At 44.8% G+C, this 288,358-nt stretch overlaps 4 protein-coding genes across 8 annotated transcripts; 3 read left to right on the top strand and 1 right to left on the bottom strand.

Annotated features, from left to right (window-relative positions):
• The first annotated feature begins 22,715 nt into the window (after positions 1-22,715).
• Positions 22,716-32,112, top strand: LOC143766392 (uncharacterized). 4 transcript variants are annotated; one of them, XM_077254046.1, is made up of 7 exons: positions 22,716-22,805; positions 22,929-23,078; positions 23,208-23,387; positions 23,469-23,592; positions 23,676-23,773; positions 23,972-24,062; positions 29,335-32,112. In XM_077254046.1, the coding sequence occupies exons 2-7, from the start codon at positions 23,001-23,003 to the stop codon at positions 30,438-30,440; spliced, it is 1,677 nt and encodes a 558-aa protein (XP_077110161.1). In that variant the 5' UTR covers positions 22,716-22,805; positions 22,929-23,000; the 3' UTR covers positions 30,441-32,112. The 4 variants fall into 4 exon arrangements, with proteins under 4 accessions (XP_077110161.1, XP_077110163.1, XP_077110162.1 ...); XM_077254048.1 differs by having other exon boundaries at positions 22,718-22,805; positions 29,338-32,112; XM_077254047.1 differs by having other exon boundaries at positions 22,802-23,078; positions 29,338-32,112.
• Positions 32,113-72,882: 40,770 nt separating this feature from the next.
• On the top strand, positions 72,883-86,883 carry LOC143766390 (uncharacterized). 2 transcript variants are annotated; one of them, XM_077254042.1, is made up of 6 exons: positions 72,883-73,166; positions 73,296-73,475; positions 73,559-73,682; positions 73,766-73,863; positions 74,062-74,152; positions 83,093-86,883. In XM_077254042.1, the coding sequence occupies exons 1-6, from the start codon at positions 73,089-73,091 to the stop codon at positions 84,442-84,444; spliced, it is 1,923 nt and encodes a 640-aa protein (XP_077110157.1). In that variant the 5' UTR covers positions 72,883-73,088; the 3' UTR covers positions 84,445-86,883. The 2 variants fall into 2 exon arrangements, with proteins under 2 accessions (XP_077110157.1, XP_077110156.1); XM_077254041.1 differs by having other exon boundaries at positions 83,090-86,883.
• Positions 86,884-158,548: 71,665 nt separating this feature from the next.
• Positions 158,549-272,931, top strand: LOC143766388 (uncharacterized). The gene is made up of 12 exons (XM_077254037.1): positions 158,549-158,853; positions 158,983-159,162; positions 159,246-159,372; positions 159,456-159,553; positions 159,752-159,842; positions 169,362-169,522; positions 260,476-260,625; positions 260,755-260,934; positions 261,018-261,141; positions 261,225-261,322; positions 261,521-261,611; positions 269,150-272,931. The coding sequence occupies exons 1-12, from the start codon at positions 158,776-158,778 to the stop codon at positions 271,174-271,176; spliced, it is 3,405 nt and encodes a 1,134-aa protein (XP_077110152.1). The 5' UTR covers positions 158,549-158,775; the 3' UTR covers positions 271,177-272,931.
• Positions 232,529-234,922, bottom strand: LOC143767061 (uncharacterized). Its single transcript, XM_077255082.1, has 3 exons — positions 234,597-234,922; positions 234,280-234,442; positions 232,529-233,510 (listed from the first exon to the last, which is right to left on the bottom strand). The coding sequence occupies exons 1-3, from the start codon at positions 234,691-234,693 to the stop codon at positions 232,529-232,531; spliced, it is 1,242 nt and encodes a 413-aa protein (XP_077111197.1). The 5' UTR covers positions 234,694-234,922.
• Positions 272,932-288,358: the final 15,427 nt, after the last annotated feature.

Genomic DNA, 288,358 nt, shown 5'->3' with positions numbered 1-288,358 from the left:
ATGCACAAAGGCCTGTGCCAACATTTGCCTGTGTATCTGGTCATGAATGGTGAAGCCCAAGTCTTGGAATACTTGCATTACTCTGCCATGAAACTTCTTTACAGATTCTGCCTTGTCTTGGCTCATATCATGTAAGCTGAGGGCTTGTCCTGCCAATCTGCCTTTGGCCCACTCTCTGAGCTGTTCAATTAGCTGTGGCCCTGACTCCCAAGCGTGTACATCTAATTCTGCTGGAAGTTTGAATTGTTCATGATTGGTAAGAGTGCATCACCTGCTTTTATTTACATTTATGGCCCAGAGATCATTCCAGGTGGCTGCATATGTTCGCTCGTTCTGCTACATTTTTCGGTAAAATGGCATGGGATGCTTTCCTGGGTCTGGAAGATTGTCACCTGACTTGGGGTGAAGTGCACATAGTGTAATGGTGGTACCTCTATCTGCCCCTGCATTCTTGGTGCCTGTGGGTTTCTTTTCCTAGTACTAGGCAGCATGTATGATGTTCCCTCCTCATCTTCATCAGAGGAATAGTTGTGATAGCTTGTGCTGGGGTCATACACTGGCTGATTTTTGGACTTAGAAGTTGCCTTTTGTGTGAGGATGTCTCCCCCCTTGCTGAAGCATAGGCTTATAGTTCTATGTTGGTGTGAATGTAGGCAGCTCTGACCAGTGCTGAAGTTGTACATTATTAGCAGATGGTGATGTCAGTCCTCCCCCCTCTGCACCCAGGGCTGAGCTGTCTGCTTTCTGATGTGTCTGGGGGCTGCCTGCTGTAGGGTAGGGAGATTTTCACCTTCTCCCCCCCCCCCGATATCACAACTGGCAATGGCTGGACTGTGCCAGGGACATAGAAGGGGTGCCTTGTGTTCTAAGCACTGGGTACAGAGACACCACATTGTTTGAAATGGGCGTCGGCCCAACCGGCAACAAAGAAGAAGAAGGGTGTGTAAAAGGAGGAGATAGCTGTGGCAGAGAAGAAGGAAGAGGTAGAGGTGTAAGGTGCACAGGAGGCGAAGGTGAGGGTGAGAGAAAGAAACTGAAGGAGGAGATAATGGGCGGTGTGGAGGAGAGAGAAAAGTAGGAGATGAGAGGTGTGGAGATGGGTGTGGAGAAGGAAGAGCAGGAGGAGATAGGTGTGGTGGGGGAGTGAAGAAGGAGGAGAGAAAAAGGGTGGGTGAAGGAGGAAAGAGGTGTGGGGGAGGAGGAGTAGAGAGGTGTGGAGGAGAGAGAGAGAGAAGAGAGAAAAGTGTGGAGAAAGAGGAGAGGAAAGGAGAGTGAGAGAGCAAAAGGAGGAGAGAAAGAGTGACAGAGAAAGAGGAGGATAGAGAAGAGAATTCCTCCCCCCTCTGTGCAGTCTGAGAGGGCATTGTTGAAACAATAATGTCCTCTCCCTGTAGGGAGGGTCGGGGCGCACCACATACTGTTCAAAAACTCCCTATACCATGGAATCTGTTGAGAGCAGACTGCACAGGCCTAATGTATGGAGAGGCGCTGATGGCTTAATACCTTTCCCCATTTTATACACATAAAAATCACTTCTTGGTTTGCTCACATATCTTTCTGTACCATCTAAATGATGTAAGCTCTGCTGCTACTTTATACCATGAATTAGTATTCAGCAATGTAACATCAGCTAACTTCCCTTATTTTCCTTTCTACGTCATCCCATTCTGCAGCTTGAATTCTGCCATTCTGATGGATTTCACATACGTTATACCTTCTAAAATTCTTCACATACTTAACACCTTCGTGTTCTACCACTATCTGGGGGGCCGTTTTCTCATCAGGAAGTAAAAGACCCTCCTGTTGCTTGGCCACCTTATTCCCCATGGCAAAAAAAAAAAAAAAAGGAAAAAACAACAACTTCAAAAAGACTGGTATACTGTATAAAAACACAAAAAAACAAGAAGAAAAGAAAACCTTCAAAAAGTTGGTACAAGAAGTTGAAATCAAAAGAAAAGAAAACCATCAAAAACTTGGTACACAACCAAAAAACTTACAATTTTGATACAGAAGGAAAAACTTTAAAAAGTAAAGAGACAGAAGGATAAACTTCAAAGAATAAAAAAGGTAAAAACAGCTTTCCTTATACTTTGTCTGTGCTCAAACGCAGTCAGACACACACACTTCCCCTTTCTTATGCCGCTGTATCCAAAGTCACTAAAATCATGTATCTGAAAACAAGTATGTCACAGCAAAAATGATAGATACCACTTAGTTTCACTTCTTTCAAAAATTGCTACACTGTAGCTAGCACTGCAGAAACAGGAAACTTTGCCAAAACAGATGTGACAGTGTGATTTACAATGGATATATCTTTGCTAGCAACAGAAGGGGAAGGGAAAAAACTTAATACAATTGTATGCACTTAAAAGAAAACAGTACGTGACATGAACAAAACAGATACAGACATCCGGGAGAACCGATGCCCTCTTTATTATTCTGTGACACGTGCAAGTAGTAAGAGCACCCAACTCTCGTCAAAACGCCCACTTCTGGATTTTGACAGGTGCCCGCCCCTTTTTGACACCTAACACCAAGCCCGCCCACTTCCGGTCTTAACCCCTCCCCTCTCCTCTCCATTCGCTGCCCACTCTCCACCCCTGTGTGTCACTATCTGTGACGTCAGTTCCGTGCCCGCCCCAGAAGCCGCCCTGAGTGTGTCAATACCTGTTACGTCAGTTCAGTCCCCACCCGGGAAGCCGCCCTGTTCAGCCTCTGTTACGTCCCCCATGACCTCCCATTTGCCACCCATCTTGTGGGCTTATGTTGCATTCCTTGATAGGTGGAGAGGCCAAGTCCGCCCCACTTCCTGTCTAAACCTCTCCAGTGTGTAAGATTGGGCTTATGTGGTAGTTCTTGATAGGTGGAGAGACCAAGTCCGCCCCACTTCCTGTCTAAACCTCTCCAGTGTGTAAGATTGGGCTTATGTGTCAGTTCTTGATAGGTGGAGAGACCAAGTCCTTCCCACTTCCTGTCTAAACCTTTCCAGTGTATGAAAAAACATGTCTTGACATGTTTTGTGAGAGAAGGATTCCAAGGGTTAATGACAGCTCCAGCCCGTTCATAGCCCTCCAGGGTGTGTAGGAAAACTTGTCAAGACATGCTTTGTGTGAGAAAGAAGTCTCAGGATCCTGCGACAGTTGTAGCTTTCATAATAATGACATAATAAAAACAGTGCTTAAAAATAAAATACATTTATTGTAGCTTCACGTAGAGGTATACACAAATCAAGAAATGAAAAAGGTGTAAATAGATCTAAAAATACAGCGATATACAAACACGCCTGTTGTGAATTCCGTTCTCGAACTCCCTCCTGTGGTCATGAATGGTACTTCGGCGAGTTCTGTCCGTGGACTCCCTCTGGTGGCTGTGAGTGGAACTGCTGGTTCTGAGGTTGCTTCCTCAGCTGCCCTCATTTGCGGCTAGGCTGGCTTCTCTATTTAACTCCACTCAGATCGTTACTTCATGCCAGCTGTCAATGTATCAGTATGGGTTCAGATCTCTCTCGGATCTTTCTGATGACCTGTCTACTCCAGCAGAAGCAAAGTCCCTGCTAGTTCATTTGTTGTTCATTGTGTACTGAATATATTTATTAGTACTTGCTAAGTTCTAGTCCAGCTGCCTAACATATTGTCTTGCTAGCTGGAAGCTCTGGGGTGCAGAGTGGCACCTCCGCACCGTGAGTCGGTGCGGGGGTCTTTTTGCACACTCTGCGTAGCTTTTTGTAGTTTTTTGTGCTGACCGCATACATCCCTTTCCTATCCTCAGTCTATTTAGTAAGTCTGGCCTCCTTTGCTGAAACCTGTTTCATTCCTGTGTTTGTGGCTTTCCTCTTAACTCACAGACAATATTTGTGGGGGGCTGCCTTTTCCTTTGGGGAATTTCTCTGAGGCAAGGTAAGGCTTTATTTTCTATCTTTAGGGGTAGTTAGCTCTTAGGCTGTGAAGAGGCGTCTAGGGAGAGTTAGGTACGCTCCACGGCTATTTCTAGTGTGTGTGATAGGATTAGGGTTTGCGGTCAGCAGAGATCCCACTCCCCAGAGCTTGTCCTGTCGTCTAGTTTAACCATCAGGTCATTCCAGGTGCTCCTAACCACCAGGTCATAACACACGCCTATATGTTACAATACAGTCATTTCAAAGCTAATATTTAAAGAAATGAAAAAGGGGATTCATATTATAGTTCCAGGGTCGTTCAACCAGTTTTAGCTAGCAAGCACATCTAATCAGGTTTTCAGCAAACTATTTATTAGTACTCACCGCCTTATACCTTCGGGTCAGCTTTTATCTAGAAAGCTAATCTAAACAAGTTTTTCTATAGCTTCAGGCGTTTTTAGCTAGAAGACGCAGCTAAACAAGATTTTCAACAAACTATTGACACGAGGGTGTCGTATTAACAAACATACCAAAATAGCCTGAATGACTTATTGAACAAGAAATAATTAGATCTAAGCAATGTATAGTACACATTACAAAAAATGAAATAACGGTATAAAAACACTTTAGTAATATAACAGAAACAGAGCAAGATCATGTTGCGCAGGGCGGTTTGCAAGCCTGATTATAGCCCCATAATGGCGTATGTAAAATCGTGAGAGAGTTAGAAAGATTTTGTACAAAAGAGGCAACTAGATGATCCTTACGTTTTAAATCATTTGTAAACTTTTTCAGTACTCTCTTCAATGTCATTCCCGCAGCGACGTGATACAACACATAAATACAAAACTGAACGCAAAAACTTGACATAGAGTCTTGCAGCTGGCGGTTCTGATAACAATACGACGATATGTTTCTTCTTAAAGACTGTATAATCGTCTTCGGAAATATGGCGGTGTCAGGTTGTAACCCGTAACTGTCAAAAAATAAGGATTTGTTCCTGCATAAAATAATAAGTAGCCAATGCATACCGGGTTCTACCGAAGAATCTGTGTTAATGATATAGGCGCTAGGTCTACGCCAGATAATGTGCGCGGTAAGAGGTCGAAGGGAAATACGCCGGCAAACATACTCCGAGTAACGGAATTTCATCGCAAAAGGCACGTCAGTTGCACGGTAATCATTATACACGAAGGCCGCGGTGGAGACACAAAAGTTTAATTAAAGTCGTATAGGACTTCTCGACGATGGTTAATCTCCAGTACGGCAGTGTTGACCGCATAAACGATCATATTCACCGTGTGGGGTGTGGCATCCGCAAAATGAATTTCGGCCCGCAGGTTGCCCGTTTTAATGAGCGAAAAGTGAGCGCTCGGCTCCTTATCCGGCGACAAATCGGATGCGAAGAAAGTGTAGCCGCTCATAAAATCGTCACGGTCTACGCTTAATCCGAAATCTGCTTTTTGTTTTCCGGAGATGTGAACGAGCGCCATATATTCCCTCACAGCATGTTCAGCGTCAAAGTTAGGGTGAAACGGCTTGGTAGGAATCTGCTGTCCTTCCAAATACAGAGCCGCGTGATTGATCCGACAGTGGTGAAAACAAAGCGGGTTTTTCTGATAACTTCCGCTGAAGGCCTCGTTGTCCATAGCATAGAATCACAGTTTTTGGTATCTGTCCCAGAAAAAGATTTTCGTGATTACTATTTCTTGTTCCTCTGGGGATGCTATAGACTTTCAAACAGGCTCTGTCTAGAGCGTATTTAGCGGGGCTTGATAGAAGAGCTTGGCTGTGACTGATCCTGATGGCAGGAGAGACTTGTACTCTTTTTACATAGAGGGCCGCATTTACGATCTGAACCTTAAACTGTTCCTGCTCGGCGGTCATAAGGCAAAACGCATCCTTATTTCTTGATAACTTGATCTTAAGATCTAGGCCGTTCAAAATGAGTTTCGGTTGATTAAAAATGTCACCGAAGATCGGTCCCACAAGTTCCAGAGGCATTGAGAGATGGGTCGCGTGGGCTCTGCGTGTGAACCCTTGATTTTGATTATCGCCGTCGAGTACGGTGCTCTGATGATGTCTGGTCGTATCTTTTTAGAATAACCCTGCTGTAAATTGCGATCTCAACGCTTGCGGGCTGTAGTTTAAAAGCGTTTCAATGTAGGCACGGTAACTATAAAGGTTATCAGATTGTGAAGTCAAACGGTCCCCCAGAGTAATGTCCACTTGATTGAAAAGTGTGGCTATGGGGTAGTTGATAAGGCCCACACGCGTGCCGGCCGTGAGAGCCACGCCATCCTGTTTCAGGATACGGCACTGGACATTCAAGAGTGTATTATTCAAATTGTAATAATATTCCCCGCTTCCCGATATGAAAAAGTCGGTATGTAATCGGGACGCGAGTAGTGCACCATGACAATATCATTATCATCGCCGCTAACTTCTATGGTTCGTAACAGTTGAACGTAGCTGTCCCCCACAAGCTGATGTTGAATTATATCAGTGTATACAAAAAGCGAATAAAAATCAGCCTTTGAATCGGGGTAAAAGCGGTGATTCCACGGCATTAAAGCAACGGGGGAGTCATCGACGATCTGTAGGCCGAAAATAAATTTTTGCTTAGTACCCAGAGCAAACTGTATAGGGGCTGGGTTGGGTAGGATAACCTCTACTAAATCGCGGCACTGCCATGGGTGCGGCGTGTGCGCCCTCGTACGCTAACCTCTTTCTTGGTTATTGGGAGAGGGAGGTTTTTGGGGAGGGCGCATGCGCCGCCTCCCATGTGCAGTGCTGGTACCGTTACATAGATGACGTGTTGTTGATCTGGCAGGGTCCCGAGCCGGCTCTCCTTGATTTCATCCGTGAGCTGAATCAAAATAGCCGTAACATCCGGCTTACCCATCGAATAGCCATCAACGACATAGATTTTTTTGGATATTAAAATAATGAGGTGTGAAGATGGGGCTATACAGACTGATGTATTCCGCAAGGAAACATCGGTTAATGCCCTTCTGCACTCTAGCTCAGCTCACACCAGGTCAACTATACGAGCTATACCAGTGGGCCAGTTCCTTAGAATGAAGAGGGTTTGCTCTGCGGATGGGATCTTTGAGCGTCAGGCTCGGGACCTTGTCGGTCGGTTCCGGGACCGGGGCTACAGCAGGAGGGTCATTAAAAAGGGTTATTTACGTGCCAGGAGCTCCCCCAGAGACCAGTTGCTCTGCAGACCTCCCAGACCTACTCCCGTTGGGAGAGATCAGCCGTTAAGGTTTATCTCCACCTTTAACAACAGATGGGATGATATTCGGGAGGTTCTGCAGAGACACTGGTCTGTATTGAAAACTGAGCCCACCCTAAATAATATCTTGCCTGACCGCCCCCTTCTTACAGCGAGAAGGGGGAAGAGTCTTATAGATCAGCTGGTGAGGAGTCACTACGTCCCTGCACCCCCAAGAATTTTTGGTTCAGGACCACAGAGGTGGGGATGCTTTCCATGTGGCTCCTGTAAGGCATGTAGGAATATCATTAGAACCACTTCTTTTTCTGCGGCGGGAGGGGGTAGGGACTACCGGATCACAAGTTATATATCATGTAGTACCACTCATGTAGTGTATTACGCCACTTGTGCGTGTAATTTAATCTACGTAGGCCTCACATCTCGTGAGCTTCGCGTCAGGGTCCGAGAACATGTCAGGGATATTGAGGCAGCTAGGGACATAGACAATGTCTTGGAACTTAAAACAATTCCGAGACATTTCAAAATGTATCACGGCTGCAACCCTGATACATTCAAGGTACGGGGTATTGATCGGGTCCACTTAGGTAATAGGGGTGGTGACCTCAAACGTACCCTAGCACAAGTCGAGTGCCGCTGGATAGTGCTATTGGGGACCATGGCCCCAAATGGCCTAAATGAAAAATTATCGTTTGTCCCTTTCCTATAGGCGCGCTTCTGGTATTAATACCATTGTTCCCCTGTTTCAATTGTTTTAATCGGTGTTTTTAATCATTGTTTTTCTTCTTCTCATTTTGGTTTTAGTTTCCATGTTTCTTCTATATTTCTTTGCTGGTGATGCCATTTACAAGTACTTCTATTTGGAAGAGATCGCAGATCTGTTGGGAGCACTTCTTCGATTATACATCAAAGGGGAAGTGGCAGTATTCGTCGTTCTCTTAGTATTAGTAAAATATGATGCATATATTTATGTTGTATATATCTCGCTTTTGTGTCATATATATCATGATCAGTTGTTTTTTTCTAACTGTCCATGACTTACTACGCTTTAATGGTAGCGATGGTTCTTTGTTAAAATCTATATACATTTTATGCCTCTCTATAAATGTGCAGTCATATTTTACCTGTATCCCCGATTTGCCAGCACTTATTCCCTTTTCCAAAATGGCCGCTGGTGGTGCGCATGCGCGGTGGACTCTTAGCTATGCCGCGCCTCCTAACGGCATCCTCTAACAGCGACGCACAGATTTGTTGACGTCACGGGGATATTTCCCCTCTCTGTGCGCCGCTGGGATAGCCGGAAGTAGTGCGGCGGGGCCGAGATTGTCTTCCCGCATGCGCCGCTTGTCACCAGTGCTAATTAGCAACAGCTGTTATAATGATATAAAACACCCTTCAGTTTGCCACACTCACATTGCCTCCCGAGGAAGCGACAATCGCGAAACGTGCGTCGGGGCACTTTTTTGGACACCATATATAGGACATCGCACATATGGGTAAGCTCAGCCTGGGGCTTATGGCTTAGATATAGCACTTTTTCTTCGGGCAAGTTGCAATAGGGGCGGGTGCTGGGTATTGTGGGAATCTCCTGCATTTAGGACATTGGTCACTGACATATAATAGTGTCCTTTCCCCACCCTGTGCCACTTCCCTTATTGTGCACAATACTGCTAGTTTTACTTTCATTATTATGCCACATGGCTCCATGACTGTACCCTTGTGACCTTTGTATATGTGCGTATTTCCTTGTTGGTGTTCTTAGTAGTCATACACCACATCCTCATACATCCATGCTGTTTTTAGTCTTTTGTACCCTATCAATAAAATTTCTAGTTTGCATACTTTATTGTTTATGTTGTGTTATTATAATTGTTCTTGGGGCACCATGCTCTTTCTAGTTTATTAAACATAGGGGCTGGGTTGGGTAGGATAACCTCTCGACGTAGCTCATCATACCGTATTTTGTAGGCAGGTGTGGATAAATTCAGAGCTTCTATTCGGGCATTGACAGCACCAACCAGCTTATGAATGTTCAAGTAAAATCCTGATTTTACGTGATAATGTTCTAACAGTTCGTTGTGTTTAGCTGCGTAGAAGTTCCCTTCAAAAGCTTCAAACGTGTTCCAAGTATGGGGTTACTGTATTTTCGTTAACGCCACTTCATAAGCGCCTGAAAGATGAACGACCTTCACTAACTTGGTGTTGTAGCTGGAAATGGTATTTTCAGGTTAGATTTTGATTGATGAATTGCTGGGTAAGGTGACGAAAAACAAATCGCCTTCCATGCTTTATACGCCCGTTAATTTATTTTCTTCTATCCAGCTGTTGAATTTATCGGGATAGCCTTACCACTTCACAAAATAAAGAGTTGTACCGCGACGCCTGCGTTTTTTCAACACTTTTTCAACTTTGTAAATCCTATTAGCGTCTTGCGGTACCTTTGGTAGTTCGTCTTCATAAACAGATCCTTCTATGCTTTCGCTGCTCAAATCGCTTAATGCGTAGAGAGGTTTTCTGAATCGTGTATTTACAGACGAGACGACAAAAATTTCACGCGTATAGGTATGCTCGTATCCCTTGAAAATATATGCTTATACCGTACAATCCGGACGTGATCCTCCGGTTTTAATAGAGCTTTAAATCTAGCGCCATATGGTCAAGGAGTTAGCTTTCGTGACGGAGGCCGGAATACATTTTATAGTGCGATGATAAGCGTTATTGTAAGAGCGCACTATATCAGGAAATACGTCTATATATCTAAACGTGTTATTAGCCGTTAAATAGCGCAACATACGCTCTTTCAAAGTGCGATTAAACCTTTCCACGACCGCAGGTTTCACCGCGTTATTCGTAAAGAACTGGTGTACATTATACTCTTTACAAAGCGTAGCGACGGATTTATTCATAAATTCTTTCCCGCGATCCGTTTGTAGTTTTTGCGGGATACGGCTCTCGCTTTTAAAAATCATCTCAAAAGCTTTTGCAAGTTCCTTACCGGTCTTGGTCCACAGTCCGACGACCCAGACATATTTGGATAGCACGTCTATGACCGTTAAAATATATTTTAAACCGTCGTTATCACTCGCGTAGTCATTCATGCAGACGAGATCAGCCTGCCAGAGACTGTCCACATCGCTAACTATGATCCGATTTCTAATAAACCCTTTTCTTACGGCTTTGTGTAGAGAATACGCTTCTTGCTCGCTAAGCCACTCTGCGACATCCTTTCTACGCACGCCATATTTTTTAACGGAATTATACAGACGTTGTACACCTCCGTAGGAACCGGGTCTCTTTGCTGTATAATAATGCTTGTGCAGCAGAGTGTCGACGTTAGGCATTTTGAAAACAAAAAGGTATCGGATTTAGATTAATCCCTTAATGAACTAACAACTTTTCATTATAACCGCTTACCGCAGCAGCGTCACAAAATGTCTACTGCAAAATTGCTAACAGTGTGTTTAATTACCTAGATCATAATTTTTATTGTTATTATTATTATTATGATTATGTTTGTATAATGTTTATTTAATACTGAATACATGATTATCTAATGACTAGATGGTGGCCCGATTCTAACGTATCGGGTATTCTAGAATATGCATGTCCACAGAGTATATTGCCCAGTGACGTAGTATATTGCCCAGCCACGTAGTATATTGCCCAGCCATGTAGTATATTGCCCAGTGACGTAGTATATTGCCCAGTGACGTAGTATATTGCCCAGTTACGCAGTATATTGCCCAGCCATGTAGTATATTGCCCAGTGACGTAGTATATTGCCCAGTTACGTAGTATGCAGCACAGAGCCACGTAGTATATTGCCCAGTGACGTAGTATATTGCCCAGTCGCGTAGTATTTTGCCCAGCCACGTAGTATATTGCCCAGTGACGTAGTATATTGCCCAGTTACGTAGTATACAGCACAGAGCCACGTAGTATATTGCCCAGCCCACGTAGTATATTGCCCAGTGACGTAGTATATTGCCCAGCCACATAGTATATTGCCCAGCCATGTAGTATATTGCCCAGTGATGTAGTATATTGCCCAGTTACGTAGTATGCAGCACAGAGCCACGTAGTATATTGCCCAGCAACGTAGTATATTGCCCAGTGACGTAGTATATTGCCCAGTCACATAGTATTTTGCCCAGCCACGTAGTATATTGCCCAGTGACGTAGTATATTGCCCAGCCATGTAGTATATTGCCCAGTGACGTAGTATATTGCCTAGTGAGGTAGTATATTGCCCAGTGACTTAGTATATTGCCCAGTTACATAGTATACAGCACAGAGCCACGTAGTATATTGCCCAGCCCACGTAGTATATTGCCCAGTGACGCAGTATATTGCCAAGTCACGTAGTATATTGCCCAGCCACGTAGTATATTGCCCAGTCACGTAGTATATTGCCCAGCCACGTAGCATATTGCCCAGTCAAGTTGTATATTGCCCAGCCATGTAGTATATTGCCCAGTGACGTAGTATATTGCCCAGTGACGTAGTATATTGCCCAGTTACGTAGTATACAGCACAGAGCCACGTAGTATATTGCCCAGCGATGTAGTATACAGCACAGAGCCACCAAGTATATTGCCCAGTGACGTAGTATATTGCCCAGTGACGTAGTATACAACACAGAGCCACGTAGTATATTGCACAGCGACGTAGTATACAGCACAGAGCCACGTAGTATATTGCCCAGCAATGTAGTATACAGCACAGAGCCACGTAGTATATTGCCCAGCCACGCAGTATATTGCCCAGCTACATAGTATATTGCCCAGCCATGTACACTCACCGGCCACTTTATTAGGTACACCATGCTAGTAACGGGTTGGACCCCCTTTTGCCTTCAGAACTGCCTCAATTCTTCGTGGCATAGATTCAACAAGGTGCTGGAAGCATTCCTCAGAGATTTTGGTCCATATAGACATGATGGCATCACAAAGTTGCCGCAGATTTGTCGGCTGCACATCCCAAAGATGCTCCATACAAGGCAGGATGGATCCATGCTTTCATGTTGTTTACGCCAAATTCTGACCCTACCATCCGAATGTCGCAGCAGAAATCGAGACTCATCAGACCAAGCAACGTTTTTCCAATCTTCTACTGTCCAATTTCGATGAGCTTGTACAAATTGTAGCCTCAGTTTCCTGTTCTTAGCTGAAAGGAGTGGTACCCGGTGTGGTCTTCTGCTGCTGTAGCCCATCTGCCTCAAAGTTCGACGCACTGTGCGTTCAGAGATGCTCTTAGGCCTACCTTGGTTGTAACGGGTGGCGATTTGAGTCACTGTTGCCTTTCTATCAGCTCGAACCAGTCTGCCCATTCTCCTCTGACCTCTGGCATCAACAAGGCATTTCCGCCCACGGAACTGCCGCTCACTGGATTTTTTTTCTTTTTCGGACCATTCTCTGTAAACCCTAGAGATGGTTGTGCGTGAAAATCCCAGTAGATCAGCAGTTTCTGAAATACTCAGACCAGCCCTTCTGGCACCAACAACCATGCCACGTTCAAAGGCACTCAAATCACCTTTCTTCCCCATACAGATGCTCGGTTTGAACTGCAGGAGATTGTCTTGACCATGTCTACATGCCTAAATGCACTGAGTTGCCGTCATGTGATTGGCTGATTAGAAATTAAGTGTTAACAAGAAGTTGGACAGGTGTACCTAATAAAGTGGCCGGTGAGTGTATGTGACAGGTTAAATAATAAAAAATAAACATATACTCACCTTCCGATGGTACCCTTGTAGTTCTGTTGCCTGCTTCTCGCGCAGGCGCGCAGGACCTGTGATGATGTCGCGCTCACATGACCGTGTTGCGGTCACATGACTGTGACATCACGGCAGGCCCTACTCGCGCAGGACCTGGGATGATGTCGCGGTCACATGACCGTGTCGCGGTCACATGTCCGTGATGTCACAGCAGGTCCTTCTCGCGCAGGCGCTCAAGACCTGCGATGACGTTGCGGTCACATGACCGTGACGTCATGGCAGGTCCTTTTCGCAGACCATCCTTGCACCGGAACCTGCCTGGAGCGTCGCGAGGAGCGGGAAAGGTGAGTATATAATGATTTTTTATTTTTTTTTAATTTTTACCATTAAATGTTTTTACAATTGACGCTGCATAGGCAGCATCAATAGTAAAAACTTGGTCACACAGGGTTAATAGCGACGGTAACGGTGTGAGTTACCCGCAACATAACGCGGTCCGTTACCGCCGGCATTAACCCTGTGTAAGCCGTGACTGCGGGGAGTATGGAGCGGGCGCCGGGCAGTGACTGCAGGGGAGTAGGGAGGGGCTAATCGGACTGTGGCCGTTGCTGATTGGTCGCGGCAGCCATGACAGGCAGCTGCCGAGACCAATCAGCGACTTGGATTCCATGACAGACAGAGGCCGCGACCAATGAATATCCATGACAGACAGACAGACAGAAGGACAGACAGACAGACGGAAGTGACCCTTAGACAATTATATAGTAGATGCTTGTTTTAAACCCGTGGACTGCAAAAACAAATAGGAATGTGGTTTTGCGACTGTACGGTATAATCAGTAGGAATATATCCTGAGGGTAGGAACATGATCTAGTCACATCAGTCAATACAAATTATAGTTACACGTGGTAAAACCGGTAATGGCTTAAATTTTTCCTTACCTAGGTTACAATTTTTTGCATGACTCAACAAAAAATTGTTGACGTGACATAGTCATCCGTGCATACATATATACCGGTACGGGCTCTTCAGTCAGATTATCAGAACACTCCGGCTGAAGAGGGGACAAGATATTGAACACCGTCAATGTGAGTATCTGTTAGCGTATCATGGGCTGTAAAATGTTTATTTAATACTGAATGTCTGATTGACACCATTATTGCGGCTTGTTTATTATTTTTAATTATTAGTGTATTTTATAGTTTAAGCGTCTATTTTGTCACTATATACTGTGTGACGTTATGTTGAATGTCTGATTGTCACCATTAGGGTTGAGCGAAACGGGTCGGCAATTTTCAGAAGTCGCCGACTTTTGGCAAAGTCGGGTTTCATGAAACCCGACCCGACCCCTGTGTGGGGTCGGCCATGAAGTCGGCGATCTTCTGAATCTGGAATCGGAATTCCGATACCGATTCCCGATATGTTTAAGATATCGGGAATTGGTATCGGAATTCAGATTTAAGTGTAAAATAAAGAATTAAAATAAAAAATATCGCCATACTTACCATCTGATGCGCCCTGGTACTAAGCGGGAACCTTCCTTCCTTAGAATCAGCCTTCCAGGACCTTGCGGTGACGTCGCGGGGACGTCGCGGCTTGTGATTGGTCGCGCGGCCGCCCATGTGACCACTCGCGCGACCAATCAAAAGCCGCGACGTCACCGTGACGTCACCGAAGGTCCTGGAAGGGCTGATTCTTAGGAAGGAAGGCTGCCGGAAAGAAGCAGGGCGCGTCCGAGGGTGAGTATATACCTAATAGGAATATACTCACCCTCGGCTTCTTTCCGGCAGCCTTCCTTCCTAAGAATCAGCCCTTCCAGGACCTTCGGTGACGTCATGGTGACGTCGCGGCTTGTGATTGGTCGCGCGAGCGGTCACATGGGCGGCCGCGCGACCAATCACAAGCCGTGACGTCCCCGCGACGTCACCGCAAGGTCCTGGAAGGCTGATTCCAAGGAAGGAAGGTTCCCGCTTAGTACCAGGGCGCATCAGATGGTAAGTATGGCGATATTTTTTATTTTAATTATTTATTTTACACTTAAATATGGATCCCAGGGCCTGAAGGAGAGTTTCCGCTCCTTCAGACCCTGGGAACCATTGGAAACCCAATGCACTGCATTGGGTTTCGAGTTTCGGCCGACCCCGACCCCGACTTTTTATAGGATCTGCCGATTTCACTCGACCCGACTTTTGAAAAAGTCGCGTTTCGTGAAACCCGACCCGATCCTATAAATGTAAAGGTCGCTCAACCCTAGTCACTATTGCGGCTTGAATATTATTATGGTGCTTGAACCCTCTAGGTTCAAGCAACATATTGTAATCCGATTTCTTATATTTATGGTGCTTGAACCCCCTAGGTTCAAGCAACATATTGTAATCCGATTTCTTATATTTATGGTGCTTGAACCCCCTAGGTTCAAGCAACATATTGTAATCCGATTTCTTATATTTTATTCTTCTTCTCCGCGTTTTCCGCAATTAATGCGGCCCAAACCGCTCTGTGCAGAGACCCCGTTCAGGTGGCGTTTCGAAGCCCTCGGTGGGGACAGGTGTGCTATGTATTTTTGGAGTCGATCCGATTTGTAGTTTTTTTTAAAATCGCATTTTAAAAATAAAATTTCCCATAGGAATTAATGGCGACCTTTCCATGACCCCCAACTTGAACTTCCAAAGATGGCAACTATGCAAATGTACGGTGTCCATTTTAGGACATGATCATTTATCAAAGTCAAACATCAGAATAAAGTGACTATGACACCCTCCCGTCTCGTGTGTGAAAAGTAAGTGTACTCCCGGCCCCGTGTGGGCAAAAGTAAGCGCGCCCCCGGCCCCCTGTGTGTGCAAAAGTAAGTGCACCCCTGGCCCCCGTGTGTGCAAAAGTAAGTGCACCCCTGGCTCCCGAGTGTGCAAGAGTAAGTGCACCCCAGGCCCCATGTGTGAAAAAATAAGTGCACCCCCGGCCCCCGTGTGTGCAAAAGTGCACCCCCGGCCCCCGTGTGTGCAAAAGTGCACCCCCGGCCCCCGTGTGTGCAAAAGTAAGTGCCCCCTGCCCCGTGTGTAAAAAAGTAAGTGCCCCCCGCCCCGTGTGTGCAAAAGTAAGTGCACCCCTGGCCCCCGAGTGTGCAAAAGTAAGTGCACCCCCGGCCCTATGTGGGCAAAAGTAAGTGCACCCCTGCCCCACCGTGTGTGCAAAAGTGCACCGCTGGCCCCCGAGTTTGCAAAAGTAAGTGCACCCCTGCCCCCCGTGTGTGAGCAAGTAAGTGCACCCCGGCTCCCATGTGTGCAAAAGTAAGTGCGCCCCCGGCACCGGGTGTGCAAAAGTGCGCCCCCGGACCCGGGTGTGCAAAAGTAAGTGCGCCCCCGACCCCGGGTGTGCAAAAGTAAGTGCGCCCCCGACCCCGGGTGTGCCCCGGGTGTGCAAAAGTAAGTGGGCCCCGGGTGTGCAAAAGTAAGTGGGCCCTGGGTGTGCAAAAGTAAGTGGGCCCCGGGTGTGCAAAAGTAAGTGCGCCCCGGGTGTGCAAAACTAAGTGCGCCCCAGGTGTGCAAAAGTAAGTGGGCCCCGGGTGTGCAAAAGTAAGTGCACCCCGGGTGTGCAAAAGTAAGTGCGCCCTGGGTGTGCAAAAGTAAGTGCGCCCCCGGCCCCATGTGTGCAAAAGTAAGTGCCCCCCAGCCCGGGTGTGCAAAAGTAAGTGTGCCCCCGGCCCCGGGTGTGCAAAAGTAAGTGCGCCCCCGACCCCGGGTGCGCAAAAGTAAGTGCGCCCCGGGTGTGCAAAAGTAAGTGTGCCCCGGGTGTGCAAAAGTAAGTGGGCCCCGGGTGTGCAAAAGTAAGTGGGCCCCGGGTGTGCAAAAGTAAGTGCGCCCCGGGTGTGCAAAGCTAAGTGCGCCCCGGGTGTGCAAAAGTAAGTGGCCCCGGGTGTGCAAAAGTAAGTGCGCCTCGGGTGTGCAAAAGTAAGTGCGCCCCGGGTGTGCAAAAGTAAGTGCGCCCCCGGCCCCATGTGTGCAAAAGTAAGTGTGCCCCTGGTCCCGGGTGTGCAAAAGTAAGTGCGCTCCGGGTGTGCAAAAGTAAGTGCGCCCCTGGTGTGCAAAAGTAAGTGCACCCCGGGTGTGCAAAAGTAAGTGTGCCCCCGGCCCCGGATGTGCAAAAGAAAATGCGCCCCCGGCCCCGGGTGTGCAACAGAAAGTGCGCCCACGGCCCCGGGTGTGCAAAAGAAAGTGGGCCCCGGGTGTGCAAAAGTAAGTGCGCCCCGGGTGTGCAAAAGTAAGTGCGCCCCGGGTGTGAAAAGTAAGTGCCCCCCGGTCCTGTGTGTGAAAAGTAAGTGCCCCCCGGTCCTATGTGTGAAAAGTAAGTGCCCCCCGGTCCTGTGTGTGAAAAGTAAGTGCCCCCCCGGTCCTGTGTGTGAAAAGTAAGTGCCCCCCCAGGATATAAGATTGCTTTCTTAGTTCTGTGTATAAGATTGCTTTCTTAGTCCTGTATATAAGATTGCTTTCTTACTTCTGTATATAAGATTGCTTTCTTACTTCTGTATATAAGATTGCTTTCTTAGTTCTGTATATAAGATTGCTTTCTTAGTTCTGTACATAAGATTGCTCTCTTAGTTCTGTATATAAGTTTGCTTTCTTAGTTCTGTATATAAGATTGCTTTCTTAGTTCTGTATATAAGATTGCTTTCTTACTTCTGTATATAAGATTGCTCTCTTAGTTCTGTATATAACATTGTTTTCTTAGTCCTGTATATAAGATTGCTTTTTTAGTCCTGTATAGAAGATTGCTTTCTTAGTCCTCTATATAAGATTGCTTTCTTATTTCTGTATATAAAATTTAATTCGTATTTCCATATATAAGATTGCTTTCTTAGTTCTGTATATAAGATTGCTTTCTTAGTTCTGTATATAAGATTGCTTTCTTAGTTCTGTATATAAGATTGCTTTCTTAGTTCTGTATATAAGATTGCTTTCTTAGTTCTGTATATAAGATTGCTTTCTTAGTTCTGTATATAAGATTGCTTTCTCGGTTCTGTATATAAGATTGCTTTCTTAGTTCGGTATATAAGATTGCTTTCTTAGTTCTGTATATAAGATTGCTTTCTTAGATCTATATATCAGATTGCTTTCTTAGTTCTGTATATAAGATTGCTTTCTTAGTTCGGAATATAAGATTGCTTTCTTAGTTCTGTATATATGATTGCTTTCTGAGTTCGGTATATAAGATTGCTTTCTTAGTTCTGTATATGAGATTGTTTTCTTAGTTCTGTATATAAGATTGCTTTCTTAGTCCTGTATATAAGATTGCTTTCTTAGTTCTGTACACCGTGTGCAGAATTATTAGGCAAGTTGTATTTTAGAGGATTATTTTTATTATTGATCAACAACTATGTTCTCAATCAACCCAAAAGACTCATAAATATCAAAGCTTAATATTTTTGGAAGTTGGAGTTTTTGTTTTTTTAGATTTGGCTATCTTAGGAGGATATCTGTTTGTGCAGGTAACTATTACTGTGCAGAATTATTAGGCAACTTAATAAAAACCAAATATATTCTCATCTCACTTGTTTATTTTCACCAGGTAAACCAACATAACTGCACAAAATATAAAAATAAACATTTCTGATGTGCAAAAGCAAAGCCCCCAAAAATGAGTGTCCAATATACCTTTCTTTATGATGACACTCGGCAGCCTCCATCCATAGATTCTGTCAGTTGTTTGATCTGTTTACGATCAACATTGCGTGCAGCAGCCACCACAACCTCCCAGACACTGTTCCGAAAGGTGTACTGTTTTCTCCCTGTACATCTCACATTTTATGAGAGACCACAGGTTCTCTATGCAGTTCAGATCAGGTGAACAAGGGGGCCATGTCATTATTTTGTCTTCCTTGAGACCTTTACTGGCCAGCCATGCTGTGGAGTAGTTGGAGCCATGTTATGGAGCATTGTCCTGCATGAAAATCATGTTTTTCTTGAATGATACCGACTTCTTCCTGTTCCACTGCTTGAAGAAATTGTCTTCCAGAAACTGGCAGTAGGCCTGGGAGTTAAGCTTCACTCCATACTCAATTCGAAAAGGTCCCACAAGTTCATCTTTGATGATGCCAGCCCATACCCAGGGCCGGCTTTTGGCACAGGCAGACCAGGTAGACGCCTGGGACCCCCACCTACAAGGGGGCCCCTGCATCTGCAACCCCTGTATGAAGTGCCCAGAGAGTGTTCAGCAGTGAATAATGCTGTGCATTGCTTTGTAGTCTCAGAGCGTCTCTCCCAAACCCCCCTTGAGACCCCCTCAGTGCAGTGATTTACTCACTGTGGTCCCAGAGCTCTGTGCTGTTTGCTGTAGGATCAGGTTTCACAGTCACATACAGCAGCCATCAGCATAGGCTCTGACCACAGTCACTGCTTGTAATCTGACAGGACGACCTCCTGTCACTACTGTCTGGATGACACAAGACAGGAATATTGTCTGCTGAATCAGGGTATTTATTATAAAGAAATAAATGAATTCCCACGTGAAATAATAAGGGTAAACCATACACATATATAGTACAGGTGTGCATAGGACTCAGCGTTTTTGGTGCATTTTTTTTTGCAGCCAAAACCTGCTCTCTTGGCAGTAAAAACACCTCTTTCAAAGCCCCCATTTTTTAGGGTATGTGCAGAGGATCCGGAAATGGCAGCCCTTTGGATAAAGTGGACATGTGCTGCATCCAAAGTGCTGCCATGTTTTGAACACAGGTGATTCCGAGTGTGTTCATTGATCTGGGCAGAATCCCTGCATCCTATACATTACAGGGGTGAGATTTCTCTGGTGGAGACTCGCGTCTACGCCAGATAAATTGACATGCTGGGGTCTGGAGAGACGCGCCCCATGTCCGTCTCTGCGGGTGAGGTGCAGGTGATAGTGCACGCATAGTAGAGATGGAATTTCTTGAAATCCCCTCCACTATACTGTAACATCTGGCCGGTGCACAAGTACACAGCAGCCGACCCGCAGCGTTTACTGACTGTGGGCACACACCGTTAGAGCTTTTGCTGTTTGTTTTTTACAGTATGCATTTTTGTCTACAGTACATGTTTAATAAAGTTAGTTTTATTCACCAAAAATGCAGCGAAAAACAACGTTGCAACATTTGCAGCATTTTTTAAACTTTGTGAAATACTGACCAAATACTGATCATATGAATGTGGTCTTAAAGATACTGTAGACAAAGCAAACATCCTCACTCCAAAAAAAGGCTGAAAAAAGTGAAGAACACCACAAAACAAGCTGAAAAACAGGTGTTTTGAATGCAACATTTTTACTGCTAATAGAAAAGGTTTTGGCTACTGAAAGAAAATGCTGCATGTGAACATAGACATAGCGTTCCAGAGTAAGACTATCTGTGGTGTTACATAGGACTGCAGGTGACATCTAATACATTATCTGTACTCAGAGAGTTATCACTGTATTATCTGTGGTTTTAAAACAAAATTAAGAGGGGGTTGGGGGCAACTCTTTGTCTTGGGGCTTGGGCCCCCAATCTTTTCTGACCCTAGCAACGCCCCTGCATACAGCTAATAGTGGCAGACCTGTTGGCCGATATAAGGCCCCTAAATATGGGGGCTACAGTGTGAGCACTGGCTCCAGGCCCCTCAACCAACTGTATCCACATCCTGCTCATGTAATGTAACCTAAATGTTTGTGTGATTTTACAATGTTTTCATTTGGGGCCCCACTTAAAATTTTTGCCTAGGGCCCCACTTTGTCTAAAACCGGCCCTGCCCATACCAGTACCCCACCTCCACCGTGCTGGCGTCTGAGTCAGAGTGGAGCTCTCTGTCCTTTACTGATCCAGCCTCTGGCCCATCCATCTGGCCCATCAAGAGTTACTCTCATTTCATCAGTCCTTAAAACCTTTGAAAAGTCAGTCTTAAGATATTTCTTGGCCCAGTCTTGATGTTTTATCTTATGTTTCTTGTTCAAAGATGGTCGTGTTTCAGCCTTCTTTACCTTGGCCATGTCCCTGAGTATCACACAACTTGTGCTTTTTTTTTACTCCAGCAACATTGCAGCTCTGAAATATGGAAAAAGTGTGGCAAATGGCATCTTGGCAGCTTCACGCTTGATTTTCCTCAATTCACGGGCAGTTATTTTGCGCCTTTTTTGCATGCTTCTTGCGACCCTGTTGGCTATTTGCTATGAAAATAGTTCTGTATATCAGATTGCTTTCTTAGTTCTGTATATGAGATTGCTTTCTTAGTCCTGTGTATAAGATTGCTTTCTTACTTCTGTATATAAGATTGCTCTCTTAGTTCTGTATATAAGATTGCTTTCTTAGTTCTGTATATAAGATTGCTTTCTTAGTTCTGTATATGAGATTGCTTTCTTAGTTCTGTATATAAGATTGCTTTCTTAGTTCTGTATATAAGATTACTTTCTTAGTTCTGTATATAAGATTGCTTTCTTAGTCCTGTATATAAGATTGCTTTCTTAGTTCTGTATATAAGATTGCTCTCTTAGTCCTGTATATAAGATTGCTTTCTAAGTTCTGTATATAAGATTGCTTTCTTAGTTCTGTATATGAGATTGCTTTCTTAGTCCTGTATATAAGATTGCTTTCTTAGTCCTGTATATGAGATTGCTTTCTTAGTTCTGTATATAAGATTGCTTTCTTAGTTCTGTATATGAGATTGCTTTCTTAGTCCTGTATATGAGATTGCTTTCTTAGTCCTGTGTATAAGATTGCTCTCTTAGTCCTGTATATAAGATTGCTTTCTTAGTTCTGTATATAATATTGCTCTCTTAGTCCTGTATATAAGATTGCTTTCTTAGTTCTGTATATGAGATTGCTTTCTTAGTCCTGTATATAAAATTGCTTTCTTAGTCCTGTATATGAGATTGCTTTCTTAGTCCTGTATATAAGATTGCTTTCTTAGTCCTGTATATAAGATTGCTTTCTTAGTCCTGTGTATAAGATTGTTCTCTTAGTCCTGTATATAAGATTGCTTTCTTAGTTCTGTATATAAGATTGCTTTCTTAGTTCTGTATATGAGATTGCTTTCTTAGTCCTGTATATAAGATTGCTTTCTTAGTTCTGTATATAAGATTGCTTTCTTAGTCCTGTATATAATATTGCTCTCTTAGTTCTGTATATTAGATTGCTTTCTTAGTTCTGTATGTAAGATTGCTTTCTTAGTCCTGTATATAAGATTGTTCTCTTAGTTCTATATATAAGATTGCTTTCTTAGTCCTGTATATAAGATTGCTTTCTTAGTCCTGTATATAAGATTGCTTTCTTAGTTCTGTATATAACATTTCTTTCTTAGTTCTGTATATAAGATTGCTTCTTAGTCCTGTATATAAGATTGCTTTCTTAGTCCTGTATATGAGATGGCTTTCTTAGTTCTGTAAACAGCTTTACATTACATGGAGCTTTATAGTAAGTAACAGATGATGTTAGAAGCGCATTGTATACAGAAAGTAGGAGAAAAAAACATCCCGCACTCGCATGACACTCGTCTAATATCCGGGATGAATATCAGAGCGATTTATAATACACTGATGTGAATGCGCCCTTAGCCGGACTCTGAATACAGTCTGTGAGGTCCACCCTCCCTGGAAGGGGTTAAACCTGAGAGTTTGTCATTTTAGCTCCGGGTGTGAAGTCAATAGCACAATCATATATCGCCATATAGTAGACGTCCAGTAACTGGTGATTCCCTCATGTGTGGGGTCTATTTGTCTCCTAGCAGAGACTCACACGTTACATTCCACACATAACACTGTGTAGAAAAGGCGGCGCGGGGTAATTGTGCCAGTAGTGAGGGGGAATAATGGCGGGAATGTCACTGACTGAGGAGAAGTTTCCATGTAGCGTCTTCACTCCGGATATCATTCCCTGAGGCCCCTGATCATGTGACCCCTGACTCCTCCCCTCCTGTGACCTCATCACAGGTCCTGTGCTCACAGAGCAGCCATATATGTGGAGTGCGGCTCTACAGGTGGAGGTAGGTGCTGGAGATTCCCCATTACTGGCGCATTAATACTAGAAATATATTGCACAGGGGAAATCACAGCCAATTCCCACGAGAAGAATCCTGGAAACATCGTCTCATCTTCTTCTCATTCAGGTCTCTACAATATCAGATCCTCTCAGTGAAGATCTTCTATAGAATAGAATTTACCTGATTTACCCATCAAGGATGGATATGGACAGAGACAAGATGGCGGAGAGGATATTACACCTCACCCTAGAGATCCTCTTCCGGCTTACTGGAGAGGTGAGAGATTCTGATGACGTCACATTACATCATTCTTATCTATGGGAATAACAGAAGGACAGAACTGGAGAGGTGAGGACTCTGGAAATGTCTGTAGTGAGATTTATTAATGTGTCTCTCCATAACCAGGATTACACAGTAGTGAAGAAGACCTCTAGTGAGCGCTGTCAGGACCCTGTGTCTGAGGGATGGGGAAGACCCCTGAGCCCAATCACGGGGCCTCCACCTCACCCCCTGATACATGAGGACATCAATGACCAGAAGATCCTAGAACTCATATACAAGATGGTTGAGCTGCTGACTGGAGAGGTGACACTGCTGGGAATGCTGGGACATTATACAGTAACGCTATGAAGGGATCGGGGATGACGGTATCATTGTATGTGTCAGGTTCCTATAAGGTGTCAGGATGTCACTGTCTATTTCTCCATGGAGGAGTGGGAGTATTTAGAAGGACACAAAGATCTGTACAAGGACGTCATGATAGAGGTTCCCCAGCCCCTCACATCACCAGGTAATAGACAGGACTAAATACACATGGCCTATAATTATCTGTATGTATAGAATTAATTCATTCCCTGTATGTGTTTCCTCCAGATCTATCCAGTAAGAGGACAACACCAGAGAGATGTCCCCGTCCTCTTCTTCCCCCGGATTGTAAACAGGAAGATCCCAATGTTCCCCAGGATCATCAGGTAGATGGAGAGAAGATTTCATGAGATCTCCCCTATGATGTGTAGACGGCTGTGAAGGTCTTGTGTTCAGTGTTGCTTTATCCCCCAGTATTATATGATTTATACTTGTGTAATGAGAACGGTGGAGATGGCAGGATTAGAGCTGACCATAGATGTGACTTCTCCATCTGTCTGTGACTTTTACAATATTTGTTTCAGGATGAAGATCTGACCCATATTAATACTACAGAGACATTTGTGAGGGGTGATGAGGGGTGTAAAGAGGAGATTCCTACATATGACTACCCAGGTGAGTAGTAACCACTAAATGTAGAGAAGTCACAGATTTTTCTCAGTCACCGGCTGTGGCTGCTTTATCGGTGGTGTAGTCTGGCCATATTACAATCGTGCGATCACCATTTTGCCTCTAGACCACAACATTCTCCTCCACCCAAAACTGTTCTAATGACTTTGGGCATTGAAGGCCTTTTTTAAAGAACTTACCACCTGGAGGATCCTCCTACCCCCTGAGATTATTTTATTGGATGAATCTACCTTCTCTCCCTTCTGTGCTGCTGAATGTGCTCATATGATCCCTACGAGACCAGGTCCAGTCTTTTTGGCCAAACTTCGCTTTTATGATCGACAACATTAAGTGTGCAGTGAAGGCCAAGTGTGAATTTCTGTACAATGACAACAGAATTTCCCCTATCCTGAGTTTTCAATTTATTTATTTATTTTAAAACTAACTTGAAACAGGATTGTGATAAACTGCATAAGGCTGGGTTCACACTGCGTTACAGGCGTCCGTTATACGGACTACCTTACACCGCGACATAACGTGGTGTAACGCAGTCCGTTAACGCCGCCATTAAGTCCTATGTCGGACGCATCGCTAGCGCACTCCCACAATGGGCGTGCGCTAGCGATGTGCCGTCATTGAGTGACGGACCCTGGGACGCGGGCTGCAGCGTTTCCGGGTCCGTCACTGTTGGCGCAGATAGAGCATCTGCTACCTCTATCTGCGCTAGCGCGACGACATATCGGCACTTGCGTTAACAGCAGCCCGTTAACGCATGTGTTGAACAGGCTGCTGTTAACGCAATGTGAACCTAGCCTAAAACACATTACACCTGTGCCATGATATATCTCCAAACTGTGCGTGATTGATGGCTGTAATATACATTTAAAGGGATTGTCTACTGTGATACGGTGTTGTGACAAGTGACACCGGCACCCAATCAGTGCCACCTTCGGACAAACTGAACATGAAGAGAAAGATAGAGGTGCACCTCATCCCGAACTTCCTCTTCATGTTCAGTATGTCCAAAAGTGGAGACAGTGACGCCAGCGCTGATTTATCACCACATCACAGTCCCGCTGCAACGAGTGCTGGAATGGAGCCAGCATGGCTGATGAGTATAAGCGTTATTATTTTTTGGGGACGAACATTTAGTTTAAGAAATGCTTGTCCTTGTACTGGACAACCTCTTTAAAAAATACTATAGATATGAGCTAAGTACACTAAATGACACTGATATATGAATTACTAAACGTCTTTGTGTATAGCTGGGTAGAGTAGTCAGGGGCACACGTATGTTTAAGGAGATGATCAAATCGATGATGACGCCATACTCTGTCTTGGATTTATACTGTGTTGGATGATGCAGAGTCAGCAATGCTCTGGATGGCTGGGTTGATCCTGACACCTGCTTGAAAAGGAAAAAGCTGCCGCCATATGTCTGTGTGATGTTACTTCACTGTGGGCTCTCTTCTATTGCAAAAAATAGTGATATTATCCAACGTGTTCCTGAGGCTTCGATATCCTTCGTCAGGGATCCCTTCTTTTTTGCAATAGAAGAGAGCCCGCAGTGTACTGAATTCACGCAGACATAGGGTGTCAGCTTTTTCCTTTTCAATAAGGTGGCAGGATCAACATAGCCGTCTGGAATGCTGCTGACTCTGCATCATCCAACATAGTACAAATCCAGGACATGGTACGGCTTCATCATCGATTTGATCAAGTATACATGTACCCCAGACTACTCTACCCAGCCATACATGTAGACGTTCAGTAATTCATATATCAGTGTCATTAGTGTTTGTGGCGCATATCTACTGTATATATTTACTGCATTTCTACACGTTACGAATGAGGGCAAGCAGGTGTGTCAGCATATGCAGCTTCATAACACTGGTACGCAGTGGTAGTGCCAGTGCATTCATCAAATTTACGTCCCTGTAATATACATTCTTTCATGCCAGCAAGAGATGTGTTGGCATGGCTCAAGCCCTGGTTTCATGGATTCACGCCGCATCATAAATTACATTATGTTTTCAATCCTAAGTAATTCAGATTACTGCACAATCTATCCTGAATCGGGAGCACTAATACTTTCTCTACTCTTCTGGTCTGGACTCATAGTAGCTCCAATTGTCCATCATAAATGAATGCAACTCCAGTTTAATGTTGTTGGGGATGTAACATATTATTTATTCTTTGTCGATTGGTTTACAGTTCTTCATTTTGTATGATAGTTTGATTGTGGTGAGACTGGCCTGCCTCACTTATGTCAGTCTGTAACTCTCTGGTAGTCTTTAAAAAAAGGTCTCCATTGCCAAGTCTTCCAAATGCCCGAGATAATAATAATCTTTATTTTTATATAGCGCTAACATATTCCACAGCGCTTTACAGGTTGCACACATTATCAGATCTAAATTTAAGATCCCTCAGCTATGCACTATTATAAAAAGTTCTCTTTTAATGTCATATATTTCTTCTTGAAACTCATCTGGCCCTTACGATAGTTCAGATTGCCAAGATTCACTGAGCCCCATACCTTAATTACCCCGCAGAGGTTTCACCACTAGTTACTCATTTTTTTAATGATGAAGATTGTTGAGTTAGATAATAATATATTTACTGAAATGATCAATCTTCAGGTTTCGACTACAATAGTTAGTGTTCAAAATACTCTGATTTTACTAATTCCCGCAGACAGTTTTGTCTTCCTAATCAGATCCCATTTTTCAAATCTGATGTGTGTCACTTTATGTGGTGATAACTAGGGTTGAGCGAAACGGATCGGACATTTTCAAAAGTCGCCGACTTTCAGCAAAGTCGGGTTTCATGAAACCCGACCCGAGAGAGAGAGAGAGAGAGAGAATTATTGCATTGGGTTTCGTGTTTCGGTCGGCCCCCCGACTTTTCACAATAATCGGCCGATTTCACACGATCCGACTTTCGAGCTAGTCGGGTCTCACGAAACCGGACTCGATCCTGAAAAAGCAGAAGTCGCTCAACCCTAGTGATAACTATGACATTCTTCAAAAAGGATAATAGGAAACAAATTGACATTACAAATTATTTTCCAACTTCTCTTGAATACGACAATACACTATGTACAGTTGTACACTACCGTCTGAGCACATGGCAAGGTTAAGAAGGGAAAGAGCGCCATTAAGCTATATGATGACAAATTTTGCTGGAATAGTTTGAAGATAAAATTTATTGGGGACATTGTTCCTGGTCACCTGACAGCTCAAAAAATGGCTTCCAAAGACATACTGATAGGGAATTTAGATTGTGAGCCCCAATGGGGACAGCGATGATAATGTGTGCAAACTGTAAAGCGCTGCGGAATATGTTAGCACTATATAAAAATAAAGATGATTATTATTATTATTATTATTATTACCATGAAGAGGCTTGGCACTATCTACTCTGTTTTCCAGATCCAAGGGATTACCTTGCTCATGACCCTTTAACCCTTCTTACACTAAGATTCCTAGGCCTGGGCTATGGTGTTTCCTGCAATTTTGTGGTGGGAAATAGCAAGAAGAATAGATAGTCGTGTCAGAACCAGCAAAGCAGTGAAAATTAAAAATTAGATGTAAGAGTAGTCAGTACACAGTACATAACAGGAAGCAAATACACAAGCTGGGAGCTGAGCACCGAGGACAGACCAAGGCTGTATCTGACAGCTTTTGGTAATATGCTTCAAGGTTTAGTAGGGTGTGGTGCTTTCCAATTGGCTGAAGCAGGAAGCAAATAACTTCAACTGTACAGCGCACACACCCATGCTACCAGACAGGTCCCAGGCACCCTAATCTTAGCAGCTGAACAGTGCCTGTGCCGCCCAGAGCTTCAGTTTCTAACGTCTCCTCCATCACCAGTGCTGCCTGTAGAATGAATAAGATGTTGCCTGGTGGCAGAAGTAGACTTCGCGAGAGCAGATCCCAGAGAAAATGGGACACACCATTTGTGGAAGACCTAATATGACAAAATGGCAGAAATCCAGAGGAGTAGAAATCCTCATAAAGTGACTCCATTTTGGAAATTATAACCCTCGGTGAATTAATCTATAGGAGTAGTGACTATTTTGACTCCACATGCACTTTGCGGAAATTAGCTCGCAGTGGATGTTGGAGAGTGAAAATTACAAACATGCCATTTTATTGCCCAGCATATAGTGCCCAGATTGTGCTCCAGGAGACACGCACATTGTAACTAAGTGGGTTCTTCTCATTATAGTGATGCCAAATACATGGATGCTAAATGTGGTTTGGGCACCCTGCAAGGCTCATAAGAGAGGGGGAGATTTGACTTTGAAAGTGCAGATTTTGCTGGATTGGTTTATGGAAGCCATATTGCTTTTCGAGAGTCTTTGAGCCACTAATAATGTGGACACCTGCTTTTCCTCTGACAGATGATGGACCTGAGTGGGGACTTTTTTTTTGTGAAATGAGAAGTTTTTCTTGGTATAATTTACACCTACATAAAATCTTTGCGTGATAAAAGCGATACGGAACGGGAAAATTCAGCTCACCATTTGCAGTCTCTTTCCAAGAATGAGTTCCCTGCATGGAGCCTCTTGGGCTTTCAAGTTCCATAGAATGAAGAAAAAAGATACTCCAGCGTAGATGGAAAAAATTCATAAAGACAGACACAGTTCGGACAACCTATATATCCCAGAGAGCTACCAACCGACGCGTTTCGACACTCCAGTCTTAATCATGGTTGATGATTAAGAGCGGAGTGTCAAATACATTGGTAGGTAGCTATCTGGGATCTATATTTTGTCTGTATTATGCCTGTTTTTATGATTTTTTTCCATTTAAGACAAAGTTTTATATTTTTCTACGCTGGAGTACCTTTTTTCTTCATGCATAAAATCTTTGGTGCTTTTTTATTCCATATTTGGGAGGCAGAATGAACAAACAGTTGAACCAGATTGTAAGCTTGTGAGCAGGGCCCTCACTCCTCTTGGTATCTATTTTGAACTGTGTTTTTGTTACGCTGTAATTTCTATTGTCTGTACAAATCCCCCTCTATAATTTGTAAAGCGCTGCGGAATATGTTGGCGCTATATAAATAAAATTATTATTATTATTTATTTATTAACCACGCTCAACTGGTTCATCCTCCTAGTTTTTCTATTGGACTGTAACTGTCATTGTGTTGGTCAATCATTCAATATTTTTACATAACTTGCCATTTTTACAGTCAGTTTAAGTAGAAATGTTCCAAAATATAAAATTCAAGGATATTTTATTCAAAAATAATTGTTTTTTTTTCTTAGCAGATGACTGTACCAGGAGATCAGAAGGGCAGCTGACATCTTCAATTCTTAAATCAGATGATCTTGAAATCCCACAGGATGCAACTGAAGTGAATGCCATCACTTCAAATATACCATCAACCCATCAAATGAATGATCTGTCATCTGATCCTTTAAAACCGGTCCTTTCTTTTCATTTATTACTGACTACTAAGGAAAATGAAAGTCACAAAATAAGCATTAAAAAGCAATCTGCTCCTAAAGAAAATCAGTCATTTTCACATTCAGAGTATGGAAATAGTTTACTCCTCAAAAATTTGTTACTTAAACAACAAAAAACTCACACAACAGAGAAAAGATTCTCTTGTTCCAAGTGTGGGAAATATTTTAACCATAAATGTAATCTTGTTAGACACCAGAGAACTCACACAGGGGAAAAGCCTTTTTCCTGTTCAGAATGTGGGAAATATTTTTACCAGAAATCAAGTTTTATTAATCACCAGAGAACTCACACAGGGGAGAAACCTTTTTTTTGTTCAGAATGTGGGAAGTCTTTTAACCAGAAATCAAGTTTTATTAATCACCAGAGAACTCACACAGGGGAGAAGCCTTTTTCCTGTTCAGAATGTGGGAAATATTTTAACAATAAATGTAATTTTGTTAGACACCAGAGAACTCACACAAGGGAGAAGCCTTTTTCCTGTTCAGAATGTGGGAAAAGTTTTAACCAGAAATCAAATTTTGTTCAGCACCAGAGAACTCACACAGGGGAGAAATCATTTTGCTGTTCAGAATGTGGGATGTGTTTTAACCAGAAATCAGCTTTGGTTACTCACCAGCGAACCCACACAGGGGAGAAGCCTTTTTCCTGTTCAGAATGTGGAACGTGTTTTAACCAGAAATCAGCTTTGGTTAGACACCAGAGAACTCACACAGGGGAGAAGCCTTTTTCCTGTACAGAATGTGGGAAATGTTTTAACCGGAAAGCGCATCTGGATGGCCACCAGAGAACTCACACAAAGAAGAAGACTTTTTCATGTTCAGAATGTGAGAAATGTTTTGTGAATAAATTAAATCTTCTTAGTCACCAGAGAACTCACACAGGGGAGAAGGAATTTAATATTTAGAATGTGGGAAATGCTTTAACAAGAAATCAGATGTTGTTGGTCACAAAATAATTCACACAGGAGAGAAGCCTTTTTCATGTGATTAATGAGGAAAATGTCTTACACGGAAATTAACTCTTAATAAACATCAGAGTAGTCACACAGGGGAGAAGCCTTTTCTATGTTCAGAATGCTGGGAAAGTTTTAACCAATAATTGTATTTTCTTAAAGTGGTTGTCCACTATTAAGGCAATCCCTTGTCATTCCTCATGTTTGTCTTTGTTAACCACTTTCCCACCTTGAACGTATCCATACATCCCTGTGACCTGGCCCATATTGACCTGGGACCTATGGATACGTCCTGGCAAATTTGCGCTCACACGGGCTGTGGGCGCGATCAACGCCGGGAGTCAGCTGATTCTGACAGCTGACACCCAACACTCAGTGCAAGGACTGGTCCCACACCGCTCCCAGTACTTTAATCCCCTAAGTGATATGATCAAACTCGATCACCGCATTTCTGGAGCAGGCATAGGGAAGTCATACCCTCTGCCCTTGGAGCGAAGACCCCGCAACGTCATTGCAGTGTCCCGATCATTGCCATGGTGACCCAATGTTGTCACGATGACATCCGGGTCACCAGAACTAGCAAAGTTGCTTGAACATGCTCAGAGCACAATCGGCAACTTTGTCTGTCAGAGCAGCGCTGACAGTTTGCATAGCTCCTGCACCCCATGCTATACAAGTGATCAGCATGGAAAAAATGAAATTCCTGTAGTGGGACAAAGTAAAAAAAAGTTATAAAAACAAGTTTAAAAAATATTGTAAAAATATATAGAAAAAGAAAAATATTGTACCCATTAATAAGTATTTGCATTAAAAAATATATATAAGCAAAAAAAGTGCACATATTTGGCATTCTCGCGTCTAGAACGGCCAGACCTATGAAACTGTCTCACTAGTTAAACCCTTTAGTGAACACCATAAAAAAAAAACAAGGCAAAAAACAATGCTTTACCATTTTACTGTCGAACAAAAAATGGAATAAAACGCGATCAAAATGACAAATATAAATAAACATGGTACAGCAGAAAACGTCATCTTGCCCACAAAAAAACAAGCCATCATACAGCTCCATCAGCAGAAAAAATAAAGAGGCTATAGCTCTCAAAATAAAGCAATCCAAAAATAATATTTTTTTCTATACAATAGTTTTTGCGGGAAAGCACCAAAATGTAACAAAGATAAAACTGTGGTATTGCTGTAATCGTACTGACCCGAAGAATAAAACTGCCTTATCAATTTTACCACATGTGGAATGACATAACAAAACAAAAATTCCTGAATTGCTGATTTTTGTTCATTCTGCCTCCCAAAAATCAGAATAGAAAGCAATCAAACAGTGCCATGTGTCTGATAATGGTACTAATTAAAACATCAACTCGTTCTGCAAAAAACAAGCCCTCACGTCACTCTGTGAGCCGAAATATGGAAAAATTTTAGCTTTCAAATTATGGTGAAGCAAAAACTAGTTCTTGCAATAAAAAGCGTTTTTTAGTGTGTGACAGCAGCCAAACAAAAAAAAAAAACTATGTAAATCTGGTATCACTGTAATCGCACTGAACCGAAGAACAAAGTCGTCTAATCACTTATACCGCACGAGGTACTTTGTTAAAAATAAATAAAAACTATTTTTCACCTGCTGTTTTGTTCATTCTGTCCCAAAAAGATCGCAGTGAGGATAGGCTCACCTTTATCCTGCGCTCTGTGCTGAGTGCTTACACCAATGTAAATCTCTGAAATATGTGATTCAGACCGAACCCAGGAATATTCCTTAAAGTGAGGCAGATGGAGGCACTGTGGACCAGCGGTGTCCGTCTTTTTAGGATTGCATAAAAGTGCTGTCGGGCACAGTTTTGTGCACCTTTGAAAATAAGGACAATGCTGAACAGAGGCCAGACGGAGTCCAGAATAACTCTGCTGCCTCATTATACTGAATGGATCCCATGGGGGTTTCATCTGAATCACATCACTCCGAGATTTAGATGGAAACCCCAAAGTAAGCACTCAGCATAGAGGGCTGGATAAATGTGATCCCAAACGTTATGTAAAATGCTCCCAATAAAAGCTTCAAATCAATCCACAAAAAAGCAAATCCCCACTCAGGTCTGTCATCTGTCAATGGAAATATAGGATGCTTCCATGTTGCTGGTAGTACAGAGGCACTGGAAAAGTGAAATAGCTTTTTGCTTCTGGAAAAAAATTCAGCAAATTCTGCGCTCCCAAATCCAAATGCCCTCCTCCCTTCTGAGCCCCACAGTGTACCTAACGCACACATAGCGTCCACATATTTGGCATTTCTGAAGCGACGAGAGCCCACCTTACTTACTTACACAATGCAGCAGATGGACACCCATAAAGGAGTGTTCACATTTAAAGAAATGAGGGCCTTATGTGGCACCCCAGGAGTTTGGGTACCACAGTGGTGCTGCCTTCCTCTCGGGGAGGGTAATGCCATGCCTGGAGACATGAGGGCTTCCTTTGATAGGTAATCTTACATGCAAACTTTCTGACTCCTGGCCAGAAGGGGGAGCTCTATACCTGGTTTAAGGGGAGCTTCCCTGGATATACATCCTGGTCTGGAGGAGTTAGAACAGTTGGTAGCAGACAGTGAAGGAGCAGAGAGGAACTTAAGAGCTAGAGGAGCGCTGTGATTGGGCCCCTCTAAGCAGGGCACAGAAACCGGGCACTGGGATCCCTAGGCTGTGTGGAACTACAAGTCCCACGGCAGAACCGGAGGTCAGGAAGCTGAAAGTGACCTGCTCACATTACACCTCAGGTACAGCAACATCTAGAGCCCGGAGACACCATGTACAGAGATCCCAAGGGAACGGCTCAAGTTGCCTACCATGCAGGGACTGTCCCAGGAAAAAGAGTAAACCAGGACCTTGCCAGAAAGCCACAGTCAGCAGGGACTAGAAACCAGCGCATAGTGGAAGGCTCCTAAACTGACCTGGCAAAGGGATTCCCACTTGTTTTCAGGCTGCCTGGACTCCATCAACACCTGTTGCCGGTACCCTGGACTGAGGCTGACTACAACCAGTAAACCAATTAAATACTGCAACTCTGTGTCCTCCGTTTATTTACCGGCAACACACCATCCTGGCGCACTACATTGAGAGCCCTGGGGACCACACTTCACCTGTGGGAAGCATGACCATCTTTGCTGCAGTAACATCGCCCCAGAGGACCCCTTTAAGCAGCGTCAGTCGCCGCTGACCGAGAACCACAGGTGGCATCGTGAACGCAAACTTTATTCAAACACTTTAAAGACCTTCCCCCTTTTACTTGGCGTCCAGGGCCACAGACCAGGTCACTGCCACCATTACCACCCCTTTAATTGCAACCAGACCCGGTACCGAGTATCCCCAGGCCCTGGCGAGCGATTCAACTTGACGTCACGAACAGGATTTGTGCCCTGGCATCGCCAGGTACTGTGTGCCAGAGGCTGTGACAATTTGCCTGTAAGCCGCCATTGCCGCACCCCATGGAGTGCGAAGGGAAGAAGGAGGTGTACCTTTGTGGGCGGAGTGTGCAAAAGAGCACGAAGAGGAAGTGGGCGCCGTACAGAAGAGCCGCAAGGGAGGACACCGGAAGCCCCAGAAGGAGGACCGGGAGGAGTGCCTTACCGAGTGCGAGAGGAACCGCTGCAGACTTCGGTGGAGAGACGTCAGGCCTCTGCAAGGTTAGCACAGGGGAAGGGACATGTCTGACCAGGGAGGAGATCTGGCGGCGGTCGCAGGCCCCATGATGCCCCAGGCCCAGCGATGGCCGCAACTGCAGGCCCCATGATGCCACCAGGCCCCACGGTGCCCACAGTTCCTGCAAACCAGCAGGACCTTGCCGCAGTAACAGCTCCTATAATGCCGCTATCCATGCCCTATATACTGGGAGTGGCCTGACTGCCACAATATTCAGGGGAGTCCTACACGCTGAGTGACTCTAAAGAAAGGCTCTGCAGCCTATTTGAAGTATATCCCCTGACAGAACATCAAAAGGTCAACATTCTGATGTTATGGAAATTTGGTTTGGATAAATCTATCCCTGTGTGTGCTGCGGCCATTCCCAATAAGACAGAGTATTTTGAGCGCTAATCAAGACTGGACTGTACACCATTGTGACAGAAAAACATTCCATCAATACTGATAATTTATTGTACATACATGGATTTATAATTGCATATAGAAAGGAGGTGGTTAGGGGTGGTTAGTTAATTACCATCTTGTCTAACTCCTCTGTTATTGGTTATCTAAATATATATGGAATATTGTGATTAATGCACATATGGATGCTGATTAAGCAATTTAAATGTAGCTCTCTGCATCTTTCTGCATCTAGGACAAAGTTGAGACATCTGATCATCACTTAATACATCTGGTGCTGTTCCGCGTTCTGCTGGAAATCCCCGAACAGTCTGTCTAGCTTATATCAGTTTATGTCAGCCATTTTAAGCAATTGATTATAGTGTATATATGATTATAAAGGAGTATACATGCAAGTGAGATCTACATGATATATATATTTCCATCACAATCCCCCCTTAGATATCACTTGCCCTAATCCTAGCCTCCTATTTCCAAAGCGCTGCAACTCTTTTGTGCTGCCGGTAAACTGACGCATGCCTAGCGCATAATCCCCACTCCGTACAGACTTTTCGCAAATGGGCGGTCAGGAGATCTGTCCCTAACGGGGGTTCGTTGCAATCAGTCTCTTAGTCAACAGCATGTGTAGTAAGCGGTGGGTATTCTTTATCAGGTAGGTCATCTATTTGGTCAGGCAGGGCATCCACAACATCATTCTGGCTTGGGTGTCATCCTCTGGTAGATATGCAAGTTGTCTTTTCAGAGAGGAAGAGGACTAGAACTCTAGTGCCATCTATTGGAAGTAGCAATCCTAACAGTCAATGTCGACCCTTTAACGAGCCTTGTCACATGACTTAGGATATTAGCGAAACCAGAATCTCAATTTGCAGACACTGTGTTTCGGGGTACTGCCCCTCGTCAGTTCAAAGTGGAGATCTGGTTTGGCTGATTGAGAGGCATCTGACCGGGATCCAAGAAGCATCGTTTCTCCTTGCGGAGAGTGACTGCAAATTGAGATTCTGGTTTGGCTATTATCCTAAGTCATGTGACAAGGCTCGTTAAAGGGTCGACATTGACTGTTAGGATTGCTACTTCCAATAGGTGGCACTAGAGTTCTAGTCCTCTTCCTCTCTGAAGAGACAATTTGCATATTTCCCAGAGGAGCATTGTGGCTTTAAGTCTCCTCACCTCAACATGCTTATTATGTCACTCCAAAACATAAAACAAAAAATCGGCTGGAAAGCCGTAGCCAGCTCACCAACCAGACCAAAGGCACGAAGCACGGGAGTCCGTCCTGACCCAGATGTCGAACAGCAGCAGCAAATCCAAACATACGTTGATACTCCAGCTCCGATAAAAGTGGGTAAAGTCTTTATTATTCCAAAATGGTTAAAACATGATCCTTACAACAATGGACCAGACAGGTGCTTATAAATGATATGGCAACGCGTTTTGACCCATATAGGTCTTACTCATGCCTTAGTCACAGCAGGAATAAGGATTACATATATAGTGCTCATGAGTCCAAGACCCGCCCCTTAGAAGTCACATGATTCACTATACAGGTCCTGCAAATATATATGTCCAAATGACTTAAAATACAAAAATATAAAGAATATATACATAAAATAGAGGCAAGTGATAACAGTAAATAATCAATAATGATACAATATTTCGTTTCTTTTATTCAAGCCTACAGGGAAGCGAGTATTCAAATTATAAATCCAAAACGCCTCTCTTGCGAGTAAACGTCTTTTCATTTCTCCCCCTCGATTAGGAGGATGGACTTTTTCTATGCCATGAACTTTAAAGGCTGTGGTGTCTCCATTATGTACTATGTGGAAATGTTTCGCTGCCATAGAAACATTTCTGTTAGGAATGTTACAGTTATTTACGTCTCTAAGGTGTTCTGCTATACGTGTTTTTAGTTTCCGTGACGTGCATCCTACATAAGATATATGACAAATTGCGCAATCTGTTTTATAAACCACATTTTTAGTGTGGCAATTAATAAAACTATTTATAGCATAACTTCTAGTTTTCTCAGTATTTTGAAAAGTATTCCCTAATTGCGCATGAATGCACGTACTACAGGCAGCGGTACCACATTTATAAAAACCTTTACAATCCAACCATGTGTTGGACCTGGATCCGGATTTTAGCAAAGCAGAGTTAAGGGCAATTATATCACCAATTGTTCGCGCTCTCCTCGCTACTATATTAATTCCATCTTTCAATATATGCGTTAACGTATTGTCCTCACACAAAATAGGTAATCTCTTAATAATAATTTTTTTTAATTTGATTGAATTGAGGAGAAAATTGTAAGCATAGATGTAATTTATTAGCGAGTATCTTATTTGCGGCATTGTTCGATGTACTGGATACCAACAGATCTCTGCGTTTTTTGTCCACTATATTTGTGGCCCTCTCCAATGTCCAATTTGGATAATTTCGAACTTTTAGTTTCTTTTTTAATTTCTGAAATTCATTTAGTTTATCTTCCTCTTTACTACAATTACGCTTCAGCCTGGTGAATTCCCCCACAGGTATGGATTTAATGGTGTGGGCTGGGTGGCTGCTATTTGCGTGCAATATTGTATTCCCACTAACTGGTTTTATGTGACTTCGACTGATGACATATTCTCCAGCAATGCCACATAATTCCAAATCCAAAAAATAAATATTTTTCTGATCATACACAAATGTAAATTTTATACCAAATTTGTTAGAATTAATGTATTCCACAAATCCCGGTATGGCAGACACATCGCCCCCCCAAATAATGAGGGTGTCATCGATGTATCTGCCATACTAGGAGATGTGTTCAACATAAGGATTCTCAGCAGAATATATGAATTTTTGTTCCCAATATGCCATTGTCAGATTGGCTAGAGACGGTGAATATTTAGCCCCCATAGGAACTCCCGACTTTTGTGCATAGATTTCACCATCAAATGAAAAAATATTATGTTTTATGAGAAAAAACGTTACTTTCAATGCAAAGTTAATAAGGTCTTGTGAATATTGACCATAGTCCATTAAATGAAATTCCAACGCTTTCATTGCTATATCATGAGGTATGCTCGTGTACAATGAGACAACGTCACAACTAAGCCAGGTATAATTATGTTCCCATTTCCAATTTCTAAACATTTTCAAAATTTCTCTAGAATCCTTTATATACCCTGGCATTTTCATAACTATGGGTTGTAATAACAAGTCTACCCATTCGCACAGGTGTTCTGACATAGATCCAATTCCTGAAACTATTGGACGCATTGCTGGTAAGCCTATGCACTTGTGTACTTTTGGGAGACCGTACATGATAGGAAATTTAGGGGATTCTACATAAAGATATTCAGCCTGTTTTTTGTTGATAACTGCTAGATATAAACCCTCCTCTATTAACTTCGCAATTTCGTCATTATATTCCCTAGTTGGATTCTTTTTGAGTATCTCGTAGGTGGATCTATCTGACAACAGTTCATACATTTTATCCTTATAGTCACTCTCATTTAGAATGACTATAAGACCACCCTTGTCGCTTCTTTTAATGATAATATTCTCCAGGGACTTTAATTCCTTAGGAGCTTTCCGTTGTTTATATGAAAGATTTTTTCGGATTTTTTTATTTAAACTGTATTCCAGTTCCTTTAGATCTTTTTCAACAAGTTCTTGGAACTTGTCCATACATTCCACTCTGGTTTGTAAAGGATAAGGATAAGGGTCCTTAAGTGTATCGAAAACCTTTAAGACTAAAAACCCGTATTTTTATCCTTTACAAACCAGAGTGGAATGTATGGACAAGTTCCAAGAACTTGTTGAAAAAGATCTAAAGGAACTGGAATACAGTTTAAATAAAAAAATACGAAAAAATGAGATCTCAATGATTACTCTACGGATAGTGTGTATGATTGGGGCCGGTGGGAAAGGAGTTATAAATCACCTAAATCCATTCTAAGAAATAGCCATGCTCGTTATAAGCCAACTAATAGACCTCAGGTGAACTTCTCTTCAACAGAACCTGACTCTTCGGACACTAATGCCAGTGCATCTGATACTTCAGTACTGAGTAATACATTGGAAAATATAAAAAGATATGGAAAAACGTCAAAAAATGGAAGAGACGAGGCGGCAGGAAACATAGGAAATCCGCCCGGAATAACAACTCGTTACAGGAAGAAACACAAACAATAAATAAAGGCAATGTAGTTAATTTGTCCTCTCAGACATTAACACAAGACCAACTAGATGTATTGGCTTTGGGTCTCAATTTTGTGCCGGATGCTGATTTCAATTTATTTATGACTATTTTAGACATTAATAAGTTTGTAAGAAATCTTACTATAAAAAAAACATTTTTTTTCAGATGAAACAACTGGTTCTAATCAAAATTTTGATCCTGAAATAAATGAGTTCGAGGATTTGGACTTTAAGGAACAAGTTGCATTAAATTGCCTATTGAAATTATCTAAAGAAAATCAGAATGGATCGGAAGAAGGGTCCTTAAGTGTATCGAAAACCTTTAAGACTTTTAGTCTTTTTATCCTTTACAAACCAGAGTGGAATGTATGGACAAGTTCCAAGAACTTGTTGAAAAAGATCTAAAGGAACTGGAATACAGTTTAAATAAAAAAATACGAAAAAATCTTTCATATAAACAACGGAAAGCTCTTCAGGAATTAAAGTCCCTGGAGAATATTATCATTAAAAGAAGCGACAAGGGTGGTCTTATAGTCATTCTAAATGAGAGTGACTATAAGGATAAAATGTATGAACTGTTGTCAGATAGATCCACCTACGAGATACTCAAAAAGAATCCAACTAGGGAATATAATGATGAAATTGCGAAGTTAATAGAGGAGGGTTTATATCTAGCAGTTATCAATAAAAAACAGGCTGAATATCTTTATGTAGAATCCCCTAAATTTCCTATCATGTACGGTCTCCCAAAAGTACACAAGTGCATAGGCTTACCAGCAATGCGTCCAATAGTTTCGGGAATTGGATCTATGTCAGAACACCTGTGCGAATGGGTAGACTCGTTATTACAACCCATAGTTATGAAAATGCCAGGGTATATAAAGAATTCTAGAGAAATTTTGAAAATTTTTAGAAATTGGAAATGAGAACATACTTATACCTGGCTTAGTTGTGACGTTGTCTCGCTGTACACGAGCATACCTCATGATATAGCAATGAAAGCGTTGGAATTTCATTTAATGGACTATGGTCAATATTCACAAGACCTTATTAACTTTGCATTGAAAGTAACGTTTTTTCTCATAAAACATAATATTTTTTCATTTGATGGTGAAATCGATGCACAAAAGTCGGGAGTTCCTATGGGGGCTAAATATTCACCGTCTCTAGCCAATCTGACAATGGCATATCGGGAACAAAAATTAATATATTCTGCTGAGAATCCTTATGTTGAATACATCTCCTGGTATGGCAGATACATTGATGACACCCTCATTATTTGGGGGGGGCGATGTGTCTGCCATACCGGGATTTGTGGAATACATTAATTCTAACAAATTTGGTATAAAATTTACATTTGTGTATGATCAGAAAAATATTTCTTTTTTGGATTTGGAATTATGTGGCATTGCTGGAGAATATGTCATCAGTCGAACTCACATAAAACCAGTTAGTGGGAATACAATATTGCACGCAAATAGCAGCCACCCAGCCCACACCATTAAATCCATACCTGTGGGGGAATTCACCAGGCTGAAGCGTAATTGTAGTAAAGAGGAAGATAAACTAAATGAATTTCAGAAATTAAAAAAGAAACTAAAAGTTCGAAATTATCCAAATTGGACATTGGAGAGGGCCACAAATATAGTGGACAAAAAACGCAGAGAAGATCTGTTGGTATCCAGTACATCGAACAATGCAGCAAATAAGATACTCGCTAATAAATTACATCTATGCTTACAATTTTCTCCTCAATTCAATCAAATAAAAAAAAATTATTAATAAGAGATTACCTATTTTGTGTGAAGACAATACGTTAACGCATATGTTGAAAGATGGAATTAATATAGTAGCGAGGAGAGCGCGAACAATTGGTGATATAATTGCCCCTAACTCTGCTTTGCTAAAATCCGGATCCAGGTCCAACACATGGTTGGATTGTAAAGGTTTTTATAAATGTGGTACCGCTGCCTGTAGTACGTGCATTCATGCGCAATTAGGGAATACTTTTCAAAATACTGAGAAAACTAGAAGTTATGCTATAAATAGTTTTATTAATTGCCACACTAAAAATGTGGTTTATAAAACAGATTGCACAATTTGTCATATATCTTATGTAGGATGCACGTCACGGAAACTAAAAACACGTATAACAGAACACCTTAGAGACGTAAATAACTGTAACATTCCTAACAGAAACGTTTCTATGGCAGCGAAACATTTCCACATAGTACATAATGGAGACACCACAACCTTTAAAGTTCATGGTATAGAAAAAGTCCATCCTCCTAATCGAGGGGGAGAAATGAAAAGACGTTTACTCACCAGAGAGGCGTTTTGGATTTATAATTTGAATACTCGCTTCCCTGTAGGCTTGAATAAAAGAAACGAAATATTGTATCATTATTGATTATTTACTGTTATCACTTGCCTCTATTTTATGTATATATTCTTTATATTTTTGTATTTTAAGTCATTTGGACATATATATTTGCAGGACCTGTATAGTGAATCATGTGACTTCTAAGGGGCGGGTCTTGGACTCATGAGCACTATATATGTAATCCTTATTCCTGCTGTGACTAAGGCATGAGTAAGACCTATATGGGTCGAAATGCGTTGCCATATCATTTATAAGCACCTGTCTGGTCCATTGTTGTAAGGATCATGTTTTAACCATTTTGGAATAATAAAGACTTTACCCACTTTTATCGGAGCTGGAGTATCAACGTATGTTTGGATTTGCTGCTGCTTATTATGTCACTCTCCGCAAGGAGAAACGATACTCCTTGGATCCTCTGGTAGGGAAGCTTTCTTGCAATGTGATGCGTGGATCCAAGTGTGTCTTCCCTCCAGTTTCAAAGAGGTTGGTGTCATCAGCAGCACTTGGAAAGGACCATCAAATCTGGGATCGAGTGGTGTTCTCCTTACAAACTTTTTTCACCAACACCCAGTCTCCTGACTTCAAGGAGTGTGTATCGGATGCTGAATCTGGATCTGGCAATGAAGAAAAAACTCGAGAATGGATATTAGCAAGTTTCTTGGTGAGTTCAATTACATAAGCAGACAAAGTATCATATTGCATAGTCAGCTGCTGAGGGAAAGAATACCCCTAACCTGGGACTAGACCCAAACAAAATTTCACATGGTGACAGCTTTTCTGGGCCTCTGGGAGTGTGCCTAACACTAAATAGTGTGATTGGGAGTGTCTCCTGCAATGGTTTGTTTGTCTCTTGGGCAACTTTCAACATCCTGTTCTTAAGTGTCCCATTCAGTCTTTCTACTTTCTCACTACTCTGGGGACTGTAGGAAGTGCGTAGGCCTAAACCTGACCCTACTGCTGACCAGATCTCCCGTGTGAGATTTGCTGTGAATGCGGGTCCCTGGTCACTCTCTATCACTTCTGGGACCTCATATCTGCATATCTCATCACTGAGAGTAGCTTCTTTGCAGTAGTCTTTGCTGACTGGTTCCTCACTGGGAAAGCTTCTGGCCATTCTGAGAACACGTCCACGACCCCAAGGGCATATTCGAATCCTCCACTTGGCGGCATCTGGATGTGGTCTACCTGGATCCTCTGGAAGGGGTACTGTGGTCTGGCAAGATGATGTGTGGGAACTTTCCCCTTTCTTCCAGGTTTGCATTTGCCGCAGGTCAGACAGCTGCTAGTGAATTTGGCTGTTAGGGTGGAGATCCCTGGAGCATTCCTTCTTGTCCTTCTGGGGCTTGCTCTTGCAGCTTTTTGAGCAGATCCCAGGATGCCATCTGGTCAGGTTTCTTGTCTTCAGTTGTCATGTAGTAGCCGTCTGGCTCTACGATCTCTCCCACTTCTCCATATTGTCTTCCTTTGGCTGCTTCTTTGGCTGCCATATCCGCCATGTTATTACCCCGTGCCTCTACTGTGTTCAGTTTTCCATGTGCTTTGACTTTTAGTACTGCCACCATTTTTGGAAGTTGGAGTGTGTCCAGCAGGTCCTTGATGGCTCCATGATGCTTCACGGTTGTTCCGCTTGCTGTGATGAAGTCCCTTGCAGCCCAGATGGGTCCAAAGTCGTGTGCTATGCCATGCGAGTACCTTGAATCGGTATACATGTTCGCATTATTGTCTTCTGCCGTCTGGAAGGCCTTCATCAGCGCTATCAGTTCTGCTTCCTGGGCTGACAGACTAGGCGGCAGACTTCTGTACCACAGGATCTCCTGATTGCTGGTCACTGCACATCCCTTGTGGAATCTTCCTTCATCATCTGCAAATCTGGAGCCATTCACATAGAGGATCAACTCTGCGTTGGTCAGTGGCTCTTCTGCCACCTTGGGTAGTCCTGCTGTTTTCTGTTGCATGATACTGAAGCAATCATGGTCACTCGTCCGGAGCAAATCCAGATCCCGGCGGAAGGTATCATGCAGATTTTGATCAGAATTTGGATCTGTGGGTCCATATCTGTATCCCCCTTGGGAGTGGGAGTAGGGTGGACGGGTTGAGGACTGTGCATCTGGAGATAATGACATTGTCGGGCAGGAGTAGAGAGCACTTGAGGCGAAGATGCCTGGCAGTGGAGAGATGTTTTGGCTGGGTTTGGTTGAGGATTTTTGAGATGTCATGCGGAGCCAGGATTTCCAATGGATATCCAAGAATGATGTCAGCAGTCTTGTCCAGGAGGGCGTGTGCTGCAAATGCTGCTCTCATGCAGGAGGGGGCTTCCCTTGCAACTGGATCCAGGCGAGCTGAAAAGTAGCCCAAAGGTCTCTGCTTTCCCCCATGAAGCTGCGTCAGGACTCCAGTAGCAAGGCCTTCTTTTTCCATCAGGTAGAGACGGAATGGCTTCTCGTAGTCAGGTAGGCCTAGTGCTGGCGCTGAGACTTCAGAGCCTTTTAACTTCTTGAACAAACTGAAGGCTGCATCTGTCAGGAGGAATGGGGTTACATTGACACAATCATACAGAGGCTGCATTAGGACTGAGGCATCAGGGATCCAGGCTCTGCAATACGAAACTAGACCAAGAAAGGCCTGTAGCGCCTTTGGAGTTGTTGGAGGAACCATCTTCTCCACTGTGGTCTTCCGGTCATCTTTCAGGTGTTTCGTCTGGTAAGCAATAGTGTCCCTGGAACTTAACTCACTTCAGACACCACTGGACTTTGTTCTTTGAGACCTTGCAATGCTGCTCCGCCGGTAGAGTAGAAGAGACAAGGAATGGGCTTTACACGTGTCAAAGTCAACTTCACAAAGGAGTAGATCATCCACGTATTGTAGCAGGGTTACTTCTGCATGTTCTGTGACCCAGTTGGTGAGGACTGTGGACATTGCTTTGGTGAACTGTGAAAGGCTGTTCTGGGCCCGCTGTGGCATCACTGTCCATGTGTGCTGTGCCCCCTGGTGAGTCAAGGCAAACAGGTACTGGTCATCCGGGTGAAGGGGAACACTGAAGAACACATTAGCCAGGTCAGTCACTGTGAACACTTTTGCTGTGGAAGGCACAATTGAGAGCAGAGTGTGTGGATTCGGCACAATTGGAGTTTCAAACACCATGGCGTCATTCACAGCTCTCAGGTCATATACCATTCTGAACTTGGCTGGCTCTCCTTTTACAGTCTTTCTTGACCGGGAAAAGCGGGGTATTGCAAGGCGATGTGCAAGGAACAATGATTCCTATTTCCAGGAACACCTTCAATTGGTCTGAGACAGCTTGACTCTGGGTGATGGACAGGGGATACTGGGCCTTACGAGGGTACGGTGTACCTGGCTTGAGTGACACCCGTACTGGGGCAACTTGAGGCTTTCCCAAGTCCTGGGGTCCCTTAGACCATAGACTTTCTGGTACTACGTCCAGTACCTCTTTAGGTAGGTTCTTGTAGGGCCGCCAGCATGATTCATCTTGGGTCAGGGATGAAAAAAGTGTCACGGTCCCATCTTCCTGGGGGTTGCCTTCAGCTTCTGCAGTAGGTCCGCTCCCAGCAGGTTGAGTGGCAGATCCCTGACACCACAAACTGGGACAGGATAGAGTGTCCTGGCTGAGTGCACAAGCTCAGAGGCTTTGTAGGCTGGGGATGTCTGACTTGACCATCAATGCCCCCACAAGACACAGAGGATTCTGAGGCAGGTAGGATCGGGGAGTTCCACATGTCTCATCACACTTCTGGCTGCACCAGTGTGCAGAAATAAAGATCTGATAACGCCATCCACTTTCAGGGTAACTTGAGGTATTGGTCCTGCAGGTGGGGTTTGGGGATGCCAGGATCGTAGTGTCTTGCGGACCTGGCTTGCTTGCCCCTGTACTATGGATGGGGTACTTCGCTGCTTTCTGTACTTCTTCCTTGACCTGTTTCTCTGGACCAACTCCTGGGTTGCATGGGTGCTCTGCACTGGTTCCAGATATGGCCAAACTTGCCACAGATGGAACACTTGACACTTCTATCTTTGCAGGGTGGTTGCGCTTCCAGGCCAGTGGTCACCATGAGAGGGGCCTTCTTCTGCACTCCTGGTTGGGACTCAATCCCTTTGGCTACTGTGAACAACGGCATGATGGGCACTGTAGCAGCAGCGGGTTCTGGCCTGCTGATTGAAGCTGCGGGCCCTGTGGGGCCTGGTGGTAAGATGGGGCCTGCAGGTGCGTCGGCAGCGAGGCCCGGGAGTGCCATGAGACCAGCGGCTGCATCCAACCCAAGGTCTTGGGGCATTACAGGGGCTGCGGCTGCATCTGCCATCACTTCTTCCCCCTGGTTTGACATAGCTTCTCCCCTTTGCTAACCTTATTGAGGTCGGTGTCTCCTCTCCCGAGTCTGCAGCGGTTCTTCCGGTGTGTCGCTCAGCACTTTGCAGCATCTTCATGTCTGACTCCCCTTCCGGCATTCTCAGCAGCGTGGCACCCGTTTCCTTCTTCGTGCTCTTTCCAGCTGGCTCCGCCCATGAAGGTACGCCTCTTCTTCCCTCACGCTTTGTGGTGCTATAATGGCGGCAGTTTTGCTGGGTCAGTCCACTGCTATTGACCTGTTCCCGGGCCTAACCACTATCAGTGGTTTCCTGACTGGCTCTCTTAGGCTACGTTCACATTTGCATTGTGCGCCGCAGCGTCGGCGCCGCAGCGCACAATGCAAACAAAAGCGCAGCAAAACGCACGCTAAAACGCTGCGTTTTGCGCCGCATGCGTCGTTTTTGGCCGAAAGTTGGACGCAAAAAAAATGCAACTTGATGCGTTTCTTGCGTCCAACGCTTGCGGCCATGCGGCGCAAAACGCAGCACAACGCATGTCCATGCGCCCCCATGTTAAATATAGGGGCGCATGACGCATGCGGCGCCGCTGCGGCGCCCGACGCTGCGGCGCTGACCGCAAATGTGAACGTAGCCTTAGGCCATGCACAAAGGCCTGTGCCAACATTTGCCTGTGTATCTGGTCATGAATGGTGAAGCCCAAGTCTTGGAATACTTGCATTACTCTGCCATGAAACTTCTTTACAGATTCTGCCTTGTCTTGGCTCATATCATGTAAGCTGAAGGCTTGCCCTGCCAATCTGCCTTTGGCCCACTCTCTGAGCTGTTCAATTAGCTGTGGCCCTGACTCCCAAGCGTGTACATCTAATTCTGCTGGAAGTTTGAATTGTTCATGATTGGTAAGAGTGCATCACCTGCCCTTATTTACATTTATGGCCCAGAGATCATTCCAGGTGGCTGCATATGTTCGCTCGTTCTGCTACATTTTTCGGTAAAATGGCATGGGATGCTTTCCTGGGTCTGGAAGATTGTCACCTGACTTGGGGTGAAGTGCACATAGTGTAATGGTGGTACCTCTATCTGCCCCTGCATTCTTGGTGCCTGTGGGTTTCTTTTCCTAGTACTAGGCAGCATGTATGATGTTCCCTCCTCATCTTCATCAGAGGAATAGTTGTGATAGCTTGTGCTGGGGTCATACACTGGCTGATTTTTGGACTTAGAAGTTGCCTTTTGTGTGAGGATGTCTCCCCCCTTGCTGAAGCATAGGCTTATAGTTCTATGTTGGTGTGAATGTAGGCAGCTCTGACCAGTGCTGAAGTTGTACATTATTAGCAGATGGTGATGTCAGTCCTCCCCCCTCTGCACCCAGGGCTGAGCTGTCTGCTTTCTGATGTGTCTGGGGGCTGCCTGCTGTAGGGTAGGGAGATTTTCACCTTCTCCCCCCCCCCCCCCGATATCACAACTGGCAATGGCTGGACTGTGCCAGGGACATAGAAGGGGTGCCTTGTGCTCTAAGCACTGGGTACAGAGACACCACATTGTTTGAAATGGGCGTCGGCCCAACCGGCAACAAAGAAGAAGAAGAAGGGTGTGTAAAAGGAGGAGATAGCTGTGGCAGAGAAGAAGGAAGAGGTAGAGGTGTAAGGTGCACAGGAGGCGAAGGTGAGGGTGAGAGAAAGAAACTGAAGGAGGAGATAATGGGCGGTGTGGAGGAGAGAGAAAAGGAGGAGATGAGAGGTGTGGAGATGGGTGTGGAGAAGGAAGAGCAGGAGGAGATAGGTGTGGTGGGGGAGTGAAGAAGGAGGAGAGAAAAAGGGTGGGTTAAGGAGGAAAGAGGTGTGGGGGAGGAGGAGTAGAGAGGTGTGGGGGAGAGAGAGAGAGAAGAGAGAAAAGTGTGGAGAAAGAGGAGAGGAAAGGAGAGTGAGAGAGCAAAAGGAGGAGAGAAAGAGTGACAGAGAAAGAGGAGGATAGAGAAGAGAATTCCTCCCCCCTCTGTGCAGTCTGAGAGGGCATTGTTGAAACAATAATGTCCTCTCCCTGTAGGGAGGGTCGGGGCGCACCACATACTGTTCAAAAACTCCCTATACCATGGAATCTGTTGAGAGCAGACTGCACAGGCCTAATGTATGGAGAGGCACTGATGGCTTAATACCTTTCCCCATTTTATACACATAAAAATCACTTCTTGGTTTGCTCACATATCTTTCTGTACCATCTAAATGATGTAAGCTCTGCTGCTACTTTATACCATGAATTAGTATTCAGCAATGTAACATCAGCTAACTTCCCTTATTTTCCTTTCTACGTCATCCCATTCTGCAGCTTGAATTCTGCCATTCTGATGGATTTCACATACGTTATACCTTCTAAAATTCTTCACATACTTAACACCTTCGTGTTCTACCACTATCTGGGGGGCCGTTTTCTCATCAGGAAGTAAAAGACCCTCCTGTTGCTTGGCCACCTTATTCCCCATGGCAAAAAAAAAAGGAAAAAACAACAACTTCAAAAAGACTGGTATACTGTATAAAAACACAAAAAAACAAGAAGAAAAAAAAACCTTCAAAAAGTTGGTACAAGAAGTTGAAATCAAAAGAAAAGAAAACCATCAAAAACTTGGTACACAACCAAAAAACTTAAAATTTTGATACAGAAGGAAAAACTTTAAAAAGTAAAGAGACAGAAGGATAAACTTCAAAGAATAAAAAAGGTAAAAACAGCTTTCCTTATACTTTGTCTGTGCTCAAACGCAGTCAGACACACACACTTCCCCTTTCTTATGCCGCTGTATCCAAAGTCACTAAAATCATGTATCTGAAAACAAGTATGTCACAGCAAAAATGATAGATACCACTCAGTTTCACTTCTTTCAAAAATTGCTACACTGTAGCTAGCACTGCAGAAACAGGAAACTTTGCCAAAACAGATGTGACAGTGTGATTTACAATGGATATATCTTTGCTAGCAACAGAAGGGGAAGGGAAAAAACTTAATACAATTGTATGCACTTAAAAGAAAACAGTACGTGACATGAACAAAACAGATACAGACATCCGGGAGAACCGATGCCCTCTTTATTATTCTGTGACACGTGCAAGTAGTAAGAGCACCCAACTCTCGTCAAAACGCCCACTTCCGGATTTTGACAGGTGCCCGCCCCTTTTTGACACCTAACACCAAGCCCGCCCACTTCCGGTCTTAACCCCTCCCCTCTCCTCTCCATTCGCTGCCCACTATCCACCCCTGTGTGTCACTATCTGTGACGTCAGTTCCGTGCCCGCCCCAGAAGCCACCCTGAGTGTGTCAATACCTGTTACGTCAGTTCAGTCCCCACCCGGGAAGCCGCCCTGTTCAGCCTCTGTTACGTCCCCCATGACCTCCCATTTGCCACCCATCTTGTGGGCTTATGTTGCATTCCTTGATAGGTGGAGAGGCCAAGTCCGCCCCACTTCCTGTCTAAACCTCTCCAGTGTGTAAGATTGGGCTTATGTGGTAGTTCTTGATAGGTGGAGAGACCAAGTCCACCCCACTTCCTGTCTAAACCTCTCCAGTGTGTAAGATTGGGCTTATGTGTCAGTTCTTGATAGGTGGAGAGACCAAGTCCTTCCCACTTCCTGTCTAAACCTTTCCAGTGTATGAAAAAACATGTCTTGACATGTTTTGTGAGAGAAGGATTCCAAGGGTTAATGACAGCTCCAGCCCGTTCATAGCCCTCCAGGGTGTGTAGGAAAACTTGTCAAGACATGCTTTGTGTGAGAAAGAAGTCTCAGGATCCTGCGACAGTTGTAGCTTTCATAATAATGACATAATAAAAACAGTGCTTAAAAATAAAATACATTTATTGTAGCTTCACGTAGAGGTATACACAAATCAAGAAATGAAAAAGGTGTAAATAGATCTAAAAATACAGCGATATACAAACACGCCTGTTGTGAATTCCGTTCTCGAACTCCCTCCTGTGGTCATGAATGGTACTTCGGCGAGTTCTGTCCGTGGACTCCCTCTGGTGGCTGTGAGTGGAACTGCTGGTTCTGAGGTTGCTTCCTCAGCTGCCCTCATTTGCGGCTAGGCTGGCTTCTCTATTTAACTCCACTCAGATCGTTACTTCATGCCAGCTGTCAATGTATCAGTATGGGTTCAGATCTCTCTCGGATCTTTCTGATGACCTGTCTAGTCCAGCAGAAGCAAAGTCCCTGCTAGTTCATTTGTTGTTCATTGTGTACTGAATATATTTATTAGTACTTGCTAAGTTCTAGTCCAGCTGCCTAACATATTGCCTTGCTAGCTGGAAGCTCTGGGGTGCAGAGTGGCACCTACGCACCGTGAGTCGGTGCGGGGGTCTTTTTGCACACTCTGCGTGGCTTTTTGTAGTTTTTTGTGCTGACCGCATACATCCCTTTCCTATCCTCAGTCTATTTAGTAAGTCTGGCCTCCTTTGCTGAAACCTGTTTCATTCCTGTGTTTGTGGCTTTCCTCTTAACTCACAGACAATATTTGTGGGGGGCTGCCTTTTCCTTTGGGGAATTTCTCTGAGGCAAGGTAAGGCTTTATTTTCTATCTTTAGGGGTAGTTAGCTCTTAGGCTGTGAAGAGGCGTCTAGGGAGAGTTAGGTACGCTCCACGGCTATTTCTAGTGTGTGTGATAGGATTAGGGTTTGCGGTCAGCAGAGATCCCACTCCCCAGAGCTTGTCCTGCCGTCTAGTTTAACCATCAGGTCATTCCAGGTGCTCCTAACCACCAGGTCATAACACACGCCTATATGTTACAATACAGTCATTTCAAAGCTAATATTTAAAGAAATGAAAAAGGGGATTCATATTATAGTTCCAGGGTCGTTCAACCAGTTTTAGCTAGCAAGCACATCTAATCAGGTTTTCAGCAAACTATTTATTAGTACTCACCGCCTTATACCTTCGGGTCAGCTTTTATCTAGAAAGCTAATCTAAACAAGTTTTTCTATAGCTTCAGGCGTTTTTAGCTAGAAGACGCAGCTAAACAAGATTTTCAACAAACTATTGACACGAGGGTGTCGTATTAACAAACATACCAAAATAGCCTGAATGACTTATTGAACAAGAAATAATTAGATCTAAGCAATGTATAGTACACATTACAAAAAATGAAATAACGGTATAAAAACACTTTAGTAATATAACAGAAACAGAGCAAGATCATGTTGCGCAGGGCGGTTTGCAAGCCTGATTATAGCCCCATAATGGCATATGTAAAATCGTGAGAGAGTTAGAAAGATTTTGTACAAAAGAGGCAACTAGATGATCCTTACGTTTTAAATAATTTGTAAACTTTTTCAGTACTCTCTTCAATGTCATTCCCGCAGCGACGTGATACAACACATAAATACAAAACTGAACGCAAAAACTTGACATAGAGTCTTGCAGCTGGCGGTTCTGATAACAATACGACGATATGTTTCTTCTTAAAGACTGTATAATCGTCTTCGGAAATATGGCGGTGTCAGGTTGTAACCCGTAACTGTCAAAAAATAAGGATTTGTTCCTGCATAAAATAATAAGTAGCCAATGCATACCGGGTTCTACCGAAGAATCTGTGTTAATGATATAGGCGCTAGGTCTACGCCAGATAATGTGCGCGGTAAGAGGTCGAAGGGAAATACGCCGGCAAACATACTCCGAGTAACGGAATTTCATCGCAAAAGGCACGTCAGTTGCACGGTAATCATTATACACGAAGGCCGCGGTGGAGACACAAAAGTTTAATTAAAGTCGTATAGGACTTCTCGACGATGGTTAATCTCCAGTATGGCAGTGTTGACCGCATAAACGATCATATTCACCGTCTGGGGTGTGGCATCCGCAAAATGAATTTCGGCCAGCAGGTTGCCCGTTTTAATGAGCGAAAAGTGAGCGCTCGGCTCCTTATCCGGCGACAAATCGGATGCGAAGAAAGTGTAGCCGCTCATAAAATCGTCACGGTCTACGCTTAATCCGAAATCTGCTTTTTGTTTTCCGGAGATGTGAACGAGCGCCATATATTCCCTCACAGCATGTTCAGCGTCAAAGTTAGGGTGAAACGGCTTGGTAGGAATCTGCTGTCCTTCCAAATACAGAGCCGCGTGATTGATCCGACAGTGGTGAAAACAAAGCGGGTTTTTCTGATAACTTCCGCTGAAGGCCTCGTTGTCCATAGCATAGAATCACAGTTTTTGGTATCTGTCCCAGAAAAAGATTTTCGTGATTACTATTTCTTGTTCCTCTGGGGATGCTATAGACTTTCAAACAGGCTCTGTCTAGAGCGTATTTAGCGGGGCTTGATAGAAGAGCTTGGCTGTGACTGATCCTGATGGCAGGAGAGACTTGTACTCCTTTTACATAGAGGGCCGCATTTACGATCTGAACCTTAAACTGTTCCTGCTCGGCGGTCATAAGGCAAAACGCATCCTTATTTCTTGATAACTTGATCTTAAGATCTAGGCCGTTCAAAATGAGTTTCGGTTGATTAAAAATGTCACCGAAGATCGGTCCCACAAGTTCCAGAGGCATTGAGAGATGGGTCGCGTGGGCTCTGCGTGTGAACCCTTGATTTTGATTATCGCCGTCGAGTACGGTGCTCTGATGATGTCCGGTCGTATCTTTTTAGAATAACCCTGCTGTAAATTGCGATCTCAACGCTTGCGGGCTGTAGTTTAAAAGCGTTTCAATGTAGGCACGGTAACTATAAAGGTTATCAGATTGTGAAGTCAAACGGTCCCCCAGAGTAATGTCCACTTGATTGAAAAGTGTGGCTATGGGGTAGTTGATAAGGCCCACACGCGTGCCGGCCGTGAGAGCCGCGCCATCCTGTTTCAGGATACGGCACTGGACATTCAAGAGTGTATTATTCAAATTGTAATAATATTCCCCGCTTCCCGATATGAAAAAGTCGGTATGTAATCGGGACGCGAGTAGTGCACCATGACAATATCATTATCATCACCGCTAACTTCTATGGTTCGTAACAGTTGAACGTAGCTGTCCCCCACAAGCTGATGTTGAATTATATCAGTGTATACAAAAAGCGAATAAAAATCAGCCTTTGAATCGGGGTAAAAGCGGTGATTCCACGGCATTAAAGCAACGGGGGAGTCATCGACGATCTGTAGGCCGAAAATAAATTTTTGCTTAGTACCCAGAGCAAACTGTATAGGGGCTGGGTTGGGTAGGATAACCTCTACTAAATCGCGGCACTGCCATGGGTGCGGCGTGTGCGCCCTCGTACGCTAACCTCTTTCTTGGTTATTGGGAGAGGGAGGTTTTTGGGGAGGGCGCATGCGCCGCCTAACATGTGCAGTGCTGGTACCGTTACATAGATGACGTGTTGTTGATCTGGCAGGGTCCCGAGCCGGCTCTCCTTGATTTCATCCGTGAGCTGAATCAAAATAGCCGTAACATCCGGCTTACCCATCGAATAGCCATCAACGACATCGATTTTTTGGATATTAAAATAATGAGGTGTGAAGATGGGGTTATACAGACTGATGTATTCCGCAAGGAAACATTGGTTAATGCCCTTCTGCACTCTAGCTCAGCTCACACCAGGTCAACTATACGAGCTATACCAGTGGGCCAGTTCCTTAGAATGAAGAGGGTTTGCTCTGCGGATGGGATCTTTGAGCGTCAGGCTCGGGACCTTGTCGGTCGGTTCCGGGACCGGGGCTACAGATGGAGGGTCTGTTGTGAATTTGGTTTTTGGGCTCCCCCGGTGGTCACTGGTGGTACTGGACTTGTGTGCTTCACTTTCTCTGTTCACCTGTTTCCATCAGGATATGGGAGTATCCTATTTAGCCTTGCTGCTCAGTTATTCTAGTGCCGGCCATCAATGTAACCAGAGCCTTTCTGTTGCATGTTCCTGCTTCTAGACTACTATCAGCTAGTTCTGTTTGTTTTGCATTTTTGTTCCAGTTCACAGTTATGTTATTATTCTGTAGCTGGAAGCTCTTGTGGGCCGAAATTGCCACTCCGGTGTCATGAGTTGACACATGAGTCTTAAAGTAATTTCGGGATGGTATTTTAATAGGGTTTTCAGCTGACCGTGAAGTTCCCTATTGTATCTTCTTGCTATCTAGTAAGCGGACCTCGCTTTGCTGAACCTACCTTCATACTGCGTATGTCTTTTCCTCTGAACTCACCGTCAATATATGTGGGGGGCTTCTGTCTCCTTTTTGGGGGAATTTCCCTAGAGGTAAGCCAGGTCTGTCTTTTCCTCTATTAGGGTTAGTTAGTTCCCGGCTGGCGCTAGGCGTCTAGGGATAAAACGTAGGTACGCCACCCGGCCACTGTTAGTTGTGTGGTAGGTTTAGCTCACGGTCAGCTCGAGATTCCATCACCCAAGAGCTGTTCTGTTATTTATGTTCTCTGACGTTCCCTTGCCATTGGGAACCATGACAGTATGGCCGGCCCAGTGTTAAAACCGTTGGCAGAAGAAAGGAGAGAAAAAGAAGTCTGCAGATTTTTTTTTTTTTTTTCCCTCTGAGCTTGCTCTATAGTTGACTTAGTTGCATTTCTGCTCTAATTGCAGCCTTTGTCTCTCTCTCTCCTTCTAATCCTTGAATGGCTCTGATCTCACCTGATTAAAATGGATCCTCAGTTTGGCTACAGGTTTGAATAATCTTGCTACGAAGGTTCAAAATTTACAGGATTTTGTTATTCATGCTCCTATATCTGAACCTAGAATTCCTATACCAGAATTTTTCTCCGGGGATAGATCTCGTTTCCTGAATTTCAAAAATAATTGTAAATTATTTCTTTCCCTGAGATCTCGCTCCGCTGGAGATCCCGCACAGCAGGTTAGGATAGTAATTTCCTTGCTGCGGGGTGACCCTCAAGACTGGGCATTTGCATTGGCACCCGGGGATCCTGCGTTGCTCAATGTGGATGCGTTTTTTCTGGCTTTGGGGTTGCTTTATGAGGAACCTAACTTAGAGATTCAGGCTGAAAAAGCCTTGATGGCCCTATCTCAATGGCAAGATGAAGCTGAAATATACTGCCAAAAATTTCGTAAATGGTCTGTGCTTACTCAGTGGAATGAGTGCGCCCTGGCGGCGAATTTCAGAGAGGGTCTCTCTGATGCCATTAAAGATGTTATGGTGGGGTTCCCTGAACCTACAGGTCTGAATGAGTCCATGACAATGGCTATTCAGATTGATCGGCGTTTGCGGGAGCGCAAACCTGTGCAACATTTGGCGGTGTCTTCTGAGAAGGCTCCAGAAAATATGCAATGTGATAGAATTCTGTCCAGAAGCGAACGGCAGAATTTTAGGCGAAAAAATGGGTTGTGCTTCTATTGTGGTGATTCAACTCATGTTATATCAGCATGCTCTAAACGTACAAAAAAGGTTGATAAGTCTATTTCAATTGGCACTTTACAGTCTAAGTTTATTCTGTCTGTGACCTTGATTTGTTCATTATCGTCAATTACCGCGGATGCCTATGTCGACTCTGGCGCCGCTTTGAGTCTAATGGATTGGTCCTTTGCCAGGCGCTGTGGGTTTGATCTAGAGCCTCTGGAAGTTCCTATACCTCTGAAGGGTATTGACTCTACACCATTGGCTAGTAATAAACCACAATACTGGACACAAGTGACTATGCGTATGAATCCAGACCATCAGGAGATGATTCGCTTCCTTGTGTTGTACAATCTACATGACGTTTTGGTGCTCGGATTACCATGGTTACAATCTCATAACCCAGTCCTTGACTGGAAAGCAATGTCTGTGTTAAGCTGGGGATGTCAGGGGGCTCATGGGGACGTACCTTTGGTTTCCATTTCGTCATCTATTCCCTCTGAGATTCCGGAATTTTTATCTGATTATCGTGATGTTTTTGAGGAGCCTAAGCTTGGTTCACTACCTCCTCACAGAGATTGCGATTGTGCCATAGATCTGATTCCGGGCAGTAAATTTCCAAAGGGTCGTTTATTTAATCTATCTGTACCTGAACATGCTGCTATGCGAGAATATATTAAGGAGTCCCTGGAAAAGGGACATATTCGTCCTTCTTCATCTCCCTTAGGAGCCGGTTTTTTCTTTGTATCTAAAAAAGATGGCTCTTTGAGGCCGTGTATTGATTATCGACTCTTGAATAAAATTACAGTCAAATATCAGTATCCTCTGCCACTGCTTACTGATTTGTTTGCTCGAATAAAAGGGGCTAAGTGGTTCTCTAAGATTGATCTCCGTGGGGCGTATAATTTGGTGCGAATTAAGCAGGGGGATGAGTGGAAAACCGCATTTAATACGCCCGAGGGCCATTTTGAGTATTTAGTAATGCCTTTTGGTCTTTCAAATGCCCCTTCAGTCTTTCAGTCCTTTATGCATGACATTTTCCGTGCCTTTCATAGGGCTCATCCTGATCGCCCTGGTGGTTCTTGTGAGGGTTCGGTGCCCCCTCCTTGAGGGGGGGTACTGTTGTGAATTTGGTTTTTGGGCTCCCCCGGTGGTCACTGGTGGTACTGGACTTGTGTGCTTCACTTTCTCTGTTCACCTGTTTCCATCAGGATATGGGAGTATCCTATTTAGCCTTGCTGCTCAGTTATTCTAGTGCCGGCCATCAATGTAACCAGAGCCTTTCTGTTGCATGTTCCTGCTTCTAGACTACTATCAGCTAAGTTGGACTCTTAGTCCTAAGTTTGTTTTGCATTTTTGTTCCAGTTCACAGTTATGTTATTTTTCTGTAGCTGGAAGCTCTTGTGGGCCGAAATTGCCACTCCGGTGTCATGAGTTGACACATGAGTCTTAAAGTAATTTCGGGATGGTATTTTAATAGGGTTTTCAGCTGACCGTGAAGTTCCCTATTGTATCTTCTTGCTATCTAGTAAGCGGACCTCGCTTTGCTGAACCTACCTTCATACTGCGTATGTCTTTTCCTCTGAACTCACCGTCAATATATGTGGGGGGCTTCTGTCTCCTTTTTGGGGGAATTTCCCTAGAGGTAAGCCAGGTCTGTCTTTTCCTCTATTAGGGTTAGTTAGTTCCCGGCTGGCGCTAGGCGTCTAGGGATAAAACGTAGGTACGCCACCCGGCCACTGTTAGTTGTGTGGTAGGTTTAGCTCACGGTCAGCTCGAGATTCCATCACCCAAGAGCTGTTCTGTTATTTATGTTCTCTGACGTTCCCTTGCCATTGGGAACCATGACAAGGGTCATTAAAAAGGGTTATTTACGTGCCAGGAGCTCCCCCAGAGACCAGTTGCTCTGCAGACCTCCCAGACCTACTCCCGTTGGGAGAGATCAGACGTTAAGGTTTATCTCCACCTTTAACAACAGATGGGATGATATTCGGGAGGTTCTGCAGAGACACTGGTCTGTATTGAAAACTGAGCCCACCCTAAATAATATCTTGCCTGACCGCCCCCTTCTTACAGCGAGAAGGAGGAAGAGTCTTAAAGATCAGCTGGTGAGGAGTCACTACGTCCCTGCACCCCCAAGAATTTTTGGTTCAGGACCACAGAGGTGGGGATGCTTTCCATGTGGCTCCTGTAAGGCATGTAGGAATATCATTAGAACCACTTCTTTTTCTGCGGCGGGAGGGGGTAGGGACTACCGGATCACAAGTTATATATCATGTAGTACCACTCATGTAGTGTATTACGCCACTTGTGCGTGTAATTTAATCTACGTAGGCCTCACATCTCGTGAGCTTCGCGTCAGGGTCCGAGAACATGTCAGGGATATTGAGGCAGCTAGGGACATAGACAATGTCTTGGAACTTAAAACAATTCCGAGACATTTCAAAATGTATCACGGCTGCAACCCTGATACATTCAAGGTACGGGGTATTGATCGGGTCCACTTAGGTAATAGGGGTGGTGACCTCAAACGTACCCTAGCACAAGTCGAGTGCCGCTGGATAGTGCTATTGGGGACCATGGCCCCAAATGGCCTAAATGAAAAATTATCGTTTGTCCCTTTCCTATAGGCGCGCTTCTGGTATTAATACCATTGTTCCCCTGTTTCAACTGTTTTAATCGGTGTTTTTAATCATTGTTTTTCTTCTTCTCATTTTGGTTTTAGTTTCCATGTTTCTTCTATATTTCTTTGCTGGTGATGCCATTTACAAGTACTTCTATTTGGAAGAGATCGCAGATCTGTTGGGAGCACTTCTTCGATTATACATCAAAGGGGAAGTGGCAGTATTCGTCGTTCTCTTAGTATTAGTAAAATATGATGCATATATTTATGTTGTATATATCTCGCTTTTGTGTCATATATATCATGATCAGTTTTTTTTTTCTAACTGTCCATGACTTACTACGCTTTAATGGTAGCGATGGTTCTTTGTTAAAATCTATATACATTTTATGCCTCTCTATAAATGTGCAGTCATATTTTACCTGTATCCCCGATTTGCCAGCACTTATTCCCTTTTCCAAAATGGCCGCTGGTGGTGCGCATGCGCGGTGGACTCTTAGCTATGCCGCGCCTCCTAACGGCATCCTCTAACAGCGACGCACAGATTTGTTGACGTCACGGGGATATTTCCCCTCTCTGTGCGCCGCTGGGATAGCCGGAAGTAGTGCGGCGGGGCCGAGATTGTCTTCCCGCATGCGCCGCTTGTCACCAGTGCTAATTAGCAACAGCTGTTATAATGATATAAAACACCCTTCAGTTTGCCACACTCACATTGCCTCCCGAGGAAGCGACAATCGCGAAACGTGCGTCGGGGCACTTTTTTGGACACCATATATAGGACATCGCACATATGGGTAAGCTCAGCCTGGGGCTTATGGCTTAGATATAGCACTTTTTCTTCGGGCAAGTTGCAATAGGGGCGGGTGCTGGGTATTGTGGGAATCTCCTGCATTTAGGACATTGGTCACTGACATATAATAGTGTCCTTTCCCCACCCTGTGCCACTTCCCTTATTGTGCACAATACTGCTAGTTTTACTTTCATTATTATGCCACATGGCTCCATGACTGTACCCTTGTGACCTTTGTATATGTGCGTATTTCCTTGTTGGTGTTCTTAGTAGTCATACACCACATCCTCATACATCCGTGCTGTTTTTAGTCTTTTGTACCCTATCAATAAAATTTCTAGTTTGCATACTTTATTGTTTATGTTGTGTTATTATAATTGTTCTTGGGGCACCATGCTCTTTCTAGTTTATTAAACATAGGGGCTGGGTTGGGTAGGATAACCTCTCGACGTAGCTCATCATACCGTATTTTGTAGGCAGGTGTGGATAAATTCAGAGCTTCTATTCGGGCATTGACAGCACCAACCAGCTTATGAATGTTCAAGTAAAATCCTGATTTTACGTGATAATGTTCTAACGGTTCGTTGTGTTTAGCTGCGTAGAAGTTCCCTTCAAAAGCTTCAAACGTGTTCCAAGTATGGGGGTACTGTATTTTCGTTAACGCCACTTCATAAGCGCCTGAAAGATGAACGACCTTCACTAACTTGGTGTTGTAGCTGGAAATGGTATTTTCAGGTTAGATTTTGATTGATGAATTGCTGGGTAAGGTGACGAAAAACAAATCGCCTTCCATGCTTTATACGCCCGTTAATTTATTTTCTTCTATCCAGCTGTTGAATTTATCGGGATAGCCTTACCACTTCACAAAATAAAGAGTTGTACCGCGACGCCTGCGTTTTTTCAACACTTTTTCAACTTTGTAAATCCTATTAGCGTCTTGCGGTACCTTTGGTAGTTCGTCTTCATAAACAGATCCTTCTATGCTTTCGCTGCTCAAATCGCTTAATGCGTAGAGAGGTTTTCTGAATCGTGTATTTACAGACGAGACGACAAAAATTTCACGCGTATAGGTATGCTCGTATCCCTTGAAAATATATGCTTATACCGTACAATCCGGACGTGATCCTCCGGTTTTAATAGAGCTTTAAATCTTTTCACGGTGGAGACGTCTTGATAAGCGCGGCGCCATATGGTCAAGGAGTTAGCTTTCGTGACGGAGGCCGGAATACATTTTATAGTGCGATGATAAGCGTTATTGTAAGAGCGCACTATATCAGGTAATACGTCTATATATCTAAACGTGTTATTAGCCGTTAAATAGCGCAACATACGCTCTTTCAACGTGCAATTAAACCTTTCCACGACCGCAGGTTTCACCGCGTTATTCGTAAAGAACTGGTGTACGTTATACTCTTTACAAAGCGTAGCGACGGATTTATTCATAAATTCTTTCCCGCGATCCGTTTGTAGTTTTTGCGGGATACGGCTCTCGCTTTTAAAAATCATCTCAAAAGCTTTTGCAAGTTCCTTACCGGTCTTGGTCCACAGTCCGACGACCCAGACATATTTGGATAGCACGTCTATGACCGTTAAAATATATTTTAAACCGTCGTTATCACTCGCGTAGTCATTCATGCAGACGAGATCAGCCTGCCAGAGACTGTCCACATCGCTAACTATGATCCGATTTCTAATAAACCCTTTTCTTACGGCTTTGTGTAGAGAATACGCTTCTTGCTCGCTAAGCCACTCTGCGACATCCTTTCTACGCACGCCATATTTTTTAACGGAATTATACAGACGTTGTACACCTCCGTAGGAACCGGGTCTCTTTGCTGTATAATAATGCTTGTGCAGCAGAGTGTCGACGTTAGGCATTTTGAAAACAAAAAGGTATCGGATTTAGATTAATCCCTTAATGAACTAACAACTTTTCATTATAACCGCTTACCGCAGCAGCGTCACAAAATGTCTACTGCAAAATTGCTAACAGTGTGTTTAATTACCTAGATCATAATTTTTATTGTTATTATTATTATTATGATTATGTTTGTATAATGTTTATTTAATACTGAATACATGATTATCTAATGGACTAGATGGTGGCCCGATTCTAACGTATCGGGTATTCTAGAATATGCATGTCCACAGAGTATATTGCCCAGTGACGTAGTATATTGCCCAGCCACGTAGTATATTGCCCAGCCATGTAGTATATTGCCCAGTGACGTAGTATATTGCCCAGTGACGTAGTATATTGCCCAGTTACGCAGTATATTGCCCAGCCATGTAGTGTATTGCCCAGTGACGTAGTATATTGCCCAGTTACGTAGTATGCAGCACAGAGCCACGTAGTATATTGCCCAGTGACGTAGTATATTGCCCAGTCGCGTAGTATTTTGCCCAGCCACGTAGTATATTGCCCAGTGACGTAGTATATTGCCCAGTTACGTAGTATACAGCACAGAGTCACGTAGTATATTGCCCAGCCCACGTAGTATATTGCCCAGTGACGTAGTATATTGCCCAGCCACATAGTATATTGCCCAGCCATGTAGTATATTGCCCAGTGATGTAGTATATTGCCCAGTTACGTAGTATTCAGCACAGAGCCACGTAGTATATTGCCCAGCAACGTAGTATATTGCCCAGTGACGTAGTATATTGCCCAGTCACATAGTATTTTGCCCAGCCACGTAGTATATTGCCCAGTGACGTAGTATATTGCCCAGCCATGTAGTATATTGCCCAGTGACGTAGTATATTGCCTAGTGAGGTAGTATATTGCCCAGTGACTTAGTATATTGCCCAGTTACATAGTATACAGCACAGAGCCACGTAGTATATTGCCCAGCCCACGTAGTATATTGCCCAGTGACGCAGTATATTGCCAAGTCACGTAGTATATTGCCCAGCCACGTAGTATATTGCCCAGTCACGTAGTATATTGCCCAGCCACGTAGCATATTGCCCAGTCACGTAGTATATTGCCCAGCCATGTAGTATATTGCCCAGTGACGTAGTATATTGCCCAGTGACGTAGTATATTGCCCAGTTACGTAGTATACAGCACAGAGCCACGTAGTATATTGCACAGCGACGTAGTATACAGCACAGAGCCACGTAGTATATTGCCCAGCAATGTAGTATACAGCACAGAGCCACGTAGTATATTGCCCAGCCACGTAGTATATTGCCCAGCTACATAGTATATTGCCCAGCCATGTATGTGACAGGTTAAATAATAAAAAATAAACATATACTCACCTTCCGATGGTACCCTTGTAGTTCTGTTGCCTGCTTCTCGTGCAGGCGCGCAGGACCTGTGATGATGTCGCGCTCACATGACCGTGTTGCGGTCACATGACTGTGACATCACGGCAGGCCCTACTCGCGCAGGACCTGGGATGATGTCGCGGTCACATGACCGTGTCGCGGTCACATATCCGTGACGTCACGGCAGGTCCTTCTCGCGCAGGCGCTCAAGACCTGCGATGACGTTGCGGTCACATGACCGTGACGTCATGGCAGGTCCTTTTCGCAGACCATCCTTGCACCGGAACCTGCCTGGAGCGTCGCGAGGAGCGGGAAAGGTGAGTATATAATGATTTTTTATTTTTTTTTTATTTTTACCATTAAATGTTTTTACAATTGACGCTGCATAGGCAGCATCAATAGTAAAAACTTGGTCACACAGGGTTAATAGCGACGGTAACGGTGTGAGTTACCCGCAACATAACGCGGTCCGTTACCGCCGGCATTAACCCTGTGTAAGCCGTGACTGCGGGGAGTATGGAGCGGGCGCCGGGCAGTGACTGTAGGGGACTAGGGAGGGGCTAATCGGACTGTGGCCGTTGCTGATTGGTCGCGGCAGCCATGACAGGCAGCTGCCGAGACCAATCAGCGACTTGGATTCCATGACAGACAGAGGCCGCGACCAATGAATATCCATGACAGACAGACAGACAGAAGGACAGACAGACAGACGGAAGTGACCCTTAGACAATTATATAGTAGATGCTTGTTTTAAACCCGTGGACTGCAAAAACAAATAGGAATGTGGTTTTGCGACTGTACGGTATAATCAGTAGGAATATATCCTGAGGGTAGGAACATGATCTAGTCACATCAGTCAATACAAATTATAGTTACACGTGGTAAAACCGGTAATGGCTTAAATTTTTCCTTACCTAGGTTACAATTTTTTGCATGACTCAACAAAAAATTGTTGACGTGACATAGTCATCCGTGCATACATATATACCGGTACGGGCTCTTCAGTCAGATTATCAGAACACTCCGGCTGAAGAGGGGACAAGATATTGAACACCGTCAATGTGAGTATCTGTTAGCGTATCATGGGCTGTAAAATGTTTATTTAATACTGAATGTCTGATTGACACCATTATTGCGGCTTGTATATTATTTTTAATTATTAGTGTATTTTATAGTTTAAGCGTCTATTTTGTCACTATATACTGTGTGACGTTATGTTGAATGTCTGATTGTCACCATTAGGGTTGAGCGAAACGGGTCGGCAATTTTCAGAAGTCGCCGACTTTTGGCAAAGTCGGGTTTCATGAAACCCGACCCGACCCCTGTGTGGGGTCGGCCATGAAGTCGGCGATCTTCTGAATCTGGAATCGGAATTCCGATACCGATTCCCGATATGTTTAAGATATCGGGAATTGGTATCGGAATTCAGATTTAAGTGTAAAATAAAGAATTAAAATAAAAAATATCGCCATACTTACCATCTGATGCGCCCTGGTACTAAGCGGGAACCTTCCTTCCTTAGAATCAGCCTTCCAGGACCTTGCGGTGATGTCGCGGGGACGTCGCGGCTTGTGATTGGTCGCGCGGCCGCCCATGTGACCACTCGCGCGACCAATCAAAAGCCGCGACGTCACCATGACGTCACCGGAGGTCCTGGAAGGGCTGATTCTTAGGAAGGAAGGCTGCCGGAAAGAAGCAGGGCGCGTCCGAGGGTGAGTATATACCTAATAGGAATATACTCACCCTCGGCTTCTTTCCGGCAGCCTTCCTTCCTAAGAATCAGCCCTTCCAGGACCTTCGGTGACGTCATGGTGACGTCGCGGCTTGTGATTGGTCGCGCGAGCGGTCACATGGGCGGCCGCGCGACCAATCACAAGCCGCGACGTCCCCGCGACGTCACCGCAAGGTCCTGGAAGGCTGATTCCAAGGAAGGAAGGTTCCCGCTTAGTACCAGGGCGCATCAGATGGTAAGTATGGCGATATTTTTTATTTTAATTCTTTATTTTACACTTAAATATGGATCCCAGGGCCTGAAGGAGAGTTTCCGCTCCTTCAGACCCTGGGAACCATTGGAAACCCAATGCACTGCATTGGGTTTCGAGTTTCGGCCGACCCCGACCCCGACTTTTTATAGGATCGGCCGATTTCACTCGACCCGACTTTTGAAAAAGTCGCGTTTCGTGAAACCCGACCCGATCCTATAAATGTAAAGGTCGCTCAACCCTAGTCACCATTATTGCGGCTTGAATATTATTATGGTGCTTGAACCCTCTAGGTTCAAGCAACATATTGTAATCCGATTTCTTATATTTATGGTGCTTGAACCCCCTAGGTTCAAGCAACATATTGTAATCCGATTTCTTATATTTATGGTGCTTGAACCCCCTAGGTTCAAGCAACATATTGTAATCCGATTTCTTATATTTTATTCTTCTCCGCGTTTTCCGCAATTAATGCGGCCCAAACCGCTCTGTGCAGAGACCCCGTTCAGGTGGCGTTTCGAAGCCCTCGGTGGGGACAGGTGTGCTATGTATTTTTGGAGTCAATCCGATTTGTAGTTTTTTTAAAAATCGCATTTTAAAAATAAAATTTCCCATAGGAATTAATGGCGACCTTTCCATGACCCCCAACTTGAACTTCCAAAGATGGCAACTATGCAAATGTACGGTGTCCATTTTAGGACATGATCATTTATCAAAGTCAAACATCAGAATAAAGTGACTATGACACCCTCCCGTCTCGTGTGTGAAAAGTAAGTGCACTCCCGGCCCCGTGTGGGCAAAAGTAAGCGCGCCCCCGGCCCCCTGTGTGTGCAAAAGTAAGTGCACCCCTGGCCCCCGTGTGTGCAAAAGTAAGTGCACCCCTGGCTCCCGAGTGTGCAAGAGTAAGTGCACCCCAGGCCCCATGTGTGAAAAAATAAGTGCACCCCCGGCCCCCGTGTGTGCAAAAGTGCACCCCCGGCCCCCGTGTGTGCAAAAGTGCACCCCCGGCCCCCGTGTGTGCAAAAGTAAGTGCCCCTGCCCCGTGTGTAAAAAAGTAAGTGCCCCCCGCCCCGTGTGTGCAAAAGTAAGTGCACCCCTGGCCCCCGAGTGTGCAAAAGTAAGTGCACCCCGGCCCTATGTGGGCAAAAGTAAGTGCACCCCTGCCCCACCGTGTGTGCAGAAGTGCACCGCTGGCCCCCGAGTTTGCAAAAGTAAGTGCACCCCTGCCCCCCGTGTGTGAGCAAGTAAGTGCACCCCGGCTCCCATGTGTGCAAAAGTAAGTGCGCCCCCGGCACCGGGTGTGCAAAAGTAAGTGCGCCCCCGGACCCGGGTGTGCAAAAGTAAGTGCGCCCCCGACCCCGGGTGTGCAAAAGTAAGTGTGCCCCGGGTGTGCAAAAGTAAGTGTGCCCCGGGTGTGCAAAAGTAAGTGGGCCCTGGGTGTGCAAAAGTAAGTGGGCCCTGGGTGTGCAAAAGTAAGTGGGCCCCGGGTGTGCAAAAGTAAGTGCGCCCCGGGTGTGCAAAACTAAGTGCGCTCCAGGTGTGCAAAAGTAAGTGGGCCCCGGGTGTGCAAAAGTAAGTGCACCCCGGGTGTGCAAAAGTAAGTGCGCCCTGGGTGTGCAAAAGTAAGTGCGCCCCCGGCCCAATGTGTGCAAAAGTAAGTGCCCCCCGGCCCTGGGTGTGCAAAAGTAAGTGTGCCCCCGGCCCCGGGTGTGCAAAAGTAAGTGCGCCCCCGGACCCGGGTGTGCAAAAGTAAGTGCGCCCCCGACCCCGGGTGCGCAAAAGTAAGTGCGCCCCGGGTGTGCAAAAGTAAGTGTGCCCCGGGTGTGCAAAAGTAAGTGGGCCCCGGGTGTGCAAAAGTAAGTGGGCCCCGGGTGTGCAAAAGTAAGTGGGCCCCGGGTGTGCAAAAGTAAGTGCGCCCCGGGTGTGCAAAGCTAAGTGCGCCCCGGGTGTGCAAAAGTAAGTGGCCCCAGGTGTGCAAAAGTAAGTGCGCCCCGGGTGTGCAAAAGTAAGTGCGCCCCGGGTGTGCAAAAGTAAGTGCGCCCCCGGCCCCATGTGTGCAAAAGTAAGTGTGCCCCCGGTCCCGGGTGTGCATTAGTAAGTGCGCTCCGGGTGTGCAAAAGTAAGTGCGCCCCTGGTGTGCAAAAGTAAGTGCACCCCGGGTGTGCAAAAGTAAGTGTGCCCCCGGCCCCGGATGTGCAAAAGAAAGTGCGCCCCCGGCCCCGGGTGTGCAACAGAAAGTGCGCCCACGGCCCCGGGTGTGCAAAAGAAAGTGGGCCCCGGGTGTGCAAAAGTAAGTGCGCCCCGGGTGTGCAAAAGTAAGTGCGCCCCGGGTGTGCAAAAGTAAGTGCGCCCCGGGTGTGCAAAAGTAAGTGCGCCCCGGTCCTGTGTGTGAAAAGTAAGTGCCCCCCGGTCCTATGTGTGAAAAGTAAGTGCCCCCCAGTCCTGTGTGTGAAAAGTAAGTGCCCCCCCGGTCCTGTGTGTGAAAAGTAAGTGCCCCCCCAGGATATAAGATTGCTTTCTTAGTTCTGTGTATAAGATTGCTTTCTTAGTCCTGTATATAAGATTGCTTTCTTACTTCTGTATATAAGATTGCTTTCTTACTTCTGTATTTAAGATTGCTTTCTTAGTTCTGTATATAAGATTGCTTTCTTAGTTCTGTACATAAGATTGCTCTCTTAGTTCTGTATATAAGTTTGCTTTCTTAGTTCTGTATATAAGATTGCTTTCTTAGTTCTGTATATAAGATTGCTTTCTTACTTCTGTATATAAGATTGCTCTCTTAGTTCTGTATATAAGATTGCTTTCTTAGTTCTGTATATAAGATTGTTTTCTTAGTCCTGTATATAAGATTGCTTTTTTAGTCCTGTATAGAAGATTGCTTTCTTAGTCCTCTATATAAGATTGCTTTCTTATTTCTGTATATAAAATTTAATTCGTATTTCCATATATAAGATTGCTTTATTAGTTCTGTATATAAGATTGCTTTCTTAGTTCTGTATATAAGATTGCTTTCTTAGTTCTGTATATAAGATTGCTTTCTTAGTTCTGTATATAAGATTGCTTTCTTAGTTCGGTATATAAGATTGCTTTCTAAGTTCTGTATATAAAATTTAATTCGTATTTCCATATATAAGATTGCTTTCTTAGTTTTGTATATAAGATTGCTTTCTTAGTTCTGTATATAAGATTGCTTTCTTAGTTCGGTATATAAGATTGCTTTCTTAGTTCTGTATATAAGATTGCTTTCTTAGTTCTGTATATAAGATTGCTTTCTGAGTTCTGTATATATGATTGCTTTCTTAGTCCTGTATATAAGGCCTCCGGTACGTGTAGTGACAGTTTTCTCACGTACCGGAGACACTGACACACGTAGACCCATAAAAATCAATGCAGATGTCATTGATTTTTTGCGGACCGTGTCTCTGTGTGCCAAACACGGAGACATGTCAGTGTTCGTGGGAGCGCACGTATTACACGGCCCCGTAAAGTCAATGGGTCCGTGTAAAACACGGACCACAAACGGACGGTCTCCGTTTGCAGTCCATGTGGCGTGCAGGAGACAGCGCTACAGAAAGCGCTGTCCCCCCCACTGGTGCTGAAGCCGCCATTCATATCTTCTCTGCAGCAGCGTTTGCTGCAGAGAAAATATGAATAATAGTGTTTAAAATAAAGATCTATGTGTCCGCCGCCCTCCCACCCCCTGTGCGCCCCCTCGCTGTTCAGAAAATACTCACCCGCTCCCACGTTGGCTGTCACTCCTTCCTCTCTGCCCCGCGCCTTCTACTGTATGCGGTCACGTGGGGCCGCTCATTTACAATCATGAATAGTCGGCTCCGCCCCTATGGGAGGTGGAGCCGCCTATTCATGACTGTAAATGATCGGCCCCACGTGACCGCATACAGGAGAAGATGGGGCCAGACCAGGAAGCCGCGACAGCCAACGTGGGAGCGGGTGAGTATTTTCTGAACAGCGGGGGGGTGCACAGGGGGTGGGGGGGCGCACAGGGGGTGGGAGGGCGGAGGACACATAGATCTTTATTTTAAACACTATTATTCATATTTTCTCTGCAGCAAACGCTGCTGCAGGGAACATATGAATCGCGGCTTCAGCACGATGCAGGGTACCACACGCGTGGGTACCATACGCTCCGTGTGGTACCCACTCGCCATACGGGCGGCACACGTGTGCCGCACGTATGGCCTACGTGAGTTCACAGGCACACGGACACGGATAACTCCGGTACCGATTTATTCCGGTACCGGAATTATCTGGATGTGTGAAAGAGGCCTAAGATTGCTTTCTTAGCTCTGGATATAATATTGATTTCTTAGTTCTGTATATAAGATTGCTTTCTTAGTTCTGTATATAAGATTGCTTTCTTAGTTCTGTATATAAGATTGCTTTCTTAGATCTATATATCAGATTGCTTTCTTAGTTCTGTATATAAGATTGCTTTCTGAGTTCTGTACATGAGATTGCTTTCTTAGTCCTGTATATCAGATTGCTTTCTTAGTTCTGTATATCAGATTGCTTTCTTAGTTCTGTATATGAGATTGTTTTCTTAGTTCTGTATATAAGATTGCTTTCTTAGTCCTGTATATAAGATTGCTTTCTTAGTTCTGTACACCGTGTGCAGAATTATTAGGCAAGTTGTATTTTAGAGGATTATTTTTATTATTGATCAACAACTATGTTCTCAATCAACCCAAAAGACTCATAAATATCAAAGCTTAATATTTTTGGAAGTTGGAGTTTTTGTTTTTTTAGATTTGGCTATCTTAGGAGGATATCTGTTTGTGCAGGTAACTATTACTGTGCAGAATTATTAGGCAACTTAATAAAAACCAAATATATTCTCATCTCACTTGTTTATTTTCACCAGGTAAACCAACATAACTGCACAAAATATAAAAATAAACATTTCTGATGTGCAAAAACAAAGCCCCCAAAAATGAGTGTCCAATATACCTTTCTTTATGATGACACTCGGCAGCCTCCATCCATAGATTCTGTCAGTTGTTTGATCTGTTTACGATCAACATTGCGTGCAGCAGCCACCACAACCTCCCAGACACTGTTCCGAGAGGTGTACTGTTTTCTCCCTGTAGATCTCACATTTTATGAGAGACCACAGGTTCTCTATGCAGTTCAGATCAGGTGAACAAGGGGGCCATGTCATTATTTTGTCTTCCTTGAGACCTTTACTGGCCAGCCATGCTGTGGAGTAGTTGGAGCCATGTTATGGAGCATTGTCCTGCATGAAAATCATGTTTTTCTTGAATGATACCGACTTCTTCCTGTTCCACTGCTTGAAGAAATTGTCTTCCAGAAACTGGCAGTAGGCCTGGGAGTTAAGCTTCACTCCATACTCAATTCGAAAAGGTCCCACAAGTTCATCTTTGATGATGCCAGCCCATATCCAGGGCCGGCTTTTGGCACAGGCAGACCAGGTAGACGCCTGGGACCCCCACCTACAAGGGGGCCCCTGCATCTGCAACCCCTGTATGAAGTGCCCAGAGAGTGTTCAGCAGTGAATAATGCTGTGCATTGCTTTGTAGTCTCAGAGCGTCTCTCCCAAACCCCCCTTGAGACCCCCTCAGTGCAGTGATTTACTCACTGTGGTCCCAGAGCTCTGTGCTGTTTGCTGTAGGATCAGGTTTCACAGTCACATACAGCAGCCATCAGCATAGGCTCTGACCACAGTCACTGCTTGTAATCTGACAGGACGACCTCCTGTCACTACTGTCTGGATGACACAAGACAGGAATATTGTCTGCTGAATCAGGGTATTTATTATAAAGAAATAAATGAATTCCCACGTGAAATAATAAGGGTAAACCATACACATATATAGTACAGGTGTGCATAGGACTCAGCGTTTTTGGTGCATTTTTTTTTGCAGCCAAAACCTGCTCTCTTGGCAGTAAAAACACCTCTTTCAAAGCCCCCATTTTTTAGGGTATGTGCAGAGGATCCGGAAATGGCAGCCCTTTGGATAAAGTGGACATGTGCTGCATCCAAAGCGCTGCCATGTTTTGAACACAGGTGATTCCGAGTGTGTTCATTGATCTGGGCAGAATCCCTGCATCCTATACATTACAGGGGTGAGATTTCTCTGGTGGAGACTCGCGTCTACGCCAGATAAATTGACATGCTGGGGTCTGGAGAGACGCGCCCCATGTCCGTCTCTGCGGGTGAGGTGCAGGTGATAGTGCACGCATAGTAGAGATGGAATTTCTTGAAATCCCCTCCACTATACTGTAACATCTGGCCGGTGCACAAGTACACAGCAGCCGACCCGCAGCGTTTACTGACTGTGGGCACACACCGTTAGAGCTTTTGCTGTTTGTTTTTTACAGTATGCATTTTTGTCTACAGTACATGTTTAATAAAGTTAGTTTTATTCACCAAAAATGCAGCGAAAAACAACGTTGCAACATTTGCAGCATTTTTTAAACTTTGTGAAATACTGACCAAATACTGATCATATGAATGTGGTCTTAAAGATACTGTAGACAAAGCAAACATCCTCACTCCAAAAAAAGGCTGAAAAAAGTGAAGAACACCACAAAACAAGCTGAAAAACAGGTGTTTTGAATGCAACATTTTTACTGCTAATAGAAAAGGTTTTGGCTACTGAAAGAAAATGCTGCATGTGAACATAGACATAGCGTTCCAGAGTAAGACTATCTGTGGTGTTACATAGGACTGCAGGTGACATCTAATACATTATCTGTACTCAGAGAGTTATCACTGTATTATCTGTGGTTTTAAAACAAAATTAAGAGGGGGTTGGGGGCAACTCTTTGTCTTGGGGCTTGGGCCCCCAATCTTTTCTGACCCTAGCAACGCCCCTGCATACAGCTAATAGTGGCAGACCTGTTGGCCGATATAAGGCCCCTAAATATGGGGGCTACAGTGTGAGCACTGGCTCCAGGCCCCTCAACCAACTGTATCCACATCCTGCTCATGTAATGTAACCTAAATGTTTGTGTGATTTTACAATGTTTTCATTTGGGGCCCCACTTAAAATTTTTGCCTAGGGCCCCACTTTGTCTAAAACCGGCCCTGCCCATACCAGTACCCCACCTCCACCTTGCTGGCGTCTGAGTCAGAGTGGAGCTCTCTGTCCTTTACTGATCCAGCCTCTGGCCCATCCATCTGGCCCATCAAGAGTTACTCTCATTTCATCAGTCCTTAAAACCTTTGAAAAGTCAGTCTTAAGATATTTCTTGGCCCAGTCTTGATGTTTTATCTTATGTTTCTTGTTCAAAGATGGTCGTGTTTCAGCCTTCTTTACCTTGGCCATGTCCCTGAGTATCACACAACTTGTGCTTTTTTTTTACTCCAGCAACATTGCAGCTCTGAAATATGGAAAAAGTGTGGCAAATGGCATCTTGGCAGCTTCACGCTTGATTTTCCTCAATTCACGGGCAGTTATTTTGCGCCTTTTTTGCATGCTTCTTGCGACCCTGTTGGCTATTTGCTATGAAAATAGTTCTGTATATCAGATTGCTTTCTTAGTTCTGTATATGAGATTGCTTTCTTAGTCCTGTGTATAAGATTGCTTTCTTAGTTCTGTATATAAGATTGCTCTCTTAGTTCTGTATATAAGATTGCTTTCTTAGTTCTGTATATAAGATTGCTTTCTTAGTTCTGTATATGAGATTGCTTTCTTAGTTCTGTATATAAGATTGCTTTCTTAGTTCTGTATATAAGATTACTTTCTTAGTTCTGTATATAAGATTGCTTTCTTAGTCCTGTATATAAGATTGCTTTCTTAGTTCTGTATATAAGATTGCTCTCTTAGTCCTGTATATAAGATTGCTTTCTAAGTTCTGTATATAAGATTGCTTTCTTAGTTCTGTATATGAGATTGCTTTCTTAGTCCTGTATATAAGATTGCTTTCTTAGTCCTGTATATGAGATTGCTTTCTTAGTTCTGTATATAAGATTGCTTTCTTAGTTCTGTATATGAGATTGCTTTCTTAGTCCTGTATATGAGATTGCTTTCTTAGTCCTGTGTATAAGATTGCTCTCTTAGTCCTGTATATAAGATTGCTTTCTTAGTTCTGTATATAATATTGCTCACTTAGTCCTGTATATAAGATTGCTTTCTTAGTTCTGTATATGAGATTGCTTTCTTAGTCCTGTATATAAGATTGCTTTCTTAGTCCTGTGTATAAGATTGTTCTCTTAGTCCTGTATATAAGATTGCTCTCTTAGTCCTGTATATAAGATTGCTTTCTTAGTTCTGTATATAAGATTGCTTTCTTAGTTATGTATATAAGATTGCTTTCTTAGTTCTATATATAAGATTGCTTTCTTAGTCCTGTATATAAGATTGCTTTCTTAGTTCTGTATATAAGATTGCTTTCTTAGTCCTGTATATAATATTGCTCTCTTAGTTCTGTATATTAGATTGCTTTCTTAGTTCTGTATATAAGATTGCTTTCTTAGTTATGTATATAAGATTGCTTTCTTAGTTCTATATATAAGATTGCTTTCTTAGTCCTGTATATAAGATTGCTTTCTTAGTTCTGTATATAAGATTGCTTTCTTAGTCCTGTATATAATATTGCTCTCTTAGTTCTGTATATTAGATTGCTTTCTTAGTTCTGTATATAAGATTGCTTTCTTAGTCCTGTATATAACATTGTTCTCTTAGTTCTATATATAAGATTGCTTTCTTAGTCCTGTATATAAGATTGCTTTCTTAGTCCTGTATATAAGATTGCTTTCTTAGTTCTGTATATAACATTGCTTTCTTAGTTCTGTATATAAGATTGCTTCTTAGTCCTGTATATAAGATTGCTTTCTTAGTCCTGTATATAAGATTGCTTTCTTAGTTCTGTAAACAGCTTTACATTACATGGAGCTTTATAGTAAGTAACAGATGATGTTAGAAGCGCATTGTATACAGAAAGTAGGAGAAAAAAACATCCCGCACTCGCATGACACTCGTCTAATATCCGGGATGAATATCAGAGCGATTTATAATACACTGATGTGAATGCGCCCTTAGCCGGACTCTGAATACAGTCTGTGAGGTCCACCCTCCCTGGAAGGGGTTAAACCTGAGAGTTTGTCATTTTAGCTCCGGGTGTGAAGTCAATAGCACAATCATATATCGCCATATAGTAGACGTCCGGTAACTGGTGATAATTCCCTCATGTGTGGGGTCTATTTGTCTCCAGAGAAATCCCACGTTACATTCCACACATAACACTGTGTAGAAAAGGCGGCGCGGGGTAATTGTGCCAGTAGTGAGGGGGAATAATGGCGGGAATGTCACTGACTGAGGAGAAGTTTCCATGTAGGGTCTGCACTGCAGATATCATTCCCTGAGGGCCCTGATCATGTGACCCCTGACTCCTCCCCTCCTGTGACCTCATCACAGGTCCTGTGCACAGAGCAGCCATATATGTGGAGTGCGGCTCTGCGGGTGGAGGTAGGTGCTGGAGATTCCCCATTACTGGTGCATTAATACTAGAAATATATTGCACAGGGGAAATCACAGCCAATTCCCACAAGAAGAATCCTGGAAACATCGTCTCATCTTCTTCTCATTCAGGTCTCTACAATATCAGATCCTCTCAGTGAAGATCTTCTATAGAATAGAATTTACCTGATTTACCCATCAAAGATGGATATGGACAGAGACAAGATGGCGGAGAGGATTTTACACCTCACCCTAGAGATCCTCTTCCGGCTTACTGGAGAGGTGAGAGATTCTGATGATGTCACATTACATCATTCTTATCTATGGGAATAACAGATGGACAGAACTGGAGAGGTGAGGACTCTGGAAATGTCTGTAGTGAGATTTATTAATGTGTCTCTCCATAACCAGGATTACACAGTAGTGAAGAAGACCTCTAGTGAGCGCTGTCAGGACCCTGTGTCTGAGGGATGGGGAAGACCCCTGAGCCCAATCAAGGGGCCTCCACCTCACCCCCTGATACATGAGGACGTCAATGACCAGAAGATCCTAGAACTCACCTACAAGATGATTGAGTTGCTGACTGGAGAGGTGACACTGCTGGGAATGCTGGGACATTATATAGTAACAATATGGAGGGATCAGGGAGATGACGGTATCATTGTATGTGTCAGGTTCCTATAAGGTGTCAGGATGTCGCTGTCTATTTCTCCATGGAGGAGTGGGAGTATTTAGAAGGACACAATGATGTGTACAAGGACGTCATGATGGAGGTTCCCCAGCCCCTCACATCACCAGGTAATAGACAGGACTAAATACACATGGCCTATAATTATCTGTATGTATAGAATTAATTCAGTCCTTTTATGTGTTTCCTTCAGCTCTATCCATTAAGAGGACAACACCAGAGAGATGTCCCCGTCGTCTTCTTACACCGGAATGTAAACAGGAAGATCCCAATGCTCATCAGGATCATCAGGTAGATGGAGAGAAGGTGTCATGAGATCTCCCCTATGATGTGTAGACGGCTGTGAAGGTCTTGTGCTCAGTCTTGTTTTATCCACCAGTATTCTATGTTTTATACTTATGTAATGAGAACGGTGGAGATGGCAGGATTAGAGCTGATCATAGATGTGACTTCTCCATCTGTCTGTGACTGTTACAATATTTGTTTCAGGGTGAAGATCTGACCCATATTAATACTACAGAGACATATGTGAGGGGTGATGAGTGGTGTAAAGAGGAAACTCCTACATATGACTACCCAGGTGAGTAGTAACCACTAAATGTAGAGAAGTCACAGATTCTTCTCACTCACCGGCTGTGGCTGCTTTATCGGTGGTGTAGTCTGACCATATTACAATCGTGTGATCACCATTTTGCCTCTAGACCACAACATTCTCCTCCACCCAAAACTGTTCTAATGACTTTGGGCATTGAAGGCTTTTTTTTATAGAACTTATCAAATGGAGGATCGACCTACCCCCTGAGATTAGAAGACGCTGACCGTTACCTGCCCAGATCAGTAAAGTACAAAGCCAAATGGCAGCATATGTAGAATGTGCTAACAAGTTAGAAAATCACTTGAACAAAAACATTATGCTGGGCCTGTAAGGCTACTTTCACACTAGCGTCGGGAACAACCCGTCGCTGCGCGTCGGGCCGACGTTCCCGACGCTAGTGTGGTCTCCGCCGCACAACGGGGGCAGCGGATGCATATTTTCCACGCATCCGCTGCCCCATTGTGAGGTGCGGGGATGTGCGGGGAGGTGGGGGCGGAGTTCCGACTGCGCATGCGCAGTCGGAAAAAGCGGACCGTCGGGAGCAAAAAACGTTACATGTAGCGTTTTGTTTTCCCGACGGACCGCTACCATACGCCCAAACGCCGCCAAACGCATTCACCGTTTGGAAATGCGTCGCAAATGCGTCGCAAATGCGTCGCTAATGTTACTCTATGACGAAACAACGTATCCAGCAAAAACTTTTGCTGGATGCGGCGTTTCGCAAAAACGACGCATTTGCGACGTATTGCAGTTAACGCTAGTGTGAAAGTAGCCTAAGAGAAAGCGGGGGGTAATGATGCTGTTGGCTTCCTAGATCCCTGATATCTTATTGGATGAATCTACCTTCTCTCCCTTCTGTGCTGCTGAATGTGCTCATATGGTCCCTACGAGACCAGGTCCAGTCTTTTTGGCCAAACTTCGCTTTTATGATCGACAACATTAAGTGTGCAGTGAAGGCCAAGTGTGAATTTCTGTACAATAACAACAGAATTTCCCCTATCCTGAGTTTTCAATTTATTTATTTTTTTTTAAAACGGACTAACTTGAAACAGGATTGTGATAAACTGCCTAAGGCTGGGTTCACACTACGTTAGAGGCGTCCGTTAGACGGACTACATTACACCGTGGCATAACGCGGTGTAACGCAGTCCGTTAATGCCGCCATTAAGTCCTATGTTGGACGCATCGCTAGCGCATTTCCACAATGGGAGTGCGCTAGCGATGTGCCGTCATTGAGTGACGGACCCTGGGGAGCGTGCTGCATCTGCTAGCTCTATCTGCACTAGCGCAACGACATATTGGCACTTGCGTTAACAGCAGCCCGTTAACGCATGTGTTGAACGGGCTGCTATTAACACAATGTGAACCTAGCCTAAAACACATTACACCTGTGCCATGATATATCTCTAAACTGTGCATGATTGATGGCTGTAATATACATTTAAAGGGATTGTCTACTGTGATACGGTGTTGTGACAAGTGACACCGGCACCCAATCAGCGCTGGCGTCACTGTCTCCACCTTCGGATAAACTGAACATGAAAAGGAAGACAGAGCTGCAGCTCATCACGGACTTCCTCTTCATGTTCAGTTTGTCCAAAAGTGGAGACAGTGACGCCAGCGCTGATTTGTCATTCCACCACATCACAGTCCCGGTGCAGCGAGTGCTGGAACGGAGCCAGCATGGCTGATGAGTATAAGCTTTATTATTTTGTCGGGCAAACATTTAGTTTAAGAAATGCTTGTCCTAGTACTGGACAACCCCTTTTAAAAAATACTATAGATATGAGCTAAGTACACTAAATGACACTGATATATGAATTACTAAACGTCTTTGTGTATGGCTGGGTAGAGTAGTCAAAGGCACACTTATGTTTAAGGAGATGATCAAATCGATGATGGCGACATACTCTGTCCTGGATTTGTACTATGTTGGATGATGCAGAGTCAGCAGCGTTCCAGCAGGCTGTGTTGATCCTGACACCTGCTTGAAAAGGAAAGAGCTGCCGCCCTGTGTCTGCATAAAGTCACTACATTGCGGGCTCTCGACTATTGCAAAAAATAGTGATATTATCCAACGTGTTCCTGAGGCTTCGGTATCCTTCGTCAGGGATCCCTTCTTTTTTGCAATAGAAGAGAGCAGTGTAGTGACATCACGCAGACATAGGCTACTTTCACACTAGCGTCGTACGACGCACGTCGCAATGCGACGTGCCGACATACCGATGCATACTGTGAAAAAAAAACACAACGGGGGCAGCAGATGCAGTTTTACAACGCATCCGCTGCCCCATTGTAATGTCCGGGGAGGAGGGGGTGGAGTTCCTGCCGCGCATGCGCGGTCGGAAATAGCAGACACGACGCACAAAAAAACGTTACATGTAACTTTATTGTGCCGACGGTCCGCCACAACACAACGCATCTGTCGCACGATGGATGCAATGTGTGTCAATCCGTCGCAATTTGTCGCTAATGCAAGTGTATGGAGAAAAAAACGCATCCTGAAGGCAATTTTGCAGGATGCGTTTTTTCTCCAAAACGACGCTTTGCGACGTGCGTCGTACGACTCTAATGTGAAAGCACCCATAGGGTGTCAGCTTCTTCCTTTTCAATAAGGTGGCAGGATCAACGCAGCCGGCTGGAACGCTGCTGACTCTGCATCATCCACCATAGTACAAATCCAAGACATGGTACGGCTTCATCATCGATTTGATCAAGTGAACATGTGCCCCAGACTACTCTACCCAGCCATACATGTAGACGTTCAGTAATTCATATATCAGTGTCATTTCTGTATGTGGCGCATATCTACTGTATATATTTACTCATACCTCCCAACCGTCCCGGATCCCGCGGGACTGTCCTGATTTTGACAGTCAGCCCCGCGATCCCGGGCGGGACATTAGTTGTCCCGCACTACGTGCCTAGGGCGGGGACAATGCAGGGGATGGCACCTGAGCAAGGTTTGTGGCTGTTTTTTTTTTTTTATAAAAGCTGGGTCACCTCACGACCGACCCCGCCCGCCTCCCGCCCACCCTCCGTGAAGACGATACTCACCCTGCTCCAGCGATGGTCTCGGCTTCTGCAGTGCTCCTGAATGAGCGCTCCTGACCGCTCACCCAGGAAGAAGGTGCTGAGCCGGAAGTCAGGACAGAGCGAGAGGGATGGCCGCGCGGTGAGGAACAGGTAAGTATGAGGGACGGGGGACACGGTAGGGGGGGATGAAGGAGGATGGTAAGCCGCGCCATTCATGATGGGAGTGGGGGGGGAGCGGGGGGTGGGGGTTGGGAGATGAGCCATGCATACAGGTGGGGGAAATATGAGCCATGCATACAGGAGGGGGGGGGGGAATATGAGCCATGCATACAGGAGGGGGGGGGGGAATATGAGCCATGCATACAGGGGGGAATATGAGCCATGCATACAGGGGGGGGGAATATGAGCCGTGCATACGGGGGAGGGGATATGAGCCATGCATACAGGGGGAATATGGGCCATGCATACAGGAGGGGGGGAATATGAGCCATGCATACGGGGGGTGGGAAATATGGGCCATACATACAGGAGGGGGGGAATATGAGCCATGCATACAGGAGGGGGGGTCATTATACAGTATTAAGCATCATGTGGGATCATTATACAGTATGGAGAACTGTGTGGCCATTATACAGTATGGAGCATCATGTGCAGCCAGTATACAGTATGGAGCATCATGTGCAGTCATTATACAGTATGGAGCATCATGTGCAGTCATTATACAGTATGGAGCATCATGTGCAGCCAGTATACAGTATGGAGCATCATGTGCAGTCATTATACAGTATGGAGCATCATGTGCGGTCATTATACAGTATGGAGCATCATGTGTGGTCATTATACAGTATGGAGCATCATGTGCAGCCAGTATACAGTATGGAGCATCATGTGCAGTCATTATACAGTATGGAGCATCATGTGCAGTCATTATACAGTATGGAGCATCATGTGCGGTCATTATACAGTATGGAGCATCATGTGCGGTCATTATACAGTATGGAGCTTCATGTGCAGCCAGTATACAGTATGGAGCATCATGTGCAGCCAGTATACAGTATGGAGCATCATGTGCAGTCATTATACAGTATGGAGCATCATGTGTGGTCATTATGCAGTATGGAGCACTGTGTGGCCATTATACAGTATGGAGCACTGTGTGGCCATTATACAGTATGGAGCATCATGTGCGGCCATTATACAGTATGGAGCATCATGTGCGGCCATTATACATTATGGAGCATCATGTGTGTTCATTATACAGTATGGAGCGTCATGTGTGGTTATCATACAGTATGGAGCATCATGTGTGGCCATTATACAGTATGGGGCACTGTGTGGCCATATTTTTTTGTTTATAATTATTGTATATGAAACAGTGTGATGTTCAGCAGTGCTAAATGGGTGTGGTTGGGACGTGGATATGGGTGTGACTAATTATGAATGGGTGTGGTTGGGACGTGGATATGGGTGTGACTAATTATGAATGGGTGTGGTCAGAGGCGTGGCCTAAAATTTGCCGCACCGCGCTTTGCGTGCCGCAATCTTTGTCCCTCTTTCCCATCTTCAAAAGTTGGGAGGTATGTATTTACTGCATTTCTACACATTACGAATGAGGGCAAGCAGGTGCATCAGCATATGCAGCTTCATAACACTGGCACGCAGTGGTAGTGCCAGTGCATTGATCAAATTTATGTCCCTGTAATACATATTCTTTCATGCCTGCAATAGATGTGTTGGCATGGCTCAAGTCCTGGTTTCATGGATTCACTCCACATCATAAATTACATTATGTTTTCAATCCTAAGTAATTCAGATTACTGCACAATCTCTCCTGAATCGGGAGCACTAATACTTTCTCTACTCTTCTGATCTGGACTCATAGTAGCTCCAATTGTCCATCATAAATGAGTGCAAATCCAGTTTAATGTTGTTGGGGATGTAACATATTATTTATTCTTTGTCGATTGGTTTACAGTTCTTCATTTTGTATGATAGTTGGATTGTGGTGAGACTGGCCTGCCTCACTTATGTGAGTCTGTAACTCCCTGGTAGTCTTTAACCTCTTTCTGACCTCGGACGGGATAGTACTTCCGAGGTCAGAAGCCCCGCTTTGATGCAGGGCTCCAGCGGTGAGCCCGCAACAAAGCCGGCACATGTCAGCTGTTTTGAACAGCTGATATGTGCCCGCAATAGCGGTGGGTGATTCACCCACTGCTATTAACTAGTTAAATGCCGCTGTTTAATGCGGCATTTAACTACCGCTTCCGGCCGGAAATGCGCGCATCGCCGACCCCCGTCACATGATCGGGGGTCAGCGATGCTTCTGCATTGTAACCATAGAGGTCCTTGAGACCTCTATGGTTACTGATTCCCACTAGCTGTGAGCGCCACCCCGTGGTCGGCGCTCATAGCACACCTGCATTTCTGCTGCATAGCAGCGATCTGATGATCGCTGCTATGTAGCATAGCCGATCGAGTTGTGCCAGCTTCTAGCCTCCCATGGAGGCTATTGAGACATGGCAAAAGTGAAAAAAAAAAGTAAAAAAAAATGTGGAAAAAATAAAAAAATATAAAAGTTTAAATCACCCCCTTTTCGCCCCATTCAAAATAAAACAATTAAAAAAAAATCAAACCTACACATATTTGGTATTGCCGTGTTCAGAATCGCCCGATCTATCAATAAAAAAAAAAAAGGAAATAACCTGATCGCTAGACGACGCAGCGAGAAAAAAAATTTGAAACGCCAGAATTAAGTTTTTTGGTCGCCGCGACATTGCATTAAAATGCAATAACTGGCGATAAAAAAAACGTATCTGCACAAATGTGGTATCAATAAAAACACCAGCTTGGAGTGCAAAAAATAAGCCCTCAACCAACCCCAGATCATTAAAAATGAAGACACTACGGGTATCGAAAAATGGCGCTATATATATTTTTTTTTTTTTTAGCAAAGTTTGGAATTTTTTTTCACCACTTAGATAAAACGTAACCTAGTCATATTCAGTGTCTACGAACTCGTAATGACCTGGAAAATCATAATATCAGGTCAGTTTTAGCATTTAGTGAACCTAGCAAAAAAGCCAAACAAAAAACAAGTGTGGGATTGCACTTTTTTTGCAATTTCACCGCACTTGGAATTTTTTTCCCGTTTTCTAGTACTTGACATGCTAAACCAATGATGTTGTTCAAAAGTACATCTTATACCACAAAAAATAAGCCCTCACATGGCCATATTGATGGAAAAATAAAAAAGTTATGGCTCTGGGAAGGAGGGGAGCAAAAAACAAACACGGAAAAACTAAAAATCCCAAGGTCATGAAGTGGTTAAAAAAGGGTCTCTATTGCCCAAGTCTTCCAAATGCCCGAGATCTAAATTTAAGATCCCTCAGCTCTGTACTATTATAAAAAGTTCTCTTTAAATGTCTAATATTTCTTCTTAAAACTCATTTTGCCCTTACGATAGTTTAGATTGCCAAGATTCACTGAGCCCCATACCTTAATTACCCCAGAGAGGTTTCACCACTAGTTACTCATTTTTTAATAATGAATATTGTTAAGTTAGACAATAATAAATTTACTGAAATGATCAATCTTCAGGTTTCGACTACAGTAGTTAGTGTCCAAAATACTCTGATTTAACTAATTCCCGCAGACAGTTTTGTCTTCCTAATCAGACCCCATTTTTCAAATCTGATGTGTGTCACTTTATGTGGTGATAACTATGAAATTCTTCAAAAAAGATAATAGGAAACAAATTGACATTACAAATTATTTTCCAACTTCTCTTGAATATGACAATACACTATGTACAGTTGTACACTACCGTCTGGGCACATGGCAGGGTTAAGAAGGGAAAGAGCGCCATTAAGCTATATGATTACAAATTTTGCTGGAATAGTTTGAAGACAAAATTTATTGGGGACATTGTTCCTGGTCACCTGGCAGCTCAAAAAATGGCTACCATGAAGAGGCTTGCCACTATCTACTCTGTTTTCCAGATCCAAGGGATTGTCTTGCTCAGTCATGACCCTTTAACCCTTCTTACTTTAAGACGCCTGGGCCATGGTGTTTCCTGCTGTTTTGTGGTGGGAAATAGCAAGAAGAATAGATAGTTGTGTCAGAACCAGTAAAGGAGTGAAAATAAAAAATTAGATGCAAGAGTAGTCAGTACACGAGCCGGGTACATAACAGGAAGCAAATACACAAGCTGGGAGCTGAGCACCGAGGACAGAACCAGAGGAGGCCAAGGCTGTATCTGACAGCTTTGGTAGTATGCTTCAAAGTTTAGTAGGGTGTGGTGCTTTCCAATTGGCTGAAGCAGGGAGCAAATAACTTCAGCTGGACAGCACACACACCCATGCTACCAGACTGGACAGTACTACTGGTCCCAGGCACCCTAATCTTAGCCGCTGAACAGTGCCTGTGCCGCCCAGAGCTTCTGTTTCTAGCGTCTCCTCCATCACCAGTGCTGACTGCAGAATGAATAAGATGTTGCCTGGTGACAGAAGTAGACTTCACGGGAGCAGATACCAGAGAAAATGGGACACACCATTTGTGGAAGACCTAATATGACAAAATGGCAGAAATCCAGAGGAGTAGAAATCCTCATAAAGTGAGTCCATTTTGGAAATTATAACCCTCAGTAAATTAATCTATAGAAGTAGTAACTATTTTGACTCCACATGCACTTTGCGGAAATTAGCTCGCAGTGGATGTTGGAGAGTGAAAATTACAAACATGCCATTTTATTGCCCAGCATATAGTGCCCAGATTGTGCTCCAGGAGACACGCACATTGTAACTAAGTGGGTTCTTCTCATTATAGTGATGCCAAATACATGGATGCTAAATGTGGTTTGGGCACCCTGCAAGGCTCATAAGAGAGGGGGAGATTTGACTTTGAAAGTGCAGATTTTGCTGGATTGGTTTATGGAAGCCATATTGCATTTCGAGAGCCTTTGAGCCACTAATTATGTGGACACCTGCTATTTCCTCTGACAGATGATGGACCTGAGTGGGGACTTGTTTTTTTTTAAATGAGAAGTTTTTCTTGGTATAATTTAAACCTACATAAAATCTTTATGTGTGATAAAAGCGATACGGAACGGGAAAAGTCAGCTCACCATTTGCAGTTTCTTTCCAAGAATGAGTTCCACGCACGGAGCCGCTTGGGCTTTCAAGTTCCATAGAATGAAGAAAAAAGGTACTCCAGCGTAGAAAAATATAAAACTTCGTCTTTAATGGAAAAAATTCATAAAGACAGATACAATACGGACAACATATAGATCCCAGAGATCTACCAACCGACGCGTTTCGACACTCCGGTCTTAATCATGGTTGATGATTAAGAGCAGAGTGTCAAATACATTGGTAGGTAGCTATCTGGGATCTATATGTTGTCTGTATTGTGCCTTTTTTTTAATTTTTTTCTATTAAAGACAAAGTTTTATATTTTTCTATGCTGGAGTACCTTTTTTCTCCATGCATAAAATCTTTGGTGTTTTTTTATTCCATATTTGGGAGGCAGAATCAACAAACAGTTGAACCAGATTGTAAGCTTGCGAGCTGGTCCCTCACTCCTCTTGGTATCTATTTTGAACTGTGTTTTTGTTACGCTGTAATGTCTATTGTCTGTACAAATCCCCTCTATAAAGTGCTGCGGAATATGTTGGTGCTATATAAAATTATCATTATTATTTATTTATTAACCATGCTCAACTGGTTCATCCTCCTAGTTTTTCTATTAGACTGTGAACTGTCATTGTATTGGTCAATCATTCAATATTTTTACATAACTAGCCATTTGTACAGTCAGTTTAAGTAGAAATGTTCCAAAATATAAAATTCAAGGATATTTTATACAAAAATAATTGTTTTTTTTTATTAGCAGAAAACTGTACCAGGAGATCAGAAGGACAGCTGACATCTTCAATTCTTAAATCAGATGATCTTGAAATCCCACAGAATGCAACTGAAGTGATTGCCATCACTTCAAATATACCATCATCCCATCAAAGGAATGATCTGTCATCTGATCCTTTGAAACAGGTCCTTTCTTCTGATTTATTACTGACTACTAAGGAAAATGAAAGTCACAAAATAAGCATTAAAAAACAATCTGCTCCTAAAGAAAATAAGTCATTTTCACATTCAGAGTATGGAAATAGTTTACTCCTCAAAAATTCATTACTTAAACATCAAAAAACTCACACAACGGAGAAAAGGTTTTCTTGTTCCAAGTGTGGGAAATATTTTAACCATAAATGTAATCTTATTAGACACCAGAGAACTCACACAGGGGAGAAGCCTTTTTCCTGTTCAGAATGTGGGAAATGTTTTTACCAGAAATCAAATTTTATTAATCACCAGAGAACTCACACAGGGGAGAAACCTTTTTTCTGTTCAGAATGTGGGAAGTGTTTTAACCAGAAATCAGATTTGGTTAAGCACCAGAGAACCCACACAGGGGAGAAGCATTTTTCCTGTTCAGAATGTGGGAAATATTTTAACCATAAATGTAATCTTGTTAGACACCAAAGAACTCACACAGGGGAGAAACCTTTTTCCTGTTCAGAATGTGGGAAATGTTTTAACCAGAAATCAAGTTTTATTAATCACCAGAGAACTCACACAGGGGAGAAACCTTTTTCCTGTTCAGAATGTGGGAAGTCTTTTAACCAGAAATCAAGTTTTGTTAATCACCAAAGAACTCACACAGGGGAGAAGCCTTTTTCCTGTTCAGAATGTGGGAAATATTTTAACCATAAATGTAATTTTGTTAGACACCAGAGAACTCACACAGGGGAGAAGCCTTTTTCCTGTTCAGAATGTGGGAAATGTTTTAACCAGAAATCAAATTTTGTTCAGCACCAGAGAACTCACACAGGGGAGAAATCATTTTGCTGTTCAGAATGTGGGATGTGTTTTAACCAGAAATCAAGTTTTGTTAATCACCAGCGAACCCACACAGGGGAGAAGCCTTTTTCCTGTTCAGAATGTGGGAAATGTTTTAACCAGAAATCAGATTTGGTTAAGCACCAGAGAACCCACACAGGGCAGAAGCATTTTTCCTGTTCAGAATGTGGGAAATATTTTAACCATAAATGTAATCTTGTTAGACACCAGAGAACTCACACAGGGGAGAAGCCTTTTTCCTGTACAGAATGTGGGAAATGTTTTAACCGAAAAGCGCATCTGGATGGCCACCAGAGAACTCACACAAAGAAGAAGACTTTTTCATGAATAAATCAAATCTTCTTAGTCACCAGAGAACTCACACAGGGGAGAAGGCATTTCATATTTAGAATGTGGGAAATGCTTTAACCAGAAATCAGATGTTAGTCACAAAATAGTTCACACAGGAGAGAAGCCTTTTTCATGTGATTAATGAGGAAAATGTTTTACACGGAAATTAACTCTTAATAAACATCAGAGTAGTCACACAGGGGAGAAGCCTTTTCCATGTTCAGAATGCTGGGAAAGTTTTAACCAATAATTGTATTTTCTTAAAGTGGTTGTCCACTATTAAGGCAATCCCTTGTCATTCCTCATGTTTGTCTTTGTTAACCACTTTCCCACCTTGAACTTATCCATACATCCCTGTGACCTGGCCCATATTGACCTGGGACCTATGGATACGTCTTGGCAAATTTGCGCTCACACGGGCTGTGGGCGCAATCAACACCGGGAGTCAGCTGATTCTGACAGCTGACACCCAACACTCAGTGCAAGGACTGGTCCCGCACCGCTCCCAGTACTTTAATCCCCTAAGTGATGTGATCAAACTCGATCACAGCATTTCGGGAGCAGGCATAGGGAAGACATACCCTCTGCCCTTGGAGCGAAGACCCCACAACTTAATTGCAGTGTCCCGATCATTGCCATGGTGACCCAATGTTGTCACGATGACATCCGGGTCACCAGAGCTAGCAAAGTTGCTTAATCATGCTCAGAGCATAATCGGCAACTTGGTCTGTCAGTGCAGCGCTGACAGTTTGCATAGCTCCTGCATCCCCATGCTATACAAGCAATCAGCATGAAAAAAATGAAATTCCTGTAGTGCGACAAAGTAAAAAAAAGTTATGAAAACAAGTTTAAAAAATATTGTAAAAATATATAAAAAAAATAGAAAAAGAAAAATATTGTACCCATGAATAAATATTTGCATTAAAAAAAATATATAAGCAATAAAAGTACACATATTTGGCATTGTCGCATCTAGAATGGCCACACCTATGAAACTGTCTCACTAGTTAAACCCTTTAGTGAACACCATAAAATAACAAAAAACAAGGCAAAAAACAATGCTTTACCATTTTACTGTCGAACAAAAAATGGAATAAAACGCGATCAAAAAGACAAATAAAAATAAACATGGTACAGCAGAAAACGTCATCTTGCCCACAAAAAAACAAGCCATCATACAGCTCCATCAGCAGAAAAAATAAAGAGGTTATAGCTCTCAAAATAAAGCAATCCAAAAATAATAATTTTTTCTATAAAATAGTTTTTGCGCGAAAGAGCCAAAACGTAACAAAGATAAAACTGTGGTATTCCTGTAATCGTACTGACCCGAAGAATAAAACTGCCTTATCAATTTTACCACATGTGGAATGACATAACAAAACAAAAAATCCTGAATTGCTGATTTTTGTTCATTCTGCCTCCCAAAAATCAGAATAGAATGCAATCAAACACTGCCATGTGTCTGATAATGGTACTAAATAAAAAATCAACTCGTTCTGCAAAAAAAAGCCCACACATCACTTTGTGGGCCGAAATATGGAAAAATTTTAGCTTTCAAATTATGGTGAAGCAAAAACTAGTTCTTGCAATAATAAGCGTTTTTTAGTGTGTGACAGCAGCCAAACAAAAAAAAACTATGTAAATCTGGTATCACTGTAATCGCACTGAACCGAAGAACAAAGTCGTCTAATCACTTATACCGCACGAGGAACTTTGTTAAAAATAAATAAAAACTATTTTTCACCTGCTGTTTTGTTCATTCTGTCCCAAAAAGATCGCAGTGAGGATAGGCTCACCTTTATCCTGCGCTCTGTGCTGAGTGCTTACACCAATGTAAATCTCTGAAATATGTGATTCAGACCGAACCCAGGCGGAATATTCCTTAAAGTGAGGCAGATGGAGGCACTGTGGACCAGCGGTGTCCGTCTTTTTAGGATTGCATAAAAGTGCTGTCGGGCACAGTTTTGTGCACCTTTGAAAGTAAGGACAATGCTGAACAGAGGCCAGACGGAGTCCAGAATAACTCTGCTGCCTCATTATACTGAATGGATCCCATGGGGGTTTCATCTGAATCACATCGCTCCGAGATTTAGATGGAAACCCCAAAGTAAGCACTCAGCATAGAGGGCTGGATAAATGTGATCCCAAACTTTATGTAAAATGTTCCCAATAAAAGCTTCAAATCAATCCACAAAAAAGCAAATCCCCACTCAGGTCTGTCATCTGTTAATGGAAATATAGGAGGCTTCCATGTTGCTGGTAGTACAGAGGCACTGGAAAAGTGAAATAGCTCCTTGCTTCTGGAAAAAGAAATTCAGCAAATTCTGCGCTCCCAAATCCAAATGCCCTCCTCCCTTCTGAGCCCCACAGTGTACCTAATGCACATATAGCGTCCACATATTTGGCATTTCTGAAGCGACGAGAGCCCACCTTACTTACTGGGGCATGTCTCCAGAAGCATGAGCTGGGCATAATGTACTGGTGATTGCAACGTCACAACAACTAGAGATGAGCGAATATTTCAATGTTCGGTTTGGATTATGTTCTCCAAATTTGCATTATTCGCCAAACATAATCGAACGCCATTCACGTCAATGGAAGGCAAAACAAACACATGCACAACACCTTAGAATGACCCCAAATGCTGCCAAAACACATCAAATGAGGGACAGACACCAGGAAAGTTGCCTCAATTCACCAACAGTACAAATTGCAGCATGGAACTGCAGCAATCAGCCAGGCATGAGGTATCGGGGTCTGGGACAACATTTACAGATCTCAATTGAACGTCACAGTAAGATGAGGTGGGTGAGCGATTGGTGTAGGCCCCCTTTGCTGTAAGCCCTGATACCCTAATATCAGTTTTGTAGACTACCATTGTCAGATAAATTTAAGGATAATAACACGGGTAGTTGAGTCCAAGGAAGTGGAAGCCTGACGGTCTCGGAGGCCTACTACAGGCAACACGCTGAAGGAGACCCAGCCAGGAGTGTTCACTTTTACAAAAATTATTGGCATACACTACCAAAGTGACATTTATTTCACCACAGTAGAAATAGTATAATAGGGACCTACAGTTCTTCCACTACACACAATGCAGTAGATGGACACCCATAAAGGAGTGTTCACATTTAAAGAAATGAGGGCCTTATGTGGCACCCCAGGAGTTTGGGTACCACAGTGGTGCTGCCTTCCTCTCGGGGAGGGTAATGCCATGCCTGGAGACATGAGGGCTTCCTTTGATAGGTAATCTTACATGCAACACTTTCTGACTCCTGGCCAGAAGGGGGAGCTCTAAACCTGGTTTAAGGGTGGCTTCCCTGGATATACATCCTGGTCTGGAGGAGGAGTTAGAACAGTTGATAGCAGACAGTGAAGGAGAGGAACTTAAGAGCTAGAGGAGGGCTGTGATTGGGCCCCTCTAAGCAGGGCACAGAAACCTGGCACTGGGATCCCTAGGCTGTGTGGAACTACAAGTCCCACAGCAGAACCGGAGGTCAGGAAGCTGAAAGTGACCTGCTCACATTACACCTCAGGTACAGCAACATCTAGAGCCCGGAGTCACCATGTACAGAGATCCCAAGGGAACAGCTCAAGTTGCCTACCATGCAGGGACTGTCCCAGGACAATGAGTAAACCAGGACCTTGCCAGAAAGCCACAGTCAGCAGGGACTAGAAACCAGCGCATAGTGGAAGGCTCCAGGGCCGGCGTCAGCACCCGGCGTACCCGGGCAAGTGCCGGGGCCCTGGCGAGACGGGGGGGGGCCCATTTACGGTGCGCAGCTGCAGCCGGAATACTCACCTCCGGGAGTCGGGCCCTCCGTCACCATGGATACGATGCAGCCAGAGTCACTTCCGGGCCGGGCCTGCTGCTGGGACTGAGTTTCACACAGCTGCGCCTGCAATACTCACCAGTCACCACTGGCGCCGCCATCACCGTGAATCCGGGCCGGCGGTCGCTCTCTCCTGTCACTTCCAGATGTGAGAGCTCGTCAGATTCCTAAGAGCTCAGAGAAGAGATCCAGCTGCTGTCATCCACGCGTCCAGGACAGGTCCAGGCATCCAGCGGCAGCGCAGACACAGGGACAGCGGCAAGCAGAAAGACGAGCGGAGCAGGAGCAGTAGTCAGGTGTCATAAGTTAATAGGAGGAATGTGGTGCCATAAAAATTCCTTTTCTGCCCTCTGCATCTTACAGTATAATGGCTTTCCCGTGACCTCTGACCTGTTTACAGGCCACTTACACAAACACAGATCTGAGCTGTGAATCGTAAATAGCAGCCCCGGCCCCAGTACCTGTGTCCTGCAGAGGGGACATTGCAGGCTGTTAGCACAGACCTCTATGGTAATCCCTTTTCCTTGCCTTATTAACTATTGCACAGCTGGAGGCAGATTGCATTGGGCAGAGGTGCAATGTGCTGCATGCAGTCCCCCCTGTTTGGATGGGTACTATCACCTTCCATGCATGGCCACTGGAACAATCACTACTGTTTGCCTTCACTTTAAATCTCTCCTCCCAGGGGGTTTGCAGGAGCTGAATCATCTCCAGGGGAGATCCAAGTTCCAGCATTGCTGTGACCCTGATGTCGTAGGGGGCGCTATTAACATAGCACTGGCCATGCAACTGCAAAGAGAAAAAAACACACTGTAAAGAGGTGGGCGGCCATGACTAGATGCCTCATCTGTGCGGCCTGACCTGCCTGTTTGTAATGATGGATCTGGCAGTCTGTGCTACATACTGCGTGAGCTGTGCTATATACTGCGTCTGCGTGGGCTGTGTGTGTTATATACTGCGTGGGCTCAGGCTGTGTTATATACTGCGTGGGCTGCCTGTATTATATACTACGTACGTGCCTGGGCTGCCTGTGTTATATACTACGTGGCTGTGCTATATACTATGTGGCCGGGCAATATATTAAGTGGCTGTGCAATATATTATGTGCCTGTGCAATATACTATGTGGCTGTGCAATATATTACATGGCTGGGCAATATACTATGCGTCTGTGCTATATACTACGCGGCTGTGCTATATACTACGCGGCTGTGCTATATACTACGCGGCTGTGCTATATACTACGCGGCTGTGCTATATACTACGTGGCTGGGCAATATACTACGTGTCTGTGCTATATACAGTACTACGTGGGCTGTGCAATATACTATGTGGCTGTGTTATATACTACGTGGGCTGTGCTATACGCTACATGGCCTGTGCTATATTTCTCTGCTGTATCTCTGCATCATGAATTGTGGCATGTGTTAAAGAGGGGGGCCCACTGAGACTCTTTCGCCCGGGGCCCTCAAAAACCTGGAGCCGGCCCTGGAAGGCTCCTATACTGACCTGGCAAAGGGATTCCCACTTGTTTTCAGGCTGCCTGGACTCCATCAACACCTGTTGCCGGTACCCTGGACTGAGGCTGACTACAACCAGTAAACCAATTAAAGACTGCAACTCTGTGTCCTCCGTTTATTTACCGGCAACATACCATCCTGGCGCACTACATTGAGAGCCCTGGGAACCCCACTTCACCTGTGGGAAGCATGACCATCTTTGCTGCAGTAACATCACCCCAGAGGACCCCTTTAAGCAGTGTCAGTCACCGCTGACCGAGAACCACAGGTGGCGTCGTGAACGCAAACTTTATTCAAACCCTTTAAAGACCTTCCCCCTTTTACTTGGCGCCCAGGGCCACAGACCAGGTCGCTGCCACCATTACCACCCCTTTAATTGCAACCAGACCCGGTACCGAGTATCCCCAGGCCCTGGCGAGCGACTCAACTTGGCGTCACGAACAGGATTTGTGCCCTGGCATCGCCAGGTACTGTGTGCCAGAGGCTGTGACAATTTGCCTGTAAGCCGCCATTGCCGCACCCCGTGGAGTGCGAAGGGAAGAAGGAGGTGTACCTTTGTGGGCGGAGCATGCAAAAGAGCGCGAAGAGGAAGTGGGCGCCGTACAGAAGAGCCGCAAGGGAGGACACCGGAAGCCCCAGAAGGAGGACCAGGAGGAGTGCCTTACCCAGTGCGAGAGGAACCACTGCAGACTTCGGTGGAGAGACGTCAGGCCTCTGCAAGGTTAGCACAGGGGAAGGGACATGTCTGACCCGGGAGGAGATCTGGCGGCGGTCGCAGGCCCCATGATGCCCCAGGCCCAGCGATGGACGCAACTGCAGGCCCCATGATGCCACCAGGCCCCACGGTGCCCGCAGTTCCTGCAAACCAGCAGGACCTTGCCGCAGTAACAGCTCCTATAATGCTGCTATCCATGCCCTATATACTGGGAGTGGCCTGGCTGCCACAATATTCAGGGGAGTCCTACACGCTGAGTGACTCTAAAGAAAGGCTCTGCAGCCTATTTGAAGTATATCCCCTGACAGAACATCAAAAGGTCAACATTCTGATGTTATGGAAATTTGGTTTGGATAAATCTATCCCTGTGTGTGCTGCGGCCGTTCCCAATAAGACTGAGTATTTTGAGCGCTAATCAAGACTGGACTGTACACCATTGTGACAGAAAAACATTCCATCAATACTGATAATTTATTGTACATACATGGATTTATAATTGCATATAGAAAAGAGGTGGTTAGGGGTGGTTAGTTAATTACCATCTTGTCTAACTCCTCTGTTATTGGTTATCTAAATATACAGTCATGAACAAGTTTGGGCACCCCTATTAATCTTAAGCTTAATGTTTTATAATTGTTTTTTTTTGCAACAGCTATTTCAGTTTAATATATCTAATAACTGTTGGACACATTAATGTTTCTGCCTTGAAATGAGGTTTATTGTACTAACAGAAAATGTGCAATCTGCATTCAAACAAAATTTGACAGGTGCATAAGTATGGGCACCCTTATCATTTTCTTGTTTTAAATACTTCTACCTACTTTTTACTGACTTACTAAAGCACTTTTTTTGGTTTTGTAACCTCATTGAGCTTTGAACTTCATAGCTAGGTGTATGCAATCATGACAAAAGCTACTTAAAGTGGCCACTTGCAAGTTGTTCTCCTGTTTGAATCTCCTCTGAAGAGTGGCATCATGGGCTCCTCAAAACAACTGTCAGCTGATCTGAAAACAAAAATTATTCAACATGGTTGTTCAGGGGAAGGATACAAAAAGCTGTCTCAGAGGTTTAACCTGTCAATTTCCACTGTGAGGAACATAGTAAGGAAATGGAAGAACACAGGTACAGTGCTTGTTAAGGCCAGAAGTGGCAGGCCAAGAAAAACATCAGAAAGGCAGAGAAGAAGAATGGTGAGATCAGTCAAGGACAATCCTCAGGCCACCTCCAGAGATCTGCAGCATCAACTTGCTGCAGATGGTGTCACTGTGCATCAGTCAACTATACAACGCACTTTGCACAAGGAGAAGCTGTATGGGAGAGTGATGCGAAAGAAGCAGTTTCTGCAAGCACGCCACAAACAGTCGGCTGAGGTATGCAAAAGCACATTTGGAGAAGCCAATTTCTTTTTGGAAGAAGGTCCTGTGGACTCATGAAACCAAGATTGAGTTGTTTGGTAATACAAAAAGGCGTTATGCATGGTGGCAAAAAAACACAGTGCGTTGTATAGTTGACCGATGCATAGTGACACCATCTGCAGCAAATTGATGCTGCAGCTCTCTGGAGATGGTCTGAGGATTGTCCTTGACTGATCTCATCATTCTTCTTCTCTGCCTTTCTGATATTTTTCTTGGCCTGCCACTTCTGGCCTTAACAAGAACTGTACCTGTGTTCTTCCATTTCCTTACTATGTTCCTCACAGTGGAAATTGACAGGTTAAATCTCTGAGACAGCTTTTTGTATCCTTCCCCTGAACAACTATGTTGAATAGTCTTTGTTTTCAGATCATTTGACAGTTGTTTTGAGGAGCCCATGATGCCACTCTTCAGAGAAGATTCAAACAGGAGAACAACTTGCAAGTGGCCACTTTAAGTAGCTTTTCTCATGATTGCATACACCTAGCTATGAAGTTCAAAGCTCAATGAGGTTACAAAACCAAAAAAAGTGCTTTAGTAAGTCAGTAAAAAGTAGGTAGGAGTATTTAAAACAAGAAAATGATAAGGGTGCCCATACTTATGCACCTGTCAAATTTTGTTTGAATGCAGATTGCACATTTTCTGTTAGTACAATAAACCTCATTTCAAGGCAGAAACATTACTGTGTCCAACAGTTATTAGATATATGAAACTGAAATAGCTGTTGCAAAAAAAACAATTTTTATAAAACATTAAGCTTAAAATTAATAGGGGAGCCCAAACTTTTTCATATGACTGTATATGGAATATTGTGATTAATGCACATATGGATGCTGATTAAGCAACTTAAATGTAGCTCTCTGCATCTTTCTGCATCTAGGACAAAGTTGAGACATCTGATCATCACTTAATACATCTGGTGCTGTTCCGCTTTCTGCTGGAAATTCCCGAACAGTCTGTCTGGCTTATATCAGTTTATGTCAGCCATTTTAAGCAATTGATTATAGTGTATATATGATTATAAAGGAGTATACATGCAAGTGAGATCTACATGATATATATATTTCCATCACAATCCCCCCTTAGATATCACTTGCCCTAATCCTAGCCTCCTGTTCCAAAGCACTGCAACTCTTTTGTGCTGCCGGTAAACTGACGCATGCCTAGCGCATACGCCCCACTCCGTACAGACTTTTCGCAAATGGGCAGTCAGGAGATCTGTCCCTAATGGGGGTTCGTTGCAATCAGTCTCTTAGTCAACAGCATGTGTAGTGAGCGGTGGGTATTCTTTATCAGGTAGGTCATCTATTCGGTCAGGCAGGGCATCCACAACATCATTCTGGCTTGGGTGTCATCCTCTGGTAGATATGCAAATTGTCTCTTCAGAGAGGAAGAGGACTAGAACTCTAGTGCCATCTATTGGAAGGAGCAATCCTAACAGTCAATGTCGACCCTTTAACGAGCCTTGTCACATGACTTAGGATATTAGCCAAACCAGAATCTCAATTTGCAGACACTGTGTTTCGGGGTACTGCCCCTCGTCAGTGCAAAGTGGAGATCTGGTTTGGCTGATTGAGAGGCATCTGACCGGGATCCAAGAAGTATCGTTTCTCCTTGCGGAGAGTGACTGCAAATTGAGATTCTGGTTTGGCTATTATCCTAAGTCATGTGATTCGGCACAATTGGAGTTTCAAACACCATGGCGTCATTCACAGCTCTCAGGTCATATACCATTCTGAACTTGCCTGGCTCTCCTTTTACAGTCTTTTTCTTGACCGGGAAAAGCGGGGTATTGCAAGGCGATGTGCAAGGAACAATGATTCCTATTTCCAGGAACACCTTCAATTGGTCTGAGACAGCTTGACTCTGGGTGATGGACAGGGGATACTGGGCCTTACGAGGGTACAGTGTACCTGGCTTGAGTGACACCCGTACTGGGGCAACTTGAGGTTTTCCCACGTCCTGGGGTCCCTTAGACCATAGACTTTCTGGTAGTACGTCCAGTACCTCCTTAGGTAGGCCTCCGTCGGTTGTTTGAGGTTCTTGTAGGGCCGCCAGCATGATTCATCTTGGGTCAGGGATGAAAAAAGTGTCACGGTCCCATCTTCCTGGAACACTGTGGTTGCCTTCAGCTTCTGCAGTAGGTCCGCTCCCAGCAGGTTGAGTGGCAGATCCCTGACACCACAAACTGGGACAGGATAGAGTGTCCTGGCTGAGTGCACAAGCTCAGAGGCTTTGTAGGCTGGGGATGTCTGACTTGACCATCAATGCCCACACAAGACACAGAGGATTCTGATAGGCAGGTAGCATCGGGGAGTTCCACATGTCTCATCACACTTCTGGCTGCACCAGTGTGCAGAAATAAAGATCTGATAGCGCCATCCACTTTCAGGGTAACTTGAGGTATTGGTCCTGCAGATGGGGTTTGGGGATGCCAGGATCGTAGTGTCTTGCGGACCTGGCTTGCTTGCCCCTGTACTATGGATGGGGTACTTCACTGCTTTCTGTACTTCTTCCTTGACCTGTTTCTCTGGACCAACTCTTGGGTTGCATGGGTGCTCTGCACTGGTTCCAGATATGGCCAAACTTGCCACAGATGGAACACTTGACACTTCTATCTTTGTAGGGTGGTTGCGCTTCCAGGCCAGTGGTCACCATGAGAGGGGCCTTCTGCACTCCTGGTTGGGACTCAATCCCTTTGGCTACTGTGGACAACGGCATGATGGGCACTGTAGAGGCAGCAGGTTCCGGCCTGCTGATTGAAGCTGTGGGCCCTGTGGGGCCTGGTGGTAAGATGGGGCCTGCAGGTGCGTCGGTAGCGAGGCCCGGGAGTGCCATGAGACCGGCAGCAGCATCCAACCCAAGGTCTTGGGGCATTACAGGGGCTGCGGCTGCATCCGCCATCACTTCTTCCCCCTGGTTTGACATAGCTTCTCCCCTTTGCTAACCTTATTGAGGTCGGTGTCTCCTCTCCCGAGTCTGCAGCGGTTCTTCCGGTGTGTCGCTCAGCACTTTAGAGCATCTTCATGTCTGGCTCCCCTTCCGGCATTCTCAGCAGCGCGGCACCCGTTTCCTTCTTTGCGCTCTTTCCAGCTGGCTCCGCCCATGAAGGTACGCCTCTTTTTCCTTCACGCTTCGTGGTGCTATAATGGCGGCAGTTTTGCTGGGTCAGCCCACTGCTATTGACCTGTTCCCAGGCCTAACCACTATCAGTGGTTTCCTGACTGGCTCTCTTAGGCCATGCACAAAGGCCTGTGCCAACATTTGCCTGTGTATCTGGTCATGAATGGTGAAGCCCAAGTCTTGGAATACTTGCTTTACTCTGCCATGAAACTTCTTTACAGACTCTGTCTTGTCTTGGCTCATATCATGTAAGCTGAGGGCTTGTCCTGCCAATCTGCCTTTGGCCCACTCTCTGAGCTGTTCAATTAGCTGTGGCCCTGACTCCCAAGCGTGTACATCTAATTCAGCTGGAAGTTTGAATTGTTCCTTCATGATTGGCAAGAGTGCATCACCTGCTTTTATTTACATTTATGGCCCAGAGATCATTCCAGGTGGCTGCATATGTTTGCTGGTTCTGCTATATTTTTCGGTAAAATGGCATGGGATTCTTTCCTGGGTCTGGAAGATTGTCACCTGACTTGGGGTGAAGTGCACATAGTGTAATGGTGGTACCTCTATCTGCCCCTGCATTCTTGTTGCCTGTGGGTTTCTTTTCCTATTACTAGGCAGCATGTATGATGTTCCCTCCTCATCTTCATCAGAGGAATAGTTGTGATAGCGTGTGCTGGGGTCATACACTGGCTGATTTTTGGACTTAGAAGTTGCCTTCTTGTGTGAGGATGTCTCCCCCCTTGCTGAAGCAAAAACTTATAGTTCTATGTTGGTGTGAATGTAGGCAGCTCTGACCGGTGCTGAAGTTGTACATTATTAGCAGATGGTGATGTCAGTCCTCCCCCCTCTGCACCCAGGGCTGAGCTGTCTGCTTTCTGATGTGTCTGGGGGCTGCCTGCTGTAGGGTAGGGAGATTTTCACCTTCTCCCCCCAATATCACAACTGGCAATGGCTGGACTGTGCCAGGGACATAGAAGGGGTGCCTTGTGCTCTAAGCACTGGGTACAGAGACACCACATTGTTTGAATTGGGCGTTGGCCCAGCCGGCAACAAAGAAGAAGAAGAAGGGTGTGTAAAAGGAGGAGATAGCTGTGGCAGAGAAGAAGGAAGAGGTAGAGGTGTAAGGTACACAAGAGGCGAAGGTGAGGAGTGAGAGAAAGAAACTGAAGGAGGAGATAATGGGAGGTGTGGAGGAGAGAGAAAAGGAGGAGATGAGAGGTGTGAAGATGGGTGTGGAGAAGGAAGAGCAGGAGGAGATAGGTGTGGTGGGGGAGTGAAGAAGGAGGAGAGAAAAAGGGTGGGTGAAAAAGGAAAGAGGTGTGGGGGAGAAGGAGGAGTAGAGAGGTGTGGAGGAGAGAGAGAGAAGAGAGAAAAGTGTGGAGAAAGAGGAGAGGAAAGGAGAGTGAGAGAGAAAAAGGAGGCGAGAAAGAGTGACAGAGAAAGAGGAGGATAGAGAAGAGAATTCCTCCCCCCTCTGTGCAGTCTGAGAGGGCATGGTTGGAACAATAATGCCCTCTCCCTGTAGGGAGGGTCGGGGCGCACCACATACTGTTCAAAAACTCCCTATACCATGGAATCTGTTGAGAGCAGACTGCACAGGCCTAATGTATGGGGAGGTAAAACTGAAGAAACAAGGGTGCACCAGGCTGTAAACAACATGTTAAATATGAAAATAGGGTGCAATGCCTAGTCCAATAGTAAATAGAATACCAAAGCGAAGAAAAAGGATTGGACTAAAAAAGGCATGCACAACCATAAAGTATGAAAGAATATAGAAAACCTTTATTCAACACCACAACAATTACAATAAAAACATTTAAAATCAGTGCATATACAACACCCCCACATATATATAACTATACAGAAAATTCAATATATACTAGATTATAAAAACATGCTCCACGGAATCAGTGATTAAACTTCGTACCACCTGACAGTCCTATACAAAAAACCTGGCTATATAAGATTGATGTATTGAGCCTAATAGTAAGCTAGAAACACCAAAAAGGTAGTATAATGCTGCCTATATTAGAATCCTCAATTGCCATTAGCATCGAGGGGAAAGAGCCTGCATATAAAAATACCTGCAGTGCTGACTAGGGTTGAGCGAAACGGGTCGATCATTTTCAAAAGTCGCCGACTTTTGGCTAAGTCGGCGTCTCATGAAACCCGATCCGACCCCTGTGCTTGTCGGCCATGCGGTACGCGACTTTCGCGCCAAAGTCGCGTTTCAATGACGCGAAAAGCGCCATTTCTCAGCCAATGAAGGTGAATGCAGAGTGTGGGCAGCGTGATGACATAGATCCTGGTCCCCACCATCTTAGAGAAGGGCATTGCAGTGATTGGCTTGCTGTCTGCGGCGTCACAGGGGCTATAAAGGGGCGTTCCCGCCGACCGCCATCTTACTGCTGCTGATCTGAGCTTAGGGACAGGTTGCTGCCGCTTCGTCAGAAGCAGGGAGAGCGTTAGGCAGGGTCCACTAACCACCAAACCGCTTGTGCTGCAGCGATTTCCACTGTCCAACACCACCTTCGGTGTGCAGGGACTGTGGAAGCTATTTTTTTTTTTTTTTCCCCTCAGCGCTGTAGCTCATTGGGCTGCCCTAGAAGGCTCCGTGATAGCTGTATTGCTGTGTGTACGCCACTGTGGAAACCAACTGCTTTTTTCAAAGCACATATCCTCTTGTTCCTTCCTTTCTGCACAGCTATCTTTTTTGTTTGTCCACACTTTTTATTTAATTTGTGCATCAGTCCACTCCTATTGCTGCCTGCCATACCTGGCTTACATTACTGCAGGGAGATAGTAATTGTAGGACAGTTTTTGTTTTTTTTTTGTTTTTTTTTTGTGGGAGATTAAGATTGGCATTTCTGCTACAGTGCCATCCCTGTGTGTGCCATCTCTCACTGAGTGGGCCATAGAATTATTTATTTTTTCCGTGATTTGTGTTCTAAAATCTACCTCAACACAAAAACACTACATCAATCAGTGGGAGAAAAATATTGGCCTCAGTCAGGGCTTGTGTGCCACTGCTGTGTGTGCTATCTCTCATTCAGTGGGCTATAGCAAGCCTATTTTTTTTTTTTTTTTTAATATTATTTGGTTTCTAAAGTCTCCCTGAAAAAAAAAAAAACCTAAAAAAACAGTGGGAGAGTAATATTGCCCTTTCAGCTTGTGTGCCAGTCTTGACTCCTGGGTGTGCCACCTCTCTCCCTCTCATTCAGTGGGCCATAGAAAGCCTATTTATTTTTTTTATATTATTTGGTTTCTAATTCTCCCTGAAAAAAAAAAAAAAACCTAAAAAAACAGTGGGAGAATAATATTGCCCTTTCAGCTTGTGTGCCAGTCTTGACTCCTGGGTGTGCCACCTCTCTCCCTCTCATTCAGTGGGCCATAGAAAGCCTATTTATTTATTTTTTTAAATATTATTGGGTTTCTAAAGTCTCCCTGAAAAAACAAAAAATACATAAAAAAACAGTGGGAGAGTAATATTGCCCTTTCAGCTTGTGTGCCAGTCTTGACTCCTGGGTGTGCCACCTCTCTCCCTTTCATTCAGTGGGCCATAGAAAGCCTATTTATTTTTTCCGTGATTTGTGTTCTAAAATCTACCTCAACACAAAAACACTACATCAATCAGTGGGAGAAAAATATTGGCCTCAGTCAGGGCTTGTGTGCCACTGCTGTGTGTGCTATCTCTCATTCAGTGGGCTATAGCAAGCCTATTTTTTTTTTTTTTTTAGTATTATTTGGTTTCTAAAGTCTCCCTGAAAAAAAAAAAAACCTAAAAAAACAGTGGGAGAGTAATATTGCCCTTTCAGCTTGTGTGCCAGTCTTGACTCCTGGGTGTGCCACCTCTCTCCCTCTCATTCAGTGGGCCATAGAAAGCCTATTTATTTTTTTTTTTTTAATATTATTTGGTTTCTAATTCTCCCTGAAAAAAAAAAAAAACCTAAAAAAACAGTGGGAGAATAATATTGCCCTTTCAGCTTGTGTGCCAGTCTTGACTCCTGGGTGTGCCACCTCTCTCCCTCTCATTCAGTGGGCCATAGAAAGCCTATTTATTTTTTTTTTTAAATATTATTGGGTTTCTAAAGTCTCCCTGAAAAAACAAAAAATACATAAAAAAACAGTGGGAGAGTAATATTGCCCTTTCAGCTTGTGTGCCAGTCTTGACTCCTGGGTGTGCCACCTCTCTCCCTTTCATTCAGTGGGCCATAGAAAGCCTATTTATTTTTTCCGTGATTTGTGTTCTAAATTCTACCTCAACACAAAAACACTACATCAATCAGTGGGAGAAAAATATTGGCCTCAGTCAGGGCTTGTGTGCCACTGCTGTGTGTGCTATCTCTCATTCAGTGGGCTATAGCAAGCCTATTTTTTTTTTTTTTTTTTTTAATATTATTTGGTTTCTAAAGTCTCCCTGAAAAAAAAAAAAAAACCTAAAAAAACAGTGGGAGAGTAATATTGCCCTTTCAGCTTGTGTGCCAGTCTTGACTCCTGGGTGTGCCACCTCTCTCCCTCTCATTCAGTGGGCCATAGAAAGCCTATTTATTTTTTTTTTTTAATATTATTTGGTTTCTAATTCTCCCTGAAAAAAAAAAAAAAACCTAAAAAAACAGTGGGAGAATAATATTGCCCTTTCAGCTTGTGTGCCAGTCTTGACTCCTGGGTGTGCCACCTCTCTCCCTCTCATTCAGTGGGCCATAGAAAGCCTATTTATTTTTTTTTTTTAAATATTATTGGGTTTCTAAAGTCTCCCTGAAAAAACAAAAAATACATAAAAAAACAGTGGGAGAGTAATATTGCCCTTTCAGCTTGTGTGCCAGTCTTGACTCCTGGGTGTGCCACCTCTCTCCCTTTCATTCAGTGGGCCATAGAAAGCCTATTTTTTTTTCCGTGATTTGTGTTCTAAATTCTACCTCAACACAAAAACACTACATCAATCAGTGGGAGAAAAATATTGGCCTCAGTCAGGGCTTGTGTGCCACTGCTGTGTGTCCTATCTCTCATTCAGTGGGCTATAGCAAGCCTATTTTTTTTTTTTTTTTTTTTAATATTATTTGGTTTCTAAAGTCTCCCTGAAAAAAAAACAAAAACCTAAAAAAACAGTGGGAGAGTAATATTGCCCTTTCAGCTTGTGTGCCAGTCTTGACTCCTGGGTGTGCCACCTCTCTCCCTCTCATTCAGTGGGCCATAGAAAGCCTTTTTTTTTTTTGGTTTTTTTAATATTATTTGGTTTCTAAAGTCTCCCTGAAAAAAACAAAAAAAACATAAAAAACAGTGGGAGAGTAATATTGCCCTTTCAGCTTGTGCGCCAGTCTTGACTCCTGGTTGTGCCACCTCTCTCTCTCTAATTGTGGGCCATAGAAAGCCTTTTTTTTTTTTTTTTTTTAATATTATTTGGTTTCTAAAGTCTCCCTGAGAAAAAAAAAAAAATAAATTAGGTGGGAGATTAATATTGACATTAGTGCTTGAGTGACAGTCCTGCGTGTGTGTCATCTCTGTGATTTTGTGCCACAGAAAACAGAGTGTGTAACATTGTGCCTGATTTTCCTTGTGGTCTCACCAACCTGTTAAGGGATATTGAAATCATACTGAAGTTATAGCTCACCGTGTAAGTTGTTTGACAGCAACAAATAAAGTTACTTTGGTTAAGATTTTAAAACAATGAGGAAGTCTGGTGCAAGAGGTCGTCGTGGGCGTTCATTGTCAGCTGGTAATGATGGTAGTGGTAGTGGAGCATCAGGTGGTCGTGGGGATAAAAATATTCCACCTAAGTCTGGAGCTGTGGAGCCAGTTTCGTCGTCAGGCTACACAAGGCCTCGAACGCTCTCTTTTCTGGGAGTAGGAAAACCGCTTTTAAAGGCGGAGCAGCAACAGCAAGTTTTGGCTTACATTGCAGACTCAGCCTCTAGCTCTTTTGCCTCCTCTTCCGAAACTGGTAAATGTAAAAGCAGCGCGTCGCTTGTGGATGTTCACGGTCAGGGACAAGTCGCTTCCTTGTCCTCCTCAGCAAAAACTACAACAAGAGAGAAGGATGCAGCAGGCGACACAACGGGTCACTCCATGGAGCTCTTTACACATACCGTCCCTGGCTTAGAAAGTGAAACATTTAACAGGCCATGCCCATTACAAGTATATTCTGACATGGAGTGCACTGATGCACAGCCACAGCCAGAGTACTATGCTGCTCCTTTGACTCAGACCACCACATTGCCCTCTCAGGGTACAGATCCACAATCAGACCCTGATGAGACTATGTTGCCCCGCCACGAACGCTATACCACCGACCGACACAGTGACACAGACGAAGTTGCACACGAGCTCGAAGAGGAGGTAATAGATGACCCAGTTATTGACCCCGATTGGCAGCCATTGGGGGAACAGGGTGCAGGCGGCAGTAGTTCAGAAGCGGAGGTGGAGGAGGGGCCGCAGCAGGCATCAACATCGCAACAGGTTCCATCTGCCGGGCCCGTATCTGGACCAAAACGCGTGTCAAAGCCAAAACCTGTTGGAGCACAGCGTTGCCATCCGGTTAAAGCTCAGTCTGCAATCCCTGAAAAGGGATCCGAGTCTAGGAAGAGTGCAGTCTGGCATTTTTTTAAACAACATCCAACTGATCAGCGCAAAGTCATCTGTCAAAAATGTTCAACTAGCTTAAGCAGAGGTCAGAATCTGAAAAGTCTAAATACTAGTTGCATGCATAGACACTTAACCACCATGCATTTTCAAGCCTGGACTAACTACCAAACGTCCCTCAAGGTTGTAGCACCCTCGGCCAATGAAGCTAGTCAGCAACGCAACATCCCTTCCGTCACTGTAAGGCCACCATTTTCCGCACCACCGGCAGTATCTGTGCAGGTTTCTTTGCCAGCCAAAAGCAGTCAGGGTCAGGGAATCACCAGTTTTGTAGGAGGAAATATTGCATCTAGGGCACCGGCGGAAACAATACCGTCTCCAACCGTCTCTCAGTCTGCCATGTACACCGGCACACCCGAAAGTTCCACGATCTCCAGCTCTCCAGTCCAGCTCACCCTACATGAGACTCTGGTTAGAAAAAGGAAGTACTTATCCTCGCATCCGCGTACACAGGGTTTTAACGCCCACATAGCTAGACTAATCTCGTTAGAGATGATGCCCTACCGGTTAGTTGAAAGCGAAGCTTTCAAAGCCCTGATGGAGTACGCTGAACCACGATACGAGCTACCCAGTCGACACTTTTTTTCCAGAAAAGCCATCCCAGCCCTGCACCAGCATGTTAAACAGCGCATCGTCCATGCACTCAGGCAATCTGTGAGTACAAAGGTGCACCTGACTACAGATGCATGGACCAGTAGGCATGGCCAGGGACGTTATGTGTCCATCACGGCACACTGGGTGAATGTGGTGGATGCAGGGTCCACAGGCGACATCAATTTAGGGACAGTTGTGCCTAGCCCACGGTCTAGGAAACAGTTGGCTGTAGGCGTTCGCACCCCCTCCTCCTCCTCCTCCTCGTCCTCCTGCAGAAGCTACAGCTCTTCCACAGAACGCAGTCTGCCAACCACTCCATCGGCAGATGACACTGTTGCACACCAGTTGTCCCATTATGGGCCAGCTACTGCCAAGCGTCAGCAGGCTGTATTGGCTATGAAGTGCTTGGGCGACAATAGACACACCGCGGAAGTTCTGTCCGAGTTCTTGCAACAAGAAACGCAGTCGTGGCTGGGCACAGTAGATCTTGAGGCAGGCAAGGTAGTGAGTGATAACGGAAGGAATTTCATGGCTGCCATCTCCCTTTCCCAACTGAAACACATTCCTTGCCTGGCTCACACCTTAAACCTGGTGGTGCAGTGCTTATTGAAAACTTATCCTGGGTTCTCCGACCTGCTCCTCAAAGTGCGTGCACTTTGCTCACATATCCGACGTTCGCCTGTACACGCCAGCCGTATGCAGACCTATCAGCGGTCTTTGAACCTTCCCCAGCATCGCCTAATCATAGACGTTGCAACAAGGTGGAACTCAACACTGCACATGCTTCAGAGACTGTGCGAACAGAGGCGTGCTGTTATTTATTTGTGGGAGGATACACGGGCAGGCAGTAGGATGGCAGACATGGAGTTGTCAGGTGTGCAGTGGTCTAAGATACAAGACATGTGTCAAGTCCTTCAGTGCTTTGAGGAATGCACACGGCTGGTTAGTGCAGACAACGCCGTAATAAGCATGAGCATCCCCCTAATGCGTCTGCTGATGCAAAGTTTGACGCACATAAAGGAGCAGGCGTCTGCACCAGAGGAAGAGGAAAGCCTTGATGACAGTCAGCCATTGTCTGGTCAGGGCAGTGTACAGGACGAGGTAGCGGGCGAAGAGGAGGTGGAGGACGAGGAGGATGATGGGGATGAGTATATTTTTAATGCCGAACCTTTCCCGGGGGCACAGGAATTTGGTTGCGTGTCACGGCCGGGTTCTGGTTTTTTGAGGGACACAAGTGACGTAGATTTGCCTGCAACTGCCCCTCAACCAATCACAACCGGAGATTTGACAACTGGAACTTTGGCCCACATGGCGGATTATGCCTTACGTATCCTAAAAAGGGACACACGCATTACGAAAATGATGAACGATGACGATTACTGGTTGGCCTGCCTCCTTGATCCACGCTATAAAGGCAAATTGCAAAATATTATGCCACATGAGAACTTGGAACTAATATTAGCAACCAAACAATCAACTCTTGTTGACCGTTTGCTTCAGGCATTCCCAGCACACAGCGCACGTGATCGTTCTCACACGAGCTCCAGGGGGCAGCAGACTAGGAGTGTTAGGGGTGCACACATCAGAAGTAGCGTTGGACAGAGGGGTTTTCTGACCAGGTTGTGGAGTGATTTTGCTATGACCGCAGACAGGACAGGTACTGCTGCATCAATTGAAAGTGACAGGAGACAACATTTGTCCAGTATGGTTACTAACTATTTTTCATCCCTTATCGATGTTCTCCCTCAACCGTCATTCCCATTTGATTACTGGGCCTCCAAATTAGACACCTGGCCAGAATTGGCAGAATATGCATTGCAGGAGCTTGCTTGCCCGGCAGCAAGTGTCCTATCAGAAAGAGTATTCAGTGCTGCAGGTTCAATATTAACCGAAAAAAGGACTCGTCTGGCTACCCAAAATGTTGACGATCTAACATTCATTAAAATGAACCACAACTGGATTTCGAAATCTTTTGCCCCACCTTGCCCGGCCGACACCTAGCTTTCCTATGAAAAGCTCTTGCCTGTGAATTACTTTTCTAATGTCTAATTTGCTGCAGCTGATTGTACAGCATACGACATGTTTACACCTCCCTAAATGGCAAAACTCCCCACACGGGGCCGTGGTATCGCGACTTGGCGCAAGCACCCGTGAGACTGCTGTTTGTCTGAAGAGGTGGGTGTGCTCGCTTTTGGTTGACGGCATTGCTACTGGGTCCCTCATAGTACAATGTAGTGTCTCTGGCGGTGGTGGTGCGCACCCAACGTCAGACACACCGTTGTAACATGAGGGGCCCTGGGGCGGTCCCGCCGGCCTCAAGAGAGTTCCCCCCTACCCCAGCTCAAAATGTGCTCTACCACGTGCAAAATTATGTCGCACAGCTCCACCAATCTTTAGTCTATTCGCTGACATCATTCAATGTCTGGCACTGACAATACAAATTTGTAGACATCTATGATGCAACTTAAAGTAGTCTGTGTCTGTGTCCTATATTGGCACCATTAAATAGTTACTGCCAAATTACTATGTCAGAAACTCAGTAGATGAGCCCACCCCTGTACCTAAGTATGCCACCTTTTTTTTTTGTTTTGGTTGTTTTGCGAGACATTAACATCTATTTATATTTTGGGAGTACTGGGACAGACACTCCTTGTACTACTCCTCCACTCACCACCAAGCTGCCTGTGTATCCATGTAACCGCTGTAAAACTGCCATGAGCCTATTGTTTGTTATTTTAGGCCTTTGATAGCCTGTCTGCGGTCCCTACTTTAAATACTCCTCCACTGACCACCAAGCTGCCTGCCCGTGTATCCATGTAACCGCTGTGAAACTGCCATGAGCCTATTGTTTGTTATGTTAGGCCTTTGATAGCCTGTCTGCGGTCCCTACTTTAAATACTCCTCCACTGACCAGACCACTGCTGCCCGTGTACCCCTGGAACCAATTATAAAGTGCCTACAGCCAGCCCATTTTCTTATGTTAGGACTTTGAAGCCTGTCTGCGGTCCCTACTTTAAATACTCCTCCACTCACCACCACCAAGCTGCCTGCCCGTGTATCCATGTAACCGCTGTGAAACTGCCATGAGCCTATTGTTTGTTATGTTAGGCCTTTGATAGCCTGTCTGCGGTCCCTACTTTAAATACTCCTCCACTGACCAGACCACTGCTGCCCGTGTACCCCTGGAACCAATTATAAAGTGCCTACAGCCAGCCCATTTTCTTATGTTAGGCCTTTGAAGCCTGTCTGCGGTCCCTACTTTAAATACTCCTCCACTCACCACCACCAAGCTGCCTGCCCGTGTATCCATGTAACCGCTGTGAAACTGCCATGAGCCTATTGTTTGTTATGTTAGGCCTTTGATAGCCTGTCTGCGGTCCCTACTTTAAATACTCCTCCACTGACCAGACCACTGCTGCCCGTGTACCCCTGGAACCAATTATAAAGTGCCTACAGCCAGCCCATTTTCTTATGTTAGGCCTTTGAAGCCTGTCTGCGGTCCCTACTTTAAATACTCCTCCACTCACCACCACCAAGCTGCCTGCCCGTGTATCCATGTAACCGCTGTGAAACTGCCATGAGCCTATTGTTTGTTATGTTAGGCCTTTGATAGCCTGTCTGCGGTCCCTACTTTAAATACTCCTCCACTGACCAGACCACTGCTGCCCGTGTACCCCTGGAACCAATTATAAAGTGCCTACAGCCAGCCCATTTTCTTATGTTAGGCCTTTGAAGCCTGTCTGCGGTCCCTACTTTAAATACTCCTCCACTCACCACCACCAAGCTGCCTGCCCGTGTATCCATGTAACCGCTGTGAAACTGCCATGAGCCTATTGTTTGTTATGTTAGGCCTTTGATAGCCTGTCTGCGGTCCCTACTTTAAATACTCCTCCACTGACCAGACCACTGCTGCCCGTGTACCCCTGGAACCAATTATAAAGTGCCTACAGCCAGCCCATTTTCTTATGTTAGGCCTTTGAAGCCTGTCTGCGGTCCCTACTTTAAATACTCCTCCACTCACCACCACCAAGCTGCCTGCCCGTGTATCCATGTAACCGCTGTGAAACTGCCATGAGCCTATTGTTTGTTATGTTAGGCCTTTGATAGCCTGTCTGCGGTCCCTACTTTAAATACTCCTCCACTGACCAGACCACTGCTGCCCGTGTACCCCTGGAACCAATTATAAAGTGCCTACAGCCAGCCCATTTTCTTATGTTAGGCCTTTGAAGCCTGTCTGCGGTCCCTACTTTAAATACTCCACTCACCACCACCAAGCTGCCTGCCCGTGTATCCATGTAACCGCTGTGAAACTGCCATGAGCCTATTGTTTGTTATGTTAGGCCTTTGATAGCCTGTCTGCGGTCCCTACTTTAAATACTCCTCCACTGACCAGACCACTGCTGCCCGTGTACCCCTGGAACCAATTATAAAGTGCCTACAGCCAGCCCATTTTCTTATGTTAGGCCTTTGAAGCCTGTCTGCGGTCCCTACTTTAAATACTCCTCCACTCACCACCACCAAGCTGCCTGCCCGTGTATCCATGTAACCGCTGTGAAACTGCCATGAGCCTATTGTTTGTTATGTTAGGCCTTTGATAGCCTGTCTGCGGTCCCTACTTTAAATACTCCTCCACTGACCAGACCACTGCTGCCCGTGTACCCCTGGAACCAATTATAAAGTGCCTACAGCCAGCCCATTTTCTTATGTTAGGCCTTTGAAGCCTGTCTGCGGTCCCTACTTTAAATACTCCTCCACTCACCACCACCAAGCTGCCTGCCCGTGTATCCATGTAACCGCTGTGAAACTGCCATGAGCCTATTGTTTGTTATGTTAGGCCTTTGATAGCCTGTCTGCGGTCCCTACTTTAAATACTCCTCCACTGACCACCAAGCTGCCTGCCCGTGTATCCATGTAACCGCTGTAAAACTGCCATGAGCCTATTGTTTGTTATTTTAGGCCTTTGATAGCCTGTCTGCGGCCCCTACTTGCAATACTCCTCCACTGACCACAATGCTGCCTGGAGTGCCTGCCTGTGTATCCATGTAACCGATGTAAAACTGCCATGACTGCCTACTGTTTGTTATTTTAGGCCTTTGATAGCCTGTCTGCAGCCCCTACTTGCAATACTCCTCCACTGACCACACCAATGCTGCCCGTGTACCCCTGGAACCTATTTAAAAGTTCATAGAGCCTAGTTATATATTTGATTTACTATTAATAAGGCCATGATGGACTACGCTGTACCACGCTACAAGCTAACCAGTCGACACTTCTTTTGCGAGAAAAGCCATCCCAACCCTCCACCAGCATGTAGAAGACCGCATTGTCCATGCACTCTGGCAATCTGTGAGTACAAAGGTGCACCTGACAACAGACGCATGGACCTGTAGGCATGGCCACGGAAGATTACGTGTCCATTACGGCGCAATGGGTTAATGTGGTGGATGCATGGTCCACAGGGGACAGCCTACTAAGTCTGTCTGCAGTCCCTAATTCAAATTGTCCTCCACTGTCTAAATCGGAACTTCCACCTTCTGGCTTTCGGCCTATAGTATCAGAAATTAAACTGCATTTGGCCTTCAACTTTTGTTAGGGCCTACTAACGGCTTCTGCCCCTCCCTGGTGTTGCCCTCAACTAAATAAAGCTGAGCTTCAACCTTCTGCTCCAAATTACCATTTTGAAAAATGCAATAGGCTTTTCAGGCCTACTAAAGGTGTCTGTCTGTGTGCCCCTGCCTGGTGTTGTCCTCAACTAAATAAAGCTGAGCTTCAACCTTCCGGCTCTCATTATGTGGTTTTAAAAAAAAAAATGGTGGTTAGGGCCTACTAACGGCTTCTGCCCCTCCCTGGTGTTGCCCTCAACTAAATAAAGCTGAGCTTCAACCTTCTGCTCCAAATTACCATTTTGAAAAATGCAATAGGCTTTTCCGGCCTACTAAAGGTGTCTGTCTGTGTGCCCCTCCCTGGTGTTGTCCTCAACTAAATAAAGCTGAGCTTCAACCTTCCGGCTCTCATTATGTGGTTTTAAAAAAAAAAATGGTGGTTAGGGCCTACTAACGGCTTCTGCCCCTCCCTGGTGTTGCCCTCAACTAAATAAAGCTGAGCTTCAACCTTCTGCTCCAAATTACCATTTTGAAAAATGCAATAGGCTTTTCAGGCCTACAAAAGGTGTCTGTCTGTGTGCCCCTCCCTGGTGTTGTCCTCAACTAAATAAAGCTGAGCTTCAACCTTCCGGCTCTCATTATGTGGTTTTAAAAAAAAAAATGGTGGTTAGGGCCTACTAACGGCTTCTGCCCCTCCCTGGTGTTGTCCTCAACTAAATAAAGCTGAGCTTCAACCTTCCGGCTCTCATTATGTGGTTTTAAAAAAAAAAATGGTGGTTAGGGCCTACTAACGGCTTCTGCCCCTCCCTGGTGTTGCCCTCAACTAAATAAAGCTGAGCTTCAACCTTCTGCTCAAAATTACCATTTTGAAAAATGCAATAGGCTTTTCAGGCCTACTAAAGGTGTCTGTCTGTGTGCCCCTGCCTGGTGTTGTCCTCAACTAAATAAAGCTGAGCTTCAACCTTCCGGCTCTCATTATGTGGTTTTAAAAAAAAAAATGGTGGTTAGGGCCTACTAACGGCTTCTGCCCCTCCCTGGTGTTGCCCTCAACTAAATAAAGCTGAGCTTCAACCTTCTGCTCCAAATTACCATTTTGAAAAATGCAATAGGCTTTTCCGGCCTACTAAAGGTGTCTGTCTGTGTGCCCCTCCCTGGTGTTGTCCTCAACTAAATAAAGCTGAGCTTCAACCTTCCGGCTCTCATTATGTGGTTTTAAAAAAAAAAATGGTGGTTAGGGCCTACTAACGGCTTCTGCCCCTCCCTGGTGTTGTCCTCAACTAAATAAAGCTGAGCTTCAACCTTCCGGCTCTCATTATGTGGTTTTAAAAAAAAAAATGGTGGTTAGGGCCTACTAACGGCTTCTGCCCCTCCCTGGTGTTGCCCTCAACTAAATAAAGCTGAGCTTCAACCTTCTGCTCCAAATTACCATTTTGAAAAATGCAATAGGCTTTTCAGGCCTACAAAAGGTGTCTGTCTGTGTGCCCCTCCCTGGTGTTGTCCTCAACTAAATAAAGCTGAGCTTCAACCTTCCGGCTCTCATTATGTGGTTTTAAAAAAAAAAATGGTGGTTAGGGCCTACTAACGGCTTCTGCCCCTCCCTGGTGTTGTCCTCAACTAAATAAAGCTGAGCTTCAACCTTCCGGCTCTCATTATGTGGTTTTAAAAAAAAAAATGGTGGTTAGGGCCTACTAACGGCTTCTGCCCCTCCCTGGTGTTGCCCTCAACTAAATAAAGCTGAGCTTCAACCTTCTGCTCCAAATTACCATTTTGAAAAATGCAATAGGCTTTTCAGGCCTACTAAAGGTGTCTGTCTGTGTGCCCCTGCCTGGTGTTGTCCTCAACTAAATAAAGCTGAGCTTCAACCTTCCGGCTCTCATTAAGTGGTTTTAAAAAAAAAAAAATGGTGGTTAGGGCCTACTAACGGCTTCTGCCCCTCCCTGGTGTTGCCCTCAACTAAATAAAGCTGAGCTTCAACCTTCTGCTCCAAATTACCATTTTGAAAAATGCAATAGGCTTTTCAGGCCTACTAAAGGTGTCTGTCTGTGTGCCCCTCCCTGGTGTTGTCCTCAACTAAATAAAGCTGAGCTTCAACCTTCCGGCTCTCATTATGTGGTTTTAAAAAAAAAAATGGTGGTTAGGGCCTACTAACGGCTTCTGCCCCTCCCTGGTGTTGTCCTCAACTAAATAAAGCTGAGCTTCAACCTTCCGGCTCTCATTATGTGGTTTTAAAAAAAAAAATGGTGGTTAGGGCCTACTAACGGCTTCTGCCCCTCCCTGGTGTTGTCCTCAACTAAATAAAGCTGAGCTTCAACCTTCCGGCTCTCATTATGTGGTTTTAAAAAAAAAAATGGTGGTTAGGGCCTACTAACGGCTTCTGCCCCTCCCTGGTGTTGCCCTCAACTAAATAAAGCTGAGCTTCAACCTTCTGCTCCAAATTACCATTTTGAAAAATGCAATAGGCTTTTCAGGCCTACAAAAGGTGTCTGTCTGTGTGCCCCTCCCTGGTGTTGTCCTCAACTAAATAAAGCTGAGCTTCAACCTTCCGGCTCTCATTATGTGGTTTTAAAAAAAAAAATGGTGGTTAGGGGCTACTAACGGCTTCTGCCCCTCCCTGGTGTTGTCCTCAACTAAATAAAGCTGAGCTTCAACCTTCCGGCTCTCATTAAGTGGTTTTAAAAAAAAAAAAATGGTGGTTAGGGCCTACTAACGGCTTCTGCCCCTCCCTGGTGTTGTCCTCAACTAAATAAAGCTGAGCTTCAACCTTCCGGCTCTCATTAAGTGGTTTTAAAAAAAAAATGGTGGTTAGGGCCTACTAACGGCTTCTGCCCCTCCCTGGTGTTGCCCTCAACTAAATAAAGCTGAGCTTCAACCTTCTGCTCCAAATTACCATTTTGAAAAATGCAATAGGCTTTTCCGGCCTACTAAAGGTGTCTGTCTGTGTGCCCCTGCCTGGTGTTGCCCTCAACTAAATAAAGCTGAGCTTCAACCTTCTGCTCCAAATTACCATTTTAAAAAATGCAATAGGCTTTTCCGGCCTACTAAAGGTGTCTGCCCCTCCCTGGTGTTGTCCTCAACTGAACAAAGCTGAGCTTCCACATTCTGGCTTTCGCCCTATACTATCAGATATTAAACTGCATTTGGCCTACTAGTGTGGTTAGGCCCTTGAAACAGTGTCTGCTGCTCTTGGGTTTGCTACTCCACTGAACAAAGCAATGCCGCCTGTTTAGTCCTGTTACCAATTTTGAACTGCATGTAGCCTACTTTATTCTTTGGCCCTATATCTGTTTCCTCCTCATCCTGCCCATTGCCCAGCCACTGCTAAATGAGTCTGCTGGTACATTGACCTAGACCACTACATTCCCCTTGTACTCTACACAGCCAGAATCTGTCCCTGCTGAAAGTAAGGTTCCCCTTCCCGCATGTTATACCACCTTACACAGGGACAAAGAGGAAGGTGCAGATGAAAGTGCAGGTTCCTTCATCAGGTGGGGGGGCATACTCGTTGGCGACGTCACTGGCACAGGGCCCCTCAGAGTACGCAAAAGTGTCGCTGCTGGTGGGAGGCGCCCCCGCCATGCAAACACACCGCCGTACTTTGAGGGGCCCTGTGCCAGTGGCAATGCGAACGAGTGGGCCCCCCCCCTGCTTGCTCAGGATCACAGCACTTGCAACTTTTAAATACTTACCTTTCCCTGCAACACCGCCGTGACGTAGTCCGCATTTCCTGGGCCCACGAAAAACTTGAGCCAGCCCTACTCCCCCCACAACTTTCCCCCAATTCCCTATGCCCAACTATTATTATACAGTTAATTAAGATTGGCAAGCTTCAGAAACAAGAATGGATGTTTTTGGCATTAAAATGGGCACTGTAGGTGTTTTCCTGGCCTCCACTCACTGCCGACTATGCTTCCCCATTGACTTGCATTGGGTTTCGTGTTTCGGTCGATCCCCGACTTTTAGCGATAATCGGCCGACTGCACTCGACTCGACTCTGGACAAAATCGGGTTTCCCAAAACCCTACTCGATCTTAAAAAAATGAAAGTCGCTCAACCCTAGTGCTGACTTATCTGGTACTGCTATATATATTGCAGGCCAAGGTAGCCATAATTACCTAAATCAGGACTGGAGTACGCCGTGGCCACGAGGTAGTTGGGATAAAAAAAATAAAAAAAATCGGGTGGATGCGCATGTGGATAGAAATCCTAAAAATAGACCGGGGGTGTATATAAGCGCAAAGCCCTTTGAAAGGGCTTTGCGCTTATATACACCCCCGGTCTATTTTTAGGATTTCTATCCACATGCGCATCCACCCGATTTTTTTTTTTTTTTTTTTTATCCCAACTACCTCGTGGCCACGGCGTACTCCAGTCCTGATTTAGGTAATTATGGCTACCTTGGCCTGCAATATATATAGCAGTACCAGATAAGTCAGCACTGCAGGTATTTTTATATGCAGGCTCTTTCCCCTCGATGCTAATGGCAATTGAGGATTCTAATATAGGCAGCATTATACTACCTTTTTGGTGTTTCTAGCTTACTATTAGGCTCAATACATCAATCTTATATAGCCAGGTTTTTTGTATAGGACTGTCAGGTGGTACGAAGTTTAATCACTGATTCAGTGGAGCATGTTTTTATAATCTAGTATATATTGAATTTTCTGTATAGTTATATATATGTGGGGGTGTTGTATATGCACTGATTTTAAATGTTTTTATTGTAATTGTTGTGGTGTTGAATAAAGGTTTTCTATATTCTTTCATACTTTATGGTTGTGCATGCCTTTTTTAGTCCAATCCTTTTTCTTCGCTTTGGTAATGTATGGGGAGGCGCTGATCGCTTAATACCTTTCCCCATTTTATACACATAAAAATCACTTCCTGGTTTGCTCACATATCTTTCTGTACCACCTAAACGATGTAAGCTCTGCTGCTACTTTATACGATGAATTAGTATTCAGCAATGTAACATCAGCTTACTTCCCTTATTTTCCTTTCTACGTCATCCCATTCCGCAGCTTGAATTCTGCCATTCTGATGGATTTCACATACTTTATACCTTCTAAAATTCTTCACATACTTAACACCTTCGTGTTCTACCACTATCTGGGGGGCCGTTTTCTCATCGGGAAGTAAAAGACCCTCCTGTTGCTTGGCCACCTTATTCCCCATGGCAAAAAAAAAAAAAAGGAAAAAACAACAACTTCAAAAAGACTGGTATACTGTATAAAAACACAAAAAAACAAGAAGAAAAGAAAACCTTCAAAAAGTTGGTACAAGAAGTTGAAATCAAAAGAAAAGAAAACCATCAAAAACTTGGTACACAACCAAAAAACTTAAAATTTTGATACAGAAGGAAAAACTTTAAAAAGTAAAGAGACAGAAGGATAAACTTCAAAGAATAAAAAAGGTAAAAACAGCTTTCCTTATACTTTGTCTGTGCTCAAACGCAGTCAGACACACACACTTCCCCTTTCTTATGCCGCTGTATCCAAAGTCACTAAAATCATGTATCTGAAAACAAGTATGTCACAGCAAAAATTATAGATACCACTTAGTTTAACTTCTTTCAAAAATTGCTACACTGTAGCTAGCACTGCAGAAACAGGAAACTTTGCAAAAACAGATGTGACAGTGTGATTTACAATGGATATATCTTTGCTAGCAACAGAAGGGGAAGGGAAAAAACTTAATACAATTGTATGCACTTAAAACAAACAGTACGTGACATGAACAAAACAGATACAGACATCCGGGAGAACCGATGCCTTCTTTATTATTCTGTGACACGTGCAAGTAGTAAGAGCACCCAACTCTCGTCAAAACGCCCACTTCTGGTTTTTGACAGGTGCCCGCCCCTTTTGACACCTAACACCAAGCCCGCCCACTTCCGGTCTTAACCCCTCCCCTCTCCTCCCCATTCGCTGCCCACTCTCGACCCCTCTGTGTGTCACTATCTGTGACGTCAGTCCTGTGCCCGCCCCGGAAGCCGCCCTGAGTGTGTCAATACCTGTTACGTCAGTTCCGTCCCCGCCCCGAAGCTGCCCTGTTCAGCCTCTGTTACGTCCCCCATGACCTCCCATTTGCCACCCATCTTGTGGGCTTATGTTGCATTCCTTGATAGGTGGAGAGGCCAAGTCCGCCCCACTTCCTGTCTAAACCTCTCCAGTGTGTAAGATTGGGCTTATGTGGTAGTTCTTCATAGGTGGAGAGACCAAGTCCTCCCCAGTTCCTGTCTAAACCTCTCCAGTGTATGAAAAAACATGTCTTGACATGTTTTGTGAGAGAAAGCAGTCCCAGGATTCCAAGGGTTAATGACAGCTGGCTGTAGCGTTCATAGCCCTCCAGGGTGTGTAGGAAAACTTGTCAAGACATGCTTTGTGTGAGAAGGAAGTCTCAGGATCCTGCGACAGTTGTAGCTTTCATAATAATGACGTAATAAAAACAGTGCTTAAAAATAAAATACATTTATTGTAGCTTCACATAGAGGTATACACAAATCAAGAAATGAAAAAGGTGTAAATAGATCTAAAAATACAGCGATATACAAACACGCCTATATCTTACAGTACAGTCATTTCAAAGCTAATATTTAAAGAAATGAAAAAGGGGATTCATATTATATTTCCAGGGTCGTTCAACCAGTTTTAGCTAGCAAGCACATCTAAGGCCACGTTCACACTTTGCGGCGTCCCTCTGCGGGTTCTCCCGCAGCGGAATTGATAAATCTGCAGGGCAAAACCGCTGCGGTTATCCCTGCAGATTTATCGCGGTTTGTTCCGCGGTTTCCGCTGCGGGATTACTCCTATACTATTGATGCTGCATATGCAGCAATATGCAGCATCAATAGTAATATTAAAAATAATAGAAATTGGTTATACTCACCCTCCGATGTCCGGATCTCCTCGGTGCTGCACGCGGCTCTCCGGTTCCAAAGATGCTGTGCCGAGAAGGACCTTCGTGACGTCACGGTCATGTGACCCGGGCGTCATCACGGTCATGTGACCGCGACGTCACCGCAGGTCCTGTTCGCACAGCAACTCTGACCGGCCGGCCGCGTGCAGCGCTGAGAGGTGAGTATAACATGATTTTTTATTTTTATTCTTTTTTTTTACCCCAAATATGGTTCCCAGGGCCTGGAGGAGAGTCTCCTCTCCTCCACCCCGGGTACCACCCGCACATTAACCGCTTACTTCCCGCAACGTGGGCATAGCCCCATGCGGGAAGTAAGCGGTTCAATGCATTCCTATGGGTGCAGAATCGCAGCGATTCTGCACAAAGAAGTGACATGCTGCGGGTTTTAAACCGCTGCGTTTCTGCGCGGTTTTTCCCGCAGCATGTGCACAGCGGTGTGCGGTTTCCATAGGGTTTACATGTAAATGGAAACTGCTGCGGACCCGCAGCATCAAGATCGCCGCGGTTCCGCGGTAAAAACCGCAAAGTGTGAACATGGCCTAATCAGGTTTTCAGCAAACTATTTATTAGTACTCACCGCCTTATACCTTCGGGTCAGCTTTTATCTAGAAAGCTAATCTAAACAAGTTTTTCTATAAGATTTTCAACAAACTATTGACACGAGGGTGTCGTATTAACAAACATACCAAAATAGCCTGAATGACTTATTGAACAAGAAATAATTAGATCTAAGCAATGTATAGTGCACATTACAAAAAATGAAATAACGGTATAAAAACACTTTAGTAATATAACAGAAACAGAGCAAGATCATGTTGCGCAGGGCGGTTTGCAAGCCTGATTATAGCCGCATAATGGCGTATGTAAAATCGTGAGAGAGTTAGAAAGATTTTGTACAAAAGAGGCAACTAGATGATCATTACGTTTTAAATCATTTGTAAACTTTTTCAGTACTCTCTTCAATGTCATTCCCGCAGCGACGTGATACAACACATAAATACAAAACTGAACGCAAAAACTTGACATAGAGTCTTGCAGCTGGTGGTTCTGATAACAATACGACGATATGTTTCTTCTTAAAGACTGTATAATCGTCTTCGGAAATATGGCGGTGTCAGGTTGTAACCCGTAACTGTCAAAAAATAAGGATTTGTTCCTGCATAAAATAATAAGTAGCCAATGCGTACCGGGTTCCACCGAAGAATCTGTGTTAATGATATAGGTGCTAGGTCTACGCCAGATAATGTGGCGCAGTAAGAGGTCGCAGGGAAATACGCCAGCAAACATACTCCGAGTAACGGAATTTCATCGCAAAAGGCACGTCAGTTGCACGGTAATCTGTCACGGGGAGACTAGGTGAGCGAGAGCTAATAACCCGGGCCCCTGCAATTTCCCTCAGACTAGGGAAATCCTGGCTGACCCTCTACCTGAAGTTTACACTGATGGTGTACATGTCCTTGCCTCGAACCTCACCCTGCCTCCTGTTTCAACCCTAAGCTGAAACCTCCGCCCACCACCCAGTGAAGAGGTAATTCTCCAATACCCACAGCACAGACAAGGATAAAGGAAAATATACACCACGCCGCAGTCACTCAGGAATACACTATAAATGTGCAGGGCAAAATAAATACAAATATAGGAAGGAGTAAATAAGACAAAAGAAAATACACCACCAGCAACGAATTTCCAACAACCAGCTCTCCACTCTAGACCGAGATAACCGCACAAGACAGAAGCTATAATCGGCGACGCCCAATGTTCAGGAAAACTATTTAAAGGCAGTGGGCATGGCCCAGCTTCCAATCCGAGCATCGGGTAAATTAATCCCGGACCAGCTAGATAAAATATAGCCGACGCCAGTGAGCACATAGTGGTCAAAAGCGGAATTACCGCTGTCTGTCGAACGACCTGGTCTGAACAGCGTCCGACATGACAGTACCCCGCCTTCTACGAGGGACCCCAGGGCCCTCACTGCTTATAGGACCCGGCTTGTCCGGATGGCGACGGTGAAAAAACCTGACCAGCCGGTCCGCATGAATGTCTGAGGCTGGTACCCAGGACCTCTCCTCAGGCCCATAACCACACCAGTGTACCAAGTACTGTAAAGTGCAGAGCACTACACGAGTCAACCACCTTGGAGACTTCAAATTCCAAATTACCATCCACCAAGACTGGAGGTGGCATAGGCGCCGCGTCCACAGAACCCCCCACCTTCTTTAAAAGAGACCTGTGGAATACATTGTGTATCTTATACAGGTCCTTCTCAAAAAATTAGCATATAGTGTTACATTTCATTATTTACCATAATGTAATGATTACAATTAAACTTTCATATATTATAGATTCATTATCCACCAACTGAAATTTGTCAGGTCTTTTATTGTTTTAATACTGATGATTTTGGCATACAACTCCTGAAAACCCCAAAAACCTGTCTCAATAAATTAGCATATCAAGAAAAGGTTCTCTAAACGACCTATTACCCTAATCTTCTGAATCAACTAATTAACTCTAAACACATGCAAAAGATACCTGAGGCTTTTAAAAACTCCCTGCCTGGTTCATTACTCAAAACCCCCATCATGGGTAAGACTAGCGACCTGACAGATGTCAAGAAGGCCATCATTGACACCCTCAAGCAAGAGGGTAAGACCCAGAAAGAAATTTCTCAACAAATAGGCTGTTCCCAGAGTGCTGTATCAAGGCACCTCAATGGTAAGTCTGTTGGAAAGAAACAATGTGGCAGAAAACGCTGTACAACGAGAAGAGGTGACCGGACCCTGAGGAAGATTGTGGACTGAGTCTGGTGTGGAAACATCCAGAGCCACCGTGCACAGGCGTGTGCAGGAAATGGGCTACAGGTGCCGCATTCCCCAGGTAAAGCCACTTTTGAACCATAAACAGCGGCAGAAGCGCCTGACCTGGGCTACAGAGAAGCAGCACTGGACTGTTGCTAAGTGGTCCCAAGTACTTTTTTCTGATGAAAGCAAATTTTGCATGTCATTCGGAAATCAAGGTGCCAGAGTCTGGAGGAAGACTGGGGAGAAGGAAATGCCAAAATGCCTGATGTCCAGTGTCAAGTACCCACAGTCAGTGATGGTGTGGGGTGCCATGTCAGCTGCTGGTGTTGGTCCACTATGTTTCATCAAGGGCAGGGTCAATGCAGCTAGCTATCAGGAGATTTTGGAGCACTTCATGCTTCCATCGGCTGAAATGCTTTATGGAGATGAAGATTTCATTTTCCAGCACGACCTGGCACCTGCTCACAGTGCCAAAACCACTGGTAAATGGTTTACTGACCATGGTATTACTGTGCTCAATTGGCCTGCCAACTCTCCTGACCTGAACCCCATAGAGAATCTGTGGGATATTGTGAAGAGAAAGTTGAGAGACGCAAGACCCAACACTCTGGATGAGCTTAAGGCCGCTATTGAAGCATCCTGGGCCTCCATAACATCTCAGCAGTGTCACAGGCTGATTGCCTCCATGCCACGCCGCATTGAAGCAGTCATTTCTGCCAAAGGATTCCCGACCAAGTATTGAGTGCATAACTGAACATTATTATTTGATGGTTTTTTTGTTTGTTATTAAAAAACACTTTTATTTGATTGGACGGGTGAAATATGCTAATTTATTGAGACAGGTTTTTGGGGTTTTCAGGAGTTGTATGCCAAAATCATCAGTATTAAAACAATAAAAGACCTGACAAATTTCAGTTGGTGGATAATGAATCTATAATATATGAAAGTTTAATTGTAATCATTACATTATGGTAAATAATGAAATTTAACACTATATGCTAATTTTTTGAGAAGGACCTGTACACCGTAGGAAGTTCCAATCGGTACGCTACTGGGTTAATGACGGCGGTGACCCTAAATGGACCAATAAACCGTGGACTCAATTTAAGGGATGGTATTTTGAGTCTTATGTTTTTTGTGGATAACCACACCCAGTCATCCACACTCAGGTCCGGACCTGGCACACGCCTACTGTCAGCCACACATTTGTACCTAGCACCCACACTCAACAGGCGCTGTTTAACTCTCCTCCAGACTGATGATAATTGTGCTCCTAACTGGTCCTCCTCCGGAACGCCGGAAGAGCCCCTCTGATTTAAAGTACAAAATTGAGGATGTAGCCCGTAAACACAAAAAAACGGAGACTCCCCAGACGACTCTTGGCGGTGATTATTGATGGCAAACTCAGCCAAAGAAAGGAACGTAGACCACTCCTCCTGGTTATCAGAGACAAAGCAGCGTAAGTACTGTTCCAAATTTTGGTTCATACACTCAGTCTGACCATTTGACTGACGATGAAACGCTGAAGAATGAGACAACTTGATCCCCAGCCGTGAGCAAATTGCTTTTCAAAATTTTGCCTCAAACTGAGTACCCCTATCAGACACGATGTCAGATGGAACCCCATGAAGTCTGACCACCTCCTGCACAAATACCTGAGCCAGAGTCTTAGCGTTAGGCAACGAAGGCAAAGACACAAAGTGCGACATTTTTGAAAACCGATCAACAATCACCAAGATGACCGTGTTCCCAGCTGAGGAGGGCAAATCAGTGATGAAATCCATGGAGATTTCCGTCCATGGCTTACTAGGTACCTCAAGAGGAAGTAGTGTGCCAACAGGACAGGAGCGGGGCGTCTTAGCCCTAGCGCACGTGGTACAAGCTGACACGTATGAGACCACGTCTTGTCGGATCTTGGGCCACCAAAACCGACGTGACACCAACTCCAAGGTACCTCTAACCCCTGGGTGGCTAGCCAGGACAGCATCATGATGCTCCGCCAAAACCTTTAAGCGGAGATGAAGCGGTACAAAAGATTTGTTGATGGGAAGCTCAGATGGTACCTCCTCCTGAGCCTCGGCAATCTCAGCCTCAACCTCGGTAGTGAGAGCCGAAACCACAACACCCTTTTGGAGGATGGGTACTGGATCCTCCCGAGGTTCTCCCCCCGGAAAACACCTGGACAGAGCATCCGCCTTAGTGTTTTTAGACCCCGGTCTGTAAGTGACAACAAAATTGAACCGCGTGAAAAACAATGCCCAGCGAGCCTGCCTGGGGGACAGACGCTTGGCTGACTCCAAATACATGATACTACGACAAGCGGTACAAAGACCACACACAGAGTTTAATCCTTGTATAAATACTTTTATTAATAGAATAACATGAAATATACAACTAAAGGAAACTGAATGGTAAAAGAACTACTGGATACCACATAACACAGGGAGTACTGTGACCAGCACTATCAATGCCATAGTGAATAGTAAATGCTCATGCCCTCAGTGCAAAACTTATATGACCAATAAATATAAGGTCTGTGCAAAAAAAGAATCAATTTGAAGCAGCAGAATTCATAGAAAGTGCAAAGTGCAACAATGTCCTAATGGACCTATTGAAAACGCATAGACTCAATACATACAACCTATAAATATAGGTCTATGCAGAAAGGGCTAAACCTCAAATAGCAGCATTAACAAAAGTGCATAGTGCAACAATGTCCTAGTGGACCTATTGAAAATGCATAAGAAAACCGAAGTAGGAGGTGAGCATGACTTACAATTGAATGAAACAGGCACAACGCTGGTAACAGGAACTCCCCGCCGCCCCAACGCACGTTTCGTGTCAACTTCTTCAGGAGGCGTGCGTAGGGGTGAGGGTTCCGGCTATTTAAGCAAATTACAGCCAATAGTGTGCCCCAAATGCAGATGTCTAATAAAGTACATCTCTTAGCCATAGGTCCGACGCTGACCACGCCCCCATCTGTCACATGACAGGGGGGATATGACGTCCCATACCGAAGTTAGTATACCGTCCAGGCTCCCATATGTGGGGCGCATGCGCCATTCCCAAGGCCCCAATGAACCCTCACAGGAGCGGCGGCGGGGCACAGACAAGCGAGCGCCGTCATGGAGACAGCGGTCACCTGACACGCACCAAGTACCGCCCCCAGGAGGATCCGGAGACCAGGGAAACCGCGCATGCGCACTAGGAAGTCGGGAGGGAGAAAGCTGGTAAGTATAAGTGCATAGCACTCTATTACAACATAGACAATATACATATCCGCGCGACAAGACCTAAAAAACAGTGTAGCAACAATCCATATAGTTACAATGAAAGCACACATATAATAAAACAAAGTGAACAATGTAACACAATCAAAAATACATAATAGTGATGTTTAAAAGCAATAATGTGAACAAAGTATATATTAATATCCATTTATACATTTATATATAAATATAATTACAACCACTAAAACAGTGGTACCTAAAAACAATAATGACATGTGACACAAAATTAAATCAATAGATGAAGATAGGTGAACAATGTAAAAAGACGAACACGCATAATAAGGCATGTGATAGGAATAACATATAACGGAATTGCTACACATAACAGCACTTGAAATAAAAGTCAAACGACAATATCATAAGGCTTTACAGGAAGATTTCTTGGATCCCAGGAAACCGCTTTCTTCTCACTGGTTCACAAATAACCCTGGATATGGATATACTTCAATACATCAAATTTGGCCAAGGGATGAGATGCATTTCAACCGACATACAGATCACAAAGAATGCTGTAAAAATTATAATTAGAATTAGCAAAGAAAAATAAAAACAGATGAATGTATGATAAAAACCAACCCTAACCCCTTAAAAAACGTGAAATGATGTCTACTATAAGAAGGACCCGAACCCAAAATTTTCATTAAGACCAGCCGGGGTAACCGTATTCAAACGGTAAATCCACCGGCTTTCAATCTTCGCAAGAGCTTTATACAAATCCCCACCACGTGGTCCTAAAGAGACCTGATCAATGGCCTTTATTTTGAGCTTACTGGCATTGCATTCATGGTATAGATAGAAATGCCGGGCAAGCGTTTTGAGAGATTTAGCATCCTTGGCAGTCTTAGCCCTTTCAATGTCACAAATGTGTTCTCTTGTTCTCAATTTTAATTCACGTGTTGTCATTCCGATGTAAACCTTGTTGCAAGGACATTGAGCATGATAAATTACGCCCTTGGAGGCACAGGTCAACTGATGACGAATTTTGTAGATACGACCATCCTGAGGGTTAGAAAACTCCTTGCTTTTCACATGATTTAAGCTTGCTTTACACAAGGCGCATGGAAAAAACCCATTAATGGGTCCATTCATACCCTCCTTTCTACCCTTTGGGGAGTAATAGCTGCGAACAAGTAGATCGCGTAGATTATTAGACCTTTTGGCCGTAATCATAGGTCTCTCGCAATCAGCTCTTGTATCAAACTACACCTAAAAATAAGGATGATGCCCAGGTGAGACTAATTACTCCTTTTAATAGCCAATGGACTGAATTCACCCAAATAATCAACAAACATTGGGGGATATTGCTGTCTGACCCAGTCTTAAAAAAGGTTCTTTCAGATAGACCTATGATTACGGCCAAAAGGTCTAATAATCTACGCGATCTACTTGTTCGCAGCCATTACTCCCCAAAGGGTAGAAAGGAGGGTATGAATGGACCCATTAATGGGTTTTTTCCATGCGCCTTGTGTAAGGCTTGCTTAAATCATGTGAAAAGCAAGGAGTTTTCTAACCCTCAGGATGGTCGTATCTACAAAATTCGTCATCAGTTGACCTGTGCCTCCAAGGGCGTAATTTATCATGCTCAATGTCCTTGCAACAAGGTTTACATCGGAATGACAACACGTGAATTAAAATTGAGAACAAGAGAACACATTTGTGACATTGAAAGGGCTAAGACTGCCAAGGATGCTAAATCTCTCAAAACGCTTGCCCGGCATTTCTATCTATACCATGAATGCAATGCCAGTAAGCTCAAAATAAAGGCCATTGATCAGGTCTCTTTAGGACCACGTGGTGGGGATTTGTATAAAGCTCTTGCGAAGATTGAAAGCCGGTGGATTTACCGTTTGAATACGGTTACCCCGGCTGGTCTTAATGAAAATTTTGGGTTCGGGTCCTTCTTATAGTAGACATCATTTCACGTTTTTTAAGGGGTTAGGGTTGGTTTTTATCATACATTCATCTGTTTTTATTTTTCTTTGCTAATTCTAATTATAATTTTTACAGCATTCTTTGTGATCTGTATGTCGGTTGAAATGCATCTCATCCCTTGGCCAAATTTGATGTATTGAAGTATATCCATATCCAGGGTTGTTTGTGAACCAGTGAGAAGAAAGCGGTTTCCTGGGATCCGAGAAATCTTCCTGTAAAGCCTTATGATATTGTCGTTTGACTTTTATTTCAAGTGCTGTTATGTGTAGCAATTCCGTTATATGTTATTCCTATCACATGCCTTATTATGCGTGTTTGTCTTTTTACATTGTTCACCTATCTTCATCTATTGATTTAATTTTGTGTCACATGTCATTATTGTTTTTAGGTACCACTGTTTTAGTGGTTGTAATTATATTTATATATAAATGTATAAATGGATATTAATATATACTTTGTTCACATTATTGCTTTTAAACGTCACTATTATGTATTTTTGATTGTGTTACATTGTTCACTTTGTTTTATTATATGTGTGCTTTCATTGTAACTGTATGGATTGTTGCTACACTGTTTTTTAGGTCTTGTCGCGCGGATATGTATATTGTCTATGTTGTAATAGAGCACTATGCACTTATACTTACCAGCTTTCTCCCTCCCGACTTCCTAGTGCGCATGCGCGGTTTCCCTGGTCTCCGGATCCTCCTGGGGGCGGTACTTGGTGCGTGTCAGGTGACCGCCGTCTCCATGACGGCGCTCGCTTGTCTGTGCCCCGCCGCCGCTCCTGTGAGGGTTCATTGGGGCATTGGGAATGGCGCATGCGCCCCACATATGGGAGCCTGGACGGTATACTAACTTCGGTATGGGACGTCATATCCCCCCTGTCATGTGACAGATGGGGGCGTGGTCAGCGTCGGACCTATGGCTAAGAGATGTACTTTATTAGACATCTGCATTTGGGGCACACTATTGGCTGTAATTTGCTTAAATAGCCGGAACCCTCACCCCTACGCACGCCTCCTGAAGAAGTTGACACGAAACGTGCGTTGGGGCGGCGGGGAGTTCCTGTTACCAGCGTTGTGCCTGTTTCATTCAATTGTAAGTCATGCTCACCTCCTACTTCGGTTTTCTTATGCATTTTCAATAGGTCCACTAGGACATTGTTGCACTATGCACTTTTGTTAATGCTGCTATTTGAGGTTTAGCCCTTTCTGCATAGACCTATATTTATAGGTTGTATGTATTGAGTCTATGCGTTTTCAATAGGTCCATTAGGACATTGTTGCACTTTGAACTTTCTATGAATTCTGCTGCTTCAAATTGATTCTTTTTTTGCACAGACCTTATATTTATTGGTCATATAAGTTTTGCACTGAGGGCATGAGCATTTACTATTCACTATGGCATTGATAGTGCTGGTCACAGTACTCCCTGTGTTATGTGGTATCCAGTAGTTCTTTTACCATTCACTTTCCTTTAGTTGTATATTTCATGTTATTCTATTAATAAAAGTATTTATGCAAGGATTATACTCTGTGTGTGGTCTTTGTACCGCTTGTCGTAGTATCATGTTTAGTTGAGTTTATGTCCTATATTACCCTCTGGGACATTTGTTTTGTTGTTATCATGACTCCAAATACAGCAGATTCTTATGATCGGTAACAACAGTGACCTGATGTACTGATCCCTCCAAGAAGTGTTGCCATTCCTCAAAGGCCAACTTGATTGCCAACAACTCCCTGTTGCCGATATTGTAGTTACGTTCGGCAGACGACAGTTTTTTGGAGAAATAGGCGCATGGACGCAAATCACTCAAAGATGAGCCTTGTGATAGTACCGCCCCCACACCAACCTCAGACGCATCGACTTCCACAACAAAAGGTTTTGATACGTCTGGCTGCACAAGAATGGGGGCTGAAACAAAACTGTTCTTAAGAAATTCAAATGCGCGCACAGCAGCCTCAGGCCAAACGGAGAAATTGGTACCCTTTTTAGTCATGTCAGTTAGCGGTTTAGCAATGATGGAAAAATCCTTGATAAATGTCCTATAGTAGTTAGAAAACCCAAGGAACCGCTGAAGTGCTTTCAGGTTATCAGGCCGTTCCCAATGCAGCACCGCTTGCACCTTAGCGGCGTCCATTTTAAAACCAGAAGCAGACACAATATAACCCAAGAAAGGCAACTCTTGAACAGAAAATACACATTTCTCAAGTTTAGCATACAGCTTATTCTCTCTGAGAAGCTGTAACACCTGCCTGACATGATCTAAATGAGCATCACGGTCGCAAGAATATATGAGAATGTCATCTAAGTACACGATAACGAATTTCCCCAAAACATGTGAGAACACATCATTGATGAAATGTTGGAACACAGCAGGTGCGTAAGTCAACCCAAATGGCATCACCAAATTTTCAAAATGACCCTCAGGGGTATTAAAAGGCGTCTTCCACTCATCACCTTGACGGACTCTTATGAGGTCAAGCTTGGTAAACCACTTAGCACCTGCCACCTGGTTGAACAAATCTGGTATCAGTGGCATAGGGTATGGATCACGAACCGTAATCTGGTTCAACTCCCTGAAATCCAAACACGGGCGTAATCCGCCATCTTTCTTCTTCACGAAGACGAACCCTGCTGCCACCGGCGAGGATGAAGGCCTGATGTGCCCTTTGCTCAAGCTTTCAGCAATGTAATCTTTTAACGCTTGCCTCTCCGGACCGGAGATGTTAAACATCCTTGCTTTAGGCAATTTGGCCCCTGGTTTAAACCTGATAGAACAGTCATAGGGACGATGTGGCGGCAACTATGAACAACCCTTCTCAGAGAACACATCCACAAAATCCAGAAGTGACTCCGGAACGCTTGAAGTCACCGCAGCCACACATGTGGCCAGGCAATTCTCCTGGCAGAACTCACTCCACCGAATTATGTCCTGAGTTTTCCAGTCAATCACCGGGTTGTGCATAGACAACCAAGGAAAACCCAAAACCACCTGAGCAGGAAGATTCCTGAGCACCTTACATGTAACCCGCTCGGAATGTAGAACTCCAATGTGGAGTTTCACCTCAGCCACAAATTCAGTAATCTCCCCCTGAGAGAGAGGAGCAGCATTGATGGTGACCACGCGGATAGGATGAGATAGTTTTTCAATCCTAAAACCTGCTGTGCGCGCAAACTCCTCATCAATGAGATTTGTGGCTGAACCACTATCCACAAAAACAGTAATTGGCAGCTCACTGCCAGCGATAAAAACCTTAGCAGGGAGCATGCATTGAGAAACCACCATGGAGGATATACATAAGCTCAGACTGCTCTCCTCCACACCCTCTGAGCTTAGAAGTTTTCCGCCGTTGCGTTTTTCTTAGACAGCAGAGGACATATGTTAATAAAATGACCAGTTTTACCACAGTAAAAACAGGCTCCCTGCTTCCTGAGCTCAGGGACTAGACGCTTCACATGTGACACCCCTGCGATTTGCATAGGCTCCGTGGGCTCACCTGCAGCAACCTCATGTGTACCTAAACCCTCTCCCATAGGCGGTGTCTCATGCTCCCCCTGACGCAAACGGCGATCAATGCGGACAACCAGACTCATAGCGGAATCTAGAGAAGTAGGAGTCTCGTACATCAGAAGGGCTTTTTTAACCCTTCCAGAAATCCCATGTATAAACTGACTCCGCAATGCTGGATCATTCCATTGTGTATCGATCGCCCAGCGGCGAAATTCAGAACAGTAATCCTCTGCAACTCGCTCCCCCTGGCGAATAGAGCGTATCTTAGATTCTGCTAGAGCCATTCTGTCAGGTTCATCGTAGATTTTTCCAAGAGAGGAAAAAAAACTCTCCACAGAGTCAAATGCCGCAGAATCAGATGGCAAAGAAAACGCCCATGCTTGGGGATCCCCGCTTAACAATGACAACACCAGGCCCACACGCTGAGCCTCATTACCCAAGGAGATCGGGCGCATACGGAAAAATAGTTTGCAAGCTTCACGAAAAGGAACAAATTTACTGCGTTCCCCAGCAAATTTTTCAGGCAAAGGAAATTTAGGCTCAGCAACTCTTCCTGTCGCTCCAGCTTGCACATTAGATACAACTAGTCCCTGTTGCTGTACTGCCCCCCTCAACTCAGTGACCTGTAGGGACAGCGCCTCCAACTGGCGGGTTATGGAAGTCATGGGATCCATGACAAACACAAAAAAAAAACCCCTTTTTTTTTTTTTTTTTTGTTGGGCCGATTATGTCATGGGGAGACTAGGTGAGCGAGAGCTAATAACCCGGGCCCCTGCAATTTCCCTCAGACTAGGGAAATCCTGGCTGACCCTCTACCTGAAGTTTACACTGATGGTGTGCATGTCCAGGCCTCGAACCTCACCCTGCCTCCTGTTTCAACCCTAAGCTGATACCTCCGCCCACCACCCAGTGAAGAGGTAATTCTCCAATACCCACAGTTAGCACAGACAAGGATAAAGGAAAATATACACCACGCCGCAGTCACTCAGGAATACACTATAAATGTGCAGGGCAAAATAAATACAAATATAGGAAGGAGTAAATAAGACAAAGGAAAATACACCACCAGCAACGAATCTCCAACAACCAGCTCTCCACTCTAGACCGAGATAACAACGCACAAGAAAGAAGCTATAATCGGCGACGCCCAATGTTCAGGAAAACTATTTAAAGGCAGTGGGCATGGCCCAGCTTCCAATCCGAACATCGGGTAAATTAACCCCGGACCAGCTAGATAAAATATAGCCGACGCCAGTGAGCACATAGTGGTCAAAAGCGGAATTACCGCTGTCTGTCGAACGACCTGGTCTGAACAGCGTCCGACATGACAGTACCCCGCCTTCTACGAGGGACCCCAGGGCCCTCACTGCTTATAGGACCCGGCTTGTCTGGATCGCGACGGTGAAAAAACCTGACCAGCCGATCTGCATGAATGTCCGAGGCTGGTACCCAGGACCTCTCCTCAGGCCCATAACTACGCCAGTGTACCAAGTACTGTAAAGTGCAGCGCACTACACGAGAGTCAACCACCTTGGAGACTTCAAATTCCAAATTACCATCCACCAAGACTGGAGGTGGCATAGGCGCCGCGTCCACAGAACCCCCCACCTTCTTTAAAAGAGACCTGTGGAATACATTGTGTATCTTATACACCGTAGGAAGTTCCAATCGGTACGCTACTGGGTTAATGACGGCGGTGACCCTAAATGGACCAATAAACCGTGGACCCAATTTAAGGGATGGTATTTTGAGTCTTATGTTTTTTGTGGATAACCACACCCAGTCATCCACACTCAGGTCCGGACCTGGCACACGCCTACTGTCAGCCACACGTTTGTACCTAGCACCCACACTCAACAGGCGCTGTTTAACTCTCCTCCAGACTGATGATAATTGTGCTCCTAACTGGTTTTCCTCCGGAACGCCGGAAGAGCCCCTCTGATTTAAAGTACAAAATTGAGGATGTAGCCCGTAAACACAAAAAAACGGAGACTCCCCAGACGACTCTTGGCGGTGATTATTGATGGCAAACTCAGCCAAAGGAAGGAACGTAGACCACTCCTCCTGGTTATCAGAGACAAAGCAGCGTAAGTACTGTTCCAAATTTTGGTTCATACACTCAGTCTGACCATTTGACTGAGGATGAAACGCCGAAGAATGAGACAACTTGATCCCCAGCCGTGAGCAAATTGCTTTCCAAAATTTTGCCACAAACTGAGTACCCCTATCAGACACGATGTCAGATGGAACCCCATGAAGTCTGACCACCTCCTGCACAAATACCTGAGCCAGAGTCTTAGCGTTAGGCAACGAAGGCAAAGACACAAAGTGCAACATTTTTGAAAACCGATCAACAATCACCAAGATGACCGTGTTCCCAGCTGAGGAGGGCAAATCAGTGATGAAATCCATGGAGATTTCCGTCCATGGCTTACTAGGTACCTCAAGAGGAAGTAGTGTGCCAACAGGACGGGAGCGGGGCGTCTTAGCCCTAGCGCACGTGGAACAAGCTGACACGTATGAGACCACGTCTTGTCGGATCTGGGGCCACCAAAACCGACGTGACACCAACTCCAAGGTACCTCTAACCCCTGGGTGGCTAGCCAGGACAGCATCATGATGCTCCGCCAAAACCTTTAAGCGGAGATGAAGCGGTACAAAAGATTTGTTGATGGGAGGCTCAGATGGTACCTCCTCCTGAGCCTCGGCAATCTCAGCCTCAACCTCGGTAGTGAGAACCGAAACCACAACACCCTTTTGGAGGATGGGTACTGGATCCTCCCGAGGTTCTCCCCCCGGAAAACACCTGGACAGAGCATCCGCCTTATTGTTTTTAGACCCCGGTCTGTAAGTGACAACAAAATTGAACCGCGTGAAAAACAATGCCCAGCGAGCCTGCCTGGGGGACAGACGCTTGGCTGACTCCAAATACAGCAGATTCTTATGATCGGTAATAACAGTGACCTGATGTACTGGTCCCTCCAAGAAGTGTTGCCATTCCTCAAAGGCCAACTTGATTGCCAACAACTCCCTGTTGCCGATATCATAGTTACGTTCGGCAGATGACAGTTTTTTGGAGAAATAGGCGCATGGACGCAAATCACTCAAAGATGAGCCTTGTGATAGTACCGCCCCCACACCAACCTCAGACGCATCGACTTCCACAACAAAAGGTTTTGATACGTCTGGCTGCACAAGAATGGGGGCTGAAACAAAACTGTTCTTAAGAAATTCAAATGCGCGCACAGCAGCCTCAGGCCAAACGGAGAAATTGGTACCCTTTTTAGTCATGTCAGTTAGCGGTTTAGCAATGATGGAAAAATCCTTGATAAATGTCCTATAGTAGTTAGAAAACCCAAGGAACCGCTGAAGTGCTTTCAGGTTATCAGGCCGTTCCCAATGCAGCACCGCTTGCACCTTAGCGGCGTCCATTTTAAAACTAGAAGCAGACACAATATAACCCAAGAAAGGCAACTCTTGAACAGAAAATACACATTTCTCAAGTTTAGCATACAGCTTATTCTCTCTGAGAAGCTGTAACACCTGCCTGACATGATCTAAATGAGCATCACGGTCGCAAGAATATATGAGAATGTCATCTAAGTACACGATAACGAATTTCCCCAAAACATGTGAGAACACATCATTGATGAAATGTTGGAACACTGCAGGTGCGTTAGTCAACCCAAATGGCATCACCAAATTTTCAAAATGACCCTCAGGGGTATTAAAAGCCGTCTTCCACTCATCACCTTGACGGACTCTTATGAGGTCAAGCTTAGCACCTGCCACCTGGTTGAACAAATCTGGTATCAGTGGCATAGGGTATGGATCACGAACCGTAATCTGGTTCAACTCCCTGAAATCCAAACACGGGCGTAATCCGCCATCTTTCTTCTTCAAGAAGACGAACCCTGCTGCCACCGGCGAGGATGAAGGCCTGATGTGCCCTTTGCTCAAGCTTTCAGCAATGTAATCTTTTAACGCTTGTCTCTCCGGACCGGAGATGTTAAACATCCTTGCTTTAGGCAATTTGGCCCCTGGTTTAAACCTGATAGAACAGTCATAGGGACGATGTGGTGGCAACTCTGAACAACCCTTCTCAGAGAACACATCCACAAAATCCAGAAGTGACTCCGGAATGCTTGAAGTCACCGCAGCCACACATGTGGCCAGGCAATTCTGGCAGAACTCACTCCACCGAATGATGTCCTGAGTTTTCCAGTCAATCACCGGGTTGGGCATAGACAACCAAGGAAAACCCAAAACCACCTGAGCAGGAAGATTCCTGAGCGCCTTACATGTAACCCGCTCGGAATGTAGAACTCCAATGTGGAGTTTCACCTCAGCCACAAATTCAGTAATCTCCCCCTGAGAGAGAGGAGCAGCATTGATGGTGACCACGCGGATAGGATGAGATAGTTTTTCAATCCTAAAACCTGCTGTGCGCGCAAACTCCTCATCAATGAGATTTGTGGCTGAACCACTATCCTCAAAAACAGTAATTGGCACCTCACTGCCAGCGATAAAAACCTTAGCAGGGAGCATGCATTGAGAAACCACCATGGAGGATATACATAAGCTCAGACTGGTCTCCTCCACACCCTCTGAGCTTAGAAGTTTTCCGCCATTGCGTTTTTCTTAGACAGCAGAGGACAGATGTTAATAAAATTACCAGTTTTACCACAGTAAAAACAGGCTCCCTGCTTCCTGAGCTCAGGGACTAGACGCTTCACATGTGACACCGTGGGCTCACCTGCAGCAACCTCATGTGTACCTAAACCCTCTCCCATAGGCGGTGTCTCATGCTCCCCCTGACGCAAACGGCGATCAATGCGGACAACCAGACTCATAGCGGAATCTAGAGAAGTAGGAGTCTCGTACATCAGAAGGGCTTTTTTAACCCTTCCAGAAATCCCATGTATAAACTGACTCCGCAATGCTGGATCATTAAATTGTGTATCGATCGCCCAGCGACGAAATTCAGTACAGTAATCCTCTGCAACTCGCGCCCCCTGGCGAATAGAGCGTATCTTAGATTCTGCTAGAGCCATTCTGTCAGGTTCATCGTAGATTTTTCCAAGAGAGGAAAAAAAACTCCACAGAGTCAAATGCCGCAGAATCAGATGGCAAAGAAAATGCCCATGCTTGGGGATCCCCGCTTAACAATGACAACACCAGGCCCACACGCTGAGCCTCATTACCCAAGGAGATCGGGCACATACGGAAAAATAGTTTGCAAGCTTCACGAAAAGGAACAAATTTACTGCGTTCCCCAGCAAATTTTTCAGGCAAAGGAAATTTAGGCTCAGCAACTCTTCCTGTCGCTCCAGCTTGCACATTAGATACAACTAGTCCCTGTTGCTGTACTGCCCACCTCAACTCAGTGACCTGTAGGGACAGCGCCTCCAACTGGCGGGTTATGGAAGTCATGGGATCCATGACAAACACCAAAAAAAAGAAACCCCTTTTTTTTTTTTTTTTGTTGGGCCGATTATAATCTCATGGGGAGACTAGGTGAGCGAGAGCTAATAACCCGGGCCCCTGCAATTTCCCTCAGACTAGAGAAATCCTGGCTGACCCTCTACCTGAAGTTTACACTGATGGTGTGCATGTCCAGGCCTCGAACCTCATCCTGCCTCCTGTTTCAACCCTAAGCTGAAACCTCTGCCCACCACCCAGTGAAGAGGTAATTCTCCAATACCCACAGTTAGCACAGACAAGGATAAAGGAAAATATACACCACGCCGCAGTCACTCAGAAATACACTATAAATGTGCAGGGCAAAATAGATACAAATATAGGAAGGAGTAAATAAGACAAAGGAAAATACACCACCAGCAACGAATCTCCAGCAACCAGCTCTCCACTCTAGACCGAGATAACAACGCACAAGACAGAAGCAATAATCGGCGACGCCCAATGTTCAGGAAAACTAATTAAAGGCAATGGGCATGGCCCAGCTTCCAATCCGAGCATCGGGTAAATTATCCCCGGACCAGCTAGATAAAATCTAGCCGACGCCAATGAGCATATAGTGGTCAAAAGCGGAATTACCGCTCTCAGTCGAACGACCTGGTCTGAACAGCGTCCGGCATGACATAATCATTATAGATGAAGGCCGCGGTGGAGACACAAAAGTTTAATTAAAGTCGTATAGGACTTCTCGACGATGGTTAATCTCCAGTACGGCAGTTTTGACCGCATAAACGATCATATTCACCGTGTGGGGTGTGGCATCCGCAAAATGAATTTCGGCCTGCAGGTTGCCCGTTTTAATGAGCGAAAAGTGAGCGCTCGGCTCGACAAATCGAATGCGAAGAAAGTGTAGCCGCTCATAAAATCGTCACGGTCTACTCTTAATCCGACATCTGCTTTTTGTTTTCCGGAGATGTGAACGAGTGCCATATATTCCCTCACAGCATGTTCAGCGTCAAAGTTAGGGTGAAACGGCTTGGTGGGAATCTGCTGTCCTTCCAAATACAGAGCCGCGTGATTGATCCGATAGTGGTGAAAACAAAGCGGGTTTTTCTGATAACTTCCGCTGAAGGCCTCGTTGTCCATAGCATAGAATCACAGTTTTTGGTATCTGTCCCAGAAAAAGATTTTCATGATTACTATTTCTTGTTCCTCTGGGGATGCTATAGACTTTCAAACAGGCTCTGTCTAGAGCGTATTTAGCGGGGCTTGATAGAAGAGCTTGGCTGTGACCGATCCTGATGGCAGGAGAGACTTGTACTCTTTTTACATAGAGGGCCGCATTTACGATCTGAACCTTAAACTGTTCCTGCTCGGCGGTCATAAGGCAAAACGCATCCTTATTTCTTGATAACTTGATCTTAAGATCTAGGCCGTTCAAAATGAGTTTCGGTTGATTAAAAATGTCACCGAATATCGGTCCCACAAGTTCCACAGGCCTTGAGAGATGGGTCGCGTGGGCTCTGCGTGCGAACCCTTGATTTTGATTATCGCCGTCGAGTATGGTGCTCTGATGATGTCCGGCCGTATCTTTTTAGAATAACCCTGCTGTAAATTGCGATCTCAATGCTTGCGGGCTGTAGTTTAAAAGCGTTTCAAAGTAGGCACGGTAACTATAAAGGTTATCAGATTGTGAAGTCAAACGGTCCCCCAGAGTAATGTCCACTTGATTGAAAAGTGTGGCTATGGGGTAGTTGATAAGGCCCACATGCGTGCCGGCCGTGAGAGCCGCGCCATCCTGTTTCAGGATACGGCACTGGACGTTCAAGAGTGTATTATTCAAATTGTAATAATATTCTCCGCTTCCCGATTCCCGATATGAAAAAGTCAGTATGTAATCGGGACGCGAGTAGCGCACCGTGACAATATCATTATCATCGCCGCTAACGTCTACGGTTCATAACAGTTGAACGTAGCTGTCCCCCACAAGCTGATGTTGAATTATATCAGTGTATACAAAAAGCGAATAAAAATCAGCCTTTGAATCGGGGTAAAAGCGGCGATTCCACGGCATTAAAGCAACGAGGAAGTCATCGACGATCTGTAGGCCAAAAATAAATTTTAGCTTAGTACCCAGAGCAAACTGTATAGGGGCTGGGTTGGGTAGGATAACCTCTCGACGTAGCTCATCATACCGTATTTTGTAGGCAGGTGTGGATAAATTCAGAGCTTCTATTCGGGCATTGACAGCGCCAACCAGCTTATGAATGTTCAAGTAAAATCCTGATTTTACGTGATAATGTTCTAACGGTTCGTTGTGTTTAGCCGCGTAGAAGTTCCCTTCAAAAGCTTCAAACGTGTTCCACGTATGGGGGTACTGTATTTTCGTTAACGCCACTTCATAAGCGCCTGAAAGATGAACGACCTTCGCTAACTTGGTGTTGTAGCTGGAAATGGTATTTTCAGGTTAGATTTTGATTGATGAATTGCTGGGTAAGGTGACGAAAAACGAATCGCCTTCCATGCTTTATACGCCCGTTAATTTATTTTCTTCTATTTATTTTCTTCTATCCAACTGTTGATAGCCGGGATAGCCTAACCACTTCACAAAATAAAGAGTTGTACCGCGACGCCTGCGTTTTTTCAACACTTTTTCAACTTTGTAAATCCTATTAGCGTCTTGCGGTACCTTTGGTAGTTCGTCTTCATAAACAGATCCTTCTATGCTTTCGCTGCTCAAATCGCTTAATGCGTAGAGAGGTTTTCTGAATCGTGTATTTACAGACGAGACGACTAAAATTTCACGCGTATAGGAATGCTTGTATCCCTTTGAAAATATATGCTTATACCGTACAATCCGGACGTGATCCCCCGGTTTTAATAGAGCTTTAAATCTTTTCACGGTGGAGACGTCTTGATAAGCGCGGCGCCATATGGTCAAGGAGTTAGCTTTCGTGACGGAGGCCGGAATACATTTTATAGTGCGATGATAAGCGTTATTGTAAGAGCGCACTATATCAGGTAATACGTCTATATATCTAAACGTGTTATTAGCCGTTAAATAGCGCAACATACGCTCTTTCAACGTGTGATTAAACCTTTCCACGACCGCAGGTTTCACCGCGTTATTCGTAAAGAACTGGTGTACGTTATACTCTTTACAAAGAGTAGCGACGGGTTTATTCATAAATTCTTTCCCGCGATCCGTTTGTAGTTTTTGCGGGATACGGCTCTCGCTTTTAAAAATCATCTCAAAAGCTTTTGCAAGTTCCTTACCGGTCTTGGTCCACAGTCCGACGACCCAGACCTATTTGGATAGCACGTCTATGACCGTTAAAATATATTTTAAACTGTCGTTATCACTTGCGTAGTCATTCATGCAGACGAGATCAGCCTGCCAGAGACTGTCCACATCGCTAACTATGATCTGATTTCTAATAAACCGTTTTCTTACGGCTTTGTGTAGAGAATACGCTTCTTGCTCGCTAAGCCACTCTGCGACATCCTTTCTACGCACTCCATATTTCTTAACGGAATTATACAGACGTTGTACACCTCCGTAGGAACCGGGTCTCTTTGCTGTATAATAATGCTTGTGCAGCAGAGTGTCGACGTTAGGCATTTTGAAAACAAAAAGGTATCGGATTTAGATTAATCCCTTAATGAACTAACAACTTTTCATTATAACTGCTTACCACAGCAGCGTCACAAAATGTCTACTGCAAAATTGCTAACGGTGTGTTTAATTACCTAGATCATAATTTTTATTATTATTATTATTATGATTATGTTTGTATAATGTTTATTTAATACTGAATACATGATTATCTAATGACTAGATGGTGGCCCGATTCTAACGTATCGGGTATTCTAGAATATGCATGTCCACGTAGTATATTGCCCAGTGACGTAGTATATTGCCAAGCCACGTAGTATATTGCCCAGCCATGTAGTATATTGCCCAGTGACGTAGTATATTGCCCAGTGATGTAGTATATTGCCCAGTTACGCAGTATATTGCCCAGCCATGTAGTATATTGCCCAGTGACAAAGTATATTGCCCAGTGACGTAGTATATTGCCCAGTGACGTAGTATATTGCCCAGTGACGTAGTATATTGCCCAGTCACGTAGTATTTTGCCCAGCCACGTAGTATATTGCCCAGTGACGTAGTATATTGCCCAGTCACGTAGTATTTTGCCCAGCCACGTAGTATATTGCCCAGTGACGTAGTATATTGCCCAGTTACGTAGTATACAGCACAGAGCCACGTAGTATATTGCCCAGCCCACGTAGTATATTGCCCAGTGACGTAGTATATTGCCCAGCCACATAGTATATTGCCCAGCCATGTAGTATATTGCCCAGTGATGTAGTATATTGCCCAGTTACGTAGTATGCAGCACAGAGCCACGTAGTATATTGCCCAGTGACGTAGTATATTGCCCAGTCACGTCGTATTTTTTTTCCCAGCCACGTAGTATATTGCCCAGTGACGTAGTATATTGCCCAGCCATGTAGTATATTGGCCAGTGACGTAGTATATTGCCCAGTGACTTAGTATATTGCCCAGTTACGTAGTATACAGCACAGAGCCATGTAGTATATTGCCCAGCCCACGTAGTATATTGCCCAGTGACGCAGTATATTGCCAAGTCACGTAGTATATTGCCCAGCCACGTAGTATATTGCCCAGTCACGTAGTATATTGCCCAGTCACGTAGTATATTGCCCAGCCACGTAGCATATTGCCCAGTCACGTAGTATATTGCCCAGCCATGTAGTATATTGCCCAGTGACGTAGTATATTGCCCAGTGACGTAGTATATTGCCCAGTTACGTAGTATACAGCACAGAGCCACGTAGTATATTGCCCAGCGACGTAGTATACAGCACAGAGCCACCAAGTATATTGCCCAGTGACATAGTATATTGCCCAGTAACGTAGTATACAGCACAGAGCCACGTAGTATATTGCACAGCGACGTAGTATATTGCCCAGCCACGTAGTATATTGCCCAGCTACATAGTATATTGCCCAGCCACGTATGTGACAGGTTAAATAATAAAAAATAAACATATACTCACCGTCCGATGGTACCCTTGTAGTTCTGTTGCCTGCTTCTCGCGCAGGACCTGTGATGACGTCGCGCTCACATGACCGTGTTGCGGTCACATGACTGTGACGTCACGGCAGGCCCTACTCGCGCAGGACCTGTGATGATGTCGCGGTCACATGACTGTGTTGCGGTCACATGACCGTGACGTCACGGCAGGTCCTTCTCGCGCAGGCGCTCAAGACCTGCGATGACGTTGCGGTCACATGACCGTGCCGTCATGGTAGGTCCTTTTCGCAGACCATCCTTGCACCGGAACCTGCCTGGAGCGTCGCAAGGAGCGGGAAAGGTGAGTATATAATGATTTTTTATTTTTTTTTAAATTATTTTTACCAATAAATGTTTTTACAATTGACGCTGCATAGGCAGCATCAATAGTAAAAACTTGGTCACACAGTTAATAGCGGCGGTAACGGTGTGAGTTACCCGCGACATAACGTGGTCCGTTACCGCCGGCATTAACCCTGTGTAAGCCGTGACTGCGGGGAGTATGGAGCGGGCGCCGGGCAGTGACTGCAGGGGAGTAGGGAGGGGCTAATTGGACTGTGGCCGTTGCTGATTAGTCGCGGCAGCCATGACAGGCAGCTGCCGAGACCAATCAGCGACTTGGATTCCATGACAGACAGAGGCCGCGACCAATGAATATCCGTGACAGACAGACAGACAGACAGAAGGACAGACAGACAGACGGAAGTGACCCTTAGACAATTATATAGTAGATGCTTGTTTTAAACCCGTGGACTGCAAAAACAAATAGGAATGTGGTTTTGCGACTGTACGGTATAATCAGTAGGAATATATCCTGAGGGTAGGAACATGATCTAGTCACATCAGTCAATACAAATTATAGTTACACGTGGTAAAACCGGTAATGGCTTAAATTTTTCCTTACCTAGGTTACAATTTTTTGCATGACTCAACAAAAAATTGTTGACGTGACATAGTCATCCGTGCATACATATATACCGGTACGGGCTCTTCAGTCAGATTATCAGAATACTCCGGCTGAAGAGGGGACAAGATATTGAACACTGTCAATGTGAGTATCTGTTAGCGTATCATGGGCTGTAAAATGTTTATTTAATACTGAATGTCTGATTGACACCATTATTGCGGCTTGTACATTATTTTTAATTATTAGTGTATTTTATAGTTTAAGCGTCTATTTTGTCACTATATACTGTGTGACGTTATGTTGAATGTCTGATTGTCACCATTATTGAGCCTTGAATATTATTATGGTGCTTGAACCCTCTAGGTTCAAGCAACATATTGTAATCCGATTTCTTATAATTATGGTGCTTGAACCCCTAGGTTCAAGCAACATATTGTAATCCAATTTCTTATATTTTATTCTTCTTCTCCGCGTTTTCCGCAATTAATGCGGCCCGAACCGCTCGGTGCAGAGACCCCGTTCAGGCGGCGTTTCGAAGCCCTCGGTGGGGACAGGTGTGCTATGTATTTTTGGAGTCGATCCGATTTGTATTTTTTTTTTAAAATCGCATTTTAAAAAAAAATTCCCTAAGGAATTAATGGCGACCTTTCCATGACCCCCATCTTGACCTTCCAAAGATGGCAGCTATGCAAATGTACTGTGTCCATTTTAGGACATGATCATTTATGACACCCTCCCATCCCGTGTGTGAAAAGTAAGTGCACCCCCGACCCCGTGTGTGCAGAAGTAAGTGCACCCCCGGCCCCGTGTGTGCAAAAGTAAGCGCGCCCCCGGCCCCCCCGTGTGTGCAAAAGTGCACCCCTGGCCCCCGTGTGTGCGAAAGTAAGTGCACCCCTGGCTCCTGAGTGTTCAAAAGTAAGTGCACCCCAGACCCCGTGTGTGAAAAAGTAAGTGCACCCCCGGCCCCCGTGTGTGCAAAAGTGCACCCCCGGCCCCCGTGTGTGCGAAAGTAAGTGCCCCCCCGCCCCGTGTGTGCAAAAGTAAGTGCACCCCCGGCCCCCGAGTGTGCAAATTTAAGTGCACCCTCGACCCCGTGTGTGCAAAAGTAAGTGCACGCCAGGCCCCGTGTGTGAAAAAGTAAGTGCACCCCCGGCCCCAGTGTGTGCAAAAGTAAGTGCACCCCCGGCCCCCATGTGTGAAAAAGTAAGTGCCCCCCGCCCATGTGTGCAAAAGTAAGTGCGCCCCTGGCCTCAGAGTGTGCAAAAGTAAGTGCACCCCCTGCCCTGTGTGTGCAAAAGTAAGTGCACCCCCAGCCCCGTGTGTGAAAAAGTAAGTGCACCCCCGGCTCCCGTGTGTGAAAAGTAAGTGCACCCCCGGCCCTGTGTGTGCAAAAGTAAGTGCACCCCCTCCCCCCCATCTGTGAAAAAGTAAGTGCATCCCCGACCCCGTGTGTGCAAAAGTAAGTGCACCCCGGCTCCCATGTGTGCAAAAGTAAGTGCACCCCCGGCTCCCGTGTGTGAAAAGTAAGTGCACTCCCGACTCCCGTGTGTGAAAAGTAAGTGCGCCCCCGGCCCATTGTGTGCAAAAGTAAGTGCGCCTCCAGCCCCGTGTGTGTAAAAGTAAGTGTGCCCCGGCCCCGTGTGTGAAAAGTAAGTGCGGCCCCGGGCGTGCAAAAGTAAGTGCGCCCCGGGTGTGCAAAAGTAAGTGCGCCTCAGCCCCTGGTGTGCAAAAGTAAGTGCGCCCCCGGCCCCGGGTGTGCAAAAGTAAGTGCGCCCCCGGCCCCGGGTGTGCAAAAGTTAGTGCGCCCCGGGTGTGCAAAAGTAAGTGCGCCCCGGGTGTGCAAAAGTAAGGGCGCCCCGGGTGTGCAAAAGTAAGCGCGCCCCGGGTGTGCAAAAGTAAGTGCGCCCCGGGTGTGCAAAAGTAAGTGCGCCCCCGGCCCCATGTGTGCAAAAGTAAGTGCCCCCCGGCCCTGGGTGTGCAAAAGTAAGCGCGCCCCGGGCCCCGGGTGTGCAAAAGTAAGTGCGCCCCGGGTGTGCAAAAGTGAGTTCGCCCCCGGCCCCGGGTGTGCAAAAGAAAGTGCGCCCCGGGTGTGCAAAAGTAAGTGCCCCCCCGGTCCTGTGTGTGAAAAGTAAGTGCCCCCCGGTCCTATGTGTGAAAAGTAAGTTCCCCCCAGTCCTGTGTGTGAAAAGTAAGTGCCCCCCCGGTCCTGTGTGTGAAAAGTAAGTGCCCCCCCCAGGATATAAGATTGCTTTCTTAGTTCTGTATATAGGATTGCTTTCTTAGTTTTGCATATAAGATCGCTTTCTTAGTTGTGTATATAAGATTGCTTTCTTAGTTCTGTATATAAGATTGCTTTCTTAGTTCTGTATATAAGATTGCTTTCTTAGTTCTGTATATAAGATTGCTTTCTTAGTTCTGTATATAAGATTGCTTTCTTAGTTCTGTATATAAGATTGCTTTCTTAGCTCTGGATATAATATTGCTTTCTTAGTTCTGTATATAAGATTGATTTCTTAGTTCTGTATATAAGATTGCTTTCTTAGTCCTGTATATAAGATTGCTTCTTCATTCTGCATATAAGAGTGCTTTCTTAGTTCTGTATATAAGATTGCTTTTTTAGTCCTGTATATAAGATTGCTTTCTTACGTCTCTATAAAAGATTGCTTTCTTACGTCTCTATAAAAGATTGCTTTCTTATTTCTGTATATAAAATTGAATTCATATTTCCATATACCTGTATAAGTTTGCTTTCTTAGTTCTATATACAAGATTGCTTTCTTACTTCTGTATATAAGATTGCTTTCTTAGTTTTGCATATAAGATCGCTTTCTTAGTTCTGTATATAAGATTGCTTTCTGAGTACTGTGTATAAGATTGCTTTCTGAGTTCTGTATATAAGATTGCTCTCTTAGTTCTGTATATAAGAATGCTTTCTTAGTTCTGTATATAAGATTGCTTTCTTAGTTCTGTATATAAGATTGCTTTCTTAGTTCTGTATATGATTGCTTTCTTAGTCCTGTATATAAGATTGCCTTCTTAGTTCTGTATATAAGATTGCTTTCTTAGTTCAGTATATATAAGATTGCTTTTTTAGTCCTGTACATAAGATTGCTTTCTTACGTCTCTATAAAAGATTGCTTTCTTAATTCTGTATATAAAATTGAATTCGTATTTCCATATATAAGATTGCTTACTTAGTTCTATATACAAGATTGCTTTCTTACTTCTGTATATAAGATTGCTTTCTTAGTTCTGTATATAAGATTGCTTTCTTAGTTCTGTATATAAGATTGCTTTCTAAGTTCTGTATATAAGATTGCTTTCTTAGTTCTGTATATAAGATTGCGTTCTTAGTTCTGTATATAATTGCTTTCTTACTTCTGTATATAAGATTGCTTTCTTAGTTCTGTATATAAGATTGCTTTCTTTGTTCTGTATATAAGATTGCTTTCTGAGTTCTGTGTATAAGATTGCTTTCTTAGTTCTGTATATAAGATTGCGTTCTTAGTTCTGTATATAATTGCTTTTTTACTTCTGTATATAAGATTGCTTTCTTACTTCTGTATATGAGATTGCTTTCTTATTTCTGTATATAAGATTGCTTTCTTAGTTCTGTATATAAGATTGCTTTCTGAGTTATGTTTATATGATTGCTTTCTTAGTCCTGTATATAAGATTGCTCTCTTAGTCCTGTAAATAAGATTGCTTTTTTAGTTCTGTATAGAAGATTGCTTTCTTAGTCCTGTATATTATATTGCTTTCTTAGTTCTGTATAGAAGATTGCTTTCTTAGTTCTGTATATAAGATTGCTTCTTCATTCTGCATATAAGAGTGCTTTCTTAGTCCTGTATATAAGATTGCTTTTTTAGTCCTGTATATAAGATTGCTTTCTTACGTCTCTATAAAAGATTGCTTTCTTATTTCTGTATATAAAATTGAATTCGTATTTCCATATATAAGATTACTTTCTTAGTTCTATATACAAGATTGCTTTCTTACTTCTGTATATAAGATTGCTTTCTTAGTTTTGCATATAAGATTGCTCTCTTAGTCCTGTATATAAGATTGCTTTCTTAGTTCTGTATATAAGATCGCTCTCTTAGTTCTGTATATAAGATTGCTTTCTTAGTTCTGTATATAAGATTGCTTTCTGAGTTCTGTATATAAGATTGCTTTCTGAGTTCTGTATATAAGATTGCTTTCTGAGTTCTGTATATAATATTGCGTTCTTAGTTCTGTATATAATTGCTTTCCTACTTCTGTATGTAAGATTGCTTTCTGAGTTCTGTATATAAGATTGCTTTCTTAGTTCTGTATATAAGATTGCGTTCTTAGTTCTGTATATAATTGCTTTCTTACTTCTGTATAGGGTTGAACGACTTTTCCTTTTTTGAGGTCGAGTCGGGTTTCACGAAACCCGACTTTCTCAAAAGTCGAGTCGAGTGAAATCGGCCGATCTTCTTGAAAAGTCGGGGTCGGGGATCGGCCGAAACACGAAACCCAATGCAAGGTAATGGAAAATCTATATATTTTTTTATTTACTTCAGCGCGATATATGTGAAAAGCCGGTAATTCAATTGCCGGCTTTTCATTTCTCCTGCCTAAACCCGACATGATATGAGACATGGTTTACATACAGTAAACCATGTCATATCCCCCTTTTTTTTGCGTATTCCACACTACTAATGTTAGTAGTGTGTATGTGCAAAATTTCGGCGCTGTAGCTATTAAATTTAAGGGTTAAATCGCTGAAAAAATTGGCGTGGGCTCCTGCGCAATTTTCTCCGCCAGAGTGGTAAAGCCAGTGACTGAGGGCAGATATTAATAGCCTAGAGAGGGTCCATGGTTATTGGCACACCTGGCTACAAACATCTGCCCCCAGCCACCCCAGAAAAGGCACATCTGGAAGATGCGCCAATTCTGGCACTTGGCCTCTCTCTTCCCACTCCCGTGTAGCGGTGGGATATGGGGTACTGAAGGGTTAATGCCACCTTGCTATTGTAAGGTGACATTAAGCCAGATTAATAATGGAGAGGCGTCAATTATGACCCTTATCCATTATTAATCCAATTGTATGAAAGGGTTAAAAAAGCACACACACATTATTAAAAAGTATTTTAATGAAATAAACACACCAGTTGTTTTAATATTTTATTGCTCTCTCAATCCACCTGAAGACCCTCGCTTTGCAAAATATTAAACCAACAATATACATACCATCAGATGATCTGTCACGTCCCACAAGGTAAATCCATATGAAGGGGTTAAAATATTTTACAGGCAGGAGCTCTGCTAATGCAGCTGTGCTCGTGCCTGTAAACCCCGGGGAATTAAGGTAATGTAGGTCAATGACCTATAGTTACCTTCACTCACGGTGATGCGCCCTCTGCTGGATGTCCTCATATGACATCGAGCGTGGGAAAAAGTTCCCAGGCTGCAGTTCATGAGGACATCCAGCAGAGGGCGCATCACGGCGACTGAAGGTAACTATAGGTCATTGACCTACATTTCCTTCATTCCCCGGGGTTTACAGGCACAAGCACAGCTGCATTAGCAGAGCTCCTGCCTGTAAAATATTTTAACCCCTTCAGATGGATTTACCTCGTGGGACATTACAGATCATCGGAGGGTATGTATATTGTTGGTTTATTATTTTGCAAAGCGAGGGTCTTCAGGTGGATTGAGAGAGCAATAAAATATTAAAACAACCGGTGTGTTTATTTCATTAAAATACTTTTTAATAATGTGTGTGTGTTTTTTTAACCCTTTCAAACAATTGGATTAATAATGGATAGGTGTCATAATTGACGCCTCTCCATTATTAATCTGGCTTAATGTCACCTTACAATAGCAAGGTGGCATTAGCCCTTCATTACCCCATATCCCACCGCTACACAGGAGTGGGAAGAGAGCGGCCAAGTGCCAGAATTGGCGCATCTTCCAGATGTGCCTTTTCTGGGGTGGCTGGGGGCAGATGTTTGTAGCCAGGGGGGGCCAATAACCATGGACCCTCTCTAGGCTATTAATATCTGCCCTCAGTCAGGCTTTATCACTCTGGCGGAGAAAATTGCGCGGGAGCCCACGCCAATTTTTTCCGCGATTTAACCCTTAAATTTAACAGCTACAGCGCCGAAATTTTGCACATACACACTACTAACATTAGTAGTGTGGAATATGCAAAAAAAAGGGGGATATGACATGGTTTACTGTATGTAAACCATGTCTCATATGTCAGGTTTAGGCAGGAGAAATGAAAAGCCGGCAATTGAATTACCGGCTTTTCACATATATTGCGCTGTAGTAAATATATATATATATATATATATATATATATATATATATATATATAAACGAAACCCGACTTTGGAGTGAAGATCGCCGACGGCCGACCCAATCCCACAGTGAGATCGGGTCGGGTTTCACGAAACCCGACTTTCCCAAAAGTCGGCGACTTTTGAAATTGGCCGATCTGTCTCGCTCAACCCTACTTCTGTATATAAGATTGCTTTCTTAGTTCTGTATATAAGATTGCGTTCTTAGTTCTGTATATAAGATTGTGTTCTTAGTTCTGTATATAAGATTGCTTTCTTAGTTCTGTATATAATTGCTTTCTTACTTCTGTATATAAGATTGCGTTCTTAGTTCTGTATATAAGATTGCTTTCTTAGTTCTGTATATACAGTAAGATTGTGTTCTTAGTTCTGTATATACCGTAAATACTCGAGTATAAGCCGACCCGAGTATAAGCCGACCCCCCTAATTTTGCCACAAAAAACTGGGAAAACTTATTGACTCGAGTATAAGCCTAGGGTGGAAAATGCAGCAGCTACCGGTGAATTTCAAAAATAAAAATAGATGCTCCATACCGTTCATTATGGCCCCATAGCTGTGCCATATAGTGCTCTGCACCATTCATTATTGCCCCATAGCTGTACCATAGAAAGCAGTGCCATATAGTGCTCTGCACCGTTCATTATTGCCCCATAGCTGTGCCATATAGTGCTCTGCACCATTCATAATTGCCCCATAGCTGTGCCATATAGTGCTCTGCAGCGTTCATTATTGCCCCATAGCTGTGCCATATAGTGCTCTGCACCGTTCATAATTGCCCCATAGCTGTGCCATATAGTGCTCTGCGCCGTTCATTATTTCCCCATAGCTGTGCCATATAGTGCTCTGCGCCGTTCATTATTTCCCCATAGCTGTGCCATATAGTGCTCTGCACCGTTCATTATTTCCCCATAGCTGTGCCATATAGTGCTCTGCGCCGTTCATTATTTCCCCATAGCTGTGCCATAGAGTGCTCTGCACCGTTTATTATTGCCCCATAGCTGTGCCATATAGTGCTCTGCACCCTTCATAATTGCCCCATAGCTGTGCCATATAGTGCTCTGCACCGTTCATTATTGCCCCATAGCTGTGCCATATAGTGCTCTGCACTGTTCAGAATTGCCCCATAGCTGTGCCATATAGTGCTCTGCACCGTTCATTATTGCCCCATAGCTGTGCCATATAGTGCTCTGCACTGTTCAGAATTGCCCCATAGCTGTGCCATATAGTGCTCTGCACCGTTCAGAATTGCCCCATAGCTGTGCCATAGAAAACTGTGCCATTGCTGCTGCTGCAATAAAAATAATAAAACACATACTCACCTCTCTTGCTTGCAGCTCCTCAGCGTCCCGTCCCGGCGTCTCTCTGCACTGACTGATCAGGCAGAGGGCGGCGCACACTATATGCGTCATCGCGCCCTCTGACCTGCACAGTCAGTGCGGAGAGAGAGACGCCGGGAAGATGGATCGGCGCCCGGCGTGTGGAACGCGGACAGGTGAATATGACATACTTACCTGCTCCCGGCGTCCCGCTCCTTCCCTCGGACAGCTGGTCTTCGGTGCCGCAGCCTCTTCCTCTGTCAGCGGTCACCGGCACCGCTGATTAGAGAAATGAATAGGCGGCTCCGCCCCTATGGGAGTGGAGTCCATAGTCATTTCTCTAATGAGCGGTCCCACGTGACCGCAGAACAGGGGAAGAGCTGCGGCACCCGGAGACCGTGGGACGGGCAGGGGGAACGTCAGGAGCCCCGGAAGCAGGTAAGTATGCCTCAGCGCCCTCTCCCCCTCACCCGCTGACCGTGACTCGAGTATAAGCCGAGAGGGGCACTTTCAGCCCAAAAATTTGGGCTGAAAATCTCAGCTTATACTCGAGTATATACGGTAATTGCTTTCTTACTTCTGTATATAAGATTGCTTTCTTAGTTCTGTATATAAGATTGCTTTCTTAGTTCTGTATATAAGATTGCTTTCTTAGTCCTGTATATAAGATTGCTTTCTTAGTTCTGTATAGAAGATTGCTTTCTTAGTTCTGTATATAAGATTGCTTCTTCATTCTGCATATAAGAGTGCTTTCTTAGTCCTGTATATAAGATTGCTTTTTTAGTCCTGCATATAAGATTACTTTCTTACATCTCTATAAAAGATTGCTTTCTTAGTTTTGCATATAAGATTGCTCTCTTAGTCCTGTATATAAGATTGCTTTCTTAGTTCTGTATATAAGATTGCTTTTTTAGTCCTGTATATAAGATTGCTTTCTTACGTCTCTATAAAAGATTGCTTTCTTAGTTTTGCATATAAGATTGCTCTCTTAGTCCTGTATATAAGATTGCTTTCTGAGTTCTGTATATAAGATTGCTTTCTGAGTTCTGTATATAAGATCGCTTTCTTAGTCCTGTATATAAGATTGCCTTATTAGTTCTGTATATAAAATTTATTTTTTAGTCCTGTATATAAGATTGCTTTTTTACGTCTCTATAAAAGATTGCTTTCTTAATTCTGTATATAAAATTGAATTCGTATTTCCATATATAAGATTGTTTACTTAGTTCTATATACAAGATTGCTTTCTTACTTCTGTATATAAGATTGCTTTCTTAGTTTTGCATATAAGATCGCTTTCTTAGTTCTGTATATAAGATTGCTTTCTGAGTTCTGTATATAAGATTGCTTTCTGAGTTCTGTATATAAGATTGCTTTCTGAGTTCTGTATATAAGATTGCTTTCTGAGTTCTGTATATAATATTGCTTTCTTAGTTCTGTATATAATATTGCTTTCTTAGTTCTGTATATAAGATTGCTTTCTTAGTTCTGTATATAAGATTGCTTTCTTAGTTCTGTATATAAGATTGCTTTCTTAGTTCTGTATATAAGATTGCTTTCTGAGTCCTGTATATAAGATTGCTCTCTTAGTCCTGTATATAAGATTGCTTTCTTAGTTCTGTATATAAGATTGCTTTCTTAGTTCTGTATATAAGATTGCTTTCTTAGTTCTGTATATAAGATTGCTTTCTTAGTTCTGTATAGAAGATTGCTTTCTTAGTCCTGTATATAAGATTGCTTTCTTAGTTCTGTATAGAAGATTGCTTTCTTAGTTCTGTATATAAGATTGCTTCTTCATTCTGCATATAAGAGTGCTTTCTTAGTCCTGTATATAAGATTGCTTTCTTACGTCTCTATAAAAGATTGCTTTCTTATTTCTGTATATAAAATAATTCGTATTAGTCCGGTATATAAGATTGCTTTCTTAGTTCTGTATAAAAGATTGGTTTGTGAGTTCTGTATATAAGATTGCTTTCTGAGTTTTGTATATAAGATTGCTTTGTGAGTTCTGTATATAAGATTGCTTTCTGAGTCCTGTATATAAGATTGCTTTCTTAGTTCTGTATATAATATTGCGTTCTTAGTTCTGTATATAATTGCTTTCTTACTTCTGTATGTAAGATTGCTTTCTGAGTTCTGTATATAAGATTGCTTTCTTACTTCTGTATATAAGATTGCTTTCTTAGTTCTGTATATAAGATTGCTTTCTTGTTCTGTATATAAGATTGCTTTCTGAGTTCTGTATATAAGATTGCTTTCTTAGTTCTGTATATAAGATTGCTTTCTTAGTTCTGTATATAATTGCTTTCTTACTTCTGTATATAAGATTGCTTTCTGAGTTCTGTGTATAAGATTGCTTTCTTAGTTCTGTATATAAGATTGCGTTCTTAGTTCTGTATATAAGATTGCTTTCTTACTTCTGTATATGAGATTGCTTTCTTATTTCTGTATATAAGATTGCTTTCTTAGTTCTGTATATGATTGCTCTCTTAGTTCTGTATATAAGATTGCTTTCTTACTTCTGTATATAAGATTGCTTTCTTACTTCTGTATATGAGATTGCTTTCTTATTTCTGTATATAAGATTGCTTTCTTAGTTCTGTATATAAGATTGCTTTCTGAGTTCTGTATATATGATTGCTTTCTTAGTCCTGTATATAAGATTGCTTTCTTAGTCCTGTATATAAGATTGCTTTCTTAGTTCTGTATATAAGATTGCTTTCTTAGTTCTGTATATAAGATTGCTTTCTTAGTCCTGTATATAAGATTGCTTTCTTAGTTCTGTATATGAGTGCTTTCTTAGTCCTGTGTATAAGATTGTTTTTTTAGTCCTGTATATAAGATTGCTTTCTTACATCTCTATAAAAGATTGCTTTCTTAGTTTTGCATATAAGATTGCTTTCTTAGTCCTGTATATAAGATTGCTTTCTTAGTTCTGTATATAAGATTACTTTCTTAGTTCTGTATATAAGATTGCTTTCTTTGTCCTGTATATAAGATTGCTTTCTTAGTTCTGTATAGAAGATTGCTTCTTCATTCTGCATATAAGATTGCTTTCTTAGTCCTGTATATAAGATTGCTTTCTTAGTTCTGTATAGAAGATTGCTTTCTTAGTCCTGTATATAAGATTGCTTTCTTACGTCTCTATAAAAGATTGCTTTCTTATTTCTGTATATAAAATTGAATTCGTATTTCCATATATAAGATTGCTTTCTTAGTTCTATATACAAGATTGCTTTCTTACTTCTGTTTATAAGATTGCTTTCTTAGATTTGCATATAAGATTGCTCTCTTAGTCCTGTATATAAGATTGCTTTCTTAGTTCTGTATATAAGATTGCTTTCTGAGTTCTGTATATAAGATTGCTTTGTGAGTTCTGTATATAAGATTGCTTTCTTAGTTCTGTATATAAGATTGCGTTCTTAGTTCTGTATATAATTGCTTTCTTAGTTCTGTATATAAGATTGCTTTCTGAGTTCTGTATATAAGATTGCTTTCTTAGTTCTGTATATAAGATTGCGTTCTTAGTTCTGTATATAAGATTGCTTTCTTAGTTCTGTATATAAGATTGCTTTCTTAGTTCTGTATATAAGATTGCTTTCTTAGTTCTGTATATCAGATTGCTTTCTTAGTTCTGTATATCAGATTGCTTTCTTTGTTCTGTATATCAGATTGCTTTCTTAGTTCTGTATATCAGATTGCTTTCTTAGTTCTGTATATGAGATTGTTTTCTTAGTTCTGTATATGAGATTGCTTTCTTAGTCCTGTATATAAGATTGCTTTCTTAGTTCTGTTCACCGTGTGCAGAATTATTAGGCAAGTTGTATTTTAGAGGATTATTTTTATTATTGTTCAACAACTATGTTCTCAATCAACCCAAAAGACTCATAAATATCAAAGTTTAATATTTTTTGAAGTTGGAGTTTTGTTTTTTTTTTGATTTGGCTATCTTAGGAGGATATCTGTTTGTGCAGGTAACTATTACTGTGCAGAATTATTAGGCAACTTAATAAAAACCAAATATATTCTCATCTCACTTGTTTATTTTCACCAGGTAAACTAATATAACTGCACAAAATTTAGAAATAAACATTTCTGATGTGCAAAAACAAAACCCCAAAAAATGAGTGCCCAATATACCTTTCTTTATGATGACACTCGGCAGCCTCCATCCATAGATTCTGTCAGTTGTTTGATCTGTTTACGATCAACATTGCGTGCAGCAGCCACCACAACCTCCCAGACACTGTTCCGAGAGGTGTACTGTTTTCCCTCCCTGTAGATCTCACATTTTATGAGGGACCACAGGTTCTCTATGCGGTTCAGATCAGGTGAACAAGGGGGCCATGTCATTATTTTGTCTTTCTTGAGACCTTTACTGGCCAGCCACGCTGTGGAGTAGTTGGAGCCATCTTATGGAGCATTGTCCTGCATGAAAATCATGTTTTTCTTGAATGATACTGACTTCTTCCTGTACCACTGCTTGAAGAAGTTGTCTTCCAGAAACTGGCAGTAGGCCTGGGAGTTGAGCTTCACTCCATACTCAATTCGAAAAGGTCCCACAAGTTCATCTTTGATACCTAGGGCCGGTGCCTGGCACAGGCAGACCAGGCAGACGCCTGGGGCCCCCACCTACAAGGGGGCCCCTGCATCTGCAACCCCTGTATGAAGTGCCCAGAGAGTGTTCAGCAGTGAATAATGCTGTGCATTGCTTTGTAGTCTCAGAGCGTCTCTCCCAAACCCCCCTTGAGACCCCCTCAGTGTGGTCCCAGAGCTTTGTGCTGTTTGCTGTAGGATCAGGTTTCACAGTCACATACAGCAGCCATCAACATAGGCTCTGACCACAGTCACTGCTTGTAATCTGACAGGGCGACTGTTATGATCTGGTGGCCTAGGAGCAGCATGAGATGTACTCTGGAGAAGGTGGTACCTGTACTGACCGCAGGCCCTGAACTTAACACCGCTACTAGAAGTAGCCGTGGAATGTACCTAACACTCCCTAGACATCTCAACACAGCCGGAGGACTAAATACCCCTAGAGATAGAACAGGGAAAACTATCTTGCCTCAGAGAAAATCCCCAAAGGATAGACAGCCCCCCACAAATATTGACTGTGAGAGGAGAGGGAAATAACATCCGCAGACTGAAATCAGGATTTAGCAAAGGAGGCCACTCCAGCTAAATAGAAAGGATAGGACAGAGTACTATGCGGTCAGTATTAAAACACTAGAAAATATCCACCACCGAAAATACAAAATCTCCACATCTAACTAAAGATATGGAGGGTATATCTGCATCTCCAGAGATACCAGCTTGGCTGAACAAATCCTTATGCAGACCAAGCTGGACAAGACAAAAACATGGAAAAGAACTGAACAATAAAGCCCACAGCATGTGGACTGCAAAAAACAAAGCCAGAACTTATCTTTGTTGAAATGAACAGCAAAGCAGGAGAGACCAGGCATTGATGTGAATCCTCCAGGAACAATGGACAACTGGCACTGACTAAAGGGTCAAGCAAGACTAAATAGCCCAGTCAGAATTGCAAAAAGTGGACACACCTGATGAATGCAGCGATCCAAAGACAGCAGCGCTACCACTTATAACCACCGGAGGGAGCCCAAGAGCAGAATTCACAACAGTACCCCCCCCTTGAGGAGGGGTCACCGAACCCTCACCAGAGCCCCCAGGCCGATCACGACGAGCCAAATGAAAGGCACGAACCAAATCGTCAGCATGAACATCGGAGGCAACAACCCAAGAATTATCCTCCTGGCCATAACCCTTCCATTTGACAAGATACTGAAGCTTCCGCCTCGAAAAACGAGAATCCAAAATCTTCTCAACCACATACTCCAACTCCCCATCAATCAACACCGGGGCAGGAGGATCAACGGAGGGAACAACGGGCACCACATATTTCCGCATCAAAGATCTATGAAAAACATTATGGATGGAAAAAGAGGCTGGAAGGGCCAAACGAAAAGACACTGGATTGATAATCTCAGAAATCCTATAAGGACCAATAAACCGAGGCTTGAACTTAGGGGAAGAAACCTTCATAGGAACATGACGGGAAGACAACCAGACCAAATCCCCAACCCGAAGCCGGGAACCAACACACCGACGACGGTTAGCAAAATGCTGAGCCTCCTCCAAACATTGTCCACAACATGAGCCCAAATTTGTTGCAACCTGTCAACCACAGAGTCCACCCCAGGACAATCAGAAGGCTCAACCTGCCCTGAAGAAAAACGAGGATGAAAACCAGAATTACAAAAGAAGGGCGAAACCAAAGTAGCAGAACTAGCCTGATTATTAAGGGCAAACTCGGCCAATGGCAAGAAAGCCACCCAATCATCCTGATCAGCAGACACAAAGCATCTCAAATAAGTTTCCAAAGTCTGATTAGTTCGCTCGGTTTGGCCATTTGTCTGAGGATGAAATGCGGAAGAAAAAGACAAATCAATGCCCAGCCTAACACAAAAGGCCCACCAAAACCTAGATACAAACTGGGAACCTCTATGGGACACAATATTCTCCGGAATGCCATGCAAACGAACCACATGTTGAAAAAACAATGGAACCAAATCAGAAGAGGAAGGCAATTTAGGCAAAGGTACCAAATGAACCATCTTAGAAAACCGGTCACAAACCACCCAGATAACCGACATCCTCTGGGAAACAGGAAGATCTGAAATAAAATCCATAGAAATATGCGTCCAAGGCCTCTCAGGGACCGGCAAAGGCAAAAGCAACCCACTAGCGCGGGAACAGCAAGGCTTGGCCCGCGCACAAGTCCCACAGGACTGCACAAAAGAACGCACATCCCGTGACAAAGAAGGCCACCAAAAGGACCTACCAACCAAATCTCTGGTACCAAAAATCCCAGGATGGCCAGCCAACACAGAACAATGAATCTCAGAAATCACTTTACTAGTCCATCTGTCAGGAACAAACAGTTTCCCCACTGGACAGCGGTCAGGTTTATCAGCCTGAAATTCCTGAAGAACCCGTCGTAAATCAGGGGAGATGGCAGAAAGAATCACCCCTTCCTTCAAAATGCCGACCGGCTCAAGGACCCCAGGAGAATCAGGCAAAAAGCTCCTAGAGAGGGCATCAGCCTTAACATTCTTAGAACCCGGAAGATACGAGACCACAAAATCAAAACGGGAGAAAAACAGGGACCATCGGGCCTGTCTAGGATTCAGCCGCTTGGCAGACTCGAGGTAAATCAGATTCTTATGATCGGTCAAGACCACAATACGGTGCTTGGCCCCCTCAAGCCAATGTCGCCACTCCTCAAATGCCCTCTTCATAGCCAACAACTCACGATTGCCGACATCATAATTGCGTTCCGCAGGCGAAAACTTTCGAGAAAAGAAGGCACACGGTTTCATCAAGGAACCATCAGAATTCCTCTGAGACAAAATGGCCCCTGCCCTAATCTCAGAAGCATCAACCTCAACCTGAAATGGAAGAGAAACATCCGGCTGACGCAACACAGGGGCAGAAGTAAATCGGCGTTTAAGCTCCTGAAAGGCAGAAACAGCTGCAGAGGACCAATTCGTCACATCAGCGCCTTTCTTTGTGAAATCGGTAAGGGGTTTAACCACACTGGAGAACTTGGCAATGAAACGGCGATAAAAATTAGCAAAGCCCAAAAATTTCTGAAGGCTCTTCACGGATGTGGGCTGGATCCAATCATGAATGGCCTGAACCTTAACCGGATCCATTTCTATAGATGAGGGAGAAAAAATGAAGCCCAAAAAAGAAACCTTCTGTACTCCGAAGAGGCACTTAGACCCCTTCACAAACAAAGCATTATCACGAAGGATCTGAAATACCATCCTGACTTGCTTCACGTGAGACTCCCAATCATCTGAAAAAATCAAAATATCATCCAAATATACAATCATGAATTTATCAAGATAATTCCGAAATATATCATGCATGAAGGACTGAAACACAGATGGAGCATTAGAGAGCCCGAATGGCATCACAAGGTATTCAAAAATGGCCTTCAGGCCTATTAAACGCAGTTTTCCATTTGTCACCCTGCTTAATACGAACAAGATTATATGCCCCTCGAAGGTCAATCTTAGTAAACCAACTAGCCCCCTTAATCCTAGCAAACAAATCAGAAAGCAAAGGCAAAGGGTATTGGAATTTGACCGTGATCTTATTTAAGAGGCGATAATCAATACAGGGTCTCAAGGAGCCATCCTTCTTGGCAACAAAAAAAAAACCTGCTCCCAATGGTGAAGAAGATGGCCGAATATGCCCCTTTTCCAAAGACTCCTTAACATAACTCCGCATGGCGGCATGTTCTGGCACAGACAGGTTGAATAGTCGGCCCTTAGGGAGCTTACAGCCTGGAATCAAGTCAATAGCACAATCACAGTCCCTATGCGGTGGAAGGGAACTGGACTTGGGCTCATCGAATACATCCTGGAAATCTGACAAAAACTCAGGAATTTCAGAAGAGGGGGAGGAGGAAATTGACATCAAAGGAACGTCACCATGAACCCCCTGACAACCCCAACTAGTCACAGACATAGATTTCCAATCTAATACTGGATTATGCACCTGTAATTATGGGAAACCCAGTACAATAGCATCATGCAAATTATGCAACACCAGAAAACGACAATTTTCCTGATGGGCTGGCGCCATGCACATGGTCAGCTGTGTCCAAAACTGAGGTTTATTTTTAGCCAACGGTGTAGCATCAATGACCCTCAAAGGAATAGGACTCTGCAAAGGCTGCAAGGGGAAACCACAACGTCTGGCAAATTCTAAGTCCATTAAGTTTAAAGCGGCGCCTGAATCCACAAATGCCATGACAGAAAATGACGATATTGAGCAGATCAGGGTCACAGATAACAGAAATTTAGGTTGTACAGTACTGATGGTAACAGAACTAGCGATTCTCTTGGTACGCTTAGGGCAATCAGAAATAACATGAGCAGAATTGCCGCAGTAAAAACACAACCTATTCTGACGTCTGAATCCTTGTCGTTCAGCTCTAGACACAATCCTATCACACTGCATAGGCTCAGGACTCCACTCGGAAGACAACGCCATAGTGTGCACAACTCTGCGCTCGCGCAAGCGCCGATCAATCTGAATGGCCAGAGACATAGAATCACTCAGACCAGCAGGCGTGGGGAACCCCACCATAACATCTTTAACGGATTCAGAAAGACCCTTTCTGAAAATTGCCGCCAAGGCATCCTCATTCCATTTAGTCAGCACAGAACATTTTCTAAATTTCTGGCAATACGATTCTGCCGCTTCATGACCCTGACACAGGGCCAACAAGGTCTTCTCAGCATGATCCACTGAATTAGGTTCATCATACAATAACCCTAGCACCTGAAAGAAGGTGTCTACATTAAGCAAAGCCGGATTCCCAGATTCCAGGGCAAATGCCCAATCCTGAGGATCACCACGCAGCAGAGAGATGACAATTTTAACCTGCTGGGTGGGATCACCAGAGGAATGGGGTTTCAGAGCAAAAAACAGTTTACAGTTATTTTTAAAGCTCAAAAATTTGGACCTGTCCCCAAAAAACAAATCAGGAGTAGGAATTCTAGGCTCTAAAACTGGAGTCTGAACGATATAATCGGAAATACCCTGTACTCTAGCAGCAAGTTGATCCACACGAGAAGCCAATCCCTGAACATCCATGCCAGCGCCAAACTCCTGAGCCACCCAGAGGTAAAGAGGGAAAAAAAGACACAACAGACTACAGAAAAAAAAATGGCTCAGCACTTTCCTTCCCTTCTTCTGAGATGCGGTTAACTCATTATTCGCCAGTTGTACTGTTATGATCTGGTGGCCTAGGAGCAGCATGAGACGTACTCTGGAGAAGGTGGTACCTGTACTGACCGCAGACCCTGAACTTAACACCGCTACTAGAAGTAGCCTTGGAATGTACCTAACACTCCCTAGACATCTCGACACAGCCGGAGGACTAAATACCCCTAGAGATAGAACAGGGAAAACTATCTTGCCTCAGAGAAAATCCCCAAAGGATAGACAGCCCACCACAAATATTGACTGTGAGAGGATAGGGAAATAACATACGCAGACTGAAATCAGGATTTAGCAAAGGAGGCCACTCTAGCTAAATAGAAAGGATAGGACAGAGTACTATGCGGTCAGTATTAAAACACTAGAAAATATCCACCACAGAAAATACAAAATCTCCACATCTAACTAAAGATATGGAGGGTAAATCTGCATCTCCAGAGATACCAGCTTGGCTGAACAAATCCTTATGCAGACCAAGCTGGACAAGACAAAAACATGGAAAAGAACTGAACAATAAAGCCCACAGCATGTGGACTGCAAAAAACAAAGCCAGAACTTATCTTTGTTGAAATGAACAGCAAAGCAGGAGAGACCAGGCAGGGATGTGAATCCTCCAGGAACAATGGACAACTGGCACTGACTAAAGGGTCTAGCAAGACTAAATCGCCCAGTCAGAATTGCAAAAAGTGGACACACCTGATGAATGCAGCGATCCAAAGACAGCAGCGCTACCACTTATAACCACCGGAGGGAGCCCAAGAGCAGAATTCACAACAGGCGACCTCCTGTCACTACTGTCTGGATGACACAAGACAGGAATATTGTCTGCTGAATCAGGGTATTTATTATAAAGAAATAAATGAATTCCCACGTGAAATAATAAGGGTAAACCATACACATATATAGTACAGGTGTACATAGGACTCAGCGTTTTTGGTGCTTTTTTTTTTGCAGCCAAAACCTGCTCTCGGCAGTAAAAACACCTCTTTCAAAGCCCCCATTTTTTAGGGTATGTGCAGAGGATCCGAAAATGGCAGCCCTTTGGATAAAGTGGACATGTGCTGCATCCAAAGTGCTGCTATGTTTTGAACACAGGTGATTCCGAGTGTGTTCATTGATCTGGGTGGAATCCCTGCATCCTATACATTGAAGGGGTGAGATTTCTCTGGTGGAGACTCGCGTCTACGCCAGATAAATTGACATGCTGGGGTCTGGAGAGACGCGCCCCATGTCCGTCTCTGCGGGTGAGGTGCAGGTGATAGTGCACGCATAGTAGAGATGGAATTTCTTGAAATCCCCTACACTATACTGTAACATCTGGCCGGTGCACAAGTACACAGCAGCCGACCCGCAGCGTTTACTGACTGTGGGCACACACCCTTAGAGCTTTTGCTGTTTGCATTTTGTCTACAGTACATGTTTAATAAAGTTAGTTTTATTCACCAAAAATGCAGCGAAAAACAACGTTGCAACATTTGCAGCATTTTTTAAACTTTGTGAAATACTGACCAAATACTGATCATATGAATGTGGTCTTAAACATACTGTAGACAAAGCAAACATCCTCACTCCAAAAAAAGGCTGAAAAAAGTGAAGAACACCACAAAACAAGCTGAAAAACAGGTGTTTTGAATGCAACATTTTTACTGCTAATAGAAAAGGTTTTGGCTACTGAAAAAAATGCTGCATGTGAACATAGACATAGCGTTTCAGAGTAAGACTATCTCTGGTGTTACATAGGACTGCAGGTGACATCTAATACATTATCTGTACTCAGAGAGTTATCACTGTATTATCTGTGGTGTTAAAACAAAATTAAGAGGGGGTTTGTGGCAACTCTTTGTCTTGGGGCTTGGGCCCCCAATCTTTTCTGACCCTAGCAACGCCCCTGCATACAGCTAATAGTGGCAGACCTGTTGGCCGATATAAGGCCCCTAAAAATGGGGGCTACAGTGTGAGCACTGGCTCCAGGCCCCTCAACCAACTGTATCCGCATCCTGCTCATGTAATGTAACCTAAATGTTTGTGTGATTTTACAATGTTATCATTTGGGGCCCCACTTAAAATTTTTGCCTAGGGCCCCACTTTGTCTAAAACCGGCCCTGCCCATACCAGTACCCCACCTCCACCTTGCTGGCGTCTGAGTCAGAGTGGAGCTCTCTGTCCTTTACTGATCCAGCCTCTGGCCCATCCATCTGGCCCATCAAGAGTTACTCTCATTTCATCAGTCCTTAAAACCTTTGAAAAGTCAGTCTTAAGATATTTCTTGGCCCAGTCTTGATGTTTTATCTTATGTTTCTTGTTCAAAGATGGTCGTGTTTCAGCCTTCTTTACCTTGGCCATGTCCCTGAGTATCACACAACTTGTGCTTTTTGTTACTCCAGCAACATTGCAGCTCTGAAATATGGAAAAAGTGTGGCAAATGGCATCTTGGCAGCTTCACGCTTGATTTTCCTCAATTCACGGGCAGTTATTTTGCGCCTTTTTTGCCCAACACGCTTCTTGCGGCCCTGTTGGCTATTTGCTATGAAAATAGTTCTGTATATAAGATTGCTTTCTTAGTCCTGTATATAAGATTGCTTTCTTAGTTCTGTAAACAGCTTTACATTACATGGAGCTTTATAGTGAGTAACAGATGATGTTAGAAGCGCATTGTATACAGAAGGTAGGAGAAAAAAACATCCCACACTCGCATGACACTCGTCTAATATGCGGGATGAATATCAGAGCGATTTATAATACGCTGATGTGAATGCACCCTTAGGGTACGTGTCTACGTTCAGGATGGCCGGCGGTATCGTCGGAGCGGCAAACCCGCTCGGCGCTAAGCCCCGCCCCCTTCTGGGACGCGATGATGCCGGATGTGTTCATTGCACACATCCGGCATCATCGCACTCCTCGCATAGGGCCCTGTTTTATGTCTTGCGGCGGCGCAGCAAGACATAAACATAGTCTGTGAGGTCCACCCTCCCTGGAAGGGGTTAAACCTGAGATTTCGGCATTTTAGCTCCTGGTATGGAGTCGATAGAACAATCATGTCGCCATATAGTAGATGTCTGGTAACTGGTGATTCCTTCATGTGTGGGGTCTATTTGTCTTCAAGCAGAGAAATCACACATTACATTCCACACATAACACTGTGTAGAAAAGGCGGCGCGGGGTAATTGTGCCAGTAGTGAGGGGGAATAATGGCGGGAATGTCACTGACTGAGGAGAAGTTTCCATGTAGGGTCTACACTACAGATATCATTCCCTGAGGCCCCTGATCATGTGACCCCTGACTCCTCCCCTCCTGTGACCTCATCACAGGTCCTGTGCACAGAGCAGCCATATATGTGGAGTGCGGCTCTGCGGGTGGAGGTAGGTGCTGGAGATTCCCCATTACTGGCGCATTAATACTAGAAATATATTGCACAGGGGAAATCACAGCCAATTCCCACAAGAAGAATCCTGGAAACATCGTCTCATCTTCTCATTCAGGTCTCTACAATATCGGATCCTCTCAGTGAAGATCTTCTACATAAGAGAATTTTCCTGATTTACCCATCAAAGATGGATATGGACAGAGACAAGATGGCGGAGAGGATATTACACCTCACCCTAGAGATCCTCTTCCGGCTTACTGGAGAGGTGAGAGATTCTGATGACGTCACATTACATCATTCTTATCTATGGGAATAACAGATGGACAGAACTGGAGAGGTGAGGACTCTGGAAATGTCTGTAGTGAGATTTATTAATGTGTCTCTCCATAACCAGGATTACACAGTAGTGAAGAAGACCTCTAGTGAGCGCTGTCAGGACCCTGTGTCTGAGGGATGGGGAAGACCCTTGAGCCCAATCACGGGGCCTCCATCTCATCCCCTGATACATGAGGACATCAATGACCAGAAGATCCTAGAACTCACCTACAAGATGATTGAGCTGCTGACTGGAGAGGTGACACTGCTGGGAATGCTGGGACATTATACAGTAACACTATGAAGGGATCTGGGGGATGACGGTATCATTGTATGTGTCAGGTTCCTATAAGGTGTCAGGATGTCGCCGTCTATTTCTCCATGGACGAGTGGGAGTATTTAGAAGGACACAGAGATCTGTACAAGAACGTCATGATGGAGGATCCCCAGCCCCTGACAACATCACCAGGTAATAGACAGGACTAAATACACACGGCCTATAATTATCTGTATGTATATAATGAATTCAGTCCCTGTATGTGTTTCGTTCAGCTCTATCCATTAAGAGGACAACACCAGAGAGATGTCCCCGTCATCTTCTTACACCGGAATGTAAACAGGAAGATCCCAATGCTCATCAGGATCATCAGGTAGATGGAGAGAAGGTGTCATGAGATCTCCCCTATGATGTGTAGACGGCTGTGAAGGTCTTGTGCTCAGTCTTGTTTTATCCACCAGTATTCTATGTTTTATACTTATGTAATGAGAACGGTGGAGATGGCAGGATTAGAGCTGATCATAGATGTGACTTCTCCATCTGTCGGTGACTTTTACAATATTTGTTTCAGAGTGAAGATCTGACCCATATTAATACTACAGAGACATATGTGAGGGGTGATGAGTGGTGTAAAGAGGAAACTCCTACATGTGACTACCCAGGTGAGTAGTAACCACTAAATGTAGAGAAGTCACAAATTCTTCTCAGTCACCGGCTGTGGCTATTTTATCGGTGGTGTAGTCTGACCATATTACAATCGTGTGATCACCATTTTGCCTCTAGACCGCAACATTCTCCTCCACCCAAAACTGTTCTAATGACTTTGGGCATTGAAGGCTTTTTTTTTATAGAACTTATCAAATGGAGGATCCACCTACCCCCTGAGATTAGAAGATGCTGACCGTTACCTGCCCAGATCAGTAAAGTACAAAGCCAAATGGCAGCATATGTAGAATGTGCTAACAAGTTAGAAAATCACTTGAACAAAAACATTATGCTGGGCCTGTAAGAGAAAGCGGGGGGTAATGATGCTGTTGGCTTCCTAGATCCCTGATATCTTATTTGATGAATCTACCTTATCTCCCTTCTGTGCTGCTGAATGTGCTCATATGGTCCCTACGAGACCAGGTCCTGTCTTTTTGGCCAAACTTCACTTTTATGATCGACAACATTTAGTGCGCAGTGAAGGCCAAGTGTGAATTTCTGTACAATAACAACAGAATTTCCCCTATCCTGAGTTTTCAATTTATTTATTTTTTTTAAAACGGACTAACTTGAAACAGGATTGTGATAAACTGCCTAAGGCTGGGTTCACACTGCATTAGAGGCGTCCGTTAGATGGACTACATTACACTGCGGCATAACGCGGTGTTAACGCCGCCATTAAGTCCTATGTTGGACGCATCGCTAGCGCATTTCCACAATGGGCGTGCGCTAGCGATGTGCCGTCATTGAGTGACGGACCCTGAGGAGCGGGCTGCATCTGCTAGCTCTATCTGCACTAGCGCAACGACATATCGGCACTTGCGTTAACAGCAGCCCGTTAACGCATGTGTTGAACGGGCTGCTATTAACACAATGTGAACCTAGCCTAAAACACATTACACCTGTGCCATGATATATCTCTAAACTGTGCATGATTGATGGCTGTAATATACATTTAAAGGGATTGTCTACTGTGATACGGTGTTGTGACAAGTGACACCGACACCCAATCAGCGCTGGCGTCACTGTCTCCACCTTCGGACAAACTGAACATGAAAAGGAAGACAGAGCTGCAGCTCATCACGGACTTCCTCTTCATGTTCAGTTTGTCCAAAAGTGGAGACAGTGACACCAGCGCTGATTTGTCATTCCACCACATCACAGTCCCAGTGCAGCGAGTGCTGGAACGGAGCCAGCATGGCTGATGAGTATAAGCTTTATTATTTTGTCGGACAAACATTTAGTTTAAGAAATGCTTGTCCTAGTACTGGACAACCCCTTTTAAAAAATACTATAGATATGAGCTAAGTACCCTAAATGACACTGATATATGAATTACTAAACGTCTTTGTGTATGGCTGGATAGAGTAGTCAAAGGCACACTTATGTTTAAGGAGATGATCAAATCGATGATGGCGACATACTCTGTCCTGGATTTGTACTATGTTGGATGATGCAGAGTCAGCAGCGTTCCAGCAGGCTGTGTTGATCCTGACACCTGCTTGAAAAGGAAAGAGCTGCCGCCCTGTGTCTGCATAAAGTCACTACATCTTCTATTGCAAAAAATAGTGATATTATCCAACGTGTTCCTGAGGCTTCGGTATCCTTCATCAGGGATCCCTTCTTTTTTGCAATAGAAGAGAGCAGTGTAGTGACATCACGCAGACATAGGCTACTTTCACACTAGCGTCGTACGTACCGATGCATACTGTGAAAAAAAAAAACACAACGGGGGCAGCGGATGCAGTTTTACAACGCATCCGCTGCCTCATTGTTATGTCCGGGGAGGAGGGGGGTGGAGTTCCGGCCGCGCATGCGCGGTCGGAAATGGCGGACACGACGCACAAAAAAAGTTACATGTAACTTTTTTGTGCCAACGGTCCGCCACAACACAACGCATCCGTCGCACGATGGATGCAACGTGTGGCAATCCGTCGCAATTTGTCGCTAATGCAAGTGTATGGAGAAAAAAACGCATCCTGCAGGCAATTTTGCAGGATGCGTTTTTTCTCCAAAACGACACTTTGCGACGTGCGTCGTACGACTCTAATGTGAAAGCACCCATAGGGTGTCAGCTTCTTACTTTTCAATAAGGTGGCAGGATCAACGCAGCCGGCTGGAACGCTGCTGACTCTGCATCATCCACCATAGTACAAATCCAGGACATGGTACGGCTTCATCATCGATTTGATCAAGTAAACATGTGCCCCAGACTACTCTACCCAGCCATACATGTAGACGTTCAGTAATTCATATATCAGTGTCATTTGTGTATGTGGCGCATATCTACTGTATATATTTACTCATACCTCCCAACCGTCCCGGATCCCGCGGGACTGTCCTGATTTTGACAGTCAGCCCCGCGATCCCGGGCAGGACATTAGTTGTCCCGCACTACGTGCCTAGGGCGGGGACAATGAAGGGGGCGGCACCTGAACACGGTTTGTGGCTGTTTTTTTTTTTTTTTTTTTATAAAAGCTGGGTCACCTCCCGACTGACCCCACCCTCCTTGAAGACGATACTCACCCGGCTCCAGCGATGGTCTCGGCTTCTGCAGCGCTCCTGAATGAGCGGTCACGTGGTACCGCTCATTAAGGTAATGAATATGCGCATATTCATTACCTTAATGAGGTATCACCTGACCGCTCACCCAGGAAGAAGGTGCTGAGCCGGGAGTCGGGACAGAGCGAGAGGGATGGCCGCATGGTGAGGAACAGGTAAGTATGAGGGACGGGGGACAGGGTAGGGGGGATGAAGGATGACGGTAAGCCGTGCCATTCAAGATGTGAGCGTGGGGGGAGCGGGGGGGAGCGGGGGGGTGGAGAGATGAGCCATGCATACAGGCATACAGGAGGGGGAAATATGAGCCATGCATACACTAGGGGGAAACATGAGCCATGCATACAGGAGGGGGGTGGAATATGAGCCATGCATACAGGAGGGGGGGGAATATTAGCCATACATACAGGAGGGGGGGGGAATATGAGCCATGCATACAGGAGGGGGGGAATATGAGCCATGCATACAGGAGGGGGGAATATGAGCCATGCATACAGGAGGGGGGGAATATGAGCCATGCATACAGGAGGGGGGTCATTATACAGTATTAAGCATCATGTGGGATCATTATAGAGTATGGAGAACTGTGTGGCCATTATACAGTATGGAGCATCATGTGCAGTCATTATACAGTATGGAGCATCATGTGCGGTCATTATACAGTATGGAGCATCATGTGTGGCCATTATACAGTATGGAGCATCATGTGCAGTCATTATACAGTATGGAGCATCATGTGTGTTCATTATACAGTATGGAGCATCATGTGCAGTCATTATACAGTATGGAGCATCATGTGCGGTCATTATACAGTATGCAGCATCATCTGTGGTCATTATACAATATGGAGCATCATGTGTGGTCATTATACAGTATGGAGCACTGTGTGGCCATTATACAGTATGGAGCATCATGTGCGGCCATTATACAGTATGGAGCATCATGTGCGGTCATTATACAGTATGGAGCATCATGTGTGTTCATTATACAGTATGGAGCGTCATGTGTGGTTATCATACAGTATGGAGCATCATGTGTGGCCATCATACAGTATGGGGCACTGTGTGGCCATATTTTTTTGTTTATAATTATTGTATATGAAACAGTGTGATCAGCAGTGCTAAATGGGTGTGGTTGGGACGTGGATATGGGTGTGACTAATTATGAATGGGTGTGGTTGGGACGTGGATATGGGTGTGACTAATTATGAATGGGTGTGGTTGGGACGTGGATATGGGTGTGACTAATTATGAATGGGTGTGGTCAGAGGCGTGGCCTAAAATTTGCCGCGCCGCAATCTTTGTCCCTCTTTCCCATCTTCAAAAGTTGGGAGGTATGTATTTACTGCATTTCTACACATTACGAATGAGGGCAAGCAGGTGCATCAGCATATGCAGCTTCATAACACTGGCACACAGTGGTAGTGCCAGTGCATTCATCAAATTTATGTCCCTGTAATACACATTCTTTCATGCCTGCAAGAGATGTGTTGGCTCAAGCCCTGGTTTCATGGATTCACTCCACATCATAAATTACATTATGTTTTCAATCCTAAGTAATTCAGATACTGCACAATCTATCCTGAATCGGGAGCACTAATACTTTCTCTACTCTTCTGGTCTGGACTCATAGTAGCTCCAATTGTCCATCATAAATGAATGCAACTCCAGTTTAATGTTGTTGGGGATGTAACATATTAATTATTCTTTGTCGATTGGTTTACAGTTCTTCATTTTGTATGATAGTTGGATTGTGGTGAGACTGGCCTGCCTCACTTATGTGAGTCTGTAATTCCCTGGTAGTCTTTAACCCCTTTCTGACCTCGGACGGGATAGTACTTCCGAGGTCAGAAGCCCCGCTTTGATGCAGGGCTCCAGCGGTGAGCAAAGCAGGGACATGTCAGCTGTTTTGAACAGCTGACATGTGCCCGCAATAGCGGTGGGTGAAATTGCGATTCACCCACTGCTAGTAACTAGTTAAATGCCGCTGTTTAATGCGGCATTTAACTACCGCTTCCGGCCGCGCGGCCGGAAATGCGCGCATCGCCGACTCCCGTCACATGATCGGGGGTCAGCGATGCTTCTGCATTGTAACCATAGAGGTCCTTGAGACCTCTATGGTTACTGATTCCTGCTAGCTGTGAGCGCCACCCTGTGGTCGGCGCTCATAGCACACCTGCATTTCTGCTGCATAGCAGCGATCTGATGATCGCTGCTATGTAGCATAGCCAATCGAGTTGTGCCAGCTTCTAGCCTCCCATGGAGGCTATTGAAGCATGGCAAAAGTGAAAAAAAAAAGTAAAAAAAATGTGAAAAAAAATAAAAAAAAATATAAAAGTTTAAATCACCCCCTTTTCGCCCCATTCAAAATAAAACAATTAAAAAAAAATCAAACCTACCCATATTTGGTATCGCCGTGTTCAGAATCGCCCGATCTATCAATTAAAAAAAAAGGAATTAACCTGATCGCTAAACGGCGTAGCGAGAAAAAAAAATTGAAACGCCAGAATTACGTTTTTTTGGTCGCCGCGACATTGCATTACAATGCAATAACGGGCGATCAAAAAAACGTATCTGCACAAATGTGGTATCAATAAAAACGTCAGCTTGGAGCACAAAAAATAAGCCCTCAACCAACCCCAGATCATAAAAAATGAAGACACTACGAGTATCGAAAAATGGAGCTATTTTTTTTTTTTTTTTTTTTAGCAAAGTTTGGAATTTTCACCACTTAGATAAAACGTAACCTAGTCATGTTTAGTGTTTACGAACTCGTAATGACCTGGAAAATCATAATATCAGGTCAGTTTTAGCATTTAGTGAACCTAGCAAAAAAGCCAAACAAAAAACAAGTGTGGGATTGCACTTTTTTTGCAATTTCACCGCACTTGGAATTTTTTTCCCGTTTTCTAGTACACGACATGCTAAAACCAATGATGTTGTTCAAAAGTACAACTTGTCCCGCAAAAAATAAGCCCTCACATGGCCATATTGATGGAAAAATAAAAAAAGTTATGGCTCTGGGAAGGAGGGGAGCGAAAAATGAACACAGAAAAATGAAAAATCCCAAGGTCATGAAGTGGTTAAAAAAGGGTCTCTATTGCCCGAGTCTTCCAAATGCCCGAGATCTAAATTTAAGATCCCTCAGCTCTGTACTATTATAAAAAGTTCTCTTTAAATGTCTAATATTTCTTCTTGAAACTAATTTTGCCCTTACGATAGTTTAGATTGCCAAGATTCACTGAGCCCCATACCTTAATTACCCCACAGAGGTTTCACCACTAGTTACTCATTTTTTAATAATGAATATTGTTAAGTTAGATAATAATAAATTTACTGAAGTGATCAATCTTCAGGTTTCGACTACAGTAGTTAGTGTCCAAAATACTCTGATTTAACTAATTCCCGCAGACAGTTTTGTCTTCCTAATCAGACCCCATTTTTCAAATCTGATGTGTGTCACTTTATGTGGTGATAACTATGAAATTCTTCAAAAAGGATAATAGGAAACAAATTGACATTACAAATTATTTTCCAACTTCTCTTGAATACGACAATACACTATGTACAGTTGTACACTACCGTCTGGGCACATGGCAGGGTTAAGAAGGGAAAGAGCGCCATTAAGCTATATGATGACAAATTTTGCTGGAATAGTTTGAAGACAAAATTTATTGGGGACATTGTTCCTGGTCACCTGGCAGCTCAAAAAATGGCTACCATGAAGAGGCTTGGCACTATCTACTCTGTTTTTCAGATCCAAGGGATTGTCTTGCTCCGTCATGACCCTTTAACCCTTCTTACATTAAGACGCCTGGGCCATGGTGTTTCCTGCTGTTTTGTGGTGGGAAATAGCAAGAAGAATAGATAGTTGTGTCAGAACCAGTAAAGGAGTGAAAATAAAAAATTAGATGCAAGAGTAGTCAGTACACGAGCCGGGTACATAACAGGAAGCAAATACACAAGCTGGGAGCTCAGCACCGAGGACAGAACCAGAGGAGGCCAAGGCTGTATCTGACAGCTTTTGGTAATATGCTTCAAAGTTTAGTAGGGTGTGGTGCTTTCCAATTGGCTGAAGCAGGGAGCAAATAACTTCAGCTGGACAGCACACACACCCATGCTACCAGACTGGACAGTACTACTGGTCCCAGGCACCCTAATCTTAGCCGCTGAACAGTGCCTGTGCCGCCCAGAGCTTCTGTTTCTAGCGTCTCCTCCATCACCAGTGCTAACTGCAGAATGAATAAGATGTTGCCTGGTGACAGAAGTAGACTTCATGGGAGCAGATACCAGAGAAAATGGGACACACCATTTGTGGTAGACCTAATATGACAAAATGGCAGAAATCCAGAGGAGTAGAAATCCTCATAAAGTGAGTCCATTTTGGAAATTATAACCCTCGGTGAATTAATCTATAGGAGTAGTAACTATTTTGACTCCACATGCACTTGGCGGAAATTAGCTCATAGTGGATGTTGGAGAGTGAAAATTACAAACATGCCATTTTATTGCCCAGCATATAGTGCCCAGATTGTGCTCCAGGAGACACGCACATTGTAACTAAGTGGGTTCTTCTCATTATAGTGATGCCAAATACATGGATGCTAAATGTGGTTTGGGCACCCTGCAAGGCTCAGAAGAGAGGGGGAGATTTGACTTTGAAAGTGCAGATTTTGCTGGATTGGTTTATGGAAGCTATATTGCATTTCGAGGATCTTTGAGCCACTAATAATGTGGACACCTGCTATTTCCTCTGACAGATGATGGACCTGAGTGGGGACTTGTTTTTTTTTAAATGAGAAGTTTTTCTTGGTATAATTTAAACCTACATAAAATCTTTATGTGTGATAAAAGCGATACGGAACGGGAAAAGTCAGCTCACCATTTGCAGTCTCTTTCCAAGAATGAGTTCCACGCACGGAGCCGCTTGGGCTTTCAAGTTCCATAGAATGAAGAAAAAAGGTACTCCAGCGTAGAAAAAAATAAAACTTCGTCTTTAATGGAAAAAATTAATAAAGACCGATACAATACGGACAACATATAGATCCCAGAGATCTACCAACCGACGCGTTTCGACACTCCGGTCTTAACCCCTTCCCGACATCGGACGTACTATACCGTCCGATGTCGGGTCCCCTGCTTTGATGTGCGCTCCGGCGGTGAGCGCACATCAAAGTCGCGACATGTCAGCTGTTTTTTACAGCTGACATGTGCGCGCAATAGCGGCGGGTGAAATCGCGATCACCCGCCGCTATTAACTAGTTAAATGCCGCTGTCAAACGCAGACAGCGGCATTTAACTACCGCATCCGGCCGGGCGGCCGGATATGAGCGCATCGCCGACCCCCGTCACATGATCGGGGGTCGGCGATGAGTCAGGAAGGTAACCATAGAGGTCCTTGAGACCTCTATGGTTACTGATCGCCGGTGGCTGTGAGCGCCCCCCTGTGGTCGGCGCTCACAGCACACCTGCATTTTAGCAACATAACAGCGATCTGATGATCGCTGTTATGTAGCAGAGCCGATCGGGCTGTGCCTGCTTCTAGCCTCCCATGAAAGCTATAGAAGCATGGCAAAAGTTAAAAAAAAAAAAATAAAAAAAATGTGAAAAAAATAAAAAAAAAATAAAAGTTTAAATCACCCCCCTTTCGCCCCAATCAAAATAAATCAATAAAAAAAATATCAAATCTACACATATTTGGTATCGCCGCGTTCAGAATCGCCCGATCTATCAATAAAAAAAAAAGCATTAACCTGATCGCAAAACGGCGTAACGAGAAAAAAAATTACGTTTTTTTGGTCGCCGCGACATTGCATTAAAATGCAATAACGGGCGATCAAAAAAACGTATCTGCACCGAAATGCTATTATTAAAAACGCCAACTCGGCACGCAAAAAATAAGCCCTCACCTGACCCCAGATCACGAAAAATGGAGACGCTACGGGTATCGGAAAATGGCGCAATTTTATTTATTTATTTTTTTGCAAAGTTTGGAATTTTTGTTTCACCACTTAGGTAAAACATAATCTAGACATGTGAGGTGTCTATGAACTCGTACTGACCTGGAGAATCATAATAGCAGGTCAGTTTTATCATTTAGTGAAACTAGCAAAAAAAACAAACAAAAAACAAGTGTGGGATTGCACTTTTTTTGCAATTTCACCGCACTTGGAATTTTTTTCCCGTTTTCTAGTACACGCCATGGTAAAACCAATGATGTCATTCAAAAGTACAACTCGTCCCGCAAAAAATAAGCCCTCACATGGCCAAATTGACGGAAAAATAAAAAAGTTATGGCTCTGGGAAGGAGGGGAGTGAAAAACGAAAATGGAAAAACGAAAAATCCCACGGTCATGAAGGGGTTAATCATGGTTGATGATTAAGAGCGGAGTGTCAAATACATTGGTAGGTAGCAATCTGGGATCTATATGTTGTCTGTATTGTGCCTTTTTTTAATTTTTTTTCTATTAAAGACAAAGTTTTATATTTTTCTACGCTGGAGTAACTTTTTTCTTCATGCATAAAATCTTTGGTGTTTTTTTATTCCATATCTGGGAGGCAGAATGAACAAACAGTTGAACCAGATTGTAAGCTTGCGAGCAGGGCCCTCACTCCTCTTGGTATCTATTTTGAACTGTGTTTTTGTTACGCTGTAATGTCTATTGTCTGTACAAATCCCCTCTATAAAGTGCTGCAGAATATGTTGGTGCTATATAAAATTATTATTATTTATTTATTAACCATGCTCAACTGGTTCATCCTCCTAGTTTTTCTATTAGACTGTGAACTGTCATTGTATTGGTCAATCATTCAATATTTTTACATAACTTGCCATTTTTACAGTCAGTTTAAGTAGAAATGTTCCAAAATATAAAATTCAAGGATATTTTATACAAAAATAATTGTTTTTTTTCTTAGCAGAAGACTGTACCAGGAGATCAGAAGGACAGCTGACATCTTCAATTCTTAAATCAGATGATCTTGAAATCCCACAGAATGCAACTGAAGTGATTGCCATCACTTCAAATATACCATCATCCCATCAAAGGAATGATCTGTCATCTGATCCTTTGAAACAGGTCCTTTCTTCTGATTTATTACTGACTACTAAGGAAAATGAAAGTCACAAAATAAGCATTAAAAAACAATCTGCTCCTAAAGAAAATAAGTCATTTTCACATTCAGAGTATGGAAATAGTTTACTCCTCAAAAATTCATTACTTAAACATCAAAAAACTCACACAACGGAAAAAAGGTTTTCTTGTTCCGAGTGTGGGAAATGTTTTAACCAGAAATGTAATCTTGTTAGACATCAGAGAACTCACACAGGGGAGAAGCCTTTTTCCTGTTCAGAATGTGGGAAATGTTTTTACCAGAAATCAAATTTTATTAATCACCAGAGAACTCACACAGGGGAGAAACCTTTTTTCTGTTCAGAATGTGGGAAGTGTTTTAACCAGAAATCAGATTTGGTTAAGCACCAGAGAACCCACACAGGGGAGAAGCCTTTTTCCTGTTCAGAATGTGGGAAATGTTTTTACCAGAAATCAAATTTTATTAATCACCAGAGAACTCACACAGGGGAGAAACCTTTTTTTTGTTCAGAATGTGGGAAGTCTTTTAACCAGAAATCAAGTTTTGTTAATCACCAGAGAACTCATACAGGGGAGAAGCCTTTTTCCTGTTCAGAATGTGGGAAATATTTTAACCATAAATGTAATTTTGTTAGACACCAGAGAACTCACACAGGGGAGAAGCCTTTTTCCTGTTCAGAATGTGGGAAGTGTTTTAACCAGAAATCAAATTTTGTTCAGCACCAGAGAACTCACACAGGGGAGAAATCATTTTGCTGTTCAGAATGTGGGATGTGTTTTAACCAGAAATCAGTTTTGGTTAAGCACCAGAGAACTCACACAGGGGAGAAGCCTTTTTCCTGTTCAGAATGTGGGAAGTGTTTTAACCAGAAATCAGATTTGGTTAATCACCAGCGAACCCACACAGGGGAGAAGCCTTTTTCCTGTTCAGAATGTGGGAAGTGTTTTAACCAGAAATCAGATTTGGTTAAGCACCAGAGAACTCACACAGGGGAGAAACCTTTTTCCTGTACAGAATGTGGGAAATGTTTTAACCAGAAAGCGCATCTGGATGGCCACCAGAGAACTCACACAAAGAAGACTTTTTCATGAATAAATCAAATCTTCTTAGTCACCAGAGAACTCACACAGGGGAGAAGGCATTTAATATTTAGAATGTGGGAAATGCTTTAACCAGAAATCAGATGTTGTTAGTCACAAAATAATTCACACAGGAGAGAAGCCTTTTTCATGTGATTAATGAGGAAAATGTCTTACACGGAAATTAACTCTTAATAAACATCAGAGTAGTCACACAGGGGAGAAGCCTTTTCCATGTTCAGAATGCTGGGAAAGTTTTAACCAATAATTGTATTTTCTTAAAGTGGTTGTCCACTATTAAGGCAATCCCTTATCATTCCTCATGTCTGTCTTTGTTAACCACTTTCCCACCTTGAACTTATCCATACATCCCTGTGACCTGGCCCATATTGACCTGGAACCTATGGATACGTCTTGGCAAATTTGCGCTCACATGGGCTGTGGGCGCAATCAACACCGGGAGTCAGCTGATTCTGACAGCTGACACCCAACACTCAGTGCAAGGACTGGTCCCGCACCGCTCCCAGATGTGATCAAACTCGATCACAGCATTTTGGGAGCAGGCATAGGGAAGACATACCCTCTGCCCTTGGAGCGAAGACCCCACAACTTCATTGCAGTGTCCCGATCATTGCCATGGTGACCCAATGTTGTCACGATGACATCCGGGTCACCAGAGCTAGCAAAGTTGCTTAATCATGCTCAGAGCATAATCGGCAACTTGGTCTGTCAGTGCAGCGCTGACAGTTTGCATAGCTCCTGCATCCCCATGCTGTACAAGCGATCAGCATGGAAAAAATGAAATTCCTGTAGTGGGACAAAGTAAAAAAAAGTTATGAAAACAAGTTTAAAAAATATTGTAAAAATATATAAAAAAATAGAAAAAGAAAAATATTGTACCCATGAATAAATATTTGCATTAAAAAAAATATATAAGCAATAAAAGTACACATATTTGGCATTGTCGCATCTAGAAAGGCCACACCTATGAAACTGTCTCACTAGCTAAACCCTTTAGTGAACACCATAAAAAAACAAAAAACAAGGGAAAAAACAATGCTTTACCATTTTACTGTTGAACAAAAAATGGAATAAAACGCGATCAAAAAGACAAATAAAAATAAACATGGTACCGCAGAAAACGTCATCTTGCCCACAAAAAAATAAGCCATCATACAGCTCCATCAGCAGAAAAAATAAAGAGGTTATAGCTCTCAAAATAAAGCAATCCAAAAATAATAATTTTTTCTATAAAATAGTTTTTGCGCGAAAGAGCCAAAACGTAACAAAGATAAAACTGTGGTATTCCTGTAATCGTACTGACCCAAAGAATAAAACTGCCTTATCAATTTTACCACATGTGAAATGACATAACAAGACAAAAGTTCCTGAATTGCTGATTTTTGTTCATTCTGCCTCCCAAAAATCAGAATAGAAAGCAATCAAACAGTGCCATGTGTCTGATAATGGTACTAATTAAAAAATCAACTCGTTCTGCAAAAAAAAGCCCACACATCACTTTGTGGACCGAAATATGGAAAAATTTTAGCTTTCAAATTATGGTGAAGCAAAAACTAGTTCTTGCAATAAAAAGGGTTTTTTAGTGTGTGACAGCAGCCAAACAAAAAAAAACTATGTAAATCTGGTATCACTGTAATCGCACTGAACCGAAGAACAAAGTCGTCTAATCACTTATACCGCACGAGGAACTTTGTTAAAAATAAATAAAAACTATTTTTCACCTGCTGTTTTGTTCATTCTGTCCCAAAAAGATCGCAGTGAGGATAGGCTCACATTTATCCTGCACTCTGTGCTGAGTATGAAGAAAGAATTCCAGCTCAACGAGACGGTGAAAAAGTAAAAACTGGGTACTTTATTCACTTCATATCAGAAGCAGAGGATAAAACATAAGCACAATGTAATAAAAACACTATCTACGCGTTTCAGGTGGCACAGCACCCTTAATCATGATAGCTGAGTGCTTACACCAATGTAAATCTCTGAAATATGTGATTCAGACCGAACCCAGGCGGAATATTCCTTAAAGTGAGGCAGATGGCGGCACTGTGGACCAGCGGTGTCCGTCTTTTTAGGATTGCATAAAAGTGCTGTCAGGCACAGTTTTGTGCACCTTTGAAAATAAGGACAATGCTGAACAGAGGCCAGACGGAGTCCAGAATAACTCTGCTGCCTCATTATACTGAATGGATCCCATGGGGGTTTCATCTGAATCACATCGCTCCGAGATTTAGATGGAAACCCCAAAGTAAGCACTCAGCATAGAGGGCTGGATAAATGTGATCCCAAACTTTATGTAAAATGTTCCCAATAAAAGCTTCAAATCAATCCACAAAAAAGCAAATCCCCACTCAGGTCTGTCATCTGTTAATGGAAATATAGGAGGCTTCCATGTTGCTGGTAGTACAGAGGCACTGGAAAAGTGAAATAGCTTCTTGCTTCTGGAAAAAGAAATTCAGCAAATTCTGCGCTCCCAAATCCAAATGCCCTCCTCCCTTCTGAGCCCCACAGTGTACCTAATGCACATATAGCGTCCACATATTTGGCATTTCTGAAGCAATGAGAGCCCACCTTACTTACTGGGGCATGTCTCCAGAAGCATGAGCTGGGCATAATGTACTGGTGATTGCAACGTACTGGTCACAACAACTAGAGATGAGGGAATATTTCAATGTTCGGTTTGGATTATGTTCTCCAAATTTGCATTATTCGCCAAACATAATCGAACGCCATTCACGTCAATGGAAGGCAAAACAAACACATGCACAACACCTTAGAATGACCCCAAATGCTGCCAAAACACATCAAATGAGGGACAGACACCAGGAAAGTTGCCTCAATTCACCAACAGTACAAATTGCAGCATGGAACTGCAGCAATCAGCCAAGCATGAGGTATCGGGGTCTGGGACAACATTTACAGATCTCAATTGAACGTCACAGTAAGATGAGGTGGGTGAGTGATTGGTGTAGGCCCCCTTTGCTGTAAGCCCTGATACCCTAATATCAGTTTTGTAGACTACCATTGTCAGATAAATTTAAGGATAATAACACGGGTAGTTGAGTCCAAGGAAGTGGAAGCCTGACGGTCTCGGAGGCCTACTACTACAGGCAACACGCTGAAGGACAGCCAGGAGTGTTCACATTTACAAAAATTATTGGCAGACACTACCAAAGTGACATTTATTTCACCACAGTAGAAATAGTATAATAGGGACCTACAGTTCTTCCACTACACATAATGCAGCAGATGGACACCCATAAAGGAGTGTTCACATTTAAAGAAATGAGGGCCTTATGTGGCACCCCAGGAGTTTGGGTACCACAGTGGTGCTGCCTTCCTCTCGGGGAGGGTAATGCCATGCCTGGAGACATGAGGGCTTCCTTTGATAGGTAATCTTACATACAACACTTTCTGACTCCTGGCCAGAAGGGGGAGCTCTAAACCTGGTTTAAGGGTGGCTTCCCTGGATATACATCCTGGTCTGGAGGGGGAGTTAGAACAGTTGATAGCAGACAGTGAAGGAGCAGAGAGGAACTTAAAAGCTAGAGGAGGGCTGTGATTGGGCCCCTCTAAGCAGGGCACAGAAACCGGGCACTGGGATCCCTAGGCTGTGTGGAACTACAAGTCCCACGGCAGAACCGGAGGTCAGGAAGCTGAAAGTGACCTGCTCACATTACACCTCAGGTACAGCAACATCTAGAGCCCGGAGTCACCATGTACAGAGATCCCAAGGGAACGGCTCAAGTTGCCTACCATGCAGGGACTGTCCCAGGACAAAGAGTAAACCAGGACCTTGCCAGAAAGCCACAGTCAGCAGGGACTAGAAACCAGCGCATAGTGGAAGGCTCCTACACTGACCTGGCAAAGGGATTCCCACTTGTTTTCAGGCTGCCTGGACTCCATCAACACCTGTTGCCGGTACCCTGGACTGAGGCTGACTACAACCAGTAAACCAATTAAAGACTGCAAATCTGTGTCCTCCGTTTATTTACCGGCAACACACCATCCTGGCGCACTACATTGAGAGCCCTGGGGACCCCACTTCACCTGTGGGAAGCATGACCATCTTTGCTGCAGTAACATCGCCCCAGAGGACCCCTTTAAGCAGTGTCAGTCACCGCTGACTGAGAACCACAGGTGGCGTCGTGAACGCAAACTTTATTCAAACCCTTTAAAGACCTTCCCCCTTTTACTTGGCGCCCAGGGCCACAGACCAGGTCGCTGCCACCATTACCACCCCTTTAATTGCAACCAGACCCGGTACCGAGTATCCCCAGGCCCTGGCGAGCGACTCAACTTGGTGTCACGAACAGGATTTGTGCCCTGGCATCGCCAGGTACTGTGTGCCAGAGGCTGTGACAATTTGCCTGTAAGCCGCCATTGCCGCACCCCATGGAGTGCGAAGGGAAGAAGGAGGTGTACCTTTGTGGGTGGAGCGTGCAAAAGAGCGCGAAGAGGAAGTGGGCGCCGTACAGAAGAGCCGCAAGGGAGGACACCGGAAGCCCCAGAAGGAGGACCAGGAGGAGTGCCTTACCGAGTGCGAGAGGAACCACTGCAGACTTCGGTGGAGAGACGTCAGGCCTCTGCAAGGTTAGCACAGGGGAAGGGACATGTCTGACCCGGGAGGAGATCTGGCGGCGGTCGCAGGCTCCATGATGCCCCAGGCCCAGCGATGGACGCAACTGCAGGCCCCATGATGCCACCAGGCCCCACGGTGCCCGCAGTTCCTACAAACCAGCAGGACCTTGCTGCAGTAACAGCTCCTATAATGCCGCTATCCATGCCCTATATACTGGGAGTGGCCTGGCTGCCACAATATTCAGGGGAGTTCTACACGCTGAGTGACTCTAAAGAAAGGCTCTGCAGCCTATTTGAAGTATATCCCCTGACAGAACATCAAAAGGTCAACATTCTGATGTTATGGAAATTTGGTTTGGATAAATGTATCCCTGTGTGTGCTGCGGCCGTTCCCAATAAGACTGAGTATTTTGAGCGCTAATCAAGACTGGACTGTACACCATTGTGACAGAAAAACATTCCATCAATACTGATAATTTATTGTGCATACATGGATTTATAATTGCATATAGAAAAGAGGTGGTTAGGGGTGGTTAGTTAATTACCATCTTGTCTAACTCCTCTGTTATTGGTTATCTAAATATATATGGAATATTGTGATTAATGCACATATGGATGCTGATTAAGCAACTTAAATGTAGCTCTCTGCATCTTTCTGCATCTAGGACAAAGTTGAGACATCTGATCATCAATTAATACATCTGGTGCTATTCGGCTTTCTGCTGGAAATCCCCGAACAGTCTGTCTGGCTTATATCAGTTTATGTCAGCCATTTTAAGCAATTGATTATAGTGTATATATGATTATAAAGGAGTATACATGCAAGTGAGATCTGTTATGACCTGGTGGTTAAGAGGCCACACTGATATGACTTGGTGGCTAAAACGCAACATGGGACGAGCTCTGAGGAGGTGGTAACTCTACTGACCGCAGTTCCTAATCCTAACAACAACACTAGTAATAGCCGTGGGATGTTCCTGACTCTCCCTAGACACCTCGTCACAGCCTAAGAGCTAACTACCCCTAAAGTAGGAAATAGAAAGCTATCTTGCCTCAGAGAAAACCCCCAAAGGAAAGACAGCCTCCCACAAATATTAACTGTGAGTGGAGAGGGAAATGACGTACACAGAAATGAAATCAGTTTTCAGCAAAGGAGGCCAATACTAAACTTGATAGACAGAGAGAAAAGGATACTGTGCGGTCAGTATTAAAAACTACAAAATCCACGCAGAGTTTACAAAAATGAACTCCACACCGACTCACGGTGTGGAGGGGCAAATCTGCTTTCCCAGAGCTTCCAGCTAGCCTGAATATGACATAGTGACAAGCTGGACAAAAAGATACATGTTTGCAGAGCAATAGAGTCCAAAAAATGGACAAACAAGAACTAGCAAAAACTTATCTTTTGCTGACAAGGACAGGCCATATGAGAAATCCAAGGAGAGAACCAAATCCAACCAAGAACATTGACTGCTGGCATGAACTAAAGCCCAGAGCAGGTTTAAATAACAAACCCAGGCAAGGCGATCAGTGGAGGCAGCTGCTACAGCTACCTAAAGGAGCAGCAGTTCCACTCGAAACCACCAGAGGGAGCCCAAGGGCAGAACTCACAAAAATACCATTAGCAACCACAGGAGGGAGCTCCAGAACGGAATTCACAACAGTACTCCCCCTTGAGGAGGGGTCACCGAACCCTCACCAGAGCTCCCAGGCCGATCAGGACGAGCCAAATGGAAAGCACGAACCAAATCGGCAGCATGAACATCGGAGGCAACAACCCAAGAATTATCCTCCTGGCCATAACCCTTCCACTTGACCAGATATTGGAGCTGCCGCCTCGAAAAACGAGAATCCAAAATCTTCACCACATATTCCAATTCCCCCTCAACCAACACCGGAGCAGGAGGATCAACGGAGGGAACCATAGGTACCACATATCTCCGCAACAAGGATCTATGGAACAAATTATGAATGGAAAAAGAAGCTGGAAGGGCCAAACGAAAAGACACCGGATTGATAATTTCAGAAATCTTATAAGGCCCAATAAAGCGAGGCTTGAACTTAGGGGAAGAAACCTTCATAGGAACATGACGATAAGACAACCAGACCAAATCCCCAACACAAAGCCGGGGACCAACACACCGACGACGGTTAGCAAAACGTTGAGCCTTTTCCTGAGACAACGTCAAATTGTCCACCACATAAGTCCAAATATGCTGCAACCTGTCCACTACAGAATCCACACCAGGACAGTCAGAAGGCTCAAGCTGCCCCGAAGAAAAACGATGAAAACCAAAGTTACAAAAAAAAGGCGAAACCAAGGTAGCCGAACTAGCCCGATTATTAAGGGCAAACTCGGCCAACGGCAAAAAGGTCACCCAATCATCCTGATCAGCAGACACGAAGCATCTCAAATAGGTTTCCAAGGTCTGATTGGCTCGCTCCGTTTGGCCATTTGTCTGAGGATGGAATGCTGAAGAAAAAGACAAATCAATGCCCATTCTAGCACAAAAGGACCGCCAAAACCTAGAAACGAACTGGGAACCTCTGTCAGACTGTCAGACACAATATTCTCCGGAATACCGTGTAAACGAACCACATGCTGAAAAAATAATGGAACCAAATCAGAGGAGGAAGGCAACTTAGGCAATGGTACCAAATGGACCATCTTAGAAAAACGGTCACAAACCACCCAGATGACAGACATCTTCTGAGAAACAGGAAGATCAGAAATAAAATCCATGGAAATATGCGTCCAGGGCCTCTCAGGAATAGGCAAAGGCAAAAGCAACCCACTGGCATGGGAACAGCAAGGCTTAGCCCAAGCACAGGTCCCACAGGACTGCACAAACGAACGCACATCCCGCGACAAGGAAGGCCACCAAAAGGACCTAGCCACCAAATCTCTGGTACCGAAAATCCCAGGGTGACCAGCCAACACCAAACAATGAACCTCAGAAATTACCCTGCTAGTCCATCTATCAGGAACAAACAGTCTCCCCACTGGACAGCGGTCAGGTTTATCAGCCTGAAACTCCTGAAGTACCCATCGCAAATCAGGGGAGATGGCAGAAAGAATCACCCCCTCCTTGAGGATCCCAGCCAGCTCAAGAATTCCCAGAGAATCAGGCAAAAACTCCTAGAAAGGGCATCAGCCTTCACATTCTTAGATCCTGGAATATACGAGACCACAAAATCAAAACGGGAGAAAAACAGAGACCACCGAGCTTGTCGAGGATTCAACCGCTTAGCAGACTCGAGGTAAATCAGATTCTTATGATCAGTCAAGACCACCACGCGATGCTTGGCTCCCTCAAGCCAATGTCGCCACTCCTCAAATGCCCACTTCATAGCCAACAACTCCCGATTGCCGACATCATAATTACGCTCAGCAGGCGAAAACTTTCTGGAGAAGAAAGCACATGGTTTCATCAAAGAGCCATCAGAATTTCTCTGAGACAAAACGGCCCCTGCCCCAATCTCAGAAGCATCAACCTCAACCTGAAAAGGGAGCGAAATATCTGGCTGACGCAACACAGGGGCAGAAGTAAAACGACGTTTAAGCTCCTGAAAGGCCTCAACAGCCGCAGAGGACCAATTCATCATATCAGCGCCTTTCTTCGTCAAATCGGTCAGAGGCTTCACCACACTAGAAAAATTAGCAATAAAGCGGCGATAAAAATTAGCAAAGCCCAAAAATTTCTGAAGGCTCTTTACAGATGTGGGTTGAGTCCAATCATGAATGGCCTGGACTTTAACAGGGTCCATTTCAATAGCCGAGAGATAGAAAAAATGAAACCCAAAAAAGAAACCTTCTGAACTCCAAAGAGGCACTTAGACCCCTTCACAAACAACGCATTAGCACGAAGAATCTGAAACACCATCCTAACCTGCTTCACATGAGACTCCCAATCATCGGAAAAAACCATAATATCATCCAAATACACAATCATGAATTTATCCAGATAATTCCGGAAGATATCATGCATAAAGGACTGAAATACCGATGGAGCATTAGAGAGCCCAAATGGCATCACAAGATATTCAAAATGGCCTTCGGGCGTATTAAATGCTGTTTTCCATTCATCACCTTGTTTAATACGCACGAGATTATACGCTCCTCGAAGGTCGATTTTAGTAAACCAACTGGCACCCTTAATCCGAGCAAACAAATCAGAAAGCAAAGGTAAAGGGTACTGGAATTTGACCGTGATCTTATTGAGAAGGCGAGAATCTATACAGGGTCTCAAGGAGCCATCCTTCTTGGCAACAAAGAAGAATCCAGCCCCCAACGGTGACGAAGATGGGCGAATATGCCCCTTCTCCAAGGACTCCTTTACATAACTCCGCATAGCGGCATGCTCTGGCACAGACAGGTTGAAAAGTCGGCCCTTAGGGAACTTACAGCCAGGAATCAAATTAATGGTACAATCGCAGTCCCTATGAGGAGGCAGGGAACTGGACTTGGGCTCATCAAATATATCCTGGAAATCCAACAAAAACTCAGGAACTTCAGAAGAAGGGGGCGAGGAAATTGACATCAAAGGAATATCACTATGTATCCCCTGACAACCCCAACCAGTTACAGACATAGATCTCCAATCCAGCACTGGATTATGTACCTGTAACCATGGAAAACCCAGCACAACAACATCATGCAAATTATGCAACACCAAAAGGCGAATATTTTCCTGATGTGCTGGAGCCATGTACATGGTTAACTGTTATGACCCCAATGGCGAGGGTCTCAGAGGAACGTGGAAGTCTACAGAATACAAAAATCCAGCTCATAGGGCAGTGGTAACTGGGTTGACCATACATCTACTCCTAACGCCAACACTAGCAGTAGCCGGGGATCATTCCTACGTTGATTCTAGATGACACGCGCCAGCCGGAGAATCTAGCTACCCCTAGTAGAGGAAAACAAAGACCTTTCTTGCCTCCAGAGAAGGGGACCCCAAAGCTGGATAGAAGCCCCCCACAAATAATAACGGTGAGGTAAGAGGAAATGACAAACACAGAAATGAACCAGGTTTAGCACAGAGAGGCCCGCTTACTGATAGCAGAATAAAGAAAGGTAACTTATATGGTCAACAAAAACCCTATCAAAATCCACACTGGAAATTCAAGAACCCCCGAACCGTCTAACGGTCCGGGGGGAGAACACCAGCCCCCTAGAGCTTCCAGCAGAGGTCAGGATATAGTTTTGGAACAAGCTGGACAAAAATACAAAACCAAAACAAATAGCAAAAAGCAAAAGGCAGACTTAGCTGATATAACTGGAACCAGGATCAGTAGACAAGAGCACAGCAGACTAGCTCTGATAACTACGTTGCCAGGCATAGAACTGAAGGTCCAGGGAGCTTATATAGCAACACCCCTAACTAACGACCCAGGTGCGGATAAAAGGAATGACAGAAAAACCAGAGTCAAAAAACTAGTAACCACTAGAGGGAGCAAAAAGCAAATTCACAACAGTACCCCCCCCTTAGTGAGGGGTCACCGAACCCTCACCACGACCACCAGGGCGATCAGGATGAGCGGCATGAAAGGCACGAACTAAATCGGCCGCATGAACATCAGAGGCGACCACCCAGGAATTATCCTCCTGACCATAGCCCTTCCACTTGACCAGGTACTGAAGCCTCCGCCTGGAGAGGCGAGAATCCAAGATCTTCTCCACCACGTACTCCAACTCGCCCTCAACCAACACCGGAGCAGGAGGCTCAGCAGAAGGAACTACAGGCACAATGTACCGCCGCAACAAGGACCTATGAAATACATTGTGAATAGCAAACGACACAGGAAGATCCAGACGAAAAGATACAGGATTAAGGATTTCCAATATCTTGTAAGGCCCAATAAAACGAGGTTTAAATTTGGGAGAGGAGACCTTCATAGGAACAAAGCGGGAAGAAAGCCATACCAAATCCCCAACGCATAGTCGGGGACCCACACCGCGGCGGCGGTTGGCAAAGCGCTGAGCCCTCTCCTGTGACAACTTCAAGTTGTCCACCACATGATTCCAGATCCGCTGCAACCTATCCACCACAGAATCCACCCCAGGACAGTCAGAAGGCTCCACATGACCCGAAGAAAAGCGAGGATGGAAACCAGAGTTGCAGAAAAAAGGCGAAACCAAGGTGGCGGAACTAGCCCGATTATTAAGGGCAAACTCAGCCAACGGCAAGAATGTCACCCAATCGTCCTGATCAGCAGAGACAAAACACCTCAAATAAGCCTCCAAAGTCTGATTGGTTCGCTCCGTCTGTCCATTAGTCTGAGGATGGAAAGCAGACGAAAACGACAAATCAATGCCCATCCTACTACAAAAGGATCGCCAGAACCTGGAAACGAACTGGGATCCTCTGTCTGACACAATATTCTCAGGGATGCCGTGCAAACGAACCACGTTCTGGAAAAACACAGGAACCAGATCGGAAGAGGAAGGCAGCTTAGGCAAAGGAACCAAATGGACCATCTTGGAGAAGCGATCACATATCACCCAGATAACGGACATGCCCTGAGATAGCGGAAGATCAGAAATGAAATCCATGGAGATATGTGTCCAAGGTCTCTTCGGGACAGGCAAGGGCAAGAGCAAACCGCTGGCACGAGAACAGCAAGGCTTGGCTCGAGCACAAGTCCCACAGGACTGCACAAATGACCGCACATCCCTTGACAAGGAAGGCCACCAAAAGGACCTGGCCACCAGATCTCTGGTGCCAAAAATTCCCGGGTGACCTGCCAACACCGAGGAATGAACCTCGGAAATGACTCTGCTAGTCCACTTATCCGGGACAAACAGTCTGTCAGGTGGACAAGACTCAGGCCTATCAGCCTGAAATCTCTGCAACACACGTCGCAAATCCGGAGAAATAGCTGACAAGATAACTCCATCTTTAAGAATACCAACAGGATCAGCGACTTCAGGAGCATCAGGCACAAAGCTCCTAGAAAGAGCATCGGCCTTCACATTCTTTGAACCTGGTAAATACGAGACAACAAAATCAAAGCGGGAGAAAAACAATGACCAGCGGGCCTGTCTCGGATTCAGGCGTTTAGCAGACTCGAGATACATCAGATTTTTGTGATCAGTCAAGACCACCACACGATGCTTAGCACCCTCGAGCCAATGACGCCACTCCTCAAATGCCCATTTCATGGCCAACAACTCCCGATTGCCCACATCATAATTTCTCTCGGCAGGCGAAAACTTCCTAGAGAAAAAGGCGCAAGGTTTCATAACAGAGCAACCAGGGCCTCTCTGCGACAAAACGGCCCCTGCTCCAATCTCTGAAGCATCCACCTCAACCTGAAAGGGAAGTGAGACATCGGGCTGGCACAAAACAGGCGCCGAAGTAAACCGGCGTTTCAACTCCTGGAAAGCCTCCACGGCAGCAGGAGCCCAGTTAGCTACATCGGAGCCCTTCTTGGTCATATCCGTCAAAGGTTTCACAATGCTAGAAAAATTAGCGATAAAACGACGGTAGAAGTTAGCGAAACCCAAGAACTTCTGAAGACTCTTAACTGACGAGGGCTGAGTCCAATCAAGAATAGCTCGGACCTTGACTGGGTCCATCTCCACAGCAGAAGGGGAAAAAATGAACCCCAAAAAGGGAACCTTCTGTACACCAAAGAGACATTTTGAGCCCTTGACAAATAACGAATTTTCACGCAAAATTTTAAAGACCAACCTGACCTGCTCCACATGCGAATCCCAATTCTCAGAAAAAACCAAAATATCATCCAGATAAACAATCAAAAATTTATCCAGATACTTCCGGAAAATGTCATGCATAAAGGACTGAAAAACTGAAGGCGCATTGGAGAGCCCAAAAGGCATCACCAAGTACTCAAAATGACCTTCGGGCGTATTGAATGCGGTTTTCCATTCATCACCTTGCTTAATGCGCACAAGGTTGTACGCACCACGAAGGTCTATCTTGGTGAACCACTTGGCACCTTTAATCCGGGCAAACAAGTCAGACAACAGCGGTAAAGGATACTGAAATTTGACAGTGATCTTATTTAAAAGCCGATAATCAATACAAGGCCTCAAGGATCCGTCCTTTTTTGCCACAAAAAAGAATCCCGCACCAAGAGGGGAAGAAGACGGACGAATATGTCCTTTCTCCAGAGACTCCTTGATATATGAACGCATAGCGGTATGTTCAGGTACCGACAGATTAAACAGTCTTCCCTTAGGAAATTTACTGCCTGGGATCAAATCTATAGCACAGTCACAGTCCCTATGAGGAGGCAGTGCACTGGACTCAGACTCACTGAAGACATCCTGATAATCAGACAAATACTCAGGAACTTCCGAAGGCGTAGAAGAAGCAATAGACACAGGCAGGGAATCCCCATGAATACCACGACAGCCCCAACTTGAGACTGACATAGCCTTCCAGTCCAGGACTGGATTATGGGTCTGTAACCATGGCAGCCCCAAAACAACCAAATCATGCATTTTATGTAAAACCAGGAAACGTATCACCTCGCGGTGTTCAGGAGTCATGCACATGGTAACCTGTGTCCAATACTGCGGTTTATTTGCTGCCAATGGCGTAGCATCAATACCCCTAAGAGGAATAGGATTTACTAATGGTTCAAGAGTAAAACCACAGCGCTTAGCAAATGACAGATCCATAAGACTCAGGGCAGCACCTGAATCTACAAACGCCATGACAGGATAAGACGACAGTGAGCAAATCAAAGTTACAGACAGAATAAATTTAGGTTGCAAATTACCAACGGTGACAGGACTAACAAACTTAGCTATACGTTTAGAGCATGCTGAGATAACATGTGTAGAATCACCACAGTAGTAGCACAAGCCATTCCGGCGTCTATGAATTTTCCGCTCATTTCTAGTCAGGATTCTATCACATTGCATTAAATCAGGTGTCTGTTCAGACAACACCATGAGGGAATTTGCGGTTTTGCGCTCCCGCAACCGCCGGTCAATTTGAATAGCCAGTGCCATAGTATCATTCAGACCTGTGGGAATGGGAAAACCCACCATAACATTCTTAATGGCTTCAGAAAGGCCATTTCTAAAATTAGCGGCCAGTGCACACTCGTTCCAATGTGTCAGCACGGACCATTTCCGAAATTTTTGGCAATACACTTCAGCCTCGTCCTGCCCCTGAGACATAGCCAGCAAGGCCTTTTCTGCCTGAATCTCAAGATTGGGTTCCTCATAAAGTAAACCGAGCGCCAGAAAAAACGCATCAACATCAGCCAATGCCGGATCTCCTGGCGCCAGCGAAAAAGCCCAATCCTGAGGGTCGCCCCGTAAGAACGAAATAACAATTTTTACTTGCTGAGCAAAGTCTCCAGATGAACAGGGTCTCAGGGACAAAAACAATTTACAATTATTCATGAAATTCCTAAACTTAAACCTGTCTCCGGAAAACAGTTCAGGAATCGGTATTTTAGGTTCTGACCTAGGATTTCTGATAACATAGTCTTGTATGCCCTGCACACGAGTAGCCAGCTGGTCCACACTTGTAATCAAGGTCTGGACATTCATGTCTGCAGCAAGCATAGCCACTCTGAGGTAAAGGGGAAGAAGAAAAAAAAAACTCAGAATCTTCTTTCTTATAATCCCTCTTCTGCAATGCATTAAACATTTAATACGGGCCTGGCAAACTGTTATGACCCCAATGGCGAGGGTCTCAGAGGAACGTGGAAGTCTACAGAATACAAAAATCCAGCTCATAGGGCAGTGGTAACTGGGTTGACCATATATCTACTCCTAACGCCAACACTAGCAGTAGCCGGGGATCATTCCTACGTTGATTCTAGATGACACGCGCCAGCCGGAGAATCTAGCTACCCCTAGTAGAGGAAAACAAAGACCTTTCTTGCCTCCAGAGAAGGGGACCCCAAAGCTGGATAGAAGCCCCCCACAAATAATAACGGTGAGGTAAGAGGAAATGACAAACACAGAAATGAACCAGGTTTAGCACAGAGAGGCCCGCTTACTGATAGCAGAATAAAGAAAGGTAACTTATATGGTCAACAAAAACCCTATCAAAATCCACACTGGAAATTCAAGAACCCCCGAACCGTCTAACGGTCCGGGGGGAGAACACCAGCCCCCTAGAGCTTCCAGCAAAGGTCAGGATATAGTTTTGGAACAAGCTGGACAAAAATACAAAACCAAAACAAATAGCAAAAAGCAAAAGGCAGACTTAGCTGATATAACTGGAACCAGGATCAGTAGACAAGAGCACAGCAGACTAGCTCTGATAACTACGTTGCCAGGCATAGAACTGAAGGTCCAGGGAGCTTATATAGCAACACCCCTAACTAACGACCCAGGTGCGGATAAAAGGAATGACAGAAAAACCAGAGTCAAAAAACTAGTAACCACTAGAGGGAGCAAAAAGCAAATTCACAACAGTTAACTGTGTCCGGTACTGAGGTTTATTCTTGGCCAATGGCGTAGCATCAATCCCCCTTAAGGGAATAGGGCTCTGCAAAGGCTCCAAGGAAAAACCACAGCGCTTGGCAAATTCTAAGTCCATTAAGTTCAGGGCAGCGCCAGAATCCACAAATGCCATAACAGAAAAGGACGACAATGAGCAAATCAGGGTAACAGACAAGAGAAATTTAGGCTGTACAGTACTAATGGTAACAGACCTAGGGACCCTCTTAGTACGCTTAGGGCAATCAGAAATAGCATGAGCAGAATCACCACAGTAAAAACACAGGCCATTCTGACGTCTGAATTTCTGCCTTTCTGCTCTAGTCAAAATCCTATCACATTGCATAGGCTCAGGACTCTGCTCAGAGGACACTGCCATATGGTGCACCACCTTGCGCTCGCGCAGACGCCGATCGATCTGAATGGCCAAAGACATTGACTCATTCAGACCAGCAGGCGTTGGAAACCCCACCATAACATCTTTAAGGGCTTCAGAAAGACCCTTTCTGAAAATCGCTGCCAGGGCATACTCATTCCATTTTGTGAGCACAGACCACTTTCTAAATTTCTGGCAGTATACTTCTGCTGCTTCCTGACCCCGACACAGAGCCAGCAAAGTCTTTTCTGCCTGATCCACAGAATTAGGCTCGTCATACAGCAATCCGAGCGCTTGAAAAAATGCATCAATATTGAGCAATCCAGGATTTCCTGGCTCAAGGGAGAATGCCCAGTCCTGCGGGTCGCCACGCAGCAAAGAAATAACAATCTTCACCTGCAGAATGGGGTCACCAGAGGAACGGGGTCTCAAAGCAAAAAACAATCTGCAATTATTTTTGAAGTTCAAAAATTTAGATCTATCCCCAGAAAACAAATCAGGAATAGGAATTCTAGGTTCTAATACCGGAGTCTGGACAACATAATCTTGGATACTCTGTACCCTTGCAGCGAGTTGATCCACACGCAAGGACAGACCCTGAACCTCCATATCAGCACCAAGATCCTGAACCACCCAGAGATTAAGGGGAAAAAAAAGACAAAACAAGCTATAAAGGAAAAAAAAATGACTCAGAACCTTCTTTTCCCTCTTTTGAGATGCATTTAACACATTGTTGGCCAGCAGTACTGTTATGACCTGGTGGTTAAGAGGCCACACTGATACGACCTGGTGGCTAAAACGCAACATGGGACGAGCTCTGAGGAGGTGGTAACTCTACTGACCGCAGTTCCTAATCCTAACAACAACACTAGTAATAGCCGTGGGATGTTCCTGACTCTCCCTAGACACCTCGTCACAGCCTAAGAGCTAACTACCCCTAAAGTACGAAATAGAAAGCTATCTTGCCTCAGAGAAAACCCCCAAAGGAAAGACAGCCCCCCACAAATATTGACTGTGAGTGGAGAGGGAAATGACGTACACAGAAATGAAATCAGTTTTCAGCAAAGGAGGCCAATACTAAACTTGATAGACAGAGAGAAAAGGATACTGTGCGGTCAGTATTAAAAACTACAAAATCCACGCAGAGTTTACAAAAATGAACTCCACACCGACTCACGGTGTGGAGGGGCAAATCTGCTTTCCCAGAGCTTCCAGCTAGCCTGAATATGACATAGTGACAAGCTGGACAAAAAGATACATGTTTGCAGAGCAATAGAGTCCAAAAAATGGACAAACAAGAACTAGCAAAAACTTATCTTTTGCTGACAAGGACAGGCCATATGAGAAATCCAAGGAGAGAACCAAATCCAACCAAGAACATTGACTGCTGGCATGAACTAAAGCCCAGAGCAGGTTTAAATAACAAACCCAGGCAAGGCGATCAGTGGAGGCAGCTGCTACAGCTACCTAAAGGAGCAGCAGTTCCACTCGAAACCACCAGAGGGAGCCCAAGGGAAGAACTCACAAAAATACCATTAGCAACCACAGGAGGGAGCTCCAGAACGGAATTCACAACAGAGATCTACATGATATATATATTTCCATCACAATCCCCCCTTAGATATCACTTGCCCTAATCCTAGCCTCCTGTTCCAAAGCACTGCAACTCTTTTGTGCTGCCGGTAAACTGACGCATGCCTAGCGCATACGCCCCACTCCGTACAGACTTTTCGCAAATGGGCAGTCAGGAGATCTGTCCCGAACGGTGGTTCGTTGCAATCAGTCTCTTAGTCAACAGCATGTGTAGTGAGCGGTGGGTATTCTTTATCAGGTAGGTCATCTATTCGGTCAGGCAGGGCATCCACAACATCATTCTGGCTTGGGTGTCATCCTCTGGTAGATATGCAAATTGTCTCTTCAGAGAGGAAGAGGACTAGAACTCTAGTGCCATCTATTGGAAGTAGCAATCCTAACAGTCAATGTCGACCCTTTAACGAGCCTTGTCACATGACTTAGGATATTAGCCAAACCAGAATCTCAATTTGCAGACACTGTTTCGGGGTACTGCCCCTCGTCAGTGCAAAGTGGAGATCTGGTTTGGCTGATTGAGAGGCATCTGACCGGGATCCAAGAAGTATCGTTTCTCCTTGTGGAGAGTGACTGCAAATTGAGATTCTGGTTTGGCTATTATCCTAAGTCATATGATTCGGCACAATTGGAGTTTCAAACACCATGGCGTCATTCACAGCTCTCGGGTCATATACCATTCTGAACTTGGCTGGCTCTCCTTTTACAGTCTTTTTCTTGACCGGGAAAAGCGGGGTATTGCAAGGCGATGTGCAAGGAACAATGATTCCTATTTCCAGGAACACCTTCAATTGGTCTGAGACAGCTTGACTCTGGGTGATGTACAGGGGATGATACTGGGCCTTACGAGGGTACGGTGTACCTGGCTTGAGTGACACCCGTACTGGGGCAACTTGAGGTTTTCCCACGTCCTGGGGTCCCTTAGACCATAGACTTTCTGGTACTACATCCAGTACCTCCTTAGGTAGGCCTCCGTCGGTTGTTTGAGGTTCTTGTAGGGCCGCCAGCATGATTCATCTTGGGTCAGGGATGAAAAAAGTGTCACGGTCCCATCTTCCTGGAACACTGTGGTTGCCTTCAGCTTCTGCAGTAGGTTTCGGTCCCAGCAGGTTGAGTGGCAGATCCCTGACACCACAAACTGGGACAGGATAGAGTGTCCTGGCTGAGTGCACAAGCTCAGAGGCTTTGTAGGCTGGGGATGTCTGACTTGACCATCAATGCCCACACAAGACACAGAGGATTCTGATAGGCAGGTAGGATCGGGGAGTTCCACATGTCTCATCACACTTCTGGCTGCACCAGTGTGCAGAAATAAAGATCTGATAACGCCATCCACTTTCAGTGTAACTTGAGGTATTGGTCCTGCAGATGGGGTTTTACATGCCAGGATCGTAGTGTCTTGCGGACCTGGCTTGCTTGCCCCTGTACTATGGATGGGGTACTTCACTGCTTTCTGTACTTCTTCCTTGACCTGTTTCTCTGGACCAACTCTTGGGTTGCATTGGTGCTCTGCACTGGTTCCAGATATGGCCAATCTTGCCACAGATGGAACACTTGACACTTCTATCTTTGTAGGGTGGTTGCCCTTCCAGGCCAGTGGTCACCATGAGAGGGGCCTTCTTCTGCACTCCTGTTTGGGACTCAATCCCTTTGGCTACTGTGAACAACGGCATGATGGGCACTGTAGCGGCAGTGGGTTTCGGCCTGCTGATTGAAGCTGCGGGCCCTGCGGGGCCTGGTGGTAAGATGGGGCCTGCAGGTGCGTCGGCAGCGAGGCCCGGGAGTGCCATGAAACCGGCGGCTGCATCCAACCCAAGGTCTTGGGGCATTACAGGGGCAGCGGCTGCATCTGCCATCACTTCTTCCCCCTGGTTTGACATAGCTTCTCCCCTTTGCTAACCTTATTGAGGTCGGTGTCTCCTCTCCCGAGTCTGCAGCGGTTCTTCCGGTGTGTCGCTCAGCACTTTGCAGCATCTTCATGTCTGGCTCCCCTTCCGGCATTCTCAGCAGCGCGGCACCCGTTTCCTTCTTCGTGCTCTTTCCAGCTGGCTCCGCCCATGAAGGTACGCCTCTTCCCTCACGCTTCGTGGTGCTATAATGGCGGCAGTTTTGCTGGGTCAGTCCACTGCTATTGACCTGTTCCCGGGCCTAACCACTATCAGTGGTTTCCTGACTGGCTCTCTTAGGCCATGCACAAAGGCCTGTGCCAACATTTGCCTGTGTATCTAGTCATAAATGGTGAAGCCCAAGTCTTGGAATACTTGCATTACTCTGCCATGAAACTTCTTTACAGATTCTGTCTTGTCTTGGCTCATATCATGTAAGCTGAGGGCTTGTCCTGCCAATCTGCCTTTGGCCCACTCTCTGAGCTGTTCAATTAGCTGTGGCCCTGACTCCCAAGCGTGTACATCTAATTCTGCTGGAAGTTTGAATTGTTCCTTCATGATTGGTAAAAGTGCATCACCTGCTTTTATTTACATTTATGGCCCAGAGATCATTCCAGGTGGCTGCATATGTTCGCTGGTTCTGCTACATTTTTCGGTAAAATGGCATGGGATGCTTTCCTGGGTCTGGAAGATTGTCACCTGACTTGGGGTGAAGTGCACATAGTTTAATGGTGGTACCTCTATCCGCCCCTGCATTCTTGGTGCCTGTGGGTTTCTTTTCCTAGTACTAGGCAGCATGTATGATGTTCCCTCCTCATCTTCATCAGAGGAATAGTTGTGATAGCGTGTGCTGGGGTCATACACTGGCTGATTTTTTGACTTTGAAGTTGCCTTTTGTGTGAGGATGTCTCCCCCCTTGCTGAAGCATAGGCTTATAGTTCTATGTTGGTGTGAATGTAGGCAGCTCTGACCGGTGCTGAAGTTGTACATTATTAGCAGATGGTGATGTCAGTCCTCCCCCCTCTGCACCCAGGGCTGAGCTGTCTGCTTTCTGATGTGTCTGGGGGCTGCCTGCTGTAGGGTAGGGAGATTTTCACCTTTCCCCCCCCCCCCCCCCCCCCCCGATATCACAACTGGCAATGGCTGGACTGTGCCAGGGACATAGAAGGGGTGCCTTGTGCTCTAAGCACTGGGTACAGAGACACCACATTGTTTGAATTGGGCGTTGGCCCAGCCGGCAACAAAGAAGAAGAAGAAGGGTGTGTAAAAGGAGGAGATAGCTGTGGCAGAGAAGAAGGAAGAGGTAGAGGTGTAAGGTGCACAGGAGGCGAAGGTGAGGAGTGAGAGAAAGAAACTGAAGGAGGAGATAATGGGAGGTGTGGAGGAGAGAGAAAAGGAGGAGATGAGAGGTGTGAAGATGGGTGTGGAGAAGGAAGAGCAGGAGGAGATAGGTGTGGTGGGGGAGTGAAAAGGAGGAGAGAAAAAGGGTGGGTGAAAAAGGAAAGAGGTGTGGGGGAGAAGGAGGAGTAGAGAGGTGTGGTGGAGGAGAGAGAGAGAGAAGAGAGAAAAGTGTGGAGAAAGAGGAGAGGAAAGGAGAGTGAGAGAGAAAAAGGAGGAGAGAAAGAGTGACAGAGAAAGAGGATAGAGAAGAGAATTCCTCCCCCCTCTGTGCAGTCTGAGAGGGCATTGTTGGAACAATAATGCCCTCTCCCTGTAGGGAGGGTCGGGGCGCACCACATACTGTTCAAAAACTCCCTATACCATGGAATCTGTTGAGAGCAGACTGCACAGGCCTAATGTATGGGGAGGCGCTGATCGCTTAATACCTTTCCCCATTTTATACACATAAAAATCACTTCCTGGTTTGCTCACATATCTTTCTGTACCACCTAAACGATGTAAGCTCTGCTGCTACTTTATACCATGAATTAGTATTCAGCAATGTAACATCAGCTTTCTTCCCTTATTTTCCTTTCCGTCATCCCATTCCGCAGCTTGAATTCTGCCATTCTGATGGATTTCACATACTTTATACCTTCTAAAATTCTTCACATACTTAACACCTTCGTGTTCTACCACTATCTGGGGGGCCGTTTTCTCATGAGGAAGTAAAAGACCCTCCTTTTGCTTGGCCACCTTATTCCCCATGGCAAAAACAAAAAAAAATAAAAAAACAAACAAAAAGGAAAAAACAACAACTTCAAAAAGACTGGTATATAAAAACACAAAAAAACAAGAAGAAAAACCTTCAAAAAGTTGGTACAAGAAGTTGAAATCAAAAGAAAAGAAAACCATCAAAAACTTGGTACACAACCAAAAAACTTAAAATTTTGATACAGAAGGAAAAACTTTAAAAAGTAAAGAGACAGAAGGATAAACTTCAAAGATTAAAAAAGGTAAAAACGGCTTTCCTTTTACTTTGTCTGTGCTCAAACGCAGTCAGACACACACACTTCCCCTTTCTTATGCCGCTGTATCCAAAGTCACTAAAATCATGTATCTGAAAACAAGTATGTCACAGCAAAAATTATAGATACCACTTAGTTTCACTTCTTTCAAAAATTGCTACACTGTAGCTAGCACTGCAGAAACAGGAAACTTTGCCAAAACAGATGTGACAGTGTGATTTACAATGGATATATCTTTGCTAGCAACAGAAGGGGAAGGGAAAAAACTTAATACAATTGTATGCACTTAAAGCAAACAGTACGTGACATGAACAAAACAGATACAGACATCCGGGAGAACTGATGCCCTCTTTATTATTCTGTGACACGTGCAAGTAGTAAGAGCACCCAACTCTCGTCAAAACGCCCACTTCTGGTTTTTGACAGGTGCCCGCCCCTTTTTGACACCTAACACCAAGCCCGCCCACTTCCGGTCTTAAGCCCTCCCCTCTCCTCCCCATTCGCTGCCCACTCTCCACCCCTGTGTGTCACTATCTGTGACGTCAGTCCCGTGCCCGCCCCGGAAACCGCCCTGAGTGTGTCAATACCTGTTACGTCAGTTCTGTCCCCGCCCCGGAAGCTGCCCTGTTCAGCCTCTGTTATGTCCCCCATGACCTCCCATTTGCCACCCATCTTGTGGGCTTATGTTGCATTCCTTGATAGGTGGAGAGGCCAAGTCCGCCCCACATCCTGTCTAAACCTCTCCAGTGTGTAAGATTGGGCTTATGTGGTAGTTCTTCATAGGTGGAGAGACCAAGTCCTCCCCACTTCCTGTCTAAACCTCTCCAGTGTATGAAAAAACATGTCTTGACATGTTTTGTGAGAGAAGGCAGTCCCAGGATTCCAAGGGTTAATGACAGCTGGCTGTAGCGTTCATAGCCCTCCAGGGTGTGTAGGAAAACTTGTCAAGACATGCTTTGTGTGAGAAGGAAGTCTCAGGATCCTGCGACAGTTGTAGCTTTCATAATAATGACGTAATAAAAACAGTGCTTAAAAATAAAATACATTTATTGTAGCTTCACGTAGAGGTATACACAAATCAAGAAATGAAAAAGGTGTAAATAGATCTAAAAATACAGCGATATACAAACACGCCTATATGTTACAATACAGTCATTTCAAAGCTAATATTTAAAGAAATGAAAAAGGGGATTCATATTATAGTTCCAGGGTCGTTCAACCAGTTTTAGCTAGCAAGCACATCTAAGGCCACGTTCACACATTGCGGCGTCCCTCTGCGGGTTCTCCCGCAGCGGAATTGATAAATCTGCAGGGCAAAACCGCTGCGGTTATCCCTGCAGATTTATCGCGGTTTGTTCCGCAGTTTCCGCTGCGGGATTACTCCTATACTATTGATGCTGCATATGCAGCAATATGCAGCATCAATAGTAATGTTAAAAATAATAAAAATTGGTTATACTCACCCTCCGATGTCCGGATCTCCTCGGTGCTGCACGCGGCTCTCCGGTTCCAAAGATGCTGTGCCGAGAAGGACCTTTGTGACATCACGGTCATGTGACCCGGGCGTCATCACGGTCATGTGACCGCGACGTCACCGCAGATCCTGTTCGCACAGCAACTCTGACCTGCCGGCCGCGTGCAGCGCTGAGAGGTGAGTATAACATGATTTTTTATTTTTATTCTTTTTTTAACCCCAAATATGGTTCCCAGAGTCTCCTCTCCTCCACCCCGGGTACCACCTGCACATTAACCGCTTACTCCCCGCAACGTGGGCACAGCCCCATGTGGGAAGTAAGCGGTTCAATGCATTCCTATGGGTGCAGAATCGCAGCGATTCTGCACAAAGAAGTGACATGCTGCGGGTTTTAAACCGCTGCGTTTCTGCGCGGTTTTTCCCGCAGCATGTGCACAGCGGTTTGCGGTTTCCATAGGGTTTACATGTAAATGGAAACACTATGGAAACTGCTGCGGACCCGCAGCATCAAAATCGCCGCGGTTCCGCGGTAAAAACCGCAAAGTGTGAACATGGCCTAATCAGGTTTTCAGCAAACTATTTATTAGTACTCACCGCCTTATACCTTCGGGTCAGCTTTTATCTAGAAAGCTAATCTAAACAAGTTTTTCTATAGCTTCAGGCGTTTTTAGCTAGAAGACGCAGCTAAACAAGATTTTCAACAAACTATTGACACGAGGGTGTCGTATTAACAAACATACCAAAATAGCCTGAATGACTTATTGAACAAGAAATAATTAGATCTAAGCAATGAATAGTACACATTACAAAAAATGAAATAACGGTATAAAAAACACTTTAGTAATATAACAGAAACAGAGCAAGATCATGTTGCGCAGGGCGGTTTGCAAGCCTGATTATAGCCGCATAATGGCGTATGTAAAATCGTGAGAGAGTTAGAAAGAATTTGTACAAAAGAGGCAACTAGATGAGCATTACGTTTTAAATCATTTGTAAACTTTTTCAGTACTCTCTTCAATGTCATTCCCGCAGAGACGTGATACAACACATAAATGCAAAACTGAACGCAAAAACTTGACATAGAGTCTTGCAGCTGGCGGTTCTGATAACAATACGACGATATGTTTCTTCTTAAAGACTGTATAATCGTCTTCGGAAATATGGCGGTGTCAGGTTGTAACCCGTAACTGTCAAAAAATAAGGATTTGTTCCTGCATAAAATAATAAGTAGCCAATGCGTACCGGGTTCTACCGAAGAATCTGTGTTAATGATATAGGCGCTAGGTCTACGCCAGATAATGTTCGCGGTAAGAGGTCGCAGGGAAATACGCCGGCAAACATACTCCGAGTGTTGGAATTTCATCGCAAAAGGCACGTCAGTTGCACGGTAATCTGTCACGGGGAGACTAGGTGAGCGAGAGCTAATAACCCGGGCCCCTGCAATTTCCCTCCGACTAGGCAAATCCTGGCTGACCCTCAACCTGAAGTTTACACTGATGGTGTGCATGTCCAGGCCTCGAACCTCACCTGTTGTGAATTCCGTCCTTGGGCTCCCTCCTGTGGTTGTGAATGGTACTTTTGTGAGTTCTGCCCTTGGGCTCCCTCTGGTGGTTTCGAGTGGAACTGCTGCTCCTTGAGTTTGGCTGTAGCAGCTGCTTTCACTGATCGTCTCTCCTGGCTTTGCTATTTAACCTGGCTATGGTATTCAGTTCATGCCAGCTGTCAATGTTCTGGTTTGGGATTCAGATCTCTCCTTGGATTTCTCTGATGGCCTGTCTATTTCAGCAAAAGATAAGTTTTTGCTAGTTCTTTGTTGTCCATTTGCTTTGGACTTTATTGCTCAGCTCATGTTATGTTTCCTTTTGTCCAGCTTGTCATTATGATATATTCAGGCTAGCTGGAAGCTCTGGGGAAGCAGATTTGCCCTCCACACCGTGAGTCGGTGTGGAGATCATTTTTGTAAACGCTGCGTAGATTTTTAGTTTTTAATACTGACCGCACAGTATCCTTTCCTATTCTGTCTATTTAGATTAGTATTGGCCTCCTTTGCTAAAATCTGTTTTCATTTCTGTGTATGTTATTTCCCTCTTCACTCACAGTCAGTATTTGTGGGGGGCTATCTTTCCTTTTGGGATTTTCTCTGAGGCAAGATAGCTTTCTGTTTCCATCTTTAGGGGTAGTTAGTTCTCAGGCTGTGACGAGGTGTCTAGGGAGAGACAGGAACACTCCACGGCTATTTCTAGTGTTGGTGTTAGGATTAGGAACTGCGGTCAGTACAGATACCACTTCCTCAGAGCTCGTCCCATGTTGCTCTTTAACCACCAGGTCATATCAGTGTTGCTCCTTAACCACCAGGTCATAACAGTACAGCTGGCCCGCAATGTGTTGAATGCATCTCAAAAGAGGGAAAAAAAAGTTCTGAGCCATTTTTTTTTCTTTTCCTTTGCAGCCTGGTTTGTCTTTTTTTCCCCCTTAATCTCTGGGTGGTTCAGGATTCCGGTGCTGACATGGAGGTTCAGGGTCTGTCCTCGCGTGTGGATCAACTCGCTGCAAGGGTACAGAGTATCCAAGATTATGTTGTTCACACTCCGGTTTTAGAGCCTAGAATTCCTATTCCTGATTTGTTTTCTGGGGATAGATCTACATTTTTGAACTTTAAAAATAACTGCAGATTGTTTTTTGCTCTGAGACCCCGTTCCTCTGGTGACCCCATTCAGCAGGTGAAGATTGTCATTTCTCTGCTGCGTGGAGACCCGCAGGACTGGGCATTCTCCCTTGAGCCAGGAAATCCTGCATTGCTCAATATAGACGCATTTTTTCAAGCGCTTGGATTGCTGTACGACGAACCTAATTCTGTGGATCAGGCAGAAAAAACCTTGCTGGCTCTGTGTCAGGGTCAGGAAGCGGCAGAAGTATACTGCCAGAAATTTAGAAAGTGGTCTGTGCTCACAAAATGGAATGAGTATGCCCTGGCAGCAATTTTCAGAAAGGGTCTTTCTGAAGCCCTTAAAGATGTTATGGTGGGGTTCCCCACGCCTTCTGGTTTGAACGAATCTATGTCTTTGGCCATTCAGATTCATCGGCGCCTGCGCGAGCGAAGGGTGGTGCACTATATGGCGGTGTCCTCTGGGCAGAGTCTTGAGCCTATGCAATGTGATAGGATTTTGACTAGAGCGGAACGGCAGGAATTCAGACGTCAGAATGGGCTGTGTTTTTACTGTGGTGACTCTACTCATGCTATTTCTGATTGTCCTAAGCGTACTAAGAGGGTCGCTAGGTCTGTTACCATTAGTACTGTACAGCCTAAATTTCTCTTGTCTGTTACCCTGATTTGCTCATTGTCGTCCTTTTCTGTTATGGCATTTGTGGATTCAGGCGCTGCCCTGAACTTAATGGACTTGGAATTTGCCAAACGCTGTGGTTTTTCCTTGGAGCCTTTGCGGAGCCCTATTCCCTTGAGGGGGATTGATGCTACGCCATTGGCCAAGAATAAACCTCAGTACTGGACACAGTTGACCATGTACATGGCTCCAGCACATCAGGAAAATATTCGTTTTTTGGTGTTGCATAATTTGCATGATGTTGTTGTGCTGGGTTTTCCATGGTTACAGGTACATAATCCAGTGCTGGATTGGAAATCTATGTCTGTGACTAGTTGGGCTTGTCAAGGGATACATAGTGATGTTCCTTTGATGTCAATTTCCTCTTCCCCCTCTTCTGACGTTCCTGAGTTTTTGTCAGATTTCCAGGATATATTTGATGAGCCCAAGTCCAGTTCCCTTCCTCCTCATAGGGACTGCGATTGTGCTATTAACTTGATTCCTGGCTGTAAGTTCCCTAAGGGCCGACTTTTCAACCTGTCTGTGCCAGAGCATGCCGCTATGCGGAGTTATGTAAAGGAGTCTTTGGAGAAGGGGCATATTCGCCCGTCTTCGTCACCGTTGGGAGCGGGGTTCTTTTTTGTTGCCAAGAAGGATGGCTCCTTGGGGCCCTGTATAGATTATTGCCTTCTCAATAAGATCACGGTCAAATTCCAGTACCCTTTACCTTTGCTTTCTGATTTATTTGCTCGGATTAAGGGGGCTAGTTGGTTTACCAAGATTGACCTTCGAGGGGCGTATAATCTTGTTCGTATTAAACAGGGTGATGAATGGAAAACAGCATTTAATACGCCTGAAGGCCATTTTGAATACCTTGTGATGCCATTCGGGCTCTCTAATGCTCCATCTGTGTTTCAGTCCTTTATGCATGATATCTTCCGGAATTATCTGGATAAATTTATGATTGTATATTTGGATGATATTTTGGTTTTTTCGATGATTGGGAGTCTCATGTGAAGCAGGTCAGGATAGTATTTCAGATCCTTCGTGCTAATGCGTTGTTTGTGAAGGGGTCTAAGTGCCTCTTTGGAGTTCAGAAGGTTTCGTTTTTGGGTTTCATTTTTTCTCCCTCGGCTATTGAGATGGACCCTGTTAAGGTCCAGGCCATTCATGATTGGACTCAACCCACATCTGTGAAGAGCCTTCAGAAATTTTTGGGCTTTGCTAATTTTTATCGCCGCTTCATTGCTAATTTTTCCAGTGTGGTTAAGCCTCTGACTGATTTGACGAAGAAAGGCGCTGATGTGATGAATTGGTCCTCTGCGGCTGTTGAGGCCTTTCAGGAGCTTAAACGTCGTTTTACTTCTGCCCCTGTGTTGCGTCAGCCAGATGTTTCTCTCCCTTTTCAGGTTGAGGTTGACGCTTCTGAGATTGGGGCAGGGGCCGTTTTGTCTCAGAGAAGTTTTGATGGCTCTTTGATGAAACCGTGTGCTTTCTTCTCCAGAAAGTTTTCGCCTGCTGAGCGTAATTATGATGTCGGCAATCGGGAGTTGTTGGCTATGAAGTGGGCATTTGAGGAGTGGCGACATTGGCTTGAGGGAGCCAAGCATCGCGTTGTGGTCTTGACCGATCATAAGAATCTGATTTACCTTGAGTCTGCCAAGCGGTTGAATCCTAGACAAGCTCGATAGTCTCTGTTTTTCTCCCGTTTTGATTTTGTGGTCTCGTATCTTCCGGGATCTAAGAATGTGAAGGCTGATGCCCTTTCTAGTAGTTTTTTGCCTGATTCTCCGGGAGTCCTTGAGCCTACTGGTATTCTCAAGGAGGGGGTGATTCTTTCTGCCATCTCTCCTGATTTACGGCGGGTGCTTCGGGAGTTTCAGGCTGATAAACCTGACCGCTGTCCAGTGGGGAAACTGTTTGTTCCTGATAGATGGACTAGTAAGGTAATTTCTGAGGTTCATTGTTCAGTATTGGCTGGTCATCCTGGGATTTTTGGTACCAGAGAGTTGGTTGCTAGGTCCTTTTGGTGGCCTTCCTTGTCGCGGGATGTGCGTTCTTTTGGGCAGTCCTGTGGGACTTGTGCCCGGGTCAAGCCTTGCTGTTCCCGTGCTAGTGGGTTGCTTTTGCCTTTGCCGGTCCCTGAGAGGCCCTGGACGCATATTTCCATGGATTTTATTTCTGATCTTCCTGTTTCCCAGAAGATGTCTGTCATCTGGGTGGTTTGTGACCGGTTTTCTAAGATGGTCCATTTGGTACCTTTGCCTAAGTTGCCTTCCTCCTCTGATTTGGTTCCATTATTTTTTCAGCATGTGGTTCGTTTGCATGGCATTCCGGAGAATATTGTGTCTGACAGAGGTTCCCAGTTTGTTTCTAGGTTTTGGCGGTCCTTTTGTGCTAGAATGGGCATTGATTTGTCTTTTTCTTCAGCGTTCCCTCCTCAGACAAATGGCCAAACGGAGCAAACCAATCAGACCTTGGAAACCTATTTGAGATGCTTTGTGTCTGCTGATCAGGATGATTGGGTGACCTTCTTGCCGTTGGCCGAGTTTGCCCTTAATAATCGGGCTAGTTCGGCTATCTTGGTTTCGCCTTTCTTTTGTAACTTTGGTTTTCATCCTCGTTTTTCTTCAGGGCAGGTTGAGCCTTCTGACTGTTCTGGTGTGGATTCTGTGGTGGACAGGTTACAGCAGATATGGACTCATGTGGTGGACAATTTAACGTTGTCTCAGGAAAAGGCTCAACGTTTTGCTAACCATCGTCGGTGTGTTGGTCCCCGGCTTCGTGTTGGGGATTTGGTCTGGTTGTCTTCTCGTCATGTTCCTATGAAGGTTTCTTCCCCTAAGTTCAAGCCTCGCTTTATTGGTCCTTATAAGATTTCTGAAATTATCAATCCGGTGTCTTTTCGTTTGGCCCTTCCAGCTTCTTTTTCCATTCATAACGTTTTTCATAGATCTTTGTTGCGGAGATATGTGGTGCCCATGGTTCCCTCCGTTGATCCTCCTGCTCCGGTGTTGGTTGAGGGGGAGTTGGAATATGTGGTGAAAAAGATTTTGGATTCTTGTTTTTCGAGGCGGAAGCTTCAGTATCTGGTCAAGTGGAAGGGTTATGGCCAGGAGGATAATTCTTGGGTTGTTGCCTCCGATGTCCATGCTGCCGATTTGGTTCGTGCTTTTCACTTGGCTCGTCCTGATCGGCCTGGGGGCTCTGGTGAGGGTTTGGTGACCCCTCCTCAAGGGGGGGTACTGTTGTGAATTCCGTCCTTGGGCTCCCTCCTGTGGTTGTGAATGGTACTTTTGTGAGTTCTGCCCTTGGGCTCCCTCTGGTGGTTTCGAGTGGAACTGCTGCTCCTTGAGTTTGGCTGTAGCAGCTGCTTTCACTGATCGTCTCTCCTGGCTTTGCTATTTAACCTGGCTCTGGTCTTCAGTTCATGCCAGCTGTCAATGTTCTGGTTTGGGATTCAGATCTCTCCTTGGATTTCTCTGATGGCCTGTCCATTTCAGCAAAAGATAAGTTTTTGCTAGTTCTTTGTTGTCCATTTGCTTTGGACTTTATTGCTCAGCTCATGTTATGTTTCCTTTTGTCCAGCTTGTCATTATGATATATTCAGGCTAGCTGGAAGCTCTGGGGAAGCAGATTTGCCCTCCACACCGTGAGTCGGTGTGGAGATCATGTTTGTAAACTCTGCGTGGATTTTTAGTTTTTAATACTGACCGCACAGTATTCTTTCCTATTCTGTCTATTTAGATTAGTATTGGCCTCCTTTGCTAAAATCTGTTTTCATTTCTGTGTATGTTATTTCCCTCTTCACTCACAGTCAATATTTGTGGGGGGCTATCTTTCCTTTTGGGATTTTCTCTGAGGCAAGATAGCATTCTGTTTCCATCTTTAGGGGTAGTTAGTTCTCAGGCTGTGACGAGGTGTCTAGGGAGAGACAGGAACACTCCACGACTATTTCTAGTGTTGGTGTTAGGATTAGGAACTGCGGTCAGTACAGATACCACCTCCTCAGAGCTCGTCCCATGTTGCTCTTTAACCACCAGGTCATATCAGTGTTGCTCCTTAACCACCAGGTCATAACACTCACCCTGCCTCCTGTTTCAACCCTAAGCTGAAACCTCCGCCCACCACCCAGTGAAGAGGTAATTCTCCAATACCCACAGTTAGCACAGACAAGGATAAAGGAAAATATACACCACGCCGCAGTCACTCAGGAATACACTATAAATGTGCAGGGCAAAATAAATACAAATATAGGAAGGAGTAAATAAGACAAAGGAAAATACACCACCAGCAACGAATCTCCAACAACCAGCTCTCCACTCTAGACCGAGATAACAACGCACAAGACAGAAGCTATAATCGGCGACACCCAATGTTCAGGACAACTATTTAAAGGCAATGGGCATGGCCCAGCTTCCAATCCGAGCATCGGGTAAATTAACCCCGGACCAGCTAGATAAAATCTAGCCGACGCCAATGAGCACAAAGTGGTCAAAAGCCGAATTACCGCTGTCTGTCGAACGACCTGGTCTGAACAGCGTCCGACATGACAGTACCCCGCCTTCTACGAGGGACCCTAGGGCCCTCACGGCTTATAGGACCCGGTGTTATGATCCTTCGTGGTTGAGGATCACAAAATACTCCAGCTAAGTAACAAAACATTGGACAAGCTCTAGGGAGGTGGTAAACTGGACTGACTGCAAATCTGAACCTATCCAACACACTAGAGGTAGCCGGTGAACGTGACTAAAATCCTAGACGTCTCGAGCCAGCCTGAGGAACTAACTACCCCTAGAGAGAAAGAAAGACCTCACTTGCCTCCAGAGAAATAATCCCCAAAGATATAGAAGCCCCCAACAAATAATAACGGTGAGGTAAGAGGAAGGCACATACACAGGGGTGAAAGCAGATTCAGCAAATGAGGCCCACTAATACTAGATAGCAGAAAATAGAAAAGGGGTCTGTGCGGTCAGTAAAAAACCCTTACAAAATATCCACACTGAGATTTCAAGAACCCCCGCACCAACTAACGGTGTGGGGGGAGAAACTCAGTCCCCTAGAGCAACCAGCAAGCGAGGAAATCACATTTTAGCAAGCTGGACAAGAAACATGATGAATGCTGATAATCAAAAAATAAACAAACAAAAACTTAGCTTGTCTTGGAGAGACTGGGAGCAAGGTAGTCACAAGGAATCTGAAGAGCACTGAATACATTGATAGCAGGCAAGGAACTGAGTATCCAGGTGAGCTAAATAGGAAACCAACCAAGGATAACGAACCAGCTGATGCTGCCAACCTGCAGAAAGACAACACTACACAGTACCGCTTGTGACCACTAGAGGGAGCCCAAAAATAGAGTTCACAACAGTACCCCCCCTTGAGGAGGGGTCACCGAACCCTCATCAAGACCCCCAGGGCGATCAGGATGAGCCGCGTGGAAGGCACGAACCAAATCGGCCGCATGAACATCAGAAGCGACAACCCAGGAATTATCCTCCTGACCATAGCCCTTCCACTTAACCAAATACTGAAGCCTCCGTCTAGAGATACGAGAATCCAAAATCTTCTCCACCACGTACTCCAATTCGCCCTCGACCAGCACCGGAGCAGGAGGCTCAACAGAAGGAACCACAGGTACCACACACCTCCGCAACAAAGACCTATGGAACACATTATGAATGGCAAACGATGCTGGGAGATCCAAACGAAAAGACACCGGGTTAAGGATTTCCAAGATCTTATAAGGACCGATGAAGCGAGGCTTGAATTTAGGAGAGGAGACCTTCATAGGAACATACCGAGAAGATAGCCACACCAAATCCCCAACACGAAGTCGGGGACCCACACCGCGGCGGCGGTTGGCAAAGCGCTGAGCCTTCTCCTGTGACAACCTCAAATTGTCCACCACATGGTTCCAAATCTGCTGCAACCTATCCACCACAGAATCCACCCCAGGACAGTCAGAAGGCTCAACCTGACCCGAGGAAAAACGAGGATGGAAACCAGAATTGCAGAAAAAAGGCGAAACCAAAGTAGCAGAACTAGCCCGATTATTAAGGGCAAACTCGGCCAATGGCAAAAAAGTCACCCAATCATCCTGATCAGCAGAAACAAAACATCTCAAATAACTTTCCAACGTCTGATTAGTTCGCTCGGTTTGGCCATTAGTCTGAGGATGGAAGGCCGACGAAAAAGACAAATCAATGCCCATCTTAGCACAAAAAATCCGCCAAAACCTGGACACAAACTGGGATCCTCTATCAGACACAATATTTTCAGGAATGCCGTGCAAGCGAACCACATTCTGAAAAAATAGAGGAACCAAATCGGAGGAAGAAGGCAACTTAGGCAAGGGCACCAAATGGACCATCTTGGAAAAACGATCACACACCACCCAGATGACAGACATTTTCTGAGATACTGGAAGATCCGAAATAAAATCCATGGAAATGTGCGTCCAAGGCCTTTTCGGAATAGGCAAAGGCAAAAGCAATCCACTGGCACGAGAACAGCAAGGCTTAGCCCGAGCACAAATCCCACAAGACTGCACAAAGGAACGCACATCCCGCGACAAGGAAGGCCACCAGAAGGACCTAGCCACCAAATCTCTGGTACCAAAAATCCCAGGATGACCCGCCAACACCGAAGAATGAACCTCGGAAATAACTCTGCTGGTCCATCTATCCGGGACAAACAGTCTCTCTGGTGGACAACGGTCAGGTCTATCCGCCTGAAATTTCTGCAGCACTCGTCACAAATCTGGGGAAATGGCAGACAAAATCACTCCCTCTCTGAGAATACCAGCCGGCTCAGAAACTCCCGGAGAGTCAGGCACAAAACTCCTAGAAAGTGCATCAGCTTTCACGTTCTTCGAACCAGGCAGGTATGAGACCACGAAGTTGAAACGAGAAAAACAACGACCAACGAGCCTGTCTAGGATTCAGGCGCTTGGCAGATTCAAGGTAAATCAGATTTTTGTGATCAGTCAAGACCACCACACGATGTTTAGCTCCTTCGAGCCAATGTCGCCACTCCTCAAATGCCCACTTCATAGCCAACAACTCCCGATTACCAACATCATAATTCCGCTCGGCAGGCGAAAACTTTCTTGAAAAGAAAGCACATGGCTTCATCACAGAGCCATCAGAGCTTCTCTGCGACAAAACAGCCCCTGCTCCAATCTCAGAAGCATCAACCTCGACCTGGAAGGGGAGAGAGACATCTGGCTGACATAAGACTTGAGCTGAAGAAAACCGGTGCTTCAGCTCCCGAAAGGCCTCCACGGCTGCAGGAGACCAATTAGTCACATCAGAACCCTTCTTGGTCAAATCCGTCAAAGGTTTAACCACGCTAGAAAAATAAGCGATGAAACGACGGTAAAAATTAGCAAAACCCAAGAACTTCTGAAGACTCTTAACAGACGTGGGCTGAGTCCAGTCATGAATAGCCTGGACCTTGACTGGGTCCATCTCCACAGTAGAAAGAGAAAAAATAAAACCCAAAAAGGAGACCTTCTGTACTCCGAAGAGGCATTTTGAGCCCTTCACAAATAAAGCATTAGCACGCAGGACCTGAAACACCATCCTGACCTGCTTCACACGGGACTCCCAATCATCAGAAAAGACCAAAATGTCATCCAGATAAACAATCATAAATTTATCCAGATATTCTCGGAAGATGTCATGCATGAAGGACTGAATCACAGAAGGAGCATTAGAGAGTCCAAAAGGCATCACTAAGTACTCAAAATGGCCTTCAGGCGTATTAAATGCTGTTTTCCATTCATCTCCCTGCTTAATGCGCACAAGGTTATACGCACCACGGAGATCTATCTTGGTGAACCAACTGGCACCCTTAATCCGAGCAAACAAATTAGACAATAGTGGTAAAGGATACTGAAATTTGACTGTGATTTTATTCAGAAGACGATAATCTATACAAGGTCTCAAAGAACCGTCCTTCTTGGCCACAAAAAAAATCCTGCACCAAGAGGGGAAGAGGATGGGCGAATATGTCCCTTCTCCAAAGACTCCTTTATATAACTCCTCATCGCGGCATGCTCTGGTATAGACAGATTAAAAAGTCGTCCCTTAGGGAATTTACTACCAGGAATTAAATTTATAGCACAGTCACAATCCCTATGAGGGGGCAGGGCACTGGACCTGGGCTCATCGAATACATCCTGGTAGTCAGACAAAAACTCAGGGACCTCAGAAGGAGTGGAAGAAGCAATAGACACCAACGGAGCATCGCCATGAATTCCCTGACAACCCCAACTTGACACAGACATAGCTTTCCAATCTAAAGCTGGATTATGAGCCTGCAGCCATGGCAGACCCAAAACGACAACATCATGCAAATTATGCAGAACAAGAAAGCGAATCACCTCCTGATGTACGGGAGTCATGCACATGGTCATTTGCGTCCAATACTGAGGCTTATTCTCAGCCAATGGCGTAGCATCAATTCCCCTCAGAGGAATAGGAAATTCCAAAGGCTCCAGGACAAAACCACAGCGGCTGGCAAATGAAAAATCCATCAGATTCAGGGCAGCACCCGAATCCACAAAGGCCATAACCGAGTAGGACGACAAAGAACAAATCAAAGTAACAGACAAAATAAATTTAGGCTGCATAGTACCAATGGTGACAGGTTTAGCGATTTTTTTTAAGCGTTTAGAGTATGCTGAGATAACATGAGTAGAATCACCACAGTAAAAGCACAACCCATTTTGACGTCTATGACTTTGTCGCTCAATTCTGGTCAGAGTTCGGTCACATTGCATAGACTCAGGTCTCTGTTCAGAAAATACCACCAAAGGATGAGCAGATTTGCACTCCCGCAAACGCCGATCAACCTGAATGGCTAAAGCCATAGAATCACTCAGACTTGTAGGGGTGGGAAACCCCACCATAACATTCTTAACGGCCTCAGAAAGACCTTCTCTGAAATTTGCAGCCAGGGCACACTCATTCCATTGAGTAAGCACCGACCATTTCCGAAATTTTTGACAATACACCTCTGCTTCATCCTGACCTTGAGAGATAGCCAGCAACGCTTTTTCTGCCTGATTCTCAAGATTAGGCTCCTCATAAAGCAGTCTAAGAGCCAGAAAAAATGCATCTACATTAAGCAATGCAGGATCTCCTGGCGCCAGAGAGAAAGCCCAATCTTGAGGGTCGCCACGCAACAAGGAGATAACAATTTTAACTTGCTGAGCGGAATCACCAGAGGAACGAGGTCTCAGAGATAGAAATAACTTACAATTATTCTTAAAATTTAGAAACCTAGATCTATCTCCAGAAAACAACTCAGGAGTGGGTATCTTTGGTTCTGACATAGGGCTATGAATAACAAAATCCTGAATACTTTGCACCCGTGCAGCAAGATGATCCACACTAGAAGCCAGAGTCTGAACATTCATGTCTGCAGCTGAGCTCAAAACCACCCAGAGTTCAAGGGGATGAAAGAAGCTAAACAGACTGCAGCAAAGGAAAAGCGGGAGGAAAAAAAAAAATGTACTCAGGTCTTCTTTTTAGCCCACTTCTGCGATGCATTAAACACTTTTTGGCCTGCTCTACTGTTATGATCCTTCGTGGTTGAGGATCACAAAATACTCCAGCTAAGTAACAAAACATAGGACAAGCTCTAGGGAGGTGGTAAACTGGACTGACCGCAAATCTGAACCTATCCAACACACTAGAGGTAGCCGGTGAACGTGACTAAAATCCTAGACGTCTCGAGCCAGCCTGAGGAACTAACTACCCCTAGAGAGAAAGAAAGACCTCACTTGCCTCCAGAGAAATAATCCCCAAAGATATAGAAGCCCCCAACAAATAATAACGGTGAGGTAAGAGGAAGGCACATACACAGGGGTGAAAGCAGATTCAGCAAATGAGGCCCACTAATACTAGATAGCAGAAAATAGAAAAGGGGTCTGTGCCGTCAGTAAAAAACCCTTACAAAATATCCACACTGAGATTTCAAGAACTCCCCGCACCAACTAACGGTGTGGGGGGAGAAACTCAGTCCCCTAGAGCAACCAGCAAGCGAGGAAATCACATTTTAGCAAGCTGGACAAGAAACATGATGAATGCTGATAATCAAAAAATAAACAAACAAAAACTTAGCTTGTCTTGGAGAGACTGGGAGCAAGGTAGTCACAAGGAATCTGAAGAGCACTGAATACATTGATAGCAGGCAAGGAACTGAGTATCCAGGTGAGCTAAATAGCAAACCAACCAAGGATAACGAACCAGCTGATGCTGCCAACCTGCAGAAAGACAACACTACACAGTACTGCTTGTGACCACTAGAGGGAGCCCAAAAATAGAGTTCACAACAACCCGGCTTGTCCGGATGGCGACGGTGAAAAAACCTGACCAGCCGATCCGCATGAATGTCCGAGGCTGGTACCCAGGACCTCTCCTCAGGCCCATAACCACGCCAGTGTACCAAGTACTGTAAAGTGCAGCTCACTACAGGTCCTTCTCAAAAAATTAGCATATAGTGTTAAATTTCATTATTTACCATAATGTAATGATTACAATTAAACTTTCATATATTATAGATTCATTATCCACCAACTGAAATTTGTCAGGTCTTTTATTGTTTTAATACTGATGATTTTGGCATACAACTCCTGATAACCCAAAAAACCTGTCTCAATAAATTAGCATATTTCACCCGTCCAATCAAATAAAAGTGTTTTTTAATAACAAACAAAAAAACCATCAAATAATAATGTTCAGTTATGCACTCAATACTTGGTCGGGAATCCTTTGGCAGAAATGACTGCTTCAATGCGGCGTGGCATGGAGGCAATCAGCCTGTGACACTGCTGAGATGTTATGGAGGCCCAGGATGCTTCAATAGCGGCCTTAAGCTCATCCAGAGTGTTGGGTCTTGTGTCTCTCAACTTTCTCTTCACAATATCCCACAGATTCTCTATGGGGTTCAGGTCAGGAGAGTTGGCAGACCAATTGAGCACAGTAATACCATGGTCAGTAAACCATTTACCAGTGGTTTTGGCACTGTGAGCAGGTGCCAGGTCGTGCTGAAAAATGAAATCTTCATCTCCATAAAGCATTTCAGCCGATGGAAGCATGAAGTGCTCCAAAATCTCCTGATAGCTAGCTGCATTGACCCTGCCCTTGATGAAACACAGTGGACCAACACCAGCAGCTGACATGGCACCCCACACCATCACTGACTGTGGGTACTTGACACTGGACTTCAGGCATTTTGGCATTTCCTTCTCCCCAGTCTTCCTCCAGACTCTGGCACCTTGATTTCCGAATGACATGCAAAATTTGCTTTCATCAGAAAAAAGTACTTGGGACCACTTAGCAACAGTCCAGTGCTGCTTCTCTGTAGCCCAGGTCAGGCGCTTCTGCCGCTGTTTATGGTTCAAAAGTGGCTTTACCTGGGGAATGCGGCACCTGTAGCCCATTTCCTGCACACGCCTGTGCACGGTGGCTCTGGATGTTTCCACACCAGACTCAGTCCACTGCTTCCTCAGGTTCCCCAAGGTCTGGAATCGGTCCTTCTCCACAATCTTCCTCAGGGTCCGGTCACCTCTTCTCGTTGTACAGCGTTTTCTGCCACATTTTTTCCTTCCAACAGACTTACCATTGAGGTGCCTTGATACAGCACTCTGGGAACAGCCTATTTGTTGAGAAATTTCTTTCTGGGTCTTACCCTCTTGCTTGAGGGTGTCAATGATGGCCTTCTTGACATCTGTCAGGTCGCTAGTCTTACCCATGATGGGGGTTTTGAGTAATGAACCAGGCAGGGAGTTTTTAAAAGCCTCAGGTATCTTTTGCATGTGTTTAGAGTTAATTAGTTGATTCAGAAGATTAGGGTAATAGGTCGTTTAGAGAACCTTTTCTTGATATGCTAATTTATTGAGACAGGTTTTTTGGGTTATCAGGAGTTGTATGCCAAAATCATCAGTATTAAAACAATAAAAGACCTGACAAATTTCAGTGGGTGGATAATGAATCTATAATATATGAAAGTTTAATTGTAATCATTACATTATGGTAAATAATGAAATGTAACACTATATGCTAATTTTTTGAGAAGGACCTGTACACGAGAGTCAACCACCTTGGCGACTTCAAATTCCAAATTACCATCCACCAAGACTGGAGGTGGCATAGGCGTCACGTCCACAGAACCCACCACCTTCTTTAAAAGAGACCTGTGGAACACGTTGTGTATCTTATACACCGTAGGAAGCTCCCATCGGTACGCTACTGGGTTAATGACGGCGGTGACCCTAAATGGACCAATAAACCGTGGACCCAATTTAAGGGATGGTATTTTGAGTCTTATGTTTTTTGTGGATAACCACACCCAGTCATCCACACTCAGGTCCGGACCTGGCACACACCTACTGTCAGCCACACGTTTGTACCTAGCACCCACACTCAACAGGCGCTGTTTAACTCTCCTCCAGACTGATGATAATTGTGCTCCTAACTGGTCCTCCTCCGGAACGCCGGAAGAGCCCCTCTGATTTAAAGTACAAAATTGAGGATGTAGCCCGTAAACACAAAAAACGGAGACTCCCCAGACGACTCTTGGCGGTGATTATTGATGGCAAACTCAGCCAAAGGAAGGAACGTAGACCACTCCTCCTGGTTATCAGAGACAAAGCAGCGTAAGTACTGTTCCAAATTTTGGTTCATACGCTCAGTCTGACCATTTGACTGAGGATGAAACGCCGAAGAATGAGACAACTTGATCCCCAGCCGTGAGCAAATTGCTTTCCAAAATTTTGCCACAAACGGAGTACCCCTATCAGACATGATGTCAGATGGAACCCCATGAAGTCTGACCACCTCCTGCACAAATACCTGAGCCAGAGTCTTAGCGTTAGGCAACGAAGGCAAAGACACAAAGTGCAACATTTTTGAAAACCGATCAACAATCACCAAGATGACCGTGTTCCCAGCTGAGGAGGGCAAATCAGTGATGAAATCCATGGAGATTTTCGTCCATGGCTTACTAGGTACCTCAAGAGGAAGTAGTGTGCCAACAGGACGGGAGCGGGGCGTCTTAGCCCTAGCGCACGTGGTACAAGCTGACACGTATGAGACCACGTCTTGTCAGATCTTGGGCCACCAAAACCGACGTGACACCAACTCCAAGGTACCTCTAACCCCTGGGTGGCTAGCCAGGACAGCATCATGATGCTCCGCCAAAACCTTTAAGCGGAGACGAAGCGGTACAAAAGATTTGTTGATGGGAAGCTCAGATGGTACCTCCTCCTGAGCCTCGGCAATCTCAGCCTCAACCTCGGTAGTGAGAGCCGAAACCACAACACCCTTTTGGAGGATGGGTACTGTATCCTCCCGAGGTTCTCCCCCCGGAAAACACCTGGACAGAGCATCCGCCTTAGTGTTTTTAGACCCCGGTCTGTAAGTGACAACAAAATTGAACCGCGTGAAAAACAATGCCCAGCGAGCCTGCCTGGGGGACAGATGCTTGGCTGACTCCAAATACCGCAGATTCTTATGATCGGTAATAACAGTGACCTGATGTACTGATCCCTCCAAGAAGTGTCGCCATTCCTCGATGAGATCGGGCGCATACAGAAAAATAGTTTGCAAGCTTCACGAAAAGGAACAAATTTACTGCGTTCCCCAGCAAATTTTTCAGGCAAAGGAAATTTAGGCTCGCAACTCTTCCTGTTGCTCTAGCTTGCACATTAGATACAGCTAGTCCCTGTTGCTGTACTGCCCCCCTCAACTCAGTGACCTGTAGGGACAGCGCCTCCAACTGGCGGGTTATGGAAGTCATGGGATCCATGACAAACACAAAAAAAAAGAAACTCCTTTTTTTTTTGTTGTTGTTGGGCCGATTATAATGTCATGGGGAGACTAGGTGAGCGAGAGATAATAACCCGGGCCCCTGCAATTTCCCTCAGACTAGGGAAATCCTGGCTGACCCTCTACCTGAAGTTTACACTGATGGTGTGCATGTCCAGGCCTCGGACCTCACCCTGCCTCCTGTTTCAACCCTAAGCTGAAACCTCCGCCCACCACCCAGTGAAGAGGTAATTCTCCAATACCCACAGTTAGCACAGACAAGGATAAAGGAAAATATACACCACGCCGCAGTCACTCAGGAATACACTATAAATGTGCAGGGCAAAATAAATACAAATATAGGAAGGAGTAAATAAGACAAAGGAAAATACACCACCAGCAACGAATCTCCAACAACCAGCTCTCCACTCTAGACCGAGATAACAACGCACAAGACAGAAGCTATCAGGAAAACTATTTAAAGGCAATGGGCATGGCCCAGCTTCCAATCCGAGCATCGGGTAAATTATCCCCGGACCAGCTAGATAAAATCTAGCCGACGCCAATGAGCATATAGTGGTCAAAAGCGGAATTACAGCTCTCTGTCGAACGACCTGGTCTGAACAGCGTCCGACATGACATAATCATTATAGATGAAGGCCGCGGTGGAGACACAAAAGTTTAATTAAAGTCGTATAGGAGTTCTCGACGATGGTTAATCTCCAGTACGGCAGTGTTGACCGCATAAACGATCATATTCACCATGTGGGGTGTGGCATCCGCAAAATGAATTTCGCCTGCAGGTTGCCCATTTTAATGAGCGAAAAGTGAGCGCTCGGCTCCTTATCCGGCGACAAATCAAATGCGAAGAAAGTGTAGCCGCTCATAAAATCGTCACGGTCTACTCTTAATCCAACATCTGCTTTTTGTTTTCCGGAGATGTGAACGAGCGCCATATATTCCCTCACAGCATGTTCAGCGTCAAAGTTAGGGTGAAACGGCTTGGTGGGAATCTGCTGTCCTTCCAAATACAGAGCCGCGTGATTGATCCGATAGTGGTGAAAACAAAGCGGGTTTTTCTGATAACTTCCGCTGAAGGCCTCGTTGTCCATAGCATAGAATCACAGTTTTTGGTATCTGTCCCAGAAAAAGATTTTCGTGATTACTATTTCTTGTTCCTCTGGGGATGCTATAGACTTTCAAACAGGCTCTGTCTAGAGCGTATTTAGCGGGGCTTGATAGAAGAGCTTGGCTGTGATCAATCCTGATGGCAGGAGAGACTTGTACTCTTTTTACATAGAGGGCCGCATTTACGATCTGAACCTTAAACTGTTCCTGCTCGGCGGTCATAAGGCAAAACCCATCCTTATTTCTTGATAACTTGATCTTAAGATCTAGGCCGTTCAAAATGAGTTTCGGTTGATTAAAAATGTCACCGAAGATCGGTCCCACGAGTTCCACAGGCCTTGAGAGATGGGTCGCGTGGGCTCTGCGTGCGAACCCTTGATTTTGATTATCGCCGTAGAGTACGGTGCTCTGATGATGTCCGGCCGTATCTTTTTAGAATAACCCTGCTGTAAATTGCGATCTCAACGCTTGTGGGCTGTAGTTTAAAAGCGTTTCAATGTAGGCACGGTAACTATAAAGGTTATCAGATTGTGAAGTCAAACGGTCCCCCAGAGTAATGTCCACTTGATTGAAAAGTGTGGCTATGGGTTAGTTGATAAGGCCCACACGCGTGCCGGCCGTGAGAGCCGCGCCAACCTGTTTCAGGATATGGCACTGGACGTTCAAGAGTGTATTATTCAAATTGTAATAATATTCTCCGCTTCCCGATATGAAAAAGTCAGTATGTAGTCGGGACGCGAGTAGCGCACCGTGGCAATATCATTATCATCGCTGCTAACTTCTACGGTTCGTAACAGTTGAACGTAGCTGTCCCCCACAAGCTGATGTTGAATTATATCAGTGTATACAAAAAGCGAATAAAAATCAGCCTTTGAATCGGGGTAAAAGCGGCGATTCCACGGCATTAAAGCAACAAGGGAGTCATCGACGATCTGTAGGCCGAAAATAAATTTTCGCTTAGTACTCAGAGCAAACTGTATAGGGGCTGGGTTGGGTAGGATAACCTCTCGACGTAGCTCATCATACCGTATTTTGTAGGCAGGTGTGTATTCGGGCATTGACAGCGCCAACCAGCTTATGAATGTTCAAGTAAAATCCTGATTTTACGTGATAATGTTCTAACGGTTCGTTGTGTTTAGCCGCGTAGAAGTTCCCTTCAAAAGCTTCAAACGTGTTCCACGTATGGGGGTACTGTATTTTCGTTAACGCCACTTCATAAGCGCCTGAAAGATGAACGACCTTCGCTAACTTGGTGTTGTAGCTGGAAATGGTATTTTCAGGTTAGATTTTGATTGATGAATTGCTGGGTAAGGTGACGAAAAACGAATCGCCTTCCATGCTTTATACGCCCGTTAATTTATTTTCTTCTATCCAACTGTTGATAACCGGGATAGCCTAACCACTTCACAAAATAAAGAGTTGTACCGCGACGCCTGCGTTTTTTCAACTTTGTAAATCCTATTAGCGTCTTGCGGTACCTTTGGTAGTTCGTCTTCATAAACAGATCCTTCTATGCTTTCGCTGCTCAAATCGCTTAATGCGTAGAGAGGTTTTCTGAATCGTGTATTTACAGACGAGACGACGAAAATTTCACGCGTATAGGTATGCTCGTATCTCTTTGAAAATATATGCTTATACCGTACAATCTGGACGTGATCCCCCGGTTTTAATAGAGCTTTAAATCTTTTCACGGTGGAGATGTCTTGATAAGCGCGGCGCCATACGGTCAAGGAGTTAGCTTTCGTGACGGAGGCCGGAATACATTTTATAGTGCTATGATAAGCGTTATTGTAAGAGCGCACTATATCAGGTAATACGTCTATATATCTAAATGTGTTATTAGCCGTTAAATAGCACAACATACGCTCTTTCAACGTGTGATTAAACCTTTCCACGACCGCAGGTTTCACCGCGTTATTCGTAAAGAACTGGTGTACGTTATACTCTTTACAAAGCGTAGCGACGGGTTTATTCATAAATTCTTTCCCACGATCCGTTTGTAGTTTTTGCGGGATACGGCTCTCGCTTTTAAAAATCATCTCAAAAGCTTTTGCAAGTTCCTTACCGGTCTTGGTCCACAGTCCGACGACCCAGACATATTTGGATAGCACGTCTATGACCGTTAAAATATATTTTAAACCGTCGTTATCACTCGCGTAGTCATTCATGCAGACGAGATCAGCCTGCCAGAGACTGTCCACATCGCTAACTATGATCCGATTTCTAATAAACCGTTTTCTTACGGCTTTGTGTAGAGAATACGCTTCTTGCTCGCTAAGCCACTCTGCGACATCCTTTCTACGCACTCCATATTTCTTAACGGAATTATACAGACGTTGTACACCTCCGTAGGAACCGGGTCTCTTTGCTGTATAATAATGCTTGTGCAGCAGAGTGTCGACGTTAGGCATTTTGAAAACAAAAAGGTATCGGATTTAGATTAATCCCTTAATAAACTAACAACTTTTCATTATAACCGCTTACCGCAGCAGCGTCACAAAATGTCTACTGCAAAATTGCTAACAGTGTGTTTAATTACCTAGATCACAATTTTTATTGTTATTATTATTATGATTATGTTTGTATAATGTTTATTTAATACTGAATACATGATTATCTAATGACTAGATGGTGGCCCGATTCTAACGTATCGGGTATTCTAGAATATGCATGTCCACAGAGTATATTGCCCAGTGACGTAGTATATTGCCCAGCCACGTAGTATATTGCCCAGCCATGTAGTATATTGCCCAGTGACATAGTATATTGCCCAGTGACGTAGTATATTGCCCAGTTACGCAGTATATTGCCCAGCCATGTAGTATATTGCCCAGTGACGTAGTATATTGCCCAGTGACGTAGTATACAGCACAGAGCCACGTAGTATATTGCACAGTGACGTAGTATACAGCACAGAGCCACGTAGTATATTGCCCAGCGATGTAGTATACAGCACAGAGCCACGTAGTATATTGCCCAGCCACGTAGTATATTGCCCAGCTACATAGTATATTGCCCAGCCACGTATGTGACAGGTTAAATAATAAAAAATAAACATATACTCACCTTCCGATGGTACCCTTGTAGTTCTGTTGCCTGCTTCTCGCGCAGGACCTGTGATGACGTCGCGCTCACATGACCGTGTTGCGGTCACATGACTGTGACGTCACGGCAGGCCCTACTCGCGCAGGACCTGTGATGATGTCGCGGTCACATGACCGTGTCGCGGTCACATGACCGTGACGTCACGGCAGGTCCTTCTCGCGCAGGCGCTCAAGACCTGCGATGACATTGCGGTCACATGACCGTGATGTCATGGCAGGTCCTTTTCGCAGACCATCCTTGCACCGGAACCTGCCTGGAGCGTCGCGAGGAGCGGGAAAGGTGAGTATATAATGATTTTTATTTTTTTTTAAAATTATTTTTACCAATAAATGTTTTTACAATTGACGCTGCATAGGCAGCATCAATAGTAAAAACTTGGTCACACAGTTAATAGCGGCGGTAACGGTGTGAGTTACCCGCGACATAACGCCGTCCGTTACCGCCGGCATTAACCCTGTGTAAGCCGTGACTGCGGGGAGTATGGAGCGGGCGCCGGGCAGTGACTGCAGGGGAGTAGGGAGGGGCTAATCGGACTGTGGCCGTTGCTGATTGGTCGCGGCAGCCATGACAGGCAGCTGCCGAGACCAATCAGCGACTTGGATTCCATGACAGACAGAGGCCGCGACCAATGAATATCCGTGACAGACAGACAGACGGAAGTGACCCTTAGACAATTATATAGTAGATGCTTGTTTTAAACCCGTGGACTGCAAAAACAAATAGGAATGTGGTTTTGCGACTGTACGGTATAATCAGTAGGAATATATCCTGAGGGTAGGAACATGATCTAGTCACATCAGTCAATACAAATTATAGTTACACGTGGTAAAACCGGTAATGGCTTGAATTTTTCCTTACCTAGGTTACAATTTTTTGCATGACTCAACAAAAAATTGTTGACGTGACATAGTCATCCGTGCATACATATATACCGGTACGGGCTCTTCAGTCAGATTATCAGAATACTCTGGCTGAAGAGGGGACAAGATATTGAACACCGTCAATGTGAGTATCTGTTAGCGTATCATGGGCTGTATAATGTTTATTTAATACTGAATGTCTGAGTGACACTAGGGTTGAGCGAAACGGGTCGACCATTTTCAGAAGTCGCCGACTTTTGGCAAAGTCGGGTTTCAGGAAACCCGACCCGACCCCTGTGTGGGGTCGGCCATGAAGTCGGCGATCTTCTGAATCTGGTATCGGGATTCCGATACCGAGTTCCGATATGCGATATCGGAAATCGGTATCAGAATCCACATTTAAGTGTAAAATAAAGAATTAAAATAAAAAATATTGATATGCTTACCTCTCCGACGCAGCCTGGACATCGCCGCTGGTAACCGGCATCTTCCGTTCCTAAAAATGGCGCTTGAAAGACCTTTCGAATGCTTCACGGCTTGTGATTGGTCGCGGCGGCCCACGTGACTGCTGAGCGACCAATCACAAGCCGGTGACGTAATTCTCAGGTCCTGTTCTGGTTCTCAGGTACATGAGAATTACGTCACGGCTTGTGATTGGTCGCTGAGCGGTCACGTGGGCCGCCGCGACCAATCACAAAGCCGTGACGTCATCGGAAGGTCCTTCACGCATTCATTCTTAAGAAGGAAGGCTGCCGGAAAGAAGCCGAGGGTGAGTATATTCCTATTAGGTATATACTCACCCTCGTACGCGCCCTGCTTCTTTCTGGCAGCCTTCCTTCTTAAGAATGAACGCGTGAAGGACCTTCCGATGACGTCACGGCTTTGTGATTGGTCGCGGCGGCCCACGTGACCGCTCAGCGACCAATCACAAGCCGTGATGTAATTCTCATGTACCTGAGAACCAGAACAGGACCTGAGAATTACGTCACCGGCTTGTGATTGGTCGCTCAGCGGTCACGTGGGCCGCCGCGACCAATCACAAGCCGTGAAGCATTCGAAAGGTCTTTCAAGCGCCATTTTTAGGAACGGAAGATGCCGGTTACTACCAGGGTGCGTCAGAGGGTGAGTATATCAATTTTTTTTATTTTAATTCTTTATTTTACACGTAAATATGGATCCCAGGGCCTGAAGAAGAGTTTCCTCTCCTTCAGACCCTGGGAACCATAGTATCCCATTGCACTGCATTGGGTTTCGCGTTTCGGCCGACCCCGACCCCGACTTTTTTATAGGATCGGCCGATTTCACTCGACCCGACTTTTGAGAAAGTCGGGTTTCGTGAAACCCGACCCGATCCTATAAAAATAAAAGTCGCTCAACCCTAATTGACACCATTATTGCGGCTTGTATATTATTTTTAATTATAGTGCTTTGGAACAAAGCACTATACTGTTATTCCACCGTGGATAACTTCTTATTATAGTGCTTTGGAACAAAGCACTATACTGTTATTCCACCGTGGTAAACTTCTTATTATAGTGCTTTGGAACAAAGCACTATACTGTTATTCCACCGTGGATAACTTCTTCTTCTTCTTATTCTTATTATAGTGCTTTGGAACAAAGCACTATACTGTTATTCCACCGTGGTAAACTTCTTCTTATTCTTATTATTCAGTCCGCACGTAATGCGGCCCGAACCGCTAAACTCACAGACTCCAGTGAGGTGTCATTTCGAAGCCAGCGTCCCCAAGAGGTGTGCTAAGTATTTTTCGTGCCGATCGGATTTGTAGTTTTTGCGCAATTTGTGTTTGAAAAAAGTCTTTCAATGCGTTTCAATAGAGAAATTTTCCTATACGTTTATAATGGGCTGGTTTCTGAGGCAATTTCTAAAAATAACTGCCACCTGGCCGATTAGCTCATTGATATGCGCAGTCAGACACAGTTACTATGCCAACGCCTATGAAGTCTACATCAGCTCACCAGGTCACAAGTTTTGTCAGATAATATCAGCTCTTAAAGTGACAGTACAGCACAATTCCAAACCACTATCTGTAGTCTTATAATTATAGTGCTTTGGAACAAAGCACTATACTGTTATTCCACCGTGGTAAACTTCTTCTTATTCTTATTATTCAGTCCGCACGTAATGCGGCCCGAACCGCTAAACTCACAGACTCCAGTGAGGTGTCATTTCGAAGCCAGCGTTCCTGAGAGGTGTGCTAAGTATTTTTCGTGTCGATCGGATTTGTAGTTTTTGCGCAATTTGTGTTTGAAAAAAGTCTTTCAATGCGTTTCAATGGAGAAATTTTCCTATACGTTTATAATGGGCTGGTTTCTGAGGCAATTTCTAAAAATAACTGCCACCTGGCTGATTAGCTCATTGATATGCGCAGTCAGACACAGTTACTATGCCAACTCCTATGAAGTCTACATCAGCTCACCAGGTCACAAGTTTTGTCAGATAATATCAGCTCTTAAAGTGACAGTACAGCACAATTCCAAACCACTATCTGTAGTCTTATGATTATTAGACTGTGGCCCGATTCTAACTCATCGGGTATTCTAGAATATGCATGTCCACGTAGTATATTGCACAGCCACGCAGTATACAGTGCAGAGCCGTGCAGTACACAGCGCAGAGCCGCGCAGTACACAGCGCAGAGCCGCGCAGTATAAAGCGCAGAGCCGCGCAGTATAAAGCGCAGAGCCGCGCAGTACACAGCGCAGAGCCGCGCAGTACACAGCGCAGAGCCGTGCAGTACACAGCGCAGAGCCGTGCAGTACACAGCGCAGAGCCGTGCAGTACACAGCGCAGAGCCGCGCAGTACACAGCGCAGAGCCGCGTAGTACACAGCGCAGAGCCGCGCAGTATAAAGCGCAGAGCCGTGCAGTACACAGCGCAGAGCCGCGCAGTACACAGCGCAGAGCCGCGCAGTATAAAGCGCAGAGCCGCGCAGTACACAGCGCAGAGCCGTGCAGTACACAGCGCAGAGCCGCGCAGTTTAAAGCGCAGAGCCGTGCAGTACACAGCGCAGAGCCGCGCAGTACACAGCGCAGAGCCGTGCAGTACACAGCGCAGAGCCGCGCAGTATAAAGCGCAGAGCCGTGCAGTACACAGCGCAGAGCCGGGCAGTACACAGCGCAGAGCCGCGCAGTACACAGCGCAGAGCCGCGCAGTATAAAGCGCAGAGCCGCGCAGTATAAAGCGCAGAGCCGCGCAGTACACAGCGCAGAGCCGGGCAGTACACAGCGCAGAGCCGCGCAGTACACAGCGCAGAGCCGCGCAGTATAAAGCGCAGAGCCGCGCAGTACACAGCGCAGAGCCGCGCAGTACACAGCGCAGAGCCGTGCAGTACACAGCGCAGAGCCGCGCAGTATAAAGCGCAGAGCCGTGCAGTACACAGCGCAGAGCCGCGCAGTACACAGCGCAGAGCCGTGCAGTACACAGCGCAGAGCCGCGCAGTATAAAGCGCAGAGCCATGCAGTACACAGCGCAGAGCCGTGCAGTACACAGCGCAGAGCCGCGCAGTACACAGCGCAGAGCCATGCAGTACACAGCGCAAAGCCGCGCAGTATAAAGCGGAGAGCCGCGCAGTACACAGCGCAGAGCCGAGCAGTACACAGCGCAGAGCCGCGCAGTAGACAGCGCAGAGCCGTGCAGTACAGAGCGCAGAGCCGCACAGTATAAAGCGCAGAGCCGCGCAGTATACCGCGCAGAGCCGTGCAGTACACAGCGCAGAGCCGCGCAGTACACAGCGCAGAGCCGCGCAGTACACAGCGCAGAGCCGCGCAGTACACAGCGCAGAGCCGCGCAGTACACAGCGCAGAGCCGCGCAGTACACAGCGCAGAGCCGCGCAGTACACAGCACAGAGCCGCGCAGTATACAGCGCAGAGCTGCGCAGTACACAGCGCAGAGCCGCGCAGTACAGAGCGCAGAGCCGCACAGTATAAAGCGCAGAGCCGCGCAGTACACAGCGCAGAGCCGCGCAGTACACAGCGCAGAGCCGCGCAGTACACAGTGCAGAGCCGCACAGTACACAGCACAGAGCCGCGCAGTACACAGCGCAGAGCCACCCAGTATACAGCGCAGAGCCGCGCAGTACGCAGCGTAGAGCCACGCAGTATGCAGCGCAGAGCCGCGCAGTATACAGCGCTGAGCCGCGTAGTATACAGCGCAGAGCCCCGCAGTATGCAGTGCAGAGCCCCGCAGTATACAGCGCAGACACGCGCAGTACACAGCACGGACACGCGCAGTACACAGCGCAGAGCCGCGCAGTACACAGCGCAGAGCCGCGTAGTATACAGCGAAGAGCCACGCAGTATATAGCGCAGAGCCGCGCAGTACAAAGCGCAGAGCTGCGCAGAGCTGCGCAGTATACAGCGCAGAGCCGCGCAGTATACAGCGCAGAACGCGCAGTACACAGTGCAGAGCCGCGCAGTACACAGCGCAGAGCCGTGCAGTACACAGCGCAGAGCCGCGCAGTACACAGCGCAGAGCCACGCAGTATACAGCGCAGAGCCGCGTAGTATACAGCGCAGAGCCGCGTAGTACACAGCGCAGAGCCGCGCAGTACACAGCGCAGAGCCGCGCAGTACACAGCGCAGAGCCGCGCAGTACACAGCGCAGAGCCGCGCAGTACACAGCGCAGAGCCGCGCAGTACACAGCGCAGAGCCGCGCAGTACACAGCGCAGAGCCGCGCAGTATACAGCGCAGAGCTGCGCAGTACACAGCGCAGAGCCGCGCAGTACAGAGCGCAGAGCCGCACAGTATAAAGCGCAGAGCCGCGCAGTACACAGCGCAGAGCCGCGCAGTACACAGCGCAGAGCCGCGCAGTACACAGTGCAGAGCCGCACAGTACACAGCACAGAGCCGCGCAGTACACAGCGCAGAGCCACCCAGTATACAGCGCAGAGCCGCGCAGTACGCAGCGTAGAGCCACGCAGTATGCAGCGCAGAGCCGCGCAGTATACAGCGCTGAGCCGCGTAGTATACAGCGCAGAGCCCCGCAGTATGCAGTGCAGAGCCCCGCAGTATACAGCGCAGACACGCGCAGTACACAGCACGGACACGCGCAGTACACAGCGCAGAGCCGCGCAGTACACAGCGCAGAGCCGCGTAGTATACAGCGAAGAGCCACGCAGTATATAGCGCAGAGCCGCGCAGTACAAAGCGCAGAGCTGCGCAGAGCTGCGCAGTATACAGCGCAGAGCCGCGCAGTATACAGCGCAGAACGCGCAGTACACAGTGCAGAGCCGCGCAGTACACAGCGCAGAGCCGTGCAGTACACAGCGCAGAGCCGCGCAGTACACAGCGCAGAGCCACGCAGTATACAGCGCAGAGCCGCGTAGTATACAGCGCAGAGCCGCGTAGTATACAGCGCAGAGCCACGCAGTATACAGCACAGAGCCACGCAGTATACAGCGCAGAGCCACGTAGTTATACTGCCCAGTCACGTAGTATATTGTCCAGTCACATAGTATACTGCATATCCCTGTTAAAAAAAAAAAGAATTAAAATAAAAAAGTTACATACTCACCTCCTGGAGCGGCCGGTATCTGATGGTTGTTGCACCTCCTAGAGCGGCCGGTACACGATGCTTGTTGCACCTGGAGTGGCCGGTACCCGATGCTTGTTGCGCGCTCCGGTCCCAAGAGTGCATTGCGGTCTCACGAGATGATGACGTAGCGGTGTTGTGAGACAGAAAGACGGAAGTGCCCTTAGATAATTAGATAGTAGATTACCCCGCTCACCAATTCGGAACCCGAGAGGCCCGGCCCACCAAATCGGACCCCGAGGGGCCCGGCCCACCAAATCGGACCCAGAGTGACCCCGCCCCCTAAATCAGACCCAGAGTGACCCCGCCCACCAAATCGGACCCAGAGTGGCTCCGCCCACCAAATCGGACCCAGAGTGACCCCTTCCACCAAATCAGACCCAGAGTGACCCCTTCCACCAAATCGGGCCCAGAGTGACCCCTTCCACCAAATCGGGCCCAGAGTGACCCCGCCCACCAAATCGGACCCAGAGTGACCCCACCCACCAAATCGGACCCTGAGGTGCCCAGCCCACCAAATCAGACCCTGAGGTGCCCAGCCCACCAAATCGGACCGAGTGACCCCACCCACCAAATTGGTCCCTAAGGTGCCCCGCCCACCAAATCGGACCCAGAGTGGCTCCGCCCACCGAATCGGACCCAGAGTGGCCGCGCCCACAGAATCGGACCAAAAGTGACCCCGCCCACCGAATCGGACCTAGATTTACCCCGCCCACAAAATCAGACCCAGATTGACCCAACCCACCAAATCGGACCGCCTGAGGGGCACCCAAGTGTGAAAGTCTTGCAGGGGCAGCCCGGGCACCATTCCAAAGCACTATCTGTAGTTCCTTCAGGAAATACCCATCTAGTTCTTATTATTATTCAGTCCGCACGTAATGCGGCCCAAACCGCTTCACTCACAGACTCCAGTGAGGTGTCATTTCGAAGCCAGCGTCCCCAAGAGGTGTGCTAAGTATTTTTCGTGTCGATCGGATTTGTAGTTTTGGCGCAATTTGCGTTTGAAAATGTTTTTTCCCCTCATTGTAATGCTTTTCAATAGGGAAATTTTCACATAGGTTATAATGGCCGGGTTTCTGAGGCAATTTGAAATGTACCTGCCACCTGGCTGATTAGCTCATTGATATGCTCAGTCAGGCCCAGTTACTATGCCAACGCCTGCGAACTGTACATGACCCTAGCAGGACAGTTTTGGCAGATAATATCAGCTCTTAAAGTGATAGCACAGCACAATTTCAAAGCACTATCTATAGTCTTATTATAATTATTGCCCCGCTCACCAAATCGGACCCAGCCCGCCAAATCGGACCCAGAGTGGCGCCGCCCGCCAAATCGGACCCAGAGTGGCGCCGCCCGCCAAATCGGACCCAGAGTGGCGCCGCCCGCCAAATCGGACCCAGAGTGGCGCCGCCCGCCAAATCGGACCCAGAGTGGCGCCGCCCGCCAAATCGGACCCAGAGTGGCGCCGCCCGCCAAATCGCACCCAGAGTGGCGCCGCCCGCCAAATCGGACCCAGAGTGGCGCCGCCCGCCAAATCGGACCCAGAGTGGCGCCGCCCGCCAAATCGGACCCAGAGTGGCGCCGTTCGGCCAAATCGGACCCAGAGTGGCGCCGCCCGCCAAATCGGACCCAGAGTGGCGCCGCCCGCCAAATCGGACCCAGAGTGGCGCCGCCCGCCAAATCGGACCCAGAGTGGCGCCGCCCGCCAAATCGGACCCAGAGTGGCGCCGCCCGCCAAATCGGACCCAGAGTGGCGCCGCCCGCCAAATCTGACCCAGAGTGGCGCCGCCCGCCAAATCGGACCCAGAGTGGCGCCGCCCGCCAAATCGGACCCAGAGTGGCGCCCGCCAAATCGGATCCAGAGTGGCGCCGCCCGCCAAATCGGACCCAGAGTGGCGCCGCCCGCCAAATCGGACCCAGAGTGGCGCCGCCCGCCAAATCGGACCCAGAGTGACCCGGGCCACCAAATCGGACCCAGAGTGACCCGTGCCACCAAATCGGACCCAGAGTGACCCGGGCCGCCAAATCGGACCCAGAGTGACCCGGGCCGCCAAATCGGACCCAGAGTGACCCGGGCCGCCAAATCGGACCCAGAGTGACCCGGGCCGCCAAATCGGACCCAGAGTGGCGCCGCCCGCCAAATCGGACCCAGAGTGGCGCCGCCCGCCAAATCGGACCCAGAGTGGCGCCCGCCAAATCGGATCCAGAGTGGCGACGCCCGCCAAATCGGACCCAGAGTGGCGCCGCCCGCCAAATCGGACCCAGAGTGGCGCCGCCCGCCAAATCGGACCCAGAGTGACCCGGGCCACCAAATCGGACCCAGAGTGACCCGTGCCACCAAATCGGACCCAGAGTGACCCGGGCCACCAAATCGGACCCAGAGTGACCCGGGCCACCAAATCGGACCCAGAGTGGCCTCAACCCTGAGGGGCTACAACTACCAAACCAGCGCCTGAGGGGCACCCAAGTGTGAAAGTCTTGCAGGAGCAGCCCGGGCACCATTCCAAAGCACTATCTGTAGTTCCTTCAGGAAATACCCATCTAGTTATTAGTGTATTTTATAGTTTAAGCGTCTATTTTGTCACTATATACTGTGTGACGTTATGTTGAATGTCTGATTGTCACCATTATTGCGGCTTGAATATTATTATGGTGCTTGAACCCTCTAGGTTCAAGCAACATATTGTAATCCGATTTCTTATATTTATGGTGCTTGAACCCCCTAGGTTCAAGCAACATATTGTAATCTGATTTCTTATATTTATGGTGCTTGAACCCTCTAGGTTCAAGCAACATATTGTAATCCGATTTCTTATATTTTATTCTTCTTCTCCGCGTTTTCCGCAATTAATGCGGCCCGAACAGCTCGGTGCAGAGACTCCGTTCAGGTGGCGTTTCGAAGCCCTCGGTGGGGACAGGTGTACTATGTATTTTTGGAGTCGATCCAATTTGTAGTTTTTTTAAAAATCGCATTTAAAAAAAAAAAATTCCCATAGGAATTAATGGCGACCTTTCCATGACCCCCAACTTGACCTTCCAAAGATGGCAGCTATGTAAATGTACGATGTCCATTTTAGGACATGATCATTTATCAAAGTCAAACATCAGAATAAAGTGACTATGACACCCTCCCGTCCCGTGTGTGCAGAAGTAAGTGCACCCCCGGCCCTGTGTGTGCAAAAGTAAGCGCGCCCCCGGCCCCCCGTGTGTGCAAAAGTGCACCCCTGGCCCCCGTGTGTGCAAAAGTAAGTGCACCCCTGGCTCCCGAGTGTGCAAAAGTAAGTGCACCCCAGGCCCCGTGTGTGAAAAAGTAAGTGCACCCCCGGCCCCCGTGTGTGCGAAAGTAAGTGGCCCCCCACCCCATGTGTGCAAAAGTAAGTGCACCCCCGGCCCCCGAGTGTGCAAAAGTAAGTGCACCCTCGGCCCCGTGTGTGCAAAAGTAAGTGCACCCCAGGCCCCGTGTGTGCAAAAGTAAGTGCACCCCCGGCCCCAGTGTGTGCAAAAGTAAGTGCACCCCCGGCCCCCGAGTGTGCAAAAGTAAGTGCCCCCCGCCCCGTGTGTGCAAAAGTAAGTGCACCCCTGGCCTCCGAGTGTGCAAAAGTAAGTGCACCCCCGGCCCCCGAGTGTGCAAAAGTAAGTGTACCCTCGGCCCCGTGTGTGCAAAAGTAAGTGCACCCTCGGCCCCGTGTGTGCAAAAGTAAGTGCACCCCAGGCCCCGTGTGTGAAAAAGTAAGTGCACCCCCGGCCCCAGTGTGTGCAAAAGTAAGTGCACCCCCGGCCCCCGTGTGTGAAAAAGTAAGTGCCCCCCCGCCATGTGTGTGCAAAAGTGCACCCCTGGCCTCCGAGTGTGCAAAAGTGCACCCCTGTGTTGTGAATTCTGTTCTCGGGCTCCCTCCTGTGGTCATGAGTGGTACTGTGTGAGTTTGTTCTTGGGCTCCCTCTGGTGGCCTTTAGCGATATGGCGGGTCTTGGCTGGGCTCAGCTGTTTCATCTCTTGCTAGGCTGGGCCTATTTAACTCACCTGGACCTTTACTTGTCGCCTGCTGTCGGTGTATTCAGTCCTGATCCTGTGCTCTCCTGAATATTCCTTGTGACCAGTCTCCTGCTATGAGAAGCTAAGTTTGCTTGTTCAGTTTCTCATTATTTCCTTGAAAACGTTTCTCATTATATTTTGAGTTCAGCCCAGCTTGCTTTTATGTGATTTTTGCTTGCTGGTTAGTTCTGGGGTGCAGAGTGCGCCCCTCACATCGTGAGTTGGTGTGGGGGTTCTTGTATTCTCTGCGTGGTTTACTTTTGATAGTTTTGTACTGACCGCACAGACACCTATCTATTTTCTGCCTATCTAGTATTAGCGGGCCTCATTTGCTAAACCTGTTTCATCTCTACGTTTGTGTTTTCCCCTTAACTCACCGTTATTATTTGTGGGGGGGCTATCTAAAACTTTGGGGATATTTCTCTGAGGCAAGTGAGGTCTTTGCTTTCTCTCTAGGGGTAGTCAGTTTCTCAGGCTGTGACGAGACGTCTAGGTTTTCAGGTAACGTTCCACAGCTGCCTTTAGTGTGTTTGGATAGGATCAGGATTGTGGTCAGTATAGCTTCCACATCCCCAGAACTTGTCCTATATATTCAGGGTATATGTGTCAGGTCAGTTTGAGATCCTACCACCGGATCATAACACCCCCGGCCCTGTGTGGGCAAAAGTAAGTGCACTTCCGCCCCCCGTGTGTGAAAAAGTAAGTGCACCCCCGCCCCCCGTGTGTGCAAAAGTAAGTGCACCCCGGCTCCCATGTGTGCAAAAGTAAGTGCACCCCCGGCTCCCGTGTGTGAAAAGTAAGTGCACCCCCGGCTCCCGTGTGTGAAAAGTAAGTGCGCTCCCAGCCCCGTGTGTGAAAAAGTAAGTACACCCCCAGCCCCGTGTGTGAAAAAGTAAGTGCACTCCCGGCTCCCGTGTGTGAAAAGTAAGTGCACCCCCGGCCCTGTGTGTGCAAAAGTAAGTGCACCCCCGCCCCCCGTCTGTGAAAAAGTAAGTGCACCCCCGACCCCGTGTGTGAAAAGTAAGTGCGCCCCCGGCCCCGTGTGTGCAAAAGTAAGTGCGCCTCCAGCCCCGTGTGTGTAAAAGTAAGTGCGCCCCGGCCCCGTGTGTGAAAAGTAAGTGCGCCCCCGGCCCCGGGCGTGCAAAAGTAAGTGCGCCCCGGGTGTGCAAAAGTAAGTGCGCCCCGGCCCCTGGTGTGCAAAAGTAAGTGCGCCCCCGGCCCCGGGTGTGCAAAAGTAAGTGCGCTCTGGGTGTTCAAAAGTAAGTGCGCCCCGGGTGTGCAAAAGTAAGTGCGCCCCCAGCCCCGTGTGTGAAAAAGTAAGTGCACCCCCAGCCCCGTGTGTGAAAAAGTAAGTGCACTCCCGGCTCCCGTGTGTGAAAAGTAAGTGCACCCCCGGCCCTGTGTGTGCAAAAGTAAGTGCACCCCCGCCCCCCGTCTGTGAAAAAGTAAGTGCACCCCCGACCCCGTGTGTGCAAAAGTAACTGCACCCCGGCTCCCATGTGTGCAAAAGTAAGTGCACCCCCGGCTCCCGTGTGTGAAAAGTAAGTGCACCCCTGACTCCCGTGTGTGAAAAGTAAGTGCGCCCCCGGCCCCGTGTGTGCAAAAGTAAGTGCGCCTCCAGCCCCGTGTGTGTAAAAGTAAGTGCGCCCCGGCCCCGTGTGTGAAAAGTAAGTGCGCCCCCAGCCCCGGGCGTGCAAAAGTAAGTGCGCCCCGGGTGTGCAAAAGTAAGTGCGCCCCGGCCCCTGGTGTGCAAAAGTAAGTGCGCCCCCGGCCCCGGGTGTGCAAAAGTAAGTGCGCCCTGGGTGTGCAAAAGTAAGTGCGCCCCGGGTGTGCAAAAGTAAGTGCGCCCCGGGTGTGCAAAAGTAAGCGCGCCCCGGGTGTGCAAAAGTAAGCGCTCCCCGGGTGTGCAAAAGTAAGTGCGCCCCGGGTGTGCAAAAGTAAGTGCGCCCCCGGCCCCATGTGTGCAAAAGTAAGTGCCCCCCGGCCCTGGGTGTGCAAAAGTAAGTGCGCCCCCGGCCCCGGGTGTGCAAAAGTAAGTGCGCCCCGGGTGTTCAAAAGTAAGTTCGCCCCCGGCCCCGGGTGTGCAAAAGAAAGTGCGCCCCCTGCCCCGGGTGTGCAAAAGAAAGTGCGCCCACGGCCCCGGGTGGGCAAAAGTAAGTGCGCCCGGGTGTGCAAAAGTAAGTGCGCCCCGGGTGTGCAAAAGTAAGTGCGCCCCGGGTGTGAAAAGTAAGTGTCTCCCCGGTCCTGTGTGTGAAAAGTAAGTGCCCCCCCGTTCCTATGTGTGAAAAGTAAGTTCCCCCCGGTCCTGTGTGTGAAAAGTAAGTGCCCCCCCCCCCCGGTCCTGTGTGTGAAAAGTAAGTGCCCCCCAGGATATAAGATTGCTTTCTTAGTTCTGTATATAAGATTGCTTTCTTAGTTCTGTATATAAGATTGCTTTCTTAGCTCTGGATATAATATTGCTTTCTTAGTTCTGTATATAAGATTGCTTTCTTAGTTCTGTATATAAGATTGCTTTCTTAGTCCTGTATATAAGATTGCTTTCTTAGTTCTGTATATAAGATTGCTTTCTTACGTCTCTATAAAAGATTGCTTTCTTATTTCTGTATATAAAATTGAATTCATATTTCCATATATAAGTTTGCTTTCTTAGTTCTATATACAAGATTGCTTTCTTAGTTTTGCATATAAGATCGCTTTCTTAGTTCTGTATATAAGATTGCTTTCTGAGTTCTGTGCATAAGATTGCTTTCTGAGTTCTGTATATAAGATTGCTCTCTTAGTTCTGTATATAAGATTGATTTCTTAGTTCTGTATATAAGATTGCTTTCTTAGTTCTGTATATAAGATTGCTTTCTTAGTTCTGTATATAAGATTGCTTTCTTAGTTCTGTATATAAGATTGCTTTCTTAGTCCTGTATATAAGATTGCCTTCTTAGTTCTGTATATAAGATTGCTTTTTTAGTCCTGTATATAAGATTGCTTTCTTACGTCTCTATAAAAGATTGCTTTCTTAATTCTGTATATAAAATTGAATTCGTATTTCCATATATGAGATTGCTTACTTATTTCTATATACGAGATTGCTTTCTTACTTCTGTATATAAGATTGCTTTCTTAGTTTTGCATATAAGATTGCTCTCTTAGTCCTGTATATAAGATTGCTTTCTTAGTTCTGTATATAAGATTGCTTTCTGAGTTCTGTATATAAGATTGCTTTCTGAGTTCTGTATATATGATTGCTTTCTTAGTTCTGTATGTAAGATTGCGTTCTTAGTTCTGTATATAATTGCTTTCTTACTTCTGTATATAAGATTGCTTCTTCATTCTGCATATAAGAGTGCTTTCTTAGTCCTGTATATAAGATTGCTTTTTTAGTCCTGTATATAAGATTGCTTTCTTACGTCTCTATAAAAGATTGCTTTCTTACTTCTGTATATAAGATTGCTTTCTGAGTTATGTATATAAGATTACTTTGTGAGTTCTGTATATAAGATTGCTTTCTTAGTTCTGTATATAAGATTGCTTTCTGAGTTCTGTATATAATATTGCATTCTTAGTTCTGTATATAAGATTGCTTTGTGAGTTCTGTATATAAGATTGCTTTCTTAGTTCTGTATATAAGATTGCTTTCTTAGTCCTGTATATAAGATTGCTTTCTTAGTCCTGTATATAAGATTGCTTTCTTAGTTCTGTACATAAGATTGCTTTCTTAGTTCTGTATATAAGATTGCTTTCTTAGTCCTATATATAAGATTGCTTTCTGAGTTCTGTATATAAGATTGCTTTGTGAGTTCTGTATATAAGATTGCTTTCTTAGTTCTGTATATAAGATTGCTTTCTGAGTTCTGTATATAAGATTGCTTTGTGAGTTCTGTATATAAGATTGCTTTCTTAGTTCTGTATATAAGATTGCGTTCTTAGTTCTGTATATAATTGCTTTCTTACTTCTGTATATAAGATTGCTTTCTGAGTTCTGTATATAAGATTGCTTTCTTAGTTCTGTATATAAGATTGCGTTCTTAGTTCTGTATATAAGATTGCTTTCTTAGTCCTGTATATAAGATTGCTTTCTTACTTCTGTATATAAGATTGCTTTCTTAGTTTTGCATATAAGATTGCTCTCTTAGTCCTGTATATAAGATTGCTTTCTGAGTTCTGTATATATGATTGCTTTCTGAGTTCTGTATATAAGATTGCTTTCTGAGTTCTGTATATAAGATTGCTTTCTTAGTTCTGTATATAAGATTGCGTTCTTAGTTCTGTATATAAGATTGCTTTCTTAGTCCTGTATGTAAGATTGCTTTCTTACTTCTGTATATAAGATTGCTTTCTTAGTTTTGCATATAAGATTGCTCTCTTAGGCTACGTTCACATTTGCGGTGTGCGCCGCAGCGTCGTCGCCGCAACGCACAACGCAAACAAAAACGCAGCAAAACGCATGCACAACGCTGCGTTTTGCGCCGCATGCTTTCAACGCATGCGGCGCAAAACGCAGCGTTTTTTGTAAACGCAGTTGCGTTTTCAACAAAAAAACGCAGCGTTTTGCGCCGCATGCGTTTTTTGTGCAGTGAGTCATTCTTCATCCCACCCACAAAAAAAAGTGTCTACACAATAGATAAGGGCCACCAATGGCTAGAAGAGGGTTGGTGTTTATGTAATTGTGTATATATACCATGGCAGACATGAATTCCTCCCATTTGCTGGTATTCATGATGGAGCGTCCCATGGACAGTATCGTCATGGATATGGAGATGGAATTAGCCTTGGCTCATGCCTATGCTGTCGCCTGTGCTCATCAAAGAGAAAGAGAAAAACGGAGATGGATTCATCGCAGATTTTGGATACACCCTATCTTGGAAGTCCGGGAGAGCCGTGGAGCATACCATAGCTTGTTTGGCGAACTGAATGAGAACCTGGAGAAGTATTTCGAGTACACCAGGATGTCTCAGGAGAGCTTCCGGTATCTTCTGCGTCGGGTGGAAGGAGCCATCAGCAGGCAGGATACTCAGCTCCGGAGAGCTATATCCGCAGAGGAGCGGCTGCTTGTGACTCTACGGTACGTAGCTGTTTGAATGACTTGAGATATGTTCGGCTACGTTCACATCTTCCCTTTTTTGTTTTTTTTTTTCTTAATTTTTGTTGGGGGTGGTATGGTCAATGTACTTTTATAAATTGCAATGTACTAATGTAATTTCTTTATCTTCTTGGCAGTTTCCTGGCTACCGGAGAGACCTTGCGATCCCTTCAATTTCAGTTCCGGATTGGAGTCTCCACTCTCTCCGGAATTATTGCTGAGACCTGCCGCGCTTTGTGGGATAATCTCCGGGAAGAATTTTTACCCGTCCCTACAAGCGATATCTGGTTGGCCAACGCCGAGAAATTTGAGGAAGTGTGTTCGTTTCCAAACTGTATTGGCGCGGTGGATGGCAAGCACATACGGATTACCAAGCCAGGGAAAAGTGGATCCCTTTTCTATAACTACAAAAAATATTTTTCCACTGTGCTGATGGCAATTGCCGGTGCGGACTGCCGTTTTCTTGCAGTCGACATTGGTGCGTTTGGCCGTTCAAATGACTCGCGCACATTCAAAGACTCGGATATGGGCCAAAAATTATATGGCAACAATTTCAATTTCCCCCAGCCACGACCTCTTCCCCACACCGAAGGCCCTGCGATGCCATTTGTTGTGGTTGGGGATGAGGCATTCCAAATGTCTGCCAACCTATTGAAACCCTACTCAAGTCGGGGCTTGGACCATACGAAAAGGGTGTTCAATTACAGACTGTCCAGGGCCAGAAGGACTGTGGAGTGCGCCTTTGGCATCCTTGTCTCAAAATGGCGGATATTAGGATCCGCCATTAATCTGAAAACTGAGACAGTGGATGAGGTGGTGAAGGCGTGTGTGGTTCTCCACAATTTTATTCTGGCCAAAGAGAGACTGAACGTTGATCTCGATGAAACCATAGCCAACCCATTGCCCAATTTCCATGATCATCCTCTGAGGACAAGTGTGGAAATTGCGCAGATGAGGGATCGTTTTGCGGCCTATTTTGTGTCAGATGTTGGCCGTCTGTCATGGCAAGATACAATGGTGTAGTAAACTGTTGGACTGTATTCTGGTGTGACTATGCTAAAAATAGTTAACCAATGTAAATGTGCCTTATCTAAAAAACTTGGAACCCTTTGTTTTTAAAATGTTGTGTTTTAATAAAAAAATTTTCTTAAGTTTTGTACCCTGCTTCAAAGACAAAATTTATACCATACCATATAACATATTTATTTGTTTGTCAGATCGCCGTGTATCTTTGTGTTTGTCAGCAAAAACAACGATACCAGCGATGTTTTACACTGGTAACCAGGGTAAATATCGGCTTACTAAGCGCAGGGCGGCGCTTAGTAACCTGATATTTACCCTGGTTACCAGTGTGAAAGTTTAAAAAAAAAACAGTACATATACTCATCTTCGCGTCCCCCGGCGTATGCTTCCTGCACTGACTGAGCGCCGGCCGGAAAGTGAATGCACAGCACAGCGGTGATGTGACCGCTCTGCTGTTAGGGCCGTCACTCAGACAGGGCAGGGAAGCGGACGCCGGGGGACGCGATTCTGAGTGTATGTACTGTTGTTTTATTTACATTTAACACTGGTAACCAGGGTAATCATCGGAAACGCGGCGGCCTGCGCTTAACAACCTGATGTTTACCCTGGTTACCCGGGGACCTCGGCATCGTTGGTCGCTGGAGAGCTGTCACACAGACAGCTCTCCAGCGACCAAATAGCGATGCTGCAGTGATCTGCATCATTGTATGTTTCGCTGCAGCATTGTTAAGTGTGAAGGTACCTTTACGGTATGTGTCCACGTTCAGGATTGCATGATGATTTTGTCACGATTTTTCTTCAGTATTTGTAATACAAAACCAGGAGTGGAACAATTAGAGGCAAAGTAGAATAGAAACATATGCACCACTGCTGTATTTATCACCCACTCCTGGTTTTGGGTTACAAAACACTGATGAAAAATCGTGACCAAATCCTCATGCAATCCTGAGCGTGGACACATACCCTAGTGATTGAAAACACCTCATACACTTTATTGTTTGTAAACACCTCATACAGCAATGAGAGACACACCAAAAAAGGGAAAATAAAAATGGTAAAAATAGTGTCTGACATTGCATATAGGAGTTGTTTGAAACACAAAATATGTGTAGACGGCGCACGGTGTGACTTGCTGAGAAGTATACAGGAAAATAAGAGCAAATATTGTATTCAAACCAAAGTTTTTTATTTGGGGGAAACAGAAAAAAAAAAGGGGAAATAAACTTAGGGGGTATCAACCTGTGCCACAAAGGGGGAATGGTAGGTATCTTTTTCGGAATGGGGAGCGGAAAATGAGGATGATGACGACGACGAGGAGGAGGAGGATGTTGACCTATTATAGTCCAGGAGGCTGGATGGCAGGTCTAATGGGGAGCAAACCGCCACCTCTGCAGGGGAGGGAGGAGGCAACACGAGCCTTTGTGAGGTTCTTGGTTGGCTCTGGCTGCTCCTACTGCGGCTAGAGCCCCTACGTCTACTTGTTGTTTGTACTGGAGCAGCCAGAGCCTCAGTGCGTGTCCTCTTGCTTCTGTGTTTTTTTCCTTTCTTTCCCCGATCTCCCCTAGAATGATGGCTGCGGGAGGATGAGGGCCTGGCAGGAGCAGGAGTCGGCGGCACACTGCTATGGTGCCTGTGGTGGCGTCGCTCGGCACTTGGACCAGGGTGGGGTGGCTGGAGTGACTCTGCAGCAGGAGTCGGAGTCATGCTAGCCAGCGACGGCACTACGGGCAGTGTCGCTGACTGCACGACCCGAGCCTGCTGCAGAGCCCTCACGTAAGAATTGTTGCAGTCCTGCATCACCGAAATCTGGAGTTCCGGCGTAAGGTTTTCCACCATGCCTTTTGCCATTGTGCTAAAGAAATGTTTTGCCGGATTTGTGAGCTCGGCTTCCAGGATTTCAAGGCGCCGTCCCATACTGGACATTTCATCTCTCAACGCCTTGAAACCGTTCTGGAACACCGTGCCCAAGTGCAAAAATTCAGGCATGACTGACCTGTCCGAGGCCCGCTGGCGCTGTCGGGAATACCCGAACGAAGGTGCGCCAGAGGCCTCGGGCAGGGGAAAACCTGACGTACCGGCAGCCGGTTCTCCAGATGATGGTGGTGCAAGCCTGCTGTCGCTGTGGGATGGCTGTGACGGCTCAGATGGCGATCCATGAAGTTCCGCTTCACAGGGGGGAGCTCGCTGGAGGGTGCTGCTGTGTGTCCTGTGAAAAGATAATGAAAAAATTAGTCTTCAATTAATAACCTATCACATACGCCAACTCCTGTCAAAAAAATTACATGACACATCAAAACATTACAATCCCCTGTCTCTCAGTCTGTGTGGCCTATAATAAATTGCTGATTGTTATCGCCAGCTGAGCATTAGGGCTCACGATAACAATCATGGACATACCGACGGCAGAAAATGACTGTTCATTCAAGTTGGCAAAGGCAATGCATACCCCTGTCATCTAAAAAAAAAAATCTAGATAATGCCTATGTCACAAAAATGGTATAAAATTTAAAGTCAAGAATAAAATTTAAAAACCCAAAAACTAAAAAAAAAAGACTTTGCTGATCTGATCGCAGGAATGGCCATGACGTTAGGATCATGTGATCCAGACGTCATCATTATTCCTGCAATCAGAACTACCCTGACTCAGAACGTAACCTGTCATGGACTACAATGACTCACGCCTAACCCAAAAAATTAATAATGGGCTATATACCATTCCACTAGGGTAAAAGGATGGCCAAAATGCTACGATGACTACATGGATGGCCAATATACTATGTTCCTTTGGAAATATACTATGTGTATATGTAGCTCGAACGTGTACTATGTGGCTGCGATATAGTGTCCTGGAAATCTACTATGTGGATGCACAATGTACGTGGCTGGGCAATGTACTATGTGGCTGTGCAATATGCTATGTGTCTGGGCAATGTACAATGTGGCTGTGCAATATGGTATGTGGCAAAAATACTTACTGTCGGCGGGTAAGGACCGGTCTTAGGAACTGGAGGGCCCTGTTGTACTTATAGGGCACAGACTTGGACGCAGCAGCACCGCTCCGAGATTGCTCCTCCTCAGCACGAATCCCCTTATTGAAACGGTCCTTTATGGATCGCCATCTGGTCCTCAACTTTTTCACTGTTAATGTAAAGACAAAAAAATTGTTACATATTTAGCATTGTAAAAGGATAAAACAACCGTGTGCGATGCAAAGTGTAGGCGTTGATCGCATCACACACGGTTGTGTTTATCCTAGCAAGATGGGTCATAGCAGCGTCTCAGCAATACTCACTAAAGGTGCCTTTGTCCTTCGCTGAGGCACTGTCAAAGCCATCCCACAGCAAGTTTGCCACCTCTGCCCACAAACGCCTAGACACCACCTGGTCCATGTGCCGAGGGTCACGGCTGTCCCACAACGGGCCCCGCTCCTGGATGCTTGAAATAAGGAGGTCCACATCTACACTCTCTCCTTGGGCCCGTTGTGAAACCTAGAAAAATTAGAAAACAAATAGGTTATAAATACGCAAATATTAACAACCACCAGCACCTGGCATGATAGGTACCTCTGCCCTATCCTTTGCCATTTGATGTATGTATATTGATGTTTTCTACACCTGTGTTTTGGAATGTTTGTGTGCAGGGAGTTCAACTTTATTTTAACTTCCCCCAATACTTGCTGCCCTGAAAATCTATAATGTATAAAGGCCCCGTCTCACATAGTGATTTAACAACCATCACGACCAGCGATACTGCCTGGCCGTGATCGTTGGTAAGTCGTTGTGTGGTTGCTGGGGAGCTGTCACACAGACAGCTCTCTCCAGCGACCAACGATCAGGGGAACGACTTCGGCATCGTTGAAACTGTCTTCAATGATGCCGAAATCCCCCTGCAGCACCCGGGTAACCAGGGTAAACATCGGGTTACTAAGCGCGGCCCTGCGCTTAGTAACCCGATGTTTACCCTGGTTACCAGTGAAGACATCGCTGGATCGGTGTCACACACACCACTTCAGCGATGTCAGCGGGACCTCAACTACCAAAAAACGGCCCAGGCCATTCCAACACGACCAGCTATCTCACAGCAGGGGCCTGATCGCTGGTACGGGTCACACATAGCGAGATCGCTACTGAGGTCGCTGTTGCGTCACAAAACTTGTGACTCAACAGCGATCTCGCTAGCGATCTCGCTATGTGTGACGGGGGCCTAAGCTTTACTAAACATCCCTAGTGAAAGCATGATGCTCCTCAAATGTAATGTTCCTCACAGCAGGATGCTACTGCAAAAAAAAAGATAAAAAAAAAAAAAATACTCACTCGCCGGCCTGACGCCACATCTTGGCCCCGATCTCTCTGCTCCCGCTGACTGCCTTCCCCCTCACTTGAAGAAGCCTGGAAAAATTGTATACAAAAATTATTGTCAATGCTACAAATGGCAGCTAATGGTAAGCAACTGGACATAATTACTCACCGCACTCCCCCGCGCCGATTGGCTATGCTCCGAAGAACTTGGCATTCTTGCAAGTTTGTTCTGCAATGAAAAAATGAGCAAAAAATCACATCCAATGCCACAGACAATAAAATAGGCCCAAAACATTAAAAAAACACAATTGACTGTTGACTGATAGTACAATGCAAACTCAAAAAGCGACACCACAACGCCATACATTGCAAGAGAATACAATCGAAGAAACAATACAAGAATAGACCCAAACAAAATTAAGCAAAAATAGACACCTATGTAAAATTTTCTAAAGCTACAAAATTATCCAAAAAAAAATACTGAAAAAAAAAGGCACAATGAAATAGCAAACTAATGAACGCCATAATTTACAATTACAACAAGACATGATCCAAAACAACACCATCTGGTGACATCCACCGAAATACATCAGAAAAAGGCGATAAATACCATTCTAGATAATAAGCAATAAACATTACGGGACAACCGCTGTTACAATATACAGCAACCCAAAAGATAAAACATAGTCAAATAGAAAAGAAAACACAATAAATTTTTAAAAAAAGGCCCCCAACTAAAAAAAATTATTAATATAAAGGCCATACTACACACTTGTCAATGGAAACATTCAAGAAAGGCGATACATATGGAAGCCATACGGAAAACGACGTAAAACCATCATAGTTAAAACCCCCCCAAAAAAAGGGAAAATACAATTGAAAATAGAATGGCATAGCAGCCCAGAACAATACAATACAAATGAAACATCATAAATGTAGCCCCCCCACCAGCAAGAAAAGACACTCAAGGAAAGAAAAAAAAATGCCCACAGCATAATAAAACACAGCAAGACATGAGCCAAGAAAACGCCATACGGTTACCCCCAACAATAGAAACCAGAAAAAGACATGCACCAGAAATTTCACATAAAAATCTGCCAAATTTAAAGACATTGAACAACCGCATGACACCAGAACAACCCAAAACCAAGCAAGGCCGAAGACAATAAACGCCATCATATAACGCCAGAAGTACATCAAAACCAGATTAAAAAACACAATTTTTCAATACAACCCACAGTGCCATAACCGTACAATAGCACAGAACAAACATTGCACAAATTAAATCAAAATCAATAAATAAAACACAGAATAAAAAATATGCAAAGAGAAATATATACTTACAGGTTTTGAAAGCAGGTTTCTCCTCAGTGACTTGTCTTGTCTGATAGCCTTGTGAAAGACAATGCCAAACCCCTTTTTTTCTCTCTATATATAGTGGGTTTTTTTTGTCTAGACAAAGTCTAGACAATGTTTTGCATTTTTTAGTGGAAAACGCATGCGTCGTACAACGCACCACGACGCAAGTACTTGCGTCGTCTGCGTTGTCAATGCAAGTCAATGGGGAAAAAGCCGCATTGACGACGCAAACACGACGCAAACACGACGCATGCGTTTTTTACAAAGTCTGCGCCGCCCAAAAAATGCAACATGTTGCGTTTGCCGCGCCCTGACAGGTGCGCCCTAACGCCGCATGCGGCGTACAACGCACCAAAACGCATGACAACGCATGTACATGCGGCGCCATGCGGCCCCAATGTTAAATATAGGGCCGCACGCCGCATGCGTTTTGGTGCGGCGACGACGCAGCGGCGCACACCGCAAATGTGAACGTAGCCTTAGTCCTGTATATAAGATTGCTTTCTGAGTTCTGTATATATGATTGCTTTCTGAGTTCTGTATATAAGATTGCTTTCTTAGTTCTGTATATAAGATTGCGTTCTTAGTTCTGTATATAAGATTGCTTTCTTACTTCTGTATATAAGATTGCTTTCTTACTTCTGTATATGAGATTGCTTTCTTATTTCTGTATATAAGATTGCTTTCTTGGTTCTGTATATAAGATTGCTTTCTGAGTTCTGTATATATGATTGCTTTCTTAGTCCTGTATATAAGATTGCTTTCTTAGTCCTGTACATAAGATTGCTTTCTTAGTTCTGTATATAAGATTGCTTTCTTAGTCCTGTATATAAGATTGCTTTTTTAGTTCTGTATATAAGAATGCTTTCTTAGTCCTGTATATAAGATTGCTTTCTGAGTTCTGTATATATGATTGCTTTCTGAGTTCTGTATATAAGATTGCTTTCTTAGTTCTGTATATAAGATTGCGTTCTTAGTTCTGTATATAAGATTGCTTTCTTACTTCTGTATATAAGATTGCTTTCTTACTTCTGTATATGAGATTGCTTTCTTATTTCTGTATATAAGATTGCTTTCTTGGTTCTGTATATAAGATTGCTTTCTGAGTTCTGTATATATGATTGCTTTCTTAGTCCTGTATATAAGATTGCTTTCTTAGTCCTGTACATAAGATTGCTTTCTTAGTTCTGTATATAAGATTGCTTTCTTAGTCCTGTATATAAGATTGCTTTTTTAGTTCTGTATATAAGAATGCTTTCTTAGTCCTGTATATAAGATTGCTTTTTTAGTCCTGTATATAAGATTGCTTTCTGAGTTCTGTATATAATATTGCATTCTTAGTTCTGTATATAATTGCTTTCTTATTTCTGTATGTAAGATTGCTTTCTGAGTTCTGTATATAAGATTGCTTTCTTAGTTCTGTATATAAGATTGCGTTCTTAGTTCTGTATATAATTGCTTTCTTAGTTCTGTATATAAGATTGCTTTCTTAGTTCTGTATATAAGATTGCTTTCTGAGTTCTGTGTATAAGATTGCTTTCTTAGTTCTGTATATAAGATTGCGTTCTTAGTTCTGTATATAAGATTGCTTTCTTACTTCTGTATATAAGATTGCTTTCTTACTTCTGTATATGAGATTGCTTTCTTATTTCTGTATATAAGATTGCTTTCTTAGTTCTGTATATAAGATTGCTTTCTGAGTTCTGTATATATGATTGCTTTCTTAGTCCTGTATATAAGATTGCTTTCTTAGTCCTGTACATAAGATTGCTTTCTTAGTTCTGTATATAAGATTGCTTTCTTAGTCCTGTATATAAGATTGCTTTTTTAGTTCTGTATATAAGAATGCTTTCTTAGTCCTGTATATAAGATTGCTTTTTTAGTCCTGTATATAAGATTGCTTTCTTACGTCTCTATAAAAGATTGCTTTCTTAGTTTTGCATATAAGATTGCTTTCTTAGTCCTGTATATAAGATTGCTTTCTTAGCTCTGTATATAAGATTGCTTTCTTAGTTCTGTATACAAGATTGCTTTCTTAGTCCTGTATATAAGATTGCTTCTTCATTCTGCATATAAGAGTGCTTTCTTAGTCCTGTATATAAGATTGCTTTTTTAGTCCTGTATATAAGATTGCTTTCTTACGTCTCTATAAAAGATTGCTTTCTTATTTCTGTATATAAAATTGAATTCGTATTTCCATATATAAGATTGCTTTCTTAGTTCTATATACAAGATTGCTTTCTTACTTCTGTATATAAGATTGCTTTCTTAGTTTTGCATATAAGATTGCTCTCTTAGTCCTGTATATAAGATTGCTTTCTTAGTTCTGTATATAAGATTGCTTTCTGAGTTCTGTATATAAGATTGCTTTGTGAGTTCTGTATATAAGATTGCTTTCTTAGTTCTGTATATAAGATTGCGTTCTTAGTTCTGTATATAATTGCTTTCTTACTTCTGTATATAAGATTGCTTTCTGAGTTCTGTATATAAGATTGCTTTCTTAGTTCTGTATATAAGATTGCGTTCTTAGTTCTGTATATAAGATTGCTTTCTTAGTCCTGTATATAAGATTGCTTTCTTACTTCTGTATATAAGATTGCTTTCTTAGTTTTGCATATAAGATTGCTCTCTTAGTCCTGTATATAAGATTGCTTTCTTAGTTCTGTATATAAGATTGCTTTCTGAGTTCTGTATATAAGATTGCTTTGTGAGTTCTGTATATAAGATTGCTTTCTTAGTTCTGTATATAAGATTGCTTTCTTAGTCCTGTATATAAGATTGCTTTCTTAGTCCTGTATATAAGATTGCTTTCTTAGTTCTGTACATAAGATTGCTTTCTTAGTTCTGTATATAAGATTGCTTTCTTAGTCCTATATATAAGATTGCTTTTTTAGTTCTGTATATAAGAATGCTTTCTTAGTCCTGTATATAAGATTGCTTTTTTAGTCCTGTATATAAGATTGCTTTCTTACGTCTCTATAAAAGATTGCTTTCTTAGTTTTGCATATAAGATTGCTTTCTTAGTCCTGTATATAAGATTGCTTTCTTAGTTCTGTATATAAGATTGCTTTCTTAGTTCTGTATACAAGATTGCTTTCTTAGTCCTGTATATAAGATTGCTTCTTCATTCTGCATATAAGAGTGCTTTCTTAGTCCTGTATATAAGATTGCTTTTTTAGTCCTGTATATAAGATTGCTTTCTTACGTCTCTATAAAAGATTGCTTTCTTATTTCTGTATATAAAATTGAATTCGTATTTCCATATATAAGATTGCTTTCTTAGTTCTATATACAAGATTGCTTTCTTACTTCTGTATATAAGATTGCTTTCTTAGTTTTGCATATAAGATTGCTCTCTTAGTCCTGTATATAAGATTGCTTTCTTAGTTCTGTATATAAGATTGCTTTCTGAGTTCTGTATATAAGATTGCTTTGTGAGTTCTGTATATAAGATTGCTTTCTTAGTTCTGTATATAAGATTGCATTCTTAGTTCTGTATATAAGATTGCTTTCTGAGTTCTGTATATAAGATTGCTTTCTAAGTTCTGTATATAAGATTGCGTTCTTAGTTCTGTATATAATTGCTTTCTTACTTCTGTATATAAGATTGCTTTCTGAGTTCTGTATATAAGATTGCTTTCTTAGTTCTGTATATAAGATTGCGTTCTTAGTTCTGTATATAAGATTGCTTTCTTAGTCCTGTATATAAGATTGCTTTCTTAGTTCTGTATATAAGATTGCTTTATTAGTTCTGTATATAAGATTGCTTTCTTAGTTCTGTATATCAGATTGCTTTCTAAAGGTACCTTCACACTAAACGATATCGCTAGCGATCTGTGACGTTGCAGCGTCCTGGCTAGCGATGCCGTTTAGTTTGACACGCAGCAGCGATCAGGATCCTGCTGTGATATCGCTGGTCGTTGAACAAAGTTCAGAACTTTATTTGGTCGTCAGACCGGCGTGTATCGTCGTGTTTGACACCAAAAGCAACGATACCAGCGATGTTTTACACTGGTAACCAGGGTAAACATCGGGTTACTAAGCGCAGGGCCGCGCTTAGTAACCCGATGTTTACCCTGGTTACCAGTGTAAAATTGTAAAAAAACAAACAGTACATACTCACCTTCGCATCCCCCGGCGTCCGCTTCCCATACTGACTGAGCGCCGTAAAGTGAAAGTGAAAGTACAGCACAGCGGTGACGTCACCGCTCTGCTGTTAGGGCCGGCGCTCAGTCAGTGCAGGAAGCGGACGCCGGGGGACGCGAATGTAAGTATGTAGTGTTTGTTTCTTTTACATTTTACGCTGGTAACCAGGGTAAACATCGGGTTACTAAGCGCGGCCCTGCGCTTAGCAACCCGATGTTTACCCTGGTTACCCGGGGGCCTCGGCATCGGCATCATCAAACAGCGACGCTGCAGCGATCGGCATCGTTGTCGCTATCGCTGCAGCGTCGCTTAATGTGAAGGTACCTTTAGTTCTGTATATCAGATTGCTTTCTTAGTTCTGTATATCAGATTGCTTTCTTAGTTCTGTATATCAGATTGCTTTCTTAGTTCTGTATATCAGATTGCTTTCTTAGTCCTGTATATAAGATTGCTTTCTTAGTTCTGTACACCGTGTGCAGAATTATTAGGCAAGTTGTATTTTAGAGGATTATTTTTATTATTGATCAACAACTATGTTCTCAATCAACCCAAAAGACTCATAAATATCAAAGCTTAATATTTTTGGAAGTTGGAGTTTTTTTTTTTTTTTTAGATTTGGCTATCTTAGGAGGATATCTGTTTGTGCAGGTAACTATTACTGTGCAGAATTATTAGGCAACTTTATAAAAACCAAATATATTCTCATCTCACTTGTTTATTTTCACCAGGTAAACTAATATAACTGCACAAAATTTAGAAATAAACATTTCTGATGTGCAAAAACAAAACCCCAAAAAATGAGTGCCCAATATACCTTTCTTTCTGATGACACTTGGCAGCCTCCATCCATAGATTCTGTCAGTTGTTTGATCTGTTTACGATCAACATTGCGTGCAGCAGCCACCACAACCTCCCAGACACTGTTCCGAGAGGTGTACTGGTTTCCCTCCCTGTAGATCTCACATTTTATGAGTGACCACAGGTTCTCTATGCGGTTCAGATCAGGTGAACAAGGGGGCCATGTCATTATTTTGTCTTTCTTGAGACCTTTACTGGCCAGCCACGCTGTTGAGTAGTTGGAGCCATCTTATGGAGTATTGTCCTGCATGAAAATCATGTTTTTCTTGAACGATACCGACTTCTTCCTGTACCACTGCTTGAAGAAGTTGTCTTCCAGAAACTGGCAGTAGGCCTGGGAGTTGAGCTTCACTCCATACTCAATTCGAAAAGGTCCCACAAGTTCATCTTTGATGATACCAGTCCATACCCAGGGCCGGCGCCTGGCACAGGCAGACCAGGCAGACGCCTGGGGCCCCCACCTTCAAGGGGGCCCCTGCATCTGCAACCCCTGTATGAAGTGCCCAGAGAGTGTTCAGCAGTGAATAATGCTGTGCATTGCTTTGTAGCCTCAGAGCGTCTCTCCCAAACCCCCCTTGAGACCCCCTCAGTGCAGTGATTTACTCACTGTGGTCCCAGAGCTCTGTGCTGTTTGCTGTAGGATCAGGTTTCACAGTCACATACAGCAGCCATCATCATAGGCTCTGACCACAGTCACTGCTTGTAATCTGACAGGGCGACTGTTATGATCTGGTGGCCTAAGAGCAGCATGAGACGTACTCTGGAGAAGGTGGTACCTGTACTGACTGCAGACCCTGAACTTAACACCGCAACTAGAAGTAGCCGTGGAATGTACCTAACACTCCCTAGACATCTCGACACAGCCGGAGGACTAAATACCCCTAGAGATAGAACAGGGAAAACTATCTTGCCTCAGAGAAAATCCCCAAAGGATAGACAGCCCCCCACAAATATTGACTGTGAGAGGAGAGGGAAATAACATACGCAGACTGAAATCAGGATTTAGCAAAGGAGGCCACTCTAGCTAAATAGAAAGGATAGGACAGAGTACTATGTGGTCAGTATTAAAACACTAGAAAATATCCACCACAGAAAATACAAAATTTCCACATCTAACTAAAGATATGGAGGGTATATCTGCATCTCCAGAGATACCAGCTTGGCTGAACAAATCCTTATGCAGACCAAGCTGGACAAGACAAAAACATGGAAAAGAACTGAACAATAAAGCCCACAGCATGTGGACTGCAAAAAACAAAGCCAGAACTTATCTTTGTTGAAATGAACAGCAAAGCAGGAGAGACCAGGCAGGGATGTGAATCCTCCAGGAACAATGGACAACTGGCACTGACTAAAGGGTCAAGCAAGACTAAATAGCCCAGTCAGAATTGCAAAAAGTGGACACACCTGATGAATGCAGCGATCCAAAGACAGCAGCGCTACCACTTATAACCACCGGAGGGAGCCCAAGAGCAGAATTCACAACAGTACCCCCCCCCCCCTTGAGGAGGGGTCACCGAACCCTCACCAGAGCCCCCACGCCGATCAGGACGAGCCAAATGAAAGGCACGAACCAAATCGTCAGCATGAACATCGGAGGCAACAACCCAAGAATTATCCTCCTGGCCATAACCCTTCCATTTGACAAGATACTGAAGCTTCCACCTCGAAAAACGAGAATCCAAAATCTTCTCAACCACATACTCCAACTCCCCATCAATCAACACCGGGGCAGGAGGATCAACGGAGGGAACAACGGGCACCACATATTTCCGCAACAAAGATCTATGAAAAACATTATGGATGGAAAAAGAGGCTAGAAGGGCCAAACGAAAAGACACTGGATTGATAATCTCAGAAATCCTATAAGGACCAATAAACCGAGGCTTGAACTTAGGGGAAGAAACCTTCATAGGAACATGACGGGAAGAAAACCAGACCAAATCCCCAACCCGAAGCCGGGAACCAACACACCGACGACGGTTAGCAAAATGCTGAGGCTCCTCCTGATACAACACCAAATTGTCCACAACATGAGCCCAAATTTGTTGCAACCTGTCAACCACAGAGTCCACCCCAGAACAATCAGAAGGCTCAACCTGCCCTGAAGAAAAACGAGGATGAAAACCAGAATTACAAAAGAAGGGCGAAACCAAAGTAGCAGAACTAGCCCGATTATTAAGGTATATCACAAAAGGCGTGGTCAAAGAATACACTGACCTCAACCATGGTACTTTAATAAAACAATTTTTATTAGAATAATTCCTTATAAAAACAGCATATTTCTACTACTACAAGAAAGGGTACTGGAACCACAAAAAAGAGACAACCAGGGGCAGAGGGATTATCCCCATGTGGCTAACAAAGAGGTATGCCTTATAACATATAGACAGTCGTATGCTTTTTTTATATGAGGGAACACTTTATGAGACTAAGAGGATTAGCGTGTAGCCAACTAGGTAATGGTATGCTCATATGGGCAAACATGTATATTTACCCCTAATTGTCATTACATCACATGATTTATTTATAAAAGCTATACAGATGTGGCAGCCACAATAACATTATATGTGTAAGCCAGTTTGTAATTTGGGGTGACCTATGGCAGAGTTGTCCCTTTTTTGTGGTTCCAGTACCCTTTCTTGTAGTAGTAGAAATATGCTGTTTTTATAAGGAATTATTCTAATAAAAATTGTTTTATTAAAGTACCATGGTTGAGGTCAGTGTATTCTTTGACCACGCCTTTTGTGATATATCTTACTATTAATGGTACAGTGTCCCCTAGGGGGAGTTATATGGAGGAATAACATTGAGCAAACTATTGTGTATATACCCGATTATTAAGGGCAAACTCGGCCAATGGCAAGAAAGCCACCCAATCATCCTGATCAGACACAAAGCATCTCAAATAAGTTTCCAAAGTCTGATTAGTTCGCTCGGTTTGGCCATTTGTCTGAGGATGAAATGCGGAAGAAAAAGACAAATCAATGCCCAGCCTAACACAAAAGGCCTGCCAAAACCTAGAAAGAAACTGGGAACCTCTATCGGACACAATATTCTCCGGAATGCCATGCAAACGAACCACATGTTGAAAAAACAATGGAACCAAATCAGAAGAGGAAGGCAATTTAGGCAAAGGTACCAAATGAACCATCTTAGAAAACCGGTCACAAACCACCCAGATAACCGACATCCTCTGGGAAACAGGAAGATCTGAAATAAAATCCATAGAAATATGCGTCCAAGGCCTCTCAGGGACCGGCAAAGGCAAAAGCAACCCACTAGCGCGGGAACAGCAAGGCTTGGCCCGCGCACTAGTCCCACAGGACTGCACAAAAGAACGCACATCCCGTGACAAAGAAGGCCACCAAAAGGACCTACCAACCAAATCTCTGGTACCAAAAATCCCAGGATGGCCAGCCAACACAGAACAATGAATCTCAGAAATCACTTTACTAGTCCATCTGTCAGGAACAAACAGTTTCCCCACTGGACAGCGGTCAGGTTTATCAGCCTGAAATTCCTGAAGAACCCGTCGTAAATCAGGGGAGATGGCAGAAAGAATCACCCCTTCCTTCAAAATGCCGACCGGCTCAAGGACCCCAGGAGAATCAGGCAAAAAGCTCCTAGAGAGGGCATCAGCCTTAACATTCTTAGAACCCGGAAGATACGAGACCACAAAATCAAAACGGGAGAAAAACAGGGACCATCAGGCCTGTCTAGGATTCAGCCGCTTGGCAGACTTGAGGTAAATCAGATTCTTATGATCGGTCAAGACCACAATATGGTGCTTGGCCCCCTCAAGCCAATGTCGCCACTCCTCAAATGCCCACTTCATAGCCAACAACTCATGATTGCCGACATCATAATTGCGTTCCGCAGGCGAAAACTTTCGAGAAAAGAAGGCACACGGTTTCATCAAGGAACCATCAGAATTCCTCTGAGACAAAACGGCCCCTGCCCCAATCTCAGAAGCGTCAACCTCAACCTGAAATGGAAGAGAAACATCCGGCTGACGCAACACAGGGGCAGAAGTAAATCGGCGTTTAAGCTCCTGAAAGGCAGAAACAGCCGCAGAGGACCAATTCGTCACATCAGCGCCTTTCTTCGTCAAATCGGTCAGGGGTTTAACCACACTGGAGAAGTTGGCAATGAAACGGTGATAAAAATTAGCAAAGCCCAAAAATTTCTGAAGGCTCTTCACGGATGTGGGCTGGATCCAATCATGAATGGCCTGAACCTTAACCGGATCCATTTCTATAGATGAGGGAGAAAAAATGAAGCCCAAAAAAGAAACCTTCTGTACTCCGAAGAGGCACTTAGACCTCTTCACAAACAAAGCATTATCACGAAGGATCTGAAATACCATCCTGACTTGCTTCACATGAGACTCCCAATCATCTGAAAAAATCAAAATATCATCCAAATATACAATCATGAATTTATCAAGATAATTCCGAAATATATCATGCATGAAGGACTGAAACACAGATGGAGCATTAGAGAGCCCGAATGGCATCACAAGGTATTCAAAATGGCCTTTGGGCGTATTAAACGCAGTTTTCCATTCGTCACCCTGCTTAATACGAACAAGATTATATGCCCCTCGAAGGTCAATCTTAGTAAACCAACTAGCCCCCTTAATCCTAGCAAACAAATCAGAAAGCAAAGGCAAAGGGTATTGGAATTTGACCGTGATCTTATTCAAGAGGCGATAATCGATACAGGGTCTCAAGGAGCCATCCTTCTTGGCAACAAAAAAAAAACCTGCTCCCAATCGTGAAGAAGATGGCCGAATATGCCCCTTTTCCAAAGATTCCTTAACATAACTCCGCATGGCGGCATGTTCTGGCACAGACAGGTTGAAAAGTCGGCCCTTAGGGAACTTACAGCCTGGAATCATGTCAATAGCACAATCACAGTCCCTATGCGGTGGAAGGGAACTGGACTTGGGCTCATCGAAAACATCCTGTAAATCTGACAAAAACTCAGGAATTTCAGAAGAGGGGGAGGAGGAAATTAACATCAAAGGAACGTCACCATGAACCCCCTGACAACCCCAACTAGTCACAGACATAGATTTCCAATCTAATACCGAATTATGGACCTGTAACCATGGGAAACCCAGTACAATAGCATCATGCAAATTATGCAACACCAGAAAACGACAATCTTCCTGATGGGCTTGCGCCATGCACATGGTCAGCTGTGTCCAAAACTGAGGTATATTTTTAGCCAACGGTGTAGCATCAATGCCCCTCAATGGAATAGGACTCTGCAAAGGCTGCAAGGGGAAACCACAACGTCTGGCAAATTCTAAGTCCATTAAGTTTAAAGCGGCGCCTGTTGTGAATTTGCTTTTTGCTCCCTCTAGTGGTTACTAGTTTTTTGACTCTGGTTTTTCTGTCATTCCTTTTATCCGCACCTGGGTCGTTAGTTAGGGGTGTTGCTATATAAGCTCCCTGGACCTTCAGTTCAATGCCTGGCAACGTAGTTATCAGAGCTAGTCTGCTGTGCTCTTGTCTACTGATCCTGGTTCCAGTTATATCAGCTAAGTCTGCCTTTTGCTTTTTGCTATTTGTTTTGGTTTTGTATTTTTGTCCAGCTTGTTCCAAATCTATATCCTGACCTTTGCTGGAAGCTCTAGGGGGCTGGTGTTCTCCCCCCGGACCGTTAGACGGTTCGGGGGTTCTTGAATTTCCAGTGTGGATTTTGATAGGGTTTTTGTTGACCATATAAGTTACCTTTCTTTATTCTGCTATCAGTAAGCGGGCCTCTCTGTGCTAAACCTGGTTCATTTCTGTGTTTGTCATTTCCTCTTACCTCACCGTCATTATTTGTGGGGGGCTTCTATCCAGCTTTGGGGTCCCCTTCTCTGGAGGCAAGAAAGGTCTTTGTTTTCCTCTACTAGGGGTAGCTAGATTCTCCGGCTGGCGCGTGTCATCTAGAATCAACGTAGGAATGATCCCCGGCTACTTCTAGTGTTGGCGTTAGGAGTAGATATATGGTCAACCCAGTTACCACTGCCCTATGAGCTGGATTTTTGTATTCTGCAGACTTCCACGTTCCTCTGAGACCCTCGCCATTGGGGTCATAACAGTTTGCCAGGCCAGTATTAAATGTTTAATGCATTGCAGAAGAGGGATTATAAGAAAGAAGATTCTGAGTTTTTTTTTTTTTCTTCTTCCCCTTTACCTCAGAGTGGCTATGCTTGCTGCAGACATGAATGTCCAGACCTTGATTACAAGTGTGGACCAGCTGGCTACTCGTGTGCAGGGCATACAAGACTATGTTATCAGAAATCCTAGGTCAGAACCTAAAATACCGATTCCTGAACTGTTTTCCGGAGACAGGTTTAAGTTTAGGAATTTCGTGAATAATTGTAAATTGTTTTTGTCCCTGAGACCCTGTTCATCTGGAGATTCTGCTCAGCAAGTAAAAATTGTTATTTCGTTCTTACGGGGCGACCCTCAGGATTGGGCTTTTTCGCTGGCGCCAGGAGATCCGGCATTGGCTGATCTTGATGCGTTTTTTCTGGCGCTCGGTTTACTTTATGAGGAACCCAATCTTGAGATTCAGGCAGAAAAGGCCTTGCTGGCTATGTCTCAGGGGCAGGACGAGGCTGAAGTGTATTGCCAAAAATTTCGGAAATGGTCCGTGCTGACACATTGGAACGAGTGTGCACTGGCCGCTAATTTTAGAAATGGCCTTTCTGAAGCCATTAAGAATGTTATGGTGGGTTTTCCCATTCCCACAGGTCTGAATGATACTATGGCACTGGCTATTCAAATTGACCGGCGGTTGCGGGAGCGCAAAACTGCAAATTCCCTCATGGTGTTGTCTGAACAGACACCTAATTCGGTGCAATGTGATAGAAAAACCGCAAATTCCCTCATGGTGTTGTCTGAACAGACACCTGATTTAATGCAATGTGATAGAATCCTGACTAGAAATGAGCGGAAAATTCATAGACGCCGGAATGGCTTGTGCTACTACTGTGGTGATTCTACACATGTTATCTCAGCATGCTCTAAACGTATAGCTAAGGTTGTTAGTCCTGTCACCGTTGGTAATTTGCAACCTAAATTTATTCTGTCTGTAACTTTGATTTGCTCACTGTCATCTTATCCTGTCATGGCGTTTGTAGATTCAGGTGCTGCCCTGAGTCTCATGGATCTTTCATTTGCTAAGCGCTGTGGTTTTACTCTTGAACCATTAGAAAATCCTATTCCTCTTAGGGGTATTGATGCTACACCATTGGCAGCAAATAAACCGCAGTATTGGACACAGGTTACCATGTGCATGACTCCTGAACACCGCGAGGTGATACGTTTCCTGGTTTTACATAAAATGCATGATTTGGTTGTTTTAGGGCTGCCATGGTTACAGACCCATAATCCAGTCCTGGACTGGAAGGCTATGTCAGTCTCAAGTTGGGGCTGTCGTGGTATTCATGGGGATTCCCTGCCTGTATCTATTGCTTCTTCTACGCCTTCGGAAGTTCCGGAGTATTTGTCTGATTATCAGGATGTCTTCAGTGAGTCTGAGTCCAGTGCACTGCCTCCTCATAGGGACTGTGACTGTGCTATAGATTTGATCCCAGGCAGTAAATTTCCTAAGGGAAGACTGTTTAATCTGTCGGTACCTGAACATACCGCTATGCGTTCATATATCAAGGAGTCTCTGGAGAAAGGACATATTCGTCCGTCTTCTTCCCCTCTTGGTGCGGGATTCTTTTTTGTGGCAAAAAAGGACGGATCTTTGAGACCTTGTATTGATTATCGGCTTTTAAATAAGATCACTGTCAAATTTCAGTATCCTTTACCGCTGTTGTCTGACTTGTTTGCCCGGATTAAAGGTGCCAAGTGGTTCACCAAGATAGACCTTCGTGGTGCGTACAACCTTGTGCGCATTAAGCAAGGTGATGAATGGAAAACCGCATTCAATACGCCCGAAGGTCATTTTGAGTACTTGGTGATGCCTTTTGGGCTCTCCAATGCGCCTTCAGTTTTTCAGTCCTTTATGCATGACATTTTCCGGAAGTATCTGGATAAATTTTTGATTGTTTATCTGGATGATATTTTGGTTTTTTCTGATAATTGGGATTCGCATGTGGAGCAGGTCAGGTTGGTCTTTAAAATTTTGCGTGAAAATTCTTTGTTTGTCAAGGGCTCAAAGTGTCTCTTTGGTGTGCAGAAGGTTCCCTTTTTGGGGTTCATTTTTTCCCCTTCTGCTGTGGAGATGGACCCAGTCAAGGTCCGAGCTATTCTTGATTGGACTCAGCCCTCGTCAGTTAAGAGTCTTCAGAAGTTCTTGGGCTTCGCTAACTTCTACCGTCGTTTTATCGCTAATTTTTCTAGCATTGTGAAACCTTTGACGGATATGACCAAGAAGGGCTCCGATGTAGCTAACTGGGCTCCTGCTGCCGTGGAGGCTTTCCAGGAGTTGAAACGCCGGTTTACTTCGGCGCCTGTTTTGTGCCAGCCTGACGTCTCACTTCCCTTTCAGGTTGAGGTGGATGCTTCGGAGATTGGGGCAGGGGCCGTTTTGTCGCAGAGAGGCCCTGGTTGCTCTGTTATGAAACCTTGTGCCTTTTTCTCTAGGAAGTTTTCGCCTGCCGAGCGAAATTATGATGTGGGCAATCGGGAGTTGTTGGCCATGAAATGGGCATTTGAGGAGTGGCGTCATTGGCTCGAGGGTGCTAAGCATCGTGTGGTGGTCTTGACTGATCACAAAAATCTGATGTATCTCGAGTCTGCTAAACGCCTTAATCCGAGACAGGCCCGCTGGTCATTGTTTTTCTCCCGCTTTGATTTTGTTGTCTCGTATTTACCAGGTTCAAAGAATGTGAAGGCCGATGCTCTTTCTAGGAGCTTTGTGCCTGATGCTCCTGGAGTCGCTGATCCTGTTGGTATTCTTAAAGATGGAGTTATCTTGTCAGCTATTTCTCCAGATCTGCGACGTGTGTTGCAGAGATTTCAGGCTGATAAGCCTGAGTCTTGTCCACCTGACAGACTGTTTGTCCCGGATAAGTGGACCAGCAGAGTCATTTCCGAGGTTCATTCCTCGGTGTTGGCAGGTCACCCGGGAATTTTTGGCACCAGAGATCTGGTGGCCAGGTCCTTTTGGTGGCCTTCCCTGTCAAGGGATGTGCGGTCATTTGTGCAGTCCTGTGGGACTTGTGCTCGAGCTAAGCCTTGCTGTTCTCGTGCCAGCGGTTTGCTCTTGCCCTTGCCTGTCCCGAAGAGACCTTGGACACATATCTCCATGGACTTCATTTCTGATCTTCCGCTATCTCAGGGCATGTCCGTTATCTGGGTGATATGTGATCGCTTCTCCAAGATGGTCCATTTGGTTCCTTTGCCTAAGCTGCCTTCCTCTTCCGATCTGGTTCCTGTGTTTTTCCAGAACGTGGTTCGTTTGCACGGCATCCCTGAGAATATTGTGTCAGACAGAGGATCCCAGTTCGTTTCCAGGTTCTGGCGATCCTTTTGTAGTAGGATGGGCATTGATTTGTCGTTTTCGTCTGCTTTCCATCCTCAGACTAATGGACAGACGGAGCGAACCAATCAGACTTTGGAGGCTTATTTGAGGTGTTTTGTCTCTGCTGATCAGGACGATTGGGTGACATTCTTGCCGTTGGCTGAGTTTGCCCTTAATAATCGGGCTAGTTCCGCCACCTTGGTTTCGCCTTTTTTCTGCAACTCTGGTTTCCATCCTCGCTTTTCTTCGGGTCATGTGGAGCCTTCTGACTGTCCTGGGGTGGATTCTGTGGTGGATAGGTTGCAGCAGATCTGGAATCATGTGGTGGACAACTTGAAGTTGTCACAGGAGAAGGCTCAGCGCTTTGCCAACCGCCGCCGCGGTGTGGGTCCCCGACTACGCGTTGGGGATTTGGTATGGCTTTCTTCCCGCTTTGTTCCTATGAAGGTCTCCTCTCCCAAATTTAAACCTCGTTTTATTGGGCCTTACAAGATATTGGAAATCCTTAATCCTGTATCTTTTCGTCTGGATCTTCCTGTGTCGTTTGCTATTCACAATGTATTTCATAGGTCCTTGTTGCGGCGGTACATTGTGCCTGTAGTTCCTTCTGCTGAGCCTCCTGCTCCGGTGTTGGTTGAGGGCGAGTTGGAGTACGTGGTGGAGAAGATCTTGGATTCTCGCCTCTCCAGGCGGAGGCTTCAGTACCTGGTCAAGTGGAAGGGCTATGGTCAGGAGGATAATTCCTGGGTGGTCGCCTCTGATGTTCATGCGGCCGATTTAGTTCGTGCCTTTCATGCCGCTCATCCTGATCGCCCTGGTGGTCGTGGTGAGGGTTCGGTGACCCCTCACTAAGGGGGGGGGTACTGTTGTGAATTTGCTTTTTGCTCCCTCTAGTGGTTACTAGTTTTTTGACTCTGGTTTTTCTGTCATTCCTTTTATCCGCACCTGGGTCGTTAGTTAGGGGTGTTGCTATATAAGCTCCCTGGACCTTCAGTTCAATGCCTGGCAACGTAGTTATCAGAGCTAATCTGCTGTGCTCTTGTCTACTGATCCTGGTTCCAGTTATATCAGCTAAGTATGCCTTTTGCTTTTTGCTATTTGTTTTGGTTTTGTATTTTTGTCCAGCTTGTTCCAAATCTATATCCTGACCTTTGCTGGAAGCTCTAGGGGGCTGGTGTTCTCCCCCCGGACCGTTAGACGGTTCGGGGGTTCTTGAATTTCCAGTGTGGATTTTGATAGGGTTTTTGTTGACCATATAAGTTACCTTTCTTTATTCTGCTATCAGTAAGCGGGCCTCTCTGTGCTAAACCTGGTTCATTTCTGTGTTTGTCATTTCCTCTTACCTCACCGTCATTATTTGTGGGGGGCTTCTATCCAGCTTTGGGGTCCCCTTCTCTGGAGGCAAGAAAGGTCTTTGTTTTCCTCTACTAGGGGTAGCTAGATTCTCCGGCTGGCGCGTGTCATCTAGAATCAACGTAGGAATGATCCCCGGCTACTTCTAGTGTTGGCGTTAGGAGTAGATATATGGTCAACCCAGTTACCACTGCCCTATGAGCTGGATTTTTGTATTCTGCAGACTTCCACGTTCCTCTGAGACCCTCGCCATTGGGGTCATAACAGGCGCCTGAATCCACAAATGCCATGACAGAAGATGACGATAATGAGCAGATCAGGGTCACAGATAACAGAAATTTAGGTTGTACAGTACTGATGGTAACGGAACTAGCGATTCTCTTGGTACGCTTAGGGCAATCAGAAATAACATGAGCAGAATCGCCGCAGTAAAAACACAACCTATTCTGATGTCTGAATCCTTGTCGTTCAGCTCTAGACACAATCCTATCACACTGCATAGGCTCAGGACTCTGCTCGGAAGACAACGCCATAGTGTGCACAACTCTGCGCTTGCGCAAGCGCCGATCAATCTGAATGGCCAGAGACATAAAATCACTCAGACCAGCAGGCGTGGGGAACCCCACCATAACATCTTTAACGGATTCAGAAAGACCCTTTCTGAAAATTGCTGCCAAGGCATCCTCATTCCATTTAGTCAGCACAGACCATTTTCTAAATTTCTGGCAATACGATTCTGCCGCTTCATGACCCTGACACAGGGCCAACAAGGTCTTCTCAGCATGATCCACTGAATTAGGTTCATCATACAATAACCCTAGCGCCTGAAAGAAGGTACCTACATTAAGCAAAGCCGGATTCCCAGATTCCAGGGCAAATGCCCAATCCTGAGGATCACCACGCAGCAGAGAGATGACAATTTTAACCTGCTGGGTGGGATCACCAGAGGAACGGGGTTTCAGAGCAAAAAACAGTTTACAGTTATTTTTAAAGCTCAAAAATTTGGACCTGTCCCCAAAAAAACAAATCAGGAGTAGGAATTCTAGGCTCTAAAACCGGAGTCTGAATGATATAATCGGAAATACCCTGTACTCTAGCAGCAAGTTAATCCACACGAGAAGCCAATCCCTGAACATCCATGCCAGCGCCAAACTCCTGAGCCACCCAGAGGTAAAGAGGGAAAAAAAGACACAACAGACTACAGAAAAAAAAATTGCTCAGCACTTTCCTTCCCTTCCCTTCTTCTGAGATGCGATTAACTCATTATTGGCCAGTTGTACTGTTATGATCTGGTGGCCTAGGAGCAGCATGAGACGTACCCTGGAGAAGGTGGTACCTGTACTGACCGCAGACCCTGAACTTAACACCGCAACTAGAAGTAGCCGTGGAATGTACCTAACACTCCCTAGACATCTCGACACAGCCTGAGGACTAAATACCCCTAGAGATAGAACAGGGAAAACTATCTTGCCTCAGAGAAAATCCCCAAAGGATAGACAGCCCCCCACAAATATTGACTGTGAGAGGAGAGGGAAATAACATACGCAGACTGAAATCAGGATTTAGCAAAGGAGGCCACTCTAGCTAAATAGAAAGGATAGGACAGAGTACTATGCGGTCAGTATTAAAACACTAGAAAATATCCACCACAGAAAATACAAAATCTCCACATCTAACTAAAGATATGGAGGGTATATCTGCATCTCCAGAGATACCAGCTTGGCTGAACAAATCCTTATGCAGACCAAGCTGGACAAGACAAAAACATGGAAAAGAACTGAACAATAAAGCCCACAGCATGTGGACTGCAAATAACAAAGCCAGAACTTATCTTTGTTGAAATGAACAGCAAAGCAGGAGAGACCAGGCAGGGATGTGAATCCTCCAGGAACAATGGACAACTGGCACTGACTAAAGGGTCAAGCAAGACTAAATAGCCCAGTCAGAATTGCAAAAAGTGGACACACCTGATGAATGCAGCGATCCAAGGACAGCAGCGCTACCACTTATAACCACCGGAGGGAGCCCAAGAGCAGAATTCACAACAGGCGACCTCCTGTCACTACTGTCTGGATGACACAAGACAGGAATATTGTCTGCTGAATCAGGGTATTTATTATAAAGAAATAAATGAATTCCCACGTGAAATAATAAGGGTAAACCATACACATATATAGTACAGGTGTGCATAGGACTCAGCGTTTTTGGTGCATTTTTTTTTGCAGCCAAAACCTGCTCTCTTGGTAGTACAAACACCTCTTTCAAAGCCCCCATTTTTTAGGGTATGTGCAGAGGATCCGGAAATGGCAGCCCTTTGGATGCAGTGGACTTGTGCTGCATCCAAAGTGCTGCCATGTTTTGAACACAGGTGATTCCGAGTGTGTTCATTGATCTGGGCGGAATCCCTGCATCCTATACATTGAAGGGGTGACATTTCTCTGGTGGAGACTCGCATCTACGCCAGATAAATTGACATGCTGGGGTCTGGAGAGACGCGCCCCATGTCCGTCTCTGCGGGTGAGGTGAAGGTGATAGTGCACGCATAGTAGAGATGGAATTTCTTGAAATCCCCTCCACTATACTGTAACATCTGGCCGGTGCACAAGTACACAGCAGCCGACCCGCAGCGTTTACTGACTGTGGGCACACACCCTTAGAGCTTTTGCTGTTTGTTTTTTACAGTATGCATTTTGTCTACAGTACATGTTTAATAAAGTTAGTTTTATTCACCAAAAATGCAGCGAAAAACAACGTTGCAACATTTGCAGCATTTTTTAAACTTTGTGAAATACTGACCAAATACTGATCATATGAATGTGGTCTTAAACATACTGTAGACAAAGCAAACATCCTCACTCCAAAAAAAGGCTGAAAAAAGTGAAGAACACCACAAAACAAGCTGAAAAACAGGTGTTTTGAATGCAACATTTTTACTGCTAATAGAAAAGGTTTTGGCTACTGAAAAAAATGCTGCATGTGAACATAGACATAGCGTTTCAGAGTAAGACTATCTATGGTGTTACATAGGACTGCATGTGACATCTAATACATTATCTGTACTCAGAGAGTTATCACTGTATTATCTGTGGTGTTAAAACAAAATTAAGAGGGGGTTTGTGGCAACTCTTTGTCTTGGGGCTTGGGCCCCCAATCTTTTCTGACCCTAGCAATGCCCCTGCATACAGCTAATAGTGGCAGACCTGTTGGCCGATATAAGGCCCCTAAATATGGGGGCCACAGTGTGAGCACTGGCTCCAGGCCCCTCAACCAACTGTATCCGCATCCTGCTCATGTAATGTAACCTAAATGTTTGTGTGATTTTACAATGTTATCATTTGGGGCCCCACTTAAAATTTTTGCCTAGGGCCCCACTTTGTCTAAAACCGGCCCTGCCCATACCAGTACCCCACCTCCACCTTGCTGGCATCTGAGTCAGAGTGGAGCTCTCTGTCCTTTACTGATCCGGCCTCTGGCTCATCAAGAGTTACTCTCATTTCATCAGTCCTTAAAACCTTTGAAAAGTCAGTCTTAAGATATTTCTTGGCCCAGTCTTAATGTTTTATCTTATGTTTCTTGTTCAAAGATGGTCGTGCTTCAGCCTTCTTTACCTTGGCCATGTCCCTGAGTATCACACAACTTTTGCTTTTTGTTACTCCAGCAACATTGCAGCTCTGAAATATGGAAAAAGTGTGGCAAATGGCATCTTGGCAGCTTCACGCTTGATTTTCCTCAATTCACGGGCAGTTATTTTGCGCCTTTTTTGCATGCTTCTTGCGACTCTGTTGGCTATTTGCTATGAAAATAGTTCTGTATATAAGATTGCTTTCTTAGTCCTGTATATAAGATTGCTTTCTTAGTCCTGTATATAAGATTGCTTTCTTAGTCCTGTATATAAGATCGCTTTCTTAGTCCTGTATATAAGATTGCTTTCTTAGTCCTGTATATAAGATTGCTTTCTTAGTCCTGTATATAAGATTGCTCTCTTAGTCCTGTATATAAGATTGCTTTCTTAGTCCTGTATATAAGATCGCTTTTTTAGTCCTGTATATAAGATTGCTTTCTTAGTCCTGTATATAAGATTGCTCTCTTAGTCCTGTATATAAGATCGCTTTCTTAGTCCTGTATATAAGATTGCTTTCTTAGTCCTGTATATAAGATTGCTTTCTTAGTTCTGTATATAAGATTGCTTTCTTAGTCCTGTATATAAGATTGCTCTCTTTGTCCTGTATATAAGATCGCTTTCTTAGTCCTGTATATAAGATTGCTTTCTTAGTCCTTAGGTCCTTAGTCCTTAGGTCCTTCTCAAAAAATTAGCATATAGTGTTAAATTTCATTATTTACCATAATGTAATGATTACAATTAAACTTTCATATATTATAGATTCATTATCCACCAACTGAAATTTGTCAGGTCTTTTATTGTTTTAATACTGATGATTTTGGCATACAACTCCTGATAACCCAAAAAACCTGTCTCAATAAATTAGCATATTTCACCCGTCCAATCAAATAAAAGTGTTTTTTAATAACAAACAAAAAAACCATCAAATAATAATGTTCAGTTATGCACTCAATACTTGGTCGGGAATCCTTTGGCAGAAATGACTGCTTCAATGCGGCGTGGCATGGAGGCAATCAGCCTGTGACACTGCTGAGATGTTATGGAGGCCCAGGATGCTTCAATAGCGGCCTTAAGCTCATCCAGAGTGTTGGGTCTTGTGTCTCTCAACTTTCTCTTCACAATATCCCACAGATTCTCTATGGGGTTCAGGTCAGGAGAGTTGGCAGACCAATTGAGCACAGTAATACCATGGTCAGTAAACCATTTACCAGTGGTTTTGGCACTGTGAGCAGGTGCCAGGTCGTGCTGAAAAATGAAATCTTCATCTCCATAAAGCATTTCAGCCGATGGAAGCATGAAGTGCTCCAAAATCTCCTGATAGCTAGCTGCATTGACCCTGCCCTTGATGAAACACAGTGGACCAACACCAGCAGCTGACATGGCACCCCACACCATCACTGACTGTGGGTACTTGACACTGGACTTCAGGCATTTTGGCATTTCCTTCTCCCCAGTCTTCCTCCAGACTCTGGCACCTTGATTTCCGAATGACATGCAAAATTTGCTTTCATCAGAAAAAAGTACTTGGGACCACTTAGCAACAGTCCAGTGCTGCTTCTCTGTAGCCCAGGTCAGGCGCTTCTGCCGCTGTTTATGGTTCAAAAGTGGCTTTACCTGGGGAATGCGGCACCTGTAGCCCATTTCCTGCACACGCCTGTGCACGGTGGCTCTGGATGTTTCCACACCAGACTCAGTCCACTGCTTCCTCAGGTTCCCCAAGGTCTGGAATCGGTCCTTCTCCACAATCTTCCTCAGGGTCCGGTCACCTCTTCTCGTTGTACAGCGTTTTCTGCCACATTGTTTCCTTCCAACAGACTTACCATTGAGGTGCCTTGATACAGCACTCTGGGAACAGCCTATTTGTTGAGAAATTTCTTTCTGGGTCTTACCCTCTTGCTTGAGGGTGTCAATGATGGCCTTCTTGACATCTGTCAGGTCGCTAGTCTTACCCATGATGGGGGTTTTGAGTAATGAACCAGGCAGGGAGTTTTTAAAAGCCTCAGGTATCTTTTGCATGTGTTTAGAGTTAATTAGTTGATTCAGAAGATTAGGGTAATAGGTGATTTAGAGAACCTTTTCTTGATATGCTAATTTATTGAGACAGGTTTTTTGGGTTATCAGGAGTTGTATGCCAAAATCATCAGTATTAAAACAATAAAAGACCTGACAAATTTCAGTTGGTGGATAATGAATCTATAATATATGAAAGTTTAATTGTAATCATTACATTATGGTAAATAATGAAATTTAACACTATATGCTAATTTTTTGAGAAGGACCTGTATAAGATTGCTTTCTTAGTTCTGTATATAAGATTGCTTTCTTAGTCCTGTATATAAGATTGCTTTCTTAGTCCTGTATATAAGATTGCTTTCTTAGTTCTGTATATAAGATTGCTTTCTTAGTCCTGTATATAAGATTGCTCTCTTAGTCCTGTATATAAGATTGCTTTCTTAGTCCTGTATATAAGATTGCTTTCTTAGTTCTGTATATAAGATTGCTTTCTTAGTCCTGTATATAAGATTGCTTTCTTAGTCCTGTATATAAGATTGCTTTCTTAGTTCTGTATATAACATTGCTTTCTTAGCTCTGTATATAAGATTGCTTTCTTAGTCCTGTATATAAGATTGCTTTCTTAGTTCTGTATATAAGATTGCTTTCTTAGTTCTGTATATAACATTGCTTTCTTAGTCCTGTATATAAGATTGCTTTCTTAGTTCTGTATATAACATTGCTTTCTTAGCTCTGTATATAAGATTGCTTTCTTAGTTCTGTATATGAGATTGCTTTCTTAGTCCTGTATATAAGATTGCTTTCTTAGTTCTGTATATAAGATTGCTTTCTTAGCTCTGTATATAAGATTGCTTTCTTAGTCCTGTATATAAGATTGCTTTCTTAGTTCTGTATATAAGATTGCTTTCTTAGCTCTGTATATAAGATTGCTTTCTTAGTCCTGTATATAAGATTGCTTTCTTAGTTCTGTATATAAGATTGCTTTCTTAGCTCTGTATATAAGATTGCTTTCTTAGTCCTGTATATAAGATTGCTTTCTTAGTTCTGTATATAAGATTGCTTTCTTAGTTCTGTATATAAGATTGCTTTCTTACTTCTGTATATAAGATTGTTTTCTTAGTCCTGTATATAAGATTGCTTTCTTAGTTCTGTAAACAGCTTTACATTACATGGAGCTTTATAGTAAGTAACAGATGATGTTAGAAGCGCATTGTATACAGAAGGTAGGAGAAAAAAACATCCCACACTCGCATGACACTTGTCTAATATCCGGGATGAATATCAGAGCGATTTATAATACGCTGATGTGAATGCGCCCTTAGGGTACGTGTCCACGTTCAGGATGGCGGGCGGTATCGTCGGAGCGGCAAACCCGCTCGGCGCTAAGCCCCGCCCCCTTCTGGGACGCGATGATGCCGGATGTGTTCATTGCACACATCTGGCATCATCGCACTCCTCGCATAGGGCCCTGTTTTATGTCTTGCGGCGGCGCAGCAAGACATAAACCTAGTCTGTGAGGTCCACCCTCCCTGGAAGGGGTTAAACCTGAGATTTCGGCATTTTAGCTACTGGTATGGAGTCGATAGAACAATCATGTCGCCATATAGTAGACGTCCAGTAACTGGTGATAATTCCCTCATGTGTGGGGTCTATTTGTCTTCAAGCAGAGAAATCACACGTTACATTCCACACATAACACTGTGTAGAAAAGGCGGCGCGGGGTAATTGTGCCAGTAGTGAGGGGGAATAATGGCGGGAATGTCACTGACTGAGGAGAAGTTTCCATGTAGGGTCTACACTGCGGATATCATTCACTGAGGCCCCTGATCATGTGACCCCTGACTCCTCCCCTCCTGTGACCTCATCACAGGTCTTGTGCACACAGAGCAGCCATATATGTGGAGTGCGGCTCTGCATGTGGATGTGGAGATTCCCCATTACTGGCGCATTAATACTAGAAATATATTGCACAGGGGAAATCACAGCCAATTCCCACAAGAAGAATCCTGGAAACATCGTCTCATCTTCTTCTCATTCAGGTCTCTACAATATCGGATCCTCTCAGTGAAGATCTTCTACATAAGAGAATTTTCCTGATTTACCCATTAAAGATGGATATGGACAGAGACAAGATGGCGGAGAGGATATTACACCTCACCCTAGAGATCCTCTTCCGGCTTACTGGAGAGGTGAGAGATTCTGATGACGTCACATTACATCATTTTTATCTATGGGAATAACAGATGGACAGAACTGGAGAGGTGAGGACTCTGGAAATGTCTGTAGTGAGATTTATTAATGTGTCTCTCCATAACCAGGATTACACAGTAGTGAAGAAGACCTCTAGTGAGCGCTGTCAGGACCCTGTGTCTGAGGGATGGGGAAGACCCCTGAGCCCAATCACGGGGCCTCCACCTCACCCCCTGATACATGAGGACATCAATGACCAGAAGATCCTAGAACTCACCTACAAGATGATTGAGCTGCTGACTGGAGAGGTGACACTGCTGGGAATTCTGGGACATTATACAGTAACACTATGAAGGGATCTGGGGGATGACGGTATCATTGTATGTGTCAGGTTCCTATAAGGTATCAGGATGTCGCCGTATATTTCTCCATGGACGAGTGGGAGTATTTAGAAGGACACAGAGATCTGTACAAGAACGTCATGATGGAGGTTCCCCAGCCCCTCACATCACCAGGTAATAGACAGGACTAAATACACATGGCCTATAATTATCTGTATGTATAGAATTAATTCAGTCACTTTATGTGTTTCCTTCAGCTCTATCCAGTAAGAGGACAACACCAGAGAGATGTCCCCGTCGTCTTCTTACACCGGAATGTAAACAGGAAGATCCCAATGCTCATCAGGATCATCAGGTAGATGGAGAGAAGGTGTCATGAGATCTCCCCTATGATGTGTAGACGGCTGTGAAGGTCTTGTGTTCAGTCTTGTTTTATCCACCAGTATTCTATGTTTTATACTTATGTAATGAGAACGGTGGAGATGGCAGGATTAGAGCTGGTCATAGATGTGACTTCTCTATCTGTCGGTGACTTTTACAATATTTGTTTCAGGGTGAAGATCTGACCCATATTAATACTACAGAGACATATGTGAGGGGTGATGAGTGGTGTAAAGAGGAAACTCCTACATGTGACTACCCAGGTGAGTAGTAACCACTAAATGTAGAGAAGTCACAAATTCTTCTCAGTCACCGGCTGTGGCTATTTTATCGGTGGTGTAGTCTGACCATATTACAATCGTGTGATCACCATTTTGCCTCTAGACCGCAACATTCTCCTCCACCCAAAACTGTTCTAATGACTTTGGGCATTGAAGGCTTTTTTTTTATAGAACTTATCAAATGGAGGATCCACCTACCCCCTGAGATTAGAAGATGCTGACCGTTGCCTGCCCAGATCAGTAAAGTACAAAGCCAAATGGTAGCATATGTAGAATGTGCTAACAAGTTAGAAAATCACTTGAACAAAAACATTATGCTGGGCCTGTAAGAGAAAGCGGGGGGTAATGATGCTGTTGGCTTCCTAGATCCCTGATATCTTATTTGATGAATCTACCTTCTCTCCCTTCTGTGCTGCTGAATGTGCTCATATGGTCCCTACGAGACCAGGTCCTGTCTTTTTGGCCAAACTTCGCTTTTATGATCGACAACATTAAGTGTGCAGTGAAGGCCAAGTGTGAATTTCTGTACAATAACAACAGAATTTCCCCTATCCTGAGTTTTCAATTTATTTATTTTTTTTAAAATGGACTAACTAACTGCACGGTGGCGCAGTGGTTAGCACAGCAGCCTTGCAGCGCTGGAGTCCTGGGTTCAATCCCCACCAAGGACAACATCTGCAAAGAGTTTGTATGTTCTCTCCGTGTTTGCGTGGGTTTCCTCCGGGTACTCCGGTTTCCTCCCACATTCCAAAGACATACTGATAGGGATTTTAGATTGTGAGCCTCAATGGGGACAGCAATGATAATGTGTGCAATCTGTAAAGCGCTGCAAAATATGTTAGCGCTATATAAAAATAAAGATTATTATTAGATTATTATTAACTTGAAACAGGATTGTGATAAACTGCCTAAGGCTGGGTTCACACTGCATTAGAGGCGTCCGTTAGACGGACTACGTTACACTGCGGCATAACGCGGTGTAACGCAGTCCGTTAACGCCGCCATTATGTCCTATGTTGGACGCATCGCTAGCGCATTTCCACAATGGGCGTGCGCTAGCGATGTGCCGTCATTGAGTGACGGACCCTGGGGAGCGTGCTGCATCTGCTAGCTCTATCTGCACTAGCGCAACGACATATCGGCACTTGCGTTAACAGCAGCCCGTTAACGCATGTGTTGAACGGGCTGCTGTTAACACAATGTGAACACCTAGCCTAAAACACATTACACCTGTGCCATGATATATCTCTAAACTGTGCATGATTGATGGCTGTAATATACATTTAAAGGGATTGTCTACTGTGATACGGTGTTGTGACAAGTGACACCGGCACCCAATCAGCGCTGGCGTCACTGTCTCCACCTTCGGATAAACTGAACATGAAAAGGAAGACAGAGCTGCAGCTCATCACGGACTTCCTCTTCATGTTCAGTTTGTCCAAAAGTGGAGACAGTGACGCCAGCGCTGATTTGTCATTCCACCACATCACAGTCCCGGTGCAGCGAGTGCTGGAACGGAGCCAGCATGGCTGATGAGTATAAGCTTTATTATTTTGTCGGGCAAACATTTAGTTTAAGAAATGCTTGTCCTAGTACTGGACAACCCCTTTTAAAAAATACTATAGATATGAGCTAAGTACACTAAATGACACTGATATATGAATTACTAAACGTCTTTGTGTATGGCTGGGTAGAGTAGTCAAAGGCACACTTATGTTTAAGGAGATGACCAAATCGATGATGGCGACATACTCTGTCCTGGATTTGTACTATGTTGGATGATGCAGAGTCAGCAGCTTTCCAACAGGCTGTGTTGATCCTGACACCTGCTTGAAAAGGAAAGAGCTGCCGCCCTGTGTCTGCATAAAGTCACTACATTGCGGGCTCTCTTCTATTGCAAAAAATAGTGATATTATCCAACGTGTTCCTGAGGCTTCGGTATCCTTCGTCAGGGATCCCTTCTTTTTTGCAATAGAAGAGAGCAGTGTAGTGACATCACGCAGACATAGGCTACTTTCATACTAGCGTCGTACGTACCGATGCATACTGTGAAAAAAAAAACATAACGGGGGCAGCGGATGCAGTTTTACAACGCATCCGCTGCCCCATTGTTATGTCCGGGGAGGAGGGGGTGGAGTTCCGGCCGCGCATGCGCGGTCGGAAATGGCGGACACGACGCACAAAAAAACGTTACATGTAACTTTATTGTGCCGACGGTCCGCCACAACACAACGCAGTGGAGAGATGAGCCATGCATACAGGCATACAGGAGGGGGAAATATGAGCCATGCATACAAGAGGGGGAAACATGAGCCATGCATACAGGAGGGGGGGGGGATATGAGCCATGCATACAGGAGGGGGGGGGAATATGAGCCATACATACAGGAGGGGGGGGGAATATGAGCCATGCATACAGGAGGGGGGGAATATGAGCCATGCATACAGGAGGGGGGTCATTATACAGTATTAAGCATCATGTGGGATCATTATACAGTATGGAGAACTGTGGCCATTATACAGTATGGAGCATCATGTGCAGTGATTATACAGTATGGAGCATCATGTGCAGTCATTATACAGTATGGAGCATCATGTGCAGCCAGTATACAGTATGGAGCATCATGTGCAGTCATTATACAGTATGGAGCATCATGTGCGGTCATTATACAGTATGGAGCATCATGTGCAGCCAGTATACAGTATGGAGCATCATGTGCAGCCAGTATACAGTATGGAGCATCATGTGCAGTCATTATACAGTATGGAGCATCATGTGCGGTCATTATACAGTATGCAGCATCATGTGTGGTCATTATACAGTATGGAGCATCATGTGTGGTCATTATACAGTATGGAGCACTGTGTGGCCATTATACAGTATGGAGCATCATGTGCAGCCATTATACAGTATGGAGCATCATGTGCAGCCATTATACAGTATGGAGCATCATGTGTGTTCATTATACAGTATGGAGCGTCATGTGTGGTTATCATACAGTATGGAGCATCATGTGTGGCCATTATACAGTATGGGGCACTGTGTGGCCATATTTTTTTGTTTATAATTATTGTATATGAAACAGTGTGATCAGCAGTGCTAAATGGGTGTGGTTGGGACGTGGATATGGGTGTGACTAATTATGAATGGGTGTGGCTGGGACGTGGATATGGGTGTGACTAATTATGAATGGGTGTGGTCAGAGGCGTGGCCTAAAATTTGCCGCGCCGCGCTTTGCGCGCCGCAAACTTTGTCCCTCTTTCCCATCTTCAAAAGTTGGGAGGTATGTATTTACTGCATTTCTACACATTACGAATGAGGGCAAGCAGGTGCGTCAGCATATGCAGCTTCATAACACTGGCACTCAGTGGTAGTGCCAGTGCATTCATCAAATTTATGTCCCTGTAATACACATTCTTTCATGCCTGCAAGAGATGTGTTGGCATGGCTCAAGCCCTGGTTTCATGGATTCACTCCACATCATAAATTACATTATGTTTTCAATCCTAAGTAATTCAGATTACTGCACAATCTCTCCTGAATCGGGAGCACTAATACTTTCTCTACTCTTCTGGTCTGGACTCATAGTAGCTCCAATTGTCCATCATAAATGAATGCAACTCCAGTTTAATGTTGTTGGGGATGTAACATATTATTTATTGTTTGTCGATTGGTTTACAGTTCTTCATTTTGTATGATAGTTGGATTGTGGTGAGACTGGCCTGCCTCACTTATGTGAGTAACTCCCTGGTAGTCTTTAACCCGTTTCTGACCTCGGACGGGATAGTACTTCCGAGGTCAGAAGCCCCGCTTTGATGCAGGGCTCCAGTGGTGAGCCCGCATCAAAGCAGGGACATGTCAGCTGTTTTGAACAGCTGACATGTGCCCGCAATAGCGGTGGGTGAAATCGCGATTCACCCACTGCTATTAACTAGTTAAATGCCGCTGTTTAATGCGGCATTTAACTACCGCTTCCGGCCGCATGGCCGGAAATGCGCGCATCGCCGACCCCCGTCACATGATCGGGGGTCAGCGATGCTTCTGCATTGTAACCATAGAGTTCCTTGAGACCTCTATGGTTACTGATTCCCGCTAGCTGTGAGCGCCACCCTGTGGTCGGCGCTCATAGCACACCTGCATTTCTGCTGCATAGCAGCGATCTGATGATCGCTGCTATGTAGCATAGCCGATCGAGTTGTGCCAGCTTCTAGCCTCCCATGGAGGCTATTGAAGCATGGCAAAAGTGAAAAAAAAAAGTAAAAAAACTGTGAAAAAACATAAAAAAAATATAAAAGTTTAAATCACCCCCTTTTCGCCCCATTCAAAATAAAACAATAAAAAAAAATCAAACCTACCCATATTTGGTATCGCCGTGTTCAGAATCGCCCGATCTATCAATAAAAAAAAAAAGGAATTAACCTGATCGCTAAACGGCGTAGCGAGAAAAAAAAATTGAAACGCCAGAATTACGTTTTTTTGGTCGCCGCAACATTGCATTAAAATGCAATAACGGGCGATCAAAAAAACGTATCTGCACAAATGTGGTATCAATAAAAACGTCAGCTTGGAGCACAAAAAATAAGCCCTCAACCAACCCCAGATCATAAAAAATGAAGACACTACGGGTATCGTCATGTTTAGTGTCTACGAACTCATAATGACCTGGAAAATCATAATATCAGGTCAGTTTTAGCATTTAGTGAACCTAGCAAAAAAGCCAAACAAAAAACAAGTGTGGGATTGCACTTTTTTTGCAATTTCACCGCACTTGGAATTTTTTTCCCGTTTTCTAGTACACGACATGCTAAAACCAATGATGTTCTTCAAAAGTACAACTTGTCCCGCAAAAAATAAGCCCTCACATGGCTATATTGATGGAAAAATAAAAAAAGTTATGGCTCTGGGAAGGAGGGGAGCGAAAAATGAACACAGAAAAATGAAAAATCCCAAGGTCATGAAGTGGTTAAAAAAGGGTCTCTATTGCCCGAGTCTTCCAAATGCCCGAGATCTAAATTTAAGATCCCTCAGCTCTGTACTATTATAAAAAGTTCTCTTTAAATGTCTAATATTTCTTCTTGAAACTCATTTTGCCCTTACAAGAGTTTAGATTGCCAAGATTCACTGAGCCCCATACCTTAATTACCCCACAGAGGTTTCACCACTAGTTACTCATTTTTTAATAATGAATATTGTTAAGTTAGATAATAATAAATTTACTGAAGTGATCAATCTTCAGGTTTCGACTACAGTAGTTAGTGTCCAAAATACTCTGATTTAACTAATTCCCGCAGACAGTTTTGTCTTCCTAATCAGACCCCATTTTTCAAATCTGATGTGTGTCACTTTATGTGGTGATAACTATGAAATTCTTCAAAAAGGATAATAGGAAACAAATTGACATTACAAATTATTTTCCAACTTCTCTTGAATACGACAATACACTATGTACAGTTGTACACTACCGTCTGGGCACATGGCAGGGTTAAGAAGGGAAAGAGTGCCATTAAGCTATATGATTACAAATTTTGCTGGAATAGTTTGAAGACAAAATTTATTGGGGACATTGTTCCTGGTCACCTGGCAGATCAAAAAATGGCTACCATGAAGAGGCTTTCCACTATCTACTCTGTTTTCCAGATCCAAGGGATTGTCTTGCTCAGTCATGACCCTTTAACCCTTCTTACTTTAAGACACCTGGGCCATGGTGTTTCCTGCTGTTTTGTGGTGGGAAATAGCAAGAAGAATAGATAGTTGTGTCAGAACCAGTAAAGGAGTGAAAATAAAAAATTAGATGCAAGAGTAGTCAGTACACGAGCCGGGTACATAACAGGAAGCAAATACACAAGCTGGGAGCTGAGCACCGAGGACAGAACCAGAGGAGGCCAAGGCTGTATCTGACAGCTTTTGGTAATATGCTTCAAAGTTTAGTAGGGTGTGGTGCTTTCCAATTGGCTGAAGCAGGGAGCAAATAACTTCAGCTGGACAGCACACACACCCATGCTACCAGACTAGACAGTATTACTGGTCCCAGGCACCCTAATCTTAGCCACTGAACAGTGCCTGTGCCGCCCAGAGCTTCTGTTTCTAGCGTCTCCTCCATCACCAGTGCTAACTGCAGAATGAATAAGATGTTGCCTGGTGACAGAAGTAGACTTCACGGGAGCAGATACCAGAGAAAATGGGACACACCATTTGTGGAAGACCTAATATGACAAAATGGCAGAAATCCAGAGGAGTAGAAATCCTCATAAAGTGAGTCCATTTTGGAAATTATAACCCTCAGTAAATTAATCTATAGAAGTAGTAACTATTTTGACTCCACATGCACTTTGCGGAAATTAGCTCGCAGTGGATGTTGGAGAGTGAAAATTACAAACATGCCATTTTATTGCCCAGTATATAGTGCCCAGATTGTGCTCCAGGAGACACGCACATTGTAACTAAGTGGGTTCTTCTCATTATAGTGATGCCAAATACATGGATGCTAAATGTGGTTTGGGCACCCTGCAAGGCTCAGAAGAGAGGGGGAGATTTGACTTTGAAAGTGCAGATTTTGCTGGATTGGTTTATGGAAGCTATATTGCATTTTGAGAATCTTTGAGCCACTAATAATGTGGACACCTGCTATTTCCTCTGACAGATGATGGACCTGAGTGGGGACTTGTTTTTTTTTAAATGAGAAGTTTTTCTTGGTATAATTTAAACCTACATAAAATCTCTATGTGTGATAAAAGTGATACGGAACGGGAAAAGTCAGCTCACCATTTGCAGTCTCTTTCCAAGAATGAGTTCCACGCATGGCGCCGCTTGGGCTTTCAAGTTCCATAGAATGAAGAAAAAAGGTACTCCAGCGTAGAAAAATATAAAACTTCGTCTTTAATGGAAAAAATTCATAAAGACAGATACAATACGGACAACATATAGATCCCAGAGATCTACCAACCGACGCGTTTCGACACTCCGGTCTTAATCATGGTTGATGATTAAGAGCGGAGTGTCAAGTACATTGGTAGGTAGCAATCTGGGATCTATATGTTGTCTGTATTGTGCCTGTTTTTTGTTTTTTTTTCTATTAAAGACAAAGTTTTATATTTTTCTACGCTGGAGTACCTTTTTTCTTCATGCATAAAATCTTTGGTGTTTTTTTTATTCCATATTTGGGAGGCAGAATGAACAAACAGTTGAACCAGATTGTAAGCTTGCGAGCAGGGCCCTCACTCCTCTTGGTATCTATTTTGAACTGTGTTTTTGTTACGCTGTAATGTCTATTGTCTGTACAAATCCCCTCTATAAAGTGCTGCAGAATATGTTGGTGCTATATAAAATTATTATTATTTATTAACCATGCTCAACTGGTTCATCCTCCTAGTTTTTCTATTAGACTGTGAACTGTCATTGTATTGGTCAATCATTCAATATTTTTACATAACTTGCCATTTTTACAGTCAGTTTAAGTAGAAATGTTCCAAAATATAAAATTCAAGGATATTTTATACAAAAATAATTGTTTTTTTTCTTAGCAGAAGACTGTACCAGGAGATCAGAAGGACAGCTGACATCTTCAATTCTTAAATCAGATGATCTTGAAGTCCCACAGAATACAACTGAAGTGATTGCCATCACTTCAAATATACCATCATCCCATCAAAGGAATGATCTGTCATCTGATCCTTTGAAACAGGTCCTTTCTTCTGATTTATTACTGACTACTAAGGAAAATGAAAGTCACAAAATAAGCATTAAAAAACAATCTGCTCCTAAAGAAAATAAGTCATTTTCACATTCAGAGTATGGAAATAGTTTACTCCTCAAAAATTCATTACTTAAACATCAAAAAACTCACACAACGGAGAAAAGGTTTTCTTGTTCCAAGTGTGGGAAATATTTTAACCATAAATGTAATCTTATTAGACACCAGAGAACTCACACAGGGGAGAAGCCTTTTTCCTGTTCAGAATGTGGGAAATGTTTTTACCAGAAATCACATTTTATTAATCACCAGAGAACTCACACAGGGGAGAAACCTTTTTTTTGTTCAGAATGTGGGAAGTCTTTTAACCAGAAATCAAGTTTTGTTAATCACCTGAGAACTCACACAGGGGAGAAGCCTTTTTCCTGTTCAGAATGTGGGAAGTGTTTTAACCAGAAATCAGATTTGGTTAAGCACCACAGAACCCACACAGGGGAGAAGCCTTTTTCCTGTTCAGAATGTGGGAAATGTTTTTACCAGAAATCAAATTTTATTAATCACCAGAGAACTCACACAGGGGAGAAACCTTTTTTCTGTTCAGAATGTGGGAAGTCTTTTAACCAGAAATCAAGTTTTGTTAATCACCAGAGAACTCACACAGGGGAGAAGCCTTTTTCCTGTTCAGAATGTGGGAAATATTTTAACCATAAATGTAATTTTGTTAGACATCAGAGAACTCACACAGGGGAGAAGCCTTTTTCCTGTTCAGAATGTGGGAAATGTTTTAACCGGAAATCAAATTTTGTTCAGCACCAGAGAACTCACACAGGGGAGAAATCATTTTGCTGTTCAGAATGTGGGATGTGTTTTAACCAGAAATCAAGTTTTCTTAATCACCAGCGAACCCACACAGGGGAGAAGCCTTTTTCCTGTTCAGAATGTGGGAAGTGTTTTAACCGGAAATCAGATTTGGTTAAGCACCAGAGAACTCACACAGGGGAGAAACCTTTTTCCTGTTCAGAATGTGGGAAATATTTTAACCATAAATGTAATTTTGTTAGACATCAGAGAACTCACACAGGGGAGAAGCCTTTTTCCTGTTCAGAATGTGGGAAATGTTTTAACCGGAAATCAAATTTTGTTCAGCACCAGAGAACTCACACAGGGGAGAAATCATTTTGCTGTTCAGAATGTGGGATGTGTTTTAACCAGAAATCAAGTTTTCTTAATCACCAGCGAACCCACACAGGGGAGAAGCCTTTTTCCTGTTCAGAATGTGGGAAGTGTTTTAACCAGAAATCAGATTTGGTTAAGCACCAGAGAACTCACACAGGGGAGAAACCTTTTTTCTGTTCAGAATGTGGGAAGTCTTTTAACCAGAAATCAAGTTTTGTTAATCACCAGAGAACTCACACAGGGGAGAAGCCTTTTTCCTGTTCAGAATGTGGGAAATATTTTAACGATAAATGTAATTTTGTCAGACATCAGAGAACTCACACAGGGGAGAAGCCTTTTTCCTGTTCAGAATGTGGGAAATGTTTTAACCGGAAATCAAATTTTGTTCAGCACCAGAGAACTCACACAGGGGAGAAATCATTTTGCTGTTCAGAATGTGGGATGTGTTTTAACCAGAAATCAAGTTTTCTTAATCACCAGCGAACCCACACAGGGGAGAAGCCTTTTTCCTGTTCAGAATGTGGGAAGTGTTTTAACCAGAAATCAGATTTGGTTAAGCACCAGAGAACTCACACAGGGGAGAAGCATTTTTCCTGTACAGAATGTGGGAAATGTTTTAACCGGAAAGCGCATCTGGATGGCCACCAGAGAACTCACACAAAGAAGAAGACTTTTTCATGAATAAATCAAATCTTCTTAGTCACCAGAGAACTCACACAGGGGAGAAGGCATTTAATATTTAGAATGTGGGAAATGCTTTAACCAGAAATCAGATGTTAGTCACAAAATAGTTCACACAGGAGAGAAGCCTTTTTCATGTGATTAATGAGGAAAATGTCTTACACGGAAATTAACTCTTAATAAACATCAGAGTAGTCACACAGGGGAGAAGCCTTTTCCATGTTCAGAATGCTGGGAAAGTTTTAACCAATAATTGTATTTTCTTAAAGTGGTTGTCCACTATTAAGGCAATCCCTTATCATTCCTCATGTTTGTCTTTGTTAACCACTTTCCCACCTTGAACTTATCCACACATCCCTGTGACCTGGCCCATATTGACCTGGGACCTATGGATACATCTTGGCAAATTTGCGCTCACACGGGCTGTGGGCGCAATCAACACGGGGAGTCAGCTGATTCTGACAGCTGACACCCAACACTCAGTGCAAGGACTGGTCCCCCACCGCTCCCAGTACTTTAATCCCCTAAGTGATGTGATCAAACTGGATCACAACATTTCGGGAGCAGGCATAGGGAAGACATACCCACTGCCCTTGGAGCGAAGACCCCACAACTTCATTGCAGTGTCCCGATTATTGCCATGGTGACCCAATGTTGTCACGATGACATCCGGGTCACCAGAGCTAGCAAAGTTGCTTGATCATGCTCAGAGCATAATCGGCAACTTTGTCTGTCAGTGCAGCGCTGACAGTTTGCATAGCTCCTGCATCCCCATGCTATACAAGCGATCAGCATGGAAAAAATGAAATTCCTGTAGTGGGACAAAGTAAAAAAAAAGTTATGAAAACAAGTTTAAAAAATATTGTAAAAATATCTAAAAAAAATAGAAAAAGAAAAATATTGTACCCATGAATAAATATTTGCATTAAAAAAAATATATAAGCAATAAAAGTACACATATTTGGCATTGTCACATCTAGAACGGCCACACCTATGAAACTGTCTCACTAGTTAAACCCTTTAGTGAACACCATAAAATAACAAAAAACAAGGCAAAAAACAATGCTTTACCATTTTACTGTCGAACAAAAAATGGAATAAAACACGATCAAAAAGACAAATAAAAATAAACTTGGTACCGCAGAAAACGTCATCTTGCCCACAAAAAAACAAGCCATCATACAGCTCCATCAGCAGACAAAATAAAGAGGTTATAGCTCTCAAAATAAAGCAATCCAAAAATAATAATTTTTTCTATTAAATAGTTTTTGCGCAAAAGAGCCAAAACGTAACAAAGATAAAACTGTGGTATTGCTGTAATCGTACTGACCCGAAGAATAAAACTGCCTTATCAATTTTACCACATGTGGAATGACATAACAAAACAAAAATTCCTGAATTGCTGATTTTTGTTCATTCTGCCTCCCAAAAATCAGAATAGAAAGCAATCAAACAGTGCCATGTGTCTGATAATGGTACTAATTAAAAAATCAACTCGTTCTGCAAAAAAAAGCCCTTACATCACTTTGTGGGCCGAAATATGGAAAAATTTTAGCTTTCAAATTATGGTGAAGCAAAAACTAGTTCTTGCAATAAAAAGCGTTTTTTAGTGTGTGACAGCAGCCAAACAAAAAAAAAAAACTCTGTAAATCTGGTATCACTGTAATCGCACTGAACCGAAGAACAAAGTTGCCTAATCACTTATACCGCACGAGGAACTTTGTTAAAAATAAATAAAATCTATTTTTCACCTGCTGTTTTGTTCATTCTGTCCCAAAAAGATCGCAGTGAGGATAGGCTCACATTTATCCTGCACTCTGTGCTGAGTGCTTACACCAATGTAAATCTCTGAAATATGTGATTCAGACCGAATCCAGGCGGAATATTCCTTAAAGTGAGGCAGGTGGAGGCACTGTGGACCAGCGGTGTCCGTCTTTTTAGGATTGCATAAAAGTGCTGTCAGGCACAGTTTTGTGCACCTTTGAAAATAAGGACAATGCTGAACAGAGGCCAGACGGAGTCCAGAATAACTCTGCTGCTTCATTATAGTGAATGGAGCCCTCAGGGGTTTCATCTGAATCACATCACTCTGAGATTTAGATGGAAACCCCAAAGTAAGCACTCAGCGTAGAGGGCTGGATAAATGTGATCCCAAACATTATGTAAAATGTTCCCAATAAAAGTATCATGTCGGACGCTGTTCATACTCGGGCGTTCGACAGACAGCGGTAATTCCGCTTTTGTCCACTATGCGCTCAGTGGCGTCGGCTAGTTTTTATCTAGCTGGTCCGGGGTTAATTTAGCTGGTGCTCGGATTGGAAGCTGGGTCACGCCCACTGCCTTTAAATAGTTCTTCTGAACATTGGGCGTCACCGATTATAGCTTCTGTCTTGTGCTTGTTATCTCGGTCTGGAGTGGTGTTCTAGGAGAAGGAGTATCGTATCTGGTGGTGTATTTCCCTTTGTCTTATTTTCTCCTTCCTTTATTTGTATTTGTTTTGCCCTGTGCACTTATAGTGTACTAGACTGTGGCCCGATTCTAACGCATCGGGTATTCTAGAATATGCATGTCCCCATAGTATATGGACAATGATGATTCCAGAATTCGCGGCAGACTGTGCCCGTCGCTGATTGGTCGAGGCAACCTTTATGACATCATCGTCGCCATGGCAACCATTATGACATCTACGTCGATACTGTGCCCGTCGCTGATTGGTCGAGGTGAATTCGCGGCAGACTGTGCCCGTCGCTGATTGGTCGAGGCAACCTTTATGACATAATCGTCGCCATGGCAACCATTATGACATCTACATCGATAATGTGCCTGTCGCTGATTGGTCGAGGCGAATTCGCGGCAGACTGTGCCCGTCGCTGATTGGTCGAGGCAACCTTTATGACATCATCGTCGCCATGGCAACCATTATAACATCTACGTCGATACTGTGCCCGTCGCTGATTGGTCGAGGCCTGGCGGCCTCGACCAATCAGAGACGTGGTATTTCCATTATGACATCATCGTCGCCATGCTGTGCCCGTCCCTGATTGGTCGAGGCCTGGCGGCCTCGACCAATCAGAGACGCGGGATTTCCAGGACAGAAAGACAGACAGACAGACAGACGGAAAAACCCTTAGACAATTATATATATAGATTCCTGTGTGACTGCGACGTTGTGCATATTTTCCGTTATACTTGTCTGTGCTAACTGTGGGTATTGGTGTGTGGTCTCTTCACTGGGTGGTGGGTGGAGGTTTCAGCCTAGGGTTGAAACAGGAGACAGGGTGAGGATGGAGGCCCAGACATGCACACCATCAGTGTAAACTCTGGGAGAGGGTCAGTCAAGGTTTCCCAGAGTTGAGGGAAATCGCAGGGGCCTGGGTTACCCATGCACAACACCTTAGAATGACCCCAAATGCTGCTAAAACACATCAAATGAGGGACAGACACCAGGAAAGTTGCCTCAATTCACCAACAGTACAAATTGCAGCATGGAACTGCAGCAATCAGCCAGGCATGAGGTATCGGGGTCTGGGAGAACATTTACAGATTTCAATTGAACATCACAGTAAGATGAGGTGGGTGAGCGATTGGTGTAGGCCCCCTTTGCTGTAAGCCCTGATACCCTAATATAAGTTTTATATACACAATAATATGCTCAATATTATCTCTCAACTTCCCTCCCTTATGGGGGACACTGTACCATTAACAATTAAATATCTCACATAAGGCGTGATCAAAAAATACACTGACCTCGACCGTGGTACTATTATAAAAACAATATTTTATTAAATCTTCATAAAAACAACATGTAACTACTATGACAAGAAAGGGTACTGGAACCACAAAAAGGGACAACTCTGCCATAGGTTAGCCAAAAATAATGGACTGACTTAATTTAATCTATACATATCAGCTGCCATAAATATATAGCTTAATAAATCCATACAAATTAATAACAGTCGGGTATATATGCCTACCAAACTATATTCACATTACAATGACTGGGTAGCTTAGCGCTAATCCTCTTAATATCATGGTAAGCAGTCGCCCCGCATATAAAAGTACATATATATATATATATATATATATATATATATAATGTATCAAAAGGTATACCTTATTGTCAGCCACATAGGGATAAACCTCGGCGTCCCTCTGCCCCGACGCGCGTTTCACACAGCTTCTTCAGGAGGCGTGTCAGGGCAGGGGGTTAGCCGGCTTAAATATGGTAGGCAAGATAGTGATTGGACCCCGGAACCGATGGTAACTCTGATCAGGTGGAGTGGCATGACTGCCATAATCTGCACCGACACCTACATTACATGTCCTTGTACGTAAGTGTACGTAAACAGGAAATTCTGTTTCGGAAACTCCCATGCTACGCTAGTGTACGGATTCTATAGTGCGGAGGACATCACGGCGCTTGCGCAGATCTGCAGAATCCTGTAGCCAATGGAGAGCCGGATCCCGGTCATGGGGTCGGAAGCAACAGGTCGTTCGTAAGTACGACTCTGCATCCTCGTTCCCCTGACGACCGTTCGCCGCTCTCCACAGGTCCGCAATCCGCGCAAGCGCAGTGCCCACCAAGAAAAAGAGGAAAGGGAAGGGAAACCAATAAAGCAATTGTGTTCATACCAAAATCTAATCATGGTATTGTGAAAATAAAAATAATAATAATAAATACCCATTATGAATAATGAGCCTTAAGAGTACTAATTTAACATATGAATGACCATAACTAATAATATATAATAAAATCCATATATTTTATAATATTACCCACGTGTCCTGTCCCTCTTGAACGACATCTAAAAACCACGTGATATACCCCTCCAAGGGGCCTTTTTGTGGTTCCAGTACCCTTTCTTGTCATAGTAGTTACACCTAATATAAGTTTTGTAGACTACCAGTGTCAGAAAAATTTAAGGATAATAACACGGGTAGTTGAGTCCAAGGAAGTGGGAGCCTGATGGTCTCGGAGGCCTACTGCTACAGGCAACACGCTGAAGGTCACCCAACCAGGAGTGTTCACATTTACAAAAATTATTGGCAGACACTACCAAAGTAACATTTATTTCACAAAAGTAGAAATAGCAGCAGATGGACACCCATAAAGGAGTGTTCACATTTAAAGAAATGAGGGCCCCAGGAGTTTGGGTACCACAGTGGTGCTGCCTTCCTCTCGGGGAGGGTACTGCCATACCTGGAGACAGGAGGGATCCCTTTGACAGGTAATCTTACATGCAACACTTTCTGACCCCTGGCCAGAAGGGGGAGCTCTAAACCTGGTTTAAGGGGAGCTTCCCTGGATATACATCCTGGTCTGGAGGAGGAGTTAGAACAGTTGGTAGCAGACAGTGAAGGAGCAGAGAGGAACTTAAGAGCTAGAGGAGGGCTGTGATTGGGCCCCTCTAAGCAGGGACTGTCCCAGGACAAAGTGTAAACCAGGACCTTGCCAGAAAGCCACAGGCAGCAGGGACTAGAAACCAGCGCATAGTGGAAGGCTCCCAAACTAACCTGGCAAAGGGATTCCCACTTGTTTTCATGCTGCCTGGACTCCATCGACAGCTGTTGCCGGTACCCTGGACTGAGGCTAACAACAACCAGTAAACCAGTTAAAGACTGCAACTCTGTGTCCTCCGTTTATTTACCTGCAACACACCATCCTGGCCTACTACATTGAGAGCCCTGGGGACCCCACTTCACCTGTGGGAAGCATTACCATCTCTGCTGCAGTAACATCGCCCCAGAGGACCCCTTTAAGCACCGTCAGTCACCACTGACCGAGACCCACAGGTGGCATCATGAATGCAAACTTTATTCAAACCCTTTAAAGACCTTTCTCCTTTTACTTGGGCGCCCAGGGCCTCGGACCGGGTCGCTGCCACCGTTACCACCCCTTTAATTGTGACCAGACCCGGTACCAAGTATCCCTAGGCCCTGGCGAGCGACTCAACTTGGCATCACGAACAGGATTTGTGCCCTGGCATCGCCAGGTACTGTGTGCCAGAGACTGTGACAATGTGCCTGTAAGCCGCCATTGCCTTTGTGGGCGGAGCGTGCAAAAAAGCATGAAGAGGAAGCGGGCGCCATGCAGAAGAGCTGCAAGTGAGGACGCCGGAAGCCCCGAAAGGAGGACCGGGAAGAGTGCCTTACCGAGAGCGAGAGGAGCCGCTGCAGACTCTGGTGGAGAGACGTCAGGCCTCTGCAAGGTTAGCACAGGGGAAGGGACATGTCTGACCCGGGAGGAGATCTGGCGGCGGTCCCAGCTGCAGGCCCCATGATGCCCCCAGGCCCAGCGATGGACGCAACTGCAGGCCCCATGATGCCACCAGGCTCCACGGTGCCTGCAGCTCCTGCAAACCAGCAGGACCCTGCCGCAGTAACAGCTCCTATAATGCCGCTATCAATGCCCTATATACTGGGAGCGGCCTGGCTGCCACAATATTCAGGGGAGTCCTACACGCTGAGTTACTCTAAAGAAAGGCTCTGCAGCCTATTTGAAGTATATCCCCTGACAGAACATCAAAAGGTCAACATTCTAACTGGTCACTTAATTGACGCAGCACAAAGAGAAGTGAAATCCTGGCCGGATATGGAAAAAGGAACTGTTAAGCAGATATTTGCCAAACTTAAAACCACTTTTGACACCCGCTCCGCTGTAGAAGTCAAAATGAGGTTTTCAGGGTGCAAACAAAGAGCACAGGATAACATACGGGACTATGCCCTTATTCTCCAGGAGGCATTGCGGGCCGTTAAGCAGGTTGACCCGAACAGTGTGCAGGATTGGGACAAGCTATTAAAGGAGCAGTTCATTGAGGGACTCCTGTCCAGTACCCACAGGATGCAGCTGCGCATCCTGGGCTTGCAAAACCCTTACCTGGACTTTGTACATTTTAAAGACAGGGCCATCCGGGTGCTGCATGAACCACCACCCAGCCACACAGTGCCCCCTAGGCGTTCAGCAATCCCGTACCATCAGGAGGTGGCATCTTTTCATCAGGCCCCGTTGAGGCTGACGCACAGATCCTGGATGATGACCCCTCCATAGGACTGCGTCTCCAGGTCCAGGAACTGACTAAAAGCGTAGCTGCACTAGCCAAAATCGTGCAGGCCCTGCAGGAATCCCCAAAGGAGAAAATCCAGCTGGCTTCCAGTCCGGAGGATGTCCCCTGGCGACGACAGAAGAGGTTCCCACCGATCAGAGGAAGAGACAACGACCGCTATCATCAGGATGGGCGACCATCTGTCGCCACTACAACCAGGCAGGACACATCTCAAGGTTCTACCATTTAAACGAGTGACCCCTGGGGCAGAGGACCAACCCCAAGGAATAGGATGACCAGGCCCACAAAGTTGGCGAGCCAAGTGCGTCGGAGGATGCCTGGTCCTCCCCATTGTGATCAACGGCATCCTGATGAACGCTTTACTGGACACCGGCTCTCAGGTGACGATTATGCCTTACATTCTCTATAAATGGTATTGGGCTGACTCAGACATTACCTGTGGTCCAGATAGTGATTTGACAATAGTAGCCAGCAATGGTCAGCCTTTGCCACAGGTGGGGTACAAGGAGGTAACCATTAAGGTGGGGCGAGTAAAATTCAAGGACCAAGGACTGGTGATTGTTGATATTGACCGTCGAGAATGTAACCCCATGATGACCTTAGGTACTAATGTCATAGAAAACTGTCTTGCCGAGGTTATTGTCTTGTTACAACAGGTGGCCGAAACTGCTGGTTCCAGTGAGAAGCGAGTCCTGCAAAAATAAATCAGAGCCCTGATGCAGAGACAACAGGTAGAATTGTCTGGTGGAGAAGTTGGCCGTGTCATAGTGAGTGATCTGATCCCCATTGCAATACCCCCCAGGAGTGAAATATTAATCTGGTGTCGGGCAGCAATAGGCCTTAGAGGTAAAGACTACCAGGCCCTGGTAGAACCTGTGTATTCAGATATTAGGCCCACAATCCTGACAGCCAGAGGGGTGGTTGATGTCTGCAAGGGGAGGGTACCAGTATGTGTCTTTAATTGTGGAGAGAAAGAGGTCCACTTACCCAGATATGCCACACTTGCTAAACTGTTCACTTTTAATAATAATGCAATACAGGCAACAGAACCCTTGGTCCCGTCCGACCAGGGAGAGGACAATGGCTCTGCAAGACAATTGGAGGATTGGTGTCAGAAGTTACACATGGCCACTGATTCTACCCCTTCAGACCAAAAACAAGGGGCTTACCGGGTGGTCCATGAGTATGAGCTGGTATTCAGGAAACACCCACTAGATTTTGGGCAGGTAAAAGGGGTCCAACATCATATCTCCACTGCAGGTCATCCGCTCATTAAACAGAGGTACCGGCCTGTACCACCAGCTCACTCTTGTGCCAAGAGTATGTTACGAGAGATGAAGGAGGCTGGGGTAATCCGAGATAGTTGTAGCCCCTGGGCTGCTCCATTAGTTCTCGTCAGGAAAAAGGATGGTACAATGAGGATGTGTGTTGACTACAGGCAAATAAACCACATTACACACAAGGATGCATACCCGTTGCCCAGAATCGAAGAGTAATTAGCTGCTTTAAAATCTGCTAACTATTTCTCCACCTTAGATCTCACTAGTGGGTATTGGTAGGTTCCCGTGGCAGAGATGGATAAGGAAAAGACGACCTTCACGACACCAATGGGCCTCTCCAAATTCAACTACATGCCATTCGAACTGTGCAACGCACCAGGAACATTCCAGAGGATGATGGAATGCTGTCTCGGGCACAAGAATTTTGAGACCGTCCTGTTGTACCTGGATGATGTCATCGTCTTCTCCAAGACTTATGAAGACGACCCGAAGCACCTGGCCGAGGTGTTTGCAGCTCTAACTTCGGCCTGAAGGTAAAGCCATCCAAGTGCCACCTGTTAAAGCCCAAAGTGGAGTGCCTGGGCCATGTGCTAAGCGCCAAAGGTGTGGCACCAGACCCTGACAAGGTCACTGTGATCAGGAACTGGCCAAAACCCAGCAACATTCACAAAGTCTGGCAGTTCCTCGAGTTGGTAGGCTACTACCGAAGGTTCATTAAGGACTTCACTAAGATAACTACACCCCTGCAAGACCTGTTAGTGGGCTAATCCAAGAAGACCAAGAGCAAGGGTCCTCCATTAGAGTGGAACGACAGGCTGGAAGGATCCTTCACTCAGTTGAAGCTGGCTCTCACAGGAGATGAGGTACTGGCCTACCCTGAATATGACCAACCATTTGTGCTTTACACGGATGCCAGCAACATGGGATTAGGAGCAGTGCTGTCCCAGGTGCAGAAAGGCAAAGAAAGAGTAATTGCCTACGCCAGCAGGAAGCTTCGTCCCACTGAAAGGAACCCCCAAAACTACAGTTCCTTCAAGCTGGAGTTCCTCGCCATAGTCTGGGCGGTAACAGAGCGGTTCACACACTAATTGGCTTAAGCCAAGATTCACCATTTTCATGGACAACAACCTGCAGACACACCTGGAGATGGCAAAACTAGGTGCATTGGAGCAGCGATGGATGGCCCGGTTGTCCAACTATGAATTTAACATTAAGTACCGTGCAGGGCACAAGAACGCAAATGCCGATGCGCTTTCCAGCATGCCCAATTTACCAGAGGTGGGAAATGATCCGGAGGCACATGAAGAGATTGAGTTACCAGTAGTGTTGAGCGATACCGTCCGATACTTGAAAGTATCGGTATCGGAAAGTATCGGCCGATACCGGCAAAGTATCGGATCTAATCCGATACCGATACCCGATACCAATACAAGTCAATGGGACTCATGTATCGGACGGTATTCCTGATGGTTCCCAGGGTCTGAAGGAGAGGAAACGCTCCTTCAGGCCCTGGGAACCATATTAATGTGTAAAATAAAGAATTAAAATAAAAAATATTGCTATACTCACCTCTCCGACGCAGCCTGGACCTCACCGAGGGAACCGGCAGCGTTGTTTGCTTAAAATTCGCGCGTTTACTTCCTTACGGTCACATGGGCGACGCGACCAATCACAAGCCGTGACGTCACGGGAGGCTGGACACGCGCGCATTTTAAAATGCGCGCTTGTCCTGCCTCCCGTGAAGTCACGGCTTGTGATTGGTCGCATCGCGTCGCGACCAATCACAAGCCAGAACGTAATTTTAAAATCCTGAAGGACCTAAAATTACGTCACGGCTTGCTGTGATTGGTCGCGTCGCGGCCACATGGGCGACGCGACCAATCACAAGCCGGGACGTCACGGGAGGCAGGACAAGCGCGCATTTTAAAATGCGCGCGTGTCCAGCCTCCCGTGACGTCCCGGCTTGTGATTGGTCGCGTCGCCCATGTGACCGCGACGCGACCAATCACAAGCCAGAACGTAATTTTAAAATCCTGAAGGACCTAAAATTACGTCACGGCTTGCTGTGATTGGTCGCGTCGCGGCCACATGGGCGGCACGCGACCAATCACAAGCCGGGACTTCAAGTAAGAAAGTAAACGCGCGAATTTTAAGCAAACAACGCTGCCGGTTCCCTCGCTGAGGTCCAGGCTGCGTCGGAGAGGTGAGTATAGCAATATTTTTAATTTTAATTCTCTCTTTTACACATTATTACATTAATGTTGTTTCGATACCGATACCCGATACCACAAAAGTATCGGATCTCGGTATCGGAATTCCGATACCCGCAAGTATCGGCCGATACCCGATACTTGCGGTATCGGAATGCTCAACACTAGTTACCAGCTATCCTTCGCCCTGGGGCAACTCAGTATTCCCATTATGTAAGGAGCAAGCGTAATGACTAGGGTTGAGCGACTTTCATTTTTTTCAGATCGAGTAGGGTTTTGGGAAACCCGATTTTGTCCAGAGTCGAGTCGAGTGCATTCGGCCGATTATCGCTAAAAGTCGGGGATCGACCGAAACATGAAACCCAATGCAAGTCAATGGGGAAGCATAGTCGGCAGTGAGTGGAGGCCAGGAAAACACCTACAGTGCCCATTTTAATGCCAAAAACATCCATTCTTGTTTCTGAAGCTTGCCAATCGTAATTAACTTTATAATAATAGTTGGGCATAGGGAATTGGGGGTCATTTGGCAAAAGTTGTGGGGGGAGTAGGGCTGGCTCAATTTTTTCGTGGGCCCAGGAAATGCGGACTACGTCACGGCGGTGTTGCAGGGAAAGGTAAGTATTTATACGTTGCAAGTGCTGTGATCCTGAGCAAGCAGGGGGGGGCCCACTCGTTCGCATTGGCACTGGCACAGGGCCCCTCAAAGTACGGCGGTGTGTTTGCATGGCGGGGGCGCCTCCCACCAGCAGCGACACTTTTGCGTACTCTGAGGGGCCCTGTGCCAGTGACGTCGCCAACGAGTATGCCCCCCCCACCTGATGAAGGAACCTGCACTTTCATCTGCACCTTCCTCTTTGTCCCTGTGTAAGGTGGTATAACATGCGAGAAGGGGAACCTTACTTTCAGCAGGGTCAGATTCTGGCTGTGTAGAGTACAAGGGGAATGTAGTGGTCTAGGTCAATGTACCAGCAGACTCATTTAGCAGTGGCTGGGCAATGGGCAGGATGAGGAGGAAACAGATATAGGGCCAAAGAATAAAGTAGGCTAAATGCAGTTCAAAATTGGTAACAGGACTAAACAGGCGGCATTGCTTTGTTCAGTGGAGTAGCAAACCCAAGAGCAGCAGACACTGTTTCAAGGGCCTAACCACACTAGTAGGCCAAATGCAGTTTAATATCTGATAGTATAGGGCGAAAGGCAGAATGTGGAAGCTCAGCTTTGTTCAGTTGAGGACAACACCAGGGAGGGGCAGAAGCCGTTAGTAGGCCCTAACCACCATTTTGTTTTTTCAAAACCACTTAATGAGAGCCGGAAGGTTGAAGCTCAGCTTTATTTAGTTGTGGGCAACACCAGGGAGGGGCAGAAGCCGTTAGTAGGCCCTATCCACCATTTTGTTTTTTCAAAACCACTTAATGAGAGCCGGAAGGTTGAAGCTCAGCTTTATTTAGTTGTGGGCAACACCAGGGAGGGGCAGAAGCCGTTAGTAGGCCCTATCCACCATTTTGTTTTTTCAAAACCACTTAATGAGAGCCGGAAGGTTGAAGCTCAGCTTTATTTAGTTGAGGGCAACACCAGGGAGGGGCAGAAGCCGTTAGTAGGCCCTATCCACCATTTTGTTTTTTCAAAACCACTTAATGAGAGCCGGAAGGTTGAAGCTCAGCTTTATTTAGTTGAGGGCAACACCAGGGAGGGGCAGAAGCCGTTAGTAGGCCCTATCCACCATTTTGTTTTTTCAAAACCACTTAATGAGAGCCGGAAGGTTGAAGCTCAGCTTTATTTAGTTGTGGGCAACACCAGGGAGGGGCAGAAGCCGTTAGTAGGCCCTATCCACCATTTTGTTTTTTCAAAACCACTTAATGAGAGCCGGAAGGTTGAAGCTCAGCTTTATTTAGTTGTGGGCAACACCAGGGAGGGGCAGAAGCCGTTAGTAGGCCCTATCCACCATTTTGTTTTTTCAAAACCACTTAATGAGAGCCGGAAGGTTGAAGCTCAGCTTTATTTAGTTGTGGGCAACACCAGGGAGGGGCAGAAGCCGTTAGTAGGCCCTATCCACCATTTTGTTTTTTCAAAACCACTTAATGAGAGCCGGAAGGTTGAAGCTCAGCTTTATTTAGTTGTGGGCAACACCAGGGAGGGGCAGAAGCCGTTAGTAGGCCCTATCCACCATTTTGTTTTTTCAAAACCACTTAATGAGAGCCGGAAGGTTGAAGCTCAGCTTTATTTAGTTGTGGGCAACACCAGGGAGGGGCAGAAGCCGTTATTAGGCCCTATCCACCATTTTGTTTTTTCAAAACCACTTAATGAGAGCCGGAAGGTTGAAGCTCAGCTTTATTTAGTTGAGGGCAACACCAGGGAGGGGCAGAAGCCGTTAGTAGGCCCTATCCACCATTTTGTTTTTTCAAAACCACTTAATGAGAGCCGGAAGGTTGAAGCTCAGCTTTATTTAGTTGTGGGCAACACCAGGGAGGGGCAGAAGCCGTTATTAGGCCCTATCCACCATTTTGTTTTTTCAAAACCACTTAATGAGAGCCGGAAGGTTGAAGCTCAGCTTTATTTAGTTGAGGGCAACACCAGGGAGGGGCAGAAGCCGTTAGTAGGCCCTATCCACCATTTTGTTTTTTCAAAACCACTTAATGAGAGCCGGAAGGTTGAAGCTCAGCTTTATTTAGTTGAGGGCAACACCAGGGAGGGGAAGAAGCCGTTAGTAGGCCCTATCCACCATTTTGTTTTTTCAAAACCACTTAATGATAGCCGGAAGGTTGAAGCTCAGCTTTATTTAGTTGAGGGCAACACCAGGGAGGGGAAGAAGCCGTTAGTAGGCCCTATCCACCATTTTGTTTTTTCAAAACCACTTAATGAGAGCCGGAAGGTTGAAGCTCAGCTTTATTTAGTTGTGGGCAACACCAGGGAGGGGCAGAAGCCGTTAGTAGGCCGTAACCAAAGTTGAAGGCCAAATGCAGTTTAATTTCTGATACTATAGGCCGAAAGCCAGAAGGTGGAAGCTCCGATTTAGACAGTGGAGGACAATTTGAATTATGGACTGCAGACATACTTAGTAGGCTGTCCTCTGTGGACCATGCATCCAACACATTAACCCATTGTGCCGTAATGGACACGTAATCTTCCGTGGCCATGCCTACAGGTCCATGCGTCTGTTGTCAGGTGCACCTTTGTACTCACAGATTGCCAGAGTGCATGGACAATGCGGTCTTCTACAAGCTGGTGGAGGGTTGGGATGGCTTTTCTCGCAAAAGAAGTGTCGACTGGTTAGCTTGTAGCGTGGTACAGCGTAGTCCATCATGGCCTTATTAATAGTAAATAAAATATATAACTAGGCTCTATGAACTTTTAAATAGGTTCCAGGGGTACACGGGCAGCATTGGTGTGGTCAGTGGAGGAGTATTGCAAGTAGGGGCCGCAGACAGGCTCACAAAGGCCTAAAATAACAAACAGTAGGCAGTCATGGCAGTTTGAAATCGGTTACATGGATACACAGGCAGGCACTCCAGGCAGCATTGTGGTCAGTGGAGGAGTATTGCAAGTAGGGGCCGCAGACAGGCTCACAAAGGCCTAAAATAACAAACAGTAGGCAGTCATGGCAGTTTGAAATCGGTTACATGGATACACAGGCAGGCACTCCAGGCAGCATTGTGGTCAGTGGAGGAGTATTGCAAGTAGGGGCCGCAGACAGGCTCACAAAGGCCTAAAATAACAAACAGTAGGCAGTCATGGCAGTTTGAAATCGGTTACATGGATACACAGGCAGGCACTCCAGGCAGCATTGTGGTCAGTGGAGGAGTATTGCAAGTAGGGGCCGCAGACAGGCTCACAAAGGCCTAAAATAACAAACAGTAGGCAGTCATGGCAGTTTGAAATCGGTTACATGGATACACGGGCAGGCAGCTTGGTGGTGAGTGGAGGAGTATTTAAAGTAGGGACCGCAGACAGGCTTCAAAGGCCTAACATAATAAAATGGGCTGGCTGTAGGCACTTTATAATTGGTTCCAGGGGTACACGGGCAGCAGTGGTCTGGTCAGTGGAGGACTAGTGGAAGGAGGGAGCGCAGAAAGGCTTCAAAGGCCTAAAATAACAAACAATAGGCTCATGGCAGTTTTACAGCGGTTACATGGATACACGGGCAGGCAGCTTGGTGGTCAGTGGAGGAGTAGGGACCGCAGACAGGCTATCAAAGGCCTAAAATAACAAACAATAGGCTCATGGCAGTTTTACAGCGGTTACATGGATACACGGGCAGGCAGCTTGGTGGTGAGTGGAGGAGTATTTAAAGTATGGACCGCAGACAGGCTTCGAAGGCCTAACACAATAAAATGGGCTGGCTGTAGGCACTTTAAAATTGGTTCCAGGGGTACACGGGCAGCAGTGGTCTGGTCAGTGGAGGCCTAGTGGAAGTATGGACCGCAGACAGGCTTCGAAGGCCTAACACAATAAAATGGGCTGGCTGTAGGCACTTTAAAATTGGTTCCAGGGGTACACGGGCAGCAGTGGTCTGGTCAGTGGAGGACTAGTGGAAGGAGGGAGCGCAGAAAGGCTTCAAAGGCCTAAAATAACAAACAATAGGCTCATGGCAGTTTTACAGCGGTTACATGGATACACGGGCAGGCAGCTTGGTGGTCAGTGGAGGAGTAGGGACCGCAGACAGGCTATCAAAGGCCTAAAATAACAAACAATAGGCTCATGGCAGTTTTACAGCGGTTACATGGATACACGGGCAGGCAGCTTGGTGGTGAGTGGAGGAGTATTTAAAGTATGGACCGCAGACAGGCTTCGAAGGCCTAACACAATAAAATGGGCTGGCTGTAGGCACTTTAAAATTGGTTCCAGGGGTACACGGGCAGCAGTGGTCTGGTCAGTGGAGGCCTAGTGGAAGGAGGGACCGCAGACAGGCTTCGAAGGCCTAACACAATAAAATGGGCTGGCTGTAGGCACTTTAAAATTGGTTCCAGGGGTACACGGGCAGCAGTGGTCTGGTCAGTGGAGGCCTAGTGGAAGTATGGACCGCAGACAGGCTTCGAAGGCCTAACACAATAAAATGGGCTGGCTGTAGGCACTTTAAAATTGGTTCCAGGGGTACACGGGCAGCAGTGGTCTGGTCAGTGGAGGACTAGTGGAAGGAGGGAGCGCAGAAAGGCTTCAAAGGCCTAAAATAACAAACAATAGGCTCATGGCAGTTTTACAGCGGTTACATGGATACACGGGCAGGCAGCTTGGTGGTCAGTGGAGGAGTAGGGACCGCAGACAGGCTATCAAAGGCCTAAAATAACAAACAATAGGCTCATGGCAGTTTTACAGCGGTTACATGGATACACGGGCAGGCAGCTTGGTGGTGAGTGGAGGAGTATTTAAAGTATGGACCGCAGACAGGCTTCGAAGGCCTAACACAATAAAATGGGCTGGCTGTAGGCACTTTAAAATTGGTTCCAGGGGTACACGGGCAGCAGTGGTCTGGTCAGTGGAGGACTAGTGGAAGGAGGGAGCGCAGAAAGGCTTCAGAGGCCTAAAATAACAAACAATAGGCTCATGGCAGTTTTACAGCGGTTACATGGATACACGGGCAGGCAGCTTGGTGGTCAGTGGAGGAGTAGGGACCGCAGACAGGCTATCAAAGGCCTAAAATAACAAACAATAGGCTCATGGCAGTTTTACAGCGGTTACATGGATACACGGGCAGGCAGCTTGGTGGTGAGTGGAGGAGTATTTAAAGTATGGACCGCAGACAGGCTTCGAAGGCCTAACACAATAAAATGGGCTGGCTGTAGGCACTTTAAAATTGGTTCCAGGGGTACACGGGCAGCAGTGGTCTGGTCAGTGGAGGACTAGTGGAAGGAGGGAGCGCAGAAAGGCTTCAAAGGCCTAAAATAACAAACAATAGGCTCATGGCAGTTTTACAGCGGTTACATGGATACACGGGCAGGCAGCTTGGTGGTCAGTGGAGGAGTAGGGACCGCAGACAGGCTATCAAAGGCCTAAAATAACAAACAATAGGCTCATGGCAGTTTTACAGCGGTTACATGGATACACGGGCAGGCAGCTTGGTGGTGAGTGGAGGAGTATTTAAAGTATGGACCGCAGACAGGCTTCGAAGGCCTAACACAATAAAATGGGCTGGCTGTAGGCACTTTAAAATTGGTTCCAGGGGTACACGGGCAGCAGTGGTCTGGTCAGTGGAGGCCTAGTGGAAGGAGGGACCGCAGACAGGCTTCGAAGGCCTAACACAATAAAATGGGCTGGCTGTAGGCACTTTAAAATTGGTTCCAGGGGTACACGGGCAGCAGTGGTCTGGTCAGTGGAGGACTAGTGGAAGGAGGGAGCGCAGAAAGGCTTCAAAGGCCTAAAATAACAAACAATAGGCTCATGGCAGTTTTACAGCGGTTACATGGATACACGGGCAGGCAGCTTGGTGCTGAGTGGAGGAGTAGTGCAAGGAGTGTCTGTCCCAGTACTCCCAAAATATAAATAGATGTTAATGTCTCGCAAAACAACCAAAACAAAAAAAAAGGTGGCATACTTAGGTACAGGGGTGGGCTCATCTGCTGTGTTTCTGACATAGTAATTTGGCAGTAACTATTTAATGGTGCCAATATAGGACACAGACACAGACTACTTTAAG

The sequence above is a fragment of the Ranitomeya variabilis genome, chromosome 4, assembly GCF_051348905.1.
Source record: "Ranitomeya variabilis isolate aRanVar5 chromosome 4, aRanVar5.hap1, whole genome shotgun sequence".
Taxonomy (NCBI): domain Eukaryota; kingdom Metazoa; phylum Chordata; class Amphibia; order Anura; family Dendrobatidae; genus Ranitomeya; species Ranitomeya variabilis.
The sequence above is the reverse complement of the archived record's forward strand: the minus strand, read 5'-3'. Positions and strand labels throughout refer to the sequence as shown.

Bases quoted from the DNA above. Each gene is read 5' to 3' on its own strand.
- LOC143766390 (XM_077254041.1), top strand. From the start codon at position 73,089: ATGGATATGGACAGAGACAAGATGGCGGAGAGGATTTTACACCTCACC. The intron at 73,864-74,061 runs GTAGATGGAGAG...TATTTGTTTCAG, and splicing joins ATGCTCATCAGGATCATCAG to GGTGAAGATCTGACCCATAT. The intron at 74,153-83,089 runs GTGAGTAGTAAC...TTTTTTTATTAG, and splicing joins TCCTACATATGACTACCCAG to CAGAAAACTGTACCAGGAGA.
- LOC143767061 (XM_077255082.1), bottom strand. From the start codon at position 234,693: ATGGACCAGGTGGTGTCTAGGCGTTTGTGGGCAGAGGTGGCAAACTTG. The intron at 234,443-234,596 runs GTGAGTATTGCT...TTACATTAACAG, and splicing joins GAAGGACAAAGGCACCTTTA to TGAAAAAGTTGAGGACCAGA. The intron at 233,511-234,279 runs GTAAGTATTTTT...ATCTTTTCACAG, and splicing joins CCGGTCCTTACCCGCCGACA to GACACACAGCAGCACCCTCC.
- LOC143766388 (XM_077254037.1), top strand. From the start codon at position 158,776: ATGGATATGGACAGAGACAAGATGGCGGAGAGGATATTACACCTCACC. The intron at 159,554-159,751 runs GTAGATGGAGAG...TATTTGTTTCAG, and splicing joins ATGCTCATCAGGATCATCAG to AGTGAAGATCTGACCCATAT. The intron at 261,142-261,224 runs GTAATAGACAGG...TGTTTCCTTCAG, and splicing joins CCAGCCCCTCACATCACCAG to CTCTATCCAGTAAGAGGACA.
- LOC143766392 (XM_077254046.1), top strand. From the start codon at position 23,001: ATGGATATGGACAGAGACAAGATGGCGGAGAGGATATTACACCTCACC. The intron at 23,593-23,675 runs GTAATAGACAGG...TGTTTCCTCCAG, and splicing joins CCAGCCCCTCACATCACCAG to ATCTATCCAGTAAGAGGACA. The intron at 24,063-29,334 runs GTGAGTAGTAAC...TTTTTTTCTTAG, and splicing joins TCCTACATATGACTACCCAG to CAGATGACTGTACCAGGAGA.